This window comes from Aquarana catesbeiana, linkage group LG10 (genome assembly GCF_042186555.1).
Source record: "Aquarana catesbeiana isolate 2022-GZ linkage group LG10, ASM4218655v1, whole genome shotgun sequence".
NCBI lineage: Eukaryota > Metazoa > Chordata > Amphibia > Anura > Ranidae > Aquarana > Aquarana catesbeiana.
In genome coordinates this window covers 154,371,322-154,592,610 of record NC_133333.1, presented here as the reverse complement: position 1 = coordinate 154,592,610, position 221,289 = coordinate 154,371,322, and the positions used below count along the sequence as shown (strand labels likewise).

The following is a 221,289-nucleotide window of genomic DNA, read 5'->3' as shown; positions in this document are numbered from 1 at the left end:
TTTGTGAGGTCAGGCACTGATGTTGGACGAGAAGGCCTGGCTCGCAGTCTCTGCTCTAAATCACCTCAAAGGTGTTTTGGGTTGAGGTCAGGACTCTGTGCAGGCCAGTCAAGTTCCTCCACCCCAAACTCTCTCATCCATGTTTTTATGGACCTTGTTTGTGCACTGGTGCACACTCATGTTAGAACAGGAAGGGGCCATCCCCAAATTGTTCCCACAAAGTTGGGAGCATGAAATTGTCCAAAATGTCTTGGTATGCTGACGCCTTAAGAGTTGCCTTCACTGGAGGGGGCAGATGGAGGGAGGAGCCTAGTAATTGCGCCGAATAGGTACACGTCGTAGGGAGCTCCCGGTCTTGTCTCTGGATTCCTCCAATGGATTGCTACTGAGATCGCCCTCCCCCCTCTCCTCTCTGCCTCATGGAAACCTCATGAAAGCTCGTTAGAATCCCTGCCTCACAAAAAGGAAAGAAAAGTTTTGGTGTGCTGCTGTGTGTCTACCGTGCTTAAGGACGGAGGAGCCCACAGTTGCGATTTCCGTGCTGGATCTGTGTCCCCGTTGCTACAGCCATCTTCTTGCCCCTACGCCTTCCCTTACCCACGGCTGTTGTGGGAGGACGAACAACACGGGGGTGGCATGTCTCCCCTCCCCTCCTCCCCCGCCTACCTGTTGCCTGGGGCGTAGAGCGTGGGGACATCTCGCGGGACTCAGAGATGAGAAGAGGAGACGCTCGTGTGTCGGCACTCAGCTATTCGGAGGAGACCGGAGGAAGTGCGAAGCAGAGCCGAGGAGAGGCTTGACTGGAGAGAGCCTGCTAGGAAAGACTTTGTGGGCCCAGGACAAGTCGCCCCCCCCCCCCCCTTTAGATAAGTAAAAGTTTTTCTTTTGTTTTTTTCTGCTTGGAACTTAAGGTACATATATATCTTACAACGTTTTTAGAAGGTGAAATAGAGGAGAGAGCTTGCAGGGGAAAGCGGAAAGAGCACACTTATGATACCTGATATAAATAACAGTACTCATATACAAAACACCTGAAGCAGAAATGTCATATAAATGAATGTTAAAATATCTGCCTGAGGAATTGATATTTACTGAGTGATCAAGGGACTGAGTGTACAGGGCTGGTCGGGAAAAATTGCTCCTATTTAAGGTATCAATTTGAGGTACTAATTGGAACTTTCTAAACGGTTCTTTGTTGGCTGTGCCCCCCCCCCCTTCTAATAATTACATAACTACAGAAGCCCCAAATATTAAGAGGAGACGGACAGGCCCCCCCCTTTTTTTTGTGCGTTTCCCTCTCTCTGGGGTAAGTTGGCAAAATGAGGGGTAAATCGGCAAGAGAAGGTGGAGCGGTGGTCAAATTACTCCACCCTAGCCTAAGTCCTAGCTCTGGCCCTATGAACAAATACATAACCCAAGGAGGCGATAGGGAAGGAGAGAGGCAAACAACAGAAAAACAAAGTACTAAGGGACATCAAACAGAGAATAAAGAAAGGAGAAAAAAGGCCAAAATAAGATTTCGCTAGAAAGTAGTACACTCTCAGAATCAAGAATAGTCCAGGACCCTGAGTTAGACTCACGTATAAAAAGAGAATAACAACAGAAGACAGCTCAGTTGCCAACAAAAACAGAAATGGCAACAATTCATAAAGATCTGGGCTATATGCTCTCAAGAGTAGAAGAAGTAGAGAAAAAGGTGGATTCCCACTCAAATATGATAAAAGAGCTAAAAGAAGAAATAAAAACATTAAAAAAATATTAACAGGAACAAGCATATAGATTAGAAGATCAAGAAAACAGAGACCGAAGGAAAAACGTAAGAATACGAGGCCTCCCCGAACTCACTCAGACAGAAAACTTAACAGAAATAATAGGGAAGATTTTTAATCCAATTCTTGGAAAAGAAGAAGCTAACCTAATAAAAATGGAAAGAGTACATAGAATAAGACGACCGCAAGGGCTCCCGACGGAAAGTCCAAGAGACATAATTGTCAGATTTGAAAACTGGGAGGAAAAAAATCAAATATGGAGAAACCTGAGGGGAAAGTCATCTATTGAATATGAGGAAAAGACGATACAAATTTTCCAAGACCTATCACAAGAAACCTTGAGAAGGACAATAAAACCCTTGTTAAAAATCTTACAGGACCAAGAAATTCAATATAACTGGGGCTTCCCCGCAAGTTTGATTGACAGGAGAAATGGACGTACTGTGAAACTTAGGTTTATAGAAGAAATCACTGACTTTTGGAAAGAATTGGAAATTCCAATACCAGATAGCGTCAGGGATATAACAGCAAAACAAGGAAGAATGACGCAAGATGAGGCACAATGGCAGTTGATTCCTAGCAAATAGATTACTAGAGTAACTATAACAAAATGATTGAATATTAGGAGAGGCAGAAGAGAAACAGAGTGGCCTGGACTGGGGGAGGGGGAATAGGAGGAGGCGGGGGCAGGTGGGGGAGGGTGCATAGAAGAGGATATGGAGGGGATGGAGACTTGGACATGTGGCGCACCCTGAGGTTGCCCCTTCAATAGCAGGAGGGGTTACCCTAGAGTGCCAAATAGAACTCCACCTCAGGCCAGAAAAAGAAGACGGGCAAGAAGGCCCCCAAAGATTAATTAGCTGCTCTACGACCATGAGGTCAAATACCATCAAGGGGGGGAGGGGTTGGGGAGGAGGAGGGGGGAGAGGAGAGTGGGTGGGTGAGGGAGGGAATAGGTCTGCCAGACTTGGGTAGGTTTGCTGCGGCCCTTTGGATTATGATGCGAGGTGCTCCCCATGTCCCCCTGCTTGGGGCACCCCCCCCCCCCATTTCTGGGGGCGGGGGGGTGGTATGGGGCCCCGGGGGGAGACAGGGAGGAACTGGAGAGTAATAGAGAAATATGAGTAATATAACATTTTTGACATATAATATCTGAGGACTAAATTCCCCAGAGAAAAGGCATATGGTATTACGAGATATAGAAAGAAACGCTGCAGAAATAATATTTTTACAAGAGACATATTGCACAGGATACAAATGTTAAGCTATATTCGAGGAATATTCCAACATGGTATTACGGAGATTCTCCAATCAGGAGGGCAGAAGGAGTAGCAATAGGCTTTGGGAAAAATGTTAGTTTTACAGTAGAAAAGAGAAAAGTCGATTCAGAGGGACGCTTCCCTTTCCTGAGAGGGACCTTACAGGGTATGAAATACAAGCTCGCAAATGTATATTGCCCCAATAAGAACCCCTAAAAAATATTTGATAAGAGTACTAAATGATTTGATGGAATTCAAACAAGGCAAAGTAGTGCTGGCTGGAGATTTCAATTTCTCCGTGGACCATGGATTAGATTGTATTCTCTATCCAATACAGCTGACGTACTAACAGAATGATCAAAAAAAAAAATACACAAACATCAATTAGTCGACATTTGGAGAATTCAGCATCCTACAAAACACTATACAATTTACTCGGCAGTGCGCGGTACGTACTCTAGGCTGGACTACATTTTGGTGGAGCATAGAGCCCTGGAGGTAGTGATAGAAACAACAATAGGAACAGCAACAGTGTCAGATCATGCCCCAGTTACAATGAAGATGAAACTACAAGGTGAAACCTACGGGAAAGGCCCATGGAGACTAAACAAGGATTTAATCGATGATGAGGAAACAGAAAATATCATAACAGAAGAGATCGCCCAATATTTTCAGAAGAACGAGACGCCAGAATTAACAAAAGCAACTATATGGGAAGCACATAAGACTGTTATAAGGGGAAAACTGATTTCCATTGGGGCAAGAAAGAAGAAGAAGGAGAGAGAAAACACCATGGAGAAAATTGTAAAAGAAATATATGAACTGGAACAAAGACATAAAAAGCAATCGGAAGTGGAAACCCATAGGACCCTAATTATAAAAAGAGATCAACTAAGAGATCTGATGGAGCAGGAAACTAGGAAGGAGTTCAACAGGGTGTCACAGGAGAGATACAAATGGGGTAAGAAGCCAGGGAAGCACCTTGCAAAAATCTTAAGGAAAAAGAAGACCTTAAATTTTATTGAAAAGATAAAAAATGAAAGAGGAGAAATGCATAGTTGCCAACATTGAAAAAAAAATATGTGGGACACTTTTTTTTGCTGTAGGCGGAGCCAATCAATAATTAGGAGGCGGGGCATTCGTTTGTAGGCGTGGCCTAGTAAAAAATAATAGTTGCGGCGCGCAAAGCGCGCCGCGGCGAAAAATGGGCGTGGTTTACGCGGAAAGTGGGCGTGGCTTACGCGGAAAGTGGGCGTGGCTCAAGAGGGTATGGTTAGAGTCTGAGATGAATGGGGGAGGGAAAGGGGGAGAGGGAAAGGGGGAGAGGGAAAGGGGGAGAGGGAAAGGGGGAGAGGGAAAGGGGGAGAGGGAAAGGGGGAGAGGGAAAGGGGGAGAGGGGAATGACGGGACAGCAGCCCCAGGTCCTACACAACAATAGAAATATGTGTATTCTAGAAAGTTTAACAATCAGCAGATAAAGATACTCCAAACACCTGGTGTTAACGCTTCAATCATCCCGGCACCATGGTTGTTATGGTGTCAGGATGATTGAAGCGCATTATTTCTATTATTACATTGTAATATAAAATTAAATCATTCAACTCACCATAATGCCGAATCAGTGGGATCCCTGAGCGTGTCACTAGCCACGTCGCCTGCCACCAGCAGAGTCTGTCCTTGCATCAGGTGCCCCCGCCAGAGTCTGTCCTTACATCAGGTGCCCCCGCCAATGCAGCCCCCCCTCAGTTAGTGCAGCCCCCCCTCAGTGCAGCCCCCCCTCAGTGAAGCCCCCCCTCAGTTAATGCAGCCCCCCCCTCAGTTAATGCAGCCCCCCCTCAGTGCAGCCCCCCTTCAGTTAGTGCAGCCCACCCTCAGTGCAGCCCCACTCAGTTAGTGCAGCCTCCCCCCCTTAGTGCAGCCCCCCCAGTTAGTGCAGCCTCCCCTCAGTGCAGCCCCCCCCAGTTAGTACAGCCTCCCCCCTCAGTGCAGCCCCCCCCTCAGTTAGTGCAGCCCCCCTCAGTGCAGCCTCCCCTCAGTGCAGCCCCCCCCTCAGTTAGTGCAGCCCCCCCTCAGTTATTGCAGCCCCCCCTCAGTTAGTGCAGCCCCCCTCACTGCAGCCCCCCCCTCAGTTAGTGCAGCCCCCCCTCAGTTATTGCAGCCCCCCCCTCAGTTATTGCAGCCCCCCCTCAGTTAGTGCAGCCTCCCCCCCTCAATGCAGCCCGGCCCCCGCTCAGTGGAGGAGCGGCCGGTGTTCTGCCGAGAAAGTTCCCCTCGGCAATGGCGGACCCCCTGTACTGCGCAGGCGCAGCGCTTGCGCAGTACGGGGCTGGGGAACTTTCAGGAAGACACGGCGCCGGCGCCGTGTCTTCTGCTCGCTTCAGTGGAGAGGGGAGGGGCCGTGCAGCCAAAGAAGCCGCTTCATTGGCTGCACGGATCGAGCCCCCTTCCCCTCTCCACTAGAGGCAGCTAGAGCGGCAGCGCCGGCCGCCATTTTGCTGGAGCCCGCTGCTCCAAAAAAAAAAAAAAAAAAAAAAAAAAAAAAAAAACCAACATTCCCGATTTTCCTTATGGAAAATCCCGATTCGGGACACTCTCCAATCGGGACGAGGGTCCCAAAATCGGGATTGTCCCGGGAAAATCGGGACTGTTGGCAACTATGGAAATGGTAAATAAGACAACAGAAATTGCAGCGGCCTTCCAATCGTATTACAGTGCACTCTATGCAATAAGAAACCAAGAGAAAAAAAGAAGAAAAAGAAATAGGAAATAGAAACATACAAGATTACTTAAAGCGGGGTTCCCATAAAAAAAAAAAAAAAAAAAAAAAAAAAAAATTAAAAGTCAGCAGCTACAAATACCTCAGCTGCTGTCTTTTAACCTGTCCCAGGGTCCAGCGATGCGGGGGATCGAAGCCTCGCTCGCCCCCCCCCGCCGCTCGGCAGCGCTGGCATTTTAACTGTGGGCGACCGGCTGTGGCTTCACAGCCGGGCACCCACTGCGCATGCGCGAGCCGCGCCACGCACCGTCACTGGCCCCGCAATCATCTGGGACCGGTCACGTGTCCCAGATGATTGACAAGAGGGAGGGTGGGGAGGTGATCTCCCTTCCTGCGCCGAGGGAAGTGACGTCAGGAGCCCAGGCACCGAAGGAGGCAGACTATGAGGGACCCCCTAGTAACAGGCATTTAGAGGCGAGTAAAAAAAAAAATATTTTTCCTTCAAATTTTTTTTTATATTTTTTTAAGCACTTTACTAATTTTTTTTTTTTTTTTGGGGTGGAACTCCACTTTAATGAAGGCCAAATTGCTAAAAATCCAAGTGTGACAGAGTTGGAAAAACCAATTACGCAAGATGAAATTAAACTGGCATTGAAAGAAATCCCTACAGGCAAAAGCCCAGGACCAGATGGGTTTACAATCAAATACTCCAAAAAATTTCAAAACCAAAGCTGAGCGACTACCTGAATAAGTTAGGGGAAGACGAAGAAACAAGGAGAGAGTCCTTATTAGCGCACAATAATACCTAAAGAGGGAAAAGATAAACAAAAACCTATGCAAAAATCCTGGCATCAAGACTAAAAAAATTATACCATTATGGGTAGACCCAGACCAAACAGGGTTTGTGCCTGGTAGAGAGGGCAGAGATAATAGCATAAAAACAGTGTTAATGTTGCGAAAGGGAAAAAACAGGGGATCCCCAGTACTACTTCTGTCAATTGACGCGGAAAAAGCGTTTTACAGAGTAGACTGGGGATTCAATACCTAGGATTGGGACCTAAAATCACAAGATGGATTAAAAACCTATATAATCGGCCAACGGCAATGATTAAAGTCAATGGGAAGCTGCCATCTTCTTTTGAAATGTATAACGGAAAGAGATAGGGGGTGCCCACTCTCGCCACTAATATACGTACTGTCGATGGAACCTTTCCTTGCAACTCTAAGGAACAACCGAGACATAGGAGGGGCGAGAGTAGGGGAAGAGGAACACAAAATCGCAGCATACGCAGACGACATCCTGATGTACGTAACCAACCCAAGAGTGACATTGCCAACATAATAAGAGAGATTAAAAAAAATATGGTGAACTCTCAAACTTTAAAATAAACCCCATCAAAACAGAAATATTAAATATAGGAGTAGAAAAAAAAATGAATAACTTGCACTACAAAGGGAATTTCCATTCACGTGGGTGAGAAGAGAATTTCCATACCTAGGAATTAAATTAACATCAACTGTCAAGAAGTTATACCTGGCAAATTATATTCCATTACTGAATAAGATTAAAGTGGAGTTAAAGAGCAGCTCATTACAATCTATATCATGGATGGGAAGGATAAACATGTTTAAAATAGTGATCCTCCCAAAAAATAATGTATAAATTCCAAATGCTACCAATAGCTATACCACAGAGCTATTTCAGAACAATGAAAACAATGATAAAATACATTTGGCAAAATAAAAAACCGAGAGTAAAATTTGAACTAATCACTAGAAAAAAAAAAAACATGGTGGTCTATCAGCACCAGATATAAGTATATACAATAAGTCAATAATCATTTCACAAATGGTAGAATGGGTAAATGAAAAAAGTAGAACTACACTGCACAAAAATATTTGGGTACCACGTAAACATAGAACACTAGACTTGGAGACACACGACCCGACTATAAATGTGTTTAAAATATGGGATACACTATATTGACAAATACCAAAATTGTGTATACAACTCACCATTAATTGCACTTACTGGAACAAATTTTTTTTGCTCAGGGAAGGGGACACTTTTGGGTGTTAGAATGGGGAACGCACAAGTAAGGGATATCATTACGCATGGGAAGATGAAAACATTACTGGAATTAAAGGAAATAAATGGGTGGAAGATAAGTGATTTGGGAATACCTTCAATTAAAACACTAGGTAAATACACTACCTCAACCAATTAGAAATGGAAATAATTTAAATCCATTGGAAAAGCTCTGTGGTGTACAAACTCCACTGAAACATGGTATATCCAAAGTGTACAGAATATTGACAGATTTGGAAGGACAAGAGACACCTCCCTACATAGAGAAATGGGAAAAAGAAATAGGCACGAAACTAGAGGATCAACAAGTTGAGAGAATGATAGGAGCAGTACATAATCCCGCAACAGATATAAACACCATAGAAATGAATTACAAGCTATTGGTTAGATGGTATCTGACACCTGATAAAATTCATTAATACCAACCGGACAAATCCCCAGTGTGTTGGAGGGGATGTGGATAGAGAGCTACAGTGACACATTTGGAGGGAATGCCCAAAAATCAAGGAATATTGGCAGGAAATCCTGGAATATATAGAAGAGATAACTGGAGAAAAGATAACAAACAGCTTGCAGACATGTCTATTTAATGAATCAAAAGTTTCAAATAAACAATATGGAAAAACATTAACTCCAATACTGTTGAATGCTGCAAAAGGACCAATCCCAAAGAAGTGTCATAGAAAAACTGGATGTAAGGCAATGGTTTGAGCGAATAGAATACTATAGCAGAATGGATATGCAGCAACGAAAAAGGGCAATCAGGAAGATATAAACAGTATTTGGGGAAAATTGAAAATGTTTAAAACCTTGGAGAAATACTTAGAAAAGATGACAGAGTGCAGCAGAGCCTGAGTAGGACTGGAAATAAGAAGAAAGATCGAGGGCAGACCAAATGAGATGGGGGGGTGGGGGGAAGAGCAGTAGAGGGGAGGGGGGATTAATAAGGGTAGGGAAAGAACAGAAAGATAGATATAAAGTGTAAAGTTAGTTAATAAGTTTTTTAAGATCAAATGTTGAAAAATGCAGATAATGGGAAATAATAAAATAAAAAATAAAAAAAGCACTGGGAAAATACCACAATGATGTGAAATCGAGAGAGACAACAAATAAATGAAAATTTGAATAAGTCTCGCAATAGTGTTCGCTGAATGTTCTCTTCACTGGAACTAAGGGGCCAAGCCCAACCCCTGAAAAACAACCCCACACCATAATCCCCCCCGCCAACAAATGGATTTGGACCAGTGCACAAAGCAAGATCCATAAAGACATGGATGAGCGAGTGTGGGGTGGAGAAACTTGGCTGGCCTGCACAGTCCTTATTTCAACCCGATGGAACACCTTTGGGATAAATTAGATAGGAGACTGCGAGCCAGGCCTTCTCATCCAACATCAGTGCCTGACCTCACAAAATGCACTTCTGGAATAATAGTAAAACATTCCCATAGACACAATCCTAAACCTTGTGAACAGACTTCCCAGAAGAGTTGAAGCTGTTATAACTCCAAAGGGTGGGCCAACTCCATATTGAACCCTACGGACTAAGGCTGAGATGCCTTTAAAGTTCTGGTGCGTGTAAAGGCAGGTGTCACAATACTTTTGGAAATATATTGTATATAAACACACAGTGTATATATATATATATATATATATATATATATATATATACACATACACTCACCGGTCACTTTATTAGGTACACCTTGCTAGTACCAGGTTGGACCCCCTTTTGCTTTCAGAGCTGCCTTAATTCTTCATGGCATAGATTTTACTAGTGTTGGAAACATTCCTCAGAGATTTTGGTCCATGTTGACATGATAATATCACACAGTCAGCTGCACATCCATGATGCGAATCTCCCGTTCCACCACATCCTAAAGATGCTCTATTGGATTGAGATCTGGTGACTGTGGATACCATTGGAGTACTGTGAACTCATTGTCATGTTAAAAAAAAACAGTTTGAGATGATTTGAGCTTTGTGACATGGTGTATTATCCTCTGGAAGTAGCCATCAGAAGATGGGTACACTGAAGTCATAAAGGGATGGACAGCAACAATACTCGGGTAGGCCAGGGTGTTTAAGCAAGGTATTTGTACTGGTACTTGTAATAATATGAAAATTCAGTGTAGTAGCTTTACAAATTGAAAGTCGTTTTGTTACACTGTGAAGGTAAAATGCATTACATGTACATACTAATAAACTAAACTTGCTTTTTAAAATTGTAATTTTTATTACAAATGGAATAACAAGGACTATATACAGTATGTAAAGAACATTTCACATATACATGAGAACAGGTAACCCCCCCCCTTTCCCTCATAATAATTTAAAGGCTTCCCAAATATGCATTTTCAGTTATTGACAATGCTGATCCAGAAGCACATATTTCAAGCTTGATGAATGTTCTCCTGGCTTTCAGGTGTCATTTTCCCTATAAATAAAGGGATTGTGTGTGTTTTTGGGAGGCAGTGGTTTGTAACACTTTCTTGCTTGAAGATGCTGCTGAAGAAACTCTTTGTAATGATCCAGAAGCAGCAGAAAGAGTGTTTCCGGAATAAGAACTCTGGAGGGAAAAGTTACTTGCACTCTCATTCTTGTCCTCATCATTTCATTTTTATAAAGTATTTTTTATGTCTTTAAGGCACATTTTACATGCCAGGATGTGTTTCGTCATCCTTGTAGCATTTGGAAAAGAATATTTCTTCTCACGATATTTGCAAATTGCAGATTTGCTCTCAGCAGAATTTCCACTGTGGAAATGTCTCCAAACTCTAGATGTTGGTCTCTCTATTTTACTGAGGAAAAAGAACCAATTTACTGACCAGACTATAGGGAAACATTATGCTGTGATGGTGGAGAACACTAATAGGAATCATTCAAAGGTTATACAGATAAACTAATTTGTCAGATTTCCCCTTTTCCTGTCAATTAAGGCCTGAGAGGACAGAAACCATATCTATTGTATCCCAACAATCACCAGAGGAGGTACAAAATGGAGCCCACAAGCAAACTAAACTGGAGCTTTTCCCCTACAGTGCCCCCTAGTGGCAGAAATGCATATCTCTCTTGTTTGAGAACTGCATTGAGAAGAACCGTGTTACTTGAATTGTATTCCAGGATTTGCTTATTTCAGCTAAGTGAACTTGGAATAGTTTAGGACTTTACATAATGTCTCAGAAATCTTTCATTAAGCTCTTCATGTTATATAGTTTGAATACCATGTCATATATATTATTTATCATTGTAAAAGAACAAGTTTTACATTTCTTTCTTATTTAAAAAAAATTTGGGGAAAAAAACAAAAAAAAATGGCTTTGAAAAAAATGGAACCCCCCCCCCCGTTTTCAATTTTTTTCCATGTCTTCCCATTTCTTCCACTGACCAGTAAAGTGAATAATATTGATTTACAATGGCATCTGAAAGTCATGGGAAATTTTAAGCAGCAAGTAAACATGTTGCCCCTTATGTTGATGTGTTGAAAGCAGAACAAATGACCATTGCAGTTTGTTGTACATCCACAGACTGCTCAGGATGCCCCTGCTGACCCATGTCCACAGACAAACATGTCTACAATGGGCATGGGAGCATCAGAACTGGACCACAGAGCAACGGAAGAAATGGTCTGGTCTGATGAATCATTTACCTGGTGCGTGTGTCACTTACCTGGGGAAGAGATGCAGTATGGGAAGAAGGCAAGCAGGCAGAAGCTGTGTGATGCATTGGGCAATGTTCTGCTGGTAAACCTTGGGTCCTACCATTATTGTGGACCACCTACCTAAACGTTGTTGCTGACCAAGTACACCCCTCCATTAAAACAGTATTCCTTGATGGAAGTGGCCTCTTTCAGCAGGATAATGCACCCTGCAAAAATGATTCAAGAATGGTTTGAAGAACACAATGAGTTCAAGGTGTTGACTTGATCTCCAAATTCTCCAGATCGCAATTCATTGAACATCTGTTGGATGTACTGGAAAAACCAAGTCTGACCCATGGAGGCCCCACCTTGCGACCTACAGGACTAAATCCTAAACATGTTTTACCTTGATGCATTCCATGGAGGAACTTGACTGGCCTGCACAGAGTCTTGACCTCAACCCAATAGAACACCTTTGGGATGACTGGAGTGGAGACTGCGAGGCAGGCCTTCTCATCCACATTAGTGCCTGACCCCACAAATGGGATTCTGGAAGAATGGTCAAACATTCCCATAGACACATTCCTAAACCTTGTGGACAGCCTTCCTAGAAGAGTTGAAGCTGTTTTAGCTGCAAAGGGTGGGTCAACTCAATATTGAACCCAAACAGACTAACACTGGGATACCATTAAAGTTCATGTGCATGTAAAGGTAGGGCAATATTTCTGGTAATATATATTGTACAAGACACAGTACTGTGCAAAAGTTCTAGGCAAGTGTGAAAAAATATTATATAACAGAAAGTGCACAAATACGGCCCAAACGCACCGCTCAGCACTAAGGATAAATAATCCTTTAAGATAATAGATGTACAGCTTGTAACCTTAAGTCATAATAAATGGCAGCTACTAAAAAAATAAAACAGATATAAAAACAAATGGCAGTTTAAAGCAATCCGATTTTAATGCGACTTCAAACCACCACAGCAGCGCTCATGTCAAACTGTATGTTTATGACATTCTTATATACCATTCCTCATACATGTAAAAGAAAGAGTCCCGTGAAGTGATATCAGGTGAGTAAATCAGGTTTTCTTAAAGGTGATGAAATTTCATAAATGCGTCCACCAAACACCCAGGCTTGACACCACGTGGGAAGGAACTTACCCCTTTGGGGTTAAACTCACCAGAAATCTGATAAAATAAAGCCTCCCAAATATATCTTTTTGTTGTCTCTTCTCAGAAATATCCACTGGTACTGCTGGTATTCCAGATTCAGTGGACACACGTACCATATAGCACATGGTGCTATATCCTTCCCACGTGGTGTTTGGTGGGCGCATTTATGAACTTTCATCACCTTTAAGAAAACCTGATTTACTCACTCGATCTCACTTCACGGGACTCTTTCTTTTACATGTATGAGGAATGGTATATAAGCATGTCATAAACATACAGTTTGACATGAGTGCAGCTATGGTGGTTTTAAGTCGCATGAAAATGGGATTGCTTTAAATTGCCATTTGTTTTTATAGGTGTGGAAAAATGCTGTAAATCAGGAATGCAAGTTTATTTTTATCAGTTAAAAAAATGGAAAGTAAATGAACAGAAGAGAAATCCAAATCAATATTTGGTGTGACCACCCTTTGCCTTCAAAACAGCATCAGTTCTTCTAGGTGCACTTGAACACAGTTTTTGGAATAACTCGGCAGGTAGGTTGTTCCAAACATCTTGGCAAACTAATCACAGATCTTCTGTGGATGTAGACTGCCTCAAATCCTTCTGTCTCTTCATGTAATCCCAGACAGACTTGATGATGCTGACCCTCTGGGCGGCCAAACCATCACTTGCAGAACTCCTTGTTCTTCTTTACGCTAAAGATAGTTCTTAATGACATTGGCTGTATGTTTGGGGTCGTTGTCCTGCTGCAGAATAAATTTGGGGCCAATCACATGCCTCCCTGTATTTCTCTGTATTGAGGACACCATTGTTCCTGACCAAATCTCTAACTCCATTTGCAGAAATGAGGCACCAAACCTGCAAAGAATCTCCACCATGCTCCACGTTGCCTGCAGACACTCATTATTTTACCACTCTCCCGCACTTTGGCAAACAAACTGCCTCCTGTTACAACCAAATATAGCAAATGTAATTCATCAGTCCAGAGCACCTTCTGCCATTTTTCTGCACCCCAGTTTCTATGTTTTCGTGTATAGTTGAGTCGCTTATCCTTGTTTCCATGTTGGAGGTATAGCGGTTTGTCTGCAATTTTTTCATGAAGACCACTTCTGGACAGCACTGTGGATGGGTGTACCCGGGTCCCACTTGTTTCCACCAGTTCTGTGCTTATAACACTGCTGAACATCTTCTGATGTCAAAGGGAAGTAAGCATCATGTGCCTTTCATCTGCTGCATTAAAGGGGTTGTAAAGGCAGGTTTTTTTATCTTGATGCATTCTATACATTAAGATAAAAAGCCTGTGTGCAGCAGCCCCCCCCCCCCCCCCCAAATACTTACCTGAGCCCCATCTCTATCCAGCCATGTCCACGAGTCCCTCAGCCATCCGGAACTCTCCCTCCTGATTGGCTGAGACACAGCAGTGGAGCCATTGGATCCACCTGCTCTCAAACTCAGTTAGCCAATCAGGAGAGAGGGGGGCAGGGCCAGGCTGCAGCTCCCTGTCTGAATGGATACACCGAGCTGCAGCTTGGCTTGGGTGCCCCCATGGCAAGCTACTTGCTGTGGCGGCACTCAACCGGAGGGTGTTGCCAGGAGCTCCAGCCAGGGACCCGAGAAGAGAAGGATCCGGGCTGCTCTGTGCAAAACCAACTGCAGCACAGAGCAGGTAAGTATAACATGTTTGTTATTTTAATAGAAAAAAAAAAAAAAAAAAAAAAAAGAGACTTTACAATCACTTTGTTTCCTTGGCCACCTATTGTGTCTACAGTCCTCAACATTACCCAATCAATGGTATCTTCAATGCTGAGAAATACAGGCAGATACTTATCCATCATGCCATACCATCAGGGAGGCATGTGATTGGCCCCAATTTATTCTGCAGCAGGACAACCACCCCAAACATATAGCCAATGTCATTAAGAACTATCTTCAGCATAAAGAAGAACAAGGAGTCCTGTAAGTTATCGTTTGGCTCCCACAGAGCCCTGATGTTAACATCATGTTGTCTGTCTGGTATACGTGTAAGGTGTCTTTTACAGGTGGCTTCAAGACAGGAATAAGAGCCATTCAGGAGGATTGGGGTCATGACTTGGCCTAGGCTAGGGCATCAACACATAAGTGTAAAGTTTGAAATTGCCAAAGTGAAATTCTAACAGACAGGACCCTATTGGTTGTTCATTCCCCTAATCCAATTAGATGCGGTTTGACAGAATTTGCAGCAACAGTTTGTTGCAGAGATGGGCCAGAGAGAGCCCTTAAAGTGGTTCTGAAGGCTTAAGTTTTTTTTTTATCTTCATGCAGGTAAAATAAACAGTTTCTGTATCCAGCTCCCACTGCTGTCAAACTCCATGATGAAGGAGCTGGCGGGGAGGACGGGGCAAATCTTCAGGCCTAAAATGATTTTTAAAACGCATGCAAAAAAACCCTGCAAAAACTGCTCTGGCAGCAAAAGGGTTAAAGAGGCAATTGTTCCAGTGCACAGGATTTATGCACTGCAAGATGTGAGTACATTTCCGTCTGATTTTTTAACGTTTTAATAAATGTATGGTGTTTTAAATACTGCACAATGAGGATTCTTAATTATTTTTGAGCACCATTTTCACTGGAGGTATTGTAATTGCTTTGAGCCTAGGTTCACACTGATGTGATGTGGGAACCAGCACTATTATAGTGCTACTTCCCGCATTGCATCTCTCCCGCAGACAGTTCACATTGCCTTCTGCGAACTGCTGCGGGTGTCATTACATGTGCCATAGAACTGTATGGCTGAACTCGCATCTCACCGCAGGTGCGAATCACATGCGATGTCTATGATCGCAGTAGTGTGAACCTGGGCTGAGTGTGGAGATGAAATTCCTGAGCACATCTAGGTCTGGAAAGCTATTGCAGCCCGGTTAAAGGGCAAGGCCTTTGTATATACACGATTAAGGTGAGCAGCTATTGTAATTGGTGGTGGATTACACTGGATGTACATGATAATTTATCTCCAACCATTAGCACTGAAGATTGTTTTTGGACGCTGAGCACCTTTGGGAGTACATCAACTAATTGTACATAGCATAGTTTATTCAAGTTTATATATGTTACATTGGGGTATTTGTGTGTGATTTTTGATACGTGGTAACGCATGCCAATTGTTTACACATGAATTCATATAATCTCACCCTAAATGGTTAGGTTATATTGAATTGAAGTTGCATTTGCACATTAACACATGCTAGTGCATTTCTTTTGATAAGATTGCGTTGCACCTTTTCAAGGAATAATATTGCTATAAAGCTGTCAAAAAATTTCTCTTGTGCAACCAAGCTCTTGCTTATTACGATTTTCATACTTTTGAAGATTAAAAAGTACAAATTTGTGTGAAAGGCTAGCTGATACCTTTTACCTCTAAACGGTACTAATTGGGGTGCAGATGCGTGGTCTAGAGCAGTAGTCTCCAGCTAGCCTTTTGCTAGCCTTTATCCAGCCCTTGGGGCATTATTCCTCGAACTGACACCAACAAGTGGGCACCATTTCTTCCACTGATACAAATGATGGGATACTATTCCTCCTACTAATAGGGGCACTACTCCTCCATCTACTGACCACCAACTCTGAGGCCATATTTATTCTCACTGATGCTGGGCCCGGGACAATTTCTGCCTCTGCTGGCCACAGTCTGGCCCTCCTAATGTCTGAAGGACAATAAACTGGCAGTTTGTTCGAAAAATTTGGAGATCACTAGTCTAGAGCATCCAGTAACTAACTGTGCTAATTGGGATGTAATCAAATATTCTAGATTGTCCAGTGAGGAACATACAGGATCTAAATGTATCCCTGTTGTATAGGCACACAAATCAAACATTGGTTTCTCCTGAAGATTGTTTGGAGCCCTAACAGCACTTTTCTGGTAATAGTCTCCTTAAGAACTACCTGTGCCTAATTTGGCAAGCGTGCCAGTGTCGGTAACATTACCGACACATGCAGCAAATTCAGGTAGTTCTTACTACCATCACTTTTAGAACCTGTAGCTATGGCAGTGACAGATTCCTTAAAGAGGAACTGCAGTCTGCTCACATAATTTGTAATAAAAACATCCATCTTTACCATTCTGAAGCTTCCCTCCAACCACTTTGCATATTTTATATAAACTGTGATTCTGTATCTGCCAAATATGCTGCAGAAATCTCCCTCCACAAAGTCTGGCTGCAACCATTTTAACTGTGGGCAGCTGAAGCTGCTGCCTGTTCACTTCCTGGATTTACACAGAGGCACACCTCCAGCTCTGCAGCCCTCTTATGACTCATCCCTCTTCCCTTCCTGGCAAAGTCTGGAGAGAGAGCTGTGCATGATGTCATAAGCCTAGGCTTTTTAACAGACAAGAAAACAGGAAGTGGGCTGTATAAGCGATTTACTGGCAGAAAAAAAAATGTTTTACTATCCAAAGTTAAAAAATCAAGGCCAGAAGATTTAATAGATGGAAAGTTGAAAAAATTACTTTAGGTCCATTTTAAGAATTATGGCCAGTTGTCAGTTTAGAAATCTGGTGGTAAAGACCAGCTCTGCACTGCAGTACAGAGGTACACAAAAACTCGGAGTGGGCCTTGCCCACAGAGAGCTGTATTCCCTATTTAACCACTTGCCAACTGGGCACTTTTATCCCCTTCCTGGCCAATTCTCAGCTTTCAGCCCTGTTGCACTTTGAATGACAATTGCGGTCATGGAACACTGTACCCAAATTACATTTTTATCATTTTTTTCACACAAATAGAGCTGGGTTTTTTAATTTTTTTGCTAAACAAAACGGGAAAAAAAAAAAAAAAAAAAAAAAAAAACAAAAAACTTAAAATCTTGGAAAAAAAAACAAAACAAAAAAAAACCCCACGGTTTTCTTAGTTTGTTATAAAATTTTGCTAACGTAATTTTTCCCCTTCTCTGATGTACGCTGATGGGCACTAATAAGCAGCACTGATAGGCTGCACTGATAATCAGGATATTGAAAATCAGTGCCCCAATTATCAGTGCAGATGTCACCTTTCACACTAGCCGGTTTCCGGCTTCCTACTCTCCACACACTGCGCCAAGGGAATGGCGATAACCGGCAAGTGTGTTTACATCAAGATCAGCTGTGATTGGACACAGCTGATCCCGTGGTAAAGAGCTGCTGTGATTGGCTTTTTACCCCGATCTGTGACCAGCTGTGTATTGAAGACACATCAATCACAGAGCGGGCGCGATAATAAGAGGACGTATACATATGACGTAATTTTGCTATAGTTCAGGCGGCAAGTGGTTAACTGCCAGCTTTGAGATTTCCTGGCCAAATGCTAGCTGTAAATTGGGATACAGGTGATGTCATAACTTCTAATAAGGGCAATGACAATATTTGGTATAAGGCTTGTCACTGGTTGGGCGGAGCCTGATAGGGAACTAGTCTCTCCATTCCCCATCAGGTCAGCTTTACTTTTGAGTGACGGCACGTGACAGTGGGCAGATTCGAAAGCAGTTATTGGACTGAACAGCAGCTATGGATCCACCACATTCCCATGCACTGTCAATCAAAGCTGAAGCAGACCTGATGGGGAACTAGTCTTAGTTCCCCATCAGACTCGGCCCACCCCAGTACAAAACTTCTCAGCCATACACCTATAATTACAGTTGCAGGTGCAGAAGCCAGAGAGGGACGACTGGAGGGGGTGCACGGAGGTAGGAGGGAGTGCCAATGTGAACACTCCTTTCCCAGTGACGACATGGACAGAATTATGGTCCGGTCTATGATGGATACATGCATCGCACTGATAGACATTCTCAGTGCTACGTCCCTATAGAATTATAAAGGACGTCTAAATCAGCCTCTCTCAACCAGAATGCTGCCTGAGGTCGTCAGGGGTGATATGGCATTCTGGTAGAAAAAGGCATTGAGTTGAGGCCGGGTTCCTGCTCCTCCATCCCACTGTAGATAGTCACAGCAGAAGCTCGGTCAGAGCAGTGACAAGCATTTAGGAAAGTGAAAGCACTGGAAGGAGGCGGCGGCGTCCCGAGCTCTCTGCCTCCCCAACAGCACAGTACTTGGCAGTATGAGTGAAGGTAAAGTACTGCTGATTTTTAAAAAGGTTGTCTGTGTAGGTTTCTGTGCTTCTAGTCCTCTGCTCCTGGTCACATGTTCAAAAAAACAAAACAGCCCTTAGAATGGAGTAAAAATAATCAATATCAATAAACGGTTTTAAATTGTCATAAAAATATATATTCAAAATCAAATCTATTTTTTGGAATTAACCTCTTAGCGCTTGGCACAAGTTTGTTTACATTTTGTTCCACAAATAAGGCCCACCCGCCCAGAAGCCGCATATTTGTGTACCAAAATGTAAACAAACGTGCCAAGCACAGTGCTCCTGGTAGAACTACCGGTGCCTAACGGATCGCAAGTAGCGATTGGGAGCTTTCTGATCATGTGACTGCTGTGACAACCAATCACAGTGGTCACATGATCATAAACCCCGTCTTGCTTCCCAGCATCAGAACCCCTTAAAGTGCCAGGAGGAGTCGGCGTTAACATGATTGATAGAGGTGAAGCCTCTATCAATCTACATGTAATATCCCACCCCAATTGTGTTTAGCTGGTTAGTGGGCATCAAGGGAGGGTGGGTGGGAATGGGCTGTCATTTACCAGAGTGTATACGCCCCCCCCATGTGTGACTCCATAAATCACATAAAGTTCAGATGTGATAGGGAGGAAATGCTCAGCATAAAAACTCACTAAAAGCTGAGCATGTGCAGAACTGCAAACACTGCTCTGCAAAATCCCTAGCTGAATTGGGCACATGAACAGAAGGTGGAGATGGAGAAGAGCAGGATCAACCAGGTTTTTGGCAGTATACAGAAAACTAATCCCATAGTGACTGAGTGAGTATGAACAACATGTAATACAGCATTTAATGATAGTTTTTCATGATGTGGGTTTAGTGACACTTTAAGGGCACCCTGACTGGGGAAAAAAAAAAAAAGTTGAAAAAAAAAAAAAACTAGTCTAGATCAACACCAGGTAGCACATTTAGAATGCTTGATACTGCCTGTGTTCCCTATACAGGACTCAATGGAAGACGGAGACTAGGGAAAGGTATTGAGATAGCTGCTCCATAAATTTCTGTACCAGCAGAGGTGGAAAGGCCAAGGATGATACATCGATGTACAATTTGCGTTTTTAATCCATGTCTAGAATAAGAACAGAAAACAAAGCAGATCCATGTTTTGTTGCTTTATTTGCATATTACAGTCTTGCATAGAACAGCTTAAAGCTTTAGAGCCATCCTGTTGCATGTTTCAATATTCTCCTTCACATAGAAGCAAGCAATGGTCATCACAGCTCTGCATGTGTTCCAAAACAACAAATCAAGGAGAATTCTACAAGGAATGGCTACAGCACAGTTGTTATTAGACATGCTAATAAGGCAGCAACTGTCCTAATTATGTTTAGTGACAAGTATAAAAAATAATAGTATACAACCCTATGTAAAAAGGCAAGTCCAGAAGGGCACACTGAAAATAGGGCATGACTTCATATGTAACTTATACAAGCCCTTATTAGAATGAGATGAAAATATAAAAAAGTCACTGGTTAATACACTGCAATAGAAATAAAAACAACAAAAAATTAAAAAAACAAAAAAAAGGTATTCTCATATGTATAAAAAAAACATGTTTAAAAAGATAACAGGTTATGATCATGTCACCTGGTTGGTCTACTAACTAGAAAGAAAATTGTCCCTGTAACACAAGACACCCTGGGCCAGTTCCATGTGGACTTCTGCCATGTCCCTTTCAGCTTTGTAATTACAGTAAAAGTGACCATGTAGGTAAAAAAAAAAAAAATCATAATCCAAGCCCACTGCTGCATAGCAAGAACTACTCAATGTCTGCTTGAATACTACTTCTCCCCCTTGTTGCTGGGATCCGCTGCTGGAGGCCCATATACTTTGAGAGAGTTTAAACTTTCACAGAGTTAACAAAGTTTAGCAACTGGGCAATCAGGTGCCAAGCCCTGAATTATGGGTGGCAGGAAGTGGTAGCAGGGGGAGTGAGGCAAAAGTAAATACAAGCACCACATCATCTGCTATTCTGGTGGTAAGATGATTTTGTAGTTTTAGCTATATAAATTGGGTTCAACAGGACAGACCAACATTACACAGTTGTTAATAAGCAAAATTCAACTGGGTTTGTTTTATGTACACAGAAGCAAAGTGGAGCCGTTACCCACAGCAACCAGTCAAGTTAATGCGTTCATTTTCAAACCTTTGAAAGGAATATAAAATAAAGGAGTCCGATTAAATCACAGATGCTATGGACACCTCCTCCACTTTTGCTCTAGTATAAATAAACCAGCCCTATAGACCAACTTTAACTTCGCTGCCTACACAAGAACAAGTGCCTTCTGTACCCTTCGCTAGATAACATGACATCCCAGATGAAATAACCAGGACACACACACGGAATTAACCAGAAATGTTCCAACATAGCCTTCTACTCTATATAACAGAGTCTCTAAGATTTTTTTTTTTTTAAGTAAATGGAATATTGACAGTTAAATTAAAACAGTTAAACTCTCACTGCCAGTTTAACCAACTGAAACAAGTTTCAGCGACAGACATAAAATGCTCTTTTAATTCTGTGTACCCACTTCACAGTGTCACCTTCTACATACACATGCCTTTTTTCCTTTAATAAAATAGAAGGTGTTGCCCAAAGCAGCCAATCAAACAGAACTGCCAGTTTTCTGGACCAGGTGTGAAATTTTATAAAAGAATCTGGTGGCTCAACACTTCCAATTTTCTTGCTTTTACTTGTCTAGTGTAACCCAATCAGTTAGTGCAAAAGTCCCTACGGGAGGTTATAAAATAATTCACAACTCTGTACTATTTATACTAGGGTTGGCATGAAAACATTTTCTGACACTTGGCAAGTGCTGGTTTCTTTCACCTCCTTTCTACATTCAGCAGCATATTCCTTGATTTACCATGGCACTTTCAATTCCTCATCTCTATCAACATTTTTACACCATCACCTCCTAAACTCTTCTGGAGATTCCTTATGATACATCTATTTACATACTCAGACGCTCTTTACAACATACCACTTTCATATACAACTTCCAATATTAGCCTTCAAAATGCTGCTTTTCAGTTCAACATAAGCTGTGCCAACTACAACCCAACAACCTTTGCCCTGCAAGGTCCATCTGTACTTCGTCATCCGTTTTGAAGTCTATTCACAAGAACGCAACTTTCTTCATACAATTTAGAAGCTGGACTGGAGAAGTGTGATCCGGATGGGTTCTCTTTCCTCCTTACAATAGTCAGTGACTTTGCTCAGGTCCAATGGGTTATAATGCAAGTCCTCTATGAGGAAATCATATTTGGCCACCTGTCCATTACACTTGGCTGGAGCACTGCTGTCCTGTTTTGTGGCTGAAAAGTGACTTTTGTTTCCATCATGTTTATGGCCAGGCCAGTTCTCATAATGAAGATGGTCTAAAATGCGCTTATTTGGCCTGTCTTTGGCAGTATCAGGACTAGAAGCCCCAACAGAACTTTGCTGGTTTGGGATAATTGCTGAGGAGGAGTTTCCATCTTTGTTGGTGGAGGCTCTTTCCTCTTGATGTGGATTTGAAGTGGCTTTGAACTGGCAAGTCTTGGCTTCAGATGTTTTGCTGCTACAGGAATCTTGCATAATGAAGTCCCAGGGATAGGTTTCATCAGAAGAGGAGACATCGCTGTTTGCATCATAGTCGTCAGCTAATGCGTTGGCTGGCAAAAAAGACAAAACACAATATGCAAGTATTAATACCAATAGGATTTGTTCGGTGTGATCACATTTTTTTATAGCCTGTTGGGTGTTTGTCTTCGGCTCTATTTTGGGCATTACTCCTCACTGGTTGGCAAAACAGAAGTAACATTAAATCTCTTCAGCTAGCACACAACAGAAAAACTAAAAAGAAAAACATGTTTAGTGGGGTAAAGAAGCGTTAGATCTGACTTTTTATGCTGCCTATGTCTTCCTGTTCAAGGGACACTTCCTTCCATTCCTGTAGAGCAGTGGTCATCAACCCTGTCCTCAGGGCCCGCTAACAGGCCAGGTTTTATGTATTACCTTGGGAAGATGCAGACTAGAATACTGCAATCACTGAGCAGCAAATTATATCACCTGTGATGTATTTTAGTTATCTTGCAAACGTGGCCTGTTAGTGGGCCCTGAGGACAGGGTTGATGACCACTGCTGTAGAGGCATAAAGGGAAACAAAATCACCTCAATTAGGACAATAACATAAATTAAAACCTTTATCAAGGATGAATCCTGATATATGTGATACAGATCTTTCAGCATTCAGCCAAATGGGTGCATCATGCATTCCAGACAGATGATTCAGCAAAAGCCAGTGCAAGTAGACAGATGCACCAAAGTCCCAGCAAGTGGACTGTGAGGTGACTAAGAATGAAAAGTGGGTACACTTAAGGCAGATCACGTACACAAGAGAAGTACAAAAGGTTCCAAGGTCACAAGTCATTTGTCACTGTATGTATAACTTATTAAAAAATTTCATGTTGAGTTATACCAAAATTAAAGTACCTGTGATAATTTTACTGCGCTCTGAGGCCTCTGTAGCAAGAGTATAGGACAAGTTGATTATTCGCTCCCTCTCCTCCTCTATTGGAGTGGTAAAATCCTCATCTGACAGTCGCCTGAAACCCCCGGGGGACGTGGCAGGGCTGAAATATGAAACACATTTAAAATGGTTAAGAGGAAATTAAAGCATGGTGGATTATGAAGAGGCAACCAATCAAACCCTACACATTAGGTACACAATTATGGGACCGAGACTAAACTCTTTACTAACAGCTAAATACACAGTTGAAATATTTATATGGGACATGTTCTACTTACCAAAGGATATGTATTCCTGTTTAACCAGTCCTGGGATTTACAATGCCCTTCAAGACAACACAGCCAGTCCACAGCCTGCATTTCCTCCACTGCTGTCCAAGACTGGTCAATGAAGGAGAAGCAGCAGACTGATGAGTACATCCCTCTGCTCTCCTTCTTCCAGCCTGAATCCAAATTCAGGTATTTATACCAGTTGCAATAAATAATACATTTCATGTTTAATGAATACTTGACTAGGTTTGTTTTTTTCCTTCTATGTAGGAGTTCAGCTTTAAATCTCTTTTCTCTATTCAGTTATAAGCCCCTTAAAGTAATTATTTATGCGGATTTTACATTTTAACATAATTTCCTTTACATATTTTTGTTCTTGCATTAGATATAGTGGCCTAAAGCTGAACTTCACCTGAAAAAGGGAAGTTCCGCTTTTATTCCCTCCTCCCCCCTCTCCCACTTTTACAGCTTCTCCCACCCCGCAGAGAGCAGGTACCTAGTTTTGACAGGTACCAGCTCCCATGTCTGCTCGGATCACCTAGGAAATTCCCCTCCGCAACCTCCTGGGACACACAGGTCCCGGAAACTGTGGGTCCAATCACATAGTGCAGTACGACTCGCGCATGTGCAGTGGAGAGTCAGCACTGAAACCACACGGAGTCACAGCCGGCTTCCTACAGTAAACATGGTGGCCCTTGGGACCCGAAGACTTGCGAAAAACCGGTCCAGGCAAGAACAGCACTGGATCCTCGGACAGGTAAGTGTCTTCTTATTAAAAGTCAATTGCTACAGTATTTGTAGCTACGGACTTTTTTATTGTTTTTTCTCTTTAAGAATGAGCCAGAGGAATCAAACACCCTCATATTGTGATTATTCCTCAATTTACTCCTGTCAGCAGGCTCATTAGCAGCTGTGTATGCAGCAAAGCAGATTTGGCTCTTAGTTCTTCCCCTCTTTCTGCCATTCTGAATGCTCATGTGCAGATTACAAGAGGCCGATACCAAGACAGATTTGGGCTCTTACACTTTTTTTTTTATACATACATTTAATGAAAGCAAATCATTATGAGGCTTTTTTTTTTTTTTTATAGGATTTTACAGAGGTTTTGCCACTTTGCCCATTTAATTTTCCCGCTAACCCACTGATACCTTCACTCTGCTTACCCACTGTTCCTTTTCCCTGTCAGAAGGGAGTCGAACCCAGTGTAAGCTCTATATTGGGAGATTTTGGAGCTTACACAGGGTTTATGTCGTCTTCTACCTTAGGTGACAGTGTTTGAGTCTGGTGATTGGCCACTTAGGACTGGTAATTTCATCCTGGTAAATGGTGACATGCTCCCGATACCTGGAAGGACCAAGTATTTGCAATGGCTCCAACAAAGCAACTAAGGGGCGAGGAGCTCTATAGTTGTCTATAGAGGGGTAGGGCTTTGGCTAATGGCCACTGCTTCTCACAGGTGATACAAATGTGGCAGTATAGAGGTACAAATAGGACTTGCTCTTATGTGCTAAATCACTGTGATTGCATTTTCCTCGACAGCGCCTAGATACAGAGCGATGATTGGGAGTCAGAGGGACATGTGATGACTGCCAATCATGACTACAACATGATCTGAAAGATCATGAAATGCCTCCCCTTGATTTCTTTTACATTCCACTTAAAGGGTTAAAAGCAACGTGACTGCGCCTCTAACTTCTAAAACACAATCAAAACCAAAAGCGGTACTTACAGGTGAAAACTGAAGTTACAGTGACTAAAAAAAAGCACACATACCTCCTATTTTGTGATCAGACTAGAGAGCATAAAAGTATTCAGAAGAAGAAAAAAGTAAAACTGCGCATAGGTAAAATTGTGTAGACAAAAAAATGAAGCTGCAAATTCCTATGTGTAACACAAACATAAAATGAACAATTAGAAAAATGGAACTGCGCTAATAAAACAAACTTATGCAGATGAGAATTAACCATCATAAAGTGCAAAAACCTCGTAAAAGGTATATAAAACATATACATGGTGCTCAAAAAGTATACATTAAATGAACACACAGAAGTGCATTTTTATGTGCATCAGTGCAAATTTATAGGATATTGAAAGTCCATGAAGTTGATAAGATGGTCACCCAAGTGTTAATAAAGATGTGGAGAATCTTGATAATCAGGAATAAAGTGTCTGGTCCACCATCACCAATATAAATGCTGGCCGCTTACCAGAGACCCACGACCCCCCACCACAGAGGGTCTGGGTAAGCTGTTAGGAAATGGTTACTCCGGACCACCATCAAGGAACCAGATAGTTTCGCTATGTTGAGATGTTGGGGGCCTCGGTGTCAGATGGATCAATGCCAGAGCATCAAACCCTCAGCAACAAGGTTAACCATAAATGGAAAAGAGAGCTCCAAATAGTGTAAAATCGTATGGTTTTGTTGAATAAAATGTGTAAAACACTCACATGTAAAATCACAATGTTGAACGACTAAAGTCTGGGGCACCGGCCGGATACCCACAGACAGCCCGTCCTGCTGGTACACAACAGCGATAGGGGATGACGCGATCACGTCATCTGAGGGTTTGATGCTCTGCCATTGATCCATCTGACATCGAGGCCCCCAACATCTCAACATAGCGAAACTATCTGGTTCCTTGATGGTGGTCCGGAATAACCATTTCCTAACAGCTTACCCAGACCCTCTGTGGTGGGGGGTCGTGGGTCTCTGGTAAGCGGCCAGCATTTATATTGGTGATGGTGGACCAGACACTTTATTCCTGATTATCAAGATTCTCCACATCTTTATTAACACTTGGGTGACCATCTTATCAACTTCATGGACTTTCAATATCCTATAAATTTGCACTGATGCACATAAAAATGCACTTCTGTGTGTTCATTTAATGTATACTTTGAGCACCATGTATATGTTTTATATACTTTTACGAGGTTTTTGCACTTTATGATGGTTAATTGTCATCTGCATAAGTTTGTTTTATTAGCGCAGTTCCATTTTTCTAATTAAGCATAAAAGTATTACCTTGCACTGGAAGCAGAGGTCTTCATCCTCTCTGCAGGTCTTTGCTGATCAGATTGCAGGGCAGAGTTTGTCTTCGCTTCTGATTTCTCCTGCAACAGAAATGTTCCGTATACTATTATTACAGGTATTGATATAGCGCCAACAATTGACATATTGTGCATTCACTTCAGTGCCTGCCCTGGACAGACTTTATCAAAGTTAAAGCATGAATTACCAAAGAGCTTAAAGTGGACCTAGCATTACATACCGGCCACTTTATTAGTTACACCTGTAAATTGCTTGGCAACACAAATTGCTAATCAGCCAATCACATGGCAGCAACTCAATGCATTTAGGCATCCAAGACAACTTGCTGAAGTTCAAACCGAGCATCAGATTGGGGAAGAAAAGGGATTTAAGTGACTTTGAACATGTCATGGTTGTTGGTGCCAAATGAGCTGGTCTGAGTATTTCAAAAACTGATCTACTGGGATTTTCATGCACGACTATCTCTAGGATTTACAGAAAACGGTCCGAAAAAGGGAAAATATCCAGTTGTGTGGAGGAAAATGCCTTTTTGATGTCGTAGGAGAATGGGCAGACTGGTTCGACATAATAGAAAGGTAACTCAAAAAAACACTCGTTACAACCAGGGTATGCAGAATACCATCTCTGAATGTACAACACCTCAAACTTTGAAGCAGATGGGCTACAGCAGCAGAAGACCAAGCCTGGTGCCACACATGTCAGCTAACAACAGGAAACTGAGGCTACAATTCGCACAGACTCACTGAAATTGGACAATAGAAGATTGGAAAAACGTCTGGTCTAATGAGTCTCGATTTCAGATGCGACATTCAGATGGTAGGGTCAAAATTTGGCGTAAACATGAAAGCATGGATCCATCCTTCCTTGTATCAATGGTTCAGGGTGGTGGTGGTGTAATGGTGTGGGGGATATTTTCTTGGCACACTTTGGGCCTCTTAGTACCAATTGAGCATCGTTTAAATGGCACAGCCTACCTGAGTATTGTTGCTGACCATGTCCATCCCTTTATGACTACAGTGTACCCATCTTCTGATGGCTACATCCAGCAGGATAATACACCATGTCACAAAGATCAAATCATCTCAAACTGTTTTTTGAACAGGACAATGAGTTCACTGTATTCCAATGGCCTCCACAGTCACCAGATGTCAATTCAATAGAGCACCTTTGGGATGTGGTGGAACAGAAGATTTGCATCATTGATATGAAGCAGACAAATCTGCAGCAACTGAGTGATGCCATCATGTCCATATGGGCCAAAATCTGAGGAATGTTTCCAAAACCTTATTGAATCTATGTCCCAAAAAATGAAGGCAGTTCTGAAGGAAAAAGGGGGTCCAACCCAGTACCAGCAAGGTGTACCTAATAAAGCGACCAGTGAGTTTTTTGTCAGGTTAAGTGCAAGTTAAGTAATGTGATTGCATAACAGTTACTGCATTAGTATTAATATTTAGTAGTACTTTGTATTTGATTACTTGTCAAGCTATTTGGTTACATATCAATGTGTCAGTAGGCAGGGGATTAAATGATTTGTGGGATTGATGCACTAATGGGGGTCACTCGCCTAACGTATATTTCCACTTTTACAGCCAACTTTGAGAGAAAACCTACTTTATTTGTTACATGTTCTCAGAACAAACAAAAAAAAAAAAAAAAATTGTTGCTTACATTTTACTTATGCTTTTCTAAACATTCCAAAACTGAAGTTTTGCTCTGTTGTGCAGGGGAGGTTCTCCATTGACCCTGTCTATACTGTGCCGGCAGATCTCATCATCACTTGTAAACTAGATTTGGACACTCCTAACAAAAGGGTTGAAGATCTAGAAGCTGGCTTCTACATTATCGGTTAATGAGGAAAAACAGAGTGTATCCCTCTGTCACTGGGGACAGAGCGAGTTTTCTTTCATTTAGAACTGCAACGCAGACCAAGATTTTAATAAATGCTCCTTAAAATTTTCTGCATAACTGATGGCTAACATTGTTCCAATACTATATCTGTCAAGAACTGCTTACCCTTTCCTTGTCATTGTTGCCATCTGGTATGTCTTTTTTCATTTGCATGCAGGTGGCAGTGACAATCTTACTGGTTGTTCTCAGTGGAGGTGCCCTCTTAACCATTGGAGAAATCTCATGACTTGTTATAGAGGCGACGCTTTCTCCCTGAGGTTCCATCACAACACAGTATGTTGGGTCCTCCTGTGCCATGTCAAGGGATGACCCCCTTATGTTATTACTTCCTTGCTTTCCATGCTGTTGGGTGGGCACAGTGCTGGGGTAGAAGGAGGCTGTCACTCTCACCAGTGCCGGCTTTCTCTGTTCTGAAGAGGCCTTCTCTGCTTGCTGAGAATTTGTTCCAGTTGGGAATGTATCAGAGGATGAAGACCTCAGCTGTAAGAGGGTTGAGCAATTAGCTGTGACCTGTACAGTCAATTCAGTTTTAATACAACAAAGTTCATTAATTACATCTGTAAATTGTGGATACTTAGTAATAGTAAAAACAATACCCTGTTTTACATATACAGTACAGCTATTGAATCTTGACCGTCAAAAGCCCAGTTATTAAGACCTGATGTGATGAAAGACCATAACACAAAAGACTGTCACTGAGTTCTGTACTTTGTTTTCCAGCTTTCTGGTGTCTGGCAAACCACCTGTCAATGTATGTAAGCAGAGTCAGCACCCTGAATGATATAACCAGACAACATACTGTCAGAATTAATCATTTTGGTGTAAATTTGGTAAAAAATAGGCAATCTGTTCCTTTTTTTCCCTTTGAAGGTATTACATTGTTTCTTACAGAACTAAGGTGGTGGGGTGCTGGAACCCAAGTTTGGATAATATCTGGAATAGGCCTGGAAATGCCTAAAAATGTGTGGGAAGCTCACTGGTGTGCCATGACCAAAAACTTGGTCCCTGGCTAAAGGTTTCAAGCCAAGAAGATGAGAGCGCCACAGTATAAGTCCAGAAACAGTTTACTAGTTTGCAAAAGTGCAAAGAATAGCCAATTCATTTCACGCCTTTATCAGAGCTTGGAAAGAATCTGGACAAAATTTTACAAAAATCCCTGGGGAAAATGATAGCAATAACACTATCAGACTGCTCCTATTGCTGGCTCATCCGCCCAGGCTGAAAATGCAATGCAACTTGAATGGTTTTAGTTTTCCAAATTTTAGTTAGACGATATAGTTCTAGTTGCCAAGTGATAAAAACATTGCATGGTACTTACGTATGTTAAAGCATGTTTGTAATTAAAATAAAAATAAAAAATTAAAAACCCTCAGGGCCAGCAAGGCCGCAACATTCACGGTCTAAGGCTCATTTTCATTCCTCACCAGTCAGTTCACTGAAAGCAATGAATGCTACAAAAACATGTACACTTCAATCTCAAAGGCGACTTAGTAGGGCTCATTTTTACTCACCCGACCACCAACTGAACCTGTTGTGGACCTTTGAGAATTTTGGCGTTGTGCAGTCACACCAGGTTTAGGCTTTTCATGAATCTGAGCTTCCTGATGCCTACGCATTCGCTCCAGCTGCTCCTCAGCACTCATTCTCTGTTTCCGGACTGTGCCCATTTCTGATATATTAGGAGGGGAAGCCTGAAGAGAATAAGATTAACAAATGTTAACTGAAAATAAAATACAAATTCTGTTACCTAGGTGACATGAATTTGATCTGAACACTTTACTTTTTATAATGCATGAATAATGTTCACATACATACACACACATACATACACACAGTGTGCACGCTGTACATCTGATTGATGTGTATTAAATGTTTTAAAAACTTTTTGCAGGCTTCACTACTCTGTTTTTCTTTACTGTAGAATAGATGTGTTTACAATTAAAAATCTATCGGTCAGCCTGGAAACTGGAACCGACACCTTCCCTGGCCAATATCTTTTCCAAATACACATAGTAGCTAATCCACCCTGCCTCTTGTAGCTTCTCTCTAAATCTCGATTGAATAAAAAAAAAAAAAAAAAAAAAAGGACCTGCAAAAAACTACTCTTCCATGGTTTGTGACCGAACTGATGCCCTGGCTACTATGAGTTACTGCAAATCAGCATTTTTCTCCGCAGTGCTTCATGCATACCTACCTTTGTTTCGAAGGTCATTTTATGATTTGCAGGTATGGACACTGGGGAAGATACCTGCATGGGGCGACCATCTATGACATCTTTACTCGGCAATGCAGCATCTTAAAAAAAGAAAAAAAATGTTTGAGTATTAAATTGACTACATATTTTTTTGCAAAAAACTAATTATATCAAGTATAATGCATAACTGTACTATTTAATGACATGTATTTTGGCTACATTAGGTGTAGGCACACAATACATCATATCCATTACACACATACTAGTCAAACTGTAAAAAATGGGTCAATGACGTAAGTTTTTCATGTTTAAAGTTCAATTGAACTTTCAGCTTAAATCGGCTACATACATTCAAAAATACAGGTGCATCAAAACAAAAAAAGTGCACTTTGCTTAGAAATCCTGTCCCCTATTAGCATGCAGCAGAAGGCCCCAGGTTCTCTGTGGGGAAGCAGTGGTCTCTTTACATACTGTAGGTCTGACATACCCTCTGCTGAGTAAGCAGTAGAGCTTGGCAATCTGCAATTGTTGTGCTCTTGCTAGCGCTGACTCAGTAGGGGGCAGGTCGGTCCTCTTCTACTACATGCAGTCAGAGGACAGGCTTTTTTACTCAGGATGTGGCTACTTTCTAAAGAGAACAAACTAAGACTTCAAACACCTGTTTTGATGCACCTAAAATGTAGCGTAAACGGATAGTTCAGTTGGGCTTTAGGCCCGGGTCACACTGGTGCGATGTGGTAACCCTGCGAATCCAGTCCCACATCGCACCTGAATCACAGTGGTTCACACTGAGATCTGCGAATCGCTGGGGGTGTCAATGTGAAAGTTGACCCCCCCCCCCCCAGATCGATTCGCAGATCGCAGTGCGAACTGTGAAATGGTGCAGGAATCGGATGCATAGGCCTGAACACCCACGCGATCCGTTGTGGACTAAAAAAAAGGGTCCTGCACCATTTTCGTGTGAATGCGAAGTGATTTCAGTCATACATCACGTGTGATCTACACAGCAATGCAGTGAGAATCACATGCAATGTCTGGCATCGCACTAGTGTGAACCGGGCCTTAATTCTATATATAAGCCATTACTCTTGCAAACTCACAAATGAAAATATTTTATACTTTGATAGTAATAATGGAACCATTTCCAAAAGCTTCAGAAATTACAAAATCAACAATAGCTGATTGGGTTAGAGAAGAGAGGACCTCCACTACCTACAATGAGGAGTTTGTCTTTTTCTTGGATATAAAATGTAATGGTCCTCTTATTTCCAGTTAGCTGCAGGATCACTCAAGAATACTCACCACTAGATGTGCTCGATTGTGGTGCTGTGTGGTTTTCCTGCTGTTCACTGAGGTGATCTTGTTCATTCTGAAATTCAATGTTGCCAAAGAATATATAAATAAACCACATATAATGAAATTACTTATTGAACACTAAAAATATCTTCAACATTTATCCAGCTATTTTGTAATCGTATGAGAACTACTCAAGACAATGGATTTTTATAAAAAAAATTAAATGTATTTAGGTAACAATTATACACACTTCAGGACAACTTAACTTTTTGCTTAGTACTTAATGTAGTACAAGTACTGACCCGCCCATGGGAATAAAAAGGGAGCGCAGATCACATGTATAGATTAGAAGTAAAGGCTGTGCAGAAAAGGGCATGCCACAAAGTAAAAATCTCTGGAGCGGGGTTGAAGGAAGGCATTTACCCACAGGTGATCCACTACTGCGGGAGTGGGTAAAATAAGTGGTCCATAAAAGCATTAATATGTCTAAAAGTACAGTTAATTATAAAATAAAAGTGGATGTAAACCCTCACATATACCCAGTGAAGCGAACAGCCTCAGATGATGCAGAGGGATGAAATAAAGCTCCCTAGATACGTTTTACATGTATATCTATTGTCTTCAGCTTTATATATTCTTTAGTGAATTAGAATTTTTACTTCCTCATTCAGCAGGAGTGGCGTGTCCTCCATCTGTCTCATCTTCCTTCTGCTAGGCATCCATTCGGAGTGCCTGTGCCTTCAGCCAATCAGGTGACGGGTATTAGACGCGCGCCTGATTGGCTGAGAGGCAGTTCAGTGTTAGAAAAGCGAATGAATATTCACTTTTCTAACAGTCGTGGGTGGACTGCAAGAGCAATGCTTTGCACTTCAAGTCCACCTTTTTTTGAAACCTGTGGCTCCAATCAGATTCTTCAAAAAAAACACCCCCGTCGCTGGATTTAGGCGCCAGGCGTCCGAAAAGGGGCTGGACGCCTGAATAGGGGGTGGCTACAGCAGCCATGGATAGATTCATGCAATGCATGAATCTATCCATTTTACACAGGGGGGGGGGTGGCGTGACAGAGGGGGCGGCGCCCTAGCGCCCATAATGGACGCACCGCCACTGGCGCCCACCCGTTGTTGAAGAACTTGTCAGAAGTTATCATGCTGATAACAGAGGAACGCTTACGAGAGTGATAAGTGAACACTACAGATATATGTGCCTGGGTCAAATTTCATGAATCGGGTTTACACTCACTTTAACATTTGCCAATACTTCCACATATATAGGATTTGTTCCTCTGATTTAGTGGTGTCCTGTCTTTTTATTACCTTCAGCTTGCTGCTAAAATGAGGACAACAGTAAGAAAGTGTCCTCCGCACCATTCCCAGTTCATGCACCCTTCCTTTAGTAAACTTTTCCAATCTCACAAAAATATTTTCAAAAAGGTGATATTTCCAGGTATTTCTGACTTTACATATCAGACTACAGTATTTTAGGCAAATTCACCTGGTTGTTTGAGGGTCTACTATTCAGCTCCTTTGTTCCCTCACTGGCTGTCTGATGATCCTTGGGGAGAGGAGGTCTGGGTGGGATAACTTCAAAGTCCTTTAAGAGACCAGAATCAAATTAATAAAAAGGTATCTAGTTTGATAAAAAGTCAAACAAGACTACCTGTATATTTTATATTGTGGTATATATAAGTTTACATGCAAACCCTTTTTCTCAGAGAACAAAATGTGTTCACTTAGGTTCCACTGTCCAACAAATGGCCCCACAGCTGTAGAAATTATAGAATGACCTAGAAGACTGAGGGTACTAGACCTTCCTAGTTAAAGTATAACTAAAGGCAAAACTATATTTCAATTTTGGAAAAGTGGAGATGAATTAGATCCCCGTCATGTTTTTATTGCTGCCTGTGTCCCCATTAATGAGATTTACTCCATTTGTCTTGTTTACCGTTATCGCCGAAAGTGAGTGAAAACTCAACATTTTGGGTTGTCACCAGAACAGGACCTACAGGGAAAACCTTTCAATGGGATCACTAATTCTGGTGACAGAGGATTCCAATGTTGGCTATGGGACAGAAGTAAAGGGAAATCTCCCCAACAGGACACAAATGTCAAAAAAAAAAAAAAAAAAAAATTGACAAGGGTTATGACCCTCCCTTACTCTATGTGAATGGAAACAAAGTTTTGCCATTAATTCTAATTTAAGCGTGGTCAGATTGGACCTTCATGAAGGATACTGCAAACCAATCAATTCAGACTAGCGCTATATTTCTAAAAAAAAGATCTGGGTTTAAAATTAAAATCCATAAGAGTGCTTTCCTTGGGGGCTGCTACATGTAGGAGGAGGACATGCTGCCTGGGATGAAAAGAGAAACGCAACTAAGGTCCTCTAGCAGGAGGGGCTCCACCAAGCCATGAAATAGGAGGGGTAATGCCTGACCTTTCAATGTGGTAGTAGTGATGATAGTAGCTAGTGGATTAAAATATTCCATGCATTTTATGATTCTACATCTATGGGATTTCCTTACTTGTGCTTTTTCAGCATTGAGGATTGTAGCTATGATTTTCCCTTTGTTTCCCAACAACTACATTTTAAACCTTTGTGTGTGTGTGTTTGTATTTCTTGCCATACCGCTCCCTAGAACCTACAAAGCATATTATGGGCAGGTATTCTTACAGTAACTATAATTTTGCAGTAAATTGTAGCACAGCAATTAAATCCAGCATTCAACACCCTCACACAGTGTACTATTGTCCACCCACACAACCATACCACACCAAATCCTCCTATTGGGATGGTTGTATTTAGACAGCACGCTATAATCCGCACCCAAAAGACAGGCATTACCAAAAAACGCTTCTCTTAATCTACCATGCTGATCACTTTGGCAGTCAGGTTTCTTTTTTAAAGAAATTTTACTGAATCAATGGAGGTGAACCCTGCAGGACCACCACAACAGCACGAGCTTGAACTCACCCACCCCCAAAAAAAACTAGACTGATCTTAAAAGAGGAATAAAATGAACAGAGGAAAAGAGGAACAATACTAAGGGTGCCACAACTATCATTTTTGTAATGTATTGTTCCTAAGAAAGTGACAGATGAAATGAAAATCATGGAGGGCTCATGTGTTATCCAAACCCATAAGAAACCCCTCAACTTGCAGCTTCAGATGTTCTGAAAAGGTGAAAACCTCACGACCAGAAAAGCCAATTTATTGCTGGTGTGTACAAAAATAGGTCCATAATAAGTAAAGCATTTCTACAGTTTAAACACCGAAGGAAAACAACCTCTTTGGAGAAAAAAGGAGAGGCATTAGGCTTCAATTAGACCATGAAAACCTGAACCCTGAAGTGCTTGGTACCTACCTTTTAGGTACTATCTCTGTGAGTCACTGCTACTTAGGTAGGTGCTAGAGTTGAAGTAAATTTAGGCAGACTTAGCTGCAAGCTAGTCCTGTTTGTTTTGATCTGTGTGGGCTAGGAGTGGCCTAGAGTAGGCTGGTGACTCACAGAGATAGTATTCACTTCTCAGATACCTTCCTCTGGCTTCTAGAAGAGAGGAGGGGAAGAGGGTTGGAGCTGCCTGGGGTGCTCTAAGGAGCCCTGACCAATCCTCAACTAGGATTGGCAGGGGGCAGGCCTCCTTAAATACCTAGAGTCAGCCCAGCTGGGGAGTTGTTTGCGGGTGGAAGAACTGAGGATGGAGTGTAAGGCTGTCAGGGCCTTTGAGGGCACTCCCCATTCTGAGGGTGACTGGGCCTGGGACTCGGGTGCAGGATGGATCTGAACAGGAAGCACAGAGAGGAGTCAGAGGACAGCAGGAGCTAGTACTGCTGGGCAAGTCTTCAGGGAGGGAAGTACCGGTTTGCAGCCAGAAGGGCTGTTGCGTGACATGGGCAATTGGGAGGACTGGAGAGGCATGCCAGAGAGGACTGAGAGGAAACAGTCGGAGCTGAGTGTGGAGCCAGTGAGGATTGCAATGTCACAGGCAGTGAAGTCGGGTAGTTGCAGCCAGGAGGGCTGGCAGGGCCTGAAGAGGACTTACTGGAAGCAGTAGTCCACCATAGGACAGCTAGCACTAAAAAGACTTACTTTTTCTATTTTTGCTACATTAAGGTGTACGTAACAGTCTGCAAGCAAGAGATGTTCTAGAGGGGACTGGAGTAAGCCAAGTGTGTATAGTTGTCCCAAATGATTGATATACAAATCAACCAATTGCTTGTTCTACAGGGTATCCCATATATTCCTATCCATATCCAAGTTCAAATCCCTCAATAAAAATACAAAATCAATCATATGGTCTGTTCATGGTCTCAAAAGTGACTGGGAAGTGAATGCCGGGCTGGGCATGGTGACAGGTGGGCCACTACAGTTATGAAGAGAACAGGACAGGCCAAAATGTAAAGTACCAGAAACCACTTCAAGAGTGTGTCTTCCTGCTCCCAGTTTATCGCTCATTGGAACACCCACAAAAAGATACATTAACTTACACTGGGATTGTCTCTGGCACTCTGAGGATTCATCCCAGAATGATGGTGTAGGAAGCTTCTCTGATAGGTGGGCTGTGCATCACTGACTGGACTGTGTGGCACCATAACAGCTGAATTAAGAATGAGATGAGAAATGATTAAAGACAAACATTAAAATATACCGATATTTTTTACTGAAAAAAGGGACAACATACATTTTTTGCATATATTTCCAGAGGAATCTAAATTCAACACACAGCTGAATGAGTCATAGTAAAGCAATGAATGCATTACACCAATCCCTGATATCTTATAATCATGACTGGAATTGTGCAAAATGTAATATACATACAAATATACTAAAACAAATGTGAATTTTGAAATGATAGGATATAGTATAGGTAAAGAGGCAATACAAATAACATACTGCTATATGAAGATAGCAATGATTTTCAACAATAGCCTAGAAAAATCATTGGCTGCTCAAGGATAGGCAAACTGAACTTCCCAACAATTTCTCTCTATTACAACACTGGGACAGATGATCTTATTCTACCAAGTACACCCTCCCAGTCAGCATTCACGAATAGAGCGTGCCTATGTATATAACTGACCAGGAATGGATGGATTTGTCCCACCAAAGAGCCTTTACATTTTTTTAATGAAACATTGTATGAATCTGAAATAAACCACTGACAGAATGCAGAAAGGAATGAAAAAGTAGGCAACATGAAAACATTTATTACAGTACAGAAAAGAAGCACATCTTCTGCTGAGTGACCAGATAGTAGAGCTATGAAAGTCATACAATATTATAACCGTTCCATTTGTTTATGTCTGTTCATAAGAAATTATGTTTTTTTTTTTACCTGGGTGTCTTGTAGAATCAGGAATTACAGGAAAGTTGGGCTTATTAAATCTGAGCCCTGAAATGGTGTCATTGATCATCCAAAGATCCCTCTGAGCTGCTGCCTGGTCCTATAGTGCAATATGAAGTGAATGAAAAAAACACATTAGATTTGGAAGTGTTTTACATTACCAAGGACTTCATGAATCATACTAAAGAAACCTTAGTTCCTAGTAAAAGCACATGAATGCATAGGGCCCTTAGTGGCATATGTTAGGACACCATGTGGCCTGTTCCAGGGGACAAATGAAATCACAATGTATTTTTTTTCCTTTTTCTCTACACCCCCAACTGTCTTTTCATCTATAAGGGATATAATAAGAGAACACTGGTAGGTGTATGCTTCACATTAGGTACACACCTAAAACCTCTTTGGCATGGATACAACTCATACAAATTTAGCCATTGAAATTCTTCTACACAATAGAATTTTTGTTTCATTGAAAATCAACATATTGCTGTGACTTAAAGAGCGATTTAAACCATTAAGGTGGACGTAAACCCTCCCATCGTTTTAAGCCAAGGAAGCCGCCATCTTAGTCTCAGTTTAATCTTCAACTGCTATGATGCTGCATATGTTATCAGTTACGATACCAGCCATTGGATGGTTTGACAGTTTAGTTGAGAGCAGAATCAATGTGACAGTTACATTTCCATCACATTCCAGAAATGTAATTGTCTTTTGAAACTGTTAAATTGACTGGGTTTACTTCCGCTTTAAGCAGTGGTTGTGGCTTAACTTCTTTCTCAAGCATGCGCCCTGCAAGAACGCCATTCCAAGAAACCCTCAGTGCCGGTTCACACAACACCGACTTGGGATCCGACTTGTCAGAGCTCAAGTTACCCCAAGTCGCTGGACATAAGAAATTCCATTGAAGTAAATGAGAGCTGTGTCTTAAATGTACACTACTGAAGTTTCTCCGACTTCAGAAAAGTTTCCTGTACTACTTCAAGGCAACTTATACCCATAGATTTCAATGGAAGTTGCCTCCAAGTCGGATCTCCATCTATATTGAAGCGACTTTACAGAAAAAAGAAAATAATTTACACAGGTACTTCCCACATTTACCCAGGCAACCCCCTCCCTCCCAGAGAGCTGATTATTCTGTGATTGGCAACATCCAAAGTCGCCTGTCCTGGAGTCAACTTTGTCGCGTTGTAAGTTGCACAAAGTCACGCTGAAGTCGCCTCCAAATCGCCTTGCAAAGCCGTGCTGTAAGTTGGGTTGCCCCTGTGTAAACCGAGCCTTAGTCAACAGCCATACTGTGACCTTAAGAGATTACCACGGTGGCGGAACTGCCAGGGTCGCAAAGGTTGCACTTGTGACCGGGCCCTGGCGTTCTGCCAGCATAGGGTGACCTCCAAGAAAGCAGAAAGGGGGCCTGCTGCAGAACATGCAAAAGGGTCCCTTCTGCAGGACTGTAATAAAGGGCTTTGAGAAAGAAGGAACACCTTTGAAATGTGTTTCCACCCCTTGGATAGACATAGAACACAGCCATGAGGTGGAATAGTGGCTCGTAGTGCTACTTGAGGCAGACACAATTTCCAATGCTAAAAGGCCGGGTCCCCCTATACCTACATCTGGATCGCCAGCTGCTTCTGCTGCATACAGCCCTGGCGATGGAAAGGGACTGGGGGGGGGGGGATTATGGTCAGGGGGGCCCTTCATGGTTTAAGTTACTCCTCTTGTTTACCAAGCCGTTCAATTCCATGCAAAATAATGAGCTACCAGCTTACTGAGGCAGATAAAAAGCAACATGGATACATGAATTACATTGAAAACTATCATAGCCACATTCACAGTGTTATCTGAGCAATGCCTGTGTGTTACTAGAAAACACGTGTCCTACAGCGAGTGAGTGTTACTGAATTGGCTAACCAGGCATGCAGCTGTAGTCCAGGACCACTAAAGGTCTGACAGCCAGGACAGATTGGGAATCTGGAGGTCATCCAACCTAGATATTAGGCTGTGCCCATAGGATTATGCATTTACAAAATGACTGTCTGGCACACAAAAACTGAGCTGCTGCACTGATACCAAGAGGGCATCCACCAAGCATTATAAAATGTAAAGTGATAAAACTGGAGTTTCATAGTTGATATATAAGGCATAACATTAATACCTGTGGATGTCCGAACTGACTGACACGATCCAAAGTTTCTCTGACTGCATGCAATTCATTTTCCAAAGCTCTGTATTCATCCAATGCTCTCTCTCTCTCCTAAATAAAACATAAATCAAATAATTAGGTAAATGATTAAAGCAGTAATAAACCCAAAATGTAATATATTGTAGCTTATCAATCATTAAATGTGGTGGCTGCATTCGTTTTCTTTAGGCTTTTTTCCTCAGTTTTCACCTGGTGATCTTGCCAGTACCAAACCTCCTGTATTGGAGTGCCCCCACCCTGGATGAAGGTTCAAGGGGGAACCTTTGAACAGCAGCATAGTCGGTCTAAGGGGAGGGTAGTTTCAAAATGTACTAACAGTTTTAAATAAACTAACAAATGGAGGTCAAACTCCAGGTAACACTTTATAGGCAGTTACAGCAAACTGCTTTATTTCCTTTTGTCGTAAAGGTTTTACATAAATAAAAGCCGATTACTGTAAGCACCCGTCAGTGTTAAATGGTTTGTCCCATCCCTGTAACCGATACATCTGCAGGAGACTTATTGGCAGGATCACCATGTGAAAACAGAAGTAAGCAAGCCTAAAAAAGAAAACCAATGCAGCCATCACATCCAAGAATTAGTAAGCTGCAATATATTAAATGTTTGCGTTTGAGTTTAAGCATACAGTCAATATTAGGGCCCAAGTTTAAAAATGTGGCTGGATTATTTCTACTCACAGCAACACCTAATACATTCCAGAAAAAAGTTACAGCACTTCACAGCTTATAGCAACATAAAAAGATTTTAAGCCTCATGCACACAGGACGTTCTTTTGCACTACCAGACGCATTTGCCTTCACGTTTTTAGTGTTAATGCATTCTATTGTCCAGAACAGTAATTTATTCTGGCCATTAGAATACGTTAACATGTGAGCATGCCTAAATGGGCTAGTGTTAATGCATGTTTAGTGTTTTTTCCTCTTGTGCAGAGGTTTAAGGCTGGGTTCACATTGGAGAATGCAGCGGCTCACAGCAGGAGTCCGATGTATCTCTGTTCACCGTTTTAGCCTGAATTTTTGGGTGTATTCTGACCTGAAACAAACCAGAAGACGCACAGGGCTCCTGTGCAATTCGCACCGGAGCCGCTGTGGAGATGTGTAAACCGACTCCATAGAGAGCCGGTCACAATCTCCTGCTATGCGAATTGGATGTGGGGGAAACCCGCACCCAAATTCACAGTAGTGTGAACCCGGCCTTAGAGAAAGTTTTTAAATTTCACTGATGTTCAAACACAGAGTATATAAGGTAAGGTTTATTAAATTAGCATTCAGAACTAATGGCATCACTACAGAGGGTAGCAGACCGCAAGAAACATCCAACCTTCAGCCCTTTGCGTGCCTTTATCTGACCCTTGAGGCATTATTCTTGCCACTGACACTCCAACAATGGGGCACTATTCCTCCCGCTGACACCAACTATTTCTCCCCCCAATACCAAAGATTGGGCATGGTTTACTCCCACTGGGCACAATCCAGCCCCCCTAAAGTCTGAAGAACAGTAAACTGGACCTTTCCTTTAGAAAGTTTGGAGACCCCTGATCTAGCCAATAATTGGCTCCTTTCAACAATTTGTAACTCATACCTTACAATTTATTTTAAAGCACATGGCAGGGCAAAATAAAATCACACGTACACTAAGCAGTACACGTCTGCAATAAATGCACATTTCCATATGTTTTCTTATTTAAAGAACAGAGAAATAACTATTGATTTGCCAGCACCCAATTCCAGAATATGAGAGTAGGAGCAGTGCACTTTTCTTTGACGCTGCAAACAATTTAGTCATCGTCTTTTCTTAGAACCATATGCAGATATAGGCAAAGGGACCCTTTTCGGTCTTAAGAGAAAGTGATCTATGGAGTTCTATGGAAACTTGTAAACATAGACCCACCAGGGAGAGGTCACACAGCTTGGCCCGCACATACACCAGGTCATCCTGCAGCATCCTCTGTTGGTACCAGATGTTCTCAATCACCTGTTCCTGACCTTGGAACTCGTCCAGGTGATGATGAGTTAACTGAAGAGCATCCTCCAGTTTCTCCTAATAAATCAAAACAATCATTCAGTTTCATAATGATAAAAATCACTTGTTTAGAAAGACAAAATTTATCTAAATTTGGTAGACAACAAATTATTCAAATGGGCTCCATGATGGAGCCCAGGCATCCAAAATGTGTAGCAAATGTAGATCTCTGTATCCACTTCCATTTACACTCCAATGCTCAACAGCACAGAATACACGATAAGCACATTACTAGAATGGGTAAAAGTTTTTAAAAATCAAATTTTTGTATGTGTAAGGTTTCATATAAATGGACCTTAACACCATTACACATGAATTCCTGACATGTAACCGATTAGGCCCCTTTCACACATACGGACGGACCGTTCGTCCGTTTTTCATCCATCCGTTGACATCAATGCATTCCTATGGAAATGCAGACAACAACGGATGGTCATCTATCTTCATCAGTTTTCATCCACTGTCATTCGAGCCTGCCACTAAATTAAACAAAGGGGCAGGGTCACCGGGTTATGTCACTGGGTGACCCCGCCCCTTTGTTTAATTTAGTGGCGGGCTCGAATGACAGTTCGTTCTATGCATTATTAGGAAAAGAAAAAAAAAAAAAAGCTGACAATTGCACTTAAAAGCTGACAGTGGCAGTTGGCAAATGAGGGAGCCTGTCTCTACAGACTGCCCCCTCACTATGTATACTGCTCTTCTCTCCTTGCACACTCCCCCCCTCAAAGAGGACCGGTCACGTATCTGCTATCACATAGGGGACCATTGGTCCCCTATTAAATAGCAATAAAATCTTAAGTAAAAAAAAAAAAAAAAAAAAAAAGAAGACATTCCTCGGAGCAGAGAGATAGAGAAGAGAAACAACGCATCTCTCGGGTCTAGAACAAAGGAATGAACTTCAGTCTGTAAATGAGGGCAGTTTAACCACTTAAAGACCAAACATTTTTCTGGACATTTGTTGCTTACACGTTAAAATAATTTTTTGCTAGAAAATTACTTAGAATCCCCAAACATTATATAAATATTTTTAGCAGAGACTCTAGAGAATAAAATGGCAGTTGTTGTAATATTTTATGTCATCCTGTATTTGCGCAGCGATCCTTCAAACACAATTTCTTTGGAAAAAAATAAACTTCCATTAATTTGAAAAAACTGAACAGTAAAGTTAGCCCAATTTTTTTGTATAATGTGAAAGATGATGTTACGCCGCAAGAGAATCATGATCTTTATGCCAAGCAAAAAAAAAAAAAACAATCATGATTCTCAATTTATCCAGAATCATGCAGTGCTAATGTAAACCAAAAATTTGACTCGATGGGAAAAACTGATTTTTTTTTCTTTGAAAAAACGTGACTGAACTGATGAAACAAACTGAAGGCATGTGTGAAAGGGGCCTTATGCTGGCCATACACTATACGAAGAAAATCGGCCGAACCCATTTTCAAAAAACGAACATTTGGCCGTGAGCGCAAACGATAGTGCCATCCTGTAATGACCAATAAATTGCTTAGTTGGACATAAATGAATGCATTTTTTGTTTTTTTACATATACCTAGTGCAGACAGTACGGACGGGAAACACATTAACCTTTCAATTTATCGTTCGTTCAGCAGAAAATTTCCAGACTTGTCCTTCATTTTTTTGGCTCAAAAACCTCCCAACGATTATCGATTTTGTGCCCATTAACTGTCCAAAAAACAAACTGTCTAAATAATGACCGAATGTTGGCCAATTTTTCGTATAGTGTATGGCCAGCATTAAAATAAAAAAAAAAAAAAAAAAAAAGTGATGTCAACCAGTCTGCTGCAGGCAGAAGGAAACATTTCCTCTGTCTTCTCTCCTTCAGTGCAACATTATAACTTTCTATTAAGTTAAGATGTAAAAGGTCGCAGCAGGAGTAGCTAGGTGTCAGATATTTGTGATATTTAGGAGTGGCTGGTTTCACACAAGTGCTGTTTGAACTCTATGTGGGATCATATAATCCATACTTCATGTGCAATCTCATCACCTACTGGAGCCCACTGGATCAAAATGACCACCGGTTCAAGGTTCGTATATCTCTATCAATTAGTAACCAGGCCCATTAAAAAGCCCTGATGAAGGCGGATGCTTTGGCTACTTATACTGGTTGTGCTTTCATCATTAAGAATAAAGGATAAACAAACTTTTTAAATTGATAATCTGGCACTTGGTTTGTTCCATTAAAAAAAAATTAAATAAAAATAACAGAAACAGATGAAGCCAATTTAAATATACATTATGCCAATTTTCGACCCAGATGATAGTTGTGAATATTTTTTCTCACAAGCTGATGAGTGAATCTCCTATTCCAGAGTAATTGGTTTGTTGGGTGGCAGTGTAGAGGTGAATAATTTAGATTTTTTTTTTAATGAGAGACATTAAAGACACACTTAGAGATTTACCTTCTCAGCTTTAAAGTGAGCAGACTCATCTTCAATGCTGATAAGAAGTTTATCTTGGCCACACATCTTTGTCAGAAGAACCTGTGATAAAAGAGTAAAACATTACAATGTGAAGGAAACAAGCGCAAGATCGTTCTTCCACATTATTGTAAAGGAGAGTACCAAGACTGCATTTAACTACTCTAATAGGTATGAATGGAGCCTGGTAGGAACAAGTGGTGTCAGACGTCATATCCATTGAGGCACAGCCGATTCCAATCATTTCCTGCACACTGATTGGAAGCACACAGCCACCTCACAGAATAAAAGGGCCAGAGAAGCCGACCATTTCCTTAAAGGGAATGTAGATTGAATTTTCACATAATTTAATTAGACCTACAAAAAAATAATTAAAATAGATGCTACATTTTTGTAGTGTAGTAAATGTGAAATACTGAATCCCATTTTTTGTAGTCTCACATCCAGACAGTATATGGAATTTTTAGCTCATTTTCCTTGAAAAAAAAGCCTGTTTGTGTGAAGCTTTGGCTTTGTAACTCTAGCTGAAGTTTGGACAACCAAGTCAAAAAGCAGTGCCTCTTGCTCCTCACTTGCCTGCTCCTACCTCCGGGGATTCATTGGGGGAGACAAGCAAACCATTTTTGCTGAACTCTCTAACAAAACTCATAGTGCTCAAGGAATCCATTGTCATAGGTGCTGCCTATTTTAAATGTTTGTGTGCGAGGGTCAGATTTACAGCCAGGCAGCCAACTGCAGTATCCAATTTATTTTTCTCATTACAGGCACAGTAGTTAAAGTGAGCATCTAAGAATGGAATTTCAGAAGTTGGCCTGCTGAATGGTTTACTTACAGGTGCAAACTCTGGGGCTGTTCTCCTAATCCTGGCATCACTACCTGGTGAGTCATTAATCTGGAACGAGAGGACATTCATACTTTCTACTCATTAAGCCTTGAAGCCAGTATAAGGATTGACAGCCCCAATACACAGTAAAATGTGCTCCTGCCAAGCCTTCAAACAGACATTTCCTTTCCTCCAGTTTTTAAATGTTTTTTTGTGTTTTCAGTATTTATGCATAGAGAGATATCCTAAACACAATGTCTACATCCAAGGCGTAAAATGTAAGCTATGCATACTGATCATGTTCTGTGCACATAAATGATTTCCTTCTGTTTTACTTTGGGTTTTCACAGAACATTCCAGATTTAACCGCTGGTAATGGATACAATGGGAGCTCTAAGTAAAAGCAATTATGAATATTTTCCTCCAATTTGTGTGTTAGATTTATAATATAAACACACAGTATTCAAAAAGTTTATGGCAAAAATAGATTCAAAGTTATGCAGTTTTAGGAATAACCTTGATTTTTCTACATAAGCTCCATCCACATGAGGACACTATCTTCCCACAAGAACCGAGGGTCCTGAGAATAAACCAGGTCAAAGCAGCTCTTTTTTACACCACTGATGGTATCAAAATGCGTATATTTCAAAAATCTTTTAAGTTAGTAGAATTAAGAAAAAGAAGATTCTAAATCAGGGCTGTAAGGTGGCTGTCTAATGATTTCCCACCAAAATTCTAGGGTGTTTTTGGCTAGCTGTTTAGCGCATTTTCTTAAAACACATAAATAAGCAGAGGTTACTGTACTTTCTCTTCCAAAAATGTAAATTAAAGGATATGTTCACGTTTTAGAAAATATAAATGCACATTTTTGTTGCAGGTAAAAAAAAAAAAATGTACACACCAAGCTTCGCAAGGGCACGCCGATTTTAAAAAGCGACAGTGAGTACAGGGAACTTCTCCGTACTGCTGTCACCAGGAAACAGGGATGCGGGGATCAGGTAGCAGCTGCAGCATTGGGAACACATTACATGTGACACCGTAAAAACAGGTGGAACATGTAACATATTCCCAAAGGTGAGCTTATAACAGAAATCCCAGAAAGCAGTCACCATAATCTTTCCTCCTGACCGGTTTGCTTTTGCTTTGACTGGAGCCTTTCCTCCTTTAGGTAGACATTGCTTCAACTGAGTATTTGAATGTTTTTTTCTTTGATATGTTGCTGTAATATCTTTCACTTGTATGTTATGGAGTTGCACAGAATAAATCCAGCTGGGTAAAACAAAAACATTGTCTTCATTTCAAACTGAAGAGCAACAAAATGTGATTTTTTTTTTTTATATATACACCCCAGGTGCTGACATCACCCTAACCTAACAAAAAGAGATGGGTAATGTCTGCATATGCATTTGTCTCAATGGTTTTGTCACTTTTTTTGGTGCATATTTGGAACAGCACCATTCATTTTGAATGGGACTCCCTCCGCTCCAAAAAACGCACTAAAGGAGTTCATGTACCAAATTTTGCTGTGGTTTTGTCTAGTAATGATTGTGGCAAAATCGCAACGCGTTTGGGGTGCCATTAAGAGATAACGGCAGTGCATCCTGCATTTTGCTGTGACTCTGAAGACAGAATTGCGCAATTCCAAAACACTCTGGTGTGAACAAGGCCTTAGAGTATCCTTTCTAAATGCAGGTGGGCATGTTCAGCGTTTCCGAAGAGTCGATAGAGGCTGGTGGGCTCAGGTCTGCCTGAAAGTTACAGTCAGTGCATCACAAACAACTCACACAGAATGCACACAGAGCTAATTACTTACATCAATGCTATTTTCTGGCACACGTCCTGGGTAAGGACCTCTGTTCTGATACTGGGCAGGTCCTGAAGGCTAAGAAATTTAAACACAGGAGATTTAATATAATCAGGTATCCATGTAAATATTGTGTAATAAGTTTTAGGACTAACAGCAATGGCTTCCCTTTAAAACAGTCAAGTCTTAAAAAAGTAATTGAGACCGTGTCCTCAGTAACCCTACACCCACAGCAAACAAATTGCAGTCAGATGGGCAGGCGTGTCAGAAACGGTCTGACAACAAGAGTATAGGGCTCGCCATGCATAGGCACATTGTCCTGTAGCTCCTTTTAAAAAAGGCACAGATACAAACTGATCACGCTGGGATTGATCTTCACCCATGCCTAGCATAGCCAGAAGGAAACAGGGTGAATGGGACTGGCAGATCACCGGGAATTGTAATGTATTTCAGTGCTTTTCAAAAAATAAAATAGGCTTACTGCTTACATAGTTGGGGACAAAGACAAATCCCCATCTGTAATTTAAGAGTTATAGACTTTAAGCATCTGTGTTCCCTGGGGGCTTTGGGAGCCAGGTGTTGGCAGCACCTATGCCACCTAATATAGTCAAAGCTATGGCTGAGGATACAGACCCCAACCAAAAGTCGTGCTTTCTATACTGGGATCCAACTGCTTGGCAAACTGAAAAATCCCGACAAGTATTAGGAGTGCAAAGATGAAAAGGCTGACTGCACTCCAACAGAGTAATTGATAAATGAAGTTTATTGAAGTCTTCAAAGCATACAAAATACAGACATCCAAGCTTCAAACCACAGGACAGAGGGCAAATAACAGTTATCTTTGCTCTCATATTGCACTATCACAGATTGCACCGGCACCCGCTGGTGTGTGGAGGGGCCATTTTCCTGTGTGCTCATCTGCAAGTATCAAGAGTGACCATGTTGTAAGGCTTTCCTTTCAGGTTGCTTGAACTTGCAACCCCACAGATGCGAGTATCAGAATACAATTTTTCATCACCACACTGATCCTAGTTGCGACTAAACGACTGCACTTTTATACTGTGGCTATTTAGCTCCCATTTTTCTCCATGTTCCATTCTTTGAAACAAATAAATAAATAAACCTGGGTGCCGTTTCACTCCCCCCCCCTGTACTTATCTGAGCTCCATCTCGATCCTGCGAAGTGCATGAGAGCAGTGGGTCTTCCTCTCCTCTTTGGCTCACACAGCAGCAGGAGCCATTGGCGCTTACTGCTGTCAATCACAGCCAGTGATTGACCGGAGCTGTGCTTGTGTGTGATTGGACAAACAGAATGGGTCTCGGGAGATAGCCTGCTCGAGTGCCCCACAACAAGAGGCTTGCTCTTGTAGGGCACTCAACAGGTGGGAGGAGCCAGGACCGCCAGTAGGGGACACAAAAAGAATATAATCAGGGCTGCTTTGTGAAAAACCCATTGCACAGAGCAGGCAAGTATAGCATGTTATTAGCAGAAAAAAAAAATCCTTGAGAATCACTTTAAAATGTATGCATACATGTTATTTAAGCTCTGGATGCATTTCTTTTACAAATATGACTCTTACCACAGCGCTCAGTGACATCCTTTTTCCTGCAGGCAAATGTGGACGGGTGGAAACTGGAGGCAGAGGAGGCAACTGGGAGTAACTAGCTGAAGCCTGTATAAAAAAAAAAAAAAAAAAAAAAAAAAAAAAAAAAAAAAAAGGGAAGAAGGTTTAGGTACTTGAGTAAACACTATTAAGAAGATCAATTTTCTCCAAATGTTACCAGAAATTAAAGTGAGCATAAAATACAAAGGTTTGAGTTTCCACCAGAACAAGGGGAAATGTTCTAATGGGGTCACTTGTTACTTCGACAACTGTCTAAGAGGTTTCCCTCACACTGGAAGGATATCCCCACTTCCAGTGTAGTCTATAGGACAGGAAATAAAAGGAAATCTTCCTAATGAGATGGCAGAAAAGTGGTTTTAACCTTTACCTACTATATCCAAAATACTTTCAGTAGATCTAAAGCCAACCCTTTAGTTTTGAATAGGTGGGCAAAGGGTTTGTATCTTTGTGAGGTTTTTTTATTGCTAATGTACAGGAAAGGAAAACACCAGATGTGTTCTGTACAGTCAAAAGTACCGGTAGGTTTTTAATAAATATTCCATTTGATTAAAGCCAACATGTTTTAGGGGTTCAAAGGGCTCCCTTCATTAGGGCTAAAAGAATACAACATATAAGATGTGGCTTGGTGGCATTGTAGCCCTGGGGTCCTTAGTTTGAATCCCGGCTAGGACAGTGTTTGCATGTTGGTCCTTTGCTTGAGTTTCCTCCAACACTTCAAAAACATGTTGGTAGGACAGTTGGCTCCTTTCCAACTGGTCCCAGTATGTTTGAGATAGGGGCTTTAGACTAAGCTCCTTGAAGGCAGGGGCTGATTTAAATGTACTAGTATATGTAAAGTACTGTGTAATTTGCTGGCACTATACACATACCTTGTAATACTCATCGTTCTGAATAGAAGGTAAACATGATTAAAACCATTAAAAAATAAAATTCTTATTAAAAGTATTCACATAAAAAGTAAATTTGTTTCGTCATTGAAAGAAAACGTAGTACAAAATGATGTCACGTACACCTATAATCATGTGGATATAGTCAGAATCATAGTAAGCATGTTAGATCACGTACTGATAAAGTAGTAATGATAAAAAAAGAACCCAATTGAACCTTCAGTCTGAATTGCCTAAAAACATTCTAGGTGCTTTTACCAACACATGTTCAGAGTATTCACAATCATGTGTCAAACCTGCGTTTATATGCCTTAAGGGCTTGTTCACATGAGTTTTCCATAATGGATATACTCAGCTCACCACTAGGGCACATAAAAAAAATAGGATTTTTTTTATAACAGCTTACCTGTAAAATCCTTTTCTTGGAGTACATTACGGGACACAGAGGTCCCTCCCCTCTTTCTGGGGTGTGTATATATATATATATATATATATATATATATATATATATACACACACACACACATATATATATATATACACACACACACACATATATACACACACACACACACACACACACACCCCCAGGAAGAGGGGTGGGACCTCTGTGTCCCGTGATGTACTCTAAGAAAAGGATTTTACAGGTAAGCTGTTATAAAAATCCTATTTTCTTTATCGTACATCTCGGGACACAGAGCACCATAGTAATTACTATGTGGGATGTCCCATAGTACACTTATTGGCATTTTTTTTAATATCAAAAAACATGTAGCAGAATTATGAAGGAATTTTATTTTTTTATTGGATTTTTTTTATAGCACCAAGTAGAAAATATTGCTTTGGGTTTTTTTTTCAAAATTAAATATTTTTTCATTTACATCTCAAAATATAAAAAAAATCCAGTGGTAATCAAATACCCCCAAAAGAAAGCTATTTGTGGGAAAAAAAATGTATTAAATTTCATTGGAGTATGACCGCACAATTACCAGTTAAGGTAGCACAGTGCCAAATAGCAAAAAATTGCCTGGCTAAGAAGGGCGATTAAGAACACTTATGCCGCGTACACACAATCGGATTTTCCAGACAGGAAATGTTGGATGTGAGCTTGTTGGCGGCAAGTCCGACCGAATGTATGCTCCATCGGACATTTGTTGTCAGACTTTCCGCCTACAAATGTTGGCTAACAGGTTCTCAAATTTTCTGCCAACAAATGTTTGTTGTCGGACTTTCTGATCACGTGTACACAAGTCTGTCCTACAAAAGTCCGCGCATGCCTGGAATTAAGTACGAGCCGGAAGCGCTCGGTCCTGTAAAACTAGGGTTCGTAATGGAGATATCACATACGTCTTGTACGTCACTACGTTCGTAATTGTTGGCCAACATTTGTGTGACCGTGTGTATGCAAGACAAGTTGGAGCCAACACCCGTCGAACAAAAATCCACGGTTTTGTTGTTGGAAAGTCAGATTGTGTGTACGGGGCATTACACTGCTTTTAATTAAATATCAGTGTTAAGCACTAAATAATTAGGTAGATAAGTCTCTATTTTAGAAAACTTTATCCACAGATGAAATAAGTATACAGTATAACATCCTCTCTTTGTTTTCTAACTCACAAACACAGGATACAAAGTTCACCAAGAATGAAGGATCCAACCAGAACACTGCTCATATGGAAGTCAGGCGCATGGCCTGGCCAGCACCCCAAGGAAACACAAGACTAGACATGGTGCTAGCCAATTGCAGAAGTAAAATAAAGCCTTGTGTTCTGTGTATGGCTATCAGCGTTTCAGTAATAATGCACTCAGGGAAATATTATCTTACACTGCTCAATAGATACACAGAATGGCTCATTCACACAGTTCATTAGCTCATGATATAGTCTACTCACCATATTTGACAGGTGCCTCGGTGTGTAGCCAAGACTCCGGCCAGAAAAAGCAGCCGGAGGGTGCAATGACCGCTCAGAATACTGTTGGCAGAAAGAAATGGAAAAATTAGCAAAACAGGAAGAGCGTTTTGTTCAGAAACTTAACATTATAGTACATTCTGCAGGACTACCACAGGAAACAAAAGATGTCTGTATGATGTGATCCGTATATATAGATGCGCTTTACCCTTACCGAGACCAATGGCTTTTGGATCTATTGCTTATTAGCTCTAGCAAAAACACACTAATGCAATGGGATACTGCCAAAGATGAAAAATCCAACTGACAACGCCCATGTAATACTGATGATGGGTGACAAAATAAACTAGATTTGTAGAAATAAGCACAAAAAAGGTAAGCCCCCCTCAGAAATATTTTATGTCAAATGATACTAGAAGTAAAATAAAACAAAAAAAAAGCCTGTGTTCACTGAGAAGCACATATAGCACATCTAGGCCCTAGTCACACCTGCGTATGGGATTGACTTGGTGATTTGGTGGAGTTACTTGCGAACAGCTGCGGATGGAAAGCCTCATACAAAGCAATCGTATGTCTGAATGTAATCGAACATGCAACGATGGACAGCACAGTGGCTAAGTGGTTAGCACTTCCTCCTAGCAGCACAAGGGTTTTGTTGGTTCGAATTCCAACCACGGCACAACCTGAATGGAGTTTGCATGTTCTCCTTGTGCCTGCATGGCTTTCCTCCGGGTACTACGATTTCTGCACACACTCCAAAGACATGCTGGTAGGTTAATTGGCTCCTATCTAAATTGGCTCTAGTATATGTATAAAATGATTTAGGAACCTTAGATTGTAAGCTCCTTGAGGGGAGGGACTGATGTGAATGTATAATACATATGTAAAGTGCTGCATAAATTGATGGCGCTATACAAGTACCTATAATAAAAAATAAAATTACCTGTGGATGATTAGCCCTGAACACAGACCTTTTGAGTCCAGGAGCCTAATATCCACAGGTTATGCTGCAAACCCCGTTCAGTTTCCCGCAGGAAATCAGTCGTCCACCAAATGAAGGTGTTAATTAGGCCCTACTGTATGCGAACACTACACAGCCTGCTGGGTTATAATAATAAATACTGGAAACTTTCAGGCCTCATGCACACTGGACGTTTTTACAGCAGCTGTTTTTGGCTTCAGATATTTTTTTTCAATAAACTCCCCATCATGTTTTCTTTTGTGTCCATGCACACATAGGCTGTTATCAGCAGTTTTTTGGCTTTAAAAAAAGCCCCAAAACTGGTGGGTTCTGAAAAGGAGTTTTTCAGCTGTTTTCGTCAAAAAACGCTCATAGACGCAGATAAACGCTCAGAAAATGCAGCGCACCAGCATTTGACGATTTTGAGCCATTCTTTGAAGAAAAAATAAATAACGCCAATGTGGAAAAGCTATTGCAAAAACGTTGAAAAAATAACTGCAAAGCTACTGGTGTTTTTATAGTGTTATTTTAAGGTCCCGTGTGCATGAGGCCTCATACTGAAACCAGCCTCCCCTCCCGTGGAGTATAAGCGGGAAGTAGCACCCAACAGAATCAATCATGCAACAAAAAGGAAACTCTTCTGTCCTGTGACCCATGTGAGATGGTAATGTTAACAGCCTGGGCTATCAGACTGCAGCTAAGTTTCTTGGATAGTATTACCAGTTCAATAGCGCAGAAATATTCTAATGTAAGAGTCTTTCTCTAATTACATATTGCAAAACAAATTGCAAAGCTGGAGCTCAACTATACCCTTGGTCCTTGGCTCCGATGTCTTCTCGTTGATGGAGTTAAAGATAGTTCAGGGGAGTATTCTTCCACAATTACTCGTTCTGATGGAGTGTTTGGTCTTATCTGCATTCTGCTGTTAGGATAGCCATGGGCTCTAGAAGGTAAACTCATTCCTCCTCCATCTACCATCCTTTCATCTTCTGTTACCAAAGGCTGAGATCTCCGGGTATATCGATTGGGTCCCTTTGCCAAAGTTGAAGCTGCAAAAGGGTCATCAGATGGCAAGACATCATACCTGTCTGATGGAGTTTGTGGTCTTGATGCGGATTTAACAATATGACTTCTGGTCCGGGAGCTGGTCACATAGTACTCACCAACTCTTTCTTCATGATGTCTGACCTGTGCAAAATTTAGAAGCCTGTCCTCTGAAGGAAGGATGTCCACACGTCCAATGGGTGTGTTGGATCTAACAGTGATCCTACCCAGGGAAGGAGATCCAGTCACAGCCACAAATACATCCTCATCGGATGCAGCTCTGTGCTTGGGAGACTGGATTTTGGGGCTGAGACTTGGGGTCAGGGGTGTCTCTTTTCTGGTTGGACTATTTAATTTTGGGGCAGCATTTGGATGAGAATTGTCCAGGTAGTGGACAGGACTTGCATACTTCAAGTTAGGGGGTGGACTTCTCTTTACAATGCGGTGTCTTGTAACCTCTGATGGGACAGGTGGAAGAGATTGTGATCTTGAGGCCTTGACAAATCTTTGAGCCATGTACTCATTTTTTTCTGCTGAAGGACTGCTGGTTGATGGAGAGGAAGGATGTATGACCATAGTCCTTACATCCCGAGTTTCCACACTCTCATTCAGTTGTATGAGCTTTTCATCTCTTGAGTTCCAATTTCTATCAACAACTTCGGAGTTGTATATACGAGTAGGAAGCATGGCAGGAGAGGAAGGGGCAGAGCAGGAGACCGCAGAGGAATATTCATCATGTGGACATTCAAATCCATTTGGATGGGGTCTAGGAGGACTTCTAGCTTGATAAAGCCTGCAAAAAATACACAATGAAAACCATGTAAACTCACATCTTCATAATAGAGCGTTTATAAGTTAGAAAATGCTATGCACACAAATGTACTGTACTAAAGTTAAAATGTATCTAAAGTCAATTATTTTTAATTTTTGGATAGAGTGATGATGTATTAGAACCTCTAAGGTTTTTTTTTTTCTTTTCTTTCTTACCCTGCTCTATACAAAGTTAAAAAAAATATATATTTTCCTTGAGGTTTCACCTTTAACCTGTCTTTGTTACTGCCCTTTAAAAGCAGCATTTGCTTTACATGCCTGAGTCTTAAAACCTTTGGCCAGCCACCGGCTTATGGCGAATAGGCCCGACACAGGTCCTTGTACATAGAGCTGCCAAGTATTTTGATTTAATTTTCATTACCTAGGGCTGTTGACAAAATCTTAAGCACCAACTGGAACATTGACATAACATTTTCTTATGTACCAAGTGTATGTGTGTACTTTTATTAATATGCATTCCTAAAATTATGCCCACACTAGACAAAACAAATATGCTCATCACATGATGCCACCTAACCCTGTCCTTTATCCATATTAGTTCCACCCACTCCCCATGTCGTAAAGGGCTTGATTAAGACATTGTGCCATTATATAATGTACATGTGTGGGAATTGCATTCCTGCCAACAAAAGATGGAATGTGACTTTATTAATGGATCTCATAACTGTCCATGCAAGATTTAAAGTATTTTCTTACTCTGCAGAAGGTTGCTCCTTATGAAAAGGCACCCACTCTTCATCTTCTGGTATAGAGTCCTTCCCCTCCAGAGACATCTTGCTTTCCACCTCTTGTCTGCTATAAGTGAATTCTATATTCTTCAACAAGCTCTCTGGTGTTGGTGGAGGTACCGACCCATTCTGAGACACAGATGTGTAATGTTGTATGGCATCTGTTAAGGACTCTCTTAGTCCGCTGAACAAGCTATCCTTCTCAAAGTCTCCATTTCTATCCTGTTCTGGCAGGCTGTCCCTGGAGCTCTCATCCTGTGATCTTGTCTCAGATAGGTGAGCAATCTCCAGAGATTCAGCACTTTTTCCATCATCACCCACAGTGTTTATTTCACTATGGGAAAAATCTTCATAACTGGCATATAGTTCATCTTGTTGAGTCAGGCTGTGGCCATGTTTGTTTCTGAAAGACAGGAATCCAAAAAAATTCACATTGTACATCCATATTTTGTAATTCTACAAAACCTAGAGAAAAAATAAAAATCTTGCTGCTCTAACATATTTGAGATCTGCAGGTAAAGTGCAGATATCAGATATGTTAGATCCAAATATGTCGTGTTTGATCCAATAGCTGTTTGTGATAACTGTTTAGGGTAGGGATTAATGCATGTGATGATAATATCCTAGGCCATGCATAGAAATATCCCAACATTTTGGAAAATCTGAGTCATCTGGAATGGTTCCCTTTCTTGCTTAGGAGAGGAAATATTTTCATTGCAACTGAACTGGGATGCACAAACTGGAAAAAGTTAAATCGGAATGGTTTATCAAAAAGTCATCCGGGTTAAGGTCGATCTCTCACCTCTCTGCAATAATAGAGATCTGCTTTTTTATGTCCAGCCTGAAAAACAGCTAACATAGATGCATTTGAACTTATTAGGAAAGAGTTGAGAAAAAAAAAAAAAAAAAAAAGGGAGCAGGTTTTGCTTGTAATGACTAATAATCTATCATTTTCCCAATGCAGAAATCCCAACACCAAATTCCAGCTCTATCCCATTCATTTATAATTTTGCAAAAAAACAACAAGGAAAAAAACTGCGCTATAAAATATAGATGAAAAAATGCATAGGAATCAATGCAAAAATAAATACAAAATAGCATCAAATTGCATCAAATCCTAAATGTACAAAATGATAGTAAAGTCCATAACCTCAGAAATCTAAAAAGTCTATAATGGAGATGGAAAGAGTCCCACGATAACTTTTCATAAGAGCCAGCGTGGAAAGGTGAGAAATTGAAAACGCCCCTCACAGTGATCCTCCACCACCTAAAATATGCGCTTACCAGATTGCAAGCACAACGGGCACGTATGTAAAGCCAAATCAGGGTGTGCAGCTAGCACTGCAGCAATCTAGATAGCGTAATGGATGATACCCAAACAACCACGTAGTAGGCTGTATCTGGAAAAAGGGTCATCAGCAAAAGGGTCATCAGATGGCAAGACATCATACCTGTCTGATGGAGTCATGGTAGGCCACAGAACTCTGGACTGGCACCGAAGCGAGTGATGCACCCTTCCCTAGCCACGCTGCACAGAGGGACATTCTACTATAGCGGGAGATCCCGGTACAGCCTACTACGTGGTTGTTTGGGTATCATTCATTATGCTGTCTAGAGGATTGCTCCAGTGCTAGCCGCACACCCTGATTTGGCTTTATATACGTGCCCGTTGTGCTTGCAATCTGGTAAGCGCATATTTTAGGTGGTGGAGGATCACTGTGAGGGGTGTTTTCAATTTCTCACCTTTCCACACTGGCTCTTATGAAAAATTATCGTGGGACTCTTTCCGTCTCCATTATAGACTTTACTATCATTTTGTACATTTAGGATTTGATGCAATTTGATGCAATTTTGTATTTATTTTTGCATTGATTGATTTCTATGCATTTTTTCATCTATATTATAGCGCAGTTTTTTCCTTGTTGTGAATATCTCTCAGTTGAACTGCTGCTTTTTGAAGGGGTTTCATGATAGCGCAGTGATTTTTTGTTTTTCTTATAATTTTGTAAACTAGAATTTATTTATTTTTTTATAGGGAAGAATAGGATTTTCTTTAGACATAGCTCATTCTATTTTTGAGTATACTTCACCAAGCTTAAAGCTTTAGTTTAACTAAACAAAAAAACAAAAAAACAACAAAAAAAACAAAAAAAAACAAAAAAACAAAAAAAGATAAAAAAGGGGACATGACTTTCAGCATGATATGTCCCTTATGCTTCGGTCTTCTAGTTCAGTAGTAATAATTGTACTCTGATACCCCCCTCCCCCATTACTGTAATCTTCCTGTGTGGCAGGGGTGGTTAGAACTGAGGACCAGTCACAAGAACTCTCATCAAGATTGCTCAACGATGCCTGCCCTTTCTGCCCAGCTCCACCATTCATAGAAGCCATACTACAGCTTCTATGAATAAGAGAGAATCTATGAATGGAGGACAGGCAAATGATAGCAGGGTCTGTGCTCTCCATTCATAGAAGCTATGGTATGGCTTCTATGAATGGCGAAGATGGGCAGAAAAAGGGCAGGCATCGTCAAGAAATCTTGATAAGAGCCTGCGATAGCTCCTCAGTTCTATATACCCTTACAGCATTGGAAGATTATGGTGGTGAGGGTGGTAGAACATCAGAGGAGGAAGATTACTACTAGACTAGAAGACAGAAGCACAAGGGACACATTACACTGAAGGCAATGTTCTTGTTTTTTGTTTTAGGTGAACTTAGGCTTTAAACAAATCAACTATATATGGCTTTAATAATCCATACTAATGCAATAATCATCATCTACCAGTTGGCTCTAAAAGGCTTCCCGGAATTAAATTAACCCCTTCCTGACATCCCTTCAGGTTCTGAACGTCCAAGGGTGTAGGAATGTCACAATGATCAAATAATTGGGAGCCGGCCCCACAGGCTGCCAATTGTTAGAGGGGGCCTAGAGCTGACTGACACCTTGGTCCCTGTGCTAGGAGCGTGCGCGTCAGCACAAACACCAGCCGCCCAGATATGCACATGTACGGCGTGTAGGTGTTAAAGACCATCCTTTTGTTGCCGCATATGTGTTACCCAGGCAGCAACAGGTTAATGTAAGAAGAAGTCTGTTGCTATGGATAATTACACGTGGTTAATAAGTCTTTATGCGCATTTTATTTTTCGGGAAAGGGTAATTTCATCTATAATACAACCTTTCTTAAAGAGCCACCAATGTAATTATTTCATAGCTTTTTCTCTGCAAGAATATTCATTCATAGTTTCATTAAAATTTTGATTGTGAGCCAACAAACTGTAAGAGAAGATCAGTCTTCACTGGTCTCCCACGCATGAAAAACATTAAACAAGATATCCAATATTCGTACCTGTTTTTGCTGTCAGCGACTACCAGAGCAGACTGGTTCATGGCTCGGATCCAGGCATTCATGTCCTCTTGTGTGTCAGCTCCAAAATAATAAGTCCTCATACCAGGATGTTCTGCCTGAAAAGTCGAAGCACAGAAAGACCAGATATAAAACAGTGCCTTTATTCATGAGCCCGAGTCTAGGGGAGGCAGATGAGCACCAAATTTCTTCTCTCAATTTCAATCAAATGATGTAATAAAGACAGCATCTGGTTGGCCCATATGGGCAACAGCCCAATTTATCATCACCTCCACCTTTTTCAATAAGTAATAAAGCATGACACACACTTAGACTTCACACACACTTTGATACAGAATGAAAGCCAACTTAAAGTGCACTTTGGGATGCTTGAAGGAGTGTATGTAAAGATTTATTGTTGTGAATAGCCTGTAGAATGGTTAAACCCTCTATCAAGCTTTTATATCGGTCCGCTTGTAATCAGATTAAAGGTGAAGAAAATACTTAAAAATGAGAACACCTGTCTGTGTTTCTAGAAAGGGAATTTTGTTTACCATGGAGCAAAAATAAAATAATTTGATAGGGGTTGTAACCCTTTCCTACACCATCTTAAAAAAAAAAAAGAAGAGCTTTACATTTAACTAATTGCAGTGTGATAAAAATAGGTACTATAGTTTCTATTTAGTACATAACAGTAAGGCATACCTTAAAACTAAATCTTCTATTTTTCACTTCTCTTGGGCTGGCAGGTAATATTTCATAACTTGGTAACAGGATGCTGCCAAGTACAGTCTCCTCTCGGCTGTCTGGAAACAATAACCACAACACAATGAGAACAAAACAAGATTACTTCTCTATGAATCAATTTGTACAAGTAAATAAAGAGGTTGGTATTTCCCATAGCAATTAGTGTTATTTTTTAGTCCAATCATTTGCTTGATTATGACTGGTTGCAATGGGCAGTGCCGATCCATTTATGTTTAAGATGACCAGGCTGGGTTCACACAGGGACGGTGGGGGGAACCGCATATGATTCAGACAGGAATCACTCAGCATTCCTGTTCAAATCCTATATGATTCTTTGCACTGCGATTTGAGCCCATTCATTTTGTATGGGCTCAAATCGCACCACAAAGGTTTGTGTTTTGGGTATTGGAGCATCTGCATGAGTACAAGTAAACACGCAAATGCCTACTATAAGCATATACATACATATATCGGTGCAACACTAACATATACAGTACATCTTTGCCTTTCCCCAAGTTTTATCACCCTAAAGACTCTCTAGAAAAATACCTGCTGAACTGTCATAAATGTACTTGTTTTTTAAGTCCGGTTATGGGCTGACAGCATACAGCATCTTGGTGGAATGAGTGGTGTCAGCCCTGCCAAGTTGTCTTTTCTACTCAATCCATCCAACTGTTTTCACCTCCAAAAGCATAGGCACTGACTGACTTGCAGTTCCAAAATAAGAACTGGGAGGGCATAAAAGACTATGAGATAACAGGAGGAAGAGTACAGGACATCTCTCAATTTCTGGTAAGATCAAGAGCTATTTTTTGCACATAGAATAGAGATATAACAAAATGATTTCAAATGATATAGTTAAAAGGCATACTGAAAAGTTACATACTGAACAATTAATATATTTCCATTGGTTTGAGGTATTTCACTGCAGATAAATAAAGTTGTACCACTATGACTATACTGTATATTGCTTGTGAGCTTTTATTAATGAAGATCATTTATGGATTACCTCGGTAATAAAATAGGCAAAAATCAGACAGCACAAACCATCTTCTCTTCCAGAGTCGTAAGCCTTGACTGTCCTAAGAGAAAAAAATTAAAAAAAAACCTTATTTTAGCGGCAAAGATCAATGTCACAGATATCTGTGGTTTTAGCTGAAGTTTTCTAAACTGACACTAGAGGGAGTCCTTTCCAATGTCTTTGTTATTAGGCAGAGAAGGGAACTGTGCATTAAAAACAATACATCAGTGAACAGATCAAGGATGAAATACAAAGTACTGTTAGCAGAAACAAATCAGATTCTGGTCCATCGAAGCAATATCACTGAAGGGATAGCTTGATTGATTGCTGAGGATTACCGAATTGTAGCTAAGGAAAAGAAGAGGAAAAGTATAACCGTGTTTAATCACCGACCTGCTTATAGAGCCATCCCCGAATAATCACAGGAGAATTGGGGTCTCTCTTGATCGAATATTCCCTTTTTCCAAATGTGTGCACTCTTTTTATTGATCTGGTCGATGGCTAAGAATATAAAAATAAATATTTAATGTTAACAGTTATTTGTAATATATAAAATTATGAAATGTGGCTACACAAGTCCTCTTAGGTCAAGGCAGCCCCACTATGCCAGTCCTTCCTTCTTGGAGCACAATTGGCCCAAATTTCTGAAATATGTTTCAAAATGGGGGCTATGATGGACATATCAGTCAAAGAATTTTAATACACTATTACAGACTTCTCCTAGTAAAAATTAGTTGAGTGATTTTATCAAATGCCAGGCCATCCAAAGCTCTGTTCTGCCCATTTCAATTGGCCTGTAAGGCAGTCCCATCATGGTGATTGGCCAGTAGGAAAGTGGTGGTGGTGGTGGGGGGGGTGTCAGGGGACGAAAGGGATCAACACTTCACTCAATTTTCTGAGCTTTGCTTTACAGAATGGAGCGCCATTTGGGGCGAAGCAGTAGGTACTGGGTGCTGCTGTAGGTAGGCAAGGGCAGGAACCTCAGGGTACCTGCATTCCATACCAGTCAGTGCATTTTTTTTTAGTAAACAAAACTGTATCCAAAAAAATAATTCCATTAAAAGATAAAAAAGTTACAGGACAATCTTTTGCTGCAAATATTCATATTTAATCCAGATATTTCCCAGCAGTGCTGATTTCTTCTACTAGATTGCCTCAGTCTGATGAACCGCATCATTCAACTACCTTTCTTTTGATCCCAGGTCACCCTGGACAGTGAAAGGAGAAGCAGTGCCATGATGAGCTTAACTCACTCTGCGCTCTCCTTCAATCAGGGTTCTACTTGCCCAAGTATGAGCTGGTTGGCTGCTCATACTGCTGCTTCCACTAACACTCCAGCCCCTCCATAAAGGGACTACAAGAAGCTGATACATTTTATGATCTATTAGTGATTGCACTGCTGCATTAATTTGTGTCTTTTGTATTTGCTTAGAGTTCAGGTTCAATCAGAAACTAAAGTGCATTTCCAGCAATTTCACATTATGAGTTATTGGAGTTTACCGGAGAGTATTTTGGTGCTTATTTTTGCATTATTACTCGCTTTGTGTTGGGTTTGATGATTGTATTTTATAAAATCACATTACACACACACACACATATATATATATATATATTTCACATGCATACATAAAACACACAATTTAGGATTTTTCTAAACACTGCATACATAAAAAGTGCAATGCACCCACTTATTCTAGAGATAAAAGCTCTCTCACCCTTGACCCCTGACTGGTAGAGGTAGTGGTGGCAATGCTGCTGGCCACACTGAGGCCACTTCTGGGACGTTCCATTTCTTCAGTCATGGTTGGCGGCTTCTAAACGAGAATGGGATTGTCTCTTGCTGGGTCAGGAGTTCATCAAAGACCCTGTAAAATAAACACTTCTTTAATGATCCATTCCTGGTTAGTCAGCCAGAAAATGTGGGTATTAAAAGCCCTGGACAGCTCATTGACTTTCCCCAACACAATTAGCCTGAGAAACAACAGAAACCAGAGACCCTCCAGATACCAGACCTTAAAGGCTAAGCAGGTCAATGGGTGGGCATGAACATTTCTGAGAATAATGGGCACTAGAGTTTAACCTTGACTTTTTTTTCTTAACCCCCACAACACTTCTGCCACCAAGACTTTCTTCATGAACCCGTTAGTGTACAGATTCTACATATATGGTGTGCAGGGAACATGGGACTCTTATGGAAGACAGAGAAGGAGCTAAATATATATTATATACACACACAAAAAAGAATACATATATCACACATATACACAACCATCTATATCTCTCCCACCAGTAAAACCCCAGCTATTTAGGGGGAAATGTCTGCAAAGTCTCCAAATGCAAAACCACACCCACAAGGACACCTCTACTGGCTACCACAACACTTTATTAATAAAGCGCAATATAAAAAGTACATAAAAACCGGTGTATAAACCCGAAGTAGCCCCACCCTAAGCCCTCCCTGCCATCATCCCACCCACACTACCCTAATATCCTTAGGATTAGGATAGGGAAGTGCAGGTGGGATGATGGCAGGAGAGGGTTTTGGGTGGGGCTAATAACATTTGTTATTATCGTAAACCTTTACTATCACTTTAATAGCTGTGAGTGTAACTAGGTTAATAACAAAAGGAGAGTTCACTGTAAATTGCAAGTGCTTACCACGGACATCAGTACGGTATTTAGCAAACATGCAGAGAATACTGCACATTTTTTTTTAAGTTTGCACTAAATGCAAGTTCATTTAGTTTCCTTCATTTAGCAGATGTGTGTCTTCTCTATGTTCTTCATCACTTCCCTGAATAGTTCAAACATTCCGAAGATCGCAGCATCATAATCAGGCTTTATCCCTTGTTCTGCTGTCACTAACTGGGACTTTTGTCAGTCTACTCAAAGCAGCAAAGAAAAAACCATTTATGTTTCTGGGTGGGGTAGGGGGGACTCAAAGTATGTATTCACCAATCACAGGGTGCCAGTAACAGCTGCACTGTGTCACAAATATACAGATTGACAGTGTTGCTGTTGGCTTAATACATTAATAGACTTATAATTGTGCGGTAACCATAAGGGGTCTGGTTTCTAATCCCTAGGGAATAAACTTGAGTCATTATAAATTTATATAAATCTTCTCTTTTTTTATTTGTAACGTCAGGATGTATTTCTTGAAGTCAAAAAATTGTTATATATTTTCCAAATCCAACTGTTAACAGCGTCAGTAATGTGTAAAAGCTAATTTTTAAAGACATGGATCAGACCCCTGGCATTTTTTTCTTTTGCGGTTTGTCTTGTCGGGGAGCTTTCCCTTCACCTCCTGTTCCAGAGATGCACCAAGAAGTAAAAGGAGATTTCTCCAAAGAAATGACACATGAAATTTAGTGCATTGCAATGCATGTAATGCACAGTGTAAATGGGCCCTTAGGGTTTCCTATCGCTTTCTGTTCCTGGAGAAAGTGATTACCATGACCCTCTCATGTGGTTGAATCTCCCCAGCAGGGAAACAAAAACCTTTGTGGTTCTAACTAGGGTTACACCGATACCCGTTTTTTTAAAATCGGCGAGTACAATTACCGATACAATTGGCAGCAATACAAAAAAAAAAAAAAATGATGCAAATTGCATTGCCAAGCAGGTCTCCAGCAGATCTGCCAGTGTATCTGTGTACCCAAACATCCCATATGGGCAAGTAGATAAAATCTGACAGGAAGAGAGAATGAACTACCACATTGGGGGGGGGGGCTCCAGATTCCGATAAGCCCCCTGCCCGCAGACCCCCACAAGCACCCCCCCCCCCCATGTTGAAGGCATATGGCTTGGTATTGTTCAGAAGGGGGGGGGGGGCCTCGCTCATCCCCTCCCTTTCCTGGCCTGCTCATTTGGATAAAGGGTCTGGTATTGATTTTGGGGGGAACCCACACCGATCTTTTGGTATTTTGGCTTGAGGTATTTTTTTTTTTGCTGGCAATTTTTTTTTTTTACATTCAGCCGATGACCCATGGGTAGTACGCTGTAGCTGATCGCTCCTCAACCACCAGCTATTCATAGTTTGTTAAAAATAAAATAAAAATGCAAAAACACATAAAAAAATGCATAGATGTGAGCCTAGGGTCAAAGGGTGGAATTGTTGATTTGTCTCTTGATTGTTTGCCCTTTTTAATGGATGTGAGTATTGCGCTAGCTTTAGTAGTTGCAACTTGGCATTGCATGCTATTGCCAAGTCTGATCTACAAGCCCCCAGATCCTTCATCATCAATTCTCCCAGAGGGGGAGCCCCTTCGAAGTTGTAATTTGAATGCGTCTTTTTGGCACCCAAGTGCATACATTTCTCAATATTAACACCATATGGTTTCATTCAAAATTAGGTTGAAAATGCAACTATGTAGAATATAGACCAGCTTCCGTGTACAGTAACCCAAAGCTCTACCAGATAGCAAATTTTGTGTGTGTGTGTAACCACGTTAACTTCTCTCCTTCACAATGCAAGTCTGCAAGTCTGGGAGTCAGCTGAACAGGTCCAGTGTCTGCCGACTCCTAGAATTGCCTGTGGGCTGTTTCTGTTGTGTGATGGGGACAATGCCTTTTCTTTTATAACTTTATTGAAATGTCACAAAGTTTCTCAGCTCAGCTGAGGTGTGAAGACAGATAGAGACTTTGGGTGCTGAGGTTTTACACACCTTTCCGCACTGTTGCGGTGTGAACAAGGCACATAGTAAATTATTATTTTCTATGTTCTCTTGCAGAGACCTGCGTTGATCAGGTGCAGAAAAATGCATGTCTCCCCACATAGCGTTAACAAGCCCTCCTTGAAAACACTCCTTGTGTGGTCGATATCTTGTGTGGTCGATATCTTATCTCAACAGTTAAGAAGAGGTAGAATGATCAGAGTCAGTAAACAAACATTTGACTTGTGAATAATCTACAAATTGCTATTTAATAAAAAAAAAAAAAAAAAAAAAAAAAAAAAAAACCCAAAACATACACATAGAAAAGGCAAGCATGTAAAATGCGACGGCCACATTAAAAATTACTATAAAAGTAAAAATGGATTTTGAAACTAAAATCATGCAAACAAAAACGTGTGGAGTTTATTTCTAGAGACTGACCCCTCGGAATAGGTTACAGTATTCCTGGATACAGCTGAATGTAAATGTTTATTTAGGGTAACAGGAGAGAACGATGGGACACTTTAATCCAGGAATATACACAGCAGTTAAGCGGCAGAGAGTATTTTGGTCTTTGAAAACACTAGATCACATGGCGCAGACGCTGAGGAGATGGCAAGACACCTTGTTGTTTCAGCAGCTCTGAATTGACCCCGTTGACCCCCCAAATCCATGAACGGAGGTGACTTAGTGTGTGAAACTTTATCAGGAAACCATGCTTGCCAGAAACTTCCAGCCTAGCTGAAACACAATATATACAAGTCAGAGAAGGAGGCCGAGCAGGCCTAGGAGGAGGCTGGCTCTCTCTCCAGGTCAATGGAATGGTGTATCCATGAGAGAGAAGAGAGGTGAGGAAGAATCTGGCTGGATTCCAGCGGGGAAGGAGGGGGGAAGATACCGTGAACTCCAAAACTTTGCTTGACTAATATTTCAGCATTGTTCAGAGACTGCATGCATCCAGTAACACTTCAGCTCCTGGGCACTTACTGCAGATTAATGAGGCATTGTTCCTGTAGTTCAGAAAAACAAAACCAAAATTACAATCACGGATCCAGTAGCAATGTGTTTTACTTTTCCCATACCACCATATTTGTTATATTTACTTAATGCACCAAGGCTAGGTTCATACTATTCCGTTTTGTGCGTGCCGCATTTGCACAGGCATGGGGTTGCTGTACCTGGGGTCAAAACACAGGGAAAGGGTCCTTGCATCTTTTCAAAACTGCAGCCGTACAGAGAACACATGGTGCTTTTGCAAGATGCATTTTCACGCATCTGAAAATGTGCTGCATTTTCTCATGCGTGGGGTGCCATTAAAAATCAATGGCATCCTCGCTTGTCTGCAAAAGAACAGTACATTCTGGCTGCTGGCGCAGAAACGCGCGCGACTTACACGTTGTCCCACACCGGTGTAAATCTAGGCTAAAGCTGAATTTCAGGCAAACGGCTCCATACACAGATGAAATACATATAACTGTGGTTTAATCTTCCAAAAGGGTTTTTATTTCTATCCACCCATTCCTGAGATTTACACAGTTCTGCCACAGGACAGTCATGTCTGGTACAGGACTTGATTGTTCTTCGCTGCAGTTGAGTAATGCTGGCAGCACACTGTTATGCCCCAGACACACAATCCGAAAATCGGACGACAGATCGTCTGACTTTTTTCGCTTACTAGTCGCAAGTAGAAATTGAATAGGTTACTAAAGTAACGAAAATTCTTGTACGACAGAAAAATAAATAATAAAGCGGAAGTGATGTCATGTGTTGTATTTTTCGGACGACGACTGTACTGACTAAACGAAAATCGTACGAGGAAAATTTTCGTGCTTGTCCGATGAACTATCAGATGAACTGTCGTGATCGGCTCTCGAAAGCTCTGTACTCGTACTACTGATCCGATTATCGTAGCGTTGAAAGCGGTATTTTTCATCCCATGTTCGGATCATGTGTACGGGCCATTAGAGTTTTTTTTTTTTTTTTAAATTTACAGAAATCAGTTGATTCCCTCATCCATGCTAAGCAGGATGGATGGAGGAATCTACGGGGCTGGCTACTGTATTTAGACAGCCAAAACACTCATGGCTGAATTTTTACCAAACAGTCGCTGTTCGGCTCATGATTTTCTATCTGGCAGAGTGGATAATAAAATGTACTTTTTGTCCAGCTGGGTGATGCTGTCAGGGCCACCTAAAGCTTTAATTTTGGCGGATTAGGCAGGTATATCAGATTAACACTTACAGGTCTCCTTCCCTCCTCTACTTGTGACTGGCAATGAACTAAGAAGCAGATTGGAGGAGCAAATATCCAATTACTCTGCTCTCTTGGTCGATCATCCTCCACCCTTAAAACTTACAGCGGAGTTCCACCCAAAGTATGCACAGTAGGGACCCGGCGTGAAGCCGTAATGCTACACTGCCAGGTTCCCTTACCCACATTGGGGGCAGCAGCAGCACCCGACAGCTGATAGAAACATCAAGTGTCCTATTATAAAAAGTCAGCAGCCGCAGTATGTGTAGCTACTGACTTTTAATTTTTGCAGGTGAAAAGGTGAACCTATCACTTAAAGTGGTTCTAAAAGCTCAAGGTTTTTTACCCTCAGTGAGCCAATGAGGAGAGAGTGGGGGGACTGGCCACAGAGCAGCAACTCAGGAGCAAGCCTGCTTGGGTGCACCCCAATACATAACTTACAGTGCCTTGCAAAAGTATTCACCCCCTTGGCTTTTTATCCATTTTGTTACATTACAGCCTTTAGTTCAAAGTTTTTTTTTTTTTTAGCCTGAATTATATGTGATGGATCAGAACACAATAGTCTAAGTTGGCGAAGAAAAATATATACATAAAACTATTTTTCAGAATTAAAAAAACTGATAATTGGCACGTGCGTATGTATTCACCCCTTTTGTTATGAAGCCCATAAAAAGCTCTGGTTCAACCAATTACCTTCAGAAGTCACATAATTAGTGAAACGATGTCCACCTGTGTGCAATCTAAGTGTCACATGATCTGTCATTACATACACACACCTTTTTGAAAGGCCCCAAAGGCTGCAACACCTAAGCAAGAGGCACCACTAACCAAACACTGCCATGAAGACCAAGGAACTCTCCAAACAAGTAAGGGACAATGTTGTTGAGAAGTACAAGTCAGGGTTAGGTTATTAAAAAAAAATATTCAAATCTTTGATGATCCCTAGGAGTATCTTTAAATCTATCATAACCAAATGGAAAGAACATGGCACAACAGCAAACCTGCCAAGAGAAGGTCGCACACCAAAAAACTCACGGACCGGGCAAGGAGGGCATTAATAAGAGAGGCAGCACAGAGACCTAAGGTAACCCTAGAGGAGCTGCAGAGTTCCACAGCAGAGACTGGAGTATCTGTACATAGGATAACAATAAGCCGTACGCTCCATAGAGTTGGGCTTCATGTCAGAGTAGCCAGAAGAAAGCCATCACTTTCAACAAAAAACAAAATGGCACATTTTGCGTTTGCAAAAAGGCATGTGGGAGACTCCCAAAATGTATGGAGGAGGAAGGTGCTCTGGTCTGATGAGACTAAAATGTAACTTTTTGGCCATCAAAGAAAATGTTGTGTCTGGCACAAACCCAACACATCACATCACCCAAAGAACACCATCCCCTCAGTGAAACATGGTGGTGGCAGCATAATGCTGTGGGGATGTTTTCCAGCAGTCCGGACTGGGAAACTGGTCGGAGTTGAGGGAAAGCTAGATGTGCTAAATACAGGGATATTGTTGAGCAAAACCTGTACCACTCTGTGTGTGATTTGAGGCTAGGACAGAGGTTCACCTTCCAGCAGGACAATGACCCCAAACACACTGCTAAAGTAACAACTGAGTGGTTTAAGGGGAAACATGTAAATGTGTTGGAATGGCTTAGTCAAAGCCCAGACCTCAATCCAATAGAAAATTTGTGGTCAGACTTAAAGATTGCTGTTCACAAGTGCAAACTATCCAACTTGAAGGAGCTGGATCAGTTTTGCAAGGAGGAAAGGGCAAAAATCCCAGTGGTAAGATGTGGCAAGCTCATAGAGACTTATGCAAAGCGACTTGCAGCTGTGATCGATGCAAAAGGTGGCACTACAATGTATTGACTTTAGGGTGGTGAATAGTTATGCACATTGACTTTTTCTGTTATTTTGTCCTATTTGTGGTTTGCTTCACAATATAAAAAAAAAACAAAAAAAAACAAAACCAACACCACATCTTCAAAGTTCTGTAAATTAAATTATGCAAATCCTCAAACAATCCATGTTAATTCCAGGTTGTGAGGCAACAAAACACGAAAAATGCCAAAGGGGGTGAATACTTTTGCAAGGCACTGTATATCTAAAGTGCACATAGAAGGACTTTGCACAATTCAAAAAAATAAACAAATTGTAAACCAAATATATTTGAATTCTGAAAGATCAAAGCCCATCTGTATCGTCCAGTCCTAACTCATCTACTACACCAACTAGTCTAGGAGTCTCTGTATTGAAATAAATATCTATACATCTCTCAAAGGATAAATTAAGGGTGGGTATGCCTTTAAGCAGCCCATTCCCCAGAGGTGGAAGGACAAACACAAGCCAGCAGAGAACAATGGCAGATGAAGGTGTCCAATGTACCACCATGGCAAACCAAGCAAATTAAACAAACATGGTAACCACCCCAATTTGTAATTTGCTTTTAGAGCAGGGGTCTCCAAACTTTCTAAGCAAAGGGCCTTAGACTCCGGACAGTAGACCGTGTCAGTGGGAGTCGAAAAAGTTAAAAAAAAAATTAACGCCCCATCATTGGTGTCATTGGGCCCCAACGTTGGTGTCAGTAGGAGACATTATGCCCCATTGTTGGCATCAGTGGATGAAATCGTGCTCCAAGGGCCGGATAAAAAGCAAGCAAAGGGCCGCATCTGGCCCAGGGGCCACAGTTTGGAGACCACTGTTCTAGAGTAAGGTGCACGCCGAAGGGCTTTGCACAGAATAAACAAACATATTTCAGGGTAAACTTGCAAACAAAAATAAAAAAATAAGCAAGCAAATTTACCAAACACCCATGTGGCTTACCCATGCCTTAGGCCCCTTTCACACATGCGGACAGTATGTCCGTATTTCATCCATCCGTTTTCGGATGAAATACGGACATACATGCATCCCTATGGGACAGCGGGTGTCAGCGGATGTACATCCGCTAACACCCGATGTCGTCCACCTCCGCTCTCGTCCGATTCTGCGGACGGAAGAAAATCCTATTTTTCTATCCGTCTGCAGAGCGGATCGGAGGAACACGGACAGACGGTCCATGTTCCTCCGATCCCCCATAGGGGAGAGCGGAGATCTGACAGGGCGGTCCCTGCACAGTGTGCGGGTCCCGCCCTGTCATCTGCCTGCTCAGCTGGGGAAAGCGGAGCGATCCCCGCTGAGCAGCGGATAAACACGGGGCGGATCAACACGGATCCGTCCCGTGTGAAAGGGGCCTAAATCAGAAACAAAACCTGTGAAGGCACATGTAAAGTTATACGGCTTGACAGATCTGTATAAACTTAAATAACCAAAAAACAAATTTTCTACAGAATATTTTGTACAAGGGGACGCCCACTGAAAAACAAAACAAAACAAAAAAAAAAAAAAACAGATTCTCTATGCCCTGGTCACTGGAGATATTGTAGATCAAGCTGGCAGCCACATTAGACATTAGCACCAACTGGCCTGTATCATAAGACAACAGACGTTTTGACAAGTGTCAGTAGCCCCTTTGTGTCTGAGTGCACGGTCTACATCTTGGAGGCCTATAACCAGGACCAAGCGTGTGTGGGAGAGATCGTGCCAAGAACAAGGACCCTTTAACAATGGAAAGAATGTCCTCCACCTACAAAATCTGAAGAGTCAGAGTTCATACCGGGGAAACAATGAATGTCCTATTCATGGCGACACGAGAAAGGTCAGCACTCGCCACTGGTACACTCAACTCTTCTGCATGCTACAGTAACATCTATTCACTCTTTTCTCCTATTAAATTATATCTATGGTCTAGAACAAATTAACATCACAGGCTTCCATTCTGTGTTTTTGCACCATGTCGGAAAGATTCTAGAAGATATTTGAGCTATTTGTGAAAAAAGACACTTCAGGAAAATGCTTTATGAAATGGAATCTGAACTGTACACAGGACTTATCGACTGAGCGATCACCACATAAACCACGAATAAGTGATGACTTGCTGATGCCCCTAGGTTGCCAAGCTTCCCACCACTGAATATGATGGGAAACTTGGGGTTGACAGTTGAAGCATTTTATTGAACAAGCTTAAAATTGCTCAGGTGTGAACGGAACCAAAAACGTTAAATATATGCACTGGTTGTACAAAATGTTTTTTTTTTATTTTTTTTTATTGCTCCATACATAGTGCAAGAATTTGGTACATTAACACCTTTGTTATGGGGCTGCTCTAACTGCGTAAAACCCCCATTCACACTTGAGCATTTTTTTGCTGGTTTTCTTATGCCTGCCTACGCAGAATCCCATTATTTCTAACTGTGCCTGTTCATACTGGTATGCTCAAATAGTACATGGGCTTTTTTTTGAGCATTAAAGTGGTTGTAAACCCATATAGTATATTCATCCATCCCACCTGTTAAATAATGATCTGTCCCAGTGTCTGTGCTATATAAAAACTATGCCAATTTATACCTTTATATCAGCATGTGTTTGCACACCAAATTTGGGGTTCCTAGCACCAAGTGGCTCCGAGATACGGGGCCCCAAAGTCGGTTCGGAAAATGGCATTCTCTGCTGCAGAAAAGTGCTTAACACTTTCCGAATGGACTTTGGGGCCCCGTATCTCAGGGCCACTTGGTGCTAGGAACTCCAGCTGGATATGTTGTAGTGCTAGTTCCACTGGGTTTGCACATCAAGTTTGGGGTTCCTAGCACCAAGTGGCCCAGAGATACGGGGCCCTCAACTGTGTCCATCTGCAGCAATGTCACTTCGGGACCCTTTGGGTCCAGAGACCCCAAATTTTGGCTGCAGCTAGGGGGCATCTAGGAACCCTTAACTACCGAGTTTGAAATGGGCACAGTGAGGCATGCAAATGGGCACAGTGAGGCATGCAAATGGGCATTGTTGACCCTCTTTTCCATTTACAGTAGCTGCGCATTTCTCACCCTAGGCTTATACTCGGGTCAGTAAGTTTTCCCAGTTTTTTGTGGTAAAATTAGGTGCCTTGGCTTATATTCGGGTGAACTTATACTCGAGTATATACGGTAACTTATTAAACCTTCAAGAGAAAACATGTAAAAATATTTTTTATGTGAACAGCACAGGATTGAGACTAGAGCATCATGTTCTCCAGAAAACTATTACTCGTTTTTATTACAGTAGAACTGTGAGCATTAAAAGGATAAGGTCAGTTAAAAAAAATAAATAAATAAAAAATGGATGCACATATTTTTGCAGGTTAAAAGAATGTGCATATGTTACATTTTTTTTTTTTTTTTTTTTTTTTTTTTTTTTTAGGAGCCTGCAGAGCGTTGCAGATCAGTGGATCGCAGGTTCGGCGTCAGTCTCCAACAGATACTCAGTACAGCTCTCTGCTGGTACCTCCCATACGGGCAGACAGTTAATGAAGTGTAAGAAGAGTAATGAACTACAAGGGCACAGCACCCTTGCAGTAATCAACTACAAACCGTCTGCTGCAGTGTCTTGTAACCGATTAATTCACAGATCGGTGGGGGTGGGGGGGGGACCACAGATTTACCTATTAAGATTTCATTACAGACACACTTCAAGGGGATATCCACAAAAAATGAAAACCCGCTGTTCGCCCACAAGTCCTTTATGTAGTAATATGGAACTGGCCATCTTGCACATAGCACGCACATTTTTCTTAGCACAATCAAGTTGCCAAATCAGATTCCAATCACACCTGCATGCTCACTCCTGAGCCCCGCTATGTGTGTCTATAGAGACACAGTGTAGCTTGGCCCTCTTTGCTCACAGGATTTGATTGACAGCTTTAGGGGCCAATTGCTTCTGCTGCTGCCCAAATTCTTGTGAAAAGAGGAAGAGAAGACCTACAGTTGGAACAGCGTTGGATCACGAACAGGCTCAGGTAAGTGTTTAGAGAGAAGGGTGATTAGTTTGTGGGGTGTTTACCTTAATGAAGAAAAAAACATTAACAAAAAAAAAAAAAAAAAAACACCCAACCTTTAGAACCACTAATTTTTGTTGAGAAGCGATGTGTCCCTCTTGTAAAAATCAATGGCCCCACCACGATTTAGCAGCTTGTCCAGCCAGAACCAAAGTAACAGCATAATGCAGAGGCACAAAATATAGCAGCGAGCACAGGCCCAAGAGTGTAGAGGGAAGATGTCAATACAATTTATTGCAGAAGAGAACTGCAGGTCAATCTGATGTACACCAACATTGTGGACGGAGGAGATCTAAAGAAGCCACCACTTGACAGGGAGGGACAAAGGTCAATACATTTTATATGGCAACCCTTGATCACTCATCCCTTGAACTTGGTCACCCTGTTCCAACAACAGATGCAGAGGTTAGAGGGCTTGCACCATGCGGTCTTACTGAAGCAACAGGTTTCCAAGTAAATAAAGAAAGCCGAGACCATTCGATTCTGGATTTAATTAGCCGCTCATGAACATAGAAGGCAAGTAGCTTTTTTATGAAAGGAAGAAAAACATTCCAAAAATTGTGAAGGGGATACTTGGAATCCGACTCATTTTCTCCCGAGATTAAAAATTAAAAAAAAAAAAAACGTAAAATAAGCCGTCCTCTTGGTTAAAACCGGAGGAAGCATTTTAAACTAGATTTTTTTCCCCTTGAACAGCCTTGGTGTTTACCTATACTAAAAGATTGTTCAATAACGCATTGTAAAAAACTCAGATCAGACAGAATACGTGGCCGTCATTTCTATCTCAGTTATTGACTTGGACAAGTACATAGATTGTCTCAACATACTGTACAGCACTAGAACCAAGCTGGCCATATAGATACCTCCATCCACGCTGGCTCCAGCGGCTGTCAGAATACACTAACAGGGTCCAATTAGATGCAGTCACAGTTCAGCCAACAATTGTGACTTGTTAAGCAGTGTCTTGTTGATAGGAATACCTTGAAACTCGAGGCACACATGGCATCTTTGAATTGCGCGATTATCTAGTGGCAGGACACAAAAAAAAAAAAAAAACAGAGAAAATCTCTGGAATGAAGGTGAATATTGCAGCAAAAGTTGGTTTTGCAACATTAGCTTTTAATATACTGTCCATTTTATTTTGTTTTTGGCTGATGTCCTGCTTTAAGTCTTCGGCTTTAAATAAACCAAACAGGCCACCCTTTGACCTGAAAATTCTACAACTACACTTCATCATAGCTTGTCAAAAATGGTCAAATATAAGGAGGCATGTGTAGTCCTACCTAAATCTTGCTATTCTCCCTTTTAGATCTGTGCCATAATCCAGTGTAAAAACAGAAGTTTTCTGTAATAAAGACCGGTCACTGCTACTGTCTTTCCTTGTGCAAGGTCTTGTATCTGCCCCCCGCCCGTGTCAATTTCTTTCCAGGGAGTTTGTAGAAGGTGGACGAGGACCCTACTGAGACCCCTACACTCTGCTCAAGCTATGTGTAACACTGATGTCATCACTATTTTACAAGGTAATAACTGGGTTTGTACAGGAATTTGGTGCATGCAAAGTGAATTTATATCCCTTGTGGCTACTGAATATATTTAAATTAACATTTTGGTGCCCAGAGTTCAGCTTTAAAGTGATAATAAAAAGGAAAATGTGAGCAATGATTGAAAAATAAAGTTTTTGGGTGAAGTCCTACTTTGAAATATACTTACTTCCTATACATTCACCTTCTCAGTTTATCATAAATGAATGCTAAATACATCACTAAGAAATTAAAGACTTCTGGTAGATTCAAATGGTTAATCATTTATTGAATATAGTTGTAAGAACATTGATTTGTCCCTAGATCGCAGCCGTATACACATTATATACATTTCACAATACCGCAGGGGAACACAAGTCATCTAAAACACCTTTGTGTGAGGAGCTGGAAAACTGATCAGTCAGAAAAAATATTGAAGTCCAAGAAGTTCCGAGCAAAACAACAGCTGTTTTCTAACCAAAACTATTCTCAATCTGCACATAAAATAGAAGATGGAGAAGCCCATGATCATGTGCACAGGTCTGCCATATATTCACAAGGTGACGACTGTCTGGTGTACAATATCATCTATAGTAAGCTTGTGAAAACTATTAGCCTTTTTTCTGAAGGACATCAGAAACTGCATCCATTTTTGAATATTAAATAATATTCAGGGCAAATGTAAGCTACAAATTCATATAGATTAAGCTGAACTCGAGACAGAATAAAACACAAATTAAGGCAGATCCGTAACCATTAAAGTGGTAAACTCTCTTGGTTGATTTCTACCTATAGGTAAGCCTATAATAGGTTACAGTAAATAGTGCCCAAAACGAGCACTGCTTAGGAGATATTTACTTGTGAAGCTGCCGGTGACGTCACCAACACATGCAATCTGAAGGAATGGCATGCCCATGCGTTTCCATCAGAGCCCTGTGCTGTGAACAGCGACTCCCCCACGCATGCGCAAGAGTGACGTCATCGCAGCTCGTCCACAGAACCAGAGCCCGCAAACCTGAAGGAAAACCGGGTGAAGATGAAAGCCCTGTCAGCGGTGACATACTAGCACATTATAGTATTGCCTTGCAGGAGGAAATTTTTTTTATACCGAGTTTACTACCGGATTAACACGTCATTTATGTATTTAATTGCAAGTGGAGCATGCATGCGAGTTTGTTTTGGCATCAGCTTTTTGCAGTCCATTTATAGGAGAGATGGAGTGTGAAAGGAAGAAGTAGCACAAGGAGCCAATCCATAGCATGCAGGTAGATGAAGAAAGGGATGAACTTAGCACTGTGCTGGTTCTCCTTTCACTGTGATGACAGGCTGGGGCGAGTCCAGGATTACATGGGCTCAGAGTAATGCCCTGTACACACGGTCGGACATTGATTGGACATTCCGACAACAAAATCCATGGATTTTTTCCGACGGATGTTGGCTCGAACTTGTCTTGCATACACACGGTCACACAAAGTTGTCGGAAAATCCGATCGTTCTGAACGCGGTGACGTAAAGCACGTACGTCGGGACTCTAAACGGGGCAGTAGCCAATAGCTTTCATCTCTTTATTTATTCTGAGCATGCGTGGCACTTTGTGCGTCGGATTTGTGTACACACGATCGGAATTTCCGACAACGGATTTTGTTGTCGGAAAATTTTATAGCAAGCTCTCAAACTTTGTGTGTCGGAAATTCCTATGGAAAATGTGTGATGGAGCCCACACACGGTCGGAATTTCCGACAACAAGGTCCTATCACACATTTTCCGTCGGAAAATCTGACCGTGTGTACAGAGCATTAGAGAGTTTGAATGATGGTGGCCATCAGACCAAGGACATCTAGTGGCAGAGAAAAATACAGCAAGGGAACAGCTCTGGATTGAAGGAGACTACAGCAAAAGCTGGTTTTGTTCCTTTATCTTTTTAATGGGCTATTCCTTTTTATGATGTTTTTCTTAGCTGGGGTTCTGCTTCACAAGATAACTTACTAAAAAGTTAAGAGAATTATAGCCAAAGCTTTTTTGGCTGTACTTCTATGGATTACAGGAGTGCAGTTCGTTCTGCACGCCTGTGACCCGTTTCCAGCTGACAGCGGGCTAAAGTCCACTGTTGGCTGTCGTCACTTAGCTAGTCCAGGCTCAGGAAAAATCTGACTTTACAGTTGGGATCCACCCAGATGCCTATATCAGCAGCTGACTCAGCCTCTCAAAGTGCAGCTGAGAGCCTGAGCCAGACACTCCCGCCTTTGCATGGCCTGGTGCTCCAGTGAGCACTGGAGGGGTAGAGAAAAAAAGCTGCCGACTACCAGCTCCCGGCTCTCTGCTCAGAGCAGAGGGGGGAGAACTGGGCAATCAGTGGTGTTTGAGTGCTCAGTACTCAGGGTAGAACCAGAGGTGGAAATCTGCAGCTGGGATCAGTGCTACAGTCATCTAGGAGAGTCTAATTTATTTCTGTATTTCAACACTCCTTTTTTGAAATATGCTGCAGATCTGTAGTCATTTTTAGTTTAAATCAGCCAGGTTATTAAAGCCCATTATAGGACAGCTGGTTACATTGTGCAAGATAAAGACAGCAAATACAAGTACCTAATCTCTAACTTTTCCCCTTGTAAATGAAACTATTTTTTTTTTAACTGGGTTGCTTTAGTTTGATCACAAATTGACTGATCTTCTATATTATTTTGCAATCACATGAAAATTGAGAAATTGATGAGTAAACGTATGGCCATAAAAAAATAAAATGGAGATCATAAGGAGAATTCCCCTAAAAAGGTCTAACTGGCTCTTGACAGGTGTGCAGCTAGTTGTAGTCTATTTCAGTAGCACAGCTGTTAATAACTTGGCCTTTTCCTCTCCTCATCCCCTCTTTATCTTTACTTCCCACTCTTTCCATCTGTAGCAATGACAGACAGCAAGTGGAATGTGTGTCCTGCTTTTCACCATGGGAACTATCCTCACCTACTTCTGGAGAGTGAACAAATCACAGGGAAGCACAGCAGATGACAAGCCACCCAGCCTGGACCATCACTGATCATTATAATACAGTGCAATACTGTTTCAAAATAAAATTGGTACAAAATTATTGCATTGGTTCTTTCATAGATAGAGACAGAGAGAATGACTATATAAAAGACAAAAGTATGGGCTCTTTCACACAGGAGGCAGTAAAAACAGGTGGCTGAGCTGCGAATTGACCGCCCACCCGAATGGTTACAACAGGCTGCAGCAGCGATTTTCGGGTGGTTTTAACCCTTTTTCGGCCGCTAGCGGGGGTTAAAAGCCCCCTGCTAGCGTCCAAATACCTCCGCAAATACGACAGTAAAGCGCCGCTAAAAATAGTAAAAAAAATTTTCACATGGTAAATCATTAGTCGCCAAGATCAGTTTTCCAAGCGGGGCTACATGTACACTGTTGTTTCACCTGCGTGCTTCACATTCTGATGTTTTCAACATGATCAACTGCTTTTTTCTTCTTTTTTTGCACCTAGCAAACAGATCTAAGAAAATGCTTTCAATGGTATAATTTGACAGACCAAAAAGGAGCAAATAGGCTAAAGTGGAACTACACTGCACCTGAGCGCCACAAACCAAGGGCTATTTACCGGTAATTAATTTTTAATATTCAAAGAAAAACAACCAATCCATACCTCTATGCATTTTTTTGCTGAGAAATCACTTTGAACCCCCAACGCCCCCATCCCTCCAGCATTTCTGGCCACAGCCATCTTGAGTAAGGACAGACGATTTATGCAGCATTTACTTCCTGTAATCCATTTGTCCTTAGCTCAGGCATGCAGGCAGTAGGGTGTCCGAAGACCCCTCCTGATGACTCCCGGGATGTATGACATTTGCATAGGCCTGGAAACCAGGTAGTAACTAAAGTAACTAAAAAAATAGGAAAGCTCGCCTTGTTTCAGATTTTTGAAGTTATCAGCCATGGTACCAGCCAAAACCAAGCGTTTTGTTTGCGGTGTTTTCTGATCTGGAGTACCTGCTGACACTCAGACTAAATGGAAACTTTAAGCCCTCATGCACACAGGCTGTTAAAAAAACGTTATGAAAACGCCAGTATCTTTGCAGTGATTTTTTTTAACTTTTTTTCAGCGTTTTTCAGCGTTTTTGCAATAGCGTTTTTTAGCGTTTTTCCGCGTTAGCGTTTTTGAGCGTTTTTTTTTCTTCAAATTTTTTTTTTTTTTTTTCAATGGATCAAAAACGCTAAAAAAACGGTGAATGACGTTTTTGAGCGTTTTTGAGTGTTTTTCAGTGTTAGAGCGTTTTTACAGCTGAAAAACGTCTCTCAGAACCCACTAGTCCTGGGTTTTTTTTACAGCTTAAAAACGCCTATGCCACTTGCAGCTCAAAAACGCCTAGGTGGGCATGAAGCCATAGACTAACATAGACAGGCCTTTTTAAGCTGCAAAAAAAGCTCAAAAAAGCAGCTGTAAAAACGTCCGTGTGCATGAAGACTTAATATTGCAGGTTCACTTTAAATACAGATTGAGATTGCATTAATAACCACAACGTAACCACCCAGGTATCAGACAGTCCTTTGTAAACTAGCTGTTAGTCTGGTACTTGTTATAAATCACCCACAGTTTACAACAATCAGAATGGCAGCACTTGGCTCAATATACTAGAAGGGTGTGCCGGGATCTAACGTATTGTCTGCATGTTGCGAAAGCTTCGAACGGTGTATTCACTGGATATAGCAGCACTCACAGAAGATATGGGCTGTGCTTCAAGCTATTTCATCTTCTGAGAAGTAATTAGTAAAAGTAGTAGCCTACTACAATAAATCCAATTGTTTGAAACCCAATGACGTGATGAGGTGATGGTCTCCTTTCTTCTGAATCTCTCCCGCTTTAAACTCTCAGCAGAAACTAGAAGTGCGACTTTATTGTGCTTATTCATGGATGAGAGCAGTGCTTTGATCAGAGATAGATCACAGTCTGTATGAACATCACGTGGTTGCTCTCGGTAATGCCGCACCTTTCTCTTCCCATCTGCTTGATCCATCACCTCTTCCCTCTAAACCTCATTTAACTTAATGAAAATCTCCCAAACAAATGTAACATTTTCCATTCACTCTGTATGTACTGTATAGTCAGACCATTTTCAGTTGAAGTGATGCTTTTACTACACAAAATTTACTTTGTAAAGCTCACCCTCTAAAAGATGTTGTGTACAAACTCGTACCTCGTAAATACTCGTCTCCACTGCCAAACGCAGCTCTGTCCATAGGAGGTTCCCCAAAGTCCGCTGTGAAATAATGCAGTCTCATGCCGCTAACTGTTCTAGTATTTTGTGCACCGTCCCAATGTCTGGGCACCGAATTGCCAAAAGTAGGTGTGTGTGTGGACATGTCCGAGTTATCAAAATGTTGAAGGAATGCAGAATGTGTTGGTAGTCTACTGGAACAAGAATACCTATCACTTTCACATTCATTAATCATGCTGACCAGATTACGTTATTATGGGATGACTAATTTTCAGCAGAAAAGTATATATTATCATTTCAGCAATATGCTGGCTCTGTGCAGTGAGGAGACCGAAGATAAGTGGATCCAGCAGGCCTAAGCTTCATACCAGCTGGAGTGCTCAGTTCTGGCTTCATAACCTTCCCTTTGAAACAGAATACATCAGGATTCCAATACAGAATTAACATAGTAACAGACACAAAGAAGGCTTATGATCCAAACAGTCTCTCCCTCCCACAGCATTGTTGTAGGGGTTCCAGACAAAAAGATGTTCCAGTGAAATGTGTTAAATGACATTGCAACCATGCAGAGTATCAAAGGAGACCAGAAACAGCCCACCATGCTGCCATTTTTCTGCCTCCCCAAAACAACAAAAGCTCCTGTTTTCTCTCTGTGTAAACAACCAACAGGTCCTTTTCAGATAGCAGAGCACCTAGGAATGTGCTGGGAAAAAAAAAAGAAAAAAAAAAAAAAAGGCATAACAAGATGAAAGTCAATTATCTGCAAATGCCATTAGAATAAGTCACCTCTACTTGCCCTTCTAATTTTCTGTGACCATAATACTTCAGAAAGAAGATGCTATGGTAGTTGTGTGGCCTAAAGAGACCATAGATGATTTGATTTTCTTTCCTTCCACCACGGGTGGGAGGGGGAAAAACAAAACAAAAACAAAAACAAAACAAAAAAAAAAAAAAAAAAAAATCGCACAAATTTCTCATCAACACAGTGCGTGTTAAAGGCTAGGTTCACACTGCTGCGGTGCGGGAACGCAGCGAATTTACTGCGGGTTCCCGCATCGCACCAACTCGCACAGCAGTTCACACTGCCATATGCGAACTACTGGGGAGTGTCATACAATGTTAACGACACCCCCAGTTCAGCTCGCATATCGCACTGCGAACTGGCAATTCGGACATGTATCGGATCGCATAGGTGTGAACACCCATGCGATCCGATTCTGGTCCGAACAAAAAAAAGGGTCCTGTGCGAGTTTGGACCGAATGCGGTGCAATATCAGCCATACTATCTGTATGGCTGATATCGCACAGCACAGACATCGCATGTGATGTGAACAGCAGTGCGCTGCAAATCACATACGATGTCTGCCACCGCAGCAGTGTGAACCCAGCCAAAGGGGGAATTGGGGAATGCCTCCCACAGCGTTATTGTGTTCTGATGCGAGGAGCCTTGCTGGCCGGTAGATCACAGGCAGTAATGGCTTGTAAAAAAACTGACAGAATGGTTGTACCCAAGCTGATCAACGGATCGACTTGGGTACAATCAGGCTGCCCAGAGATGGATAAAATCTCGGCCGGTCCCTGCTGAACCGGCCGAGATTCGATCCATGTAGGGCTGGCTTTATAAGAAGAAAAAAAACGCTCACACAATTTAGATACAACATTGTAACAATGTAATGTTGGCACTGTACATGCACTGGAGATCTCATACACAATAGAAAAAGTACAAACTGAACTGGACTGGCTGTATAAACCCCCCCCCCCACCCATTTCCTGGGGGCCTCCCCTCACATTTCTGCCCCAAAGCAGGGGATGAGCCGAACACTCCCCAGTTCAATTCGCACCAGAACATGCGAACAGGCCAAAAACGTGTACGAACAAGTGAACACCGTTAAAGTCTATGGGACACGAACATGGGGAAAAAAAATCAAAAGTGCTCTGAGGTGGAGTTGTTGCGTTTTTTTTTTTTTTTTTTTTTTCTTTTTTCGGTCCGTCGGGTGCTGTCATCGAAGATGGATTTACATTGCGGGACATTTTTTATTTTTTTTTAATAAAGGACTTGTCCCAAAGTGTCTGTCATTTTTACAATTTTTGACACTTTTTGGTGAAATGGTAGGGGGTACAATGTACCCCATTCACATGGGGGGGGGGGTGGGATCTGGGGGTCCCCCTGTTAAAGGAGGCTTCCGATAAACGCCACTCCCCCCAGACCCCCACAACCACCGGGACCCCTACTAAACTTTTTTAATGTTGGCGCAGGGTTCCCCTTGAAATTTATTTTTTGGGGGGACCCCTACGCATTTTCTTTTTTTACATGTTGGTGAGGGGCTCCCCTTAATATTCATACCAGACCCAAAGGGCCTGGTAATGGACTGGGGGGCGGGGGGAACCCATGCCGTTTTTTTCAATTAATTTTTTCTATATTGCCGGGAGCCAACAATACATTACAGCCGCAATCAGTTTAAAATGACATTTTTTCGTTTGAGCAATACCACAGCAAACATTTCTAAAACATTTCTAAACACTGGAAAAATGTGCTACTGTACAGGCATACACGCACGATATTTAAAGGAATATTTCATTTTTATTGTTTCACTTTATTAAAATCACTGCTCCTGAAAAAACTGGATTTCTAAAACTTTTTTTTGCATTGATACATGTCCGCTGGGGCAGGACCTGGGTCCCCATACACTTTATGGCAATAACTTGCATATAAGCCTTTAAAAATAGCACTTTTGTTTTTTCATATTAGTGTCCCATAGACTTTAACGATGCTCCATGGCTTTTCGAATTTGCCGCGAACATCACCTGTTCGCCAGAAAAGCGAACATTATGCTAACACCTAATGTTCGAGTCGAACTTACGTCTGACTCGAACATCGGACTCATCCCTAGTTCTCAGTAGTAGAAGTTATAGCAGAGCATCCCTATACCAGTTGATAGGAACCCTACTACTTTAAAAAAAAAAAAAAAAAAAGGACACACCTACCTCTGGTTGATCAGCTATACTTTGTACTGTAAGTACACATAAAAATAATCAGTTTGGTCCAGTTCCTTTATACACATATTGTTATAATGTACCTCAAATCGGTCACACAATCTATATACAGTCATGGCTAAAAATATTGGCACCCCTGTATTTCTTTCAGATAATGCACCACTTTGCCCAGAAAATTGTTGCAATTACAAAGGTTTAGGCATTTTCAGGTTTGATCCTCCACTTTTGTGTCATATCAAAATAAACAGCCAAATCTTACACATGCCACGCAAAACTCCAAAAAGTGGACTGGGCAAAATTATTGGCACCCTCAATTTAGACATGCTGGTAGGTTAATTGGATCCTGTCTAAATTGTCCCTAGTATGTATGAATGCGAGTTAGGGAACGTAGATTGTAAGCTCCTTGAGGTCAGGGACTGATGTGAATGTACAATGTATATGTAAAGCGCTGAGTAAATTGACGGCGCTATATAAGTACCTGAAATAAATAAAATAAATTTAATATTTGGTAGCACACCCCTTGGAAAAAATAACTGAAGTCAATCGCTTCCTGTAACCATCAATGGAGTCTCTTATATCTATACTGGAATTTTGGACCACTCTTTTTGCCAACTGCTCCAGGTCTCTCAGATTGCGTTCTTTCTCCCCAACTGCTGTTTTGAGATCTCTGCAGTGCTCTATGAGATTTAGATCTGGACTCATTGCTGGTCAGTTCAGTACTCTCCAGTGCTTTGTCTTAAACCATTGCTTTTTGATGTGTACTTTGGGTCATTGTCCTGCTGTAAAACCCATGACCTCTGACGGAGACCCAACTTCCACCATGTTTTGGCTGTAGGGACTGTATTCTTTAATGGCCTCATTTTCTTTTTCTGAAAACCGTAGAATGATGGGCTTTACCAAAAATCTGTAATTTTGTTGCGTCTGTCCACAGCACATTCTCCCAAAAAGATTTTGGCTTCCTCAGGTAAGTTTTGGCAAACTCCAACCTGGCTTTTTTAATGTTTCTGTGTCAGCAGCGCGGTCCTCCTGGGTCTCCTATCAAAGCATCCCTTTTTAGTCAGATGGCGACGTATAGTGCAAGCTGACAGTTTTAGTCTGTGCCTGAAGGTCAGCTTGAATGTCTGGAAGTTGATCGAGGTTCTTTATCCACCATTTGAACAATCCTTTGTTGCAATCTTTGATCAACTTTTCGCTTTCGTCCACGTCTAGGGAGATTATCTACAGTGCCGTGGGCTGTAAAGTTCTTGACAATGTAGCGCACAGTGGACACATGAATTAAGATATCTGGAGATGGCTTGAACCTTGAGATTGTCCATGCTTTTCCATAATTTTTATTCTCAAATCCTCAGACAATTCTTTGCTGCTCTTTCTCTTCTCCATGCTCTGTGTGGCGCACAGAGACGCACAACAGAAAGGCTGGCAACCATCTTAACTGGTTGCCAGTGTGATTTTTATATTGTCAGCATCTGTTAATTGATACAGGCGAGTCGAATTACAGGAGCATCACAAACTAGAAATGCAATGATTTCCTACAATTCTGAGAAGGTGCCAATAATTTTGTCCAGTCCATTTTTGGAGATTTGGCATTTTGCTTCTCCACTTTTCTACGTCGTGGGGGGGGGGAATGGTGTGACAATATTTTTGGCCATGACTATTTCTATCAGTCTCATACAAAAAGGTGCAGAGAACACGTGTAAGTGAGAACAAAGACTTGTGGTGACTGAAGAAATTCCACAGCGACTAGTAGGTAACTCAATCCTGAAAGTAGAATTTTTCTAACAAAGACAGCACCTTGTTATTTAGGTGGACCTAGAGACATCTTCATTTTTGATCTGATTGCAGATACCCCCAGGGAAGAGAGCTTATATTGCAGGTTGTAATACTATAAAATATCAAATATGATTATACAGCCACTGATGTAGGCGAGAAACCCAAGAATTCCCATCACCTTCATTCCCCATGTGTACGCAGGCCTTTGTTCACTTCTCATCTGAAAAAGAAAAAGCCTAGACCCTTTTCGGTATATGCTGGATAGGGTTTTGGAATCCAAAACAGGATTAAAGTCATATAAGTAAAGTTTAAGTGAAGGTCCACTTTTAAGCGGTCTATAGTGGTATCAGCACTATGGAGAGCACAGAACCTACTACTTTACTCACACAAATAGGTCATGCAAGGAACTACATGAAATTTAATTTTCCACACAACTCTTCGCTTTTCAGCCTTGGAGAGTCAAGCCCACTTTCCATCAAAGAATGATCAACTTTTAAAGTGGTTGTAAATCCTTACATATGCCCAGTGAAGTGACTTGCCTCAGGATTTGTTTCATCTCTGTATCACCTCCTACATAAGTTGTATCTGTTTATCTACAGCAATTTTTCCCCTACATCCTCTCAAAGTGCATTTATACAGTATCTCTCAGCTCTAAAAAGCAGGGGGCGGAGAGCTGAAGTTACATTGAGAAGAACTCTGGGAGCTGATTGGAGGGAAGGGACACTCCCCCCTTCACACAGGAACAGAGCTGAGACTGTCAATTACAGACTGTATCCTCCCGTCACCATTTTTCTCTTGTCAAAAGCGATTAATGCTTATAGCAGAGGAACGAAGCAGCAGAGATTATTAGTGCTCTTAACTGAGACAAGAACACACTATAGAGGAATAGGCTTTCTTCATATTTCATGTCTGAGGTTTACAACCACTATATATCTATACATACATACATACATAGTATCTCACAAAAGTGAGTACACCCTTCACATTTTTGTAAAAATTTTATTATATCTTTTTGTGTGACAGCACTGAAGAAATTACACTTTGCTACAATGTAATGTAAAGCAGTGAGTGTACAGCGTAATTTTGCGGTCCCCCTCAAAATAATTTAACACACATTAAAGTGGAGTTCTACACAAAAATGTAACTTCCTCTTTTCAGAACCCTCCCCCCCTCCAGTGTCACATTTGGCACCTTTCAGGGGGGAGGGGGGGGTACAGATACCTGTCTAAGACAGGTATTTGCACTCACTTCCTGGCATAGACTCCCAAGGGAGTCTACGCCTCTTCCTGTCCCTCCACGCTGTCTCCTGGGAAACACAGAGGTCCCAGGAGATAGCGGGGACCAGTTACGACATGCAGCGAGACTCACGCATGTGCAGTAGGGAACCAGGAAGTGAAGCCGCAACGCTTCACTTCCTGATTCCCTCACCTAGAATGGCGGCAGCAGCTGCCGAGAGTCGAGCGAGTGATCAGCGTCGGCTGCCGACATCGCTGGACCCTGGGACAGGCAAGTGTCCATTTATTAAAAGTCAGCAGCTGTAGTATTTGTAGCTGCTGGCTTTTAATATTTTTTTGGTGGACTCCCGCTTTAATGTCTAAACCGCTGGCAACAAAAAGCGAGTACACCCCTAAGTGAAAATGTCAAAATTGGGACCAGTTATCCATTTTCCCTCCCCGGTGTCATGTGACTCAGTGTTACAAGGTCTCAGATGTAAATGGGGAGCAAGCGTGTTAAATTTGGTGTTATCGCTCACGCTGGTCACTGGAAGTTCAACATGGCACCTTATGGCAAATAATTCTCTGAGGATCTGAAAAAAAAAGAAGAATTGTATAAGAAGATTGTCAAGACCCTGAAACTGAGCTGTAGCATGATGGCCAAGACCATACAGCGGTTTAACAAGACAGGTTTCACTCAGACCAGGACTCACCATGGTCGACCAAACATATTTAGTGCACATGCTCAGCGTCATATCCAGAGTTTGTCTTTGGGAAATAGACATATGAGTGCTGCCAGCATTGCTGCAGAGATTGAAGGGGGGGGGGGGGGGGTCAGCCTGCCAGTGCTCAGACCATACGTCGCACACTGCAACAAATTGGTCTGCATTGCTGTCCTCCCAGAAGGAAGCCTCTTCTAAATATGATGCACAGAAAGCCCACAAACAGTTTGCTGAAGACAAGCAGACTAAGGACATGGATTACTGTCCTGTGGTGTGATGAGACCAAGATAAACTTATTTGGTTCAGATGGTGTCAAGCGTGTGTGGCGGTAACCAGGTGAGTACAAAGACAAGTGTGTCTTTCCTACAGTCAAGCATGGTGGTGGAAGTGTCATGGTCTGGGGCTGCATGAGTGCTGCCGGCACTGGGGAGCTACAGTTCATTGAGGGAAACATAAATGCCAACATGTACTGTGACATACTGAAGCAGAGCATGTTCCCCTCCCTTCAGAGACTGGGTCGCAGGGCAGTATTCCAACATGATGATGACCCCAAACACACCTCCAAGACGACCACTGCCTTGCTAAAGAAACTGAGGGTAAAGGTGATGGATTGACCAAGCATGTCTCCAGACCTAAACCCTATTACCATCTGTAGGGCATCCTCAAAACGGAAGGTGGAGGAGCGCAAGGTCTCTAACATCCACCAGTTCTGTGATGTCATCATGGAGGAGTGGAAGAGGACTCCAGTGGCAACCTGTGAAGCTCTGGTGAACTCCATGTCCAAGAGGGTTAAGGCAGTGCTGGAAAATAATGGTGGTCACACAAAACATTGACACTTTGGGGCCCAATTTGGACATTCACTTAGGGGTGTACTCATTTTTGTTGCCAGCTTAAACAATAATGGCTGTGTGTTGAGTTATTTTGAGGGGACAGCAAATCTACACTGTTATACAAGCTGTACACTCACTACTTTACATTGTAGCAAAAAGTTATCACACGAAAAGATATAATAAAATATTTACAAAAATATGAGGGGTGTACTCACATTTTTATTATATATCTATATATCATATATAACATACATACGATTGCTGCACAAAAAAAAAAGTTTTAATGAAAAAAATTAAAACATTCAAAGCATAAAAGGAAGTCATAGTAGTAACGGTTTCAGGCTGGTACAGATCACACCCTTCTTCTAAACTTTATGCCCAAGAGTGACTACATACAAAAGTACCATTTATAGAGAACTCATCTGTACTCTAACAAGCAATCAAATAGTCTGTCTGGAATTAATTACTGGATCACAGATAACAAAAACTCTCTCACCAAATAAACACACCACTATGAAAAGACTTTAAAAACATGAATACGTGTTTGCAGGCAGACACCTGATGGTCTGTAAAAGGACAACAATGTAAATCCTAGTTGTCCTGAATGAAGTCAAGGTATTGGACTGATGCCATATTAATATACACATAAACAAGCAATACATTTGTTTATACCATACACCAGTGGATCTTAAGTACAGAGTAACATAACAAGAGTGCAAGAAGTCAATTAGAATTACAGGAAACTGAACTGCCGCATGAAGAAGCTGGACTGGATCAAGAATAGAAATGGAATAGGGTATGATGAGCACAGAAACAACCTACAACTGAAACGAAAACATGAACTGCAGTCACAAATACTGAGCTGATCAAGGAATGGTAAGTTGTGCAGTACAGACGCTGGCCATTCTGCCAATCAAAGCTCCCATATGTGCAAAACCAAAAACTTTTTTGTGTTAAATCACAAAGCTTTGGAATTGAAAACCATAGGAATTGTAACATTCAAATGCATCTATATTATTGAATTACAAATTAGAGAAGTTTAAAATCATTTAATGGGATCAATTCAGGAGCTAGAACACAGGGTGGGGATCCTTATTTTCATTTGCATGCAAAGTGGAAGAGGAGCAAACCAGCACAAATCCAATGAGATTTAAAAGTTAAAGTAACAAAAATGGAATGCTCATCTGTGTGAATAATATTAGGGCATCTGTCCAATGCCGGAATTTATTCATCTTCGGAGCCAAATTAAACTTATCTGTTTTGTTGTAATCCTTCAATATGAAAGTGTCTATACTCCCCCACCTTGGAAGAGACTCTGTTGGAAGAAGTCACATTCAGTTTAATGGGGCTGGTAGAAAAGTGTGCTTCAAATCTGTCAGAAGAAGTGTATAGTCAGCAATAGGAGGACAAAGAAAAGTAACAATTCAGGCTTCTCGCCTTTTGGCCAAGATCAAGTGTAGTATCTGTTCTTATCAGTTTCCAGGAGGTGGCGCTTGCTTCCGTCCCTGATCTATGGTGAGATAGAGGTGGGATGGCGGTTGCTATGCAAAACCTGCTGGAGTAAAGGTGACCTGGAATGGTTCGTAGCCGAAAGGGAAGCCTTCTGATGGAGATGGAGAACCACTGGGTCTGGCTGAAGGGTCGGGTCCTTGGCCTTCTGGCCTAGGTTGGTATGGTTTCTGCCCATTTCAGTTTTTTGGTTGGGAAAGCCTGCCCCTTTTCGGTGTTATTGAGGGGAATTGGCCGGTACCACCGAAAATAATTAGGTGGGAGCACTGGGACCCGTGGGGAGGCTTTGCCAGTTTGGTCTCCCTATGTGGCTCTCATGATGTTCTGATACCTTCCTGGCTGAGGCGGGCTGCATCGGCCTGGGCTGTTGGTCAGGGTTGGTCTTGAAAGCCTGTGGAGTATGTGCCCCTGGAGTGGCAGTCCAGGGGTGCCATAAAATCACTGTGAGTGGCAGTCACTTTGCTTTGAGGCACCGCGGTCACTGCACCATAGAACACGCTTTTTTTAGCACCTGCCTCTTGGGCCGGGCCTTTTGGCTGGGACCAGAGGAATTTTTTATTCCTGGCCGGAGGGCCTGGTCAATGTTTTACACAATGGCCACCTTTTTCACTCTCCTCTCCACTATCCCTTTCCCACTTTCTTTTATTTATTTTATTTTGATTGATGCCTATGTTTGTCACTTTTTGTCTTTTTATGTTTGTACACGGGTCCTCAGGCCAGCCCTGAAAGTCTTGGGAAGGGATGGACATGGCCTTCTGGCTTAGTTCGCTCTCCCTTCGGGGGAGCCCCACCTAGTACTTGGGTGGGTTCCGTTTTGGCAGGCCCTCCAGAGAACGGGGTCTGTCTGGTTTTGGCCAGATAGACCATTGTAAAGTACCTTTGTCCCTGTCTGGAGACCACCGGGTGAAGTTTTTTGGGTGTGTTATGCATAGAGAGAGATAGAGAGATAGAGAGAGAGAGAGGAGGACAAAGGTCTCATCTTGCATCCTGGCCATTGAGTAAGTAATCAAGCAGATATCTCAAAAGTTCAGTTGTCTACACACTGGCTGACTAGAAGTAGATAATTAACTTTTTTTGTTGCAGAAATTTCTTGGCACTGTAATAAATTTCCTTGCAATACTGTTATCCTGAGTTTAAATCCATCATGAGCTCCTGGGTAAGCAATGTTTTTACTGTCCAAAAGCATCCTGGTAGCACCAGGGTCATAGGTTCACTACCTGCATGGAGTTTGCATGTTTTCCCTGTGCCTGCGTGGGTTTCCTACCACACTCCAAAGACATGCTGGTAGGTTAATTGGCTCCTGTCTAAATTAGCCCTAGTATGTGTATGTATGAATGCGAGTTAAGCCTGGTACACACTCTTTTTTGCCCCCTTTTTCGTTCAACCCAGCAGGCTGAATGAAAAAAAAAAAAAACAAACACACAACACACACACACACACTGAAGGCTTCGGAAGGAGATCCTGCACTAACAATCTGATATTAGTACAGCAATCTGCCCCACTGAACAGGGGGATGCCTCCCACTAGAACACTACAGACAGCGCTCTCAGCTGCTTACTTAATCTTTTTTTGTAGCTGCCAGGCAGGGGCAAAGGTGAATGAATACTATAGCTCTAAAGCCAAATGTTGGGCAGCATCGGCTGGTTCAATGTAAACTTTCCGACATTCTGTACTGCAGCCGGTCGGACAGATCAGCCGGATTCTGGCAATGGGGCATGGCCGGAAAAGGCCTGCCGACTGGCTCCCAATCAGCGCAAGGACCGAAGTGTTCTGGTGGGGGGGGCACTGTACTAACATTGGCTTGTTAGTACATCGGCTCCTCCAGAGCTGTCAGTTCTTGTTTATTCACCCCTGCCGATTTGGACGGAAAAACGAATAGTGTGTAACTAGGCTTAAGTCTGCTGACATCACATCCAATATGCCGGTGGCCAGCGGCAGCCTCTGGCCTTTTGGATGCCTACAGAAAAAAGGCATTTGCGGGTAAACATCATGCATAAAAAATTATTACTGTTGATGTGCACTTAACATATGGGAAGGTTGTTCTTGAAATCAGTTTTCTAAAGACATGTTCTCTAAAGTTGGCTATACTCATTTTCTAGGTTCCTTCCTCCATGTTGTACAGAGTGGATAGACAAATCTCCCACCTTACTCTTGTATTCTGACTGCTGTAAACTATACTGTGCTTAGCATAATCCAATATATAAGAAATGATACCATCTTGAAGAATGTTCCTCTTCAACATTGTTTTTCACAGAAAGAGATAGTTGACTGGAAAACTGAGAAAATGTCTGTGGTTACAGCAGTATTCATTGTTCCCAAACATCGCTCGCCCAGGTGCTGACAGTTTATAAAGAGAGGCAGTACAGATTGTCTTAATCCTGCGCCTACTTTCTCATACCATCCATTTTCCAGCTAGTCATGCTGTGTGTGTGCAGGCGTCTCTGCCCAGGACTCCCGTCATAAGAATATCTCAGGTCAAAGACACGATTCAACACCCACAATCATTCACTCATCAGAGCTCCAACTTCAGCCTACTAATGAGTGGCCAGCTGGAGACAGCAAGCAGACATATCTCCTTTCAGAGACCTGCTACAGCCATCTTCCTCCAGGTTCATCCATAGCAACTTGCTATGGGGGCATTTAGGTAAGGAGTGCCAGGAGCGCCAACAAGGGACCCAAGAAGAAGAGGAGGATCGGGGCTGCTCTGTGCAAAAATATTACACAGAGCAGGTTTGTTCATTTTTAATTTTAAAAATAGTTTCCCTTTACAATCACTTTAAGCCTCTCTAGCCTCTCACTATACCAGCATACGAAATGCTAACAAATCTTGCAAAATCCAAAACAAAGAAAAGCTCCACTCTTTGCAAAAGCCTTTTTTAATTTTAATAGCAGAGTAAATAGGATCCCTTAATACAGTATAACCTACTATTGATTGTGAAGTACTTTCCAAGACTGGGGAAGCTTTTAGAATTCTAATTACCAACCTCCCAAACCAGAGCCCCAGAAAGCCTGTGCCTAAGTTAACTCTGTTTTAAAAAGGATACTAAAGTCTTTTTTTTTTCTTTAAAGATAGCAAACATATACTTGCCTCCTCTGTGCAGTGGATTTGCACAGAGCTGCCTGGATCCTCCTCTTTTCGGGTCCCTCTTAAGCGCTCTTGGCCCCTCCCTCCTGTTAAGTGCCCACCACAGCAAGCAGCTTGATATGGGGGCAGCAGAGCCGAGCCACAGGTCCCTGTGTCCAGACACTGAGCCACGGCCCGGCCCAATTTCTCTCCTCATTGGCTGACTGACTTCGACAGCAGCGAAAGCCATTGACTCCCGCTGCTGTCTCAGCCAATAAGGGGGGGGGCCCCGAGTCCCGGGCAGCCGAGACACTACTGCAACATCGCTGGATCTAGATGGGCTCAGGTAAGTATTAGGCCTCAGGCACACTGGATGTTACAAAAAATCCAGTAACTGCTAACTGCCTGTTTGTGCATGGACACAGGATAACATGCTGGGGAGTTTGACTGCAGAAAAAATCTGAAGCCAAAAACAGCAGCTGTAAAAACATCCAGTTTGAATGAGGCCTTAGGGTGGCTGCAGCACACAGGCGGCCTTTTATCTTAACCACTTAAGCCCCAGACCATTTGGCTGCCTAAAGAGCAGAGCATTTTTTGTGATTCAGCACTGCATCGCTTTAACTGACAATTGCGTGGTCGTGCGATGTGGCTCCTTAACAAAATTGACGTCCTTTTTTTCCACACAAATAGAGCTTTCTTTTGGTGGTATTTGATCACTTCTGCGGTTTTTATTTTTTGCGCTATAAACAAAAAAAAAAAAAAAAAACAAAAAAAAAAAATTGCATTATTTTTTTCTTTTTGCTATAAAAAACATTCTTAAAAAATTTATAAAAAAAAAAAAAAAAAAAAAAAAAACAACATTTTCTCTCTTCAGTTTAGGCCGATATATAGTCTTCTACATTTTTTTTCCAAAAATAAAAATCGCAATAAGCAAAAGTTATAGCGTCTACAAAATAGGGGATTTATGGCATTTTTATTAATATTTTTTTTTTTACTAGTAATGGCTGCGATCAGCGATTTTTATTGTGACTGTGACATTATGGCGGACAGATCGGACACTTTTGGTGCTATTTTGGGACCATGCACATTTATACAGCGATCAGTGCAATTAAAAATACATTGAATACTGTGTAAATGTGACTGGCAGTGAAGGGGTTAACCACTAGGTGGCACTGTAGGGGTTAAGTGTGTCCTAGGGAGTGATTCTAACTGTTGGGGGGGAGGGGCTATGCGTGACATGACACTGATCATCGCTCCTGATTATAGGGAGCAGTGATCTCTGTCCTGTCACTAGGCAGAACGGAGAAATGCTTGTTTACATCAGCATTTCCCCGTTCTTCCTCTCCGTGAGACGATCGCGGGTATCGAGTCCGTGGGACCCACGATCACTCACGGAGGTCGCAAACCGCTTCTTAAAGGGCAACGTACGTTAATCTGCTGACGTATGTCGGCATGAGCCAGTTGGCAAGAGGTTAAAGCGATAAAAAAAAGTGTTTTTTACTAATTTTAATGCCTTCTATGCCCCCCCCAATACTTACCTGAGCCCCCTCTCTATCCAGCGATGTTGACAAGTGCCTTGGGCATCCAGGACTCTCCCTCCTGATTGGCTGAGGAGAGAGAGAGAGCACGAGAGAGAGAGAGCGCGCGAGAGCGAGAGACCCCGCAGCGCCATGTCTGAATGGACACTGTAGAGCTGTATCTCGGCTGCCCCCATAAAAATATCCTATTCTTTGTATTGCCTCCTTTGTGTTCAATCCCTGGTGATTGCCATGCATTTCCAAGTTCTGTGCCAAGCAGCCAGCCCCATGCTTCCAGGGGCATTGACCAGGTAAGGCATTTAGTCCAAGCTGGACCAATGTAACCAAGTAAAAATATACATACTTGGAATTTTTCTTGACGGTCTTTCAATGCATATCAATGCCATACACAGCAAGTGGCGTTTACTTGGTTAGCAGTGTTCTTTGACATGTATTATACCATATTATGTATTAAACAAGAACCTCATGATGCATCTTCACAATTTACTTTAATTTCCTTTTTAATGCCCAAACATTATCATACAGAATTTTACGAAGTATACAACAAAGCTATTCCTTGACCCACAGGAGCGCACAAGTCATACATGTTTACACACTTTATGGTCAAACTGGTCAGCAGCCAATTCACTAATCTGTCCCTTCACTTTATGGAGAAGCTAGCACTGGCAGACATCCCAAGCAAACACATGGACACCATACAAACTGCCAGCAAATCCTATCCTGTGACAGGAACCCCAGAGCTGCCATGCAACAATGATAATTGCTAGGTCACCGTGGAGCTTATGAAAATCTGTTCTGCCACTAAAATAACCCATTATCATCCCGAAGGATACCTTGCAGAAGGTTTGTATTGATTTGATTTTACCGAGTACAGTTGGCTAACAGACATCTGTCAAAAACAGAAAAACATAGGTAGTCAATGACTACCTATTGACTGAAAGCACTGAAGCTAAAGGACAGCCAGTAAATGTGCATTTTCAGACAGAGGTCAGCAATGGCAGCCTATATTTCTTAGTACAAAGTTTTCTTGTACAACATGTTCACTTCCTGCTAAATCTCTTAGAGATGTGCAACTTGTAATGCCATCATAACTGGCAGTGTCCATGCCATATCTTACATTTGGGACTCAAATAAAAGGCAGCGACTGTCAATGCAATACATGAATACAAACATAAAACCTCCACTTCAGAAGCGGCAAGAAGTATGCTGTGCGCATTCCATCTTATCAAATTACACCACCAACCAATGCCAGCTTAGGTTTCATCTAAGAATCGAGTTGCACTTGATGTCTAACCACTATGACATGACTGATGTAAATACCATCAGCAGATAGATGTCCTCTCAAGTTTAGGTCACGCTGCATTTCTGACATTCCCATTTTGTTTTGCATTAATGTAGGGACATTTGTACTATGTAGAGATCGGCAATTTACAGAATTAGAGAAAAATTCCATTCTGAAATAGGACACTTAAAGCGGAACTCCAACAGCAAAATGCCAGCGATGGGTGGGATGCGATGCCTGAAAGTACTTAAGAGAATTTTACATAGCTGAGCCAAGTATGCGAGAGACTTCTCCTGATGAGATCTAATCCTACACGACACCTTCACTCAAATTGCTACACGATACACCACCTCCGGATTTCACAATCCATTCCCATAGGGAAATCTGGAGATGCCGTATGGACGTCTGTATTGTACAATGCAGAATATGGCGTGGGATGAGCACTGCTGGAAGAATGGACCACAGTACAGAACAAGAGGCGTATTATAAGCATTTTGTGGATTTCAGTTCAGTCATAACATGTGTTATCTGCCATTACAAACGTTTTCAGCCTTGTGACTTATTTTGCACTCATTTTGGCTGTTATTGCTGGAAGCAATAGTCCCTGTGGCAAATATTCATAACTAATGTTGAGCTTTGACACTCGGGGCTTTAAACAAGACCCAACAAAATACAAAAATATAATAGTATGGTAATGCATTAAATAATTGCAGCACAATACTGGACCACAACCTTGTTTTAGGAGTGCACTGAAATTTAGCATGGCTGCAGTCACCTAATACATCTGCTTATGATCTGACCAGGTAAGGTTTATGTCACTGTTGTCCTGTGGGTCCCAAGTCTGCTAGGGGCAGGGTGGATTTGATTTAAATCAAGTCATGATTTAAAATCACTAGTATAATTTTAAAATGTAAGGACTCATTCTGGTAGTTCAAATCTTTAATATTTGCAAACAAAATGAAGGTTTCTCCATTTAGAATAATAAGCTGTCAGGTTAGTAAAACAGCGATATCAGAACCTACTCAGTTTGTAGTGTACATAAATTTGCAAAACAATGGGATAAAGGAATATTCCTGAACTTTGTTTTATCTCCTGGTTACTTTGAAATTGTGTGAATGCATCAATGCAGTGCATGTTATCTCAGCTTGGATTTATTGAAAGTGTTTAACTAAAATGTACATATTGCAGAATATACAGCCTCATGCTACATAACTAAGCTCCATCTCATGCTGAATAAACTAAAATTATTATTGTATCCTAAATAGAAAACTAGCTTTAGACAGATTTGTCTTTCACCAAAAGCATTTTAAAAATGTAAATAAATTTGATTAAAAAAAAACAAAAAAAACAAAAAAAAAAAAAACCACGCAACAACAACTCATTGACTTTTTTTTTCTTTAATCAACCCTGGCTGGGGGGGGGGGGGGGGGGACCCATTGGTTCAGCTTTCCTGGCTGCTCAATTTTGTTTTTCCCCCTTGGCGGACTTTCACCTGCACTGCTCCCCCCCCCCCGATAAAGGCATACAAATTCAGGATTCTTAATGCAAACAGGTTTACTGATCACTAATATAATCACCAGTGGCCATCTACTACCACTAGGCACCTTTAGGTTTCTGCCAGTGCTTCCAATATTACAGTGCGATGAGCTCTAGCTGGAAAACATGCTGACTAGTCTCAACATTTATATCTAAAGATATTGGCAGGTATGATGCATCAGTTTGTCATAGGTGCTCCTGGCAGATTTGTTGCACCTTCTGGTCAAAAGTCCTGATTCACTTAATAAGAGAACTATAATGAGTCCAATGATTACACGTTAAACGAGCGGAGCAGGTTCAAAAAGTGATAAGTGTTGGTCTTAAAAGGAATACCAGCATGAATTTGCAGAGTTTTACCTAACGTGTAACCAAGAGGTTACATTTTTGAATGTAATATATTTCAAACTGACTGAAATATTAAACTTTAAAAAAAAAAAAAAAAAAAAAGAAGAAGGAGTGGCTACAGAGATGGAAAAACACCTGGCCAAGGATTTTGTCTTTCATCCTGGTATTGATCCAGTACATAAGGCTGGTGAAAATCCTCTGGTTACCAGTAACACCCAGATCATCTTTAACTGGCCATAGGCACCAGAGGGTGGTTAAACAAGTAGGCACGGTGAACACAAAAATCGGCAAACACTCAAGTTTAAGCCTGTTGAGAAGAGCATGGGGAGGCGTACTGCAAATTTAGTCTTGTTGTCCTGGAGGAAACAATAGCAATTGAAAAATGTTTTCTACGCTGGAAGAACCTGAGTCAGACATTGCATCACTGCCTATTCCAGTTTAAAAAGACCAGATTGGGAAACCGTTCTCAATGTCTATATGGGTAGCTTTATCCCAAGCCTCTGATTCTACAAGCCAGGGATTCCCGATTCTGTCTGCTAAAATACTCTCTGCAGTCCAATAACCATAATATCGCAGTACACAACACCGAGTGACAGAAGACTGCAGTCCCTGCTTGAACACGTTAAAACAGGACCAGAAGAAATTTACATGAACCTCAAAATTAAGAAAAGGTGAAGGGGCGTTTTTTTTCCGTAAATATGTTAAGCTGTTTTTGTGATTTTATTGTTTATTAAATATACACATTTCTAGATTAAAGTGATTGTAAAAGCTTGTTTATTTAAAAAAAATAACATATCATACTTACCTCCACTGTGCAGCTCATTTTGCACAGTGTGGCCCCGGTCATCCTCTTCTGGGGTCCCTCGGCGGCTCTCGCGGCTCCTCCCCGCATCAGTTAACCCCTTAGGAGAAGCTCTCGAGTCCAGCATTTGCGTCCATAGACATGAATGCCAGACTTGCGTCGCCCCCCGCGTCACTGGATTTGATTGACAGCAGTGCGAGCCAATGGCTCTGCTACTATCAATCTATCCAATCAAGAGCTGGGACCCTGTGGAGAGAGGGACAGCGCGTCCCCGCCGAGGGGAATACGGGGCACAGGTAAGTAAAAACGGTGGGGGGGGGGTTTGGGGGGGCGGTCAGGTCACTGGCAGGTGTTTTTCACCTTAATGCATAGGAAAATACAACCCCTTTAAGGTTACAGTTGTTACTAAGCATATTCAGGTGATTTTATAGGCTTTTTTGTAAATTTGTGTGTTTTTGTTCCATTGTTTTATGCCCCATATACATATTTTGGGCCTAAAAACATGCTGAAGACATTTTTGTGTGTTGAAGCCTAAGGGGCTAAAAAAACCTTAATCTGCTTGAACAGAAGCTTCTGTGCTTTGAGTGATGAGTGTCTTGCACTAGGCTCCTCCAGGACCCCCCCCCCCCCCCTTCTAATACTTACCTGAGCCCGATTTAGCAATGTACAGCAGCTCTCTTCAGTCTCCCCCTCCTTATTGACCAAGACACGGCAGCGGGAACCATTGGTTTCCACTGCTGTCAATCACAGCCAGGGAGAAGGGAGCAGGGGGTGGGACTGCGCCACACAGAGCCGGCTTGGGAGTGAGCACACACAAGTGCACCAGAGCAAGCAGTTTGCTATGGGGGCTCTTGGCAATGGGGAGGGGCTAGATGTGCCATCGGGGACCCAAGAAGAGGAGGCTCAGGAATAATGCTACCTACAGACATTAGAAGGAAGTTGGCTGTGCATGCCCGATCCAGCCATTAGTTGCAGGTAATTTGCATGTTTGTACCTAATGAGAAGGGAGAACTGCAGACGCCAGCTAGTAAAGATGACCATACATTATACAATTTTCTTATTAATTTTTTTTTAGATTTACCTTCAACTACGTAGTGCAAGGACCTGCCCGTTTGTATACAAATTTAAAGTGTTTAAGTTTGACCTCATATTATATGGTTTTGGTAAGTCTAAAAAAGGGAAGAAGTTGTACCAGAATGTTGTATAATGTATGGCCAGCCTAACGGGGTAAACCACCATCTTTTTTTGTTACAAAAAGGGCTGTAAACTAATCTGGATCTCAGTTGTGCATAGACTGGTAAAAAAAAAAAAAAGGCAAGAGGACATGCTTACAGAAGGGGAGAGCAGAGGAACATCAGCATTGTACAGGTGTGTACACTGAGGATGTATGCAGCCATACTGGTAAGGCAGGATATATAGCCGAGATTATGGATTTATTCTGGATTTCAGCTTTAAATATAACTACAAATCACCCATGTGTAGGAAAAAATTCCACTTTCACATCTATAACCCCCAGGCCTCTAAATGACATCTAATCATTAGAAGCAGTGTCTGCAATTAGTAAACGGTAAAAAGAAGGCAGGTATTAGTCATGATGATACATTAGAACACAAAATTCCTAGTGACCAGGCCACAAACACAGGTGGGTTGTTAGCAAGATTCTACTTGTTATCTGGGGAAGGCTAGACAGTCAACTTTTAAAGTAAAGTGAAAGCTGTGGGCAGCAACATTCTTTGGCATAAGAGGTAATGTATCAGGAAAAATACTGTGGCCAGAGCCAAGTTCACAGTACAAGCTGTCCAAGGCCACTGTGAATCGACAAGGGCCTCTCCTCTCAAAAAATAACTGCAGGCACTCCAGCAACTTATTTTGGGGCCACAACTGCTCTACAGACAACAGTTGTATGGAGCTCATACATTCCGTTGTCAGCCATGGACAGAGTGGCTTCAGCCTGCTGTGACATCAGACTCCAGTACTGCGAGGGCAGAGAAGGGTTTCCTCTAGGGATCCCGGGTGTGGCAGGCATTTGTAAGCCTGCTAATGTCAACAATTGTCATAGATGAATACATGTATTACGGAAACAGCTGCAGGCAGCCACGGCTGGAATCCAGGACCGAGTTGTACAAGGTAGCTTTTTTCAAGACTAGACAAATTCAGATGACAAAAAAGATGCAGTAACTTTTCACTGGATGAACTTATTGTAATTACTCTTCAAATCATTTATTTGCAGTCAGCATAAGATATTACTACAGTCATTTTAGAAGAAAAATAAATAAATAAATAAAATATACAACCCCTAGAAAGCAAAATCTAACATGGATAGTGAAAGACTTCAAGCACATGGTATTCCTTTGGATGCCTTTTCTCCTTACAGAAGAAAAACAAATGGGGAAAAAAAAAAAAAAAAAAGGGGGGGGGGGGCTGTAAAAGCTGTGTTTTACACAAAAGTTCATGCGCAGTCGCACATTTGGTGTTAATGCATTCTAGTGGCCAGACTATTGCCCTGTACACACGATCGGACATTCCGACAACAAAATCCATCAGATTTTTTCCGACGGATTTTGGGCCAAACTTGTCTTGCATACACACGGTCACACAAAGTTGTCGGAAAATCCGATCGTTCTGAACGCGGTGACGTAAAACACGTACGTCGGGACTATAAACGGGGCAGTAGCCGATAGCTTTTGTCTCTTAATTTATTCTGAGCATGCGTGGCACTTTGTGCGTCGGATTTGTGTACACACAATCAGAATTTAAACGATCGGATTTTGTTGTCGGAAAATTTTATAACCTGCTCTCAAACTTTGTGTCTCGGAAATTCCGACGGAAAAAGTCCGATGGAGCCCACACATGATCGGAATTTCTGACAACACACCCCGATTGCACTTTTTCCATCGGAAAATCCGACCGCGTGTACAGGGCAGATGAATTTATTTTGGCCTTTAGAATGTATTAACATGCCTAAACGCACCTAGTGTGTTAATGTGCATTTTTTCAGCCCAAAGCTCCTCTCTTGAACACGCAAGTGATGGTTCTTTTTCTCTGCCTCTAAACGTTTGTGCGTGTATGGACACAAGCTAACAGAGGGGTGTTTAGAAGCAGAAAAAAAAAAAAAAAAAAAAAGGCAGGGTGCATGAGGCCTTACTGTACATAGTTATTTCATAAAAACCCTGTAATCTTATACTCACTTGTTTGCAGTATTTATAGGCAAATCCTAGTATTGGTCAACACCTAATGTGCAAGCCCCACCATGTCACAGCACTGGGGTCTGATGACTGACCATTCAGACCCCAATCTCTGCTTTAAGAGAAGCAAATGTGTCATATGCCCTGTATACCCAGAAGTACCTGACAGGAGAGTGGCACAAAAGGCAAGCATAGGCACCAGAGGTGGGGTAGGGATGTGGGTTTGGGTTCTCCTTTTTCTTTAGGAAAGATACCAGTGCAGTGGAAAGGGCGCACACAGTTCCTACCTGTCCACTCCTCCTGGGCAATTTTTGCGAGGCTTCTACTAGCCTGCTTGTTGAACTACCAAGACTGTGACTGTGAATATGAGAATGGTCTCTTGCCTCCACCCCCCAGTTTTTTCTCCAGATAAAGAGGGACAAGGTGATGCATCATCTTACAAATCTCTATGCTATTTCTAGTAAAATTGAGAGCTGTTCAAGGAGAGACTGATTGATAAACGTGCAGATGTTACTCAATCGTACTGAAAGAGGACTTCAATCTTCTTGAACAATTCTTACCTATTTTGGGTTCAGGCCCAGTCAGGGTCTTGAAAAAAGTATCCTTTGATATCAAGAACTACTCTACCTGCCGACATTTTTCCACAAGATGTCCTTTGATTTGGATATTTTTTTGGCAGAGCACCCTTTGATGTACACCTTAGCCCTCCCCCATATTTACAAATAAATATATTTTTGATGCGTTGACATTTCAGGTGCCACAGTATGGTCCCCTTTGGGACATAAATTCTGGGTCTGAATATTGCATGACACTTCAGACCATTTCAAACGTGAAGTACACTTTTCACTTAATTTTAGTTCAAGTAGTATAAAAAGATAGTTATATTTACTATATGCTAACCCCTGGGTAACAGGACATGTTATTGTGGTTTCCTGGAATGTGTCTGGATTTCTGGATTGGGGGGGTGCAATGAAAAGATCTTCTGGTTTACACTCTTCATGACAGTATTTAACTGCTCTTCTTTGTCTACAGGAGACACATGCAGTGCCAGATACTATTAAATGTCTTCCAATACCTAACTAGCCCCAGGCAATTCACTTTTGTTACTCAAAGTCAACAAATTCAAGAGGTGTCAGTAGATTAACATATCAGCAAGTGCAGTTCTTCTGTATCCAGAAAGAAACAGATTCAAACTGAAGATTTGGATTTCTTTATAGCACATGACTAAATGTAGAATTACTAATGTATAATATATATGTATATTAGCAAACTAATTCCAGACTTCTGGCGAGTTTGCTAAAGGGCAATACAATTTTTTGCTAGCCATTAGTGATTTTAATAAAATTATTAATCCAGAGATAGATAAAAGTGTCCTCCCGCTCTCCATTCTCCATGCTGCCCATCATACCTTGGTAAGCTGTTACAAGAACTTGATGATGTACAGTGTATTTTTTTTTATTTATTTATTTTTTTGGAAAGTAGACACTTTTCCTGGTTTTCAAAAACACATTCTACCCTTTTAAAATGAATCTAGCTATTGGATCACAATGTATTTATACAAGAGAATAGCTACTCCTCTAGAGCCCTTTCCAATCACTCCCCTCTAGTTATGCAATTTTACAATTAACCCAGAGATAGTTAGGAGGCTTTGGAAGTTTAACCCCCTTTGGTTAAAACAGTTTTCTACCTCCTCTAATATAGCCAAGAACAGATCTCTGAAAAAAAAAAAAAAAAAAAAATCACTGCATCCCACATAGATACTTTAAGCCATTTCTTACTGGGCTCTTGTCACCACAGGTGTCCATCATTAAAGGCCAAGGTAAAGTCTTGAAAAAAGCATTGACAACCCTTTCTCAACTTCTCCGAATGCTTGGGAGGCTGCTCAAAATGTAATTGAAAAGAGTAGCACTGAGAAAAAAAAAAAAAAAAAAAATAATGTGATGACAGGAGATTTTTTCCAAAAAACAGCATTAGGTGAAATGGTTGGTAATTTGTTGGTGTCAACTGCACAGGCAAAAAAAAAAAAAAAAAAAAAAAAAAGTCCTCTACATATGTTGGGATCATGAGAATGCAGTGTGTGAATTGGTTTATTCTACCCTCAGACTAGCCATGTAATGTAATAAAATGGTTTGGGAGTAAAAAAAAAAAAAAAAATATATAATATATAATATATATATATTTTTTTTTTCTATTTAAGATACATTAATAATTTAGTTTTTCAGCATGAAATGAACCTTAGTTATGTAGTATGAGGCTGTATATTCTGCAAGATTTACATTTTGGTAAACTCATTCAATGAATCCAAGCTCTGCAAGCGGAGATGACATGCACTGCATTGATGCATTCACACAATTTCACAGTAACCATGAGATTAAACAAAGTTCAGTAATATTCCTTTACAAATCTACATACACCACAAACTATGATTGTTTGAAGAGAAGTGCATCTGTACCAGGCTCCAAGTGTGAGAAGGAAGGGCAAGCAGTAAAAATGAAAAGTAAAACCTAAGCAGGTTATAAACCCTGTGATCTTTCTGCACATAGCTTGAAGTGCTTTATTCCTCCCTTGAGGTGTAAAATGGCAGCAGGCCATAAAAGAGACCCAGTTTGGGAATATTTTAATGAAGTTCCTCTACCTCTTGGTAAAGCAGATATGTGTGCAAAATACAAGCAATGCAACAAAGAGATGCAAGGCCTGGTGGCCCAAATGAAAACATCATGAGAAGACGTGCGGTGATGAAAGGACCGTGTTTGGAGTTTTTTTTTGTTTACGTGGACTCTGATATATTCAGTTTAAGTTCTTTTGTTTGGTTTTTATGCACTTCAGTTACTAAACATTGATGTTTAAGCAAATACAAGCATATGTAATATAATGTTATGGTTTTAATAAAAGAATTTAAAAAGTAGTTTAACTATGTGTGATTAACCTAAAATCGGTTTGAATATCGCTGTTTTACTAACCTGGCAGCTTATTATTCTAAATAGGAAACTTTCATTTTGTTTGCAAATATTAAAGATTCTAAACAAGCAAGAATGAGTCCTTACATTTAAAGAGCACCTGTCATTTCACATCCATCATGGCAGCGCTGGTTAGCGGGCATCCACTCACCTGCTGCCGCCACATCCCTCACCTTGTTGTGTCACTACTGCATCACCAGCCGTCCCATTAAAGTGAATGGGACTGTCGGTGAGTCAACAGCAGGTCAGAAGAAGAGCCGCTACGGGACAGAGATGCATTTTAAAAATTGGGATTTAAAATAAAAATTAAAAAAAAACAAACAAACAAAAAAAAAAAACCCCACACACTTTTATTCAGGTACTAGTACAGTTAGCAATCTGGATGAGGAAAAGAAAGATCTAAAGCTATACTCTACTCTACTCTAAAGAGAAAGGTGGTATAGCTTCCCCTAACCCTTGCTATTTTGTTTAGCAGCCCAGGTACAACATTTAGTGGGCTGCAGATGGGGGGGACATTAATTACATCAACTGATAACTATCCTGGTACACAGGGAGGAATTTATATTAGTACTTTAAAGGAGAGTTGCTTACTTTTAAGGGCGTTCTGACCCTCCGATTTATACAACCCCTGGCAAAAATTATGGAATCACCAGTCCCTGAGGATGTTCCTTGAGTTTATTGTTGTAGAAAAAAAAGCAGATCACAGACATGGCCAAAAACTAAAGGCATTTCAAATGGCAACTTTCTGGCTTTAAGAAACACTAAAAGAAATCAAGAAAAATAATTGTGGTGGCCAGTAATCACTCAATTCTGAGGAAAAAATTATGGAATCACCCTGTAAATTTTCATTACAAACACTAACACCTGCATCAGATTAAATCTGCTTGTTAGTATGTAGGTAAAGAGGGTAAATCATCACACAGTGTTGCACAAGATGTTGGTTGTTCACAGTCGGCTGTGTCTAAAACATGGACCAAATACAAACAACATGGGAAGGTGGTTAAAGACAAGCATACTGGTAGACCAAGGAAGACATTAAAGCGTCAAGACAGAAAACTTAAAGCAATATGCCTTGAAAACAGAAAATGTACAACAAAACAAATGAGGAACAAATGGGAGCAAACTGGAGTCAACATCTGTGACCGAACTGTAAGAAACCGCCTAAAGGAAATGGGATTTACATACAGAAAAGCTAAAAGAAAGCCATCTCTAACACCTAAAAAAAAAAAAAAAAAAAAAAAAAAAAAACAAGGTTACAATGGGCTAAGGAAAGGCAATCGTGGACTGTGGATGATTGGATGAAAGTCATATTCAGTGATGAATCTCGAATCTGCATTGGGCAAGGTGATGATGCTGGAACTTTTGTTTGGTGCCGTTCCAATGAGATTTATGCAGACGACTGTCTGAAGAAAACATGCAAATTTCCACAGTCAATTATGATATGGGGCTGCATGTCAGGTAAAGGCACTGGGGAGATGGCTGTCATTAAATCTTCAATAATGCACAGGTTTACATTGAAATTTTGGACACTTTTCTTATCCCATCTATTGAAAGGATGTTTGGGGATGATGAAATCATTTATCAAGATGATAATGCATCTTGCCATAGAGCAAAAACTGTGAAAAAATTCCTTGAAGAAAGACACATAAGGTCAATGTCATGGCCTGCAAACAGTCCGGGTCTCAATCCAATTGAAAATCTGTGGTGGAAGTTAAAGAAAATGGTCCATGACAAGGCTCCAACCTGCAAAGAGGATTTGGCAACAGCAATCAGAGAAGGCTGGAGCCAGATGGATGAAGAGTACTGTTCATCACTCATTAAGTCAATGCCTCAGAGACTGCAAGCAGTTATAAAAGCCAGAGGTGGTGCAACAAAGTACTAGTGATGTGTTGGGAGTGTTATTTTGTTTGTTTGTTTTTCATGATTCCATAATTTTTTCCTCAGAATTGAGTGATTCCATAATTTATTCCCTGTGCTTGTTCTATAAATCTAACTGTTACTGGCCACCACAATTATTTTTCTTGATTTCTTTTAGTGTTTCTTAAAGCCAGAAAGTTGCCATTTGAAATGCCTTTAGTTTTTGGCCATGTCTGTGATCTGCTTTTTTTCTACAACAATAAACAACTGAAGGAACATCCTCAGGGACTGGTGATTCCATCATTTTTGCCAGGGGTTGTAGATATGGTATGAAAAATTGTTAAAAATAATAAACAGTTATACTACATATAAACCCATCTTTACCGGAATTTTTTTGTTTTTTTTACAAAGGTGAACTTATATTTTTTGCAATTCCCTTACTGTATTTAACAAAAAGTTGCATATTCAGACATGCGCAAAAATAGTGCATAAAAAGGTCATATGAGTAGACAGACTTATAAAAATCTATGGTAATGCAATAAGGTCTGCACAGCATCAATGAGAACCAAAGAATTGACAACCTGCAAATCAGGTGACAAAAAACAACAACATGAGTCTCAGAAAGAGGTGACAGATGGGAGCCTCCAACAGGTACAAATGAAGTGCAGTATAAGAAAGCAAATATGTTTATTATGAAAAGAATAAAATAAAAAAATAAAATAAAGAAGACTGGGGTCTTTAAGAGAGGCCTAGGAGGAAAATATAATGGTCAGGGAACTTATCCTTTAAGACCATCACAACAACTACAGGATGATTACCTTAAATCCGACTTTTTTTTTATCAATTTGTACAGTAACGTCATGCCATTACTTTCCAAAATAGACTTAGGCCTCGTTCACACAGGAATACTACAGTGCACCTGCACAGATGTCCAATTGGGAGCAGCAGTCGTGTCCGTGCAGCCGCTGCATCCCAATTGGCACGAATGTGACTGTCTGCATGTAGATGTACAGTACATCTGTGTGGGTAAGCATTTGTTGCAGTATCCAATGAAGTGTAAGGACTGACTGATGGTCCAAGGTTATAGGAGATATTAATATGGAATCTTGGTAATCGGCGCTGCAAATGATTTCATCTCTTAAACTGTCAACCTTCTAAAGATGAATAACTATTGTACCTACAGAACACCTCACCTACTTTATACAATGGGCCTCATAGGCATCCCTAAATTAAATCAGTGTGCTCAAGGACCTGGTAATTTAAGCTACCTTTTATCAAGATGCCCCAAACTTGTCATCAGGTCACCAATTATGCCTAAACATGTTCCCTCCTCCCTTCTCCTACCCATCCTGCCTACCCGGTGTAAAAAGTATGCATACTTATTTTTAGTCTGCCTTGGTCCAGTTATGTGATTTAGTAGCTCCGGCCCCAATGCTATAAGAGCCTATGCGTGACATCATGACTTCCTAAATTCCCAGTGGCTGTTGAGCGCTCCCTTCTCTCCCTGCAGCTGCTGCTCACTGACACAAGGAATAACCTGACCATACTAAAAACAAAAAAGTATAAACCAGTCTACAAATGACAGCATCCTTAAGTGGTTGCTTAGTACATCTACATACACACTTGGCAGAAAATTTGCTAAAAAAAAAAAAAAAAATGGAAAATACGCTCTGGCTTCATCCCTGCTGAACTGAGCAGTTTGAAGATCTGTAAAAAAAACTAACTGGGTAAGGAGTTCATTGTGGCTTAGCACTACGATTTCTCCGAGCCACACGCATCATAAAAAAGGTCTATCCAAGTTCAGTAAGCTTCCCACAACGAGGGGCAAGTTAACTCGTAAAGCATTACCTGGATTTAAATGGCTATGAGAAAAACTAAACATAACTGAAAGTAACACTAACCTCAAAAATGTTTATTGCTCTAAAGCCCAACTCCAAGAAGGGAAAACAAAGCAGCCACAAAGTCATATGTCCGTGTCATGTGCGTTTTCCAGGATGGCTCCCTCCCCATGCAGCATAAAGCTACTTACAGATGAAAACCTCAAACCCTATATATATATATATATATATATATATATACACACACACACACACACACACACACACACATTTGGCCACTCCAGGTGAACTCTGCTTATTACCAAAATGTAGACAAACTTAAACTGAATATCTGAAACATCTCTATATGGTGGCACCTAGATGCCTCCGGTCCACAGTTTTTCCAGTGCAATACCAGTTATGAGAGCAATGTGCAGAGTGCCATGGCTATCCTTCTGAAAATACAGGTCAGTGTCTACCTTCTACACCCAGAAAAAGCATGCAGTAAATAAAAGCCAGAGGAACGTCCAAACCCCCAGCCTCCCTTCCACCATGGTCCATCTTCAAAATATCCAGATGTTTTCACAGAAATCCCTACCTTTTCATTTCCCTAGTCTATAAAGAGAGACTTACACATCTTCAAATTTGCTGCCTTCAGGGTTTAAGGATGGGAAAAAAAAAAAAAAAAAAAAAACACACCACCACGGCCTGTGAAAATAAATATAATCTATGGTGCTGAGAGGACAATTTTCAGCAAGCCAGACCACCACCCCTCCCCATTCAATCTGTTACAAGCTTGTTAAAGCAGTAGCACCAAATGACTTTCCCAAGACATCTAGCCTTAGGTCTCACATCAAAGCACACAAGCTATCTTCACTTTAACATGGCAATGATTAACAGTATATATTGAAGGTTTTTATAAGGCGGCTACAGAAGAATATTTTTAGTCAATGGTTGCAATAATCAGACCGCTAAAGGGGGAACTTTATTGTATACCACGTCGTGTACGGACATTTCCACTTTACAATGTACATGCTCAGCAAATTAAACCGTTCAGGGTATAATGAATTACACACTAGCAACCCATTTGTTATCTGTAACCATCCAACAGGAAGGCATAGGAAAGCTAAAAACGTAAATCACCATCATATTAGTTTAAGGATGGTGTGGGAAAGACATCAAGATCAATGAGGTGTTACTGCTGTTAAACACTTGATAGCGTATGGTCTGCACTACCGAGTACATGCAATAAAAATGTAAACAGAAAATAATCAAAGTTATTGTGAAATGCAGCATGGAGGAATCCTACATCAGGCTAGACTTTTTAATTATCAGAAGAATGCCTGGGGTGGCACAACACCTGTGACTGCAATATGGGGGCCAGTTGGGCCCTCCTTCCCACTGCTTTTCATCCGGTCTCTTCTACAAAGACACCAAACTCCAGCGATATCAATCAACTAATCAGGGCTCTGCTATGGTATTGGGCACATTGGTTGCTGGTAATGCCTGCAAGCAGGTAGATGTAAAAAATGTGATAATATTGCCACATTGTAGGGCTGCATGCTGCAGCCACAAAGTACCATAGGTATCTTATGGGTTCCTGATGACAAACTCTGCACCAAGACTGAAGGTAGATAAATCGATACCACTGGGTGGTAGTGTGGACCAGTGTTTCTCAACTCCAGTCCTCAAGGCGCCCCAACAGGTCATGTTTTCAGACCCTACCATTATTTTGCACAGGTGATTTGATCAGTTTCACTGCCTTAGTAATTACTACAGCCATTTCATCTGAGGGAAATCCTGAAAACATGACCTGTTGGGGCTCCTTGAGGACTGGAGTTAAGAAAAAATGGTGTGGACACTTGTTAACCCCAGTATTACAACCATGCCACGTCCCAAGATAATCTGGCTATATGAAACTAGCACATTGAACTGCCGTTCATGGACTTTAAAGGGACAACCTAAGTACAATAAAATTACTAAGCTTTATTGGAGGCACACAAAAAGGAGTTTAAAGAGGAACTGCAGTCTGCTCACATAATTTATAATAAAAACATCTTTGCCATTCTGAAGCTTCCCTCCAACCACTTTGCATAATTTTTTTTTTTATATATACCAATTCTGTACTTGCCAAATATGCAGCAGAAATCTCCCTCCACTGAGTCTGGCTGGAACCATTTTAACTGTGGGCAGCTGAAGCTGCTTCTTGTTCACTTCCTGGATTGACACAGAGGCACACCTCCAGCTCTGCAGCTCTCATTGGCCCTCTTATGACTCATCCCACCTCCCTTTCTGGCAAACTCCCACGAGAGTGAGAGCTGTGCATGTCGTCATACGCCTAGGCCAAGGACCTGACAAGAAACAGGAAGTGGGCTATATGAGATTTACTGGCAGAAAAAAAAAAAAAAAAAAAAAAAAAAAAGGCAGTACTATCCAAAGTTAAAACATGGGCAGAAGATTTAATAGATGGAAAGTTGAAAAAATGGCTGAAGGTCCACTTTAAAAACATAGTAGCATTCTGCATCCTACGTCATTAAGGTGGTGGCCTAGTGCAAATCTAATTACAGATTGTATATCCAATTGATATGAATTATAAAATAGGTGATTCCACCACCCCTTCACAAGAACTATTCATACCAACTGGATATAGAATCTGTTATTAGATTTGCACCAGCCCACCACCTTTAATGACTTAGGGTGCAAAACACCTTTTTGTGCATCAATAAAGCTTTGTAATTGTATTGTACTTTGGTTGTGCCTATAAAGTCCATGAACTGCGGTTCAATGTGTTAGGTTTCCTATAGCCAAACTCTGTACCACGTTAGGCAAGAATAGGTTGTGTGTCTGGCAGGGAATCTGCCACTGCACACCATATTAATTGCTACTAAACAACTTATTCTAAATACATTTTCCTTGTAACTAGCCAAAGTGTTAAGATGCCATACGAAACAAGAGACTGTTAGTGAGATGGATCAGCACATGAACGTTCACGCTCAGATCAGCTTGGCATGCATGTTTATAAACTGTGTGGGCTCACCTGGTGCAAGAATAGTAAATGAGCATGAAAATACAACCAGACAAACTACTTCTCCTATAAGGAGAAAGGATCTGCACAGGTCCAGGAGCCCCCCATACATACACAATATTACCCCCAATGGACCAGAATCTGCTAGTTGATCATTTCATGTTTGTGTGAATTACCCCAAACATAATTTAGTCAGAAAATGTATAGCCAACATTTAAAAGAAAGCAAACTGTCAATGTGTCCAACACCAATGACAACTTCAAAGACCAATTTAACCCATAGCCAACTATAATAGCTGGATTTAGGCATAACTGTAAAACATTAAAAGTCTCTAAAACAAGAACAGAATGCTGTGGAGTAATTAGCCAACCTGCTGTCCAGATTTCTCAAATTCACCAACCTTTTGAACTAGCTTTAAAGAGCTGCCAGTGACATGCTAAAAGTACAGAATTATAATTACATTTCCACATAATAGGGGACTTTTCACGAAGAGCAGTGAGACTTGATGGGGATGGGGCCTCCATTCTCCAGTTTAGTGGCTGCTTATTATTCTGGGATCTTAAGGGTAATTATAAGTGACTACAGCCATTGCTTTGAATGTATTTCACTGTCTGATCTGAAGCTTAAACCAGTTTTCATTTTGTAGCTAAAAGGAGCCAAAAGAGAGACTCAATAAGTAATTCATTAAATGCTCAGCTGGAAGCGATTGACTGAACAGGTGCCCTGCAGGGGCAGGCTGACAAAACATTATTACAAACCAGACTTCAAGTGCTGCTTATAGATGCTTGACTCTTGTTTTGTACGACCCCATGAAAAGCTTTAAGAACCAAAATACAGAAGCAGGAAATTTCCATATGAATTGATAAGCTGCTCCTCACGTTGGTCAACAAGCTTCCACTCTCCGCTCACATTTACAGTTCAACAGGTTTATAATCTTTACTAAAGCTGGCCATACACTAGTACAATATCCTTCAAAAATTACAATTTTCATTTTCGACCACAGTAACAGGAAAATTTGAAGGAGCAAGAGGGACAATTTTTTTCTTGAACAAATTTCTAAAAAAGTGGAAGTGGAGTGAAGGCCGTTCAATCTAAAATTGAATAGTAAAAGCAAAAAGTTTTTAGGAGGTACTTTCAAATAACATTCATCTCGTGATCAAAAATGTACATTTTAGAATTTTCGTATGAACGTTCACTCAAAGCCTACTAGTGTATAGCTAGCTTTAAGCGTAATGTATGATCTAACTTGACAGATAGTAAGCCACGTTTAAAACGTCCGTTTTGCCGTGTTTACATTTAGAGGCGTTTGAAAATTTTTTTTTATTTTCCAAAATAGCCAAAAACTAAAAACGCCTGTAAACAAAACGCGAGTTACCGCGTTTAGTGCTTGAAATGCCTCTAAACTCAGCGTCTGAATTCATTTTTTTGCTTTCCAAAAAAGGCCTCCAAACTCAACTGCCTAAAAACGACATTAAATGAACCTGTGTACATGTACACATTAGATAACATTGGATGAGTTCAGGGGCAGCTGAAAAAAAGCATCCAACTGCCTCTGAATGTCCGTTTACCAGCAGCAGTGTACATGAAGCCTTAGTGTGCACTTTAATGAAAACTAAAGAAGGTTTTAAACATTACCTTTTGAGCTACAGCAAGCCTAAAGTGGAACTAACCTGCTTGAAGATAACTGCATGCACCATTTTTAGCAATGGAGCATAAAAACAACAAATTATAGTACATTACGGTGCATTGTGATGTGCTGCAATGTGTTAGGATGTCATTCAAAATGAATGGCACTGCAGCACAACAGCAAGTGTCCCATGCATAACTGCAACGCATTTGTGTAAATGTGCCCTGAAAAATAAAAAAACGCTCTCCAAAAAGGGACAATATTTTTAGTACGGTTTGTGTTTTCCTGTCTTTGCGACATCCCTTACAGTCTTTTCCTGGAGTTGACGGAAAACTTCTCTGTGGGGTCTAAGGCAACAAGACCTGACAAAATGCTGAACACTACAAAACTATTTGGCCTGCAGGGTTTAAAGCTACCCATAGACATAAGATAATAGTTCTTATCTGTGCCAAAACCTATTATAGTTCACTATAGACAACTGTACATATCTAGAATTAGTACAAAGCCAAGAATTCATATTGGTGGCCGCCATCTTAGAAATCTTAGATTCCTCTGAACAGATCTGTTTTATACAGACTCCTAATACTTTCACAAAGCTGTACCGTGTTGTACACATAATTCTAAGTCAGGAACACGGCAAGGGGAGACTTGCCAAAGATCACAAAAATGAAGATAAAGGAAATAAGCTAGGCTTCCTACAGTGGGTCGGTGCGGTTACTCTCTAAGCTACTTTGGCTATAGAGAACCCTCTTATTTGTAAAATCTGTAGTATTCCACAGAATGGTATGTGGTTTTCTTTTCGCCAAATTGCTAGGATGATGTATGCACAAGCTAAATGACTAGTTCTGCTATACGGCAACATTCAAAAGCATGCACAACCCCTGCTATATTCTGTGGATTATAGACTACGTACATTACAGACTAGAGGTTTGTCACCAAACCTCTACTGACTTTCATGTGTATGCTTCAAGTCTGGGAAGAAGTGTGCAGACCAGATGTTTCATAGCCTTTCATACTATAAAAAAATATCCTCACAAAAAAAGCATTTGTAGCATGACTGGGTCAGGTCTAATGTGTGATGTCTAGCGATGCGCAAACAGCATTGGGCAGATCATTATAACTACCTTTGAGGTGCAACTGGTGTGGCCTTCCTTGTCGGGGCAAAAGCAATCAATGGATTTGCCTACTTGTGCTAATCACACACATGGAGGAATCACAATTGTATTCAGATAGCCACAGCATCCTCAGCAGGGTTGCCAACCATCAGTACATTTACAGATAGCTTGTAAAAATCTGTGATTTTTACAACTGTCTGTAAATATGAGGGGCTGGTCTAAAAAAAGATTAAAACAAAAAAAAAAAAAAAAAACAAAAAAAAAAAAAAAAAAAAAAAAACATAGCTTGACAAATTAAGTCTAAACCAGGTAAAAGTTACTGGTTAGGGGTAGTCAGCATTTCCATATTGTGCTTATACTGTTTAAATAGCGATGGTCTTAGTTTTTAATAGAGAGTCCAGTAATTTTTCAGGTTGCCAGTAAAAAATGCTTTGGGAGGTTGGCAACACTGATCCTCTGCTGCCAAACAGTGACAGCACCTGTTACGATGAAGTCACTATTTGGCCTATAAAATTTTCCATCTGGCTCTGAAGAGTTTAGTTGGTTTTCAAATGGACAGGCCCACCAACGGCTTGTATTTCAACAGATTCAGCTGGATTGTCCAAAATTCAAGCCTTCTAAGGGTGCCTTTAACCAAGTTGCTGTATCTATGGGTGCCTAAAAGTGGTTGTAAAGTCAGAAGGTTTTTTTTCTCTTAATGCATTTTCAATCGACAGTGGATGTTCATAGACCGAAACCTAAGGGCCTACATCATAAAGGCTTTGTATTTACTGTAAGTCAATGGCATCATCGGTTTGAGATATCTACAATTATTAAAAATTCATTGCAAGGTATTTTTGACTTACAGTTGATCACCTTCTGACTTGCATGGGTTTTGTACCCCCATAGGCTTGTCTAGGAATACAAAGTCTGTTTGACGTCAACAAGAGCCTGTCTACACAAGCCATTTATGTATTATGTGGAACCTCGATTGAACAACATGAGAAAAATGCATGCATCAGGGGAAAAAAAAAAAAAAAAGGGGGGGGCAATTTTATAGTAAGCTTAAACCAGGTTCCTTTATGATTTATTTAGATGCTGAGCAACAGTAGTATGATAGATCTACCCCTTTCCATATCTGATTCGTATGCTCCAAATGTATTTTTTTGATCACCACTACTTTTTGGAACCAGCAACCATTACCGTATGTCCATGGTTTGCTTATTACCGCTGCATTATGTCATCAGTCATCACAAAGGGGTCACACCTGTTACTGACCATCATAATCTGCTCCTATGTTGCTTCAGTGTTTTTATGTCAATGGACAATAACAGCTACCTGACAGGTTTACAAGACCCCAGAGGCTGCAAAGTAAACAAAACTTCAGAAAGGGTTTTAGTGGGAGACCTTGTTATTCTAACTAGAAACAAAACAAATGCTGAGAGAAGGCCAGTGCTAATTACAAACTAAACGAGGAAACCACTTAGGCAACCATTACTAGCCAGCTGTCATTGACTATCAACTCTCAGCAGGACCTACCAGTGGTGGCCATGTAAAAATGGAGATGTTCAACCTAGCCTGGCCAGGAAACATACATGTACTGAGAGAGATACAGAAAAACATGCAGGATTAGCAAGTCAAAGTGTAAAAGCCATTGGATTAGTATGAGACAGGCAGGTCATATATATGTCAACCTCCATATACCGAGTACAGATACATATATTTTAAACAGATATAACTACATTCAACCACCCAGGACCAAGTTGGTGATGATGAAAGGAAAGAGGTTGACCACATGGATAGAGTCCTGGAGTTTGCAGTCTATTTAGCATTCAAGTCTTATTTTTCCAACAATCTGGGCAATTCACTGCAAATCAGGTTTGATAAGCTGGTGTATGGGCAAGGTTGGAGACTGCCACGCATGGAAGATCTCAGCATATTAGTAAATAGTAGGAAAAAATTAACATGGAATCCAAAAGTCAGTCCAACCCAGGAGCCACAAGGCATTTTCAAAAGAACCTGGTCATTTGTTTTGCTTTAATTTTTACGGAGTCACAGACCCAAAAGTAAGCAACATTGGGAGTTCTCATTTTTACCCAACCTCAGTTGTCGCATGCTTGTTCTGCGTTACCAATTCAGAAAGTACTGAAGGCAAGGACAGCAACTGTATTGCTCACTAGTGACAACACTATTAAAAAAAAAAAAAAAAAAAAAAAAAAAAAGCACAAGCCACAGAACCCATTCTCTATCCTTTGATAAACAATCTCATGTAATATGAGGCAGACTTGAAACAGACTCCAGAAAGATGCTCCTACCTATATTAATGCCTACTTGGCAGAAGGCGCAACCAACACCCCAGTATAGTATAGCAGAATTCCATAGATCATTGTGGAATAAGCTACATTACAGCATAAATCACAGGCTTTGGAGAAAAAAAAAAAAAAAGAGAAAGAAGAAGGAATGCACATGAATGTGAAAGACAGTGTACAAACGTTTTGGTCAATTGCAATTTAACATGTACACATTCATAAATGGTTTTATTTAGAAATATTTATACAAAAAGTACACCTATGAGACTTGGAAATCATGCCTGCAGCATAACAGCTCTCTAGGCCAGACAGTGTCATCTCAGCGGATGACTCCATAAGTGGTGGTCAACATCTCTGACATCACCAGTGAATCGCACATAATATGCAGTAAATGTAATGCTACAAAAAGCTGCCAGAGGCTATAGACATGCATCTGGAGGTTATCAGAGATTAAAAGAAATGCTACAAGATGCTCAGAGACGGCAGACAGACACACTACAGGTGATGAGCAAAGATAAAAGTTGCTAAAGTTTGGGGACATGCTTCAGGAGATGGTTAGAGATTGCAGTCATTGCATGAGACTGCTAGATATCACCAACATTACAGAACATATACAAATCAATGCTTTTGTGCGTTTAACAGCCCCACCCTGTGGTGGTAGTAAACTCCTTTTTGAACTTGTACCAACCGGTAGACCCATAATAAGGCTTACTCATAGGTACAGTGAATATCTTCTAAGCTTGCAGTGTTTAGGAGATACTGTATTCACAATAGAGCAGCCGCGACATCACCAGCGCATGCGCTCTGAAGGGGCAGTATACTGTGCCGTCGCTTCAAAGCCTCGTACTGTAAACTGTGACTCCCATACACAGGTGTGACGCCATTGTGGTCATCCATACTAGCACACCATGGGGGTTAGTTACTAAAGGAAAATCCACTTTGCACTGCAAGTGCACTTGGAAGTAAAGTCGCTGTAGATCCGAGGGGGTCATGCAAGGAAAATAAAAAAAACAGCATTTTAGCTTGCACATGATTGGATGATAAAATCAGCAGAGCTTCCCCTCATTTCAGATCTACCCCTTAGATTTAGAGCAACTGCACTTCCAAGTGCACTTCCAGTGCAAATTGGATTTGCCTTTCATAAATAACCCCACTATGCCATTGTCTTTAAAGAAGGGTGTTCTTTTTAAATGCTGTGGTTTACTAGTGCTTTAAAAAGTGGTTCTAAAGTAATTTTATTTATTTTTTGTACCTCAAGGTATTCTCTGCATTACGGTAAAAAACTCCCCACTACCTATCCTACCCACCCCCATCCCAACTGCGTCCCTGACTCCTTTCACTGTTCCAGCACTGTCCAAGCTGCAAGACCAGTCTTCTCACTTCCTGGCCTCACAGGAAGCACTGAGAGCAGTGGCAGACATAGGCTCCTGCTGCTGTCAAACTCCTGTGAGGAGGGAGCAGGGGTGTGGCTTACTGGCCCTATGTGTGTCTAAGGATGCACACAGCCTTGCTCGGGAGTACCTGTGCATAGGTGTCTCCACAGCACCCACCTTGCTAAGGAGGCACAAGAAGCGGACAGCACCCGTGGGTGACTGTCAATGAGGAGGTAGGAGATCGCTCTGTGCAATCTTGTTGCACAGATAACATAACAGATTTTTTATTTTAACATAAAAAATAAAAATGTTAACCTTTAGTATCACTTTAAAAATTACTAGTGTAACATCTGAAAAGTCTCTCAGCGAAACCAGATGCCTCGTTTTCACTAGGACAGGCAACTTTTTCAGTTCTAGGACTGCTGTAAGATAAAACAATACAAACTTGAAAAAAGGTGCTCAATGAAACCATTAAATTTTCCCTTTAACCTGGTGAAGTACAAAATGGCCATAATACAACAAACTATGAAGTCTGAAGCAATTCAGTGGTCATCTGCTGGGGATATAGTTTCCTTTAGCAGACTTTTGCAACCAAAAGAAGGTTTACATTTTTGCGGTTGTGAGCCCCATGCCAAAACCTAAGAAAGACGCTGTACTCTGGCCAAAAGATGAAACCAGACTGGAGATCACTACAAAGTCTGTATACAGCCTCAAATACAATCAGTAAGTGATCTAATGGGTTTAACACAAGCTTATCAGTAAACCAGTAACAAGGGGCCTTTCTGCCACTTACCACAGCAAACCCGCTATTTACATACCATCTCCTATCTGCTACAAACACAAGATTAGGGCAGTAATGATGGATTTAGCGCAGCTCTCTGGTCAGATAAACACACCATAGACTTGTAGACTGGTTGGGATTAGGCAGGCAGGAGGGCTGATAAAGTTTTATTTATAAAGAGCTAGGTGAGCAGGACTGACCTTTGTAAAAATGGTTTCTGCACTGACTCGGCAGCCTGTTGATAAGTCCCAATCTTCCTAATTGAACCTTCACAATAGCAAGTGAGTCATAGTATCTGTACATAGCATGCTTACTTCCACTGATGAATGAAAGCTCTGTGCCAATTTAATGTCTCTTTACACTGCTTATCCTTTGATAACACGAAAACCAACTTTTTCCCCCAGCAAAAGACATCCTTTGTGCCAGCAAAGCATATCCAGATTGCAATATAATGAGCACCATATACAGTAAGCATACATTTCTGAAGATCATTTCTTATTATGGGAGCAGACATTATACATAGCTGGCTCATGGTACAGGATTACCTACAGGATAAAGTAGAGGAATCTTTACGACCTACGATGGCTGAATGCATAACATAGCAAGTTAATTTACCCAAAAAACATTAAATCATCATTGCTCAGTGCTTAAAGCGGATTTCACCCAAAAATGGAACTTCCGCTTTAAGTACTTGTGACCCCTGACATGCTACACCTCTACCCCCTCCCATCTTCTGGGACACGTCACAGGTCCCAGAAGATTTCCCGGCCATTCACAACAAGCAGCGCGGCTCACGCATGCGCAGTGCACACCCACATTTGCAATTCCTGGTGCTGCAGAGAGGAGGGGGAGGGAAGCGAGACTTAGAGCGGCCACATCGCTGGACTGTGGGACAAGTGAGTGTCTGTTCATTAAAAAAAAAGTCAGCAGCTACACTTTTGTAGCTGCTGACTTTTAAATGGGTGGAACTCCGCTTTAAAGTGTATCCCTATCCAAGCCTTCTTTGGGTGTTGAATTGTGTAGGGATTAGTTAGAACCCTTGGGGGGGGGGGGCAAAACCACTGCACAGAGCAGCATGTTTGTTATTTGAAGAAAAAAACAAAAAAAAAAAAAACAAAAAACAAAAAACAAAAAAAAAAAAAACACACCTTTACAAAATCACTTAAATCGGAGTTCCGGAAAAAAAATAAATAAAAAAAAAAGTCAGCAGCTACAAAATATTGCAGGTGCTGACTTACATGTCCAGGGAGCCCGTGACGTCCTTACCCGAAGCCGACCTGTCCCTCTGCTCCAGGTGGAGTCGCCGGCATCTTCAGTAAGGGAATCAGGAAGTGAAGCTTCACAGCCCGATTCCCTACTGCGCATGCGCGAGTCGCGCTGTGCGTTCTGACTGGTCCCTGCTGTCTTCTGGGACCTGTGTGTCTCCCAGAAGACAGCGGGAGGGGGGGGATGGGGGTGCCGGACATGGCGTAGATCATCTTGGATTCTGCAGAAGTGGGAGCAAATACCTGTAGTAGACAGGCATCTGCTCCCCCCTGAAAGGTGCCAAATGTGACCAGATAAGCGAAAGTTCCATTTTTGGGTGGAACTCCGCTTTAAATCTAGAGGACAAAAAGGATCACATTTAATTACCTGATCCTCTGCTCCCCAGATGAAATGCACTCTCTCCTGTTCTGGCAGTGAACTGTTCCTTGGCCTCCTCACATCCAATGCATGGCTATGGCTCCTGCATCAGTCTTGAGGACATTAGGCCGGCGGAGAGTAGGCTCCAGGAACAGCCAAGCAGTGCTCAGGAGCCTGTGGGAATGGAGGAGCAGGTAAGTAAAACGTCTGCATCTGGTCCCCCTAGGCATTAATGAGCAGTTAACCCTTGCAGCAGAGGGCACAGCCCCACTGCAAGGGAAGACTTAGTTTTCCTGGAATTCAGTTTTACATTTTTGTTTTTTGGTTAAAATACGCTTTAAGGGCTGGTTCACACCTATCCAGTTTGCTGTTGATCTGTTTCTGCAGTACTTTTTGCAGTGTGTTTTTGAAACAAGTCCCTGACCCTTCGCAAAAATGCATCAGCTGAAAAAAAAAGAAGAAAAAAAAAATATGTATAGATGTGTACATGTCCCATAGGAAACCATGGTAGGTGTGAATAAAAAAAAAAAAAAAAAAAAAAAAGTCTTAACTAAAACTACAATGGAGGCTGCTACACGTGTATGAAGCAAACAACGCACAGCTACATCTTTGAATATGGACAATTAAGCAACCCTTGTTTACTTGCAATCACTAGATTTCATTGGCTGCATTCCAAGTCAGTGAGGTATTAAAGGCAGGATAAGGATACCAGCCTCATGGACTTTACAACCAAGTCAGCAATGACAGCTACCATCATCTTAGGCTGAAGCTGCTAAAGAGGTTTAGCTCCAGCTACAAAATCACGATTACAGTACATACAGCATGTGATGCGCGATTCAGTTCTGGTTGAATTTAACAACTCAGCGCGGTACTAAAAGCAGACTCCAGTTGCACATTCCATACAACTCCCTACAGAAGTATTGCTTTTAGTAAGGGCTGGGCATGGAGATCACTGTACTGCCTTCACATGGAAATACAATCAGAGGCGGACACCTGCTTGTGAACAGGAATCCAGACTTTAGCCACAAATGCAAACAAGAAAAAAAAAAAAAAAGAAAAAAAAAAAACAAACACACACACACACACACACACACACACACACACACACACACACACACAACACAGGAGAAAGGCTCCATCCCATTGAATGCAAATTACCGTTACCCAAGAGTATCAACCAGAAGCCCCCTGCTGTGCTTTTGTCGTTTTATCTTCCTTTCAGACAATGGAGGTCACTGAATAAAAACCAAAAGCCATTTCCTCTAAAGTTACAGGAGCGGACGTCTCATTTTCTGTTCGGACGCATGGAGGTTGATTTACTAAAACTGTAGAGGGCAAAATCTGGTGCAGCTTTGCATACAAACCAATCAGCTTCCAGGTTTTTTTTTTGTCAAAGCTAAAAATTGTTACTAAAAACCCATAAGGCCCCTTTCACACTGGGGCGCTTTGCAGGCGCTACAGCTCTAAAAGTAGCGCCTGCAAAGCGCCCTGAAACAGCCGCTGCAGTCTCTCCAAGGGCTTTAAACACTGGAGCACTGCGCTGGCAGGACACTGAAAAAAGTCCTGCTAGCAGCATCTTTGGAGCGGTGTATACTGGCCATTGAAATCAATGGGTCAGCGTGGTTATACCACCGGCATAGCGCTGCTGCAGCGACGCTTTGCAGGCGGTTTTAACCCTTTTTTGGCCACTAGCGGCGGTTAAAACCACCCTGCTAGCGGCAGAATAGCGCCGCTAAAACAACGGTAAAGAGGCACTAAAAGCGCCGCTTTACCGCCAACACCCCCACCCGCCCCAGTGTGAAAGGGACCCAACAGTAAAATCAGTCTGTATATGCAGTAAAGCAGGTTTATTACACTCACTGTGGAACCCAAGAGATTAATCCTCCCCTTCTTTTACAGTCCCCAGTCCATCTTCTGATAGTACAGAGCCTTAGTGGCACTCTGCGGGGGGGTTTGCCATTCTGAAGATTCTCTCCAACCATTTTGGAGGTATATACACTGTCCTGGCCAAATATGCTGCAGAAATCTCCTTCTACTAAGTCTGGCCGCAACCATTTTAACTGTGGGCAGCTGAAGCTGCTACCTGTTCACTTCCTGATTTACACAGAGGCACACATCCAGCTCTGCATCTTTCATTGGCCGTCTTATGTATGACTCACTCCCCTCCCTTCCTAGGGAGAGGGAGAGATGGAGATGCATGATGTCATAAGCCTAGGCTAATGACCAGACCAGAAACAGGAAGTGGGCTGTATAAAAAGGTATTTACTGGCAGAAACAAAAATGTTTTACTATTCAAAGTTAAAAACAGCAAGAGCAGAAGATTTAATAGATGGAAAGTTGAAAAAAATGACTTAAGGTCTGCTTTAAATAATTGTATTTCCATGTTCTGTGGGAGACCAGATATAGTGAATGCAGGTTCTGGGTTTAGTAACACTTTAATTGAACAAGCTGAAGTTAGAAGCCGATTGGCTACCATGCACAGCTGCACCAGATTTTGCTTTCTCCAGTCTTAGTAAATCAACTCCGTGGCTGTCAAATATTAATTTCTGTAGTTTGTTCCAGCTTTTGGATCTTCACTACAGAACGCCATGCACTACGAAAGGACAACCAATCACATTACGTCAGAAGCTTTTTAGGGTAATGAATGCAGAGTGCTACAATTTGGAAACTGCTTGTGATCATTCAGCAAGAATCAGGCTGTGTAGGGGGAGGGGTGGAAATACTTGTTACCAAATACAAGGATCTTCCTAATTGTTGGAAGGTCACCATGCCACCAAGTGTCAACTTTTCCCTTGTCAATGGAGAAAGGTGAGAGTCACAGCACACTGCCCTCATCAATCAACTGGGTCATGAAGGACATAGTGACAAGTACAACCACCACTCTATGGTCAGCCAAATGTGAACACCGCGGAACTCCATCACCACCATAACTCATGCGAGAATCTTTCTACCACTCCAGACAGTTCTGGGTCTGAACACAATCTAGAAGACTCAAAGACATTAGCAGCGGCCATACGGTGCTTTTAAGAAGCCCATATTTGACCTAAATTATTAACTTCATTAGGTACCATTAGATTGTTCAATAATTTGGTAGTGAATGATCCTAGCTTTAAACTACCCTGTCACCAACTTTGCAATAAAGTCATTTTTTTCCTTTAAATGTATACTTGCAGTGTTCTTTTTCATAAAAAATAAAATAAAAATATTATTACAATAAATAGATATGCGGTAACCCTCTTCTCTTCTGGAGTGTCCAATTAGTCTCTGTACTGGCTCCACTACCACTCCCCTCACACCCTTTCATATAGCTGCTGGCAATAGGAATAGTAGAGTCACTTGATCGGCAACTCTGAAACTGCTGGGGCTCCTGACATCACATCCAAGATGGCAGCACCCAGTAGCAGTCTCATGGATTTGGGATGTCTACACAAGGGAGGCTTTTACAGGTAAATAAATATGTAAATACACATATGATCCCATAGGAAGACTTTAGTTGGGGGGGAGGGGGGGCATTCCGGGTTTGCAGGCTCCGGTTGTATGAATGACTAGGGCCTCAATGGCCCATACATGTATGCTAGGGCCCTGGTATGGAGCTTTGAAGGAACAGGTATGCTGTCCCTGCAGAGCGCAAGTGCCGGTGACGTCACCAGCTGCATCCCGTGTGAATATCAACTAAACACTGAAAGTTTAGGAGATATTCATGGTACCTACAGGTAAGTCTTATTATAGGCTTACCTGTAGGTACAAGTTAAAAGTGTACTTTACTTCCACTTTAATGGTCTGGCAACAGGGTCTCCAACTCATTTCTGTTTTGTCTAGGGAATTATATGAAAAGGGAAAAGAATTGGCTGGTTACTGCATACAAGAACACCTTTCTCAGATATTTTGAAAATTAAAATGTTTCAGACACTTCCTTGTTAAGAAGGTCACTGCTGGTTTGGCAGGTTAAGCAGGCCACAAACTGTTTTAATTTCAGCTCCTTCCTGATGGACCAGCTGAAATTTGTTACGTGGATGGTCCTGTCGTCATCACCACCTGACATCCTGGGATTTACCAGATGGAAAATTTCCAGCCAAACTGTGCCTGTGTGCAATCAGATGCAGTCGCTGTTTGGGTATTGTGACAGCCGCCAGCAGTAGCTGTCAGAATACAATGGCCCAAAAAACGGGATTGGTCCATCTGCCCTGAAGGGGCTGCAGGATAAGGATAAAACAAAAAAATATTTTTATAATATATTATATATATATATATATACATACACATACATACATACACACACACACACACATGCCCAACAGCAGCTTAAAGAGAACACCTGACTAGTATCTCCATCCTCCTTTTCTGACATAACAGGGTGCTGGGAACATTTTGACACATCTCCTCTCTTCCTCTGCTTAACAGCAATGATCATATGGAGCGGAACCTTCTTGCTTTGGGGACAGCTGAGCCAAAAAAAAAAAACCATGTGAGATGACCAGATTGTACACGCATGTCAGACTTTTCACTTTTGTCTCCAGCCAAGCCTCAATGTTTTTTTTAAAAAGTGACACACAAAATATGAGGAATGCAAAAAATAAAAGGGGAAGAAGGAAGAACACAGATTGTGGACATATGACAATGACAACATTTATTTTGCTAAGCAAAACACAAGTTGGATTATTCGCACAGGACACAAAAGTAATAGTCGCAGTTGAATTTCAGTCATCAAGATGAGATGAGGTCCAATTAGAAAAGCTAAAATGACTGAATATTGGAAATAAAATAAATAAAAAAAAACTATGATACATTTAATATCCCTCTAAATTGCTGGCCATGTGATCCCCATATCCTGGATTGGCCCCATTACATGACACTGTGGTGGGTCAGTGCCATTTATTATCACAATGCTAAAGCTGGCCATACATATACAGATCTAGACACGACGGTACATGGATCGACGTTTGGCTGGTTCACCAGGAACCAGCCAAGATTCGATCCATCTATGGGCAGGCTGACTGGATCAACTTGGGTACAGCCAGCCTCTTGGACTTTTTACGTGGGATTATTGCTGACAACTGTAGCCGCTAGCAGTAATCATTGTTTCTCTTGTTTTCTTCACAATAGCACAGCGGGAGGCATCCATCTCTGCACGCATTTCCTGCACCACGTCTGAATGCAATTTGTATGCGGGTGCCAATGTATTGTTACTGGCACACCAAATGCAGAGCGCAAACGCAAGGCTTTCGCAGGCACCAAATAGCATGGTATCACAGCACGTGATTTGGCGCAGTGCGCTTTTAAAGTAGTGCAAGTACTACTTTTTGCGTGGTCCACTGTGTTTTTAAATGAATTTAAATAAATGCTTCCTGAAGACACGTGATTGGATGCGAAACACGTAGAGGCTTCTGGACAACGCCGACGTCACGTCCTTACCCTAATCCACACGAAATCGAGGCTTGCACCACACGCCGGTTCATGGCGACGGACCAGTGAGCACAGGCGTCAAACAGATCGCTGGAAAGACTCGGTGCTGGGCTACAGGCACTATACCTTGTTAGTGCAATACTTATATTTTTTAATTAAATAAAGTACAAGAATGTTGTGCAATGATGGACGTTTGTTTCCTGTGAGGTTTTAAGATCCTCAAAAAGTGGAGATATTTGGAATGAATATCGAGATACTGGTTGGCACATTCTAAAGAGGAGTGGCTGATCCAGGCTTTTATTGTAATATTGATCTCTGGTGAGTGTTCATTTTGGAAGGTGGTGAGTGCATCACGGATTGGTGGAAGCTTTTTAATACGGATCTAGATTTGTAAAAGCGGGTCTGATGTTCACACAGTATGGTTTAATAATTATTAATGACCGCATAAGAACCACACAAGAACACACACATGTTCCCCTGCAATCCCGGTGTAAACCATGCGATCCCAATGTGAACCTACCCTTAAAATCCAAAAATATAGAAAAGTATTTACTAACATTTCCTATTAGGAAACACACAGCCACTACCTGCCATGACAGATTGCTCATACACATTGCATGTCTCACGCTGCAGGTTTGTAGATCGTTTGCGAGATCTCTGTAATACTCTTAATCTCCAGCTGGAAATGATTTCACATTGTTTTTATGACCCCCTCCAAGTAGAGGGAATAATAACAGAGAGCATTATGATTCAGCTTGTGTCATCACTAAATCACAGGAGGCAAACTAAGGAGGAGACACTCTATTCTAAGTATAAGTAAGTTCTAGGCCCGGTTCACACTTGTGTGATGCCAGACATCGCATGCGATTTGCAGCGCACTGCTGTTCACATCGCATGCGATGTCTGTGCGATGCGATTTCAGCCATACAGATAGTATGGCTGATATTGCACTGCATTCAGTCCAAACGCGCACAGGACCCTTTTTTGTTCGGACCAGAATTGGATCGCATGGCTGTTCACACCTGTGATTCATGTCCAAACTGTCAGTTCCCAGTGCGATATGCAAGCTGAACTGGGGGCGACGTTAACAATGTATTAACACTCCCCAGCAGTTCGCATATGGCAGTTTGAACTGTGATGCGAGTCGGTACGATGGGGGAACCAGCAGTGGGTTTGCAGGGATGTCATATTGCACCAGTGTGAACCGGGCCTAAGGGCATTGAGACATCTGCTACTCACATGCATTATAATGCATCAATGTGCATTTCCTTTTTGTGCTGACGTGTTTTGACGCATGCTCTCAGTGCATTTTTGAACTTTGAAGGCTTGTTAATACCTGTTGCCAACGCATCAAAATGCATGCGCTACTATCTGCCACTGACTTTCATGAACCTTCCAAGGCACCAAGTGCAGAAGAAAAAAAAAAAAAAAAAAAAAGGACATTTTAGAATACACACTGCATTGCTCTGAGATGAGAACAGGCACTATTTTTAATATGGAGAAGTTGAACACTTGTTTTAGCGCACTGCAACAGGTGTGCAAGGCTCCACGCACACTGGCTTAAAAAACGTTGCTTCTACAGGAGTTTTGTTTGTAGAAGCTACTCAATGTTATCCCCCGTGTCCATGCACATTAGGACGATTACAGGCATATTTTCAGCTCAAAGTTTAGGAGGCAGGGAAAAAAAACAAACAAACAAAAACAAAACAAACACCTTCTGGTTTGCTTTTCTGATTGGAGCTGACTAGCAAAAAAAAAAAAAAAAAAAAAATTTATATATCCAAAAGTTTTACTTCAAAGAGAATAGACTCTAAACAAAAATAAAATTCACCTTCTGATGTGATTTCGGATTAGATACATATCAAGCCCTGATTCACACCGCCGCAACTTGTCATGTGACTTGGAACTCCCAAGTCACATGACAAGTCACACTCCATTAGCTGCAATGGACTGTACTAATCAGTGGGACTCAAGACGCTCCGCAGGGATGTTGGATTCACAGCTAAATAAATATTTAATGTGATCCTCTGGCCATTCTGGGCACACACAAGTGCTGGGCTCATGACAGTACAGGGTTACTTTTTCTGTAAAGCGTTCAGCTTACCTTACAAACCAGGCACCGGATCAGAGTTAAAAGTAACCATACCTACTCCTGGTCACTGTCTTTACCCATCTTGTTGACATTCAGTTTTTTCAAGAACAATGGGAATAGCTTCAGTAGTCATCATATTTCTATCCTACATGCATAAGAGGCACTAGATCACCTATAAATTCAGTCCAAAATTAGGAGTGGCTGTCTTTTTTCATTAAGCTTGGTTGCTCTGATGAGGCTGCAACCATTTAACAAGGTTACCCCAAAACAGGTATGGGGGGTTTGGGGAAGATCCAGATATACAGAAAGCAGCTAAGGTGCTACACAAGTAGTAATAGAGTCTAGAAAGAGGATTAGCAATACAAGAAATCCACAGCGTTTTATGGGCTCACAAAGTCGCCCTTCCTCAGGGCCTGACTAACATGTGACTATAGCAATGCCTGCTCTCAAAGAGTGTAAATATATTTATAGATCTTCTAGGAGGAAACAGTTTTGACAAAAAGTCAACCTGACACACACACACACACATTCCTATTGCCCAATGTGCACACACATCATAACCTCCTATGTAATGAGTATGACACATATCAGGAATTGAGGGAACGTTGCTCTGCATCCTGTGTATATTGTAGGTGTCAGAGAATCTCCTATAAAAAGGAAACCTGGACAGCAATTCAAATCCAATAAAAGGTTTTATGGAAGTACAGAATGCATTTAAAACCTGACAGCAGCTCTAACCCCTCCCCACTCTTTCCAAAACCAAAAATAAATAAAAAGAAATGGGCTTTAAGCCCTTTCCACGGGGCCTGTCCCTTTTAAGGCTGAATTCACACCTATGCGTTTTTAGTGCTTTTTGCACTACAGTCCATTTAACATGGTTTGCTATGGAACACTTTCTGTAGTGCAAATCTGCAAAAAAGCACTAAAAACGAATAGGTGTAAATCCAGCTTAATAGTGTATGTCTGGGAGGCGGGAAGGATCGGTTGATCACATGACCACTGCGATTGGCTGTAATAGTGGTCACATGATCAGGAGCTGGTCTTGCTGTCTCTCAATTGTTTCTACGGATCGAGAGCCATCTTTCACAGCTTGGTCACAGGGAGTGCGCTCTCAGCAAGGAATGTTCATCTGCACATGGATGCCTATGTGTGGCATATGGGCGTTGAAGCCCACCCTTCATATCACCATACATGCCTTATTTGAGGTTACATTTTTTTAAGTCAGCGGACTAATATTTTTGGATTCCAGCAATGGCATCCAGCGTATTTTTCTTGGTACAGGTTTCTTTTACTTGGTGGGGGACACGAGAATCACAGCATGACCCCATCATACAAGGAACATTTGTATCCCTATGGGAGAGCCCAGCCCACAAACACCGCCTGTCCCAGAACAGACAGGAATATACTGATGAATTTGCACTTTCAGCTTAAATATTATTTTGCACATTAACAGATTAGAAGAAGGAGGAAATCGGATAGTGGAGAAATGAATAAGTTTGACATTTATTCAGCTCAGTTTGCAAACATAACTTCACAACGGGCGACTAGCAGGTGTGTGCGGAGAACAAAGCGATCTTCTATATTACTATCCATCAAACCTTCATTGACTCAACACAAGGAACCGGTTAACCCATCTCCTGCTGAAAGCAAAGAGTAGGATCAAAAACAGAAGACAAGGGGTGTGTATCTGGGGCCCCGTTGTGGCTTGTTTACAAAGCTCATGTCTAGATAGTGTAGAGGGAGGGGGCCGTGCCTGGTGCCATGTGTCTGAGTTGTGCGCCCTGCTGTCTGCTCCATCTAATAAAGGGATTGTCACTTACTGTCTTGAAGCTCCATGACCCCCGCGCCAGCACATCCCACCATACACAGCCTAATCCTCAGAGTGCCAATGAGCTCTGACAAGGCACAGACACCGACGTCTGTCACACTTCCGCCAATACTTTGCTCATTTTAATGACTCAGGAGTTGTACATTTGTTTGCTAGAGATGAGCAATGTGGATGAAACTTCACCCTAGACCTTCACATATCTTATCTACAGATAAGGAGACATCTCTGTGTGCATTAAGGGCTGGAAACTACACATTGCAACATTTTATTTTTTTTTAAAAAAAGGTCACAAAAGTTCTGTCTGCCACAGTGTAGTGTGAGGCAGTGCATTGTGAGCCCCATGCTGCATAAAAAAAAAGTGTGCCGTGCTTTTTTTTTTTTTTGTGGTGTGAACAGAGCTGCTTTACCTTGTATTGGAACAGTCCCAATGCACCTTGTGTGAACGGGTCCATAAGGCTTCATGTGCGGCTGAGTCACATTTTTGCCACCTACCAACCTCCCTCTTAAAGTGATATTAAAGAAGAAGAAAAAAAAAAAAAAAAAAAAAAAAAAAAAAAAACACACACACCTTTATAAGAATGAGGTCATGCTTACCTGCCCTGTGGTTTTGAACAGAGCATCCCTGATCCTCCTCTTGTTGGGTTCCCCACTGGTGCTCCTTGCCCCCCCCCCTCCCCCCGAGTGCCCCCATAGCAAGCAGCTCCGGAGCCACTTTACAGAGCGCAGCTCGGCCCTGCGCCCTGCTCTCTCCTCATTGGCTCGATGGCTGTGATTGACAGTAGCAGGAGCCAATGGCTCCAACTCCTGTCTCAGCCAGTGACAGGGAACGGATCTGGGAGAGCCGCTGCTCTCATGCACATTGCTGGATCAGGATTGGGCTCAGGTAAGTATTAGGGGGGGCTGGTGCACACAGAACTTTTTTTTACCTTAAGCATAGAATGCATGAAACCTTTTGCCTTTACAATCACTTTAAGCTGCAATAGGCAGCAGACGTGGGTGTTTACATGCTGCGAACGCGATGCTTCGCATCGTGGCAACCAGACATTGCCAGCCACCCACTGAACACTACAAAAGGAAAACAAATGGGGAACCACTGAAAACACCCTGCAAGTGCGTGCAATGCACATTTGTTGGCAAACATAGGGGGTTATTTACTAAAGGCAAAACCACTTTGCACTACAAGTGCAAACTACAAATGCAAAGTGCACTTGAAATTGATCTGAGGGGGACATGCAAGGAAAATAAACAGCATTTTAGCTTGCACACGATTGGATAATAAAATCAACAGAGCCTCCCCTCATTTCAGATCTACCCCTCGGATTTACAGCGACTGCACTTCCAAGTACACTTGTAGTGCAAAGTGGATTTGCCTTTCTTAAATAACCCCCTTTGTGTTCAAACAGGCGATGAGGAGGAACCACATAGCTTACTCAACGCCTGTCAGCCTCTGAAGCCTGACCCGCATGTCTACCCTAATGCTTTGGGGTTTTTTTTGCATACTGTACTTTATCAGTAATCATGCATTTTTTCATGTGCTGCAATTTGTCATGGATAGTCCTTAGAAAGTGTGTCAATGCATTAAAAAAAAAAACAAAAAAAAAAAACCCCACACAAGAAAGACATTGCACTTCAGCCCATCACACCGATGTAAACTACACCATGCAGAACAATGGCTATCCTATGGTCAGGTGTTGACCTGTTAAAATATGTGCAAACCGACCACAAGGGACTAGATTACAACAAATCAGGTTTCCACCAAAAAAGCAGATTCTCTAGGGGTTCATTCACATAGGACGTCAGGCCTTGCGATACATTCACCACCACCAGTGAAAGGCACAAGAAAATTCAGTGTTATCAGCGAGACCCGTTCACAACCAAAGTGTTGTGTTTTGGAAACAAATCCAGAAACATTTTTGAGTGTGCAGACATCCATTGAAAGGGCTCAGACACAACAAAACGCACATAAATTGCACTGACATATATTATGTGACTGCGTTTTACCACATCAAGGGTCAAAATTCTAACTTTTTTTGCATACAATAGGTGTGTTGTGTTATACAGACAATCTGCATTTTCATGCAATGCACCTGTATGGTATGAAGTGGGCACACAGAGAAGAGCTGGTATGGGCGGCTGCCCCGATTTTGCTCACTCTGCCCCAGTTGGTGATTAATTATAAACCGTTCTGTTGAAAGATAGACAAAAGCACAACTAAAAAAAAACAAAAAAAAAAAACAAACAAACAGAGCCGGGTGGAGCAAAGGAGGGACTGTTGACAACACAACTCCATCCAATGTCTGATGGTCGGTGTAGAACGTACACTCACAATCTGGATTGCTGTAGGTTTCATGGACGGTAGCATGTACAGTATGGGGGTCATACACACCAAGATAAACAATGGATTTCTTTTTTGATCAAACTCTACTGATAGCAATAACCAATCTATAATTGACCGCCCACTTGATTGATAACCCACACACAAAACTTAAAACGATAGTTAGACAATGCCATGGTAAATGATCAACCCCATCTCTGTTTATCCTGTGTAATCTGATTGATTCAAATGCCATCAAATTCATGACCAAAGCATCTCAGTGCTGCTGATACTACACAATCGCTTTCCACCTGAGCTGAGCAACTCTACATGGAGTCTGCCCATACATTATACAATTTTCTTCTTCAATTTCATTTAGAATTACCTTCAATTATGTAGTGAAAGGGCCTGCCTGACAGGATACAAATGGAAAGTGTTTAGGGCTGACCTCATATGGTTTTGGTAAAAAAAAAAAAAAAGGGAAGAAAAAGAAAAAAAAATGTGTACAATGCATGCCCAGCCTAAGACAATAAAAAAGGAAAGTTTTTCATATTCAGTCATATATCATAATATTATTAGAGCGGGTATGGCCACTTAACAAAAACGGTAACAGAGCTAAGCTAGAGAGAAAAACAAAAACAGGGTGAAACAATTATCCCATAAAAAAGGCATACTTACACCTGTGTTGTCTCAAGGAAGTGATCCACAGTGGATCACTTTTCAGAGAGTGGTGCCAGTGCAGCTGACAGTGTTCAGGTGGCGATACTGCTGCCTATTTATTTATTTGTCAGCCAAGCAGAATTTTTGGAATGGGAATAAATATTGTGCTGTAATCATAAGACTTTGGCTCATGACTGTGACATGGTCCCATTCACTTCAATGGGTTGTGATTGGAGTGCTGTACACACACACACACACATATATATATATATATATATTATATATATATATATATATATATATATATATACACACACACACACACACCTATGTATAGGAGATCTCTGAGCTCCTTTACTGAAGTTTTGTAATCAATCCCGAACATCTCCGGTAGAAGAGATCCGGATTTACAAACAAACAGACTGAGGGCTCCAGATGTTGGAGGAAAGTAAACTTTAGGAGAAGTTTATCCTCTCAGACACGTGGTGCGGGCAGGTGGTGGCAGTGAATGAAAAGCAGACAAGGTGTAGGTAGGTAGGTAGGTAGGTAGGTAGGTGGGCGGGTGGGTGTCCGGTCCATATTGTCCCCTCTTACCTGTGTGCAGTCAGTGCGATCCTCTACCGCCTGTGATGATCTCCCATAAGGCCGTGTACAGTGTCAGTGGTGTGCCCCGCTCCTCTGCCCCCTCTCCTCCTCCTCCCCGATCATACTACCCCACTCTTCTGTCTGCTTCCCCTTTGTACTTCCTTCCCCCGCTCCTCGCTTTCCTCCCATTCACTTCCAATGGACGACTTGTAGTAGAAGTCAGTCCGCTCCCTCCTCACCTCCCCCTCCTCCTCCTCCTCCGGGAGAGGCGGGGCCACAGAAAGAACAATTGGAGGGCCAGACTCTGGGAACACCCAGATTCCAGGATCACATCCACACAGCCCTACTTCATCCCTAACTCTACACCATACACTCTACACACAGACCTACTTCATCCCTAACTCTACAACATACACACTACACACAGCCCTACTTCATCCCTAACTCTACAACATACACACTACACACAGCCCTACTTCATCCCTAACTCTACACCATACACACTACACACAGCCCTACTTCATCCCTAACTCTACACCATACATACTACACACTCCATACATACTACACACAGCCCTACCTCATCCCTAACTCTACACCATACACACTACACCATACACACTACACCATACACACTACACACAGCCCTACTTCATCCCTAACTCTACACCATACACACTACACCATACACACTACACCATACACACTACACACAGCCCTACTTCATCCCTAACTCTACACCATACACACAGCCCTACTTCATCCCTAACTCTACACCATACACACTACACACAGCCCTACTTCATCCCTAACTCTACACCATACACACTACACCATACACACTACACCATACACACTACACACAGCCCTACTTCATCCCTAACTCTACACCATACATACTACACACTCCATACATACTACACACAGCCCTACCTCATCCCTAACTCTACACCATACACACAGCTCTACCTCATCCCTGACTACACACACTATACATACTACACACACATATCATACATACTACACACACCATACAGCCCTGCCTCTACACACTATACATACTACACACACTATACATACTACACACACACACCATTCACCCCTCACTCCACACACATCATACAGCCCCGCCTCATCCCTGACTCCACACACACCATACAGCTCTGACTATACACACTACATACACCATCCACACACCATACAGCTCTGACTACACACACCATACACACTACATACACACCTGATGACACACCATGCACACATCACACAGACAGCCCTGCATGACTCTCAGCACATATACACACAGTACACACAGCCCTGACTCCCCACACACCATACATACAGCCCTGCATGACTGTCCACACAGCACAAATCACACACACAGCCCTGCCTGACTCTCCACACACCATACACACACACACACACACCCCTGCCTCAGCCTGACTCTCCACACACCATACACACAGCCCTGCATGACTGTCCACACACCATACACACTGCACACACACAATCCTGCATGACTCTCCACACACCATAAACACAGCACACATCACATACACAGCCCTGCAATAATCTCCACACACCATGCACACACCATACACACAACCCTGCATGACTCCACACACCATAAACACATCATGTACACGCCATACACACAGCCCTGCATGACTCTCCACACACCAGGCACACATCATGTCCACACACCAGACACACAGCACACATCATGTACACACACCAGACACACAGCACACATCATGTACACACACCAGACACACAGCACACATCATGTACACACACCAGACACACAGCGCACATCATGTACACACAACACACATCATGTACACACAGCGCACATCATGTACACACACCATACACACAGCGCACATCATGTACCCATGTACCGCAACACACATCATGTACACACACCATACACACAGCACACATCATGTACAAACAGCACTGCCTCAGCCTGACTCTCCACACACCATACACACAACTATGGAGAGATATAGTGAGGGGAAATAACTATTTGGTTCCCCTGCTGATTTTGTACGTTTGCCCACTGACAAAAAAATGATCAGTCTATAATATTAATGGTAGGTTTATTTTAACAGTGAGAGACAGAATAACAACAAAATATCCAGAAATACGCCTTTCAAAAACGTTATAAATTGATTTGCATTTTAATGAGTGAAATTAGTATTTGATCCCCTATCAATCAGCAAGATATCTGGCTCCCAGTTGTCTTCTATACAGGTAATGAGCTGAGATTAGGAGCACTCTCTTAAGCGCCACTAAAGCGGCTCTCTTTGGGTGCTAGAGGGGTTTTTTTTTTTTTAAGTGACCTTAAACATATCCAAAAATACCTTTTTTGCGGCACTTCGGAAGCACTGTCCATTCATTTCAATGGGCATGGGCGTTTTTGGAAAGCTTTTTACAGCACTCCAAACCCGCCCCAAAGATGCCACTTGCAGGACTTTTTCTAATGTCCCACAAGCGCACCGCCCGAGTGTGAAAGCACTCATGCAAATGATTGGGAGGCAGTTTTCTAGCGCTAAAACCCCCTTCAATACTGAGCATTCCGAGTCCTCACCAGCTAAATATCATCTGAGACGGGCTGGAGAAGAGCAGCTATAAATTACTGCATGTCTGTAGCATGGAGCAGCTTCTGCCTGTGTAGATCCCCTGCCCCCTCCCTCCTCTGTTCTCTCTGCTCTCTCATAGAGATCCAGGATGTGTTTTGTAGAGCAGGGAGGAATGTGAACGGCCGTCAGGAGGAGAGCGCTGTCATTTGTAAATACAGAAGCAGCCAGTGACATTAGCGAGCAGCTCAGCAACCAGTGCCGTATCCCGGAGGTGGCGGAACTGAAAAAAAGCCGGCGGGCAGTGCAGGCTCCAGGGGCAGCTGCTTTGGGCCCTCCAACAATGGCAGATGCCACGTTTTGCCCTGCAAGAGATTAAGGGTTGGCTGAACTGTCTTCCCCTCAAGACACAGCTTATTCCCAGATGGGGTGTCAGACGATCCTCCTAACCTTAAATTCAACCATTGGAATAGACTAAATTGTCTACACATGTTTGTTGTTATTGTTTTGCCATTTGTACCCATATGACTCTATTTCCTACTGTATGGTTGACATTGTTCACCCCCCCCCCCCCCTTTTTTTATTTTCTGTTCTTCCTGAAAACTTCAATAAACATATTGAACAAGGAAGTCTATAGGGCCCAAACTTGAAAAATCTACATTCTCAATTTTGAAGGCTTATATGCAAGTTATTGGCCAGAAAATGGGTATGGAGGCCCGGCTACTGCTCTGGGGGACATGTACAAATGCAAAAAACTTTTAAAAAAGATTGTGTTTAAAGGAGCAGTTTTGTAGCACCCTCTAGTGTGCTAGGGAATTAGTGCAAGGTTTTTTTCCCCTAGAGTAGGAATATTTTCAGGCTTGGCTGATAGCCATGCCTGGGTGTGTTTGATCCGGGCTGGGAGTGGCTCAGCGTAGTGCTGGGTGACTCACAGGTGGCATCACTAGGACCTCCTACTTCTTCTAGAATCTTCTATTGTTTTCTAGAAAGAGAGGCTGAAGGGGGAGGTGGAGCCTAAAAAGAGGAAAGTAGGGTGTATCGACCTTGTGCATTACCAATGGTAAAATTGATTAAAAAACTAAAACAGCAGTAGTCATACTCATAAACGAGTGTATAAAAAAGGCTTATCAGTAGATGAGACTGCGTCTCTGAACGCCTGCAACCCGGACCGGATATTGGAGGGGTCAGATGGCATCACAAATGGCTAACGCGTTTCAAGGGCGTACCCTCTTCCTCAGCCAAAACGGTGAATAATTTGCCTCCTCTGGTTACCTCTATATATATATATCCACATGCATACGCCCAGGCCGACGCCCACCAGAACATACCACACCCATCTGAGTGGACAGCGTCCACCTAGTGAATCAATCTAATCCCATACCTGTCCCCTTCTATATTGGAGGTGCCCCCATCCAATCTTCAAGGGCACGTTCCAGGCAGGGAACAGCGTGGGTGTACAGAATATTCAATATCTAATATTTAGGCCATGGTGTGATAGTAATAATAGCCAATAAAACATATCTATTGTACCTACCCATCTCTGTTGCATCATGCGGGGTACGGGGGATTTTAATAATGTATATTTAATAAATAAAATAAAATATTCTGTGCCACGACACTTTAAGGAGGTTCACAATAGAAGTACCAATGGCCTCAGAGTCTTCGAAATAGAGGCCATAACAAATGACTTAGACAATGGCAAGAAGCATCAGATACTATGTACGAGAGAGGCCTTCTGGATTTTCACTCTGGGGTCTTTAGCTTCGCATGGCCTGAACGAGGGGATTGAACTACATAATGTAGTATGACTTCTGTAGGACCCTCGAAGGCCTCCAGTACAGTTCAGCCCAGTCTTACATTCTGATTTCTTGGCTGCTAGGTTGTCCTCCTTTCCTTCTTTGTAAACCCGCTTCGGGCCTACGGACCTTTCCCCAGTCCCCCTTTGATTAAGGCATCACCCCTAGGGGTCTTGCCTAACACTTGGTCCAGGTCTGCCCATGACATGAAGCTATGTTGCTGTGGGGATACATGGGCGCACTGCACAATTGAACTGGACTATATGTATTTATGGCCTCCTTTTTGTAGATATGTGTGGGAGCGCACCCTGTAGTCGCTAGGTATAGATAGGGTAATCCTAGAGTTAGGTTGAGGGCTACATTAGACTACAGTAGATCAACACTTCTTTAGATTAACATTTCACAACAATATTTTTAACCAACATGGTCATTTCTTATGAAATCACATTAGATGAAAGCGGGATACTGGGTTCACCCAGGAGTAATGGAACATAGTGATCCCATACTTTGGATTGATTGTGAACTATGTATAAATGCCATGACTGTAAATATGCAAGCTATTGTCATAAAAAGTGTTTGGGGACCTGGGTCCTGCCCCAGGGAACATGTATAAATGCAAAAAAAAGTTTTAAAAACGTCAGTTTTTTCAGGAGCAGTGATTTTAATAATGCTTAAAGTGAAACAATAAAAGTGAAATATTCCTTTAAATTTCGTACCTGGGAGGTGTCTATAGTATGCCTGTAAAGTGGCCCATGTTTCCCGTGTTTACAACAGTCCAAGAGCAAAATGACATTTCTAAAGAAAAAATAAGTCATTTAAAACTAGTACTAGCACTAGTGCCAGCTATTAATGAATTGTTGGTCCCAGCAATACACATAAAAGTCATTGAAAAAAACGACCTGGGGTTCCCCCACAGTGCATTACCAGGCCGTTTGGGTCTGGTATGAATATTAAGGGGAACCCCGAACCAAAAATTAAAAAAAAAAAAAATGCGTGGGGTTCCCCCAAATTCCATACCAGGCCCTTCAGGTCTGGTATGGATATTAAGGGGAACCCCGCGCCAAAATTAAAAAAAAAATGGCGTGGGGGTCGCCCTAAAAACCCTTACCAGACCCTTATCCAAGCACACAACCTAGCAGGCCGCAGGAAAAGAGGGGGGATGAGAGAGCGCCCCCCCCCTCCTGAACCGTACCAGGCCACATGCCCTCAACATGAGGAGTATGTCCCCATGTTGATGGGGACAAGGGCCTCATCCCCACAACCCTTACCCGGTGGTTGTGGGGGTCTGCAGGTGGAGGGCTTATTGGAATCTGGAAGCCCCCTTTAACAAGGGGACCCCCAGATCCCAGGCCCCCCCGTGTGAAATGGTAATGGGGTACAAATGTACCCCTACCATTTCACAAAAAAAGTGTCAAAAATGTTAAAAATGACAAGAGACAGTTTTTTACAATTTCTTTATTAATCTCTCCTTCTTTCCCCGCTTCTTCTGTTCTTCATTCTGTTTTCTTCCTCCATCTTGTTCTTCCCCCCGCTTCTTCCTCCACATCCTCTGCTTCTTCCTTCGGCCTTCGCGTCCGCATTTTCCTCCGGCTTCTTTTTCCCCGCATCGTTCTTTGGACGATCCGCATCCATGGGAGGTTCCCGCTGTGTGACGCTTCTGTTCTTCTGACACTTCTTATATAACTGAGGGCGGGGCCACCCGATGACCCCACCCCCACCCACGCACGGGGACTTCACTGGGACTTCCCTATGGGTTTCCCCGTGGCGTGTTGAGGGCCTGGTACGGTTCAGGAGTGGGGGGCGCTCTCTCGTCCCCCCACTTTTCCTGCAGCTTGCCAGGTTGCATGCTCAGATAAGGGTCTGGTATGGATTTTTTGGGGGACCCCCACGCCATTTTTTTTTATTTTGGCGCGGGGTTCCCCTTAATATCCTTACCAGACCTGAAGGGCCTGGTATGGAATTTAGGGGAACCCAACACATTTTTTTAATTTTTTTATTTTGGTTCGGGATTCCCCTTAATATTCATACCAGACCCAAAGGGCCTGGTAATGCACTGTGGGGGGAATCCCAAGCCGTTTTTTTCAATGACTTTTATGTGTATTGCAGAGACCCGACAATTCATTAATAGCTGGTGCTAGCACTAGTACTAGTTTTAAATGACTTTTTTTTTCCTTTAGAAATGTCATTTTGCTCTCATACTGTTATAAACACGGGAAACATGCGCTACTTTACAGGCATACTATAGATACCCCCAGGTACGAAATTTAAAGGAATATTTCACTTTTATTGTTTCACTTTAAGCATTATTAAAATCACTGCTCCCGAAAAAACGGCCGTTTTTAAAACTTTTTTTTGCATTGATACATGTCCCCTGGGGCAGGACCCAGGTCCCCAAAAACTTTTTAAGACAATACCATGCATATTAGCCTTTAAAATTAGCACTTTTGATTTTTCATGTTCGCGTCTTATAGACTTTAATGGTGTTTGTGTGTTCGAACAAATTTTTTGCCTGTTCGCATGTTCTGGATGCGAACCGAACTGGGGGGTGTTCGGCCCATTCCTACTCAGCAGCCCCTATGGGGGTACCGCTACAATTTTAATACAATCCAGTTCCGGCAGGTTTACCTCCCTTCATGACCGAGCAATTTTTTGCGATACAGCACTGCGTCACTTTAACTGACAATTGCGCGGTCGTACGACGCTGTACCGAAATAAAGCTGATATCCTTTTTTTCCCCACAATTAGAGCTTTCTTGTGGTAGTATTTGCTCACCTCTGTGGGGTTTTTTTTCTGCTACAAAAAAAAAAAAAAATCAAGTTTGAAAAAAAAAATATTTTTTATTTTCTGCTATAAAACACACCCAATACATTTTTTTTTTAATAATCAAATTTCTTCATCAATTTAGGTGATCAGCAGCTTATAGCAGGAATTAGATATTCAGGCGGACAAATCAGATACTAAGTGACACTTTTTGGGGACCAGCGACGCCAATACAGTGATCAGTGCTAAAAAATATGCACTGTCACTGTACTAATGACACTGGCAAGGAAGAGGTTAACATCAGGGGTGATCAGAGGGTTAAATGTGTCTCTAGGGAGTGCTTGCTAACTGTGTGTGTGGTGCTTATACTATGGGAAGACTGAGATCCGTCTTCCCTTGTTACAGAACAGCGATCTGCCTTGTTTACATAGGCAGGCTGCCGTTCTGCCTCTGTCTGGAATGATCGGCGGGTCCCGGTGGACATTGGGTCTGCCGGACCCGCTGATTGGCTCCCACTGTGTTGGACACAGTGGGAGCTGGTCGCAGGTGGTGCGCGCAGTAAACCCTGACGTAACAAGAGACTTACAGGTATGTGATTTTGAGCTGCTGCCCCGCAGTACATGCAGTTGGCAAGTGGGTAATGATGCTTAAAGTGAAACAATAAAAATGAAAAATTCCTTTTAATATAGTGCCTGGGGATCCCCTTGGTCTGCCTTGTAAATTGGCACATTGGTACCATGTATAGAGCCTGCTGCAGCAAAACTGACATTTATAAAGGAAAAAAATTACAATTAAATTGCCGGTGGTCTGCAAAAATCTTCAACCACGTTGCTTCCGGTAAATCTGCAGCACCAGTAATTGGAGATTTGACGAGTTGGCTCTTTTTACAGAACAGTGGCAGTGTATACAGTACAGTACACCATATAGTGAGTGGACATTGTCCGCCCGATACTAACCAACAACATGGCTGCCTCCAAGGCGGCGACAACTTTTTTCCTCCTTACCTGGTGTTCTGTCAAAACAGCCAACTCATCGCGTACCATACTGTATATGCTGCCGCTGGTCTGTGAAAATAGGCAACTCATCCAAATCTCTAATTATTGCTGCTGGAAAGTCACCGGAAGTGACGCGGTTGGAGATTTTGGCGAGTTGGAGTTATTGGCAGAACACCGACAATACAAAAATGTTAAAAAATAGTTGGTGTGGGGGTCCCCCCAATCCTTACCAGGCCCTTTGGGTCTGGTATAGATTTTAAGGGGAACCCCACCCCAAAATAAACAAGTGTGGGGTCCCCCCAAAATCTATACCAGACCCTTATCCGAGCATGCAGTTTAGGAGGGGGGGACGAGCGAGCACCCCCCCTCTGAGCCATACCAGGCCACATGCCCCTCGCCCCAAAGCACCTTGTCCCCATGTTGGTGGATACAAGGGCCTCTTCCCGACAACCCTAGGATGTGGTTGTTGGGGTCCGGGGACACCCAGATCCCGCCCCTCCCTATGTGAATGAGTATGGGGTACCCCTACCCATTCAGCAAAAAAGTGTCAAAAAGAAATAAAAACATACACAGTTTTTGACAATTCCTTTATAAAAAAAAAACAAAACAATGTCCCTCGGTTTAGATCCATCGTCAATCACAACGACGACGCCACCGCCGTGCCTGGAAAAAATAAATTAAAATGCTCCGCCCGCAATGAAGGCTAACCGCCATCTGACAGTTCTTAAATAGATAAGAGGTGGAGCCACCTGGTGGCATCGCCATCATGTCACGTCATTTGTTGTTGCATGCTGGGGCGGAGATGTCACATGGGGGCGGTGCCACCAGGTGACGTTGCCGGGTGGCCCAGTCCCTTACTTAATTAGGAACTGTCAGAAGGCCGAGCAGGCAGATGGTGGTATGTACCTCATACTCATTCACATAAGGGTGCCAGGATCAGATTCTGATAAGCCCCCTGCCTGCAGACCCCCACTACCACAGCCCAGGGTTGTTGGGAGGAGGCCCTTGTCCCCATCAGCACTTGCCCCCCCCCCCTTTCCTAGCCTGCCAGGCTGCATGCTGAGACAAGGGTCTGGTATGGATTTTGGGGGGGACCCCACAACATTTTTTTTTTTTAATTTTGGCGTGTGGTCCCCCTTAAAATCCATACCAGACTCGAAGGGCCTGGTATTGATTGGGGGGACCCCCATGCGCTTTTTTTCACCTTTTTCTATTGAAGTCAATGTTTTTGTTTTCATTCAGCTGTCAGCGGGGAAACTCATTGAAAGCTGAAGACTTATTCGTTGTTAAGGACGCAGTGGCCGGCTTCCCCACCCCCTCCTAAAAACCAGCTATTCACTATGCCCTGATTGGGCAAAGCTTTGCCCAATCAGGGCTTAGAATGCACTATGCAGTGCATTGTGGGGTGCTCAATGGGCGAACCTCCAATTTGAGTGTTCACCGAACGGATGAGCAGGCGATGTACGGACCGCCTCGAACTGTTCGCCCAACTCTATTCATTATTGTTAAAATGCAGCAGCCATCTTTAAGGAGACCACCTTGCAATGTTTGTCTATGGCTTGTCTCCAGAGCAGGGAGCAGCCATCTTGGCGGGGGGTCAGGATCAATGCTCGAGGATGGTGATTGGTTGATGCAACAAATGAAGGAGAAATGTGTCTGCAGGCTGCTGAGAGAAGTCTAAAAGAAAGCAGGGGGTGTTAGAAAAGACTGGACTGCTGCTCCTGGCTGAATGGAACCCGGCCACAATTGGGAGACCTGCTCATCGCACAGGACCGTGCCTCAGGGATGGGAATTTTCTCCCTGAGAAGGTGTGAGGTGCGATTTGGATGCCTGCTGAGTTTAGATTGTACTAGAGAGCACTCTCATCACTTGTTAGGAATAAGGATGAGCTCCGGCGTGTTCGCATGCTGCACGTGCTGAGCCCGCCAGGAAGTTGGCATGGTGCAGCGCTAATCACAAGCAGTAAGACATTTCCTGATCTCTGCAGCTGCACATCGGGAAATGTCTCACTGCTTGTGATTAGCGCTGCGCCGTGCCAACTTCCTGGCGGGCTCAGCACGTGCAGCATGCGAACACGCCGGAGCTCATCCTTGGTTAGGAAGGAAAGAGAGACATCACAGCAACTCCTATCCCTGTCTGGGGACTTGAGCTGAATCAAAGCACATGTCCGGGGACCCAGAAGACAACACCCTGGGTCTGGTAAGTGACTAACATCACACAAGTTAACCACTTAAGGACCAAGTCTCTTTTTTAGATGTGTTGTTTACAAGTTAAAAACAGGTTTTTTTGCTAGAAAATTACTTAGAACCTCCAAACATTATACATTTTTTATTCTAACACCCTAGAGAATAAAATGGCGTTGCAATACTTTCTGTTACACTGCATTTGCTCAGTGGTCTTACAGGCGCACTTTTTTTGGAAAAAATACACTTTTTTTAATTAAAAAATAAGACAACAGTAAAGTTAGCCCAATTTTTTTTTGTATTGTGAAGGATAATGTTACGCCGAGTAAATTGATACCAAACATGTCACGCTTCAAAATTGCGCCCGCTTGTGGAATGGCGACAAACTTTTTTTGGAAGTCCGCTAATTGCATATCCCTGTTCTACGGGTTTAGGAATAAGGTGTAATACCTTATTTCTTAATCCAGTGGAGTCCCGTCAGCTGTGCAACCAGTCCCGCAACGTTTCTTCACTAAGGCGTTCCCGGCATGGTTTCACTCCTGCCTCCTCCACATACAGGCAGGGCTTATAGCCCACCATTGTATGTGATGACTGAGCCTGAAGTGCCAGAGGGAGCGGAAGAGAGCAATGGAGCTAGCCAGAGCAGGGCTTAGGTAAGTGTTGCAGTCTTTTCATATAAACCGAATTAGCATTTAACCCTTGCATTTCAGGAGGTTGGGGGGGGGGGTAGATTTTGTCTATTTTCCCTCTAGCTAATATGCCTAAAAATTAAAAAGAAATTACCCAAATTCCTACCTGAATTGATGGACCCATGATATGACAGGTCCCAAAGCTTGGCTTTTTGGACAGTAAGTGGTCTTCTTTGAGTGTACACATGTTGACATTGGTAGGATCCTCACAGATTCCTGAAGACTCCAGTGGCGGCATGATGACCTCAAGACAAGGGGTGACGAAAAGATCGTTCGGTGGAAGGCCTTAACTGCAGCAGTGGATCACCAGTCTCCTTTGGTCGAGGCACCACGGAGGGTCATGCAAAGGTGAATTAAAAAAAGGACTGTGAAAGTTTAAAAAAAAAAAGGTTTGTTAATGGGTGAGGTGGGTGACAACATTTGTCTGGAGAAGGGCTTTAAAGAAGAATTTCAATAATACTGTTGGAGACTACTCAGCAACCAGCAATATACACATTTTTGTAGTAATACGTTAACTGTTGAGTACACCACAATCATAATTCCTGCACTTTTTTGTATGGCCTCAAGAAGCCCAGCGGGGTCTTCGAGTTGTGTGCCATCATGCCGTACGCTGTGCGCAGAGGTTGCCCTGTGGGAGTCTATACCTGCTGCTAGAGTGTTATCACTTGAGAGCTGGATTCCTAAAGTGACAAACACCTGATTGTCACAAAGGGAAGCTTAAGGCTGGGTTCACACTATTGCGAATTGGATGCGGGTTCACGGCATCCAATTCACAAAAGCAGGGGATTTTGACCCTCTCTAAGGAGCCGGTTCACATATTTCTGCTGTGGCTCCGGTGCGAATATGCACAGGAGCCCTGTGCGTCTTTTGGTCTGTTTCAGGTCCGAATTCAGCCAAAAATTTGGACTGAAATCGGACCTGAAACGGTGAATGGGGATGCACCGTACCGCTGCTGTGAGCCGCATGCGGAGATAATGTGAACCCAGCCTTACCGCCAGTTACATCTGAGACTTGTTAAGGTCTCTTCTCAAAGTGAGAGTCCACCTGAAACACTTATGCCCTGTAAACACGATAGGATTTTCCGACAACAAAATCCATGTTTTTTTTCCGACGGATGTTGGCTCAAACTTGTCTTGCATACACACGGTCACAAAAAGTTGGTCGGAAATTCTGAACGTCAAGAACGCGGTGACGTACGAACAGCTGAGAAAAATTAAGTTCCATAGCCAGTGCTGCTCTTCTGCTTGATTCTGAGCATGCGTGGCACTTTGTGTGTCGGAATTGTGTACACACAATTGGAATTTCCGACAAAGGATTGTGTTGTCGGAAAATTTGAGAACTAGCTCTCAAATTTTGTGTGACGGAAATTCCTATGGAAAATGTGTGATGGAGCCCACACACGGTCGGAATTTCCAACAACAAGGTCCTATCACACATTTTCTGTAGGAAAATCCTATCGTGTGTACGGGGCATTAGGCTGCTTTCACACTGAGGCAGTATTCAGGCGTTTTAGCACTAGAAATACCCTCTAACTAACACCTGAAAACCGCCTCCCCATTCATTTCACGTGTCACTTTTCACACTGGGGCGGTGCGCTTGTGGGACGTTCTGAAAGGTCCTGCAAGCAGCATCTTTGGGGCGGTTTGGGAGAAGAACGCCCTGCCCATTGAAATGAATGGGCAGCGCTGCAGAAGCGCCTGCAAAGTGATTCGGCAGCACCACAACACCGGCGCTTTAAACCCTTTCTTCAGCCGCTAGCAGGGGGTTAATAACGCCACTAAAATGACGGCAAAGTGCCGCTAAAACTAGTTGGACTCACATGTCTATTTGCAGTGTTTCCTGCGACACTGGTTCTATGGTTGCCCAGAAGGAGGAAGAATATTATATAGACTATATACTGATCTGGAACTGTGATTCTATCTAGTTTTGTTGACAACCACTTTATCACTTATACTGCATGATTTATTGTATTTGTATTTGCAGCACCAAGGTTATGTGTTATTTCTTGTTTCACACTTGTTTAATTTTTATGTACACATATTTTATTTATATTTTGGATTGCACTTTATGTATTTTAGATATCTTCACTTGTGAATTAGCAACACTGAAGTTTTGTGCCACTTTCTGCTACATTTATTATTATTTACTTACGATTGTTGTATTTTATACACTGTATTTTGTTTTGTGTGTTTTGGATTACATTATTTAGTAGGATATATATTTGTTTATACGATTTGTTACAGTACTGGGATTTTGGGTGCACCTTTTACCATTTTATGATTATATAGTTGTATATTGGTTGCGCTACACTATTGTATATATTATATTTCCTGCACTACTCTTTTTTTCTGGATTAATAAACGCATTAAAGGACAAGTGCACTTTCTGACTCGGGGGACTGCCCCATAGAGGGCTATGGGAATCCATGGTTTTTATTATCCAACCTTTACAGCGATCCCCATGAATAGACATTTTTTATCATTTACTTTATTTTAAAGAAAGCGTTAGACTTCCGGTTCCAGCGCCACATGAGGAGGAGGTGAGCAGTTTCAGCTCCTGCACAGCTCCTCACTAAACCGGCACGTTATCCTGCTACAGCTCAGGGGGGAACCCCTACCACCTCCGCTTCTCATTAGGCAAGCATGGACCGCTTTGTGGAGCGATCCTATGCACGGGCGCTGTCCTCCTCCACGGCACCTCCGGCGGGAGACACAGCGGCCGACACAGCCAAGATGGCGGCCGCCCGAGGCACAGCAGAGCTGCCTCAGATCCAGCCACAGCCTCCCCCTGCTTCTGACTTGGCAGGGACAGATCCCACATCCCCTGCTAACATTGCCCAGGCTGTAGTAACGCTGCTGGGACCATCCCTGACGGCCACTGTAAATGCAGCTGTACACAGGGGGCTGGAGCAGCTGCATATAGAGCTCCAGGCTCAGGCTCAGCGCATCACCCACATGGAGGAGAGGATATCTTTGCTTGAAGATGACTGCACAGCTTCCTCTGCGGCACTTGCACGCATTAATGCTACACACAGGGACATATGGGACAAGCTGGATGATTTGGAAAATCGCTCAAGAAGAAATAACTTGCGCATAATCGGCTTGCCAGAATCGATCCCAGCCTCTCAACTCACAAATATATGTGCAAAAACCATCCCAGAGCAACTGGGCCTCCGCATACCCTGCACTATTGAGAGTGCGCACCGTATGGGTCAATACTCAGACACGCGCGCCAAACCTCGCCATGTAATAGTGAAATACCTGAACTATGCTGACAAGAATGCTACAATGCAAAAATTTCGTCGCACGTGCTCACTAGTGGTGGATGGCGCAAAATTACTGCTCTTTGCGGACTATTCCATGGAGGTAATGAAACAACGTAAAGCGTTCTCCTCGATATGCTCCACCCTTTTACCAGCCTGTTGCTTAAAGTTTTACACCTACAGTTGTATGGTTTTTCATCCCAGTAGCTGGGGTGGCCTCCCACTATTTGGGCGAGGTTCCTCTTCAGGGTCACCAGTAATGTTTGTACTGATTGTACTTGTGTAACTTAGCCATTGGAGAGGGGCTTTCCCCTGTCCTTAGCCTACCATTCTATCTGCATGTTTACACTTGCATTGCTCCTTCATGGAAACCCCCCCTCGAATTACCCTTCTCTCCTATCCTATACCCATTTCCCCTCCTTCCCCCTCCTTTTCTCCTTCCCCTCAACCCCTCCCTTCCACCATCCCCGTAGCCTGCACCTTGCCCCTACATGAGGAGCTAGTATCTGGCGGGAGCTATGTTAGACAGGTGAACCTCATGTGGAAAAAAGAGAAGTCCACATTGCACGTTCTGTTTTTCCTTACCCGATACTCTGCCTTATTACTGTTTATAACTTACTGTTGCTTAGATAAGTTGAAATTCATGTTTGCCAACCTAGTACATATGTCTTCAGGAGTTCTGTGGTGCTTTGGTGGCTCCCAAAGGATAGATACTATACCTACCAAGGGGTTCCCTTGCAAACCCCTCAACCAAAACACTTTTGATTACCAGTCATGTCACAATCTACTGATAGGAGTCACCTAAAGGTTGTTTCGTGGAATGTTAAGGGGCTGCGTTCTCCAAACAAATGCATGTCCATCCTCAGACACCTATGGAGTCTCCGGACTGATGTGGCTCTACTTCAGGAGACACACCTGTCCGCAGACAATCTGAAACGCCTTCGCAAAATGTGGGTAGGTTCTGTTTATGGTTCACTTGCAGTAGGCCGTAAAGCGGGTGTCGCTATCCTTTTGCACAAAAATCTACAACGCACTGTTTGAGACGTTACGGTGGACTAGGAAGGCAGAAAAATAACCCTACATTTGACTCTAGATGATAAACCTGTGGCACTCACCAACATCTATGCCCCTAACTCGCCGGACGCCTCCTTCTTTCAGGAGTTGGTGAAATGGGTGCTAACTACCCCTGAGACACTACACTTAATGGGTGGGGATTTTAATTCAGTTATGTCCACACTGTCTGATCGCACAGGCCCCTCACCACATAGATCACGTACACATATCCCCCCTCTATCTGCATCTACTCTCCTGGCACAATCCATCGTCTCCATGCAATTTGTCGACGTCTGGCGATTAATGCACCCGACGGATCGGGAATACACTTTTTTTTCGCCCCCACACAATACTTTTTCCTGCATAGATTACTTTTTTGCCTCCCCAGCTATAATCTCTTCAATTAGTGCCCCAGACATACAAGACGCAGTGATCTCAGACCACAGCCCTATTGTTGTACACCTAACCCAAACAGCTCGTACATCCCCCTCCCCTACCTGGCGCTTCCCCTCCTATCTGGCGGATAACGAGGACTTCCGACATACACTATATGGTGCTTGGGAGGATTACATCTCCACCAATGGGGCCCACATCACTGACCCGAACCTCTTTTGGGAAGCCGGTAAGGCCTTCCTGCGGGGTAGAATAATTTCATACACCGCCCAGTTTAAAAAACGAACCAGACAACAATATAGTCAGTCAAGCGAAGCTTTACGCTTGGCTCATGAACGGCTCACACTAAACCGTACCATAGAGAACATACAGGAATGGAAACAGGCTAAAAGTACATTTGACCTTTGGGCAGAACAACATGAGGCGGCCAAAACGTCATACTCTAAGCTACATTTTCATAGATTCGGCAACAAGGCGGGCAGGCTCCTGGACAAATTGTGCTCAGGACCTAGTCATCCTACTCGCATCTCTGCTCTTAGAGATGCGACAGGCTCTCTGGTTACCTCGCCCGCCGAGATTAGCAACTTACTTGTGGAGTATTACACTAATCTATATAAAGCTGACCCGACTGACCAACCTACTACTGACTCTCTGCTGGCCAAAATACGCCTACCTACCATACACAATTAGAGACACTTAATGCCCCTATCACTGTAGATGACATCCGACTCACGATGGCCTCGGCCAAAGCCCCAGGACCCGACGGTTATACTGCAGAATTTTTTTAAATGACCAGTGACTTTATTCCCAATACCCTAAAACATGTATACGCAGCCATGTGGGACAGAGGGCCCTACCTTCCCACAGGGACGCAGGCCCACATCAAACTAATTTCTAAAAAAGGGAAAGATCCCCTGTTACCGGGATCTTACCGACCGATTTCCTTGATTAATCAATGTCAAAATCCTGTCCAAAATAATTGTGTCGCGTCTAGCTCTCCTACTACCATCTTTATTGCACCCAGCCCAATCTGGCTTTGTTTCAGGGAGATCAGCTACCCTAAACATTTGCAAGGTCTTAATGGCTCTAGAATATGCTAAAACCTACCCTGACCAAGACGTTGCCATTATGTCCTTAGACGCGGAAAAAGCCTTTGAAAATATCAGTTTCTCCTGGCTTTTTAGGGTGATGGAACAATTTGGATTTTCAGGTCAAATTATGCGATTTCTGCTGCAAATGTATACATCCCCAACCGCGCATCTTGTCACCCCTGATTTTGTTTCTGACACGATCCCACTAACAAAAGGAACAAGACAGGGGTGCCCCCTGTCCCCACTATTGTTCAACTTGGCGATCGAACCCCTATCTAGAATACTAAACTCAGATAATGGAATCAGTGGCATCACTCTAAGTAACCACACTCTCCGCTCGGCACTGTTTGCAGATGACATACTCCTATTCTCCACTGACCCCGTAGCAGACTTTGACAGACTCAAACAACTTTTTACAGACTTTCGACTCTGCTCGGGATTCCGAATTAACTTTGACAAAAGCGAGATCCTACCATTACATCCCCATCTCTCCACTAAATGGAGACATCTATCACCGCTAGCCATGGCCAACCAACATATTACATACCTAGGTATCAAGATAGGTCGTGAACCATCTTCTCTATATTCATTAAACTACCCCCCTCTAATAGCCAAAATTGTAAAGGAGTTGGAGGCTTGGGGGACTCTTCCTCTCTCGCTGTTTGGGAGATGCCACCTTTACAAAATGGTATCTTTTGCACGCTTGCTCTACCCAATGCAGACCATACCTCTCCTACTAAAACACTCAGATATCCAAAAACTCCAGAAAGCCCTAACTGCTTTCATATGGTCTTGCAAGAAACCTCGCATAGCGCTGCCAAAATTATGTCTCCCGAAGGGCGAGGGCGGGGCGGGACTACCCAATATGCGTTTTTACAACCTGGCATGTTTACTTAGGCAGGGCCCAGATTGGATAACTGGAGGTTCTAAATATTCCAACTTCACCCTGGAGGAGGCCATGGTGTATCCGTATTACCTTTCAGCCATCCTCCACTCCAATCCCAATGCTCTACCCCCCACTAGGGATGAGCCGAACACCCCCCGGTTCGGTTCGCACCAGAACCCGCGAACGGACCGAAAGTTCGCACGAACGTTAGAACCCCATTGACGTCTATGGGACTCGAACGTTCGAAATCAAAAGTGCTCATTTTAAAGGCTAATTTGCATGGTATTGTCCTAAAAAGGGTTTGGGGACCCGGGTCCTACCCCAGGGGACATGTATCAATGCAAAAAAAACTTTTAAAAACGGCCGTTTTTTCGGGAGCAGTGATTTTAATGATGCTTAAAGTAAAAAAAAAAAAGTGAAATATTCCTTTAAATATCGTACCTGGGGGGTGTCTATAGTATGCCTGTAAAGTGACGCGTGTTTCCCATGTTTAGAACAGTCCCTGCACCAAATGTCATTTTTAAAGGAAAAAATCTCATTTAAAACTGCTTGCGGGTTTAATGTCATGTCGGGTCATGGCAATATGGATGAAAATCAGTGAGACAAACGGCATGGGTACCCCCCAGTCCATTACCAGGCCCTTTGGGTCTTGTATGGATATTAAGGGGAACCCCGCACCCAAATTAAAATAAGGAAAGGTGTGGGGCCACCAGGCCCTATATACTCTGAACAGCAGTATACAGGCGGTGCCTATCAGGCACCCACGTTGAGTCAGTGACCTCATCATCCCCTCCCTCCTCATCACTGGAGCAAACCTGGCAGTATGCTGCAGCAGGGGGAGCATGACTGCCAGATTGCTGTCCTTCTTGGGCACCCCCTCTGTCCGCGCTCATGTTACTGCCTTCATCGAGCTCAGTATCGTCATCAGAGCCTTCCAAACGCTGGGCATCCTCCTGGAGCATGTACCCAACACTGTGGTCAAACAGTTCGAGGGAATCCTCATGAGGACATGGTGGAGCTAGGGAAGGAGTCACTGATGACATTGAGCTGAGGGAAGAGGCCGCTGCTTTGCCAGACAAAGCACCCTGGGCATGGGTGAGAGAGGATGAGGAGGATGAGGACGGCTTGGTCATCCACTCGACCAAGTCTTCCGCATGTTGCGGCTCAACATGGCCAGCTGCCGAAAAAAAGGCCAAGCGTGTCCCATGGCCACGTGCTGATGAGGATGCACCGTCTCCACGACCAGCACTAGACACAGAGCCTGCTTGCCCTCTCTTATTGGCTTGTGACTGTCTGCCTCTCCTTCTTGGCCTTCCAGACATACTAATGGCCTGTAGCTGCACTAAGCTGGGATAGAACACCTGTAATTTTCTTCAAGTAGCTTTATATACTGTAACCAGACAAGCCTGCCTGTCAGTAGGAAGATAACAGGAACGGATCTAGCTGAACACTGTGAGCAAGACGCACTGTACTAAATGTAAATAGTCTAGCTGCCTGACCGTGGTACTAATAGGATCAAATAGAACACCTGTAATTTTCTTCAGGTAGCTTTATATACTGTAACCAGACAAGCCTGCCTGTCAGTAGGAAGATAACAGGAACGGATCTAGCTGTACACTGTGAGCAGGACGCACTGTACTAAATGTAAATAGTCTAGCTGCCTGACCGTGGTACTAATAGGATCAAATAGAACACCTGTAATTTTCTTCAGGTAGCTTTATATACTGTAACCAGACAAGCCTGCCTGTCAGTAGGAAGATAACAGGAACGGATCTAGCTGAACACTGTGAGCAGGACGCACTGTACTAAATGTAAATAGTCTAGCTGCCTGACCGTGGTACTAATAGGATCAAATAGAACACCTGTAATTTTCTTCAGGTAGCTTTATATACTGTAACCAGACAAGCCTGCCGGTCAGTAGGAATTTAACAGGAACGGATCTAGCTGAACACTGTGAGCAGGACGCACTGCACTAAATGTAAATAGCAGGAACGGATCTAGCTGAACACTGTGAGCAGGACGCACTGCACTAAATGTAAATAGCAGGAACGGATCTAGCTGAACACTGTGAGCAGGACGCACTGCACTAAATGTAAATAGCAGGAACGGATCTAGCTGAACACTGTGAGCAGGACGCACTGCACTAAATGTAAATAGCAGGAACGGATCTAGCTGAACACTGTGAGCAGGACGCACTGCACTAAATGTAAATTGCAGGAACGGATCTAGCTGAACACTGTGAGCAGGACGCACTGCACTAAATGTAAATAGTCTAGAAGATAACAGGAACGGATCTAGCTGAACACTGTGAGCAGGACGCACTGCACTAAATGTAAATAGCAGGAACGGATCTAGCTGAACACTGTGAGCAGGACGCACTGCACTAAATGTAAATAGCAGGAACGGATCTAGCTGAACACTGTGAGCAGGACGCACTGCACTAAATGTAAATTGCAGGAACGGATCTAGCTGAACACTGTGAGCAGGACGCACTGCACTAAATGTAAATAGTCTAGAAGATAACAGGAACGGATCTAGCTGAACACTGTGAGCAGGACGCACTGCACTAAATGTAAATAGCAGGAACGGATCTAGCTGAACACTGTGAGCAGGACGCACTGCATTAAATGTAAATAGTCTAGATAGAAGATAACAGGAACGGATCTAGCTAAACTGAATACAGTGTATATATATATATGCAACACCTGGGATGCATATATATACACAATACACTGTAAGTGCAGCTAACTGACTGACTGTTCTGCCTAATCTATCTAACTCAAATCAAATGACACTGTCTCTCTCTCTCTCTATCTCTCAGCACACCGGAACACACACTACACAGGGCCGCCGTGCAGGCGGCCTTATATAGTGTGGGGTGTGTACTAAATCCCCTGAGCCATAATTGGCCAAAGCCACCCTGGCTTTGGCCAATTACAGCTCTCTCTACTGACGGCGCTGTGATTGGCCAAGCATGCGGGTCATAGTGCATGCTTGGCCAATCATCAGCCAGCAATGCACTGCGATGCCGCAGTGAATTATGGGCCGTGACGCGCCACACGAATTTAGCGCGAACGGCCCATAACGTTCGCAATTCGGCGAACGATCGAACAGCCGATGTTCGAGTCGAACATGGGTTCGACTCGAACACGAAGCTCATCCCTACCCCCCACCTCAAAACAAGTGTACTTATTAAACATACGGTCATTGCCTGGAGAGAAGTAAGAAAGCTACTCAAACTCCCATCCAGCATCTCCAACTACCTCAAAATCCAAGGCAACCCTATGTTCCTTCCATCTATCATTCATAAAGCTTTTGGCCAATGGAAACTCAAAGGTCTTACCAATGCCTCGTCCTTTTATCATAACAAGCCTGGCGAATTCAAACCCTTTCAAACCCTGATGCGGGAATTCTCACTACCACCAACTCATGTCTTCTTCCATCACCAACTCATTGATTATCTCAAGTCCTGTTCTGGTCCCAACTCCAATCCACTGGAAACATCCTGCATTGACACTCTTCTTAAAAGCAATAATTATTCTATCTCTAATATTTACTCCTGTCTCATACAACATCAAGCACGGAGATATGGTCTCAAACCTTTTCAAAAATGGTCCCATATATTGGGAGATGAGACTCTGCCAGAAAAGATCCTTGAGGGGTACAGAACTATCCGCAATCTTACCACATCCGAAACATGGAGGGAGACGCAATTTAAAATTATTCACAGGGCTTATTTTCCATTTCGCTTCAACAAGGCGGACCCCACTCAAGCGCAATGTCCCTGGTGTACCCTACCTCGCCCCACCTTGCTCCATCGCCTCTGGGACTGCACCAAGATTTATACTTATTGGAATGATGTGATAACCTACATTAACGAAGTCCACAAAATCCAGTTGACTAAGGACTGTCTCTTCTGCCTGTTTAGTATACCTCCATCACCCTCCTCGCCAACGATGGTTCCACAAAATATTCCACAATGGGCTCACCTGTGCCTTCTAGTGGCTCGCAGAACTATTATGTCTCACTGGATCTCAGCAATACCACCTACTCTATCAGTGTTTAAAAAAGCCCTGGCCTCACTCTTCTGTCTGGAGAGGCTAGATACCATCACCTTTAATTTCCGATCTATTTCACGTTTTTTTAAGAGATGGAGAAAATACATGGAAGCTACATTCGCTCCACAGGCACTGATAGATATAATGCACCCATTCCGGTACACGAACTGGTACTTAACAAGAGATCTCACCAATTCACTTGGTAACCTCAAAATACCTCCCACCCCGGACTCCTTTACCTTTAAGCCGCCGTAGGATGCCCACAAGTACACATTGCTCCTTAGCATCCACTTTTCCACGTTTATTATTATTTTTATTAGTAAGATCAGTCAGGTTAGTTAATATTCCCTGACCAATATATCTCATCTCCAGCCAGGTATATACAGACGCTGCCTCCACTCCTGAAGATACTTAGATGTTAAGTTTTCTTATTCCGAGCGATGTTTTGCTCAACAGTGTTGACAAGATGGTAAATGTGAATTTTCTTGACCTCCCCTTTCTCTACCCTCCCCCCCTTCCTTTATTTTATTTTGGTATAAGAATCTCTTGTTGTCTGAAGATTTTGGTTGTAAATGTTTAATAACCATTATTATACTCTGTTGTATACTATTGTATGCTGTAAAACCCAATAAACATTTTTCAAAAAAAAAAAAAAGAAAGCGTTAGTTTTGATGTTCTTCTAGCAGTCCACTCACTCTATGATTAGCCATAGAGAGGCACAGAGATCTGCATGTCTTTTGATCATTTCCTGTGCCACGCCTGTTAGCAGGGAGATTTTCCACCAAGTTAAAATAATTGTGATAACAAGAGTTCCATTATTGCCTCCTACTGATTCAGAAACTGCCTGATAATTGAAATACAAGCAATGCTTAAAATGGCTTCTAATTACCAAGCTCCCAGTAGTTACCCTAAGGCAGCTGTATATTTAGGACAGTGATCGGAGGTTTACAAATTACTGACTGCCAAACGAGCTCTCCCTCATGAGCCCTGATTCACACTATGAACTCCTTGTGAATTGCACAGATACCATACCGCATTCCTGTTCAATTCACATGCGATTCAGTAAGGTGCGATTTGAACCTATTCATTTTGAATGGGCTCAAATCACACCAGAGACGTGCATGCAGTAATCCTGGAACTGCACTGCAACTGGATCGCATATTCAGTTTGTACCATGTTATCCGGTGCCGGCAAATGCATTGTGTTTTTGACCTGTGTTTGGGGTGTCATTAAGATTGCATGGACTCCTGCAGCGGATCACAAGGGCAGTGCGGTTTGAATGCAGTGGGGGAACGCTCATGGATCATGGCGTTTTCTGCACTTCTTTAATGTGAACCTTAATAAAAATGCTTATATCCTGCATATTCCACATATCTTCATATCTTATAGAACAAACTAAGTACTGGTCAAAAATATCCACTTTTAGGGACAACTGCCAAGGTTTTTAATTGGAGTTTAAAACAAGCTTGGACTATGGCTACTTCCAAACCATCATCCCCTGAACCTATTTAAATGACAGGACCCACACAACTCTTAAGCTCTGGATCCCCCTGGAAAAGACTATGGCGGGCCGCGATTTGTCATATACGCCCTGGAGATAGGGGTTTCTCTGACTGGGTGTTCCCACTAACCATACACTCCCCGAGGGTATGGGATAGAGTGAATGGCCATCTGGCACTGACACTGCAGAAATCCCCGCTGGCACCTGTGGGCATGTATCCTTGGTTCCCCCCAGGGGAGTGGGTATCCTTCCTCGGAACCTGGGTGAGCAATGGGGTTGTTAGCCTGGCACGATTTGAGGAGGGTCATTCACTGGTTCCACTTACCATCCTCAGGGAACAATATGGTGGCTTCTCCTTTGATTTCTGGAGACACCCCAAGCCCCTTTTCATAAAAGAATGGGAGCGGGACCTTCAGTGTGAATTCATGGATGAGCAGCTGCATCACCTGTATCGTCTGACCAACTCAACTTCTGTAGATACCAGGACCCAAGAGAATAACTACAAGCTGTTATCGAGGTGGTACAGGGTGCCCTCATCTCTGGCTCGAATCTTTCCCTCTGCCTCCGACCGGTGCTGGAGGGGATATGGAATGCAGGGAACACTTCTCCATATATGGTGGGAGTGCCCAGTACTAACACCGTTCTGGTCTATGATTGGCAGGCATATATCAGATGGCCTGGGTATAGACCTCCCAACCTTGCCAAAATACGTTTTGCTCCATGTCCCCCCCTATGCCTATATCTCGCTACAAATGTAGTTCTCTCCCCCACCTCCTCAATGCAGCTAAACGCTTCATACCAATACATTGGAAAAACCCGCACATTCCAAGCAAGCTTGACTGGGTTCGGAAGGTGGGGGAGATCATGGAGGCAGAGGACTGGCTCGCTACTTGTAAAGGCACCCGAGAACGATTTGAACTTACATGGGCAGCCTGGAAAAACCATGTACATGACACGACCACAGTTTCATCTAGCCTAGACGTTGCTTTACTGGCCTTAGCAGATCCCTCCTTTAAGAGACTTGTCCAAGCGAACTAACTCCCAATGACTAGCAGCTCTAGGGTGTGCCCAATCAGCCTATGAATCTGGTGAGAATTTTTTATTTTTGTTGTCTTTTCTTTTAGTACCTTTGGTACACTCTTGTTTTCATTTTTATTCATGCCACCTGAGCGGTTACACAATACCTGACCATTCATGGTACCTCAAGTTCTCTTATGTTATTAATGCACTTTGAGTCATATATATACACTACCTTTTGATTTTATGATTGGGATCGCCCTGCGGGAGTAGGATTTGTCCACATGGACCGAATGTCCGGGACAAGGAGGCTACCCTTGTAAACACAACATATTGATATGTCTCCCAGCTATCAGGGCCGGCACTACCTCTAGGCGGACTAGGCAGCCGCCTAGGGCGCACTGCCGCCTAGGGTGCAGACATGGCCTGTCACCTCCTCATTCCCGCTGGATGTAACCTCTGGAGCCGATGTCCCTGTGTGGCGTGTCTGCAGGAGTGTGTACTGGAGGTCCGGAGAAGGTGAGGGAATGTCTGTTGCCGGGGATCGTGCAGGGGACGCGGGGAGGGAACTATCACATGCAGTACACTGACAGATCCCTCCAGCTGCAGAGCTGTTCTGCGGCTCAGGGCTCTGATTGATGCCAAGGAGCTGGCCCGCCTCCTTCATTGTCACTGGTTAGGACTCGTAAGGGGGTGTGGCCAGCCAAGGGGTGATCCGGCCTGTCACTGGGGGACAGGGGGCGGAGCGGCGGCCTCAGGGATGATCGCGGGTCCTTTTGGGCAGAGCAACATGCAGGTAAAAAAAAGGCTCTAAAAATGCTGTTTTGTTTTTTGTGCAGCCACTGGACTGTGAGAAATTGGGTTAAAAACTGCTCTGCCCAATATCTCACAGTCAGGACAGTGCTACAGGAAAAAACAGATATCATCTTGATCTTTGTCAACTTTATTATTTCTATCTTTAGACTTTTACACAGAAGTAAAAAAGTGCTGTTATCTGATAAAGATCAAGAAGATATCTGTTTTTTCCTGTAGCACTGTCCTGACTGTGAGATATTGGGCAGAGCAGTTTTCAACCCAATTTCACCCAGTCCTCTGCCCTGCTATCACCCAGTCCTCTGCCCTGCTGTCACCCAGTCCTCTGCCCTGCTGTCACCCAGTCCTCTGCCCTGCTGTCACCCAGTCCTCTGCCCTGCGTTCACCCAGTCCTCTGCTCTGCGTTCACCCAGTCCTCTGCCCTGCGTTCACCCAGTCCTCTGCCCTGCTGTCACCCAGTCCTCTGCCCTGCTGTCACCCAGTCCTCTGCCCTGCTATGACCCAGTCCTCTGCCCTGCGTTCACCCAGTCCTCTGCCCTGCATTCACCCAGTCCTCTGCCCTGCGTTCACCCTGCGTTCACCCAGTCCTCTGCCCTGCGTTCACCCAGTCCTCTGCCCTGCGTTCACCCTGCGTTCACCCAGTCCTCTGCCCTGCGTTCACCCAGTCCTCTGCCCTGCTGTCACCCAGTCCTCTGCCCTGCGTTCACCCAGTCCTCTGCCCTGCGTTCACCCAGTCCTCTGATCTGCGTTCACCCAGTCCTCTGCCCTGCGTTCATCCAGTCCTCTGCCTGCTGTCACCCAGTCCTCTGCTGTCACCCAGTCCTCTGCCCTGCGTTCACCCAGTCCTCTGCCCTGCGTTCACCCAGTCCTCTGATCTGCGTTCACCCAGTCCCCTGTTGTCACCCAGTCCTCTGCCCTGCTGTGACACAGTCCTCTGTTGTCGCCCAGTCCTCTTCCCTGCTGTCACCCAGCCCTCTGCTGTCACCCAGTCCCCTGTTGTCGTCCAGTCCTCTGCCTGCTGTCACCCAGCCCTCTGCAGATACCCAGTCCCCTGCTGTCACCCAGCCCTCTGCTGTCACCCAGTCCCCTGTTGTCACACAGTCCTCTGCTCTGCTGTCACCCAGCCCTCTGCTGTCGCACAGTCCCCTGCTGTCGCCCAGTCCCCTGCTGTCACCCAGCCCTCTGCTGTCGCCCAGTCCCCTGCTGTCACCCAGTCCCCTGTTGTCACACAGTCCTCTGCCCTGCTGTCACCCAGCCCTCTGCTGTCACCCAGTCCCCCGTTGTCACACAGTCCTCTGCCCTGCTGTCACCCAGCCCTCTGCTGTCGCCCAGTCCCCTGCTGTCACCCAGTCCCCTGCTGTCACCAAGCCCTCTTCTGTTGCCCAGTCCCCTGCTGTTGCGCATTTCTCTAAAAAAAAAATTTAAATGTTGGCAACTATGCTCGCTGTGTACGGCAGGTCAATGAGGGGGCAACAAACATCACAGGGAGGGTATAGACAGGGCCGGTGCTAGACTGTTTTGCATCCTTTCTATACCGTACAGAGGTATAGAAATTATATTTTAGCGGTACAAAAGTTTTATGTTTTGGGGGGGGGGGGGGGGCGCAAGTAGCTGGTCTCACCTAAGGCTCAAAATAGTCTAGTACCGGCCCTGCCTGCTATTACTATTATTTTCATTGATGTATCACTCGTGACTAAATAAAAGAAATGACAGGACTCAGGTGACAATCACCTAATCTCCAAGGATACCTCAAAACAAACCTGAATATTGTGGGCTGCCACTGTTACCTACTCAATTTTCAATTCTGGCTGTAAGGACACATTTACAAGCATTTTCTATTGATGCATCCATGAGTGCTTTAAAGCATGTCGCAATGCACTCTGCATCACCCTACACAATAAAACTAGTTAGCGCATGTGTTAACGTGTATTCATGGGTTTTCCTTTGATTTGAATAAAAACGCAAGTGTGTTAAATGCATGGAAAAATCTTGCCTCATACATTGAATCACTAATCTAGAAGAGATGTGGGATCTGTAGAGTCATATGGAAGCAAGAAAGCATGACAGCCAAGCAAATAGCATTTTTTTTTGCTCAAACTTGTCTTGCATACACACGGTCACACAAATCTTGTCGGAAATTCCGACCGTCAAGAACATGGTGACGTACAACACGTACGTTGAGCCGAGAAAAATGAAGTTCAATAGCCAGTGCGGCTTGATTCCGAGCATGCGTGGAACTTTGTGCGTCGGAATTGTGTACACATGATCGGAATTTACGTAAACGGATTTTGTTGTCGGAGAATTTGAGAACCAGTTCTCAAATTTTGTGTGACGGAAATTCCGATGGAAAATGTCCAATGAAGCCTACACTTGGTCGGAATTTCTGACATAAAGCTCCCATCGAACATTTTCCGTCGGATAATCCGACCGTGTGTACGGGGCATATTACCTTCAAATTAGTCCCATTGCACAGCAATACAGCGCTCCCAGTGTTCTTGCCACTTCTGGAATGTATCCTGGAAGTATTCATTTCAGAGAGTGCCAAGCATCTTCTGCGATTCGCGCTGGATCTTCACAATGGTGTCAAAACTGTGACCTCTGAGCTGGATCTTCATCTTTGGGAAGAGAGCGCCAAATCAGGCAAGTAGGGTGGGTGCGGAAGTGAGATCATGTTGTTTCCGGCAAGAAACTCATGTGTGGGAAGTTTCTGAATGGTTTAGACATTTTAGGGCTTTGAGCTTGTTGAAGGTCTTCCCGATCTCTCCTCGTCTTCCAGTGATGTTCTTCTGCTCCTGAAGTACACGTGCCACTCAAAACACCTCAGATGACTGGCAGATTTACCACAGAATTTCACGTTTGCTCTTTTTTCTAACTTGCTGTCCATGATGAAATAGCAGACGTGGTAACACCGCGTGGTCAGAATAGCACCAGTTGCACAGCTCCCGAAGTACATAGGACAATGTCTTTTGGCACACTGACTTATGAAGGTCTGTGCTCCTTGTGACTGTGCGTGCAGCCATCCATTGGCGTGTTACAAAACTAGTCTCAAAACTTTCTATACCACCTCATATATGTATACACATGGGCATCCGCAGGTAGGGGCAAGGGGGGTCAAGTGGTCCCCCCCCACTGGAATCAGGGATCTGACATTCAGCACAGTGGCATCGCTATGTTGGTCGGGGCAGACAGTGAGGTGACACCATCAAGGTGCTGTCAAGCCCCCCCACCAGTGTAGTATGACTGCAGGCTCTTTTCCCTGCTCAGACCAGCAGAGAACTCGGTGGCTTGAAAGGCGATCTGTGGGCTGTCAGAGGTTTCCCCCGCTTGCCCCCCCTTTCTCCTGCCACGCTACCCAGCGCCACCAGAGAGAGACACACTACCCAGTGCCACCAGAGAGAGCCACGCTACCCAACGCCACCAGAGAGAGAGCCACGCTACCCAGCACCACCAGAGAGAGAGCCACACTACCCAGCGCCAGAGAGAGAGAGCCACGCTACCCAGCGCCACCAGAGAGCCACGCTGCCCAGGGCCACCAGAGAGAGAAAGACTGAGCCACGGCCAGGGTACAGACATGCTACACTACTGACCAGAATCACCACCGGAGAACCCAGAGTGAGAGATCGTCCAGCCAGAGGGATCACTGCTGTAGTTTTGCTGGGTCTGGTAAGAGGGCCTGTCGGCCATTATCTATTACTTATCCTGGGGACTGTACTACGCCTGCTGTCTCTGACCATAACAATGTGATAATGACATTGTCGAAAAGGGGCGGCACATGGGTGACCCTAAAATGATGCCCCCCCCCCCCCTGAAAAAAGTTCTGCAGACGCCCATGTATATACATAAAAATATACCCCAGAAACCGTAAGCTCACACATAAAAAGAAAAGGTCTGTGGACAGCTGAGACCAATTAATGAGGTCTGGCTAATGGGTAAGGTAAAGCTTTAATACACTAGTAAATTTTGGTTTGACATTTTTCATTGTAGGAACATTTGTTTGTTTTTGCAATCATTAGTGGGGTCAAATTGATGTTTGTTTTTGACCACAGTGACGAGAAATTTCAGAAGAGCAGGATGGAAATTTTTTCTCGAATGTAGGAATTTCTTACAGTGTTTGTGGTTTTTGTTCGGTAAAGTACATTCATTCCATCAGTGGTGCCGCCCCCCTATCCATGCGTCCAGCCCCTGGATCTACATGCAGGGCATGGGACGCATTGATTCCAATCAGGGTTTTTTTTTTTGAAGCACGGGATTAGAGCCTGAGGCTCTAGTAGGCTTCAAAAAAGGGTGGGCTCTGGGAGAAGCAAAACCTTGTTACTTTTTTAAACATTTTTATCATAATTCAGTTGCTGAAAAGCCACTGGGGCTCATTTTTTGCTGCTTTTGGATCATTTACACCTTGGCTTTGCCCTGGTGGCTCATATCTGGACCCACAAGGAAGGAGAAGCAGGGTCAGCTCTGTAATGTTGCTGTCTGGGCACTGGACTCACCTAGGGACCTGGTGCAATGCGTTGAGTTACCCACAGGCTGCAATGTAGGTTCAGGGCTATCTAGTGGATCCTATCCTTGAAAACCTCTTAGGAGGTACGCTCTCCAGAGGGGCGAAGACTGCCTGGAAAGGGCATGTTCTCCTGGATCCAGCCTGGCACTCTCCAGTCTGAGTCCATTTGGAGGCTGCGGGGCACACTCTGGACCACCACTGCGAGAAAGTAAGGGTCTTGCCCTTTAAAGGAGCTTTGTGTTTGCCTCTATTAATTGCTCCCCTGCAGAGGTTAATACCAGAGCTTCAGCTTCTTTTACAGTTGCGGGCCAGTGGTGAGAATGAAAGCTGCAACTCTTTCAAATTTTGCATCCAGCATGCTCCTTTCTGGGGCTGTGCAACCCATTCCAAAAATGGTGTTCAGCAGCCCTTCTACTGAGCTTGAATGCACTGCCCGACTGCGCAAGCACACACTCTTGGTGTTCAGCAGCCCTTCTACTGAGCTTGAATGCACTGCCTGACTGCGCAAGCACACACTCTTTCCGGGAGTACTCGCACACTTGGTTCAAGTGTACATTTCCAGGACTCTGGGTAGCTAGGTTGGCACCAATCGATGCATCTCTTACTCCATCCCCCAGGCATTGGCTGTAACAAAAACTTCTTTCCCAAATATTCACACAGAGACCAGATCTTGTAATAAACTTCTTTTACTGTTTTAAGGCAGCAATTGATACAGAATAGTTCATATAATTGCAGAGAATGAAACAGTACAAATACTTCCTAAGGTGTAAAAGAGCTTAACCTTTCGGAGCTGCTTGTACCTCTGGTGTGGAGGTGAGCTACGGTAGTTCTACCTAATTGCCTCAGTCAGTCCCCTAGCTTACCGCTCTTCTTTTTTTGTTGTTGTATAATCTCTTTTTTATTAATAATAGAAAAAAAAGTAACATGTCATATCGAACAGTCCAATATGTCAAGAGCCATAGGTGTAAAAAGACATGTATAACAGACAAAACAATACAGTAGGGAACAACAATTGTAGCTCAAAGCAACTATAGGGTCTGGTTTTAACAAGCAGGCCCAAAAGCTAGCAATAGGCAAGTTGATACTGATCAAGCCATCAAATTAATCATAGGTTAGACCAGCGGCACAGAGCCCGGAGGTGAGGGGAGTAAACAGCCTCCAACAACCACCTCCAGTGCACTGCTGCTACCAAAGCCTCCTCGAGGCTGAAGATTGTCAGCGGAGGGGAAGAACAGTGCCAACCCCCAGAGGGGCAGCCTCACCTGCAGTGACAAAAGCACTAGAAATATAAGTCAGGCTATGTTATTGACATATAGGGCCAAAACCCTCAATCTGTGATCTAAAAATAACAGAGAGCAAAGCAGGGAGAAAAGAAGAAATAAAGAAGAGAAAGATAGAAAAGAAGAGATGAGAGCATACCTGTAGTTTCGCACTGAGACCAGACCCAGCCTTCCGCTGTCCAAAAAAGCATGGAAACCTAAGACACCAGCTGAAACACCATCAGTAATTAGAAAGCAATCTTTTCAGTGTAAATTAATATCAGCTGGTTCAGCCTCTGATGGTCAATAAAAATGTGTCTCCTTACCAAGGTGTCACACAAGAAACATCTCATGATAGGTAAAAGAAAAGAGCTCTCTTAAGACCTTTGCAACCTTATTGTTTCAAAACATACCGATGGCATTGGTTACAGAAGGATTTCTAAACTCCTGAATGTTCCAGGGAGCACTGTTGGGGCCGTAATCCAGAAGTGTAAAGAACATCAATTCATCATAAACCGGCCATGACCAGGTGCTCCTCGCAAGATTTGTGACAGAAGAGTAAAAAGAATTATCAGAAGAGTTATCCAAGGGCCACTCGTGGAGAGCTTCAGAAAGACCCGGAATTAGCAGGTACAATTGTTTCAAAGAAAACAATAAGACACAAGACTCCATTGCTGAAGAAAAAGCATGTTGAAGCTCATTTAAACTTAACTGCACAACATTTGGAAAAGCCTGTGAAATACTAGGACAGTGATGGCGAACGCGTGGCACGCGTGCCGCTGCCGGCACGTCGAGCCGTCTCTGTTGGCACGCAGCACCCTGCCAGGATAAGGGGGGAATTCCCCAGCCAGGTAGTCACTTGTGCGACATTTAGGGGGGTGTAAATGTATTCCTCCGCCATACCGAGGGTCTGTGCTGCAGCTTATTGCCTCCCCCTGACCCTTACACCTCTGGTGAGGCATTCGGGCATTCCTCTCTGCGGCACCATACAGGGGGTCCCCGACTTACGAACATCCGACTTACGAACGACCCCTACTTACGAACGGGGCCCGAGTGACGTCACTGCCGGCCGGCGCCATCCCTCTTCTTGCTGGAGTGTGAGCCGTTCCTGTGTTCCTGGCCTGGTTGTGAAGTTAAGGGGCCCCCCTCGTTATCCTGCCTGCCTGTCCACAGTCCGGGGGACTGCCAGTGGCCTGCCAGGCCGCTACAACTGCCCGTCGCGGCCGCGGCCTTGTCCGGCCTAGTGAGGCCTCCAGGATCCCCGGTCTTTCCTAGGAGTGCTGCCCCGCGGAGGTGCACCACGGCCGGCCTGCCTGGACACACCGTCTACCCATCTCCCTGCTGTGCCATCAGGTGAGCAGCCTGTACTGCAGTACTGTAATATGCTTAAGATATACTGTATGTTTAATATGCAGTGTACTGTACCTCTGCTTCCTCCTGTCCCTGCCGCCATGTAAAGAGTGAGAGGGGAGAGCTGTGCTCCTCCCCTCTCAGCTATGAAAGAAAATCTAGCAGTGCTAGGAGGTGACAGGGTCAATAAAGGGAACCTGTCACCTCCAATTGCTATCACACAGGGAATTGTTTTCTCCTGTGTGATAGCAATAAAGTTAAATGAAAAAAAATTGATAAAAAAATAAAAATAAAAAAAAATAAGAAATACAGTATTAATTAAATAAAAAAAAAAATAACAACGTAATTAAAGTAAAGAATAATTAAAATAAAAAAAATTATACAAAAATTTTAAAAAGTAAACGACAAGCTACAAAAAAAAAAAAAAGTGGTAAAAAAAAAAAGAAACAAAACATATTTGAACTAACCATGCCACTCCTGCCATCCAGTTGCCATTTTTGGGGGGGGTGGTTCGGTTGGCGGGGAGGGGGTGCATTGCGGAACTTGGCCTTGGGGTGGCAGGGAGAGCAAATCCGGCCCTGCTTGTACCACACACAATTGAATGAGAGCTCCACAATAGGCAGACGACATGAGCCCACGCTGGAACACAGGGACAGAATGTATCCCTGTGTCCCAGCACGAGCCCATGCCATCTACCCATGCGGAGCCCCCACCCAATCGCGCATGTTTTTTATACCATCTTTGCTTGGTCGTGAATGTAACCACTACTGTATCCTTCTGTTCTCTTTTAGCCCTGTTTTTTTGTACTGTACTGGATCCCACAGTGCTTGACGGCTCTGAGGACCCACAACAACCGGGCATACCTGTATCTATCTTGCCGCCACAGTGAGTGTTTTTATACAGTTCCAGTCTAACTAGAATAAATTGGTAATAAATTGGCTGGCTGCTACACTTTTTTTCCTTCTTGTTCTTCTTTTCTAGAGTGCACTTCATTCCACATTTTTTGTCTTCAAAATGCCGAAAAACAAATCTGATGCAAGTGCTGGTGATACAGCAAAGAAAAGAAGATCCATCACCATGGAAAATAAATTAGAAATAATAAAAAGATCAGAAAAAGGTGAAACTCCATCATCTATTGGCAGAGCATTGGGCTACAATCGGTCAACGATCGCAACGATTTTAAAAGATAAAGGTAGAATAATGGAGCATGTGAAAGGCCATACCCCAATGCATGCTACGATTATTACCAAGCAACGCAGTGGTTTAATTGTCGAGATGGAAAGGCTGCTGACAATTTGGATAGAAGACCAAAATCAGCGTAACATACCTATCAGTCTTACTTTTGTTCAAGAAAAGGCTCGAAGCCTTTTCAACGATTTAAAAGCTGCCCATCCAAGAGAAGATGATTGCAATGAAGAATTTGGTGCAAGTAGGGGTTGGTTCAATCGCTTTAAAGAAAGAGCTAATTTGCATAGCATTAGAGTTCAAGGTGAAGCAGCAAGTGCCGATGTAAGTGCTGCAAATAATTTTCCCAAGATATTGAAAGCTATTATTGACAACGAAGGTTATATGCCAGAACAAATTTTTAATGTAGATGAAACAGGCTTGTTTTGGAAAAAAATGCCAGCTAGGACCTACATTTCAAAAGAGGAAACATGTGCACCAGGACATAAGGCATCAAAGGACAGGCTGACTGTCTTACTTGGGGGTAATGCATCTGGGGATTTAAAGCTCAAGCCTTTGTTAGTGCATCACTTCTTAAATCCCAGGGCACTACGTAATGTCACTAAGGCATCTCTTCCTGTTATTTGGAGGGCAAATACAAAGGCTTGGGTTACAGCTACAATGTTTGAAGATTGGTTTTTGAACCATTTTGTCCCTGCTGTTGAACGTTACTGTTTGAGGGAAAACATTCCCTTCAAAATTCTTCTTCTCCTTGACAATGCCCCTGGACATCCAAACACTTTAGCTGACTTGCACCCCAATGTAAAGGTGGTATTTCTACCCCCCAACACCACATCACTACTTCAACCTATGGATCAAGGAGTCATAGCCTCCTTTAAGGCCTATTATTTACGGAGGACATTCTCACAAGCTATCAGGGCTACCCAAAAGGATCAGATGACCTTAAGAGAGTTCTGGAAGAATTATCACATTTATGATGCCATCAAAAATATTGCTGATGCTTGGGCTGAAGTGAAAGAAACAAATATGAGAGGTGTTTGGAAAAATTTGTGCCCCCAATTCACAGAAGAATTTCTGGGGTTTACAGATGAAGAAATCTCGGCAACCAGGCAAGCTGTAGTTACTATTGGTAATCAATTGCAGTTGGACATCAGTGAAAATGATATAATCGAGTTACTCGACTCCCATGGGCAAGAATTAAGCAATGAAGACCTTATGGAACTAGAGCAGCAGATGGCAGCATTTAGTGAAGAAAACCAGGACCTAGAAACTCCAACATTGAAAAAGTTTTCTACAAAACGGTTATCTGATGCTTTTCATCTTGTTGAAGCAGGAATGGCAAAGTTAGAGGAGCAAGATCCTGATACAGAGAGGTTTACCAAAGTTTATCGTACAGTTACTGACGGCCTGAGATGCTACAGGGCTATTTATGATGAGATAAAGAAAAGCGCTGTGCAAACATCCCTTGATGCCTACTTCAAGAGTCCAGCAGCTGAATCAGATTCTATAATAACAGTCCCATCCTCTTCAACAAGCCCATCATCCTCTACCATAATTGTTTAAGGTTGTACTGTTCTGTACAGTACTGTACAGTGTTTGAAAATGTTTAGGAATTTACATGTATGTATCTGCATCTACATGCACAGGTAAACATAAATAATATGTTAAACCAAACACCTGTCTACGTTGTATTTATTTATTTATAGAGCCACTTAAGTTTTTACTGCTGTCTGTATCCTCATTAGATGGATTTAATCTCACTTCCTGACTCTGAGACTGGATTTGCACTTAAAAAAGGTACCGTTCCGACTTACAAACAAATTCGACTTAAGAACAAACCTACAGTCCCTATCTCGTTCGTAACCCGGGGACCCCCTGTATTCCAGCTCCCCCTGCCCCAGGAGTACTTTGGTACAGCCCATCCCTCTGCTAAATGTACTATGACCTGACAGCGGAGGGGGAGGGTCAGTGCTCGGAGCACAGCATGGCCATGGGAGAGGTGCAGTGATTGCTAGCTGACTTCTCTGCATCTGGGACACCAAGGAGTGGCTGGATGGTGGGGACTCCTGCAATACTGCCCAGTGCTAGGGAGAGCCCTGATGTGATGGACGATGAGGCCATGAAGAGGTAAGGAGGAGGATGGATCCTCTGATCTACATTGCACTGTGTGTGGGGGGGATGGGGGGATGTGAGCAGTGCAGGAAATATGTGTCAGGTAGGTCAGTGTATGTTGCAGAGTGCATTCTGAGCAAAAAGCATTCCTGATCCCTGTATTCTGAGCAAAACGCATTCCTGATCCCTGTATTCTGAACAAAACGCATTCCTGCACCCTGAGCACAAAGCATTCCTGAACCCTGCATTCTGAGCAAAATGCATTCCTGATCCCTGTATTGTGAGCAAAACGCATTCCTGATCCCTGTATTCTGAGCAAAACGTATTCCCGATCCCTGTATTCTGAGCAAAACGCATTCCTGCACCCTGCATTCTGAGCAAAATGCATTCCTAAACCCTGTATTCTGGCAGAATCATATGTTTTTGGTCCCTTAGGGCTTATTCAGAGGGATGATCAGTCCCATCCTCTGTACAGAGCCGCTGATAGGTTTAATTTTGTGTTGGCAGTTTGAAAGAAATAAGTTAGTTTTGTGTCGTTGTTTGGGCACTCGGACTCAAAAAGGTTCGCCATCACTGTACTAGGATAATATATTCTGATCAAATGAGACCAGAATTGAACTCTTTGAATGCCATAATACATACCATATCACCCCAAACCACCATACCATCAGCGAAGTTTGGAGGTGGGAACATCATGGTGTGGGGCTGTTTTTCAGCATACAGTACTGGCAAACTTCATATTATTGAAGGAAGGATGAATGGAAAAATGTACCAAGACACTCTTGATAAAAATCTGCTTCCATCTTGCAGGATGATGAAGATGAAACGAGGGTGGACATTTCAGCAAGACAATGATCCCAAACACAAAGCCAAGGAATTCTCAAATGGTTTCAAAGAAAGAAAATAAAGCTGCTAGAATGGCCCAGCCAATCACCTGACTTGAATCCAAGAGAAAATCTATGGAAAGAACTAAAGATCAGAGTTCATAGAAGAGGCCCATGGAACCTTCAAGATTTGAAGACTGTGTGGAAGAATGGGCCAAAATCTCACCTATGCAATGCATGCAACTCCATACAGGAGGCGTCTTGAAGCTGTCATTAACCACAAAAGATTTTGCACAAAGTATTAAATAAATTTAAGTTAGCGTGTTCAATACTTCTCCCTGTGTCATTCCATTTTATTACACATAACTTTATTTCTGGACTTATTTGTTTTGGTTTCTTTATATGTATGGATTGCATGGGTTGTTATCGTCATGTGGTGAAAATTTCATGTCAATAACACCTTTAAAAATATATTTACCTAGAAAAATGGTGATGCGTTCAATACATTATTTTTCCCACTGGTATAATGGAGCAACACAAAAATAGAAATAATGCATGATATACCAATATGGTTGCTTAAAGATTTGAGAGAGTATACACTTTACACTACATACCTATTGCTGTTAACCCCTTTTGAAGGGCAAAGCCGGCGTGTGCTACACACCTTTAGCCAATAAGTAGTGATAACATAGGACAATAGCTGACCACATTTCCACTGCAAGTAGAGAATTTCTGTGTTAGCTATGTCACACTGTTTTAAGATAATACGTTGTCAAAGGTAATTGTGTATTGTGGAGAATTGTACAGAAATATGTCCTTGTGTATATAAAAGGACATTACAGCTCTGAAGGTGTCTACAAACCTCTGATTAAGTTTTCCCCAAGTAAATGTGCCTGTTTGTACTACAACCGTCTACTAATTTGTACAACGCAATGAGGGTAAAGAATCACCTTATGTGCCTGCATATTTCAGGGGAAAGAAATAGTGATCAACTGGCCTTGATTGTTGAGGTTGCTTGGTCTGTAGATGTTGGCAGTCAAGGAAGGCCTATAAACAATAGACCTTCCTTGACTATACCTTTAAAAAAACACAACTTGAAGAATTGGGCCAACATTCTTATTTCCGCCACCTCAACTTTTTTTACATGGCATCCTCCATTCACCAGGTGAATTTTGAGCATGTACCAATGCACATCCAAGCATACTGATGTACCAGGTATCAAAATGCTTTTCATAAATTGTAGTTTAATATATATGCATATGAACCCTTAAAGGGTCTGCTGAACCCAGAGTGATAATTAGAATTGGGATAATAGCATCTACCAGTTTTCATCTGTAGGATGATGGAAAGATCTTTGTACATGACCTCATAATTCCTTCTTCTACCAGGACCATTATAAGTGAAAAAAAATAGAACTGCTTCATTGGCATGTCTTTCAAAGTGACACCATAACAATGCTATCATTTTGAATGCTTTTTTCTGTCATTGCTATTTTGATCTATTGTTAATTTGGATGTGTGACTCATTTAACTATAGACCACTTGCTGGAATATCTGGAATTTTTCGTATTGCTTTATGTATCTTGAAAATCCAAATAAACAGATTAAACCTAAATGGGGCTCACTCTCTTGGGGTTTTTCAGCTTCCTTACTGGATCATTTTATTACATTTAATCTTTTTTACTTTTATATTGTTTTCCTTTTTTTTCCTTTTTTTCAAGCAGAAAATCAACTTATTCTTAGTGAAAGTTCCATGTACCTGACTGCAGACAGATTCCACATACTGCAGTGTCACATATGTTGAGGCTATGTCTGAGATTTCTGAAGCTTGTGCTCTGTTAGTTCTTTTTCTGTCTCTGGGTGAAATGTCATCAGCTACAAAACAAACTTTCAAGGTAGGTTCAAATCTAAAGCAAGCCATAGATTATGCAAATTTCTTTCCTGCAACCATGAGTTGCAGGAAAGAAAATATCTCAATTCCCCAATCAACAAAGTGAATGTTGATGGGTGAATCCCTCCCACTGCGCTATTGTATTTGTATTGTTATTGTATTGTATTCTCTCAGTATACACTGATCAATGTCATTGGCTATAGCCAAAGGAAAAACAACGAACTGATTATACTGAAGTTGATCCTGAATTGGCCGAATTTCAATCCATCTATGGCCAGCTTTGGGCTGGCCATAGATGGATCAGTTTTTTCAATCAGCCAGTGTGCTAAATAAAAAAAAAAATGAACAGATTTCCCCCATTCAGATAAACGAAGTGGATGGCAGAATCCTCCCTACTGTTTATTGTATTCTGTCAGCATACATGGTTTGAGAGAAGTCGATCATTAGATTTAACTTTTCTGGAATGGGAACAGCTATACATGGATTGAAGTTTGGCCAGTCCCTGCTAAACCTGCCTAAACCTGTGGGTGTGTTTGGGAATACTTATTCTGAATTACAAACAGCTCATAGGTGTTCATCAATTACTGTCCTCTGCATGCATTTCCAATTCATTTTCTATTTCGACATTAAAGTGTATATAAATCTTAACAATGAGCTTCTCTTATTTTGCTTACATGTGGACTAATAAATATACTATTGAAAAAGTTGTGTTACATTTGTTCAATAAGTGTAAACAAAAAAACAAAATTGAGTCTACTAGAAATCGAGTTTGTAACCTTATTTGGACTATGCCCACGCCTCACTAAAAATCTCAAACAGTGTTATTATTCCTCCTCTATAAATTACAGAAAATCTCCTCCACAGATGCAGTAAAATAAAGGAAGAAAAACTAAAACAGCTATGACATCCAAGGATAGGTTCACACATATGCAGGTTGAGGAACACATGCTAATCACATGCGTTCCCCAACCTGCAGACAAAATTTACTGCTCTTTACAGGCGCACAGGGTTGCCTTTAATTCTTAATGGATCCCCATTAGGGTCTGAGCCGAACACCCCCCGGTTCGGTTCGCACCAGAACCTGTGAACGGATCGAAAGTTTGCGCAAACTTTAGAACCCGGACTCGAACGTTCGAAATCAAATGTGATAATTTTAAAGGCTAATATGCAAGTTATTGTCCTAAAAAGGGTTTGGGGACCCGGGTCCTGCACCAGGGGACATGTATCAATACAAAAAAAAGTTTTAAAAACGGCTGTTTTTTCGGGAGCAGTGATTTTAATGATGCTTAAAGTGAAAAAAAAAGTGAAATATTCCTTTAAATATCGTACCTGGGGGGTGTCTATAGTATGCCTGTAAAGTGGCGCGTATTTCCCGTGCTTAGAACAGTCCCTGCACAAAATGACAGGAATAAAAGTCATTTAAAACTGCTTGCAGCTTTAATGTAATGTCGGGTCCTGGCAATATGGATGAAAATCAGTGAGACAAACGGCATGGGTACCCCCCCCCCCCCAGCCCATTACCAGGGCCTTTGGGTCTTGTATGGATATTAAGGGGAACCCCACACCCAAATTATATATACTCTGAACAGCAGTAAACAGGCAGTGCAAACAAGTCAGGGACTGTAGGTTTGTTGTTAAGTAGAATCTGTTTGTAATTTTGAACTGGTGCATTTTTAAAGTGTAGCTCCAGCCAAAAAATTTTAAGCTTTTTGGAAAACATAGGGAAGGGTTATCACCCCTGTAACATTTGTTTTGCTGTCTGTGCACCTCTTCAGATGATTTCACCTCACTTTTTGTCCCAATGACAAATGTTTTTTGAAAATTTGGGGTTTTTAGTGAAACAAGGATTGGTGTTAAAGCATCAGTGAAGAGGAGACACGTTTTTCCCATATTAACTCTTACAGGAGAGAATTTCCCTTCCTAGGGGTAGATTTCATCTCACTTCCTGTTGTCTCCTTTCGTTTGCAAGTAGGAGTCGTTTGTAAGTTGGATGTTTGAAAGTAGGGGCCTGCCCTATATACTCTGCAGAAATTGGGGCCTTAGGTGTTGGTGTTGCCACAACACTGTAAGCCCTTGGTGGTGGTGGTGCTGGTGCCAAAATATTATATATCAAGAATTGTAATTACATGAACCTGTTGAACAGGGGCAGAAAAACTGGCCTTTGGTGGTGTTGGTGGTGGTGTTGCCAGTATTGCATCAAAAATTGTAATTATACGCTTCTGTTAAATAGGGGCTGAAAATTTGGGCCTTGGGCACTGGTGCTGGTGCCACAACACTGCAACCCCTCACAGATACTCTAGTTGGAGCGCAGGAATGAACCCTGCTGCAAAATATTGCATCAAAAATTGTAATTACATGCCCCTGTTAAACAGGGGCACAAAAATTGGGCCTTGGGCACTGGTGCTGGTGCCACAACACTGCAACCCCTCACAGATACTCTAGTTGGAGCGCAGGAATGAGCCCTGCTGCAAAATATTGCATCAAAAATTGTAATTACACTCCCCTGTTAAACAGGGGCAGAAAAATTGGGCCTTGGCCACTGGTGGCGGTGCCCAGAACCAGAAATGTTCTTACAAGCTATCAGCATGAAAATTGAGGAGGTAGAGGATTGTCACTCAGCATACCAGTATAGTCACTCAGCATCAGCATAGGCAGTCTTGAAGGGATCTCACATTAAAAAAAAAATCAATCGGTTACATCAGCAACAGCTGCTTAGTAGCTGGTGATCCAAGACTGATTCATTTTTATGAAGGTCAGCCGATCGACCGATTCGGTGGACAGGCGCACCCTGTGATCAGTAACAAAGCCTCCAGCAGCACTGAATGTGCATTCTGAAAGAACGCTGGATGCAGGACAGGCCAGTAGCTCAATTGCATACTGTGCAAGCTCTGGCCAGTGATCCATCCTCAAGACCCAGTAACCCAGAGGATTTTTGGTGGGAAAGGTGTCCAAGTCTGGTCTTGCCCCTAGTTATTCCTGCACCATGTGAATCAGACGCTGGCGATGGTTGCTGGAACCGATCATACCCTGGGGCTGTGGACTAAAAAATTGTCTGAACGCATCGGTCAGACGGCCACCTTCTCCACCGCTCCTTCTGTGACTGACCGAAGCCTCAGCAACACATTGTCTAGGAGGACCAGGAAATTGTAACCTCCCAGGCTCTGGAAACACGTTGCACAAACCTTTCTGCAAGGCCTCCCGAAGATTTCATCCTCTGCTCCCTCTGCAAGATAAGGTCTGCAACCTTACCCTTGTAATGTGGATCAAGGAGGGTTGCCAGCCAGTAATGATCCCTCCCCTTGATACCACGAATACGAGGATCCTTCTGCAGGCTTTGCAGGATCAGGGAGGTCATGCAGCGTAGGTTTGCTGAGGCATTCGGTCCAGAGTCCTCTGGGTCACTAAGGATGACATGATCCACAACCACCTCCTCCCAGCCACGTACAAGTCCATGGGTTTCTTCGGACTGTAAATGATCTCTTGAAGACTGCTGCTGATGCTGAGTGCCAGGCTCCACCTCCATGCTGACACAATCTTCCCCCTCCTCCTTCTCTTCCTGTGTGATCGGCGGGCATGCAGGAACACTGTCTGGATAAAGGGGGCCTTGAGAGGTAAGGAAGTCCTCCTCTTCCTCCCTCTGTTCTGCCTCAAGTGCCCTGTCCATTATTCCACGCAGCGTGTGCTCCAACAGGTGGACAAGAGGGACAGTGTCACTGATGCATGCACTGTCACTGCTCACCATCCTCGTGGCCTCCTCAAATAGTGACAGGACAGTGCATGCATCCCTGATCATAGCCCACTAGCGTGGGGAAAAAAATCAAGCTCCCCTGACCCTGTCCTGGTGCCATAGTCATATAGGTACTCATTGATGGCCCTCTGCTGCATGTGCAGCCGCTGCAGCATGGCCAGCGTTGAGTTCCACCTGGTGGGCATGTCTCAGATTAGGCAGTTCTTGGGCAGGTTAAATTCCTTTTGGAGGTCAGCCAGCCGAGCACTGGCATTATATAACCTGCGGAAATGCACACAGGCTTTCCTGGCCTGCCTCAGGACATCCTGTAAGCCCGGGTACCTGCCCAAGAACCGCTGCACCACCAAGTTAAGGATGTGAGCCAAACAGGGCACATGGGTCAGTTGTCCCTGTCGAAGGGCAGAGAGGAGGTTGGTGCCATTGTCGCAAACCACCATACCTGCCTTAAGCTGGCGTGGCGTTAACCACCTCTGAACCTGCCCCTGCAGAGCTGACAGAATCTCTGCCCCAGTGTGGCTCCTGTCCCCCAAGCACACCAGCTCAAGCGCCGCATGGCATATTTTTGCCTGCGTGCTTGTGTAGCCCCTTGAACGCCTATGGAGCACCGCTGGTTCCAAGGACAAATCAGCACAGGAAAGGGCCATGGAGGAAGAAGAAGAGGAGGGGGTGGAGGAGAGAGGTGTGGCAGAATCACCACTAGTAGAATTTTGGAGGCGTGATGGCGGAACAACCTCCAACAATACTGCACCCTGTCCTGCATCCTTCCCAGCTGCCAGAAGAGTCACCCAGTGCGCGGTGAAAGATAGGTAACATCCCTGTCCATGCCTGCTCTACCATGAGTCAGCGGTATTATGCACCTTACCGCTGACCGCCTTGTCCAGCGAGGCCAAGACATTGCCTTCCACATGCTGGTAGAGAGCCGGAATCGCCTTCCATGAGAAAAAGTGGCGTTGGGAACCTGCCACTGAGGAACAGCACATTCCACAAACTCACGGAAGGGGCAGAGTCTACCAACTGAAAAGGCAGCAGTTGAAGTGCTAGCAATTTAGCCAAGCTAGCATTCAACCGCTGGGCATGTGGATGGCTGGGAGCGAACTTCTTTCAGCAACTGGAGCAGGGAAATTTTCCTGGTACAATCTGATGTCGGGGTGTACCGATGGCAGATTGCCCGTAATTACTTGGCTGTGACACACCTAATTCTATACCTTCATTCCTCTCAGTGCAGGTTTCAGAGAGGACTGAAGGTATAGTGGGGTTGGAGATCCCAGCTGATGAGGAGCAAGGAGAGGTCCACTCTGTTCTTTGGTGTGGGTCTTTTAGGTATGCTTGCTAACAAACTGCATGCCAGGTCGACTTATGTCTGGTCAAGCATGTGGTGCCCAAGCGGGTGATATTTTGGCCACGCGAGATACGCTTGAGACATATGTTGCAAATAGCAGCGGTGGGATCTGATGCACTCGTCTCAAAAAAGGCCCACACCAAAGAACTTTTGAAAATATCATGCAGAGAAAGCAGCGCCCTGCACATGCGGAGCTCTGCAGTGTGATGCAGTCAGTGTGCTGCCCTTAAGCTGGCCCCTGGAGGGCATCCTGCCTCGTTGGAGATGGTCCTCCTCCTCCTCTCTCCTATCGGGCACCCACGTGGAGTCAATTACCTCATCAACCCCTCCCTCCTCATCACTGGAGCAAACCTGGCAGTATGCTGCAGCTGGGGGAACATGACTGCCAGATTGCTGTCCTTCTTGGGCACCCCCTCTCTCTGGGCTCACGTTACTGCCTTCCTCTAGCTGGGTACCATCATAGGAGCCTTCAAAATGCTGGGCATCCTCCTGGAGCATGTACCCAACACTGTGGTCAAACAGTTCAGGGGACTCCTCAGGAGGACATGGTGGGGCTAGGGAAGGAGTGACTGATGCCATTGAGCCAAGGGAAGAGGCCGAGTTGGCAGCTGCTTTGCCAGACAAACTACCTTGAGCCTGGGTGAGTGAGGATGAGGAGGATGAGGATGGCTTAGTCCTCCACTCTACTGTCAGGTCACCTGTATCCAGGTGACAGATGCACCCCGTTGGGGTCAGGAGTGCACCGCTATGATAGTGGACCCTAAGGCTGACTGCTGCAGATAGAACTTGGGGTGGTTCAGGAAGGCAGGTCCCCTGGAGCACCAACATGGATCCCACAGTGAGTTAGAGCATAGATTCCCCAGGGCGCGGAGTCTAAGAGCCAGTTGGTGTTCACCAGAGCCTCTAGTGGTGAGGATGGACTGGGCTGCAACTGGCTCCAGGTCGTGGCCCCCAGGGTCTCCCAGCTCACGCTCACGGTAGGCTACAGGAGGATGGAGAGGAAACAGCAGCCCAGGACAGCAAGGAATAGTAAGGAGGTAGCCAAATGTCAGGGTGACTAGCAGACAAGGATAACAGAGAACACGCCAAAATCGGTAACAGAGACAGAGACAAACTAGAGCACACGGCAAACAGGAAGCCAAACACACAATATTGCACGGCAAGGCAGGCTTGGAGAATACGGTGTTAAATAGTGGTTCCTGTTGAGGCTAGGGTGGAGCCACACAGAGGGAAGATTACTTAGGCATGCAGGTGTGAGAGTACAAACCTCAAGGCTGATACACAGATCAGGTAAGAGACAGACAGGTCATGAATGTATTACTGCAAGGTCATGACAGTACCCCCCCTCTTATGAGGCCTCCCCCTCCCCCACTTTGGACCAGGCTTGGAGGGGAACTTCAAATGGAACTTCCTCAGAAGACGAGGTGCGAAGACTTCAGATGCAGAAATCCAAGATCTCTCCTCAGGACTGAAACCTTTCCAATCCACAAGATATTGAAGGACACCTTTATAGAAGCGAGAATCCAAAATTTGACTAACCTCGTACTCCTGATCATCTTCAGAGACTGGAGCCAAGGTAGGGAGAGGTCGAGAGAACTTATTGAAAACTAAAGGTTTCAGAAGGTATACATGAAAGGAGTTTGAGATCCTGAGGCTTTTAGGGATCTGGAGTTTAAAACAAACAGGATTCAGCTTAGAAATTATACTGTAAGGACCAATGAATCTCGGGGCAAACTTGAGAGAAGGAACCCGGAGTCTGATGTTCCTGGTAGAAAGCCAGACTTTGTCTCCTGGCTGTAGAGAAGGCGGCTTACGCCTGCGACGGTCAGCAAAACTTTTGAACTTGTTGGCAGCTTTCTGGAGGGAATCATGAACATCAGCCCACAAGGAATTGAATGATTCCTGAACATTAGCCAAAGCTGGCATGTCAGAAGAACAGGTCATAGGAAGAGGGAGCTGAGGATGTCTTCCATAAACAGTGACAAAGGGTGTCTTCTGAGAACTGACATTGACATGATTGTTGTGGGAGAACTCTGCCCACGGGAGTAATGAGACCCAATCATCGTGATGAGCCGAGACCAAGGTACGGAGGAAGACCTCCAACTCCTGATTAACCCTTTCAGTCTGGCCATTGGATTGGGGATGGTAAGAAGAGGTAAAATCCAAGGTAATGTTGAGGGATTTGCAAAAGGCTCTCCAAAAGCGAGAAGTAAACTGAACACCCCTGTCTGAAATTACATGGGAAGGGACACCATGAAGACGGAAAATCTCTCGTACGAAAATGGGAACCAAGGCAGGAGCAGAAGGGAGACCAGGTAGAGGAACAAAATGGGCCATCTTGGAGAACCGATCAATTACCACCCAAATGACCGTATTCTTCTGAGAAGGTGGAAGATCGGTGATGAAGTCCATGGGTATGTGAGACCAGGGCTCCTTGGGAATGGGCAAGGGCATGAACAGACCAGCAGGAGCCTGCGTGGAGGACTTAGACTGGGCACAGAAATGACAAGCCTTTGACATCCGAACGGAGAGTAGGCCACCAGTAGTGGCGACTGATAAGGAGGAAGGATCGAAGAAACCCAGCATGACCTGCCACCTTGGAGTCATGTCCCCAACAAAGGATCTTAGCTCTTAGCTCAGTGGGGACGAAGGTCCTGCCAGGAGGAATTTTTGACTTCAGGGTGGTTGAATGGGCAAGGATGCATGAAGTAGGGATAATCGGCTCAGGTTCAATGGTAGGCTCCTCATCCTGAATGTCAAAAGATCTAGAGAGTGCATTAGCCTGACTGTTGCAGGAACCAGGTTTGAATGTAATGGTGAAGTTAAAACGGGAAAAGAAGAGACTCCACCTGGCTTGTCTGGGATTCAATCGTTTGGCATTCTGTAAGTACTGCACATTTTTATGGTCAGTGAAAATTGTTATGGAATGTGGGGAACCCTCCAAGAGATGACGCCACTCCTCCAACGCCAATTTAATCGCAAGAAGTTCCCGATCACCAATAGCGTAATTCTTCTCCGCCTGAGAAAATTTTCTGGAGAAAAACGCACATGGTAGACGTTTTTTCCCAAAGGATTGAAGAAGCACAGCTCCCACCCCAGTTGAGGAAATAAAAAATGGATCCCTCGGGTCAGGTCGCCTCAACAAAGGTCCAGAAACGAAGGCCTGTTTCAAATCATGAAAGGCAGAGACAGCTTCGGGGGACCACTCCTTGGCATTAGCACCCTTCTTGGTCAAGGTGATAATTGGCGCAGCAATAGAGGAGTAATTCCTAATGAACTGCCTGTAATAATTAGTGAACCCAAGAAAGCGCTGCGTGGCCTTGAGGCCGGCAGGAAGAGGCCAGTTGGTAATGGCCGAGACCTTCCCAGGATCTATACGAAGACCGAAGTTAGAGACGAAGCATCCCAGAAACAGGACTTCAGAACATTCAAAACAACATTTCTCCAACTTGGCGTACAGATTATTTTCCCGAAGGCGCTGAAGTACAATCCGGACATGGTCTCTGTGAACCGACAGACTATCCGAAAAGATGAGAATGTCATCCAGGTAGATGACAACAAATTGGTAAAGCAGATCCCTGAAGATTTCGTTAATAAAGTTTTGGAACACCGCTGGGGTGTTACACAAACCAAAGGGCATGACCAAATACTCGTAATGCCCATCTCTAGTGTTAAACGCAGTTTTCCATTCATCCCCTTCCCGTATTCGGATCAAATTGTATGCACCCCTGAGATCCAACTTGGTAAAAATGGAGGCACCTTTCAACCTGTCAAATGGTTCCGATATTAGGGGTAGAGGGTATCGATTTTTGATCGTTACTGCGTTTAGGCCTCGGTAGTCAATGCAGGGTCTTAGGGTACCATCCTTTTTGGCAACAAAAAAGAACCCTGCTCCTGCAGGCGATGAGGATTTCCGGATGAATCCTTTTTCTAGGTTTTCTGCAACATACTCAGACATGGCCTAGGTCTCTGGGATGGACAGAGGGTAAGTACGACCCCTGGGTAGAGCTGCTCCAGGAACAAGGTCAATGGCACAGTCAAAAGGACCTGTGAGGAGGAAGCACCTCCGCTGACTTTTTACAGAACACATCCCGGAAATCGCTATATGCAGCGGGAAGGGCAGAGGATACTGAGGTGGTAGCCACGGGAAGTCTCCCCTTAGGGGCAACCTTGAGTAGGCAGGAAGAAAAACAGGAGGGACCCCAAGCCAGGATCTGCCCAGAAGTCCAGTCAATGTGTGGAGAGTGGAGCTGCAACCAAGGAAGCCCCAATACGATAGGGGTGGAGACCATAGGAAGGATAAGAAAGGATATCCACTCCTGGTGGAGTATCCCTACCGACATCTTAACAGGAGGGGTCTGGAAGCGGACAGGCCCCCCTGGAAGAACAGTGCCATCAATCGCCGAGACCACCAATGGAGTGGTGAGGGTTAAAGGGTAAGGTTCATGGAAGATGCAGTTCTCCAGTCCATAAAGTTGCCAGCGGCTCCCGAATCCAGATAAGCCAAGGCCGAGTGGGAGGAAACGCCAACATGAAGAAACACCGAAAGAAGGAGACGAGAAGATGACTTTTCTGGGTCCAATACTCCACCTTCCAGATGTATTACCCGAGCTTTTCCTGGACGAAATGAGCATGTGTCACGAAAATGACCTTTGCTCCCACAGCAGAGACACAGGCCCAGAGTTCTGCGCCTAGCACGTTCCTCGGGGGATGGCCTGGCCTGGCCTGGCCCAGCTGCATGGGTTCCTTAGTTGGCGGGAGATGCTCCACAGGACAAAAAGAGGGGAGCTCGGGCTGACTAAGGACCGAGGAGTGCTGGCATCGCTTTTCTAAGGTCCTTTCCTGAAAACGTATATCTATCTGGTTCCACAGGGAGATAACTTCGTCCAGATCAGTGGGGTTGGTTCTTCCTGCTAATTCCTCCTTCACTCTATCAGAAAGGCCATGCAGAAAGGTTGCGACTAAGGCCTCATTATTCTAGCTCAGCTCAGCCGTCAGTATGCGGAAACGAAGAGCATACTGTCCCATAGAAGCAGACTCTTGGCGGAGACGTAAGAGGGCGCTGGCCGCTGAAGAGACACGACCTGGTTCCTCAAAGATATTCCAGAAGAGTTTCAGAAAATTAGAGAGGCTGGAAACCACTGGATCTTTCCTCTCCCACATAGGGGCAGCCCAAGCTAAAGCCTCGCCGGACAGGAGAGAAATAATATAGGCTACCTTTGCCCGATCAGACTTGAAGTTTTGGGGTTGGAGTTCAAAATGAATAGTACACTGGCTAAGGAACCCTCTGCAGGCCTTGGAATCCCCAAAGTAACGGGACGGAGCTGGTAAGTGCAAAGGGTTAGCAGCTGCGACTGTAAGCGGAGCTGATACGGCAGCCGATTGCAGTTGTGGAACCTGGGAGCCTAAGGAGGCTTGAAGTTGTTCAAAGCGGAAAGCCAGATCCTGAAGGAATCGCATCACCTGGGTCTGATTAGATTCCTGGGTCTCGAGTCTGTGGACTATGCCCTGCAGCTGATCATCGGCAGGTAGCGGCACATCAGACGGGTCCAGTGCCATGCAAACTGTCAGGTCACCTGTATCCAGGTGACAGATGCACCCCGTTGGGGTCAGGAGTGCACCGCTATGATAGTGGACCCTAAGGCTGACTGCTGCAGATGGAACTTGGGGTGGTTCAGGAAGGCAGGTCCCCTGGAGCACCAACACGGATCCCACAGTGAGTTAGAGCATAGATTCCCCAGGGCGCGGAGTCTAAGAGCCAGTTGGTGTTCACCAGAGCCTCTAGTGGTGAGGATGGACTGGGCTGCAACTGGCTCCAGGTCGCGGCCCCCAGGGTCTCCTAGCTCAAGCTCACGGTAGGCTACAGGAGGATGGAGAGGAAACAGCAGCCCAAGACAGCAAGGAATAGTAAGGAGGTAGCCAAATGTCGGGGCGACTAGCAGACAAGGATAACAGAGAACACGCCAAAATCGGTAACAGAGACAGAGACAAACTAGAGCATACGGCAAACAGGAAGCCAAACACACAATATTGCACGGCAAGGCAGGCTTGGAGAATACGGTGTTAAATAGTGGTTCCTGTTGAGGCTAGGGTGGAGCCACACAGAGGGAAAATTACTTAAAGCGGGGTTCCACCCAAATTTTTAACAATATCTGTATGTATTCTCTTCCTTGCCTGACATGCCGTTTAAAAAAATTTAAATCGCCGTAATTACCTTTTATTTTTCTATTCTTCTTTGCACTTCCTGGTTCTCCTCCCGTGGGAGTAGGCGTGTTTCTAGCCTCTTCCAGACTCCTGGGAGCTAGTCTCAGGCTTCCCAGGATGCCACTGAGCATGTGCGGGAACGATCGGTGAATGCTGGGAGCACAGCATTCACCACATCCAGGAAATAAATGCTTGTGGGCTTCAAATGCCCACAATGAAGATGGAAACCGCCTGCAGTGAATAATATAAGTTATTCTTTCCGATGAAATCTGACACAGGCGGACATATTACACACAATATGTGAGTATGTAATGCTGAGAAGAAAAGTTTGTGAATGAACTCAAAAAAAAAAAATAGGTGGACCCCCGCTTTAAGCATGCAGGTGTGAGAGTACAAACCTCAAGGTCATAACATCTACCAAGTCTTCCGCATGTTGCGGCTCAACACGGTCAGCTGCCGAAAAAAAGGACAAGCGTGTCCCATGGCCATGTACTGATGAGGATGCACCGTCTCCACAACCAGCACTGTTGCCTCTAGACACAGAGCCTGCTTGCCCTCTTTTATTGGCTTGTGACTGTCTGCTTCTCCTTGTTGGCCTTGCAGACATACTAATGGCCTGCAGTGAGATGTAGCTGCACAAAGCTGGGTTGTATATATATACTGATACTGCAGCTAGCAGGATCAACTGCCTGCCTGTAGTATTATTAGTATGAGAACACCAGCAATTGTCTTCAGGTAGCTTTAGGTGCACACTGTGCAGAGGACACACTACACTGACTGTAAATACTGCAGCTGCCTGCCTGTGGTATTAATAGGATCAGAACAACAGCAATTGTCTTCAGGTAGCTTTACGTGCACACTGTGCAGAGGACACAGTACACTAACTGTAAATACTGCAGCTGCCTGCCTGTGGTATTAATAGGATCAGAACAACAGCAATTGTCTTCAGGTAGCTTTAGTTGCACACTGTGCAGAGGACACAGTACACTAACTGTAAATACTGTAGCTGCCTTCCTGTGATACTAATAGGATCAGAAGAACACCACCACTTTTCTTCAGGTAGCTTTAGGTGCACACTGTGCAGAGGACACTGTAAACTAACTGTAAATACTACAGCTGCCTGCCTGTGGTACTAATGGGATCAGGAGAACACCAGCAATTTTCTTCAGGTAGCTTTAGGTGCACACTGTGCAGAGGACACAGTACACTGACTGTAAATACTGTAAAAACACCTGCCTGCCTGTTAGTACAGTATATTCGGAAGAGAATAACAGGAACGGATCTAGCTAAACTGAATACAGTGTGTATATATATATATATGTGTATATGTATATATATACACAACACCTAGGATGTATATATATATATATATATATACACAATACTCTGTAAGTGCAGCTAACTGACTCGCCTGCCTAATCTAACTTAAATCAAATGACTCTGTCTCTCTGTCTATCTGTCTCCGCCGCAACATACTACTATGTAAAAGGCAGTACAGCGTATATAGTTAGATTAAAAAGGCTTATTAAGAATACATAACAATGAAACTAAAATATAATAAGCAGAATATCATAGGCAAAATAGTCCATGTTCTTCATAATGAGACACAGCAGGAGCAGCATAAAATCAGCAGAGCTCCAGTAATATAAGTGATGTTCACAAAAAGATAAGTGACTGATGTGAGAAACCTCCACCACCGACAGTATAGGCCGCTCACCTCAACAGATGGACCCCTGAGTGAATCAGTCAGGTCTAAAACAGCAGTTCCCACATGGGATAATGTCAGCAGGATCACATACACCATGCCGGTATCTTGTTAGCTCATAGTAGTCACATCAGGCACGTAGGATACATATAATAAAAGTATATACATTTATTAAGAGAAAAAGATGTGCACTTACAAGGGTCGCACTGTGCCCCAGTGCAAGGGATGGATGGTATAAAAATAAATGAATGTTCCACGGGGATCAGCAAGCAAGACGCGGGTGACGTCACGATCAGGGTCACGTGGTTTCCGTACACGTTACGTCCCAAGGGGGTGGGACTTCATCAGCGACAACGGCATGACACAAGCCACCCGCTTAATATGCACAACAGCTGACCATTACAACCAATGGATGTAGGTGTCTGCCAATCACCATAACAACCAAGGAAGCTACAGAACAGTAACAGCTATTAGGAGAATGTGTTAAGAATGCCGAAATAGCAAAAAAAACGCCAATACAACACATTTTAAATTAAAATCTATAGTGAACGCCCGTTATTATGACTATAAGTTTACTACAATATATATAATAAAGTGTAAAAAAAAAAACATTGGTTTTATATAAAGTCATCCCGCATAAATGCTTAATCTCGTAGATACATCCAAAATGACATTATAATAGCAATCATAAAAGAAAAGATATAAAAAGGATATAAAAAATATAAAACACATATCTAACGATCAGAAATGAAACAATTGATATTAAATTCTACGTTTAGGCCACCCCGGCACAAGAACCTTTGTCTCATGAATCCAATGGGATTTCCTACGACTAAGCTGACATAGGAAGTTGCCCCCTCTCCAATGCTTTATAACCTTTTCGATGCCCCAAAATTTAAGTCCTCTAGGATTTTGGCCATGCACCAATTTAAAATGTTTGGAGACATTATGAGATTTTAATCCTTTTTTGATGTTGTTTACATGCTCTCCAAGTCTGACATGGAGGGGTCTGGAGGTCCTCCCAATATACTGAAGGCCACACTCAAGCATATAGACAACCCCAACTGTCGTACAAGTAATGAGATGACCAATCTTATATTCCTTGTTAGTAGAGGTGGCCACAAAGTTCTTTTGCTTTTTGTTATTGCATATCGCATACACTGCTATAAGCAATCATAATGTGAAAAAAAATAAAAATCCTGATCACTTCCCCCGAGTAGTACAATGTTACTATGGTAACATTATAGTGCTGTGGTCATAGTGTTTTAAAAGAAAATGTAATAAAATATTTTTTGTAAAGTTTTTTTTTTTCCGTACTGTCACCAGTCAGTGTCCCTGATCACTACCACACTAGTTATATGATGACTTTGTACTGTACTGGTTCATTTTCCAAAAAAGTATGACAAAAAATGGCAACTTCAAAAAACTCGCTATGCCTCTTACCAAATACCTTGGACTGTCTACTTACCAAAAAGGGGTTTGGGGGGTATATGTACTGTCCTGGCATTTTAGGGTCTCAAGCAATGAGATAGGCCATCAGTACATCAGGATTGATCAACTTATATATACCGTATATACTCGAGTATAAGCCGACCCGAATATAAGCCGAGGCACCTAATTTTACCACAAAAAACTGGGAAAACTTATTGACTCGAGTATAAGCCTAGGGTGAGAAATGTGCAGCTACTGTAAGTGGAAAAGAGGGTCAACAATGCCCATTTGCAGCGTCACTGTGCCCATTTGCATGCCTCATTGTGCCCATTTGCAACCATAGGTCCCCTGAACTTCAAACTCTGTAGTTAAGAGTTCCTAGATGCCCCCTAGCAGCAGCCAAAATTTGGGGTCCCTGGACCCAAAGGGTCCCGAAATGACATTGCTGCAGATGGACACAGTTGACCGACTTTGGGGCCCCATATCTCAGGGCCAATTGGTACTAGGAACACCAAATTTGGTGTGCAAACCCAGTGGAACTAAAACTAGAACATATACAGCTGGGGTTCCTAGCACCAAGTGGCTCTGAGATACGGGGCCCCAAATATGGTTCGGAAAATGTCAAGCACTTTTCTGCAGCAGAGAATGATATTTTCTGAACCAACTTTGGATATGTTGTAGTGCTAGTTCCAATGGGTTTGCATACCAAATTTGGGGTTCCTAGCACCAAGTGATCCAGAGATACGGGGCCCCAAAGTCGGTTCGGAAAGTGTCATTCTCTGCTGCAGAAAAGTGCTTGACTCGAGTATAAGCCAAGGGGGGCATTTTCAGCTGAAAAACTCGGCTTATGCTCGAGTATATACGGTATATATATATATATATAGATATATATATATATATATATATCTATATATATATATATATATATATATATATATAGATACATATATATATATATATATATATATCTATATATATATCCCATAGTTTGTGGACTCTTTAATTTATCTACAGACTAAATATTATACACTGATTTGAGTTATTTTCACCAAAGAAATGTAACATTTTTTTACATTTTGGGCTAAATTTATAAAGAACAATTATTTTTTTGCAAAATTTTATAACAGAAACAAAGAAATTTTTTTTTTTTTTTTCAAAATTTTCAGTCTTTTTTCATTTATTTAGCAAACAATAAAAAACCCAGTGGTGAATAAATACCACCAAAAGAAAGCTCTAGTTGTGTGAACAAAATGATGAAAAATTTAGTTTGTGTACAATGTAGCATGACCGCACAATTGTCATTCAAAGTGTGACAGCTCTGAAAGCTGAACATTGGCCTGGGCAGGAAGGGGGTAAAAATTCCAGGTATTGAAGTAGTTAATACAACTTTTCCCATATGGTTACAATATGATTTGATGTGGTAAGCACATTACAGTACATTTTATCTGTAAAATTATTTTTTCAGAATTGTTTAGCATCTCTACATAGTTTGTATTTGGCTACTTTATCTATCAATATGCTTGAAGGATGAACCTAGTGCTCCAAAAGTTTATATTGTTCATATTTCTAGTTAGCCACTTTGCCTTTCACTTTTTCTATATGCTGCTTGTTTTATTCTTAGCCACACTGTACACTACAATTTTGCTAGCTAAAATGTATCCACAAATGCATTCATCACCTTCTCACAAATGTAGGTGTACTAAGTATGTTGTATTTTGCACAGGGAGTGACACAGGCGGTCTCTCCACTGTACAGTAGGGACGGATCCAGGGGGGGGTGGGGGGGCAACGGGGCAATTGCCCCTTCCGAGAAATGCGGGTGAATGTGAGAGAGCCAGCGGGCGGCTCCGTAAGTGAGAGAGCCGCCAGGCGGCTCCATAGGTGAGAGAGCCGCCGGGCAGCTCCGCAGGAGAGAGACAGCGGCAGTGGCGTTGTTAGGTGGGTGCGGGTGGTGCGGTCCGCACCCGGGTGACACCCGCCAGAGGGGTGACACCCGTAGGTAGGTAGTGGCATGCACTGCTAACATTGCCCGCTGACCTGATCTGCTCCTCAGGTCTTGCAGCGGACTGAAGCCGCCTCCCCCTCCTCTCTGTTTACATCCACACAGGAGGAGGAGGAGCCCGAGGGACACACACCGCTGTGTGTATCATCCGCGCAGTTCTGAGGTCTGTAAAATGTATGTATATGTGGGTTGACATGTGCAGGGGGGATTCTATATTAATGGGGGTTCTGCACTGAGGGGGGATTCTATATTAATGGGGGTTCTGCACTGAGGGGGGATTCTATATTAATGGAGGTTCTGCACTGAGGGGGGATTCTATATTAATGGGGGTTCTGCACTGAGGGGGGATTCTATACTAATGAGGGCTCTGCACTGAGGGGGATTCTATACTAATGGGGGCTCTGCACTGAGGGGGGGGGATTCTATATTAATGGGGGTTCTGCACTGAGGGGGGATTCTATACTAATGGGGGCTCTGCACTGAGGGGGGATTCTATACTAATGGGGGTTCTGCACTGAGGGGGGATTCTATACTAATGGGGGCTCTGCACTGAGGGGGGATTCTATACTAATGGGGGCTCTGCACTGAGGGGGGATTCTATACTAATGGGGGCTCTGCACTGAGGGGGGATTCTATACTAATGGGGGCTCTGCACTGAGGGGGATTCTATACTAATGGGGGTTGGCACTGAGAGGGATTTTATACTGATGGGGGTTTGCACTGAGGGGGGTTCTATACTAATGGGGGTTGGCACTGGGGGGGGATTTTATACTGATGGGGCCTGCACTGAGGGGGATTCTATACTGATGGGGAAGTCTGCACTGAGGGGGGATTCTATACTAATAGGGGGGGTCTGCACTGAGAGGGGGATTCCATACTGATGGGGGTCAGCACTGAGGGGGGGTGTATGTACTGATGGGGGGTCTGCACTGAGGTGGGAGGTTGATACTGATGGAGGGAGGGTCTGCAGACTCTGCACTGATGGAGGGTGTCTGTACTGATGGGGGGTCTGCAATAAGGGAGGGGAGTCTGTACTGAGGGAGGGGGTCAGTACTTAGTGGGGGGTCCATACTGAGGAAGGGGGGTCTGCACTGAGCGGGGGTCTGTACTGATGGAGGGGGGTCTGTACTGAGGGAGGGGAGTCTGTTCTTAGTGGGGGGGTCTATCGTGATGGAAGGGGGTCTGTACTGAGGGAGGGGGGCTATATTGATGGAGTGGGGTCTGTAGTTAGTGGAGGGGGGTCTGTACTGAGGTAGTTGGTGGAGGAGGGGGTGACACCAATTTTTTCGGCACCGGGTGACACCAACCCTAGTGACGCCACTGGACAGCGGGCTGGCCCGGCGGCTCAGTTGGTGAGATGTGCTGCTCGATGTGTTTGTGGGCTGCTGGCCAATCAGGGAGCCGGCGGGCGGGGGAGCAGAGAGATGACATCATCTCTCATTGCCCGGCGCCCGCCCTGCATCCCTGCAGTTCCCCCCTCACCATGCAGGCAGCTGCGTCAACAGAGAGATTACATTATCTCTCTGCTGCCTGTCTCTGAGACACAAGAGACCACCTTAGCAGGTGGCAAGTGACAATCTTCATCTGGTGACAGGCGACGTGGCAAGTGACAATCCGCAACATGTGGCAGGTGACGTGGCAAGTGACAATCTGCATCTGGTGACAAGCAACATGGCAAGTGACAATCGGCAACATGTGGCAGGTGACGTGGCAAGTGACAATCTGCATCTGGTGACAGGTGACGTGGCAAGTGACACACTCGGGGCTCCCACTGATTCTGCATTATGGTGAGTTAAACTATTACATTTTTTATAACAATGTAATAATAGTAATAATGCGCTTCAATCATCCTGACACCATAACAACCATGGTGCCGTGATGATTGAAGCGCCAACACCAGCCATTTCCCCGATAGATGTACCCCAAAAAAATATATTTTCTGGCAGTGCCCCTCCCGAGACTAGACTCTGGATCCGCCCCTGTTTAGATGTATGATTTTTTTTTTTCCTTGTCAAAAGAAGTTTATTGAGTATACAATGTTATAAAGATACATAAAGTAAGTTTACAAGGATCTATAAAGTAAGCTCATTGTTTTACAGTAGGGTTTATATAGGTAAATATCATGAAATTTCAAATATTAAACATTGGGTTCACGTAAACCTAAATTAAAGATATATATCATTTCCTTAGTTACTTTTGTAGGTATTTAAATGATTTATACCTACTATACATATTGTTTACAAGTAGAGTGTATATAGGTCAAATAAATTCTGATAATGAGCTTTAATCGTAAGGTGGAGAAAAGGAAAGAGAAAGAAGAAAAAGGGTTGAAAGGTAGAGGTATGGTCCACAAGGTTGTCCCGCTCGTCAGTTTATTATTCTTTTTAGTTCTCTTTGAAGCCTTAGAATGGGTGTCTCTGTAAGTCATTTAATCTGTTACCATGGCAACAGGACAGAGTCATTGAAGTTTGACAGGAACTGTTGTTTTATCCAAGGATGCCAAAGTTTTTCAAATTTTGGAATTTGGTTTTGATCGATGGCTACCATCTTAGCATGGGACATTTTATTATTCATTCTGTGAATTGTTTCTGCTAGTACCAATGTAGGAGATTTCCATGCCTTGGCCACTGTTTGTTTTGCAGCCGTTATTAGTTGGATCATAAGTTTGAATTGAGAGAGTGTTAACCATTCCGGTTTTAGATTAAGTAAAGTTAAATATGGATCTGGTTGTATTATTTTTTTAAATATTTTAGATGCAATCACGAAGACTTCCTTCCAGAAGGTTTGGATTACTGGGCACGTCCACCATATGTGTAAATATGTGCCTATTTCTGGGCATCCTCGAAAACAAAGAGCTGAGGTATTAGGTGAATATTTTGCCATTCTAGCGGGTACAAGGTACCAGCGAGTTAGGACTTTATAATTTGTCTCCAGTGCTAAGATGTTGGGTGAAGATGACTTAGATGTGAGCCATATGTTAGACCAGTCCGTGCCTTCTAAAGTTCGTCCCAGGTCCTCCTCCCACCTCTGAACGTAAAAGGGTCTATTAAGATTTGCTACTCCATATAATTGATTATAAAGTGATGAAATCGTACCTTTAGCAAATGGATCTTTTGTACAGATTGATTCAAAAATGGATAATTGGGATAATGGTGTATCCCCCTTTAGGAATGGTGTATAGAAATTTTTGATTTGGAGATATCTAAATATCTCAGAGTTTGGTAGATCATATTTTTCTCTAAGCGATAGGAATGAAAGGAATGATTTAGATGCTATGAAGTCATTTAGTGTCTGAATGCCTGATGTTGTCCAAGCTTTAAAAGAATTTGGGTAGATCCATGCCAGATAAAAGGCCGGATTTCTGATAAAAGAAAGGAGAGGATTGTGTGGAGATTGTAACTGATATTTGGTTTTTAGTTTATCCCAGAGAGATAAGAAGTGTTTAGTTATGGGATTATGAATTTTAAAGCGGTCTTTAGGATCAAGCCATAATAAATTTGATATTAATAGAGGGTCATTTTCTGAAGCCTCTATAAATACCCATAATGGGATTTCCTGTTTTGCATGGTATTTGGACAGACTGGCCAAATGTGCTGCTCTGTAGTAGTTAGTAAAATTAGGGTATCCCAGGCCTCCTTTATTTTTGGGAAGATGTAGTGTGTGTATAGGTATACGTGATTTAGAAGAGCCCCATATAAACGAAGTTGCTCTTTTTTGTACTATTCTCAAAAAATAGGAAGGAATTGGAATAGGGAGGACTCTGAATAGATAAAGCAATTTGGGTAGAATAGTCATTTTGATTGCATTAATCTTCCCTATCCAGGATAAAGGAAGTTGCGACCATTGTTTTATTAGATTTGTGATCTGTCTTAATACAGGAGGATAATTGGTTGAGAATAAGTCAGAATGAGATGCTGTTAAATGAATTCCAAGATATGGGATTGATTTTTCTGCCCATGTGAATGGGAGTGCAGCCCTAGCCGGGATCAATTCCATGTTTGTGAGTGAAATATTAAGCACTAGGCATTTCTTAGAATTAATCATAAGGCCGGATAGGGCTGCAAATCCATCAAGAGCTGGTATTAAGTTAGGACCAGAGACCTGTGGTGATGATAGAAAAAGTAATATATCGTCTGCAAATATACATAATTTGTGTGTAATACCTCCTACTTCAATGCCAGTTATAGTTTGGTTTGTTCTGATGTATTGGGCCATGGGTTCGAGTATAAGGGCAAATAATAAGGGAGATAATGGGCAACCCTGTCGGGTACCTCTTTCGATATTAAAGGCTTCAGATTTGTATCCAGCATATTTTATATAGGCTTTGGGTTTATTATATAATGCTTTGATCCATGTTAAAAAGTGGGGTCCAAAACCCCATTTTTGTAATGAATATTGCACATATTGCCAGGATACTGTGTCAAATGCCCTCTTAATATCGAGAGATAGAAAACATAAAGGGATTTTCCGTTTTTTAGCAATATGTGCCAATAACACTGCCCTGCGTATATTATCGCCTGCCTGTCTATTTGGCATGAAGCCTACTTGATCTCTATGTATTAATTTTCCTATAATGCTATTGAGGCGTTTTGCTATTATTTTTGCTAATAATTTAATATCGAGGTTTAACAGAGAGATAGGCCGATAATTCACACAGGAAGTATCATCAGAAAGGGGTTTTGGGATCATACAAACAATTGCCATTAGTGTTTCTTGCCGAAAAGAATGTCCATCTAGAAGTTTGTTAAAAGTTTCAGTGAGAATGGGAGAGAGTATTTCTGAGAATGTTTTATAGTATAAAGCCGAGTAGCCATCTGGGCCTGGTCTTTTGTTAAGTTTTAGGTCTTTTATGGCGTTAGCAACTTCATCTATAGTTATAGGCTCATCCAAACTGCTTTTTTGATTCTGAGATAACTCAGGTAAGGTTATTTTTGAGAAGAAGGATTCAGCCTCTGTAGGATTAAATTCATTGTTTGTCTTGTATAAAGTTGCGAGATGTGAGTGAAATTTATGGACTATTTTAACTCGATTACAAGTGTAAACATTTTTTGATAATTTCAAACGTATTGGTTTGAAAGATTTGTTAGTTGAATTTAATGCCCGAGCTAAATATGTACCTGGTTTGTTTGTATTCATGTAGAAGTTGTGTTTGGAGCGTTTGAGGGATTTATCAACTGACTCAGTGAGAAATAGATCGTATTCCAATCAAGATTTTTCCAGATGAGATTTTGTACTCTGAGATGGATTATCTTGAAATGATATGTAGGCTGCATTAAAATTGAGTTCTAGTTTTTTTGCTAGATTTTTGCGTTCCCGTTTAAATAGTGCCATTTGTCTTTGTATTGTACCACGCAAGACAGGCTTATGAGCTTCCCACAGTGTTATTGGGGAGATGTCTGTTGTATTATTAATTGATATGTATTCCTTTAAAGCTTGTTCAATGGCCATCTGATGTAGTGGGTGTTTGAGCATTATGTCCGGTAAGTACCACGTTGGGTCATGCGCTTTTGGTATGGCTGAGGCTATAGTAGTGTATACTGCATTATGGTCAGACCACGGAATCGGAATTATATCTGATGCAATAATTTCTGGTATCATTCCTATTGTTAGAATAATATGATCTATTCTGGTGAAGGTTTGATGAGGGTGCGAGAAATAAGTGAATTTCTTTTTCATTGGGTTACTTTCTCTCCACGAATCTACCAGATTGTATTTGGAAAGAAGTTGAGAAAAAGGTAATCTAGAGGTTATTTTGGATGGTGTAAAAGGTGATTTATCTAGAAATGGGAGGAGGACCTGGTTCGAATCCCCACACATTATCACTGTTCCTATTTTGTGTGTATTAATCACTTGTAATATATGTGCGAGGAATGGTGTAGGTTGTTTGTTAGGAGCGTAGTAGGAAATCACCGTGATTGCTGTATCCATTATATAACCCATGAGTATCAGGTATCTACCTTCTTGGTCTTTAATTTCTGATGATAAGGTGAATGGTGTGGATCGGTGAAATGCAATTAGAGTTCCCCTTTACTTGGTACAGGCAGAAGCCGTGTAAATTTGTTAATAAAAAGGAGAAATTCTGGAGTAAAGAGTAAACAAAAAACATATGAGATTAGATGATACATTGTATAATTTATTTTTTGCAAGTAATCACAATTTACCCGTGAAAGAGAATAAATATCTCTCTCAGGGGAATAAGTGCCTTCGTCACACTCCCACATAATATGGTTGGGAGAATGAGGAGGGCTAATGGGGGTACACGGATCTTCCGCTTACAGGAGAGAAGTGCTATGTCAAAAGACATCAAAATGATGTTTCATTAATTGGAGTGCAGAATATAGTTTTTGTTGAAATGATTTATTCCAGGGTGGTTGTATATGGTTAGTCTTGCCCTAGGCTAAATAATTCAGTTAGAAAGGTACTGTTAATAACTTTGGTATTGATGAAGATAGTTTATTATTATTTTGGGATTTTAACCCTTTTAGAGTAAACAATTACATATTTTATTCATATGTAACTGTTTAGATATGTTAACTCATAAAATTGAGGTTGTATTGCTTCAGATTAGAATAAACAAAAACATAATTCTAGGAACTAGTTAGGTAATAATATATTTGTTTTAAGAAAAGAAAGAAAAAGCTTCCATTACTTCTGGATTATTGAACATATTTGTCCTAAAAAGTAATAAATCTATTGTTATTACCTGATAATATATAACTGAACAAGAATTTCCTTATTTCACTTATATATTCTAAGGCTATATGAATCAGAAGTAATAAGAAATATAACTGGAATGTAACATGATCCCACACAGTGTGTGACTATCAGAATGCAGTTACATTCAGTTATAAATACAGGTTTTTTATAGAGAACCATCTCTTAGTATAATAAATGAAGAGATATCAGGAATTAGGATGTCAGTCCATTGAATCTTCTTGGTCCATGGATGATGTGGCATAACGGCCTCTTTTGTGAGAATGATGATTCCCATTTTGTTCTGAAATTTTCTGAGTGCTGCCTGAAGGTGAAGATGATGCCATTTTTCTGCGTGTGGGAGAGTTGCTGCTTGTGGGTTCTGTCAGATTTAATTTTAAAAGGGTTTGTTGTAGTTCATCTGCTGATCTGCTTCTGTAAATTGTACCTTGGTAGTTAAATCTGACTGAAAAGGGGAAGCCCATTGATACATAATGTTGTGGCGTTGCAGTTCCATTAGTTGGGGTTTCATGGATCGTCTTTTAGTAATAGTAAGTTGGGATAGGTCAGCAAAAATTTGATAATTGTGTCCTTGAAAATTAAGTTCCTTTTTTTCTCTTGCAGCAATTAGTATTTGTTCTTTCGTTCTGTAATAATGAAATTTTGTGATTATATCACGTGGGGGTCCATCTTTCTTTTTGGCTGTGAGGGCTCTGTGTACTCTGTCCAGGTCTAAACGTTCAATAGGGATATCTGGCTTTAGTTCTTGTAATAGAGCAGTAATAGTAGATTGCAGGTCTATCACAGTTTCAGGTATTCCCCTTATGCGCAAGTTTGAACGTCTGGCTCTATTTTCGTAATCTTCGAGCTTAGTTTGAAGTATTAAATTCTCTTCTTTTAATTGTTCCAATTCTGTTATATTTACTTGGGTTGTAATTTCAATTTCATCCATTTTTATTTCTAAGGCTGCAGTGCGGTTTCCCAGCTCTCTTATTTCTTTGGTTAGGCTTTTTGTTATTTGGTCTGAGGTTTGTTTTAAAGCCTTATGAAGCATCTTTTCAAATTGTAATAATATTACTGGGGATGCTGAGGAGGCTTGTGGAGAAGTTTGTGAGAGGATTTGTTCTGTATCTGACTCAAATAGAGAGTCTTGCTGTGACATTTTCTGTCTGTGAGAGCGCCCTGATGCTGTATCTTGTGAGGTGACTGGAGCTGCTTTAGTTGCAGTGAGTGCCTGTGAGCTCTTTGTGAGGTGATTTTTATTTCTGCCACGGTTTCCTCCCAGTACCATATTTCCTGCCCAAACTTTCACAGTTTGTTCCCTGGGGCAAAAAGGTTCAAATGGAACCTTTTGAGCCTGCAGGCTCCGCTTTGTCCTTCTCTTCTCTCCTCAGCGGTGCGGAGCTCTAACAATGCATGTCTGCTCCGCTAGGCTCCGCCCATCTCCCTCTCGATTTTTTTTTTTTTTTTACCACCTATAATATATTCCAGTGCCACAAAGGGGTATATTATTGAGAATTAACAATGGTTTGGGGCCTAAAATTTTATTACTTTAATAAAGTATTATTTTGTTTGTTTTACCAATAAATTAACTAAAGATAAGTACAGCAGAGGTTGCCTACCTGGAGGCTCAGTTTGTCTGACTAAAACCTTGGATGGAACTATCTGATAAAAGGTGGAGACAACCAGGGGCAAAGGGATTGTAAACGTGAAAAAAATGTCAAGATCCACTTGCTGTTAGCATCGAAAATACAAATATTTGTATGCAATTATTCGTATTTAAAAAAAGCTTTTTTCGTTTTTAAAAAAAAGCAAAAATTGTATTAAAAAAACAGTATTGTTAGCCATGCTACATAAATGAAAAAGAAAAATGTGTATAAGACCACTATTCAATCCCTTAAAAGAGAGGTGTGGCCAAAGCTTTTTTGGCCATACATAATGTATTTTCTGGGTCACAGGCTTGCACTTACCGGCTATCAGCTAACGTCACAGAGCAGCTCCAGGCCTTTGAAGGATCCCGACAATATTGTCAGGATCTATCCAGCTGCCTGGCTGACAGCTGGTTCTTGCCGAGAGACAAAGCCAGCTGTGTATGCCCCCTCTCCAGCTCAGCCCTCCAGTGGGTGGTGGTGGTGGGGGGGGGGGCAGAGCGAAGAGCAGTGACTGACAGTCACTGCACTCTGTACTGAACAGACCGAGAACTGAGCAATGAGCAGTCATATGATTGCTCAGTTCTGGGTCTTAGAGGTGATGTGGGACAGCTGCAGCATCACACCGATACTGTAGCATAGAGGTGAGTATGAATGTTTACTATTTTTTTTAATTGCCATACTTCTACTTTATACTAGTCCATAAATGTTTAGTTTAGTTTGCAAATTAAAATGGTTGGGAAAGCAAATATCTCAGGGACACTAATATAGTTTGAAGGGCTTTATGGTGAGGTTTAACAATTAAGTATAACTCTGCAGCTCTACGCTCATTTAAACACAATGCACCATAAAATGCGTTGTGCAAGAACATAAAAAAAAATTAAAGTCCAATAGTGTAATCCAAAAACAGTTCAATCCAATGTGTCAACATAAATATTTTAATCCAACTGTGTTGTCCAAAAAATAAATCAACCCCGGGTGCCACAGATCTTCCATTTACTTTCCATTTATTTTCCATGCTTTCACCTTAAAAGGATAGCCTGTATATTACAGAGTGTTATGTAAAGCTTTTTTCTCCTTCCTGGGGTCCAGGCTCTGTAGACACCAATCTTCCCCACCATCATCATCACCATCACAAACAAACATATACCATATATGGTGTACTGCTTAAAACCACATTTATTAAAGCTTTAAAACCGCACTCACATTAAAATGCACACCTATTGCTCAGTGCACACAGGTAAACCACATCAAGATTATGCCAACAGTGCAACATACAGCCTCTAGCAGCATGAAAACCTGTAATTCTGGTCACTTCCTGGTTGATACGCGATGACGTCATTAAGCCCTGCCCAACATGTTTTGTCACAGGTCACTTGACTTCATCTACATCATCTACCCAGTTGGGAGCAAGAGGAGGGTAAGGTACCATTTTATGAATTTTTATTTTTTAGATTTACATACACTTTTAAAGGAAGTTGTTGGTATTTATATACTGAATTGAATATTATTTATATTATTATTATTTTATTATTTATATAATTATTGCCATGATGAGTTCTTTTTAACCATCACACGTTGTGAATTATTTGTATTTATTTATTTTTTGACAAATCTAGCCAGATTGTGGAATCTGACTGGAAAGCACAAAGTTTGTTTAATGCATATTAAAAACATGCTGCAAGTGTGATAACAGTTGTATTTTCCTTATTATAGTGGACCATTACCCAGAAGTGCTGCTTATTCTCCTCCCCACTCCTGCCCCTAACATTTTGAAGTTTTTTTTTTTTGTAGCACTGTCCCCGTAGGGCTTGCTGAATGTTGACTTCATAGGTCTCTCCCTGGTTACCTGCAGCTGGTTGCCAATGGTTCCTACTTAGGTACAGGGGTTTCATACTTAGGTGCAGAGGGTTTCCCACTTAGGGGCAGAAGGCTCCTGCTACGTTGCTGAGGGTCCTCGCTTGGTTGCTGAGGATTTCCCACTATGTTGCTATGGGTTCCCGCTTGGTTGCTGAGGATTACCCACTATGTTGCTTGTTTGCTAGGAGCTTCCACTTGTTCCACCCTTACTTCTGCTTGCTCGTTACTCAAAGACCAGTCCAGGGTATTTGGGTTTATGTATTTTAATTGGAACTTGGATTTGAGAAGAAATGAGTGGGTAGAGAGAAGGCACTTCCAAGCCGCATCCATAATATATGGGAAAGAAGGGGGCAATACTGACAGTACTACCAAAACCAGACTTTATGGGCCAGGAAACAAAGGAGAAAGGAATATTGCAAAAAAAATCATCATATTTATTGAAAAATTTACAAAATATACACAAAATAGTGAAGATAAATACCATCATACATATGCATTATAATATTGTACAGTGAGACCTTGTGCGTCTACGTGTTTTGCCATTAGGCTTCTTCAGGACATGACCAAGGTTCAAAGACGCAACAGATAAGAGAAAAAATCTCACTATCTTGAGTTGGAGTATGCCGATATATATATCTCTCAAAAGCTTAGGGTTGACGATGGATATTCACAGTTCAAAATCATAGCTAAAGTAGCATAGTAGACAGCAGGGGCAAGTAACGGCTTCACTATAAGAATAAAGGAGGCCAACAGAGCAAAGATATAAAGTATATATCACAATCAACGTTGTACAGCGGCAGGCTGTCTCCCAGGGGCACGCTTCCTCAATGTATGCTTAATGCACAGCATGGCCTGTCAGTTTTTTCCAGCTCCAAGCAGCATTTAATCCCATTAAGGGTTCCCCTTCTTTGTGATATATACTTTATATCTTTGCTCTGTTGGCCGCCTTTGTTTTTATAGTGAAGCCGTTACTTGCCCCTGCTGTCTACAATGCTAATTTAACTATGATTTTGAACTGTGAATATCCATCGCCTACCCTAAGCTTTTGAGAGATATATATATCAGCATACTCATGAAGCCACATGTATGGAAGGGTTAAGTCTTCTTGCTCTCACTAGCAGCAGACTAAATTATCTTCAGGACACTCTCTAGCATCCCCTTTACTGACACCTGTCCACTGACTCTTCTAGCTGAAGGGGGTGGCCCTCACTCGATAGGCCTCAAAGACACAGATCTGTACTCCCAATAGGCAGAATTTAATCCTTCCTGGTGTCTCCCTTCCAGTCAGCTCCGCAGGACCTCTGAGTTCAGCTTCTCTCTCTCTAGGCCCCTGGGTCGAACATCCAGGGCCACATGGCCTCCTCCACGGAGGAGAGGGCAGCCGCCCCTCTCCCTCCGGACTCTGTTCCCCGGCTCAACTAACTCTGAGCACATGTACTCTGGCCTTATATACAGTATCCCACAATGCAATGCAGCACTTTCCCTCTGCCAATTGCCAGGGCTGTAACAAAGTCTGTGCAGCCACTTGCCAGGTCCACTCCCACTGTCCAATATACCTCCCTATTGGACCAGTGGGGGACAGTCAGAACAAGCTGGGCTGCACCTGAGTACAATGAGCAGACCTAACCAATAGATCCTGCTCCCTGGTAGGCAGAGAGCACACTAAGTTTTACCTGGTAAGCAGAAAGACCAAAAACTATACTCTCTAAAAGCACCTACCTAGGAGGGTACTACATTTTTATTGGGAGCAGGTACATTTTTGACACATGTTTTTACTCCTACTTAATTCTCACCTAGAGGAGTATAATGCTACTCATCGCATCCCCCTCCCTGCTCACAGCTACCTAGGAAATGTTGCATGTCCCAGGAGGCTGCAGGAGTCACGCTGCTCCACGCAATCTGTGTGCAGTGGGAAGCCAACTGTGATCCATCAGGAAGTCACATCCGGTTCCCAAATCCAAGAGGACAGTGCTAGGGACCCACAGCGATGAGAGCAACTGGCTGCAGGAAGACAGCACTGGGCTCAAGGGACTGATAAGTAACTGATTTTTTTTTTTTAAGTTTTGTTTATTGCTTTTATAACATAACAATTACAATTAAACACAAGACCCAATGGGCCACATACACAAAAACAAACAAAAAAAACTATTTACATCCTTCAGCATTGACTTTCTCCTCCTCCTTCCAGACCTTCACTCAATGACCGGATCAGAACAACGATAGTAAGGCCCTCTTCCCCTAATATCAATTAACCATACATTTCAATATGTCAAGTGGTTATATACATGTTAAATCTCACATCAGGTGCATTTCATTAGGTGCCACTTAATCTGTCGCCGTAGTGTCGCTATTCATCCAACTGCCCCACACTTTGTCAAATTTCTGTGGTATGCCCCTACTAAAAAGGTGCAGCTCTATTTACCACACCCATCCATGCTGATACAGATGGAGGATTGGGCTTTTTCCATGATAACACTATTGTTTTCCTAGCATAATAGATTAGTATTGTCAGTAATGTACGTGTTACTCTCTTAGGGGCTAGATTGTCTACCAAACCCAAAAGACAAACCTCTATCATAGGCTGTATATTAATGGCGATTGCTTCAGCTATACATTCTGTGACTCCCTTCCAAAAAGCTTGGATGCTCGAGCAATTCCAAAAGATATGCATGAAATCAGCAGTGAGGGAACTGCACCACCAGCAACTAGGCGACTGGGTAGGGAACATCCTAGCCAATCTAGCTGGAGTAAGATAAATACGATGTAGGAATTTAAACTGGATGAAATGGTCCCTGGCAGAGACCAATCTAGCAAAATTAATGTCCCATATATCGTCCCAGTCATCCCCGTCTATCTGGGGGAACACCTCACCCCACGCCGCCCTGCACTTTGCAAAGACATCTCCTCCCTCACTGAACATTTATTTGTAAATTGTAGACAGGGCCTTGTCTAAAGTGTCCTCTCTCAGCAGAGACTCCAAATCACTCATTTTCAGGGTAACCCCAATATCTCCAAACTGGGCATTGTATGTATGTCTGAGCTGAAGATAACGAAACAAGTGAGTGTTGGGAAGATTAAACTTAGTTTTCAGGGTGTCAAATTGCAAAAGTTTCCCACCACCCACTGTAGTATGGGTCTATATTCATATATAACTTTAGTTATTGAATTACAAGAGACTTAGTAATAGTTTTAAGGTGATTACTTATATATATATTTCTATATATGTAAAATGTATGTTTCTGAGCTCACAGATGTCACTCACAGAGGGTCATTGTCTTGAGAACATTATGGTTAGTCTTTTGTTAGTACCAGATTAAACCAGCTTTTTCGCGCCTTCCATCTAGCCTTTAAAAGGTCAGACAATAGTGCAGGCCGGTGGCTTTCTTCTAAGGCCAAGAATGTGCCTAGATTTTGAACAGACCATCGCCTTCCAGAACTTTCAGTAGTTATGGGGTCCCCTGGAATTGAATATGCTATATTTATCCTGTATTGTATCATCTGTAATACATCTTCAATCGAAGCTAAGTAAATCTCTTGTATTACATTCTTTGTTTTGTGTGTTTTAATCATTGCATTTACTGACCACATATCTGAAAGGGTAAATATATGAATGAACCTATGAATAAATGTAACACAGAATTTAGCTCCTTGTTACATAATCCCCCAGCGTGTTAATACCAAATTTAGTCCAGATGATCGGATCAGGGTACTCACAGAAGTGTATTAATTTAGGATTCTTCCAAAGTGGTGTGTGAGGAGAATTCTCAGAAGTGCTACCCATCTTGGTCGCTGCTACCCATGCCCTACTGGTTGTACGCATGGATATCGTGAGCCTATATGGAGCCCTGACACCTCGAAGCGGAAGGTGTGTCAGCGCCTCATACGAACCAACAATAGCCTCTAGAGTATTGGCAGTGTCATCCTCAGGTAGCGTAAACCACCTGTGTGCGAATACTAGCTGACCCGCTAGGAAATATCTGTGAAAGTCTGGGACCGCCAGACCCCCTTGTTTCCACGGCAGTTGTAACACCCGGAATTTCGTTATAAGTTGATCTATTCTTTTGAATATATATCTCGGTATCCATACAGGAGAATTCCGAAATATATATAAAAATAGAGGTAGAAATTTCATTTTTACTAAATTCACCCTACCTATGAGTGTCAGAGGTAGATTCTGCCACGCCTGCAATCTGGATTTTAGTATAGTACCTGATTTTTAAAAGTCAGCAGCTACAGTATTTGTAGCTTCTAACTTTTCTTTTTTTTTTTTTTAAAAGGGTGAAGTTTGTCTTTAACCACTTCAAGCAATACGACATACCCGTGCGTCAGTACTTTGACGCTAAATACTGTGGTTATGGCTGCAGCCAGCTGCCATATCCCCGGCATTTTCTGGAACACCGTGCGTTTCTCTTTATGATAAAAGTGGTCCCCGCGGCAGATTCGCTGCGAGATCACTTTTATCGGCAGTGGGAGAGGTGCCCACCTCCCTCCCGCCACACTCCGGCCGTCTCCGCCGCTTACTGGACCCGCCAGTAACGGCGGAGACAATCGCGTCCTCTCCCGTGGATCCCTGGCTGCTGACTGAGGGGAAGATGACCCCTACTTGGCTCCATGGCATGGGAGGGCGGAAGCGACGTCAAACATCACTTCTGCCCATAGCTCTTAAAGGAGAATTTTTTTTTTTTTTTTTCAAGCGACTTATTTTTGTTGTTTTTTTAATTGCATTTTAGTGTAAATATGAGATCTAAGGTCTTTTTGACCCCAGATCTCATATTTAAGAGGTCCTGTCATGCTTTTTTTGTATTACAAGGGATGTTTACATTGTAATAGGAATAAAAGTGACCCAAATTTTCTTTTTTTTAAAAAAACGGCGTCAAAATTAAAAGTAAAATAAATAAGAAAAAATTTTTTTTTTTTAAAGCGCCCCGTCCTGACGAATGCATACGTGAGTAGCGCCTGCATATGAAAACAATGTTCAAACCACACATGTGATTTTTTAGAGCGAGAGCTATAATTCTAGCCCTAGACCTCCTCTGTAACTCAAAACTGGTAACCTGTAGAAATTGCCTATGGAGATTTTTAAGGGTAAAAGCTTGTCGCCATTCCACGAGCGGGCGCAATTTTGAAGCGTGACATGTTGGGTATGAATATACTCGTCGAAACATTATCTTTCACAATTTCACTTTACTGTTATCTTATTTTTTAATTAAAAAAAGTGTACAAGAGCACTTTTTTGGGAAAAAAATAGGATTTTTATAACAGCTTACCTGGTAAATTCTTTTCTTTTTCGTACATCACGGGACACAGAGCCTCAGTACTTACTGAATGAGTTATATAGGCACCACTAGGTGATGGACACTGGCACACCCTAGACAAGAAGTTTAGCCCCCTATATAACCCCTCCCCTTACTGGGATACCCTAGTTTTTTTCGCTAGTGTCTTAGGTGTTGGTCATGAGTAAAGATGTGCTGTGCTGAGCTCCGCTGGAGAAATCTTTGCTGGGGCAGGCCATGCAACCGGATCAATTCAAAATGTCTTTTCTAGGCCAAATTGAATGTTACCCGGGCCTTGTGTCCGAAGAAACGAGGTTCTGTCTGTAATGCTTCTCTTTTTAGAGAGCTGGACCCCGGGATCCAGTATTTGTTTTTTTAAGCCATATTTTCCTGGCGGGGTGCTTTACAGGTCCAGGAGTGTGGATCCCCCGATAACAAGGGACCTCGGTTCCTGAAGGTTTTTTAATGAGGGGCCCACCATGAGCGGTGAAGATTGGGTCTGTTACCACAGAACCCTGCAGCTGGATAAGGTAAGGGAGATTCATAAGGATTTTTTCTAATTCTTGTGGGTTTTCTGCTTTAAGTAAAATGTTACTATGCCTAAAGTCGCCACTGGGGGCTGTCAAGAGCACATACCTGATTCCATGCTTGTCAGTCTCGTCTCAGTGTCACAAGCTGCACGCTCCTCTGAGCCCAGGCTCCAGGTAGGATGCGGGGGGGGGGTTCTTTCCAGGAATGTCCCCCACAGCTTCCTTCAGGCTAAAGGCCATAGGGCAGTCGGCGGTCGCACGTCATCCCGCCACCGCCTCCATTATGGTGGCTCTTCATCCACCGGCCCTCCTCTCTCCTCTGCCCCAGCCTCCCCTCCATGTGCGATCCGATCGGAGCCCTCGGCTCACGTAGGAAAAGCGGTCTTCTCTTTGAAAAAGATGGGGGGCGGAAGGGGTGGTTGGAGAAGGGGGGGGCGGAGGATTAGAGCGACGTAGGCTATAAATTGTACTCTTTTGCAGGTGCACACAGCTCAAAGAGGGACACAGAGCAGATGGATGGCATGTGAGTGTGGGTGACACAGGCATTCCCAGGCAACATTTACAGACTATATTTACAGACTATATGATAACAATATCAGACTGAGCCTTGATAGCAGGGGCAGTTGCTGGACTATTTTGCTCAGCAGTGGGTGCATTTCTGGTAGTACCTCTGCATTTGTGCTTGGCACCATTGGCAGAAGGGGAGGTACAAATACCCCGAGAAATAGGTGGCTCTAAGGGATCTCCCTCAGGCTGAGGACCCCCCCTCTGCAGCATCATCTCCCCCTGAAAGACCTAGGGAGGCTGGTCAGAGTGAGCCGTCGGGGTCAGGGGCTGCAACTGCTTTTGGCATTTCAGCACCTGTAAATATTACTCAGGAGGCTTTTTCCTCAACCATAAGTGGATTAGAGGAAAGATTAATGGTGTTAATGGCATCTTCACAAAGTGGAAGAAAATGCATTAGGTCCCCTTCTACCACCCAGGACCCTCAGACAGAGGAACTCTGGGAAAGGGGAGACGAATCCCCCTTAGAGGACCGGAATGAGACTGATGACTCCTCTTCTGAGGAATCAAGTGGGGAAGGACCCCCTTGAGCTTCACAGGCTGAGAAATTGCTGGTGCAATCTCTTACTGAAATGGTCCGCACCACATTTAAGTTACCCGTAGCTGAGTCGGTTGAAAAGCCCACGTCTTGTTTGGGTTCACTGAAGCCTCCTCAAGCTGTGTGCATGCCTTTCCTGTTCATTTCTTGCTGGGAAAGCTTATTTATTCTGAGTGGGATCACCCAGATAAACATTTTTCCCTCCTAAAATGTTTTCAACACTTTATCCTATGGAGGAAAAATTCACAAAGACGTGGTGTATACCAGCAATTGACGCCTCTATATCCTCTATGAATAAAAGTTTGACTTGTCCTATTGACAACGCTCAAATGCTTAGGGATCCAACTGATAAAAAATTGGAATTCCTGTTAAAACATTTTTTTTCCTTAGCAGGTTCAGTAGCTCAACCTGCAGTGGCGGCAATTGGGGTATGTCAATCCTTGAGAGATCACTTGAAGCAGGTGCTCAAGGTTTTCCCTGAACAGCAGGCCCGGGAGTTAGCCAAACTGCCAGCGACTTTGTGTTTTGCAGTTGACGCAATCAGAGAATCTATCCTTCAGACCTCTCGCCTTATGCTTGGGTTGGTACATATACATAGAATCTTATGGTTGAAAAATTGGTCAGCCGAAACACCATGCAAAAAGCTCCTGGCGGGTTTTCCCTTCCATGGTGTTAGGCCATTTGGGGAAGATTTGGACAATTATATCCCAAAAATCTCAAGTGGGAAAAGTACCCTTTTGCCAGCTAAGAAAAATAGTAAACGTCCCTCATTTAAACGGCTCTTTCTCCAGTGCCAGGGACATCAGCCTCCAGGCAGTCGCAACGGCCTCCACCATCAGGTTCAAGAGGTAAAACTCAGAGTCAACCTCAGGGACAAAAGAAGTCCTGGGGGAGGAAATCTACAAGACAGAACGCTAAACCCTCTTTATGAAGGGGTGCCCCCACTCGTTCGAGTGAGGAGAAGACTGCTACAGTTCCCAAGGGTCTGGCAGGAAGATTTTCAGGGCACATGGGTTGTCTCCACAATAACTCCAAGTTACAAACTAGAGTTCCGAGAATTCCCGTCTCCTCGTTTCCTCAGATCAAATGTTCCCAAAGACCCAGAGAAAAACAAGTCTCTCTTTTAAGCGTTGGAGCGACTTTTGTCGCAAAAAGTAATCACGGTGGTTCCCATGGAAGATTGGGGGTTGGGGTTTTATTCAAAACTTTTCATGGTGCCAAAACCAAATGGGGATGTCAGACCCATCTTAGGTCTCAAAGATCTAAACCGGTTCCTAAAAATTTGATCTTTTCGCATGGAATCAATCCGATCAGTAGTCTCCATCGTACAAGGAGGAGAACTTCTGGCATCAATAGACAGGAAGGATGCATACCTGCATGTACCAGTTTTCCCCGCTCATCAGAAATATCTGCGTTTCGAAGTGGAAAAACGTCATTTTCAGTTTGTAGCTCTACCTTTCGGTGTAGCTACTGCATCTCGGGTGTTTACAAAGGTCCTAGCTTCTCCTCTGGCCAGATTAAGGGCTCAGGGTATAACGATTATAGCGTACCTAGACGACCTGCTCTTAATAGACTGGTCAGTAGCCTGCTTAGACCAAAGCTTGGTCACCACAGTCAACTACCTGGAATACCTAGGTTGGGTCCTTAACCTAGAGATGTCTTCTCTAAAACCAGTAAGAAGACTAGAGTACTTGGGTCTGGTTATAGATACAACCCAGAAGAGGGTGTTTTTACCCCAGGCAAAGATCAGCACCCTAAAGGAGCTGGTTCAGGTAGTCAGGGCAAAGAAGGGTCCTTCTATTCGCCTTTGTATGAGGTTGTTGGGTAAGATGGTGGCTTCATTCGAAGCGGTTCCCTATGCTCAGTTTCATTCAAGACTGCTGAAAAACAGTATCCTGTCTGCCTGGAACAAGAAAGTCCAGGCGTTAGATTTTGTAATGCACTTGTCGCCAATAGTGCGTCAGAGTCTCAGTTGGTGGTTGGTACCCGAGAATCTGCGGAAAGGGAAATCCTTTTTACCAGTTACCTGGAAGGTGGTAACAACAGATGCCAGCCTTTCGGGTTGGGGAGCAGTTCTGGAATAGACGACTGTCCAAGGGAAATGGTTCATAACCGAGAGGACCTTACTCATCAACATTTTAGAGATTCGGGTGGCATACCTAGCCCTAAAGGCCTGGACATTCAGGTTACAGCGTTGTCCTGTCAGGATCCAATCTGACAATGCCACAGCAGTGGCTTATATCAATCATCAAGAGGGCACCAGAAGTTATGCAGAAATAGTAAAGATGGAGGTAGGGCCCCAATGGACCCCCACCACGTCCAGACCTGCTATCGCAGGGACCAGTGTTCCATCCTACCTTACAAATGCTAAATTTAACTATTTGGCTTTTGAAATCCACATTCTGAAGAATCGTGGGCTTTCAGGCTCAGTAATTTCTACCTTGATTAATGCAAGGAAGCCAATCTCCAGAGTCATTTATTATAGAGTCTTGAAGGCATATTTTAGGAGTTTGGCTGAGCAACCCTTGGTGTGATACGACACCTCATCCCAGTAATTTGAAACTCAGTTTGGAGGGGGAAGAAGTATAGGGATTATGGCGGTGCCAAGAGAAACAGGATACAATATTTGAGAATAAAAAAATTCTATTTATTTAACAACATTCAATAAAATTTAAACATGACAGTCACATAGACGAGGTGTGCGAGGAAATTTCTAAAATCAATTCTGTAGCAAGAGATATTTCACATCACTTGGCCTGATGATTGTGACGGCCAGTTCTGTGAGTGGGTATTCAGATGTCTGACATGTTTCGCCAGTCTTGGCTTCTTCAAGGACAGTTGTTTGATACCTAAAAAGCTACAGGATCTTCTATAAAGAAAGATATAGCTGTCAATGAATATTTTGGAGCAATTGATACATTAAGATACAAAATAATAAATAATAAATATATACACACATGTCACCGTATGTTTGCGAGCCGTCTAGGCAGACTATGCCCCACCACCCAAAATGGCCTCTACAGGCCCCCCCACATCACAGGGTGCCAAAAGTGCCCCAAAACAGGCTATCTAGGATGGATTACCTGCAGTTCACCAGGGATAGATGCTACATGCCTCCGAAGCAGAGCCTCAGAAATAGAGATCAAAGTAGGTAGCTGCAGGGGACAGTAAGAGAGACCTGACGGAGAATATACCTAAAGAAATATATACAGGCAAAGTTACGTATATATAGCTGGGCCTGGGGACCATATATCAATTAAAGTAAGAAATTTCAAGTTGGACTAACATAGTCTCTAATTTTACTTACATGTAGAATATTCAAATTGGGAGACAGGACATCGGAGAATAGCCGATATTAAGAGTAGTTCAATTATGGAATGAGGAGTGTCACTAAAATGGTAAGAGAGGGAAAGAGAGGAAGGGGTTCATTTATGTGCCACATAATGATATCCAGAAAATGTAAGTGGGCAACGCTAGTTGCAATACAACTGTAGCAGGTGACAAATCAAAATAGATTTACACTCACCAATAGTGTAAATGAGCATGGGATACTGTGGCTAAGAAAGCCAATCTGCAGCCAATAGACACACCAATCAAACAAGCTAGGGGATGAAAATATGTATGTATCAACTTAGTATAGGTATGATCCGAGGGAGAGTGAGGGAAAACAGCCAGTAAGGCAAAAAAGTGCTTACCCAATCCTGCTACAGTTCGTGTGACCGAGTCCTGTGGTTCCCTGGCGTATCTAATGGCCTCGGGTGCCGGCGCTCTTATGTCCCCCTCACACGAGCGGCGTCTGACGTCACCGCGCGCGTGAGCGGACAAAGGGGCCACTGCGTATGCGCCACCCGCTGTCCATCCGGTCCTACAAGGTCCAGAAGGCACAGCAGTGGTGTCCATGGTGATGAAAGAATACATCACAGACACTGCGCAGTATACAATGCTGCAATAGGCAGCGAGATACCTGGAAGATGGAAAATGAGCCAATGCGCAGTGGCAGGGGCGGGCAAAGGACGTACCAGTGTCCTTGGGTGTCCATACAGCTAAGATGCATCTCATATAAACGGGCTAGTGACACCAGAGACAGCACCAAAACCATCCCGGGATGCAGGGACCCGTGGACAATTAGCAGCAACGGGTGACAGACTGGAAAGGGGAAGAGAGGCAACCATGGAGGCAGGGTGTAAGTGGGACATATTGGGATGGGGGAATCGGTAGGAACAGGCCGGGGACGAGTGGGCAAAGGGGAAAATATGTAGGGGGCGCCTGCACACAAGGCTTGAAAAGGGAAAGGAAAAGGTACAGAAAACCTAGTCCCCGGCATGTACCCACACAGGTCGCCCAGACAGCTCGCAAATTAACACACACGTAATAATAAAGTGATATAGGCAGAACAACTGATGGTATGGCAACATGGAACAATCTAAACATAAATGAAACACTAAGAGTATCTCAATGGTACTACATAAGTCTATCTGTTTGAATTAGGTTCGATAGTATCAAAAGGGAATATGCAAGATAAGAAAGGGGACAAGGGATGCCATAATTTGATGTCAGGACCGATATCTAGAGTGGGAAGGAGCTATCTAGGGAGGAATATACAAAGTACAAAAGCAAATAACGTAAATAAATATAAATATAAATATGAGACATGACCATAATTTAAAGGTGGGCTGTGTCAATCCCATTAGGAAAGGGGAGGAGACGGGAGGGGGGGGGAGAAATAAATGGGGAGAGAAACAGCCGACCTACAAAAAAGGCTTGAAACTAATGCCTTCGTTGAGCCCCGGGTGTCTGGTGGCATCCAAGGTGTGTATCCACTTGGTTTCTAATTGCAGTAATTTTTGGTCAATGTCTCCACCCCTAACATTCGTAGGGATGTGTTCCAATGCTGTAAATCCCACAACATGGGGATTAAAGTCATGGTGTACTGCTATATGTCGGTTGATAGATGTAGAAATTTTACCTTTGTATAAAGGTTTAATGTGATCACGAATCCTGACACAGAACTGACGTTTAGTTTTGCCGACGTAGTAACTGCCACAAGTACAAGTAGCAAGATAAACTATGCCGGTGGTTTGGCAGGTGACTTTATGTTTGATTTTGTGTCTTTGACCATTCGGAAGCGGTTTCTCGCGTACATCATAAATGAACTCACATATATCACAGTGACCGCATGGAAATATGCCGGTCACTGATGAAGAAAATTCTAGTTTGGGTGCATGGTGGCTCACTATGACTTTATCCCGTAACGAGGGGGAACGACGGTAGGTAATTTGAGGTTGAGATTGAATATATTTTTTAATAGTGTGATCTGCTGTAAGATGGGGCCAATATTGTTGAAGAATATTCCTCACCTCATTATGATGTTGGGAAAATTGAGTAATAAGTCGGACCGACTGAGAAGTGTCCTTCTTTTTATTAGTATGCAACAATTTTTTCCGATCTAATTTTTTTACCTTGTTGAAAGCCTGTTTCAACAATTTTTGGCTGTAACCTCTTCTTTTTAATCTTTCACACAGGTCCTGAGCGGCCACGAGAAAGTCCTTCTCGTCCGTACAGTTTCGTTTAATCCGTAAATATTGACTATAGGGGATACTCTTTAACAATGGTTTCGGGTGAGCGCTGTTAGCATGCAGGATAGTGTTCCCTGACGTTTCCTTACGGTACAGGGATGAAGAGATGTTTCCATTGGAATCGACTCGTATTTCCAGATCAAGGAAGGTAATCCTTCTCTGGCTACACTCCATTGTGAACTTAAGATTATATGAGTTAACAGCCAATATCTCTATGAATCTCGTGAGGTGTTCGCGAGTACCAGACCAAAAGAAAAGGATATCATCAATATACCTGTGCCACGAAATCACGTGGCACAGGAAATCAGCCAAATGATGATTAGAAAACAAGTCTTTTTCCCACCCCCCCAGGTACAAGTTGGCGTAGGATGGCGCACATTTCGTGCCCATGGCCACGCCTTGCACCTGGAGGAAGTGGGAAGTACCAAATAAGAAATGGTTCCGTGTTAGGATAAAGCGTAGAAGATCGACCACAAAATCATTGTATGCCTTGAATTTAGGACCTCTATCCTCCAACAATTTGGAAATAACTTTAATGCCAACATTATGCGGTATTGTGTTATAGAGGCTCTCAACGTCCAGTGCAACCAACCATGTGTCCTGTGGAACTTGCAAGTCCTCCAAAATACGGAGGAGGTGCACCGTATCCTGAACATAGGAAGGGAGAGCATGTACATGTGGATTTAGATACTTGTCCACAAGGGCGCTAGCATTTTCTGTCAAACTTGAGCATCCTGACACAATTGGACGTCCAGGGGGGTTTTTTAGCGACTTATGCAATTTAGGCAGAGCGTAGAAAGTAGGTATTCTTGGATTATGAACATTAAGAAACTTCCAGGTGTTAATATCTATGGTTCCCCTCTGATAGGCAGAGAAAATGAGCTCATAGTATTCAGAAGTATAGTTTTCAACGAGTGTACGCGAAATAGGACTATACCAGTCCTGGTTGTCAAGGATGTTGCGGCACATGATTTCATACGCCGCAACATCCATGACAACCACATTGCCGCCTTTGTCGGCGGGTTTTATAACCAAGCCACTGTGATTTTGCAGAGATTTAAGGGCCTGTCTCTCGGCACAAGATAAATTGGAAGAGTGTAAGGTAAAAAGATCCATTTCTTTGATGGTTTTACTAATCTGTTCCACAAAGGCCCAAATGTTGGGGTTTGCAGAAAGATTGGGAAAACTTGTAGATTTCGGTTTGAAGGATAACGGGGGGGGAAAGGACACTCCAGAGGCCACAATGCCGTGGTTGTCAGATTCCCACAGACATTCATCCTCTGTACCTCCTTCTTCAAGGAGAGTAAGTAAGTCTTCAATAGCCTGAATTTCGGCTGCTGTAGGGGCACTATTTTCAGGTATTGGGTCTGCTGTCTGGTTTGTACTAGATTTATCAAAGATAACCTTGAACATCAGCTTTCTTGCAAATAGTTGTATGTCCTTGATAAATTGAAATTTGTCAAAATCGGCTGAAGGACAGAACGTGAGACCTAATTGTAAGACTTTTGTCTGATGTTTGCTTAGAGGAAAGGAGGAGAGATTCACCACATCTAGATCCAAGGTGCATTGTGATTTGGAAATGGTAGGTGGTACATTGTTGGACTCTGTGTTGAGTCCAAGGCTTGGGATAAAAAAATGGGAGCCAACTTAGGGTCAATAGCCTGAGAGGCTGTAGGGAACATAGTCATTAAAGTAGGTTCACTTACCCGTCTTCCGGTGGGGGCAGGAAGAGCAAGTGTTGCAGGAGTGGTCGTGGAAAGTGCCGACTGTGCAGAGCGAGAGGAAGTGGGAGGTAGCCGTGGTAGTGCTCGTGCAAGTGGAGTGGAAGTGCTCGTAGTTTTGGGGCGAGCCCCTAGGGGCTTGGCCATATTGGTGGTTCCAAAAGTGCGTCGAATAGAGTCTGTAGAGGAAGTGGGTAATTCACTCTTTCTTTTTTTGGGGATTCCGTCTTGTGAAAGTTCACGGTAGGTGGTGGATGAACTGGTGGAGAAAGAAGTGGAGAAAACATTAGGTATTTCAGTGTTATTTTTAGGTACATTGTCAGAGTTCGATTTAGTGAAAGGTTTTTTAGGAGTATTACCATCCCATCTATAAGCATAACCGTTTGTATGGGCAAGTTTGTCCCGCAGGAATTTGTTCTCTTTCGCATTAATTATGTCAATTGTGTAGTCCTCAAGGTGAGCACGGAGATCCTTCTCCCTTTGGGCAAACCTTGGGGAGGACACATCAGCGGCTCGATCAGTAAGCCATTCATTAATGGAGATGTCTAGCAACTCCAGTTCCTTGTCATACTCCTGACAGAGCATGCGGATCATATTGAAGGAACACGTTTGTAAATTGTCTTCCCAAGCCTTTTTTAAGGGATCATTGATTTTTTTAATATTAGGGAATGTTTGAATTCTTAGGCCCCAGGGAACAATCTTATTATCAACATATTTTTCAAAATAGACCTTGTGCCAATAGACACGAGCCTTCTTCTCTAATAACCGCTGAAACCTGATAAAGTATTTGTCTAGTTCAGTATCTGGAACATTTGAGGTAGTATGGGTCGTTTGAATTCTAGTCATGAGATCCTCCCACCCTTCCCCACAAAAGTCGGCCATGACCTCAAAGGAAACAGCAAAGGGAAATTTTTGGAAATAATTATTGTTAACCTAAATTGCACTAAGGTATAGATACATATACTTACAAATTAGAAAGGACAGATGAGAAGAAATAAATCAAAAATAGAAACAACAAAAAATGTTTGTCTTGGCACAGACATAAATGTAAAAGGGAAAGCTCGGCCTAGGGTAAGTGTATTAAAACACTAAGATTTCAAGATAGAAATCAAGAAAGCCTTCAAATTTTAGGAGTTTGGCTGAGCAACCCTTGGTGTGATACGACACCTCATCCCAGTAATTTGAAACTCAGTTTGGAGGGGGAAGAAGTATAGGGATTATGGCGGTGCCAAGAGAAACAGGATACAATATTTGAGAATAAAAAAATTCTATTTATTTAACAACATTCAATAAAATTTAAACATGACAATTTAAACAGGATCAAATATTGTATCCTGTTTCTCTTGGCACCGCCATAATCCCTATACTTCTTCCCCCTCCAAACTGAGTTTCAAATTACTGGGATGAGGTGTCGTATCACACCAAGGGTTGCTCAGCCAAACTCCTAAAATTTGAAGGCTTTCTTGATTTCTATCTTGAAATCTTAGTGTTTTAATACACTTACCCTAGGCCGAGCTTTCCCTTTTACATTTATGTCTGTGCCAAGACAAACATTTTTTGTTGTTTCTATTTTTGATTTATTTCTTCTCATCTGTCCTTTCTAATTTGTAAGTATATGTATCTATACCTTAGTGCAATTTAGGTTAACAATAATTATTTCCAAAAATTTCCCTTTGCTGTTTCCTTTGAGGTCATGGCCGACTTTTGTGGGGAAGGGTGGGAGGATCTCATGACTAGAATTCAAACGACCCATACTACCTCAAATGTTCCAGATACTGAACTAGACAAATACTTTATCAGGTTTCAACGGTTATTAGAGAAGAAGGCTCGTGTCTATTGGCACAAGGTCTATTTTGAAAAATATGTTGATAATAAGATTGTTCCCTGGGGCCTAAGAATTCAAACATTCCCTAATATTAAAAAAATCAATGATCCCTTAAAAAAGGCTTGGGAAGACAATTTACAAACGTGTTCCTTCAATATGATCCGCATGCTCTGTCAGGAGTATGACAAGGAACTGGAGTTGCTAGACATCTCCATTAATGAATGGCTTACTGATCGAGCCGCTGATGTGTCCTCCCCAAGGTTTGCCCAAAGGGAGAAGGATCTCCGTGCTCACCTTGAGGACTACACAATTGACATAATTAATGCGAAAGAGAACAAATTCCTGCGGGACAAACTTGCCCATACAAATGGTTATGCTTATAGATGGGATGGTAATACTCCTAAAAAACCTTTCACTAAATCGAACTCTGACAATGTACCTAAAAATAACACTGAAATACCTAATGTTTTCTCCACTTCTTTCTCCACCAGTTCATCCACCACCTACCGTGAACTTTCACAAGACGGAATCCCCAAAAAAAGAAAGAGTGAATTACCCACTTCCTCTACAGACTCTATTCGACGCACTTTTGGAACCACCAATATGGCCAAGCCCCTAGGGGCTCGCCCCAAAACTACGAGCACTTCCACTCCACTTGCACGAGCACTACCACGGCTACCTCCCACTTCCTCTCGCACTGCACAGTCGGCACTTTCCACGACCACTCCTGCAACACTTGCTCTTCCTGCCCCCACCGGAAGACGGGTAAGTGAACCTACTTTAATGACTATGTTCCCTACAGCCTCTCAGGCTATTGACCCTAAGTTGGCTCCCATTTTTTTATCCCAAGCCTTGGACTCAACACATAGTCCAACAATGTAGCACCTACCATTTCCAAATCACAACGCACCTTGGATCTAGATGTGGTGAATCTCTCCTCCTTTCCTCTAAGCAAACATCAGACAAAAGTCTTACAATTAGGTCTCACGTTCTGTCCTTCAGCCGATTTTGACAAATTTCAATTTATCAAGGACATACAACTATTTGCAAGAAAGCTGATGTTCAAGGTTATCTTTGATAAATCTAGTACAAACCAGACAGCAGACCCAATACCTGAAAATAGTGCCCCTACAGCAGCCGAAATTCAGGCTATTGAAGACTTACTTACTCTCCTTGAAGAAGGAGGTACAGAGGATGAATGTCTGTGGGAATCTGACAACCACGGCATTGTGGCCTCTGGAGTGTCCTTTCCCCCCCCGTTATCCTTCAAACCAAAATCTGCAAGTTTTCCCAATCTTTCTGCAAACCCCAACATTTGGGCCTTTGTGGAACAGATTAGTAAAACCATCAAAGAAATGGATCTTTTTACCTTACACTCTTCCAATTTATCTTGTGCCGAGAGACAGGCCCTTAAATCTCTGCAAAATCACAGTGGCTTGGTTATAAAACCCGCCGACAAAGGCGGCAATGTGGTTGTCATGGATGTTGCGGCGTATGAAATCATGTGCCGCAACATCCTTGACAACCAGGACTGGTATAGTCCTATTTCGCGTACACTCGTTGAAAACTATACTTCTGAATACTATGAGCTCATTTTCTCTGCCTATCAGAGGGGAACCATAGATATTAACACCTGGAAGTTTCTTAATGTTCATAATCCAAGAATACCTACTTTCTACGCTCTGCCTAAATTGCATAAGTCGCTAAAAAACCCCCCTGGACGTCCAATTGTGTCAGGATGCTCAAGTTTGACAGAACATGCTAGCGCCCTTGTGGACAAGTATCTAAATCCACATGTACATGCTCTCCCTTCCTATGTTCAGGATACGGTGCACCTCCTCCGTATTTTGGAGGACTTGCAAGTTCCACAGGACACATGGTTGGTTGCACTGGACGTTGAGAGCCTCTATAACACAATACCGCATAATGTTGGCATTAAAGTTATTTCCAAATTGTTGGAGGATAGAGGTCCTAAATTCAAGGCATACAATGATTTTGTGGTCGATCTTCTACGCTTTATCCTAACACGGAACCATTTCTTATTTGGTACTTCCCACTTCCTCCAGGTGCAAGGCGTGGCCATGGGCACGAAATGTGCGCCATCCTACGCCAACTTGTACCTGGGGGGGTGGGAAAAAGACTTGTTTTCTAATCATCATTTGGCTGATTTCCTGTGCCACGTGATTTCGTGGCACAGGTATATTGATGATATCCTTTTCTTTTGGTCTGGTACTCGCGAACACCTCACGAGATTCATAGAGATATTGGCTGTTAACTCATATAATCTTAAGTTCACAATGGAGTGTAGCCAGAGAAGGATTACCTTCCTTGATCTGGAAATACGAGTCGATTCCAATGGAAACATCTCTTCATCCCTGTACCGTAAGGAAACGTCAGGGAACACTATCCTGCATGCTAACAGCGCTCACCCAAAACCATTGTTAAAGAGTATCCCCTATAGTCAATATTTACGGATTAAACGAAACTGTACGGACGAGAAGGACTTTCTCGTGGCTGCTCAGGACCTGTGTGAAAGATTAAAAAGAAGAGGTTACAGCCAAAAATTGTTGAAACAGGCTTTCAACAAGGTAAAAAAATTAGATCGGAAAAAATTGTTGCATACTATTAAAAAGAAGGACACTTCTCAGTCGGTCCGACTTATTACTCAATTTTCCCAACATCATAATGAGGTGAGGAATATTCTTCAACAATATTGGCCCCTCCTTACAGCAGATCACACTATTAAAAAATATATTCAATCTCAACCTCAAATTACCTACCGTCGTTCCCCCTCGTTACGGGATAAAGTCATAGTGAGCCACCATGCACCCAAACTAGAATTTTCTTCATCAGTGACCGGCATATTTCCATGCGGTCACTGTGATATATGTGAGTTCATTTATGATGTACGCGAGAAACCGCTTCCGAATGGTCAAAGACACAAAATCAAACATAAAGTCACCTGCCAAACCACCGGCATAGTTTATCTTGCTACTTGTACTTGTGGCAGTTACTACGTCGGCAAAACTAAACGTCAGTTCTGTGTCAGGATTCGTGATCACATTAAACCTTTATACAAAGGTAAAATTTCTACATCTATCAACCGACATATAGCAGTACACCATGACTTTAATCCCCATGTTGTGGGATTTACAGCATTGGAACACATCCCTACGCATGTTAGGGGTGGAGACATTGACCAAAAATTACTGCAATTAGAAACCAAGTGGATACACACCTTGGATGCCACCAGACACCCGGGGCTCAACGAAGGCATTAGTTTCAAGCCTTTTTTGTAGGTCGGCTGTTTCTCTCCCCATTTATTTCTCCCCCCCTCCCGTCTCCTCCCCTTTCCTAATGGGATTGACACAGCCCACCTTTAAATTATGGTCATGTCTCATATTTATATTTATATTTATTTACGTTATTTGCTTTTGTACTTTGTATATTCCTCCCTAGATAGCTCCTTCCCACTCTAGATATCGGTCCTGACATCAAATTATGGCATCCCTTGTCCCCTTTCTTATCTTGCATATTCCCTTTTGATACTATCGAACCTAATTCAAACAGATAGACTTATGTAGTACCATTGAGATACTCTTAGTGTTTCATTTATGTTTAGATTGTTCCATGTTGCCATACCATCAGTTGTTCTGCCTATATCACTTTATTATTACGTGTGTGTTAATTTGCGAGCTGTCTGGGCGACCTGTGTGGGTACATGCCGGGGACTAGGTTTTCTGTACCTTTTCCTTTCCCTTTTCAAGCCTTGTGTGCAGGCGCCCCCTACATATTTTCCCCTTTGCCCACTCGTCCCCGGCCTGTTCCTACCGATTCCCCCATCCCAATATGTCCCACTTACACCCTGCCTCCATGGTTGCCTCTCTTCCCCTTTCCAGTCTGTCACCCGTTGCGGCTAATTGTCCACGGGTCCCTGCATCCCGGGATGGTTTTGGTGCTGTCTCTGGTGTCACTAGCCCGTTTATATGAGATGCATCTTAGCTGTATGGACACCCAAGGGCACTGGTACGTCCTTTGCCCGCCCCTGCCACTGCGCATTGGCTCATTTTCCATCTTCCAGGTATCTCGCTGCCTATTGCGGCATTGTATACTGCGCAGTGTCTGTGATGTATTCTTACATCACCATGGACACCACCGCTGTGCCTTCTGGACCTTGTAGGACCGGATGGACAGCGGGTGGCGCATGCGCAGTGGCCTCTTTGTCCGCTCACGTGCGCGGTGACATCAGACGCCGCTCGTGTGAGGGGGACATAAGAGCGCCGGCACCCGAGGCCATTAGATACGCCAGGGAACCACAGGACTCGGTCACACGAACTGTAGCAGGATTGGGTAAGCACTTTTTTGCCTTGCTGGCTGTTTTCCCTCACTCTCCCTCGGATCATACCTATACTAAGTTGATACATACATATTTTCATCCCCTAGCTTGTTTGATTGGTGTGTCTATTGGCTGCAGATTGGCTTTCATAGCCACAGTATCCAATGCTCATTTACACTATTGGTGAGTGTAAATCTATTTTGATTTGTCACCTGCTACAGTTGTATTGCAACTAGCGTTGCCCACTTACATTTTCTGGATATCATTATGTGGCACATAAATGTTACCCCTTCCTCTCTTTCCCTCTCTTACCATTTTAGTGACACTCCTCATTCCATAATTGAACTACTCTTAATATCGGCTATTCTCCGATGTCCTGTCTCCCAATTTGAATATTCTACATGTAAGTAAAATTAGAGACTATGTTAGTCCAACTTGAAATTTCTTACTTTAATTGATATATGGTCCCCAGGCCCAGCTATATATACGTAACTTTGCCTGTATATATTTCTTTAGGTATATTCTCCGTCAGGTCTCTCTTACTGTCCCCTGCAGCTACCTACTTTGATCTCTATTTCTGAGGCTCTGCTTCGGAGGCATGTAGCACCTATCCCTGGTGAACTGCAGGTAATCCATCCTAGATAGCCTGTTTTGGGGCACTTTTGGCACCCTGTGATGTGGGGGGGCCTGTAGAGGCCATTTTGGGTGGTGGGGCATAGTCTGCCTAGACGGCTCGCAAACATACGGTGACATGTGTGTATATATTTATTATTTTGTATCTTAATGTATCAATTGCTCCAAAATATTCATTGACAGCTATATCTTTCTTTATAGAAAATCCTGTAGCTTTTTAGGTATCAAACAACTGTCCTTGAAGAAGCCAAGACTGGCGAAACATGTCGGACATCTGAATACCCACTCACAGAACTGGCCGTCACAATCATCAGGCCAAGTGATGTGAAATATCTCTTGCTACAGAATTGATTTTAGAAATTTCCTCGCACACCTCGTCTATGTGACTGTCATGTTTAAATTTTATTGAATGTTGTTAAATAAATAGAATTTTTTTATTCTCAAATATTGTATCCTGTTTCTCTTGGCACCGCCATAATCCCTATACTTCTTCCCCCTCCAAACTGAGTCTTGAAGGCATATGTCTCTTGGTGTGAATCCAAGGGTTGGCATCCCAGAAAGTATGTCATTGGCAGAATCCTTGCTTTTCTGCAAATGGGGTTAGAGATGAAGCTGGCCTTGTTGGTATTGTTTCAATGTCTGCTTGCTTTGCATTCTTTGGTCTGAAGCTTTATACAGGGGGTAACGCGGCTTAATCCACCGGTTAGAGCTCCCCTGAATCCTTGGGACTTGAATTTAGTTCTGTCGGCATTACAGAAACAGCCTTTTGAGCTGATACGACATATTCCCTTGGTCCTTTTGACAAGGAAGCTAATTTTTCTGGTAGCCCTTTCTTCTGCAAGAAGGGTATCAGAATTGGCGGCTCTTTCTTGTAAAGAGCCATATTTAATTATTCATAAGGATAGAGTAGTATTGCATCCTCATCCTAGCTTTCTACCGAAGGTGGTTTCAGGTTTTTTATCTAAACCAGGATATTGTTCTGCCTTCATTTTTTCCAGATCCCTGTTCTATGAAAGAAAAGTCACTACATTTTCTGGATGTAGTGAGAGTGGTCAAAACGACTGCTCAGATTCGCAAAACGGATGTTTTGTTTGTGTTGCCTGAAGTTTCTAAAAAAGGACAGGCAGCGTAGATATCTACTATTGCTAACTGGATTCGACAGGTAATTGTTCAAGCTTATGATTTAAAGAGGAAAGTTCCACTTTTTCAAATCAAAGCGCACTCCACCAGGGCTGTTAGTGCTTCATGGACAGTGCATTACCAGGCATTCATGGCTCAAATCTGCATGGCCGCAACTTGGTCTTCAGTACATACATTCACCAGATTCTATCAGGTGGATGTGAGAAGGCATGGGCGCAGTGTGCTGCAGGCAGTAGTACAAGGTCCTCAGGTCTGATTGCACCCGACTTTTGTTTGCGTCTCCCTCCCCTCAGATAGCATTGCTCTTGGACATCCCATTCAGTAAATACTGTGGCTCTGTGTCCCGTGATGTACAACAAAAGAAAATAGGATTTTTATAACAGCTTACCTGTAAAATCCTTTTCTTCTAGTACATCACGGGACACAGAGGTCCCTCCCCTCTTCTAATACACATACATTGCTTTTTTTTTGCGGTTGAGAGCTCTTAAAAGAGAGTTGTTTGAACATTGTTGGATCTCTGGCGTGTCTTAAATCCGAAAAAGCGGGATTATACATACTATTCCTCAGTTCATCAATCATACAGTAGGTTAGATTATTTTTTTACGGGATCACAGTTATTGGAATGGAATCCAATTATGGATATTGGGTCTTTTATATGGTCTGATCACTCACCTCTCTTTTTGACAATACAACCACCCCAGACCCCTTGTTTTGATTGGTCATGGCATCTAAATGAAACCCTTATGTCAGATCCACTATGTCATCAGGCAATTTTGGTAGCGATTAAAAATTTTATCGCTGACCATGAGCACGATGAGACCTCGTTACCAATACAATGGGAAGCCCTGAAAGCAGTATTAGGAGGAGTCTTTATTCAACATGGAGCCCGCCTAAAGAAAGAAAGATCAGCGACTGTGCAGGATGTTTTGTCAAGACTTCGGGCTTTGGAGATTTCTCATAAAAGGTCTCCAACCCCGGAGCTATTGGCTGATATATCTTTGGTACGGTCATCTTTACTACAGTCTCTAGAGGTGTCCCACAATAAAATTCAACATAGATATGCCCTAGGAAAATACCGATATGGAGATAAGTCTGGGAGACCACTGGCAAGGTCATTACATCCTCGCTCTTCAGCGACTTATATACCTAGTATTGCGTTACCGTCTGGGGAAATTACTTCAGAACCACGCTCCATTCAAAAGGCATTCGGTGACTATTTTACAGCTCTGTACAATCTTACCCCCACCTTATCTTCTGACTTAGATTCTATGAGCCATTGTATACATGAATATGTGTATGAAACTGCTATCCCAAAATTAGATGAAGAGAGTGGGAATTCTTTGGATTCCCCTTTTCTACTAGAGGCATTATTGGAGGTAATTACTAATACACCATCGGGTAAAAGCCCGGGTCCCGATGGTTTTTACATCGAAATTTTATAAGATCTATTACACCATTCATGCTTCGGGTGTTTAATAGCATATCTGCTATTAATGGGTTTATACCCCAGACACTAGAGGCGCACATCACACTACTTCCTAAACCTGATAAGGATTTAAATTTATGTTCTAGTTATCGTCCTATATCTCTAATTGGGGTAGATATTAAGATCTATGCTAAAATGATTGCCTTACGTCTTTAATCCCATATTCCAAATGTGATACATACAGATCAAGTGGGGTTTGTACAGGGGAGAGAAGCCCGTGATAATACACTTAAATCCCTTTTACTCATCGACCATACTCAGTCAGCAAAAATACCAGCTTGCCTTCTCTCTGTAGAGAGAAGGCATTTGATCGTGTCGGGTGGCCGTTTTTGAAACAAACTTTGATTCAAATAGGACTAGGACCAATCCTGCTAAGGAAAATTATGGCACTGTACACTAAGCCAAAAGCAAGAATACGGATTAATCAATCCTTATCTTCTAGTTTTCCTATCCAAAATGGTACGCGTCAGGGATGTCCGCTATCTCCCCTCCTGTTCGTCCTAGTAATGGAACATCTGGTAACTGCTCTTAGACAAAATTCTTGTATTACAGGCATACCGCTAGACGGGCAGGAGGTGAAGTTGGCAGTATTTGCTGACGATTTGTTACTCTATGTCACTAACCCACATGTCTCCATGCCATCTATTTTGTACGAATTTCAGCGTTTTGGAGCCCTGAGTAATTTTAAAGTAAATTTATCAAAATCTGAAATTCTTAATATATCTTTGTTACCACATCAAGTTCAGGCTCTTACTTAAGTATTTGGGTATAAAAATTCCACAAGATTTTAATAGGCTATATATAGAAAATTATTACCCTCTTATGCACCATACAATACAAGATCTTAAAAAGTACGATCGAGCCCAGTACTCATGGTTTGGGAGGATTAACATTTGAAAATGGATATAGTACCGCGTTTTCTCTATCTTTTCCAAACCATACCTATAGTGGCCCCCCGTTCTTTCTTTGTTACTCTACAATCTGCTTTTACAAGGTTTATTTGGGGTTCCAATAGACCTAGACTGCAAAGGAGAATTTTAACTCTCCCTAAAGCTAAGTGGGGTGTAGGGGTACCGGACCTTAATTACTACAATGCTGCAGCGGTGTTAACTAGATTGGTAAATTGGTTCCATCATTCCCACCTCAAACAATGGGTACATATAGAACAGTCATTTGCCCCTTTTGATCTTCAGGCACTTCCCTGGGTAGATATCTCTGTCCGCGGGCCAGTCTAGTCTTTGTCTTTTCTTACAGCACACCTATTTGGGATAAATTACCAATTCAACTAGGACTTTCCCCTAAAGTGGGATTAATGACACCCTTGTTTGGTGATCCAGGGTTCCCTCCGGCAATGGCTCAGAGACATTTTTTGGTATGGAGCAAGGAGTCAAATCGTTGAATATCTCAAACCCTTTGTCAGGGAGATCT

At 42.8% G+C, this 221,289-nt stretch overlaps 1 protein-coding gene across 6 annotated transcripts; it reads right to left on the bottom strand.

Annotated features, from left to right (window-relative positions):
- Positions 1–19,870: 19,870 nt before the first annotated feature.
- Positions 19,871–142,545, bottom strand: PLEKHA4 (pleckstrin homology domain containing A4). Of its 6 annotated transcripts, XM_073602770.1 has the most exons (26): positions 131,422–131,669; positions 126,038–126,170; positions 61,452–61,601; positions 60,130–60,237; positions 59,725–59,797; positions 58,674–58,774; positions 57,972–58,087; positions 54,593–55,027; positions 52,832–53,858; positions 51,043–51,123; positions 48,219–48,311; positions 46,648–46,716; positions 44,844–44,903; positions 43,994–44,074; positions 41,439–41,588; positions 39,501–39,599; positions 37,340–37,448; positions 36,492–36,601; positions 33,498–33,596; positions 32,013–32,079; positions 30,711–30,811; positions 30,028–30,207; positions 28,622–28,996; positions 26,582–26,670; positions 23,251–23,390; positions 19,871–22,430 (listed from the first exon to the last, which is right to left on the bottom strand). In XM_073602770.1, the coding sequence occupies exons 3-26, from the start codon at positions 61,536–61,538 to the stop codon at positions 21,922–21,924; spliced, it is 4,359 nt and encodes a 1,452-aa protein (XP_073458871.1). In that variant the 5' UTR covers positions 61,539–61,601; positions 126,038–126,170; positions 131,422–131,669; the 3' UTR covers positions 19,871–21,921. The 6 variants fall into 6 exon arrangements, with proteins under 6 accessions (XP_073458871.1, XP_073458873.1, XP_073458870.1 ...); XM_073602772.1 differs by lacking the exons at positions 126,038–126,170; positions 131,422–131,669 and adding an exon at positions 142,524–142,545; XM_073602769.1 differs by lacking the exon at positions 126,038–126,170 and having other exon boundaries at positions 131,422–131,668.
- Positions 142,546–221,289: the final 78,744 nt, after the last annotated feature.

Coding starts and splice junctions, on each gene's coding strand:
- PLEKHA4 (XM_073602772.1), bottom strand. CDS start 61,538: ATGACTGAAGAAATGGAACGTCCCAGAAGTGGCCTCAGTGTGGCCAGC. Junction 46,717..48,218: donor GGATGTCACTGAGCGCTGTG/GTAAGAGTCATA, acceptor TAAATTTCTTAG/CCTTCAGGACCTGCCCAGTA. Junction 28,997..30,027: donor CAGGTTCAGTTGGTGGTCGG/GTGAGTAAAAAT, acceptor ACCCTCTTACAG/CTGAGGTCTTCATCCTCTGA.